The sequence below is a fragment of the Thunnus maccoyii genome, chromosome 6 (genome assembly GCF_910596095.1).
Source record: "Thunnus maccoyii chromosome 6, fThuMac1.1, whole genome shotgun sequence".
In the NCBI taxonomy this organism is placed as follows: domain Eukaryota; kingdom Metazoa; phylum Chordata; class Actinopteri; order Scombriformes; family Scombridae; genus Thunnus; species Thunnus maccoyii.
The window spans coordinates 21,659,180-21,908,013 of NC_056538.1; the positions used below are offsets into that span (position 1 = coordinate 21,659,180).

The 248,834-nt window shown below is 39.1% G+C and overlaps 27 protein-coding genes and 2 pseudogenes across 31 annotated transcripts; 24 read left to right on the plus strand and 5 right to left on the minus strand.

Moving 5' to 3' along the window:
* The first annotated feature begins 5,841 nt into the window (after positions 1-5,841).
* On the plus strand, positions 5,842-11,270 carry LOC121898695 (extracellular calcium-sensing receptor-like). The gene is made up of 11 exons (XM_042414040.1): positions 5,842-5,978; positions 6,120-6,411; positions 6,831-7,073; positions 7,194-7,289; positions 7,404-7,704; positions 7,869-8,041; positions 8,127-8,357; positions 8,471-8,594; positions 9,628-9,821; positions 9,937-10,215; positions 10,748-11,270. The coding sequence occupies exons 1-11, from the start codon at positions 5,845-5,847 to the stop codon at positions 11,174-11,176; spliced, it is 2,496 nt and encodes an 831-aa protein (XP_042269974.1). The 5' UTR covers positions 5,842-5,844; the 3' UTR covers positions 11,177-11,270.
* Positions 11,271-14,555: 3,285 nt separating this feature from the next.
* Positions 14,556-18,096, minus strand: LOC121898396 (extracellular calcium-sensing receptor-like). Its single transcript, XM_042413423.1, has 9 exons — positions 17,803-18,096; positions 17,407-17,493; positions 17,157-17,264; positions 16,863-17,029; positions 16,216-16,693; positions 15,881-16,111; positions 15,650-15,773; positions 15,081-15,553; positions 14,556-14,996 (listed from the first exon to the last, which is right to left on the minus strand). The coding sequence occupies exons 1-9, from the start codon at positions 18,079-18,081 to the stop codon at positions 14,556-14,558; spliced, it is 2,388 nt and encodes a 795-aa protein (XP_042269357.1). The 5' UTR covers positions 18,082-18,096.
* Positions 18,097-30,115: 12,019 nt separating this feature from the next.
* Positions 30,116-33,144, plus strand: LOC121898392 (extracellular calcium-sensing receptor-like). The gene is made up of 6 exons (XM_042413418.1): positions 30,116-30,336; positions 30,432-30,720; positions 30,796-31,551; positions 31,632-31,859; positions 31,962-32,085; positions 32,240-33,144. The coding sequence occupies exons 1-6, from the start codon at positions 30,116-30,118 to the stop codon at positions 33,142-33,144; spliced, it is 2,523 nt and encodes an 840-aa protein (XP_042269352.1).
* A 2,312-nt stretch (positions 33,145-35,456) lies between these two features.
* Positions 35,457-39,324, plus strand: LOC121898393 (extracellular calcium-sensing receptor-like). Its single transcript, XM_042413419.1, has 6 exons — positions 35,457-35,677; positions 35,777-36,065; positions 36,375-37,181; positions 37,280-37,507; positions 38,108-38,231; positions 38,411-39,324. The coding sequence occupies exons 1-6, from the start codon at positions 35,457-35,459 to the stop codon at positions 39,322-39,324; spliced, it is 2,583 nt and encodes an 860-aa protein (XP_042269353.1).
* A 1,238-nt stretch (positions 39,325-40,562) lies between these two features.
* On the plus strand, positions 40,563-43,483 carry LOC121898394 (extracellular calcium-sensing receptor-like). The gene is made up of 5 exons (XM_042413420.1): positions 40,563-40,829; positions 40,991-41,803; positions 41,893-42,123; positions 42,314-42,437; positions 42,570-43,483. Exons 1-5 carry the CDS (start codon positions 40,578-40,580, stop codon positions 43,481-43,483), a joined length of 2,334 nt encoding a protein of 777 aa, XP_042269354.1. The 5' UTR covers positions 40,563-40,577.
* Positions 43,484-47,577: 4,094 nt separating this feature from the next.
* Positions 47,578-51,556, plus strand: LOC121898395 (extracellular calcium-sensing receptor-like). The gene is made up of 6 exons (XM_042413422.1): positions 47,578-47,771; positions 47,966-48,263; positions 48,399-49,193; positions 49,289-49,516; positions 49,613-49,736; positions 50,643-51,556. Exons 1-6 carry the CDS (start codon positions 47,683-47,685, stop codon positions 51,554-51,556), a joined length of 2,448 nt encoding a protein of 815 aa, XP_042269356.1. The 5' UTR covers positions 47,578-47,682.
* A 1,346-nt stretch (positions 51,557-52,902) lies between these two features.
* Positions 52,903-56,902, plus strand: LOC121899283 (extracellular calcium-sensing receptor-like). The gene is made up of 6 exons (XM_042414999.1): positions 52,903-53,006; positions 53,201-53,498; positions 53,636-54,430; positions 54,517-54,744; positions 54,841-54,964; positions 55,989-56,902. The coding sequence occupies exons 1-6, from the start codon at positions 52,918-52,920 to the stop codon at positions 56,900-56,902; spliced, it is 2,448 nt and encodes an 815-aa protein (XP_042270933.1). The 5' UTR covers positions 52,903-52,917.
* Positions 56,903-57,412: 510 nt separating this feature from the next.
* On the plus strand, positions 57,413-60,616 carry LOC121899282 (extracellular calcium-sensing receptor-like). The gene is made up of 6 exons (XM_042414998.1): positions 57,413-57,612; positions 57,740-58,028; positions 58,166-58,978; positions 59,058-59,285; positions 59,417-59,540; positions 59,697-60,616. The coding sequence occupies exons 1-6, from the start codon at positions 57,413-57,415 to the stop codon at positions 60,614-60,616; spliced, it is 2,574 nt and encodes an 857-aa protein (XP_042270932.1).
* A 13,507-nt stretch (positions 60,617-74,123) lies between these two features.
* LOC121898965 (extracellular calcium-sensing receptor-like) lies at positions 74,124-77,390 on the plus strand. Its single transcript, XM_042414509.1, has 6 exons — positions 74,124-74,326; positions 74,431-74,701; positions 74,844-75,650; positions 75,838-76,068; positions 76,205-76,328; positions 76,477-77,390. Exons 1-6 carry the CDS (start codon positions 74,124-74,126, stop codon positions 77,388-77,390), a joined length of 2,550 nt encoding a protein of 849 aa, XP_042270443.1.
* A 3,199-nt stretch (positions 77,391-80,589) lies between these two features.
* On the plus strand, positions 80,590-83,848 carry LOC121898966 (extracellular calcium-sensing receptor-like). Its single transcript, XM_042414510.1, has 6 exons — positions 80,590-80,792; positions 80,921-81,191; positions 81,321-82,124; positions 82,295-82,525; positions 82,662-82,785; positions 82,935-83,848. The coding sequence occupies exons 1-6, from the start codon at positions 80,590-80,592 to the stop codon at positions 83,846-83,848; spliced, it is 2,547 nt and encodes an 848-aa protein (XP_042270444.1).
* A 2,896-nt stretch (positions 83,849-86,744) lies between these two features.
* Positions 86,745-91,234, plus strand: LOC121898696 (extracellular calcium-sensing receptor-like). Its single transcript, XM_042414041.1, has 6 exons — positions 86,745-86,848; positions 86,975-87,260; positions 87,372-88,193; positions 88,334-88,555; positions 88,701-88,824; positions 90,327-91,234. The coding sequence occupies exons 1-6, from the start codon at positions 86,760-86,762 to the stop codon at positions 91,232-91,234; spliced, it is 2,451 nt and encodes an 816-aa protein (XP_042269975.1). The 5' UTR covers positions 86,745-86,759.
* Positions 91,235-97,647: 6,413 nt separating this feature from the next.
* LOC121898693 lies at positions 97,648-100,791 on the plus strand (annotated as a pseudogene).
* Positions 100,792-103,276: 2,485 nt separating this feature from the next.
* LOC121898536 (extracellular calcium-sensing receptor-like) lies at positions 103,277-106,471 on the plus strand. The gene is made up of 6 exons (XM_042413697.1): positions 103,277-103,365; positions 103,493-103,775; positions 103,889-104,461; positions 104,862-104,984; positions 105,228-105,351; positions 105,579-106,471. Exons 1-6 carry the CDS (start codon positions 103,277-103,279, stop codon positions 106,469-106,471), a joined length of 2,085 nt encoding a protein of 694 aa, XP_042269631.1.
* A 1,358-nt stretch (positions 106,472-107,829) lies between these two features.
* On the minus strand, positions 107,830-114,246 carry LOC121898538 (extracellular calcium-sensing receptor-like). Its single transcript, XM_042413699.1, has 8 exons — positions 114,177-114,246; positions 111,976-112,297; positions 111,330-111,617; positions 110,194-110,745; positions 109,870-110,091; positions 108,934-109,057; positions 108,346-108,818; positions 107,830-108,253 (listed from the first exon to the last, which is right to left on the minus strand). Exons 2-8 carry the CDS (start codon positions 112,270-112,272, stop codon positions 107,831-107,833), a joined length of 2,379 nt encoding a protein of 792 aa, XP_042269633.1. The 5' UTR covers positions 112,273-112,297; positions 114,177-114,246; the 3' UTR covers position 107,830.
* A 1,705-nt stretch (positions 114,247-115,951) lies between these two features.
* Positions 115,952-121,155, plus strand: LOC121898537 (extracellular calcium-sensing receptor-like). Its single transcript, XM_042413698.1, has 8 exons — positions 115,952-116,193; positions 117,004-117,292; positions 117,392-117,478; positions 117,720-117,911; positions 118,178-118,711; positions 118,789-119,013; positions 119,811-119,934; positions 120,071-121,155. The coding sequence occupies exons 1-8, from the start codon at positions 116,144-116,146 to the stop codon at positions 120,970-120,972; spliced, it is 2,403 nt and encodes an 800-aa protein (XP_042269632.1). The 5' UTR covers positions 115,952-116,143; the 3' UTR covers positions 120,973-121,155.
* Positions 121,156-123,099: 1,944 nt separating this feature from the next.
* LOC121898968 lies at positions 123,100-136,378 on the minus strand (annotated as a pseudogene).
* Positions 136,379-139,411: 3,033 nt separating this feature from the next.
* On the plus strand, positions 139,412-144,678 carry LOC121899327 (extracellular calcium-sensing receptor-like). The gene is made up of 9 exons (XM_042415060.1): positions 139,412-139,510; positions 139,800-140,091; positions 140,233-140,319; positions 140,527-140,796; positions 141,104-141,307; positions 141,401-141,676; positions 142,235-142,459; positions 142,562-142,685; positions 143,654-144,678. Exons 2-9 carry the CDS (start codon positions 139,828-139,830, stop codon positions 144,565-144,567), a joined length of 2,364 nt encoding a protein of 787 aa, XP_042270994.1. The 5' UTR covers positions 139,412-139,510; positions 139,800-139,827; the 3' UTR covers positions 144,568-144,678.
* A 3,533-nt stretch (positions 144,679-148,211) lies between these two features.
* On the plus strand, positions 148,212-152,467 carry LOC121899328 (extracellular calcium-sensing receptor-like). The gene is made up of 9 exons (XM_042415061.1): positions 148,212-148,336; positions 148,436-148,730; positions 148,977-149,063; positions 149,334-149,603; positions 149,878-150,084; positions 150,190-150,465; positions 150,667-150,894; positions 150,993-151,116; positions 151,554-152,467. Exons 1-9 carry the CDS (start codon positions 148,227-148,229, stop codon positions 152,465-152,467), a joined length of 2,511 nt encoding a protein of 836 aa, XP_042270995.1. The 5' UTR covers positions 148,212-148,226.
* A 5,281-nt stretch (positions 152,468-157,748) lies between these two features.
* On the plus strand, positions 157,749-162,369 carry LOC121899326 (extracellular calcium-sensing receptor-like). Its single transcript, XM_042415059.1, has 10 exons — positions 157,749-157,867; positions 157,965-158,259; positions 158,491-158,577; positions 158,817-159,086; positions 159,474-159,680; positions 159,777-160,052; positions 160,446-160,673; positions 160,771-160,894; positions 161,353-161,546; positions 161,742-162,369. The coding sequence occupies exons 1-10, from the start codon at positions 157,758-157,760 to the stop codon at positions 162,264-162,266; spliced, it is 2,316 nt and encodes a 771-aa protein (XP_042270993.1). The 5' UTR covers positions 157,749-157,757; the 3' UTR covers positions 162,267-162,369.
* Positions 162,370-166,381: 4,012 nt separating this feature from the next.
* LOC121899330 (extracellular calcium-sensing receptor-like) lies at positions 166,382-170,723 on the plus strand. Its single transcript, XM_042415062.1, has 9 exons — positions 166,382-166,506; positions 166,589-166,883; positions 167,035-167,121; positions 167,383-167,652; positions 168,123-168,323; positions 168,408-168,683; positions 169,117-169,344; positions 169,432-169,555; positions 169,813-170,723. The coding sequence occupies exons 1-9, from the start codon at positions 166,397-166,399 to the stop codon at positions 170,721-170,723; spliced, it is 2,502 nt and encodes an 833-aa protein (XP_042270996.1). The 5' UTR covers positions 166,382-166,396.
* LOC121899331 (extracellular calcium-sensing receptor-like) lies at positions 169,964-178,048 on the plus strand. The gene is made up of 9 exons (XM_042415063.1): positions 169,964-170,006; positions 172,734-172,881; positions 173,570-173,858; positions 173,958-174,044; positions 174,453-174,644; positions 174,942-175,475; positions 175,553-175,777; positions 176,701-176,824; positions 176,962-178,048. Exons 2-9 carry the CDS (start codon positions 172,832-172,834, stop codon positions 177,861-177,863), a joined length of 2,403 nt encoding a protein of 800 aa, XP_042270997.1. The 5' UTR covers positions 169,964-170,006; positions 172,734-172,831; the 3' UTR covers positions 177,864-178,048.
* Positions 178,049-182,024: 3,976 nt separating this feature from the next.
* LOC121898629 (extracellular calcium-sensing receptor-like) lies at positions 182,025-187,379 on the plus strand. Its single transcript, XM_042413885.1, has 8 exons — positions 182,025-182,182; positions 183,096-183,384; positions 183,484-183,570; positions 183,984-184,175; positions 184,460-184,993; positions 185,071-185,295; positions 186,217-186,340; positions 186,478-187,379. Exons 1-8 carry the CDS (start codon positions 182,133-182,135, stop codon positions 187,377-187,379), a joined length of 2,403 nt encoding a protein of 800 aa, XP_042269819.1. The 5' UTR covers positions 182,025-182,132.
* A 2,675-nt stretch (positions 187,380-190,054) lies between these two features.
* On the plus strand, positions 190,055-194,573 carry LOC121898627 (extracellular calcium-sensing receptor-like). Its single transcript, XM_042413883.1, has 9 exons — positions 190,055-190,179; positions 190,454-190,748; positions 190,913-190,999; positions 191,249-191,518; positions 192,140-192,346; positions 192,433-192,708; positions 193,143-193,370; positions 193,471-193,594; positions 193,663-194,573. Exons 1-9 carry the CDS (start codon positions 190,070-190,072, stop codon positions 194,571-194,573), a joined length of 2,508 nt encoding a protein of 835 aa, XP_042269817.1. The 5' UTR covers positions 190,055-190,069.
* A 5,971-nt stretch (positions 194,574-200,544) lies between these two features.
* LOC121898626 (extracellular calcium-sensing receptor-like) lies at positions 200,545-204,900 on the plus strand. Its single transcript, XM_042413882.1, has 9 exons — positions 200,545-200,722; positions 201,014-201,308; positions 201,469-201,555; positions 201,814-202,083; positions 202,533-202,739; positions 202,824-203,090; positions 203,458-203,685; positions 203,794-203,917; positions 203,990-204,900. The coding sequence occupies exons 1-9, from the start codon at positions 200,613-200,615 to the stop codon at positions 204,898-204,900; spliced, it is 2,499 nt and encodes an 832-aa protein (XP_042269816.1). The 5' UTR covers positions 200,545-200,612.
* Positions 204,901-206,221: 1,321 nt separating this feature from the next.
* LOC121898628 (extracellular calcium-sensing receptor-like) lies at positions 206,222-210,855 on the plus strand. Its single transcript, XM_042413884.1, has 9 exons — positions 206,222-206,346; positions 206,621-206,915; positions 207,076-207,162; positions 207,530-207,799; positions 208,491-208,697; positions 208,778-209,044; positions 209,429-209,656; positions 209,753-209,876; positions 209,945-210,855. The coding sequence occupies exons 1-9, from the start codon at positions 206,237-206,239 to the stop codon at positions 210,853-210,855; spliced, it is 2,499 nt and encodes an 832-aa protein (XP_042269818.1). The 5' UTR covers positions 206,222-206,236.
* A 3,712-nt stretch (positions 210,856-214,567) lies between these two features.
* LOC121898748 (extracellular calcium-sensing receptor-like) lies at positions 214,568-218,496 on the plus strand. Its single transcript, XM_042414138.1, has 8 exons — positions 214,568-214,776; positions 215,036-215,330; positions 215,491-215,577; positions 215,821-216,090; positions 216,198-216,404; positions 216,494-216,769; positions 217,308-217,431; positions 217,510-218,496. The coding sequence occupies exons 1-8, from the start codon at positions 214,568-214,570 to the stop codon at positions 218,418-218,420; spliced, it is 2,379 nt and encodes a 792-aa protein (XP_042270072.1). The 3' UTR covers positions 218,421-218,496.
* Positions 218,497-221,380: 2,884 nt separating this feature from the next.
* LOC121899569 (extracellular calcium-sensing receptor-like) lies at positions 221,381-225,086 on the plus strand. 2 transcript variants are annotated; one of them, XM_042415485.1, is made up of 9 exons: positions 221,381-221,641; positions 221,791-221,877; positions 222,128-222,397; positions 222,505-222,708; positions 222,798-223,073; positions 223,293-223,520; positions 223,630-223,753; positions 223,820-224,013; positions 224,209-225,086. In XM_042415485.1, exons 1-9 carry the CDS (start codon positions 221,381-221,383, stop codon positions 224,722-224,724), a joined length of 2,160 nt encoding a protein of 719 aa, XP_042271419.1. In that variant the 3' UTR covers positions 224,725-225,086. The 2 variants fall into 2 exon arrangements, with proteins under 2 accessions (XP_042271419.1, XP_042271418.1); XM_042415484.1 differs by having other exon boundaries at positions 223,314-223,520; positions 223,820-225,086.
* An 831-nt stretch (positions 225,087-225,917) lies between these two features.
* LOC121898969 (extracellular calcium-sensing receptor-like) lies at positions 225,918-230,287 on the minus strand. Its single transcript, XM_042414512.1, has 11 exons — positions 230,022-230,287; positions 229,656-229,867; positions 229,384-229,475; positions 228,966-229,145; positions 228,648-228,836; positions 227,995-228,537; positions 227,603-227,812; positions 227,364-227,487; positions 226,871-227,064; positions 226,443-226,724; positions 225,918-226,340 (listed from the first exon to the last, which is right to left on the minus strand). The coding sequence occupies exons 1-11, from the start codon at positions 230,285-230,287 to the stop codon at positions 225,918-225,920; spliced, it is 2,715 nt and encodes a 904-aa protein (XP_042270446.1).
* Positions 230,288-239,022: 8,735 nt separating this feature from the next.
* LOC121899092 (extracellular calcium-sensing receptor-like) lies at positions 239,023-247,496 on the minus strand. Of its 4 annotated transcripts, XM_042414676.1 has the most exons (12): positions 243,443-247,496; positions 242,791-243,029; positions 242,582-242,673; positions 242,259-242,438; positions 241,958-242,146; positions 241,590-241,829; positions 241,272-241,502; positions 240,940-241,149; positions 240,703-240,826; positions 240,403-240,596; positions 239,994-240,275; positions 239,023-239,879 (listed from the first exon to the last, which is right to left on the minus strand). In XM_042414676.1, the coding sequence occupies exons 1-12, from the start codon at positions 243,706-243,708 to the stop codon at positions 239,457-239,459; spliced, it is 2,670 nt and encodes an 889-aa protein (XP_042270610.1). In that variant the 5' UTR covers positions 243,709-247,496; the 3' UTR covers positions 239,023-239,456. The 4 variants fall into 4 exon arrangements, with proteins under 4 accessions (XP_042270610.1, XP_042270607.1, XP_042270606.1 ...); XM_042414673.1 differs by having other exon boundaries at positions 241,272-241,829; positions 242,024-242,146; XM_042414672.1 differs by having other exon boundaries at positions 241,272-241,829.
* Positions 247,497-248,834: the final 1,338 nt, after the last annotated feature.

The following is a 248,834-nucleotide window of genomic DNA, read 5'->3' on the forward strand; positions in this document are numbered from 1 at the left end:
TCTGTAAAGTACAATAAAGTGATTCATGCACTTTTTTTTCTCCTCATGTTTTGACCAGGCTACTGCAGTGCACTTACCCTTTCATTTTGTAATTTAATCATGCAGCAGTTCAGACTCCACAACAAATAAAAAACAATTGGAATCCCAATCTTGACTGAGGACATTATACAGTCACAGACTGTCCCCATTAAAGTAACCATTGATCCTCTTTTTGCAGCAGACAGGTGAAAGATCATTTTCATTACTTTTACATCTCAGAGCAGTCAGTGACACTGAAGACCATGCAATTCTAATTTACTGCTTCAAGTTCAGGGCTGGCATGAAGGTCACAGCGCATAATTGGCTCAGCTGATATAAGACATTTTCTGTCACAATAGGAAATGCCACTTCCTCTTTGACATGCAGTACTCTGCGGGGCTTGTAGTTACAGGCTTCATTTTGCTTTCCACTTCGATGCTCTTGTTAGTCCAAATAATCCATACACACAGTAGTGGTTCCTTGCATCGTTACACACTGTTGATACACAGATACAGTTGGCTAAAATGGCAAGTAAGTCTTAAAGAGGCATAGACTGGCAGATGGTTTGGGAAAATTCAGATTTTTAAAGAGAGCTCTGCAGTCTTTCTTCTCCAGTTTTTAATCATCTGACGAACTTTGTATTTTGGTCTCCTGACATCTGGACTGCTTGTAATGCTTACATCAGCATAACAGCTCTGTAGTTCTACAACAAAATCACATTACTCCGATTGTGGCTTTAAGTATCTGACTTTATTTCAGGGTCTTGTTGATTTCTCTTACAGCACAGCTCAATCTGGCTCAAAGCTATTCTTATAGCCAACTTTTGAATTTCCTTGAGTCAGTGAGGAGCATCACATTCACATGCAGGGCCCTTTTTACTGTCCTAAAAACAAGGTTAAGACCAAGGAAGAGTTGGCTTTGTTCTCAACACCCCTAGGGTTTGAAACAATCTGACTTAGGCCAGGTTGTTCCAAGACTATGTTTAAAAACACCACTACTTGTACTGCTACTATTACCATTGCTATTACCATTACCACTATTTAAATAATTGACTAAGATTTTAAAAAAGAACACTTACGTTTTACATTTTCATTTGTAACATGCAGTAATTGTGTAAATTACATTTATTATTTTTAATATGATTAATGTTGCTGATGTCTAGTGTGGCTTAAATCTTTTGTGACACCCATTAGCCTGATGTTAGGATGGCACATCAGTTGCCTGCGGATTCCAACCACAAATTTTCCATATTTTTCCCAATTTCATTCCACTGTGCAAGCAGTACAGCAATAAACACATAGTGTAAATAGTAGACACAGAGACTTAATGCACCACACCTGGAAGACATCTTATTACAGTGCACCATATGGTGTATACCTGCTTAATGATCTATTTGAGGACAGAAATGCCAAATTGTGGCTGGCTGTGAGGATTGGAAGGGGTGTGTGTTTTGACAAGTGGTGGTGAGAAATAGTGTTTTGCTGTTATTGAAGTAAACAGATTTAGCATGTTAACAGCATAATTATTTTTCCAGTTACAAACATCCTAGCACTGCTGAACTGCTAAAAAAGTAGCGTGTGTGTTTAATACAAGCTTGTATGCACTGTTTATCTTTATGAACATGTGTGTGCAAGTCTGTGTGCATGGTGTCTCCGATAATGCATTGCTGTGGTAAAGAAAGTTTCCATCTAAGCCTCATTAGCCTGTCAGAGTGATGTTTGCATCTGGTCCGCATGTTCAACATGTCACTAAGTGTACAGGCTTATTTGGCCTGTGCAGGCTTATAAGTCTTACACCTCCTGCTTTCTGGAAAGTGGATGTGGCACAACCTGCAGTAACAACAATCTAATTCCCTGTTATTAAATGCAGACTTCAAAATGCTCTTTAAAGCTGACAGCACTATTATTATTACAGATTTGGAGGATCAGCTATAATGGCAAGTTATGAGCTGACATGTCGGGTAAACAGGAGTTGTTTGATTGCTTCTGGCTGAAATCCAAATAATGAAATATTTGAGGCTGTGTTTAATTTGGCTTAAATATTGAGTTCAGTAATACCAAAAGTTAAACAGTTCATCAAGTCCTCATGTTTGATAAAAACAAATTATAAGCGAAAAATCCCCCCCTAGGTCATCTATAAGCACATAACAAATAGAAGTGTTTAAGAAATTGCAGCTCCCCATCAAAATTTCTTTCCATTGTTTGTCTCCACATCCTATGAGAGTGTGGGAATACTTAGAATAATAACAGACAGATTTTTGGTAGCCATGGCAACGACATTGCCAGTCCTAACACCCAATATTTTTGATGCCCAGTAGTGTGATATGAATACACAAAGGACACACACACACATAGGTGTACCCATTCCTTATTAACTACCTCTCTGTTACAAACAAATGTCTATTTTTTCCTCTTTACTTTTGAAGAGCTCTACTGAGTAAAGTGCAGCAGGCTGGATAAGCCAAAAGTGATACATACAGTAACACTTCTGACATTGTTTGTGGAGAAAGTGGGTGTTGATTAGGACATCTACTCGGCAGTATAGTTCATGGATTTCAATCCGTGATGCTCAAAATAGGAATAACTCACAGCTTAAAGAGGTATTATATTATATATTAAATTGAAGGGGAGGAAACTGAAGAAATATGTTTATTTGATTCATTTTTGACAGAACAGACAATTATTCATATAAAAGGAAAAATTTCTTCCCAAATAAACATCATTACTACTGGACCACAGCAGGGGACAATCCAACGCTCACTATTATATCAGCATTTTCACATGTCTGCCAAAAAACCTGACAGTATGCATCTGATAGAAAATTAATATCAAAACAAAGAGAGGCTCTTTTCTTCCCTGTGTCCCCTGGAAAGTGAACTTCATTTCTGCGATGAATTCAATTTCTTTCTTGAACACCTCTCTTCTGTCAAAGAAAGAAAATTAAAATCCATTAGTAGAACAAAAATGCTGGTTGATAGTTGGTCTGACTGGTGAATAATAAAAAGACTGACATTGCCAAAACAAAAACATTTGGATCACCTACTATACACCTGCTATATTGTGCATACATTTATACAGTACATATATAAAATATACTTTTTTTGATGGAATCATGTACCCAAGCAAAAATGAAGACAAAGTAGATGACTGCTGTGCAGCCAACTATCCATCCAACCAACAGCAGAACAGAGAAGAGTTTGTGGGATGAAGCAGTTGGACCCACAACTAAAGACAAAAATAGAAACAGACAAATTATTGGGGTGGTGATTTATTGAATTCAACCCTGGATCATTTTTTGGCTCACTCTTCTTGGCTGGTATCTGAGTTTCTTACCTCTCTTGGACATGGCACCTCTCTCCACTCTGATCATCTTGTTGTGATGGGTGCAGTGCCAGGCTCCATGCTGTGAAGAGTTGACGCTGGCATCCGGCAGGGTGGAGTGGAACAAATCTGGTGGACTAGGAATTAAATCCATCTTTAGCTCTTCATCAGTCGCATCTACAGTAACTTTAGCTTGTCCTCCTCACACAAACATTCACAAAAAGCAGTATTCCTGACAGAGACTTAAATTTGTCCCTCATGTTTGGAGGTGAGACCATTCCCATTACATTATTTTCTCTGTGGACCTGGTCCCATGTGCTAGGCCCTTAGCGTTGCTTTATGTCTGCCTCTGGAGGATCTGCTGCAGCTGGGGCAAGCAACTCTGTCTCTGGAGGGTACTGGGTCTTCTCCAGTTAAGTCAATACTATGGGTCAATATCACATATAAAATGAATTTTAGTGAGTGGCATCTGATTGAAATTAAGCTTCGTGAGGACATGGCTAATAAGTGTCTTATGTGAATATTAACCTGTTTTGTATCGAGCAAGGCCTTTTGTAGTAGCTAGGTACACAAGGAAACTATGAACAAGCTTTAAAGGTATGTCTCCACATTTTGGGAAATACACATTTACTTGCCGAGATTTAGATGAGAAGATCAGTACAATCCTTGGCGGGGTTCGGACTGACATTAGCACTGTGTGAAAAACATGGGGGCAGTGTGTTAACGCAGCAGGGGTGCCAATGCAGAGGGCTCTGGCAAAACAATGCAGAGTCATCCAGCAAAAAAGTTGAACTTTTACTGCAACACAACGTGACATCATGACGTCTGTGTTGGCCAATCACATGCGTATAAGCATACATTCCTGGTGGATGTCTTTATAACGTGAACAATGTGTTTTCTACTGTTTACCTTGAGATCCAAAAGATTAAATAGTTGCTGCCGTGACAACTTTCCAGAGAAATAAAATCCTGTTTTGGCATCTGATAGGCCTTTAAACGCATTAATCTGTAGCTCCAACCGGATTGTATTTCATTGTCTCATCTGTACCTGTACAACACGCCCCCACTAACACAGCCCCTGCATTGTCTTAATGCAGGGATGTTTCTGCGGGGGGTGGTAATGTTTGACTTATGGGAGCAGAGTCTCTGTTGGTTGGGTATAAAACTGCAATTTGTCATTTTTACACCTCAGTTTCTATGCAAATTAAACAAACAAGATATCATATTTTAATTAGTAAACTTCAGAGATGCTGGTAGGCTAATTGTGTTACGTTCGCACAGAGCCAAGCTATTGTCCAGTCTTTATGCTAAAATAAGATAATCAGCTGCTGGCTCCAGCTTCATATTAAACGTATATTAGAGTGGTATTGATAATCTTTGAACACTACGAAGAGTGCAGACAGGAGAAGGAAGAGGAGAGGAGACCCCTTACTGGAGAACCTTTAAGTTTATGAGGAAGAGAAAGATCAGGTGGTCTGGAAAGTGGACTGCACAGCAAGAATGAGAGAAAGACAAGAAAGAAAGAGCAGAAAAGAGAGGACACTCGTGTTGTAATTGGATGAACACTTGCCTCTGACAGGGCCTGCTCCTGAAAATGACAGCTCTCTCCTTCTCTCTCTAAACCCTCTCATCTTTAATAGGCCTCTCTAATCTATTCCTCCTGCTAATTGTACATCTACACAAGCACCCTCACATGCCCATATATAGCCCACCATCAGTATAGTCAGATTTGAGAGACATGGGGTCAAAGTGATTGCATGATTACATAGAATTACCTTCCTATCACTGAAGAGTGTGTTTATTGAGCCCCATCAACCGTCGGCAATGTACCCAGGTGTTTTCTAAGGTCTTACATAATAAGTGCAATGATAAAAGAAAAAAACTTGTGCTTTTACCATTAGCTCATACTAAGATAAGCAAAATTACAGTTGCATCATGTGTTTTGAAGCTACTTTCCCTGGCGATCAGAACACACCTGGGTTTTGTCCCATTAATGCATTAACTCCAATTTATCTACACTGTACTCTCTTCCTTCAATAACAAGGTAATTTTCTCCCCCTGCTTATCCAGAATTTCCCTTCCATGTGGCAGTGATTTCTTTATATCAGATACTTCTTCTTCCTGTTCCTTCCTTCGATGTGGCAAGAAATGACCCACCACCACCGGTGCTCAAAGTAAGTATCCATCCCTGTGACTGAGTTGAGTTTGTATTTTGAGCAAAAATGAGTATAATACTTCATTTGCAAAACATGTTGAATGGAATGTCACAAATTATCTCCACAGGATTTAATGTTTTTCTGTCTGTCTTCTGCCTCACTCATCATCTTTATCTTGCTGCATTTACATATTACATCTCATATGTTAACTAATCAATGCTGTTTATACTTTATAATTTGGATTTCCCTTGCTGAGTTTGTATCTTCCACATGATGCATATCTGTGCTCCGCTCCTCTGCTGGCTCACTGGGATGATCCATGGGGTTTATGGAGGGGAGCCGTGCCAGTTGATGGTAAAGTCTGTTCCAGGTAGTGTTTATCAGGCAGGAGATGTAGTCATTGGAGGATTGTTCCCTGTTCATGTAAAGGCACCACAGCCTGAGTTGGAGTTTCGGATGGAGAAGGTTAATGATTCCTGTGAAATGTAAGATTATGAGGAATAACTTTTTTGAAGTTTACTTGATTTAAGATGAAGATTTAATACAATCTGTCATCATACTGTATGTCTTGATTTCTCATGTCTATCTCTAATGCTGCAGTTTTCCTTTTCTCTCATCTGCTGCAGTTTTAACCAGCGAGCTTATCGCTGGCTTCAGGCCATGATCTTTGCAGTGGAGGAAATTAACAATAACCCGGACCTCCTGCCTAACTTCACCCTTGGCTATCTAGCAGCTGACACTTGCTTGGCAGAGAGCACCACTCTGTTAGCAGCCATGGCTATGATAACTGGACAGGAAGTTCATTTGACAAATTCAGAATGTGGATCTGTACCAACGGTGCCAGTTATTGTTGGTGACCCAAGCACTTCAGCCTCCATTGTTGTAGCAAACACCCTCGGGGTGTTTGATGTACCCATGGTGAGGATAATTGCTGTGTTGCAAACATAATGATGGCTCATGTGCTTTTAGTCAGTTTAGTTGCAAAGTGTTTCTAATACTGGATCATTGTACCATATTTTTCACTGCTCTTCTTGCTTTGTCATAACTGGGCTGCAGTGTGACATTGCTGCTTCACAGAAACTGACCGGTTCAAAACTTTTAAATGGCTGATGTTTGATTTCTGTATTCACAAGTTCTCTAATGCACAGTAGCTGCTCACTGCTTCTAAATGGTTAGGATGGGTTAAATGCAGAGGATAAAGTTTCTTTCTGAGACTACTATAGTGTAACTTACTTTATGTGTTTAATTCTGTACTTAACCCTAACGGTTGCTAATTTTCTTTTAACCCTCTTTCTGTCTTCTTGTCTATCTCTCATTATTCCTCTTATTTTTGACAGGTAAGCTACTTGGCCTCCTGTGTGTGTTTGAGTGATAACAAGAGGTTTCCGCTGTTTTTCCGCACAATGCCCAGTGATGCTGCAGAGGCGAAGGCCATGGCTAAGCTGCTGCGTCTGATGGGGTGGACTTGGGTGGGGCTGGTGTCTGCGGATGATGATTTTGGTCGATTTGGGATGCAGATGTTGATGGATGCACTTAGGGGAACTGAAGTGTGTGTCGCCTACCATGAAGTCATTCCAAAGGTACTGTAATGCTTAATTTTGAGAATTATTCCCTCTCTTCTTTCTCATCCCATCCAACACACCATTTTCTCTCTTTCTTGCTATTTCTTGATTATTAAAATGTCTCTTTTTCATTCCAAGAACTATCCAAAGATGAAAATGCAAAAGATTGTTAAACACATCCAGAAATCCACCGCCAGAGCTGTGGTGACATTTCTTATAGATCAGGATGCAAAGGTAATTTCATTCCTAAAGCCTTAACTTTAATTTTTTCACATTATGTACATATATAATGGAGACTATATTCACCCATCCAGGTGCATGATACCCTCCTATTCTTCTGTTTGTCAGGCTTTATTTGAGGAATTGGTCCATCAGAATGTAACAGATAAGCAGTGGATTGCTAATGATGCTTGGGTTACCTACGGTGCTGTCTCTGTCCCTCGTTACATCCCTTCATTGGCTGGGACAATAGGATTTGCTCTGCGGAAGGCTGATATCCCAGGCCTGGGAGCCTTTCTGGCTCACAATAATACCAGGCAGAGTTCACCCAACTCTGATCCTTTCATTAAAGAACTCTGGGAAGAATTGTTTGGATGCTCTCCAAGTGCTGACCTGGGAGGGACAATGTGTTCAGGCTCAGAGGTTATAGGTGAACTAATCTTTGGAAAAACGACACAAAATCTTTTCTACCATTTGAAATATCTTTCATTTCAGTTTTCTTTTTTTGTTTCACTGGCTGACAGCAATATTTGTCTCTTTTGATTGAATATTTATGTATTTATTTGCTCATCTGTTCTCCATGATGACTTCTAGGAATTGGTGAGAGTTTGTACACAGATGTGTCCCAGCTAAGAATTACATATAATGTCTACAAGGCTGTGTATGCTATTGCTCATGCCATAAACGATATGCTGGTCTGTGAACCTGGAAAAGGTCCCTTCCTGGAAGGCCAGTGTCCAGATATCCAGAGGATTCAGCCTTTACAAGTAAATTAAATTCAACTATTTTTAGATGCCACAAATGTTATCATTTTCAGAAGTGACATGAAAAAAAACCTTTTCTCTATCTCAGATAGCCCACTACCTGAGAGGGGTGAACTTCACCACACCTTTAAACGAATGGATGAACTTTGACAAGAATGGCGACCCGCCTGCCTCTTACGATATCATCAACTGGCATATGACAGCAGAGGGGACAATAGAGTTTGTCACTGTTGGCCATTTTGTGTCCTCTCAAGGGTCAAATGGCCAGTTTCACATTGACATGGACAGAGTGGCATGGGGAGCAGGCAGCAGACATGAGGTGTGTGTGTTTTTGCTGCTTTTTTATATCAGTTTCTATCCCTTTGTGAAAGTGTCTGCTTCTCAATTCTCAGTAATGATGGAATATTAGAATAATAACATTATATTGTACAGGTGCCTGTGTCTGTGTGTAGCAGTCCTTGTCCTCCTGGTACAAGAATAGCTGTGAAGAAAGGGAAGCCTGTTTGCTGCTTTGACTGCCTGCCTTGTGCCGAGGGAGAAATTAGCAACCAAACAGGTACTCTGGAGAGTTAATTTTACTTGTTTGAGCAAATGTGTATTAGTCACTGGAAAACAGCTCTTCTTCTACTGCTTGTTAGCAATTAACTATCCATTTTGGAACCAGGCTTATTTAATAACTCTATGAAATCAGTCTTTTTTTTTTTTTTACTTTTCTTGACATTCAGTAAGAAGCAGAAAATTATTATTATACTTTAAATCACCTTAAATGATTAAGGTGGAGTGTGTATCCAACAAGTAATGTTATGGGTAAAACTAGAACAGACATGTTGCTGATCAGTCTGTGTTAACAGTTAGTACAGTTTACATTTAGAAAAGAGACATAAAAACATCAAACATATGCAACCCAGTGGTAAACAGAAAAAAAGGAGATTAAAAGATTATAAAAAAATAATTGGTCAATAATTAAATGTTTTTAAAACTTAGTTTAAGGCTTATGTAAAAAGCCCCAAGCTAAATTGTAGATTGTAAGAAATTTAAGGAACTTGTGAGAGAAGTGTGTATAGAATTTTAGTGTTTGGGTTAGCTTTTTATTTACCACCTTAAGAACAGTTTTTATCACTAATGCATAGCATTATTTTTTCCCAGTACACATACAGCTCTATTTCTGTTTTTTTCTATTTCTTTGGATCTGCTGTTTTGGTGGAAATGCTAAAAAAAAAAAAAAAAAAAAAAAAAATCTAAAAATTCCTATATATTTCCTTTTAAATTACTTTTGTCTATGTCTGACACAAGATTTCACAGATACAGTTTTTCACTTCAAATGTATAGATACCTGCTCTGTTTCTTTTTAGTGTAAATGCCTAAATGACCTTTTAAAAGGTCAGACCGTGCTTGTGGCAGGTTTTGTCCAGTTCTTTCTATATTTTATGAGCACTGAGTCATACAGTTGAAACCTCTGAGAAAAAGCTGTAAAAGAAAGCTGTGACTTTAGGGTTTTAACTCTACTGCATACTATTTAATATTGGTAAAATGATATAATAAGACTTTTAGATTTATCTGTGAAATCTCTCTGAAAATTTCTGTCTTAGGATCACTGGAGTGTATTCAGTGTCCTGAACGGTTCTGGTCCAACTCAAACCGGACAGTTTGCATTCCCCAGCAGGTGGATTTCCTCTCTTACAATGACATGATGGGGATTGTTCTCTCCATTGTCTCCATTGTTGGAGCAACACTGACAGCTGCCACATTTGCAACCTTCCTTTACTACCGACACACACCTTTGGTAAGTAGCACCATCCCAGATGATGCCAAATCACATTTCAGAGAGTATTACATTGAAGTTTCATCATACATTGTGAAAAAATATGTAATGTAATTAACTCCTCTTCTGTTTAAAGGTGAGAGCCAACAACTCAGAGGTGATCTTTATGCTACTGCTGTCACTCAAGTTGTGCTTCCTATGTGCCCTGGCTTTCATTGGACAGCCAGCCACTTGGTCCTGTATGTTAAGACACACGCTATTTGGAATCAGCTTTGTACTGTGTATCTCCTGCCTGCTGAGCCGCACTGTGGTGGTCCTGGTGGCCTTCCGTTCCACACTGCCAGGGGACAACCTGATACGTTATGTCGGCCCTGCTCAGCAGAGGTTAGGCATCTCCATCTGCACCCTGGTACAGGTGATTCTGTGTTTAACACATCATTCTAATGTTATTCTGTGGCTCAGGAGGTAGAGCAGGACATTCACTAATCAGAAGATTGGCAGTTCGATCACCAGCTCCTCCTGTCTGTCTGTCGAAATGTCCTTGGGCAAGATACTGAACCCCAAATTGCTCTTGAAGGCTGTGCCACTGGTGTGTGAATGGGCATTAGAACTCCTGATGAGCAGGTTGGCAACTTGGAAGGCAGCCTCTGCTATCAGTGCATGAATGTGTGTGTAAATGGGTGAATGTTGGCATGTAGTGTAAAGCACTTTGACGGGTCGGTAGACTAGAAAAGGCGCTATATAAATGCAGCCCATTTTCCATTCTGTAGGGATTTATGCATGCTGTGTTATCCTGACTTTCCCCCTTTCATATAAAGACAGGGTCAGTTATAAAATAGAGATTCAGTGTCTTACTCAAGGTCCTGCAGGTTCGGAACTGATTAAGTTTAATCTGTTCATGATTTGGATTTCCTTTGCCATTTTCTGACCCAATCTTATTTTCCCAGGTGCTGATCTGTGTGCTGTGGCTGACCCTTGCTCCTCCTAAGCCCGCAGAAAGAGAGATCATGGACAACTGGGGACCCAAGATCATTCTTGAATGCGCTAATGGCTCTATTGTAGGCTTCTCACTTGTTCTGGGCTACATTGGCCTGCTGGCCTCTGTCTGCCTCTTCCTGGCCTTCCTAGCAAGGAAGCTCCCCGACAACTTTAATGAAGCCAAACTGATCACCTTCAGCATGCTGATCTTCTGTAATGTCTGGGTGGCATTTGTACCTGCCTACATTAGTTCTCCTGGGAAGTACACTGTCGCAGTGGAGATTTTTGCCATCCTGGCCTCAAGTTATGGCCTTCTGTTCTGCATCTTCGCTCCAAAGTGCTTCATTATTCTCCTAAGGCCTGAGAAAAACACAAAAAAACACATGATGGCCAGATAGTAGCAAAGACCTTATGGGATGAAAGACTTCAAATGAAAATGAAAAATGAGTTTTGTTCATTGTTTTGGGCGATTTGTATTGACTTGAGAACTGTGTGGTATGTACCATGAAGCATGTAACGAAGAATGAATTAATAAATGAATACGCAAACAAACACACAGTCACACACCAACTAAATAATAAACTAGATAAATATTGTTGAAATTAATATCAGTATAGTCTCTATATTTAAATATTGTCACACTTGTTCTGAGCTTTACATACATAATCTAAGCAATGAGACATTGCTGTTGAATGAACTGTAGCAAAATATTTGCATAAGTATGTCTGCATAAATTGAAATAAACATTTAATCATATTATCAGCTCATGAGTTATTGTGTCGTCACCCTGACAGCACGTCCTAAACATTCACTCACCAAACAGTGAAATTGTGCGTGTTTGTGTTGCACATTGTGCGAATTGTTCGCTCTCACACATATTATTTATTCAGTGTGAGAAACTCTCTTTTGATTGCATTCTGTCATCACATTTCTTATCTGTCCTCCCATTAACACCCAAATATGAATCTGGCACCTAATTAGATTAGCAGAGTGACTCATGCCATATCAAAAAAAAGCCATCATCACTACCGCTTCTTCAATTTCGGGGGATTTTTTTGAGAACTTCTAATCATTCTCTGCCCTATATAATGTAGGCAACCACGTGGACCCCAGTGATTGGTGCTATTATGGCTGAGACCATTACTTTCATGCTGCAGTTTCTATGGTGCCCATCTTCACCGTGACGCTGACTCTCACTACATAATAGGTGAAATAAAGTTGGAGAAAAAGCTACCTGAAAAGAGCTGTTTTTCAAGGGGGAAAATGATAGAAAGCCAGGCTTACAGTGAAAGAGAGAATTAAGGTCAGGTCATGATATAAATCTGAGCAAGATGTGTCATTCATTCAACTCTGTACCTTCATATAATGATTACGTAAAGTCACAGATATACTGTGTACACCTACCTTCCTCTTTGAAAACCCATTATGTCATGCTACATCAGGTCCTCTAATACTGTCACCGGTATCCCAAAAGGAAGAGGAAACATTTTACTTAATGTTGGTGAATATCCAGTTGTGAGTACTTTTCCTTTTTTCTAATCAGTTCTTCCTGCATTTTCCATGTTGTCATAATTTTGAGACCTTCCCCCTTACATACTGTAATTCTCAAATATTTGTGACAGATGCATCAGCAGTCCAGAGGGTATATCTGGTGTCTATTTTCCTCTGCATTTTCCTTATGTTGCCTTGAAAACTCACAAAAATAGTGCTTGTCAGTCTGAAACTAACAAATATTGGTAGCTGGTAATGAATTAATTAGTTGCTTTTTGTACTTGTAATTTATTTCCTTGATTGGTGCTAGTTGCAAACACTTCAAAATAAGGTGGGAGGAAAAAATAGTTTAGTTGTCAAGTAGAAGTCACAAGTGCATTGTCAACAGCACTGACTGAAAGGCACTTAACCGTATAACAGACTATTAAGTTGAAGCAACACCTTTGTCACTGTCAAAACATTACAGACTTCACTAAATTGATATTTGTTGCAGGGCTGCTGTAAGGCATTTCTGTTATTTTATTGACCCCTATGTTTCTAGCCCAATCCCTGCTAACATTTCCATCCATCACCAAGATATTACACCACAACTTCATATTCATATCACAGTATTGTAATACTTTCCTAACCTCTCTCTTTGTGTCCCCTGTCTTTTGTCATTAAAGGACAACATCTGGTCAGCATTTGTGGCCTCATAAAATTATAAAAAAACTCACTGATGACAAGATTAGATAATGCAGAAAGTAGATGTCATGTCCTTATTACATCTTTCAGTTCCCCTCCTCAGTTTACCTCTGCACTATCAGCAATGTCATCACGTATCAACATATCCATTGTCTGTATGTCTAAGAGAGGTTTTCTCTGAATAGTGGGCTCATTCTCTACACTCACTCACTCAATACATTTTTCACAGTCATGACAAATGTCCTTCTTTTTGCATGTGTGCTTGAGATTTTGATGGCCCATTCATTTTATTGAAGAAATTACAGAGCAATGTTTTCTCATTCAAACCAAAATTAATTATTTAATCCTCGAATGGAGATCATCTATTCTGGTTTTCTTAATTAAATCAAGCAAATAGTTCTATGATGAGAAGGATTACTCTTTGAAATGAAACAGACACAGACTGTGCACTATGAAGAGAAATCAATCCCACTGTTTTATAGTCATTGAAATTTGTAATGCAAGACAGAGGACAGAGAAGAGATAAAAATGCAAAGTGGAAGAAGAGAGAAAGTTGGAAATAAATTGAGTAATACAGTGCCAATAAAATACTGCTGTCCATCTGCTCCACCCACCACCTTTTCCTCCTGTCTGTCTCTGATGAACCTTTGAGACCCAACGTCTCTTTGTCTTCCAATTTATTCCTCTGCCTTGGGAGGAACAACAGATCAATCAGTGCTGCTTAATCAATGTTAGCTCGAGAGCAGCTGTGGAAAGCTGGGAAAATGTCTGACATTTTAGTTTGTTATTGTACGGAACAGCCAGGCGTGATGTTTATATGTAAAGGCCTCTGGAGTATGAGGATTTAATTAACCAATGACAGCTGGGATTTCCACAGAGCATACCTCAGAGACCCCGGGCCTCATCATTCTATCTCAGGTCAAATCAGCATGGACGCTGCTGCCAAATCCCTTTCAAATCTAGCACTGAGCTGTCCTTCACATTTCCAATGACGAGTGTCAAAGGAGTGTCATGTTGCTTGAAAAAAAGAAAAAAAACTATTTGGTTTGGTTGTTCATGTTCTTTGTAAATTTTTGGCTGTATAACCATTTTTTGGCTTGAATTGGGGGTTGAAGGGGATCACACCCTAGATGATGATGTGCTGTTTTTGGCACTGTTTCTGTTTCTGTTTCTGTTTCTTTGTATGTTTAGTTGTACACCATTAACCAAATGAATTACATAAGTTGAAGTAGATCTATAACTACAACAAAGATAAGATGTTACAGTAGTGTAAGAGTGGAAAAAGGTATCCAGTGTATGATATGATGTTATGTACAATAGTATGGTTGTGTTTATTTTAATGGGACATGATGAATGACAGGCAACATTAACAGCACACTGCTACCACCTGGTGGTAAAATGTACAGTAAGTCTTTATAATCATGGTCAGAAGGCTTAAAACCCTTCTACTTTCTCCTACTGTTTACAATATGTTAACACAATTACAAATTTTATATGAAGTGAGTTCAACATATATATGTATATATATATATTCATTTGATAAAAGGAAAAATAAACATTTGGAAGAAGTGCATATAATGTGCATGGATTAAAGATGATTTCCTAAAATTTGTCAGTCGCAACTTTGGACATCAAATGTTTCTTTGTGTTTTTTTCAGGTCTTAGTAGGATTATGTAGCACTTTGGGGCAAATATGCAGCCCAGCAGTCCATAACTGGAGGCCAGTATAGCAAACACCTCAGTGGCTGTGGAGTACTTTCCTGGAGAGCTGATGTAGGCGGGGATAAAAGCTACCCACACTGCACAGAAAATGAGCATGCTGAAGGCAATGAGCCTGGCCTCATTGAAATTATCTGGGAGTTTCCTTGCCAGGAAGGCCAAGAGAAGACAGAGGCAGGCCAGCAGGCCAATGTAGCCCAAAACCAAAGCAAATGCTATGTGGGAACCTTCATCACACAAGAGAATGACAATGGCGCTCTCACGTGGCATCAGCTGGCGTGGAGTGGGAGGAGCAACAACCAGCCACACTATGCAGATGATTACCTGTATAAGGGGAGATATATTTTATTATAAAAGTTGAATGTTCATCTAATTACTCAAAGTACACAAAGAGTCAGTAGTCCTCACCTGGACCAGTGTGCAAAAAGTAATGATTGCTTTTTGCTGTGCAAGCCCAAACCATCTCATGACTTTACTGCCTGGAAGTGTAGCCTTGAAGGCCATTAACACCACTATAGTTTTCCCCAAAATACAAGAGATACAGAGCACAAAAGTGATCCCAAATGCTGTGTGGCGCAGCATGCAGGACCACTCAGAGGGCCGGCCTATGAAGGTCAGAGAACAAAGGAAACACAAAGTCAAGGAGAAGAGCAGCAGGAAGCTCAGGTCAGAGTTGTTGGCTCTTACGATAGGGGTGGTTCTGTGATAGGAGAATATGAAGACCACAACACAGGTGCAGAAAGAGCCGATGAGGGATATAGCCATCAGGGTGATACCCATGGTGTCGCTAAATGAGAGGAACTCAACCTGTTTTGGGACACAGGCTGTCCTCTCAGCATTGGACCAGAACTCCGGTAAGCAGCGCGCACAGTCTATGGCATCTACAGAAAAAAACAGGGAGGCTTTAGCTGCTACACTGAAACTGTAGGTCAGATTTAAAAATATATTGTAGTAGAAAAAAAGTAGCCTTCCATCACCAGTCTGATTGCTAATCTCCCCAGCTGTACAGACCACACAATCATGGCAGCAGATAGGGAAGTTAGGTCTGATTGCCTTCCGGGTGCCTGGAGGACAAATGCTGCTGCATACTGACAAGGGGATCTAAGCAACAAAGAAATCACACACTACACTGGTCAAAACACAGTCACATGATGAAAATATTAATGCACTAAATGCTATTCACATTATTATTTTTTTGAGATCCCTACATTTGTCTTGTTGCCGTTCCAAACAATATTCTGTTCCTGGATTTGGAGCTTTTGCTTTCCACCTGTGGTCGTCTCATCAAACTTGCCAATAGTGACAAACTCAATTTCGCCATTCGGTCTCAGCTGCCAGTTAACCAGGTCATACATTGCTGCAGGGTCGCCATTCTCGTCAAACTGGATTTCATCACCAAATGAGTTCAAATATTTCACCCGTTTTATATAATGAAGCAGCTAAGGAAAGAGAGCATAGGTAAACTAAGATTACCAAAATTCCTAAAATCACGACAACGTCAGTCAATCTAGACTGAATTATTGGAGGAAATGTGGAACAATACCTGCCATGGCTGTATGTTGTCTGCATCTGGACAGGCCTGCAGAGGAAATGGCCCTTTCCCTTTCTCACAGCTTCGCATAGCCTTGAGTGCATTGACAATGGCATACACAGCCTTATAAACATTGTAGGAAATCCTTAGCTGTGACACATCTGAATAGATATTTGCCACGCTCCCCATCTCTTCTGCTCCAGAGCATGGAGGTTTGCCCCCAACATTGTGTCTCTGATGTTGATCCTGCACACCCAGACTGCATTGAAACACCTCCTCCCAGAAAGATATCAGGAAGGGATCGTCAAGGGCATCTGGGCTTGAGGGGTGCAGGCGAAGCAGAAAGTGTTGCAGTCCAGGGATGTGTGCTCGCCGAATGGCAAATCCCATAGAACCCTGGAGGATGCGGTGGTACTTTTTGGGGGTCGAGAGGACGGAGGCTGTGCTCCAAGCCTCACTGGCCAGCCACTGTATCCCAGTGAGCCCATCCCTAAAATTAAGAGACATGCAGGTGGGATTTTTGCAGTGACAGTGACATCAGAATTTCGAGCTCAGTAAACCAGTAAAAATCTAAAAACCCAAAGCTGATACTGAGTTTTGATCTAATTGTAAATATTACAGTGGTGTGATAGATTACAGTACAAACAAAAGTGTCATGCCTGAGTGCTTCATCAAACAATGCGGCTGCGTCTTGTTCCACAGCAAACACCAGAATCACCCGAGCCCCTGAGGAGCGGATCTTGGAAACAATAGATGAAATTGCAGTCTGTGCTCGGTTCTTAGGGATGATTTCACGGAGTGCAACACAAGCACCCAAATTTCTAACCTGAGAAAGCAATACGGAATATACATGACAATTCATTTTATGTTCACAGCATGTTCAATAAATGAAAAACTGAAGAAAAAGAAAAAATGCAAGTTATGACCAAATTATATGTAAGTGTGTCACCAACCTCATCAGCAAAGATGTTTGCCCCACCACGGCCATACGCATCATCCCCTGCAATCACACCCACCCAAGTCCATCCAAAATGCTTGACAAGTTGTACAAGTGCATCTACCTAGAAATAGACAAGGAAAAGAGAGACAAACGGAGAGAGACAGTTATATTGTTTCAGAAATGGAAATTTAGACATGTTTTTTTTGTGTTTAGAGATGGCATTTCATTTTAGGCAATCTGATTGAGTCTCCAGTGCCTCTAACCTGGAAGAAGTCACTGGGCATGGTCCTCAAGAATGCAGGGAAGTCCTTTTTGTCACTGAGACAGGCACAGCTAGAGAAATAACTAACCTAGAAGGATGAAAACACATTACTCTATTTTTTTAAATATTGCTTTTCTTTTGCATTCTTGGCAGCATAGAGAGACACAGGAAACAAAGGGAGAGAGAGGTTATGACAGGCAATAACTTGAACTGGGGCTTTAACCATTAGTCTACCGGGACTGCCCATGTTAATCTGATTTTTAAATCACGTTTAGTAATCAGACACTGAGCTTCATGAAGCAACAGTCACAAATAATACAAACAAAACACATTTAAAACACAATAAAAAATTGATGTACTGAAATATGCAGTTGTTTAGTGGCTGTGAAGGTTTCACCTGTGGCACATGGAAAACTCCCAAGAAACGAGCCACTACCAGAGACTGAGTAGAGCCTCCATCCCCTATTACTGCTGGCACAGTGCCACGGCAGCTGCCTTTGCCCTGCATCTCCCCTTCAGCTACTGAACTGTTCTCACTTCCCATTAACTCCATAGCAGCTTTCAGAGCCTGATGGGGAGTACTGCATGAATCATAGATCTTATAGCCCAGGGTGATGTTGGGAAGTAGTTTACCATCTCTGTTAACCTCCTCAATGGCAAAAATCATGGTCTGCATCCAGCGGAATGTCCGAAAGTTAAATCTGGAAGATGAGAGAAGATGTCTTGAGGCAAAGCTTGAAGCGATTTTAATTCTCAACAAAATCTCATGTTTAAAAAACTTCACATGTCATAGTTTACAAAACACAGAGGGAGAAAACTGGAAGCAATATTTGTGCCATCTTTGGCCATTAGATTGTAAATTGCAGTTGCTTAAGCACAGTTTGCATACACAGCTACTTGAGATTGAGCTAAAAAGATTACCTGGTGCATTGTGTAGGTGTAGGTGTAGAGGTGAAGGATAAACCGGGCTCCACCACTGTATCATGAAGGGAGAACAATCCCCCCAAGATGATGTCCCCCTTTTTTTCCAGCACAGGCAGGGACACAGAACCTGGGATTACTTCACATTGTTGGGTCTGGTCTTGGTAGGATTTGTTGGGGAAAATCCCCAAACATAACAGACTCAAAAGCAAAAGCTCTGTCCTTTGCCATGAAAGACTGAGCTCTACTGATTTCATCCAAAACTGATTCATCCTCTCTGTAAGCCAAGTCACCATAGACACTTGATAACAAATGTATATCTATAGCAATTCAAGTAACAGATGTTTGGATAATCCATACAAACAGTAAATAATGAGCCAAACAAGCACCCTGTAAGCTGACAAAGCACCAAACATTTTGCCAGAGGTCAGTAGAAAGCAAGAGCTAATCCAAAAAAATAATAATACATACATGACCCCATTCAGACAAACACATCTAAAGTCAGTTAAGGTAATTTACCTGCGCTCAAACTGAGAAGTAAAAAAGCATCTCATCATCAGCTAAGGCCCTGTTTTTAAGTCCATCAAACACTGTCCAGAGTGTTGCATCTTCATTGCGTTAACACTGCATAGACAAGTCATCTTGTCTTGAGTGTCAAGCAAGAGATGCTGCCCTGAAGCCTATATATGCTACCTGCCTCATTTCACAACTGTAAAATTGAACTCATTTCCCCTGAGCCTCTGATCAATGGAAAAAAGAGCCCCCACTTTCACACTGAGTAACAACAATAACAAGGTACTGGAATGAGCACTTGACCATAATGGAGAAAGATGTGAGCCTTGTCATGTCACAATGTCATGCCTCACTAGGCCTAACTCATCCTTCAGTGATGTGAAGAGGCAGGTAGTAGACGCACACACACACACACACAAACAAACTTGAAACACACAGTGAACTAATGAGTGAGAGGTGAAAGGAAAGATTATGGAAAGATTAAAACCTTTTAATATTGTTCATGTGATAAAATGAGAGAGGTGCATAATGTGCAATATTGTATTGCTTTAAATTTGCATTAAATGAAAGCATATTACATTACAGTGTTGCTTGACATACGGTGTAACTGTTAAGAAGGTATTTGTTCTCCAAATCATGGTAGCTTCACTAAAATCCAGAAATATGTCTTAATTCCTCTCCTTAATGATATATATATATATATATATATATATATATATATATATATGTGTGTGTGTGTGTGTGTGTATTTTTTTTTTTTTTTTTTAACAAATTATCTATTGTTTTTCAATTTTTTTTCTTCTTGAGTAAAAAAATCCTTTTGTGGGGTTAAGCAGGTTTAATATGGTGAAATTAATGAGTCATTAGGGTGTTGTGCATCTCATTATCAGGACAAAGCCTGCAGGCTGCAAAACAGAGCACCACCAGAGTGTGAAGCAAAGATAATTTCACATGCTGTATGTTGTGCTGCCTCAGGTCATATAGGTTTCCTTATTCACTTAATATGTCCCTGTGTGATGCTCAAAAGAAGAAAGACAGAAGTGCCTTAAGACAGAATGCTGCTCAGTATTATGATACAGTAGTGTCCTTTTCTTGTAAGTAAGCCTTTAACAAGATCTCAGACTCAAAAGATCCTATGCTCTCAGGGGAAAGGGGTCAGCCTTCTGAAAACAAGTTGATTAGAAGTGAACAATAATAAGATTACAAATGTATCACAGTTGTCCTCACGGGTATATGTTATTCCAGATAATTGAAGCCCCTGAGTGTTGGATGTTCCACTGTATTTTAATAGGCCCTGGAATTTGCAGATGAATAGTGTCAAAGGATAACAGTGGCAAAAGACATGAAGACAGACAGAAAAAAGAGAAACAGGCAGACAGATAGAGCGGTGAGAATAATAGATTCTAACAGAGAGACACAAACAGTTGTGAGCAGATCAACAAGAGAGATATGGTGAGTATGTTGACTTAAAGCATATGTTAATTAGCTATACAGACATGCAGACAGTGAGACAGGTGAATGGATGAACAGACAATGAATCAAACAAATACAGACTAACAGACAGACTTTAATAACTTTTGCTATATATATATATATATATATTTATATTCAAAGTATTTGTGTGGTGTCGTTCCCTTCTTTTCTTTTATTATTTTGGTATATTTCGTCATGAAATAAAGGGACAGGTTGACACATGCACTGTACTGCACTGAAAAGCCCACTGAGATAGTCTGTGTGCATACTAACTTCCACACCAGGTGCTCAAGCTGTAAAGACTGATAATTACACCTTGAGGTGGACGGGCAGTCCAAGCCTTTACTTGAAGAGTTTACCAACTTTTATGTAAACAGTGTCACGGCTCTTGTCAATCAGATGTAATTGTCTTTTTAATATATATATATATATATATATATATATATATATATATATATATATAAAAAATAAAAATAAAAAATAAAAAATAAAATAAATAAAAACAGTTAACAGGATTTTTCAGCCAGAACCTAATATCAAAACTACATCTTCTTCACTCATTAACATGCACAACTCTGGGTTGAAAGAAGATCTGGCTTGAATCAGGAATTAGCAGAAAAATCACCGTTATGAATCTTTGGAAAAACAAAACATTTCAGAATGTTCCTAATACAGAAATTTTAACTGTATTTTCAGTCTGAAACATGTTCACATATGCATCCGGGGGGAGGCTGCGGACATGGAATCTGAGTAAGCCGTGTTTGTAGCCAGAAGATTGTCCATTAGTGAACACCTGGGGCCAAGGGGGTCATTAAGCTGGAAAAGGAGTCCATTTGGGCTTGATTGGCCAAGGGGACTCTTGAAACAGCAGTAGGGCCATGCACAGACATTTTGGGGGGGCAGGTGCTCAAGCGAAAAAAGGGCACTGATAACTGAATACATGAATTCACATTACACGTCTATTGGGTCGACTCATTGACCAGCACATGTGAACACACACACACACACACAAACGCATGCACACAAGCACACAAACATGCACACACACACACACACACACACACACACACACACACACAGACAGACACCTCTTGTTCACCACTAAATTTTCAGACTCTCAGAGTGGAAACCCCTCAGAGAATAAAAATTACAGTAAAGCTATCAGCTTAAGCACAGGACCAGGAAACTGCAGACAGAAATGGGATGAAAAGAGGAAGAAGAGGAAGAGGGAGTCAAATCACCTAAAAGATGGCTGGCAGAGGGTGATGCAGGGGGGGTTGGGGTGAAGTGTGTGAGTGAAGGGGGAGGACTTTGTAATAGAATCTGAAGCTAATTGCTCTGGTGATATCTTAAAGTCTGTGTCCCCCAAAAGCCCTTAGCGCCTGAATACTGCTGCTAATAGAAGAGCTGCTGACACAGGAGGAGGGGAGGGGAGGGGAGGGGAGGGAAGGAGAGGAGAGGAGAGGATAGGAGAGGAGGGCAGAGATATCCAAATATGATTGCATATAGACTATAAACCACATAATGCATATTTATTTGTTTCAGCTGCCTGACAAAGGCATGTGCCTGAGCAGCAGAAAGGTATATGGAAGCCACAGAACTGCAGCATCTGTGATCATGGGAGCAAAAACTCTGGTTGGGAGGAGTTCAAGGAGGCCATGGAGAGGGAGGCCTCTTCAGTATCACATGGGGGTCAGTGACAGTTCATGATTTTCATGAACAGGATCTCTAGGCACAGCTGAATTGTGAGGAGTACCCCATATGATGGCCTCAGAATTACATATTAGATTTTTGCAGATGGTGCGTTTGTGTTGGCTTCATCAGAACGTGACTGTGAATAGTGACTATGATAGGGAAAGGATCCAACTTGGCAGAGAACATAGGGCAGACACACCTTGGGATTATAGTTTTAGTGCCCTGAGTAGTTTACGATGGTTTAAACAAAAGTTACACTATTGCTGTACAGTCATATGTGCTCTATTGCATTTGGGCAGACCTCGAGTCAAAAATTAATGGGCTGTTAGATATGGTATAAGGCAACAAGGCCTGGTCTATCCTGCTCAATCAGTTCAGTGTTGTCTTTTGCACAACTTTCATTAGACAGGGCCCTGATGCGTAAGGTAAGAGCAATTTCCTCATGCTGTGTTGGCACTGGTGAGAAACCTGTGGTCAGTCATCCTTTCATCCTGAAACTTTTCCTGTAAGAAGTGAGGGGCCAGAGGCAGACTGTGCACTGATCAGCTCCTGAATAGAAGTTTCTTAGGAGATCTCTCATGGGAACTCATGAGCTCTCATGGGTAAGTGAACTGCTCATCCTTCAAAGGGACCAAAATAGAACTACTTAGAAAAAGTTTTTTCTACTAAAAAACATTTGTTCTTTTTTTTTTGAAAGACAGACATGTGCCAACTCCCTGCCCAACCTTTACATTGGCTATGTGAAGACATAAGAGTATGATTGGTTTTATGGGTCTGTTGTACTATAATAGATATATCTCTGGTGGCATCTCAGTCTTCATCTCAGTCTTTCCTTTTTGTTTATTTGCCCTAGTTTGATGTTTTGGGTACTTATTAAGGTCGGTGCTTGGTTCTGCCACAGTAGAATTTTAGGGTAGTTTTTAACTTCAATGCCACTCCCTGTTTTAACCTGTTTTAATCAGCCAATTGATACGTTGTAGTGGCTTAACCCAGATTCAACTTGGGGCCACACATTTTGTGAGAAATATGTATCTGGTGCCCCTTCAACTTCCCATATCTTCCCCTTTGGTTGACAGGATTAGCTGCCTGGTGTTATGTATCTCTCTGCTGGCCTGCATGTGGGTCTATGGTGTTGGCAGAACAGAGTAGAAGCTGTGATAGTGTCACTGTCTTTCCATCTTTGGTTATGCTGAAATAATGAGCCAATTGAAAAGAGAGGGGCACAGAAACATATACTGGAGAGAGAGAGGTGGTGTCTCTTACAGGGCACCGCAGTATGACCAGTCTTCCCCATCTGCTTCCTTATTAACATGATTGGTGGAAAGTGGCAGGTGATAACTATTCCGGGGGTGGCATCTTTTCTAAATGGTCAGTGTGAGACAGACCATATTTGATTGTTCTCCATTATGACGCCCTCAGAATAATCTTTTAATACCACCATATTTTTTTCCTACAAAATTACCTTAGAAGTGGCGGCCTGGGATCTTTGTCGTGTGTCATACCCCCATGTATGACTATTCTGTCACTATCAAATAAAGGAAAAATACCAAAAATAATTTTATAAATTGCCTGAAAATACTTCAGGGCATTCTTCATCAGACCACTGAGGGAGTGCTCAATTCATGGAAAGTGAAAATTGCATTAAGAATGTGGAAGGTTCAGGACAGGATTTCAGAGGGGATATTTAACTGAAAAATTACCGGCTGAAGCTTTGATTTCTTTTATTCTCCGCCGTTGACTAGATGGCACATCCTGACCCTTGTATCCTTTCACAATGGTGATTTTTTTTTTGTTGATGAATGACACACAAATTAAGTTCAAATGCTGAAAAATGGCATGCATATCCTAATGTTTTGATGCTGCACCATTAACACATTCATAATTAACATACTTGACTGGAGGGCAAATTGGTTTCTTTTTTTCTTTTTAATGATGGTGTTGTGACCATTTCACATGCAGTTGAAAAACTGCCACAGACATGTTCTATCTCTCTATTGTTTGAGGCTAGAACTTTTACATATTGCTGAAAAACTGTAATATCATATTTTCACTGTCAAATCTTTTGGCCTACAGTCTTTAATCTTAATACAGTGTATTGTTGTTTTATTATTATTATATTATTTATTTAGTTCAAAATAAAGCAATCAAGTAGAATTTGGAGAAATTGAGGAGAAACAAGAAGAAATCTGTCCATGCCAATTTACCTTTTAGACAAACAGTAGTTCATAAAACCCAGTGACAAAAGTGAACTTCCATGACTAAAATCATCACTCAAAGGGACCTATTTGTTCAAAAATATCTATTATGAAATATATCTGGAATTCTGCTGGAATACAGTATAACTGTTCGTCACAAAGGCCTAATTTGATCATATATTCTAATACATTAGCTACAGATAAAAAGGACAAATAAACTTAATTAAACGCCTAGGGAGGTGCTGTGTGTGTGTGTGTGCTGGGGTGTGACTTGTTTGTGAACTTGTACATCAGGAAAATAACACATGAGCAACAAGTGTTGTTTTAATTTTAATCAGTCATGAATAACAACATGCATTGGAGCATAACACACACTTGGGAAGCACTTAAACTTGTTATTGTGTATATTCTGAAAGCGGGGTGGCGTCATGGCATCATCCTAAACCTGCCAATTTACCTTTTACCCAGAAGGCTGAGGGGGGTAACAAGGGGCCAGCTGGGCAAGCAAAGACAAGTAAGTGTTTCCGACAAGACTGATGACATCTGGGCCCAAGGCTGTGAAATGGGAGCTCACCAGGTGTTGTGTTGGAAATTAATCAATTTTGAGGTTTAATGGAAGGTGATGTTGCCTCTTTCAAAACAAGCTAATTAGCCAGCTGAATCATTATCCAGTACTAACATGCAAAATAAGCTTTATATTGTAGAGAATAAAATATAATCTTAAGGTTAATTGTGACAAATCTGATATGTCAAAGCCTGTTAAACACACACACTTTAATAAAATGTACAGCAGACTTAGTGCAATAAATGGTTCTGTTCTGTACAAGAAGGGGTTTCTCATTTAGATCCTTTTTTTCTTTACGTATTTGATTCTTAATGCAATCACAAGGTTCTTATTGCAAACACAGTGTTTCTGAGAGACATTAAAAAATAACAAATGATTCTTCATATGGAGATTTCATTATTTAGCCAAAAAACCCCCCACACTTTTCTATTTTAATTATTATTAAGAATATTTCAAGTGTAAGTTAAATAAAGGTATCAGATAAAAGTAAATATTATGTAGAATTTGTGATTGTCATAATTGTCAGGATGAATAACAAAAACTAGCATGTTTGTATTGAAAAGTGAATTACAAAAATGACGGTTCATTGGCTTAGCAAAGGTTTAATATAGCATTTTTGGATGAGTCCCCCCGATTCTTTACTACAGCTTTAACACTGTATATCTTGGCCTGCTCACCAGCCATTCTTCACATTCTTTCAGGCTTCTTTTCTTCTGACCTATGAATTCTTGACTTTGTTCAAATTGTAACTCTATCCTCTGCTTGATGACAGTGCGATCTACATCTGGACATTTGGCTGACCATGTTAGGGCCTGGATGTTCCTCCATCCACACTTTAACTGGCTGGGTGGCATACAGCATTGTCGTGCTATAACACCTGGTTATCAGAGTTGGGAAATGGTTGGTATGAACAGATTGTATTTTCCTCTATAATTCACCTTGATGTGTTGTTATAGTCTTGCATCCTTGAGAGAGATGGTTCAGCCTGGTTAGACCTTTGCAAAAGCACCTACAAATCATGAGAAATCCTCTGCCAGATGTCACATTTAGCAAGAGGCACTCAGGCTTGTAGGCCTCTCTATGTGTAATCATCAGACAGCAAGGTATTGGGCAGAGGGAAAACACTTGTCACTAAAGATGACCTTACTGAAGTCCTTATATTTTTGCTGGTCTTTGGCAAAGTACTTGTGTGCTTTTTAAGGAGGAGTCTGTCGTGGTACTCTTCACATCAGATGATGTTTCTCTTAATTTCTGAAGGTCATACAATGTCATACTTTGATTCTCTAAGCAATGCCAGATTTCTTAAAATATTTAATGTAGTTGTAAAACTGTGCACAGAGCTGAACCTGAATCATGGCACCTGAAATCTTAGGTTTGCATCAAGGTCAAAGTTTTACAATATATTTGTACCTTAAATAAAGATTAATCAGATTAATCTCTGATTCTATAAAAGGCTCAGGTCACAGGGGATATAAAAAAGTGTTGCTCAAAGACAGATTTTTTTTCCTCTGAATGAAAAAAAAAACTCAGCACTATGATCTTTTTCTCTCTTATGGTTTTAACTGAGAACATCACATTATTCCCAATATACATTGTCGTCACTGGTAGCCAGTAAAACTCCAAAGTGATTTTATTTTATTTCAATAATTACACTTACTTAAAGTTTAGTTCCAATTCCAATCTATATAATGAAATATGAACACTTTTACTTTTTAGTGTGCACCCTCAGCTCTGCTTGTTCCAGTTCATATAATATCATCTATCTTGTCCCATTTCAGTATATTTTTACCTTTTTTGTTGTCCTTATCTTCTCTCTCTGATGTAATGCCTGTTTATTTTATGCCTTAATGTATTCTTTTGAGTGTTGTGCTTAAATTGTGTCTACAATTTTAAAGGACAATATATTACATTATATACCTGTACCATCAGTTGCAATCATCACCATTGTTATCACAGTCATCATCATCATTATTATTACAGCTTTTCAGATGTTGCACAATTTCACCAGGAGATGGCAACATAGTCCATTGTATAGCTGTTCTTCATAATTTTCACAGCAAAGACTGGTAAATTTGTGTATGAGGATTGTTGTAATCTATCACACAATCACAATATGGGGATTTATCTTTCTTTTAAGGACAAAGCCCACACATGGTAAACCATTGGACTTTAGGGTTAAAATGGTCCCTGGCTGAGGTTAAGGTTATGGTTAAAGTTGGGAATAATGGGCAAAGGAATGTTTTACATTAAAAAAAAAGGTCCACACATCTATAATAATACAAACATGTGTGTGTGTACAACATGACCTATCCCATATTTTGTCTGGGTGGTAACTAAATGTTATAGACTTAGGGTCATTAGCTCTAATCAATGCAAATATTAAAATTAGTCACACAGTACCAACTCAAAATACACCCGTTTTTCATCCAGTTATTGTATTTCAGATTAAGTTACAACTGTTGCATTTGTTATGTTTCAGACAATAATGTGCTTTCAACTTTGTGACGGTCTGGGGAAGGCCATTTCCTGTTTTCACATGATAATTCTCCTGCACACAAAGCGATGTCCATAAAGTTTGGTCCGAGTTTGGTGTGAAAGAACTTGACTGGCCTGCACAGAGCCCTGACCTCAATCCCATCCATCACCTTTGCCTTATTGCCCAAGTTCAGTGCTCAACCTCACTAATGCCTATGTGGCTGAGTGAGAGCAAATCCCTGCAGCCAGGTTTCAAAATCTTATGGAGGGCTTTCCTGGAAGATGAATGTCCATGTTTTGGAGTGAGATGTTCAACAGTCATACAGAGGTGTAATGTCTGGGTAAATTTAGGCCATGTTGAGTAAATGGATAGATCATCACAAATATGCTAATGGCCTGTGACGTGGAAAACAAGATACAACATGGGGAGAACATGCAAACACCACACCGAAAAACCACAGGTTTTGGCTCTTTCTTCTTTTTTGATCTTTGATTGATCTTTTTGTTGTAAGGTGACTGTGATAACCACTGAATCATTGTGCTGACCTCTGTGATAAACTCTTACCTTTCAATTATAAGTAATAATTGATTATTAATAATTGCCAGTCAACCCTGTTTGCACAGTTTTTGTGCTTCAAAATACAATTAAATCTCCTTTCTTTGAGAATTTGTGTGGAAACATATAAACCCAGAAAATATCTTATTACAATAGTCACCTATTTTGATAACTTATTATCAAAATTAATACTTGCTATTACTTGCAAAACCTTATGAAATGTTTCACAACATTCATTTTTCATTGTTATTTATTATATAGTCTATTTACAAAAAGGTCTAACTTACTGGATGTCTTCTATCTACCACTGAGGACATCACATTTGATTCTCCATCCCACATTTTAGAAACAAAAGCATAGAAACTCATTTTCTATGTCTTTCTTTCTTTATTGAAGTTTGCTGAGTTCAAAAGACAAATGGTCGAATAGAGGTTACACAGTCTTGACAAAGGCTAATCAGATTATCCAGTAGAGACATTAAAGAGATCATGATGCAACAGCCCCGAAGGGAAATTTCCAAAGTAAGCGGGGAGGAGAGCTGTGGAGGCAGGCAAGAGACACTGTGAACTCCAGAGGGAGTTTCTCAGCTTGTTAGAGTGCTTGTGAGTTGAAAGAGCCTAAGGTGTAAATCATGGTCAGGCCTGAGGCGCCAGCACTTCATCACAAGTGTTCCTACAAAAGCAACTCCCGGATGGCAGACCCTCTAGAGAGCTTTAAAGTGTTTCATAAAGTGACAGGCATCTCTACAAACACACAAACAACAATTCCTTTTTAATTACGGAGGGCCTAAGAGGCATATCAGCTGACTATTATACATCCCTTTGCCTGGAAAATAACAATAACACCAAATTAAATATCACATGGCTCAGTGCTTTGCTAAATCAGGTGTAATGAATTGTTTATTTTGATCAGTTGTCAAAAGTGTAACTTTAATTCCCTTATCCATATGCAAACTTCTTTAAAATAATGTGACATAAAAATAGTAAAATAATAGTGAATAATAAATCTTATTTTACAAACACAGCTTTTATAATTTAAATAATAAGATTTTAATGGTTAGAACAATTAATCTTTGGAAGACAATAAAAAAAAAGGAAAGAACAGAATGTAAGGCAGAAATTAAAGAAATAGCAGTCCTCATAGTTTTAAAATGGCTGATTTTTTTTTTTTTACACTATTTTGTATATTAGTCAACACAATAAATATCACACACATCTACTTACCACATTAAAGTGTATTGAATAAAGTAATAGATGCTACAACCTTGTAAACCTGTTTCTTATTACATATTGAAGAAATTGCAAATCTTTTTTAGGTTTATCCTTTCTTTCCGGTGAGGAAGTCTATGTTAGTCCTCACCTTTAGTGTGTGTTCAGTCAACACAAGTTAGTTTCATAACTGAGATTTGTTAGTTTTCAAATACAGTAGGTCCTACGATTTCTAACCATAGTAGGCAAGCTTTTTAAGAAATATTTGTATAGTGTTGGAGGGGGGCATTAAAGAAATCCATAAGAATATGTGCATCAAAAACATAAGAGTACAATTACAAACTATAAAAATATATGAATACATTTTTTTATTTATTATTTTATATTTTGTTTTGCTTTTATCACTTTGTCTTTAATATTTTCAAAAAGCATGAGTACCTGAATATTTTTATGAAGAACATGTGCAAAATTAACATAGCATTGGAGCTATGACTTACAGCAGAAATCATTATTATTATTTTTGTAACACTTCTGTCAAAAATGTCCATAATTTCAAAGCTGTAAAATACTGATATGCGAGTGATAGAAGGAGAAGCTAAATGTGAAATTTGAACTGAGTTTCTGGCTGAAAGTATTAGAAAGTTTTAATCACCACATGCTGCAGCCTAAAAAGGATGCAGGGCCTTACTGGCTGGGTTTGACTAAACAGTCAATACCTGACCTGAAATTGCTTTTGATGTCTAACACTGTACTGTGGAAAAAAACACAGGAAGTGAGTTTAATTTTCTGTAAATAAAAATAACGTGAATTTGTGAGATACAGAGTGACTCTATTTTAGCAGTTTTTATAAGCAAAAGCATCAAAGACCCCTCCTTGCTCTCATACTGTTTATTCTATGTTGTACAAAAGTAAGTACACCCGCCATTATGCAATAATTTACAACATACAATAATTAAATGGCATGACCCAATCAAGATCGTCCTATCTCACTTATCTCTGATTGGCTAGTAAGAGGCCATTGAGCCCTGCTGTCAGCTTAGATTATAAAAATATTTAAGATCGCTTTGACCCCGACTTGGGTGGTTCTGCCCCATCCGGATCTGCATAGAATGTCTCATGTGGTAATGGGGCTGGTTGTTGTGGGGCTCCTGTTGGCATTTGGAGCAGCAGAGGAGGAAGCTCCTGTCTGTCGGATACTGGGCAGTCCAGAGTTCCCTCTGCTGTCTAAAGAGGGAGATGTCACAATTGGGGGAGCCTTTTCCATCCACAGCAAAATCACACAACCATCTCTTTCCTTTACAGATAAGCCAACACATCTCACATGTTCCAGGTAATTTGTTCACTGTATACCAAACACTCTGGTGATTTCTCATCATTTGCTCTGTCATAGTGAATACAAGTTTGTATTTTGCTCTTCTTTCTCAGTGTCAACCTCAGGGAGTTTCGATTTGCCCAGACTATGATCTTTGCTATTGAAGAGATCAACAGAAGTGATTTTCTTCTTCCAAATGTTTCTATCGGATATCGTATTTATGACAATTGTGGTTCAACATTATCCTCAGTGCGTGCGGTGATGGCATTGATGAATGGTGATGAATGGACTGTGGGAAAGAGTTGCTCTGGTCAATCAGCTGTTCATGCCATTATCGGGGAGTCTGAATCCTCTTCAACTATTGTGCTGTCACGCACTACTGGACCATTCAACATACCAGTGGTAAGAAGGCTATGAGTTTGTATAAATGTGTTTATTATATACAAACTCTCCTTATTCTGTCTCTCTCTTTCTCAGATCAGTCATTCAGCAACATGTGAGTGTTTGAGTAGCAGGAAGGAGTATCCGTCTTTCTTTCGAACCATTGCCAGTGACCTTTACCAAAGTCAGGCACTTGCTCAGCTGGTCAAGCACTTTGGCTGGACCTGGGTGGGAGCAGTCAACAGCGATAGTGACTATGGCAACAACGGCATGGCCATTTTTCTTGCTGCAGCCCAGGAGGAAGGAGTGTGTGTGGAGTACACAGAGAAATTCCACAGAGCAGAGCCAGAAAAACTGATGAAAGTTGTAGAAGTGATCCGTAAGAGCTCAGCTCAGGTTATTGTTGGTTTTCTGGCCCATGTTGAAATGAACAACCTTCTAGAGCAGCTGAGTCTGCACAACATCACAGGTCGGCAGTTCATTGGTGTGGAGGCCTGGATCACTGCTGACAGCCTTGTGACTCCCACTAGCTTTAGTGTGCTGGGAGGTTCTCTGGGCTTTGCTGTGCAAAAGGCAAATATCATCGGCCTGGATGATTTTTTGATCAAAGATTTCTGGGAGACAGAGTTTAAGTGCAAGGAGACAAATAGGGGCAACATGGCATACACAGCAGCTTGCAAAGAAAACCAGGATCTAATTGAGTTTAAAGATTATGATGATGATGTACAAGAGCTGAGATACTCCAGTAACATCTACAAAGCCATCTATGCTGTGGCCCATTCTCTGCACAGCATCCTAAAATGCTCAAACAGAAAGAGGTGTGATAAGACTGTTAAAGTTACACCCTTGCAGGTAAAATGAACTTTAAACTGTTTATTTCTTAGTGATGTAAAAAAAATACAGTATACTGACATAATTTCACTGACTTTTAGGTAGTGGAGTCTCTAAAGCAGGTAAATTTTACCATTAAGAATGGGGACCAGGTGTGGTTTGACAGCACAGGAGCAGCTGTGGCCCGCTATGAGGTGGTTAATTGGCAGCGTGGATCAGATGGCTCAGTTCAGTTTAAACCTGTCGGCTATTATGATGCCTCCCAACCTCCTGGACAGAAGTTTGTCCTCAAGACTGAAGACATAATGTGGCCTGGAGGAAACACAGAGGCAAATATTGTGATTTACATTAAAACATGGATTTACTTTGACAACATTTAAACTTAAATGATTGTTTAGATAAATTAATGTCTTTCTCTCTTTGATTCAAAGTTGCCCGTGTCAGTGTGCAGTGAGAGCTGTCTTCCAGGGACTCATAAAGTTCTACAGAAAGGAAAGCCTGTCTGCTGCTACGACTGTAAACCATGTGCAGAGGGAGAAATCAGCAACACCACAGGTATCACAGACCTGAAATACAGCACAGTGCATACAATGTTTGCTTACCACACTTTGTGTATAATGTTAAAGTTTGCTAATATACAGTCTCTTATTTATGTGTTCAGGGTGTAACTGATTAAATCACAATAAAAGTAACAATATTTCTATTACAGATTCTAATGACTGCACAAAGTGTCCGGAAGAGTTTTGGTCCAATCAAAACAGAGATGCGTGTATACTGAAAAATGTTGAATTTCTCTCTTTCACTGAGATTATGGGCAAAGTACTTGTGTTTTTCACTTTGTTTGGGGTACTTCTTACTTTAATTGTGGCCATCCTATTCTTTATCTATGGGGACACTCCCTTAGTGAAGGCCAACAACTCTGAGCTGAGCTTCCTGCTGCTCTTCTCCTTGACTCTGTGTTTCCTGTGTTCTCTGACCTTCATAGGCAGGCCCTCTGAGTGGTCCTGCATGCTGCGCCACACAGCATTTGGGATCACTTTTGTCCTATGTATTTCTTGTATTCTTGGTAAAACAATTGTGGTGTTGATGGTCTTTAAAGCTACACTTCCAAGTAGTAATGTAATGAAATGGTTTGGGCCTATACAGCAAAGACTCAGTGTTCTGGCATTCACTCTCATACAGGTTTTAATTTGTATACTTTGGCTAACAATCAACCCTCCTTTTCCTTTCAAAAACACAAAACACTATAAGGAGAAGATTATTCTTGAGTGCGCCCTGGGATCCCCTGTGGGGTTCTGGGCTGTGTTAGGATACATAGGACTCTTAGCTATCTTATGTTTTGTGCTTGCCTTTTTGGCTCGAAAGTTGCCGGATAATTTCAATGAAGCCAAATTTATCACCCTCAGCATGTTGATATTCTGTGCAGTCTGGATCACCTTTATCCCAGCATACGTCAGCTCTCCTGGAAAGTTTACTGTGGCAGTGGAGATATTTGCTATGCTATCATCCAGTTATGGGATACTTTTCTGTATATTTGCACCAAAATGCTTTATTATTGTACTCAAACCTGAACTAAACACAAAAAAACATCTGATGAGGAAAACAAACAAATAAATTTAATTTAAAGACAATAACAGTGTATCTTTCACTTTTTTCTTTCACTGTTTGTGGCTAGGGCTGGATTTTTGCATGATCCAAGCATACTGTTTTATTGCAACATAGATTTTAGCTTTATTTTTTCTAGAAAAAAACAATATATGTGTATTTTAAAAGTCAATTCAACATTGTGAAAATTGTCTTTTACATTAAGTTTTGTTGTGATAATTAAACTTTATTGAGTATCTTTGCAGGAACCACATTGTTTAAAACAACAAATAAAATAAAAAAAAAACAATAACAAGATTTTAAAAAATGAATCCTTGATTTTGTATTTTTGGTCTCTTAAGTTTAATTTGCACTGTTCAGTAGTTCAGTAGTTATAGGCAAAAGTACAGTGCCTTGTTGTCACACAAGCATAAAATGCACACATGTGGGTCAAAGGGCTCTGTCATTATAATACAATATTTGAAAAGAGCCTGAACTTGACATTAACCTTTCCCACACACTGTTCTGGTGTCAGTGCCCCCAAGCATTGCTACAGGGAATGATACAGGGAAGTTTAACTGCAAGCCAGACTCCCCTTTTCAAGAATACCCTGTTCACACTCACACAGTTGAAATAGTCCACTAAACAGCTCCACTGGAGCAGATTAGGGGTTTTAAGGGCCTTTAAGTTTTTACTTATAATTTACTTGGCAGTCCATGCTATGTTTTAGTCAACATCAGGTGAAACCTCAGATTTACAAGGCTCAGCCATGCCTAGAGATCGGCCTATAGTTAGCATGCTTATGTTAGCATGCTTGCATGTTAACATGCAAGTAGGGAACCACTGGGTCCTAACTTTCTGGTGTTTAGCATAATATTTAACATGTTAGCATGCTGAAATTGAAGTTGCTCTTCAGTGCCAACAGCTAGAAATTTGATATGCGGTATATTGTAACTCTAATTAATTAAAATACTTTAAACATTACATCCTCTATGGATACTGTACATACAGTATGTAGTGTATATGTAACTCTATTGCTTAACTAGAACATCAGTATTGGACAGATTTTTGCTTTATACAATATCTGTACATGGCAACTTTGTTATGGTTAGGGTCACAGAAAAACTATGGTAATAGCAAATAAATGACAGTTAAGGTATGGTTAGGGTGAGGCAAATAAAACAATTGGTTGAGGTATGGGAAGGGTTGTGCTGTGGATGTGCTTATAAAAATACACATGGCTGGGCAGTCATGGGGAATTGAGGGGTTTAGTTGATACTGATCCACTACAAACTGTCTTTTAATACACTGCACCAAAACAATTCATGCAACTTATTCTGAAGCCACACTCTTCATATCCACTTCTGTCAAAGGCTTTGATCATATGAAGATCAAGTGCAGTGTCAGGGCAGTACACTCTCATGTATTCTTGTAGCGAAAATAGGACATGAAATGTTTTCATCTGCATAAGTCATGCTTGTATGTCTGTTTCCATCATCAAAATAATTTCTATTCTGTTTGGTATTTGGGTTTGAAACTTTCTAACTGTACTGACCCAATCAAACATTGCTCAGAAGTTCTAATTAAATTTTAAGTTCAACAGTTATTATTGTAAAATTATTTTAACTTCAACTCATACACCTGATGAAGGTGGAAGAGACCAAAACATTGTGAACAAATAAATATTCCAGCAATAAGCCAGACAGTGTGCAGGAGTTTTTCCTAATTTTTGTTCAAGGTGTGCTTTCCTCTGACACACTTGTCGCATATTCAAGCATGCAGTCTTTTTTCAAATTTTTGTAAAATAATTTTAAGAGTTATACAAGTATACAATTGATACACTACCTCCACTTTGGGGTCACATATTTGTCTGAATAACAATTATTTCAAATATCTTTCTGCAAATCCTTGCAATTATTGAGTTTGACTTCCAGCTTTTTTTCTCTATTTTCCCTTTTTCGCTGTTGTACATTTGGTATAACATATTTGCCACATTAAGAAAAAAAAAGAGAAAAATCTCTCACTGCTATACAGACAGCAACAAAAATATGTTTAAATGCTATGTATGTGTATATATTTCCCTTAGTTGCATCTTCCTACTATTTCATTCACAACTTACAGTAATAATGACATAATGGTCTGAAAAATAGAAAATACCATCTCACATGAAAAACAGCCAGCTGGTCTGATGTCATCACGCTGTGATTTGATAGGAGGACCTCAATCATCATCATCTGCAGTTGCATAAAGTTCTGTCCGTTAAAGGAGACACACGTTTTGGTCAGTGATAAGAGAACTCATCACATTACAACTACAAGTTTGTGTGTGCCTGTTTGTACCAGATGTGTGATTGTGTTTATGTAATGTTACTGTTTGTGTTTTTTATAGGAGCCGTAGGAGCCGAGGAAGACACTGCGGCCTGTAAGATGCTAGGGAGCCCAGAGTTTCCTCTGTTATCTAAGGAGGGAGATATCACTATTGGAGGAGCTTTCTCCATCCATAGCCAAATCTCAGATCCTCCGCTCTCCTTCACAGATACTCCAGAACCTCTCATATGCTCCAGGTACTGTTTGTTGTCTCCTCTTACCTGTGTTAGTATTCTGAACTGAAGAAAAGTCACATAAAGTCTGAAAACTGTTTGTGAAAATCTTACTTTTTTCAGGATAAATTTCAGAGAATTTCTTTTTGCCCAAACAATGATTTTTACCATCGAGGAGATCAACAATAGCAGCTCTTTGCTGCCTAATGTCTCACTTGGCTATAAGGTGTTTGACAGCTGTAGTTCAACAATGGCTTCAACGCGTGCAGTAATGAGTCTAATGAATAGAGAGGAAAGGACTTTGAGGAAAACATGCTCCAGCCAGACACCTGTTCATGCCATTATTGCAGCCTCGGAGTCCTCATTAACCACTGTGATGCTACAAATTTCAGGGGTTTTCCAAATACCAATGGTAAATATTTGTGTTCCTATTTGACTGTTTTCCCCATGTTCCTTTTTCTAAAAGGCTTGATCATACTTTATTTGGACACTCAGAGCTAATAATCAACTTAGACTAAATTCTGGTAATATTATGGTTGATTTTAGGGCTATCTCATCTCATTAAGATTGCCAGGGTTCATATAGATGCAGCAGACTGAGCCAAAAGTCAGATGTTGCATCAACATTTATTTGTCATTTACTGTAATACTTGACTGTCAGTCTTGGACCACTGCAGTGTTATTAATATGTTTTTTTTTTCCCACCTATTATTTTCTATTAGATCAGCCACTTTGCCACTTGTGCATGTCTAAGTAACAGAAATGAATACCCCTCCTTCTTCAGAACCATCCCCAGTGACTACTACCAGAGCAGAGCCTTAGCAAAACTGGTAAAGCACTTTGGCTGGACCTGGATTGGGGCAATCAGAAGTGACAATGACTATGGTAACAATGGCATGGCAACATTTATCACAGCTGCACGGCAGCAGGGGGTCTGTATTGAGTATTCAGAAGTCATTTCAAGGACTGACCGAAGTGAGCACATTGCCAAGGTTGTCAGAGTGATCCGTAGTGGCAGTGCTCGGGTTTTAGTTGCCTTCATTTCCCAGGGTGAGATGGACCTTCTACTTGAGGAAGCTCTGAACCAGAACTTGACTGGGCTGCAGTGGGTGGGCAGTGAGTCCTGGATAACAGCAGGATATCTGGCCATCAAGAGGTACTCTGGCATCCTGGCAGGGTCTCTTGGCTTCACTATCAGAAAGGGAAAGATCCCAGGCCTGCTAGATTTTCTTTTGCAGGTTAACCCAAGTCAGAATCCTCAAAATAACCTCCTCAAAGAGTTCTGGGAAGCCACCTTTGGCTGCAGTTTTCAATCCAGTATGCATGGTCAGCCACAGTGCTCTGGCTCTGAGAAACTAGAGAATATTAATAATCCTTTCACTGATGTGTCAGAGCTAAGGATATCTCACAATGTGTATAAGGCTGTGTATGCTGTGGCTCATGCTATGCATAACATGTTAAAATGCACACAAAGTGGTGAAAATGTGAACCAGTCCTGTATATGGAGAGACGATTTAAAGCCAAAAGAGGTCAGAGGTCACCTTCATGAGTAATGTCATTAATATGAATTCATAAACAACCCATGTACTAGTATAGTAAGTCATTCACCACTATTCTCTATTGGCAGGTTGTGAAATATCTACAAGGTGTGAATTTCACCCTTCAGTCAGGAGAAAGCATACACTTTGATGAGAATGGAGACCCTGTAGCGACTTATGAGCTGGTGAACTGGCAGAAAAACCAAGCAGGAAATACTGTGTTTGTGGCTGTAGGGAGCTACGATGCTTCACTACCAAAAGAAAAGCAGTTTACCATGAGCAAAATAAACATAACATGGGCTAATGACTCCTTGAAGGTATCAGTCCTGTTAAATTAATTATGTCTAGAATATTTATATATTGGAAGTTGATTAGTGTTTTTCTTTTGATCTAAGTAGATTCAGACATAGATATGTTAATAAACTTCAGCTGGCTGACAAATAACTCTCTCTTGAAAATTAATAAACAAAGTCTCTTAGTTTTACTTTCACATTGCTTGCTGTACATAAAATCAAGAATTTTAGAGTGATAACTATTCCACAAACCATATCCAGTGTTACAAATTGGTCGATCAATATTGTTTAGGAGGTTATATGGAACTTGACAAGATTTTAAAGTAAATCTTAAAAAATAAAAGTGATTTAATCATCACACCATGTCACACCTTCTATAAATTTGTGAAATACAAATATTCACACTGCTTTTTCACTATAACATGCCAGCTATGTTTCACTTACAATACAGATTTATGTGTAAGATAATGGTAAGAAGCTTGAATTAACTTCCAACAAACAGCTTGAATTTGAAGTATATTCATATATTACAATGATGGAAATTTCACCCAGTCAATTTAATTAAGCGTTTAGATTGAAGGAGGAACAGTCTGTGAGTATTAATGAGCTGTGGTGTTGTTACAGAGGCCTCAGTCTGTGTGCAGTGAAAGCTGTCTGCCAGGTTTCCGCCAGGCAGTTATTAAAGGCAAACCCATCTGCTGTTTCTCCTGCATCGCCTGTGCTGCCGGAGAGATCACCAACTCCACCAGTGAGAAGAAGCTTTTTTTCAAATACAGTCATTCATTATACATTGCTACAGAATCAGTGTTTTCCAGTATTACACATATAAGTCACTAAATACAGCTGGTGCTTATTTTAATATGACCTCTGTCATAACTTGCAGCTCACGGCATGACCAAATTTCAGTGTTTTGTGTTTTCCATTCAGATTCTGCAGAGTGTTCACGATGCTCACTGGAGTACTGGTCAAATAAAGATCACAGCCAGTGTGTTCCAAAGGTGATCGAGTTCTTATCTTATGGCGAAACCATGGGGGCCCTCCTTGCTGTTTTCTCATTGTTCGGAGCGAGTTTAACATTGGTGGTGTCATGTGTCTTCTTTCGGTTTCGTCACACACCTCTTGTCAAAGCCAGTAACTCTGAGCTGAGCTTCCTGCTGCTCTTCTCCCTGACTCTGTGTTTCCTGTGTTCTCTGACTTTCATAGGCCGGCCCACTAAGTGGTCCTGCATGCTGCGCCACACTGCGTTCGGCATCGCATTTGCCTTGTGCATGTCTTGTATCTTGGCTAAAACCATAGCAGTGGTGATGGCCTTTAAGGCTAAAAGGCCAGCAAACACAGTCCCTCAGTGTTCTGCTCCGCTTCAGAGAACAAGTGTTCTTAGCTGTACTTTACTTCAGGTGTTCGTTTGTGTGCTGTGGTTAGCTCTTGCCCCTCCATTCCCTTACAAAAATACTGCTCATGCTACAGAAAAGATTATTCTTGAGTGTGATTTAGGTTCACCTATAGGGTTCTGGGCTGTGCTGGGGTATATAGGACTCTTGGCTGCGCTATGCTTCATCCTTGCTTTTCTGGCTCGAAAGCTGCCTGATAATTTCAATGAAGCCAAATTTATTACCTTCAGCATGTTGATATTCTGTGCAGTCTGGGTCACATTTATCCCAGCATATGTCAGCTCTCCTGGGAAGTTCACTGTAGCTGTGGAGATATTTGCTATTCTGGCTTCTAGCTTTGGGTTACTTTTCTGTATATTTGCTCCAAAATGTTATATTTTACTATTGAAACCAGAGAGAAATACTAAAAAACATATGATGGGGAGAAACAAGAGCACTATGAATGAGTAAGCTTTATATAAGAATAGTAACACTAAAATGCCTGCAATGTTATTTTTCATTAAACAGTAAGTAGGTTCCAATAAATGCATTTAAGAGATTTTTTTCTGGCCCTTTAGACATGTAGATGATATGTAGCATTGTGTTTTTTAATCAGATATTTGTTATCCTCATATCCTTATGAGCAATAATTCCCTGAGCATTAAATCATTAAAAAGCCATCCATGAACTGAATGAAAATATTCTCAGCTGTACCAAATTACATGGCATACATGCCTCAAAGAGTACTACTTAAACTAATACATTGTATTACATTGATAATACACTGCATTGCAGGAAAACTCAAATGCATTGATTAAAAATCAGCATCTGTCTCTTTGAGATATGGTGTAAGTTAGACTATTTTCCGCAGAATGCTTTCTTAGTGACACATTTGATGTGAAAAATAAAGGTCAGCTTGTTGTTTAAAGTGAGAATTTTTTAAGCTTCATTTGAGCAATGGGATTGTTTTTATGGTGAGGAGAAAATAGAAACATTTTGGTCTTCATTAAGCTTGAAATTAAAAGTAAAATTGTAATCAAAAACTTAAATAAAATATAAAGCTCTGGTATCCCCAAAGACATGCTCAGGTTTCTGAAATTATTATTGTAAGGAATAGGTTATGCTAAAAAAAGATGACATAGAAATGGAGCAGGCCCACTTATAGGTCCATCCATCTGTCAATCACACCACAAGCTCTGTCATTGGTGGAGAAAAACTCAATATTCAGACATGTTTCACCCAAGCTCCTGTGGCTTTGTGACAGTTGAAAGAAAAAACCCTATAAAATGCCCAGAGTTGAGGGGTTTCGTCTTTGGGTAGTAGGTATTGAGGTGAGCAACTATGCTTCTGATAGCAGATCTGCTCCTTCTTTCCCTCCTGGCTGTCAGAGGAGTGAAGCCTGTGTGTCAAACATATGGGACAAAAGAACTGTCTCAGTTTTCTAAGCCGGGAGACATCAACATTGGAGGCATTTTCTCCTTCCATCAGAACCCGGTCAGTGTCAACCCAGCTCTCCAAATCAACCCAGGAACAATCCAGTGTGAAGGGTGAGTGAAGGATGGGGGAAAAAACTGTAATTATACATTATATAACATACATGTGTTGTTACTTTATGCATGTTTTGGACATAAATGTGTCAAATTTTCAACCTTTCGCAAATTCTCCACTTTGTTATCTCTACTCTCTTCAGGCTGGACCCAGGAGAACTTCAGTATGCTTATACTATGATGTTTGCCATAGAGGAGATCAACAACAGCTCGGAGCTGCTGCCAGGGGTGATGCTGGGCTACAGGATCTTTGACTCCTGCCCTAGTATCCCTCTGTCCATCAGAGCATCGTTAAACCTGATGAATGGGTATGAGAGTGGGAAAGACAGCTGTGACAAAATCTCCACTGTGCACGCTGTCATAGGGGAAACTACATCCACCTCCACAATAGGTATTGCACGCACCATGGGACCCTTTCATATACCTGTGGTGAGTGAGCATGCTATGAGCACACATGAACTGTCAAGTTAATTTGCTTTGTTGAACGAGAACTAATGTGATGTGAAAAATCTGTATTACCTTGATGACTTGCTTTATATTGGGGCACTGAAGACGTCTGTCCTCAAATGTATTTTCCTCTTTTGTTTCAGATCAGTCATTCAGCCACTTGTGCATGTCTTAGCAACAGAAGAGACTATCCTTCTTTCTTCAGAACTATACCTAGTGACATTTACCAAAGCAAAGCACTGGCAAAGCTGGTAAAACACTTTGGCTGGACATGGGTAGGGGCTATCAGAACCAATAGTGACTATGGGAATGGTGGTATGGCCACTTTCCTGGATGCAGCTCAAAAGGAAGGCGTTTGTGTTGAGTACTCGGTCGCTATTTACAGAACTGATCCAAGGAAGTGGTTCTTAGAAGTGGTGGACATTATAAAGAAATCCACTTCTAAGGTAATTGTGGCATTTGCTGATGGCACAGATCTTGATATTCTGATCAAAGAGCTTTATGCTCAGAACGTGACAGGCCTGCAGTGGGTGGGCAGTGAAGGGTGGATCACTTATCGTTATATTGCCTCTCCTGTAAACTATGCTGTGGTCCAGGGGGCAGTGGGCTTTGCAGCGCTCAATGCTCACATCCCTGGCCTGCAGGAGTTCCTGGCTAACAGCAGGCCCTCCACCACGCCAGGGAACCAGGGACTAGTGGAGTTGTGGGAGATGGTGTTCAGCTGCACCCTGACTCCCCACGCTCAGGATTCAGTCGCAGCCTGCACTGGGAAGGAGTCTCTATGGGACACAAACTCACGCTTCACAGATGTCTCAGATTCCAGTCTGCTGAATAATGTTTACAAGGCCACATATGCTTTAGCTCATGCTCTGCACATGCTATTTACCTGCCAAGATGGACAGGGACCTTTTGAGAACTATTCTTGTGCAGATAGAGAAAATGTGAAACCATGGCAGGTAACCATAAGTACATGAAGATGTTCAAAAATCAAAACTCTATGTTTATCATGATCAAGTTGAATAAGAACATCACTGTTTCCCTGCAGGTTCTGCATTACCTAAACCAGGTCAATTTCACCACTAAGATTGGTGAAAATGTGTTCTTTGATGAAATGGGTGACCCTGTGGCACGTTATGCGCTGGTTAACTGGCAGATGGATGAGACAGGTTATATACTCTTTGAAACCATTGGTTACTATGATGCGTCCCGGCCTGAGGGTCAGCAGTTTGAGATGAAGGCAGGTGTGGAAGCCATCTGGGCAGGCGAGAATCCAAAAGTAAGTCAATGTAGATATTCTCAGCAGGCAATTTTAATAAGCTGTTAGTGATTGAACATTTTTAATTCTTATCTTGATTTTTAAGTAAAGATTTCAAAAAGTAATGAATACATTTCCTAATGCATCATTATTAGTATTATTATACATGTGTCTGGAAATTATTATGAATGAATTTATCACTGTGATGCAGGTGCCGAGGTCTGTTTGCAGTGAGAGCTGTTTGCCGGGGACCCGTCGGGCTTTTGTTAAGGGCAAGCCTATCTGCTGTTTTGATTGCATCACCTGTGCTGATGGGGAGTTCAGCAACAGTACAAGTGAGACAGCAGGGTTCCTAGCCTTTACTCTAGCACTCATCATGTTTCTGTTGGGCAAAATCACGGCCAGCACTTTACTGGTGTATCTGAAGATGTGTGTGCTGTACAGCCTAAACATATTTATGCTTTCAGATGCAGTGAAATGTGACAAATGCCCTCCTGAATACAAGTCCAACGAAGAGAGGAATAACTGTGACTTGAAAGCTATTGAGTTTCTCACCTTCAGAGAACTGATGGGTATACTGTTGGTCACCTTTTCTGTTTTTGGGGCCTGCCTGGCGGTGACTATAGCCCTGATATTTTTCCATTACCGGCAAACTCCCATAGTCAGAGCCAACAACTCTGAGCTGAGCTTCCTGCTGCTCTTCTCCTTGACTCTGTGTTTCCTATGTTCTCTGACCTTTATAGGCCGGCCCTCTGTATGGTCCTGCATGCTGCGCCACACAGCATTCGGCATCACCTTTGTGCTCTGTATCTCATGTGTTCTTGGAAAAACTATAGTAGTGTTGATGGCCTTTAAAGCCACACTTCCAGCTAGTAATATGATAAAATGGTTTGGGCCTGCACAGCAGAGACTCAGTGTTCTGGCGTTTACTCTTATACAGGTTTTAATTTGCATACTTTGGTTGACAATCAACCCTCCCTTTCCTTTTAAAAACATGAAACACTATAAGGAGAAGATTATTCTCGAATGTGCCCTGGGATCACCAGTAGGTTTCTGGGCTGTGTTAGGATACATAGGACTCTTAGCCATCTTATGTTTTATTCTTGCTTTTTTGGCCCGAAAGTTACCTGATAATTTCAATGAAGCTAAATTCATCACCTTCAGCATGCTGATATTCTGTGCAGTCTGGATCACATTTATCCCAGCTTATGTCAGCTCTCCTGGGAAGTTCACCGTAGCTGTGGAGATATTTGCTATTCTGGCTTCAAGTTATGGAATGTTATTTTGTATTTTTTTGCCGAAGTGCTATATAATTTTATTGAAACCTGAGAACAACACAAAGAAACATTTGATGGGTAAAGCAACTCAGAGAGCCCTTTGAGCAATTAGTTAAATCACAGTAATATATTTTGTATTTAATGTAATTATACATATTCTATGACTTTAATTAGTTTATACTTCAATACTTAAAGTATGATCATGCTGTAACTACACCAATTTATTTGACAGAAAAAGAATGATCTCCAACTTGAATGGAAAATACATAAATCTCCCTATGCTGTCTGCATATCAACAACTCAGATGACTTGAAAATGTATTTCATAAACTAAATAAAAACATGAGCACAAACAAAAACTGCAGCTGTGCTTTCTATACAAATTGTTATTTAATCTTTAAAAGAATATATCTTTGCATTTATACAATATGTATTAATAAAACTGAAATAAAATTCAAATATTACATAAGATGTGCACTCTTTTTTGTGTTGTTTTGAAAATGTCTATTAACTCCTTAGTACCTTCACAGTACATTACAAAACTGTACATATATACTCTACTAAATCATATAAAGACACAAAATTGTTATGTAGTACACGAGTGTTATCATTTCACAATGCATCAGTCAAATCAAGTGATTTCATGATTTAAGGTATCAAGAAAGCACAAATCCCTAATTGGACCTCACATAAACTAGCCCCTAATAAATATTTTTGGTGTATCTGGCCTAGCCCTCTCTTGGCTTAAATCCTACTTATCTGAAAGAACACAGTGTGTCTGCTATAATAATAATACTACATGTAAATGATGTGATGTTAAATATGAAGTACATCAGGGCTCGGTTTTTGGCCCTCTGCTTTTCTCTCTTTTTATTTTGCCTCATGGCCAGATTATAGGTTGTCATTCAATAAATTTCCATTGCTCTGCGGATGGTATTCAGCTGCATGTGCCTATAAGGGCTGATGATCATACACAAATTACAGGGCCTGCTTAGCTGCTGTGAAAAATTGGGTGTCACTAAATTTCCTGTTTCTAAATTCAGATAAAACTGAAATGCTGGTTGTTGGCCCTGCTAGACACAGAAACCAGTTTGATCAAGTAACAGCAACACTCGACAACTGTGTGGTTTCACAAACAAAAAGAATCTTGGTGTTATGTTTGATCCCAGCCTCTCCTTTGATAAGTACATTAAAGAAATCACCAAGACTGTCTTTTTCTACTTACGTAACATAGCTATAATTCGGTCTTCCCTGTCCATGGCTGACACAGAGATCGTAAATCATGCATTTGTTTCATCCACAATTGGTTACTGTAATGTTCTGTTTTCAGGTCTGCCACATGCTAGTACTAAAAGTCTTCAGATGGTTCAAAAGGTGTTAAGGTTAAGATGTTTCTGCTGACTTATAAAATCTTAAATGGGCCCCATCATACCTGTCTGATCTACTTAAACCTTATATTCTATCTCAGGCTCTCTGCTCTCAACATGCAGGGCTCCTGTGTTCACCTAAAGTTAAAAATAAGTCAGCGGATGGCAGGGCCTTTTCCTATCAGACCCTATTCTTATGGAATAACCTCCTTGCTGACATCAGACGTCCAAGTCTGTTGAGTCCTTAACTGAATCTAAACTTAAAACTCATCATTTTGCCTTAATCTACAATTAGCTGCCTTTAATTGAATGCATGACTTTGCACTGTACGGTGGATTGGTTTCTGTCTCGATTAATTTACTAAACGCTGTCCTACCAATGAGATTATTGATTATTGCAACTGTTCTGATAACCATTACATCTCTCTAACCTTCTGTTTGTTTGTTTCACAAGCACATGAGGGTCCGAACTGTGTGCCCCTCTCTCTTCTCTCCCTTTGTCTCCCTATTTTGTCCTCCTGTCCCGCAGGAGTTCAGCCTCACACATGTCTTTCTCTCTGAATAATGTCTTTATCCTTCTCTCTCTCCTGTGTGAATAATGTCTTTTCTTGTATCTTCTCCCATGTATGTGAATGATGTGATGTGAGTCTTCCCTGTGTGCATGTGTAGTCTGTCCTCCTGCCAGGTCTGCATGTTGATGGAGGTCACGTTGCTCCAGTCCTGCTCTGTTCTGGTGGCACCTGGAAGCTGCTTGGTGTCCTTTTCATCACATTCGTCATTTATATTGTAAATCCATTCAAAATTTATTTAATTTTGTTATCCTGTTCAATGCTATATTCTGTAATTTGTGTTCTATTCTGTACACCTCTTTTTTTTTTTCCTCAAAAAAATCAAGGGTCTGAGGATAAAGGAGGTTGTATTGCTGTACAGATTATAAAGCCCCCTGAGGCAAATTTCTGATTTGTGATATTGGGTTATATAAATAAAATTGACTTGACTTGACCACCTTTGCTGAAAACCACAGTACAACACACTGCACAGCGTCTGTAGGTCATGGTAGTTGGGCCTCTCTATACTATTCAGTTATAATATGAACTACACTGAGGCTTGAAAACCTCTCGAAAAAGACTATAATTTAAAACCTCTTCTGTATGCTGTAAACATTCACAACCGGAGACTGGTGTCAGATAGTTCAGTTTCAGTGTCACCTCACTAATGAGCACCTCAAATCAGCCAGTAGTGTGGGAAATACAGTATTGTTTTGGGGGAATTTTATCAATGCTTTTACGATTTTATAACTACATCTGATGATTTAAAAGCTACTCACTACTATTTAAAAGCTATACTTATTTGATACACAGAGCCCAAGAGACCCATCTGAATACTGATTTGTCTGTAGCACCAACAGTGGAGCCACACAAGGCCCACTAGAAAGTGGTGTGAGAATAAAAAGAAAAAAAAGGCACTTCTACTGTGTGCAGGATTAGGGTTATAAAATAATTATGAAATTGTCCTGTAGGGAATAGACAAATAAGGAGGGAGAGGTCTTAATCTCTTTTTTTTACCAGAAGGTATGCAAAGCATATTCATCTTTTCCCTTTATTTAAGGCAAAAAAGATGAGCACTGGCTAACCTGTGTATAACCTGATGTCCATAAAATAAAACACAAAGAAGTGCTACAAGTGAAGTGAAGTGAAGAGGTGCTCATTGTGAATACCAACTGGATGGCTGGATCTGCATTGAGGGTTTTAAAAGTTCCAACTGCCTCATGGCCTATTTCAATATTCGAGACTTCTCTTTCCTTATACAGTAACATGTTTGTAGAGAATTAAAATTAACATCCATAACTGGATTTTCCTTCCCTCCCCTCAGCTCTGTGGAGCTTTTTCCTTTTACCTCATTATTGCTGCAGCTTTACTGTTTTGATTCTTTGATTCAGTCTCACTTGTTCTCAGCAGCAGTGGGCAGCTGTTTTCATTTTTTTTTTTAAAGTATATATATATACATATACATATACATACATATATACATACACATACACATACATACATACATATACACACACACACACACACACACACACACACACACGCATATATATATATATATATATATATATATATATATGCATATATAATATCTAACCTAGCTAACAAATGTTAGACAGACAATTTTAGCAACAAGTAGGTGAACATAGTGGAGCAGTTAGCAGCTTAAAAAACAGACATTTCCCTCTGGAGTTAGTTGAGACCAAAACAGATGTAAAAGGAGAGTGAATTTTAGACTTAAATTCATCAGGTGGATACAAACAAAACGCCAAATGAATGCTAAAGTTGGTCTGTCTCTGCTTGATGCTTAAATAAGCTACTTTTTGGTAACAACAACATCTTTATGTATACAGCTCATTGTGCTGCCCCCAAGTAGCCAATTCAGGTTCAACAAACCTGTTTACATCATGTTTATCCTGCATAATTTTTCGAGAAAATGAATTCAGTGTAAATTCAAGTACAAATTGCATTGCAAAAATGTTATTGTTAAAAAAGGAAATGTTTTGTACAGAACAATTGAATATTTTTTTCTGATAAAGTAATGATATTCAAAATAGGCTACAGCCTACTAACCTTTTATCATTTGTGTACCTCCCTCCATGTGCCCCACCTCGTAAGTCCATGGAGATGAAACATCACAGGTCTATTATTTTTTTTTTTATGCCTCTCTAAAATGTATAAATACCAGTGCAAGATTTTGATTTACATTAAGTTACATTTGATGCCATCCAGTGGTTTACGGAATGACACACAGCAGACAGAGGTGGCCAGAGCAGTGTTGGGCACTTTTACAGCTGTTGTTGGTGGTGTCTTTCTCTCAGGCTGAGGAGCTGGTTTGCAGGCACAGAGGAGATCCTGAGAAGCCCCAGCTGTCTAAGGATGGAGACATTATGTTGGGGGGAATCTTTTCTTTCCACAGCAGTTGGAAAGACAGACAGGATAAATACATACACAAACCACTTCCACTGCAGTGCACCAGGTAAATAACACCATATAAATGTGTTTGGCATGAGTAGATTTAAAATATCTAAGAGGACACAAAAACAAAATTGTTATCAACTGATATTCTTTGCTGTATTAACACTGTCAAATGCCTTCATCTACTAAGCTGTTGTTTCAATTTCGTGCACACACTTGTTATAATGACAACTATTTATAACCATCTCTGTAAAGTTTGAATTTCAGAGGATTCCAGTTTGCCCAGGCTATGCTCTTTGCCATAGAAGAGATTAACAACAACACAGATCTTTTGCCTGGCATCTCACTGGGCTATAAGATCTATGATACCTGTGGCTCAATTGCTAGAGGGGTGAGGGTTGCACTGGCCTTGGCTAATGGTAACAGAGATACATCTGTACTCTCAGAGGCACCTTGTACCAGACCTGCCCAAGTGCAGGCCATTATGGGAGAGACCTCTTCATCTCCTTGCATGGCTATAGCCACTGTCATCGGACCGTTTTATATCCCACTGGTAGGTAGGACTGGAAAAAATGAAAATATTATTTGTGCTGCACATAGAAAAAGAACTGCACTGCAGTGTGTAAATGTTTTATATTTTAAATCTGTATCTTGGAACTTGAAAGAATGATTTCTTTCTTTCCTCTAGATCAGTCACTTTGCCACCTGTGCTTGTCTCAGTGATAAAATCAAGTACCCATCTTTCCTAAGAACAATACCCAGTGATTACTACCAGAGCAGAGCCCTGGCCCAGCTGGTCAAGCACTTTGGTTGGACTTGGGTAGGAGCAATTAGAACAAATGATGATTATGGCAATAATGGCATGGCCACTTTCACAGAAACTGCCCAGCAGCTGGGCATCTGTCTGGAGTACTCTGTATCCTTTTTTAGAACAGATCCACCAGACAAAATACAAAAGATAATTAACATTATCAAGGCTTCCACTTCCAAGGTGATTGTCGCTTTTCTCTCTCACATGGATATGGATGTACTGATACATGAATTGTCTTACCATAACTTGACTGGGTACCAGTGGGTTGGCAGCGAGAGCTGGATCTTTGATTCTCAAACAGCAGCTATGGATAGGCATCACATTCTGGATGGTGCCATAGGCTTGTCCATCCCTAAAGCACAAGTCAGCGGCATGAAAGAGTTCATGTTGGATGTGAAGCCATTTAATACATCTAGTAATGAAATGTTTACAGAGTTCTGGGAGACATTATTTAACTGTAAGTTCAAGCAGACAAAGTCATCAACAAATAATCAGAGAGAATGTACTGGAAATGAAGATCTGACTGGAGTGCACAACAGTTTCACTGATATGTCACTTATGCCTATTTTTAACAATGTCTATAAAGGAGTGTATGCTGTGGCTCATGCACTTCATAGTGTTCTTGGCTGTAACAAAACATGTGATGACAAGGTGCAACTAGATCCATTAAAGGTGAATACAGCATCAAAGACTGAAATTATAGTTTTTACATTAAGTCACATCATCAAGAAATTAACTATGAACTACATGAATGCATATCTCCTTAGATTTTACAGCACATAAGAAAGATTCAATTCAAAACTAAGGGAGGAGATGAGGTTTACTTCAATGAGAATGGAGACCCAGCGGCAAAGTATGAAATTATAAACTGGCAGCCAACAGAAAATGGCCTTGTAAACTTTGTGACAGTTGGTCTTCATGATGCATCTTTACCTGCAGACAAACAGTTAAATCTGGAAAATAAGTCTTTAATTTGGGCAAAGAACTCATACCAGGTGAGCAGCCATGTGATTTCTTTAACACTGTATAATGTTAGATTTAGCATTAATAGTTGTGGCTTTTAAACACAGCATTGCTTTTTGTTCATGCAGGTGCCTTTGTCAGTTTGCAGTGAGAAGTGTCCCCCAGGAACACGCAAAGTTCTCCAGAAAGGAAAGCCTGTCTGCTGCTATGACTGTATAAGGTGTGCAGAGGGAGAATTCAGCAACAGTACAGGTACTCTAGTAATATAAATAAAGCAGACTTTTTTTAGAAATTGATGTTGGCCATGAATCAGATTATTTTTTGATTTTCATGTTCATGTGCCAATTTCAAGAAATGGCATTCTTTTGTATTCTGTTTTAAAAAAATGGGGGGTTATGTAATTATTATGTTGTCTTTTTTATTAAAATTATGTCAAACCAACATAAATGCATGAAACATATCAAATATATAATAAATATTAATATAGCAGTCTTACTATATGATCTTCATAAATTAGGCACAGTCTAAGAAATAGAAATCAAAGTTAAAGCCCCTGTGTGTAGAATTTATGTGATTCTTGTGATTCATGTGTGTCATGTTGTAGACAAATGTGATAATCCAAATTGTATATTTTTTATTTTCGGCCATTGTCATTGTTTGTGTGCATTGTCAGCTGTGGTGTGCGTTAGAAGATACTGTCAAATCCTACACAAAGGAGAATTAAGAGTATGTGTTTAACTAACAATGTAAAGAATTATCTACTTCTAACTGGTTGATAATAATCAAATCAATTTTAATTCATTCATTATAAAGCACTTTCTTAAATTACCATTGTAATGGTGCTACTCAAAAAATCAATATGATGACTATGAAAGGGTCACTTCACCCAAATTTGTTTTAGTTTGACCTGCCAGGCTTTTAATATAATTGGAGCTAAAGCTCTAATAAATGTAGGTGAAAGGAAATCTGCTTGTGGTGCTCAAATCACTGATGATATGAAAAAAACACGAGATATAGTATATATCAAGAAAGTAGAATACAAAGAGCAAACAAACAAATATATAATACTTTTGATAATTTAACTAAGTAAATATTTTTGAGGACTGTAGGATTCTTTATTACTGCAAGTGTAACACCTGCTTCAATATTCATTTTCAGATTCTATCACCTGTGTGCGTTGTCACCCTGAATTCTGGTCAAATGAGATAAGAGATGCCTGTGTGAGGAAAGACGCAGAGTTTCTGTCATATGAAGAGATTATGGGAGCGCTGCTCACTGCGGCGTCCTTATTTGGAACATGCATGACTGCTGCTGTGGCGTTCATTTTCTTCAGATACAGGAAAACTCCCATAGTCAGAGCCAACAACTCTGAGCTGAGCTTCCTGCTGCTCTTCTCCTTGACTCTGTGTTTCCTGTGTTCTCTGACCTTCATAGGTCAGCCGTCTGAGTGGTCCTGCATGCTGCGCCACACAGCGTTCGGCATCACCTTTGTGCTCTGCATCTCTTGTGTTCTTGGGAAAACGATAGTAGTGTTAATGGCCTTCAGGGCTACACTCCCTGGCAGTAATATGATGAAATGGTTTGGGCCTGTACAGCAGAGACTCAGTGTTCTGGCTTTTACTCTCATACAGGTTGTCATATGTATCCTCTGGTTAACAATTTCTCCTCCTTTTCCTTTTAAGAATTTTAAAGAATTTAAAGATAAAATCATCTTAGAGTGTGCTCTGGGTTCAGCTGTGGGCTTTTGGTCTGTGATCGGCTATATAGGACTTCTGGCCATGTTATGTTTCATTCTTGCTTTTCTGGCACGGAAACTACCTGATAATTTTAACGAAGCCAAATTTATCACTTTCAGCATGCTGATATTTTGTGCGGTCTGGATCACCTTCATCCCAGCTTATGTCAGCTCTCCTGGGAAGTTCAGTGTTGCTGTGGAGATATTTGCTATTCTGGCCTCCAGTTTTGGATTGCTCATTTGTATATTTATTCCAAAATGTTACATAATTTTATTGAAACCAGAGAAGAATACAAAGAAGAATATGATGGGTAAAGGTGTACCAAAATCATTCTGAAGACTGAATATAATATAATGACATACACATAATTCCAGTGTTGCTATATATTTTTTTTACATAATTTGTTATTCAGACAAGTAGACCTCTGTTTTTATTGTACTGCAGTCATACAACACTACAGAAGTAAAGTAAAGTAGAGTAGTCTGCTGTATATAATTACATAACTTGTGACATATCATATGGAAATATATAAAATGTAATTAAATAAAAAATAATTGCACATGATAAAGAAATAGAAATGGAAAGCCTTTTCTCATCTTTTCTTTTCTGAGTTTTCATTTAGTGCACTTTGCAGAATTGTTAATAAAGAGTAAAACCTATCATATCAATCAATTATGTTGGGTAAAATTACATTTTCCAGTTGCAAGAGACTACCATTGCTTCAATGTTGAAGAGCTGATGCTGCTTAAGAAAGTTGGTGAAATCAAGGTGGGAGGACTGACTGAAGGACCCGCAGCTGCCTATGGTTTCACTAATGGAAAAAAGGATTTATTGAATGTTCTTAACTAAATAAACTAAATAAGAAATATACGTATCAATATATCATAACATGCCTACAAGTAAGCTTTGCATTTAATGTAAAAAACAGTAGTTACTTGTTAGTTTTGATACTTTACATTGGGGGTAAGTAATGGCTTGAAGTAATGAGGAATATCTTCATAACTTCTCAGTATTATCTGCCACTTTACTAGAGGGGGGCACAAAAAGGGAAGTTCTTGTCAACGATTAATCAATTATCAGGTCGTTCCTGATTCATTCTTCACTGGTTTCTCAATTAACTAATCATTAACTAATGATTAGCTACTCTATGAAGTTTTGATTAGGAGTTACTCAAGAACTGCCCATTAACTAATGGTTTACTAGCAGTTAGTTCCTCATTTGTTCCTTGGTAACTACCCAAAATTTGGTGAACCTTATTGTAAAGTGTTACCATAAAAGGCATTGCACAAATGTTACTGTTAAAAAAGGAAATGTTTTGTACAATACAACTGAATATCCTAGTCTGATAACATATAAAGTAAAGATATTCAAAATAGGCCACAGCCCAAAACCCTTTTTCCATTTGTGTACCTCCCGCCCCACCCTGTAGGTCCATGGAGACGACACATCACAGGTCTATTATTATTTTTTATGCCTCTCTAAAATGTATAAATACCAGTGCAAGATTTTGACTTACATTAAGGTACATGTGATGTCACTCAGTGGTTTACAGAATGACTTCTACACAGAGGTGGCCAGAGCAGGGTTGGGCACTCTTACAGCTGTTGTTGGTGGTGTCTTTCTCTCAAGCTGAGGAGCCAGTTTGCAGGCACAGAGGAGATCCTGAGGAGCCCCAGCTGTCTAAGGATGGAGACATTATGTTGGGGGGAATCTTTTCTTTCCACAGCAGTTGGAAAGACAGACAGAATACCTACATGCACAAACCACTGCCACTGCAGTGCACCAGGTATATAATGCCATAGAAATGTGTTTGGCATGAGTAGATTTAAAATATCTAAGAGGACACAAAAACAAAATTGTTATCAACTGATATTCTTTGCTGTATTAACACTGTCAAATGCTTTCATCTACTAAGCTGTTGTTTCAATTTCGTGCACACACTTGTTATAATGACAACTATTTATAACCATCTCTGTAAAGTTTGAATTTCAGAGGATTCCAGTTTGCCCAGGCTATGCTCTTTGCCATAGAAGAGATTAACAACAACACAGACCTTTTGCCTGGCATCTCACTGGGCTATAAGATCTATGATGCCTGTGGCTCAATTGCTAGAGGGGTGAGGGTTGCACTGGCCTTGGCTAATGGTAACGGAGATACATCTGTACTCTCAGAGGCACCTTGTACCAGACCTGCCCAAGTGCAGGCCATTATGGGAGAGACCTCTTCATCTCCTTGCATGGCTATAGCCACTGTCATCGGACCCTTTTATATCCCACTGGTGGGTAGGACTGGAAAAAATGAAAATCATATTTTTTCCTACACAGAGAAAATGTTGTTTGTGGTGTATGTGTAAACATTTTATATTTTAAATCTGTATCTTGGAACTTGAAAGAATGATTTCTTTCTTTCCTCTAGATCAGTCACTTTGCCACCTGTGCTTGTCTCAGTGATAAAGTCAAGTACCCATCTTTCCTAAGAACAATACCCAGTGATTACTACCAGAGCAGAGCCCTGGCCCAGCTGGTCAAGCACTTTGGTTGGACTTGGGTAGGAGCAATTAGAACAAATGATGATTATGGCAATAATGGCATGGCCACTTTCACAGAAACTGCCCAGCAGCTGGGCATCTGTCTGGAGTACTCTGTATCCTTCTTTAGAACAGATCCACCAGACAAAATACAAAGAATAATTAACATTATCAAGGCTTCCACTTCCAAGGTGATTGTTGCTTTTCTCTCTCACATGGATATGGATGTACTGATACATGAATTGTCCTACCATAACTTGACTGGGTACCAGTGGGTTGGTACAGAGGGCTGGATCTTTGATTCCCAAACTGCAGCTATGGATAGGCATCACATTCTGGATGGTGCCATAGGCTTGTCCATCCCTAAAGCACAAGTCAGCGGCATGAAAGAGTTCATGTTGGATGTGAAGCCACTCAATACATCTAGTAATGAAATGTTTACAGAGTTCTGGGAGACGTTATTTAGCTGTGAGTTCAAGCAGACAAAGTCATCAACAGATAATCAGAGAGAATGTACTGGAAATGAAGATCTGACTGGAGTGCACAACAGTTTCACTGATATGTCACTTATGCCTATTTTTAACAATGTCTATAAAGGAGTGTATGCTGTGGCTCATGCACTTCATAGTGTTCTTGGCTGTAACAAAACATGTGATGACAAGGTGCAGCTAGATCCATTAAAGGTGAATACAGCATCAAAGACTGAAATTATAGTTTTTACATTAAGTCACATCATCAAGAAATTAACTATGAATGCATATCTCCTTAGATTTTACAGCACATAAGAAAGATTCAATTCAAAACTAAGGAAGGATATGAGGTTTACTTCAATGAGAATGGAGACCCAGCGGCAAAGTATGAAATTATAAACTGGCAGCCAACAGAAAATGGCCTTGTGGACTTTGTGACAGTTGGTCTTCATGATGCATCTTTACCTGCAGACAAACAGCTAAATCTGGAAAATAAATCTTTAATTTGGGCAAAGAACTCATACCAGGTGAGCAGCCATGTGATTTCTTTAACACTGTATAATGTTAGGTTTAGCATTAATAATTGTGGCTTTTAAACACAGCATTGCTTTTTGTTCATGCAGGTGCCTTTGTCAGTTTGCAGTGAGAAATGTCCCCTAGGAACACGCAAAGTTCTCCAGAAAGGAAAGCCTGTCTGCTGCTATGACTGTATAAGGTGTGCAGAGGGAGAATTCAGCAACAGTACAGGTACTCTAGTAATATAAATAAAGCAGACTTTTTTAGCAATTGATGTTGGCCATGAATCAGATTATTTTTTGATTTTCATGTTCATGTGCCAATTTTAAGAAATGGCATTCTTTTGTATTCTGTTCTTTGTATTCTGAGTTCATAGGGGGTTATGTAATCATTATGTTGTCTGTTTTATTAAAATTATGTCAAACCAACATAAATGCATGAAACATATCAAATATATAATAAATATTAATATAGCAGTCTTACTATATGATCTACATAAATTAGGCACAGTCTTAGAAATAAAAATCAGAGTTTATGTGATTCTTGTGTATTTAAAAACATTTTGATGGCATGTGTTTTTGTTTGTAAAAAAAATGTGATAATTCAAGTTATTCAAGTACTTTATTCGTTTCTGTATTTTCCACCATTGATTGTTTGTGTGCATTGTCAGCTGTGGTGTGTTTTAGAAGATATTTTCAAATCCTACACAAAGTAGAATTAAGAATATGTGCTTAACTAACAATCAAAAGAATTATCTACCTCTAATTGGTTGACTATAATCAAATCAATTTTAATTGATAAATTATAAATCGCTTTCTTAGATTAACATTGCAATGGCGCTATTCAAAAAATCAATATAATGATTATGGAAGGGTCACTTCACCCAAGTTAGTTTCAGTTTGACCTGCCAGGCTTTTAATATAATTGGAGCTAAAATTGGAATCAAAGGTGAACAGAATTCTGTTTGTGGTGCTTAAAGCATTGATTATATGAAAAAAACACACTATACAGTAAATGTCAAGAAGGCAAAGTACAAGAAAACAAAACACCCACAAAAATGATAATTCTGATAATTTAACCAAGTTAATATTCTTTAATGACTGGAGGATTCTTGATTATGCCATGTAGCTGTCATAAATGCATCTATTTTCTGTTAATCATGTAGCATCTGTCTTGTATGAGCAGAGTAGAGGCAACATAGAAACATAGATAAAAAGACTGCGAGTGTAACACCTGCTTCAATATTCATTTTCAGATTCTATCACCTGTGTGCGATGTCACCCTGAATTCTGGTCAAATGAGATAAGAGATGCCTGTGTGAGGAAAGACGCAGAGTTTCTGTCATATGAAGAGATTATGGGAGCGCTGCTCACTGCAGCGTCCTTATTTGGAACATGCATGACTGCTGCTGTGGCGTTCATTTTCTTCAGATACAGGAAAACTCCCATTGTCAGAGCCAACAACTCTGAGCTGAGCTTCCTGCTGCTCTTCTCCTTGACTCTGTGTTTCCTGTGTTCTCTGACCTTCATAGGTCAGCCGTCTGAGTGGTCCTGCATGCTGCGCCACACAGCGTTCGGCATCACCTTTGTGCTCTGCATCTCTTGTGTTCTTGGGAAAACAATGGTAGTGTTAATGGCCTTCAGAGCTACGCTCCCTGGCAGTAATATGATGAAATGGTTTGGGCCTGTACAGCAGAGACTCAGTGTTCTGGCTTTCACTCTCATACAGGTTGTCATATGTATCCTCTGGTTAACAATTTCTCCTCCTTTTCCTTTCAAGAATTTTAAAGAATTTAAAGATAAAATCATCTTAGAGTGTGCTCTGGGTTCAGCTGTAGGCTTTTGGTCTGTGATCGGCTATATAGGACTTCTGGCCATGTTATGTTTCTTTTTTGCTTTTCTGGCACGGAAACTACCTGATAATTTTAACGAGGCCAAATATATCACTTTCAGCATGCTGATATTTTGTGCGGTCTGGATCACCTTCATCCCAGCTTATGTCAGCTCTCCTGGGAAGTTCAGTGTTGCTGTGGAGATATTTGCTATACTGGCCTCCAGTTTTGGATTGCTCATTTGTATATTTATCCCAAAATGTTATATAATTTTATTGAAACCAGAGAAGAACACAAAAAAGAATATGATGGGTAAAGGTGCACCAAAATCATTCTAAAGACTGAATATAATATGGTCGCATACACATATTTCTATCTTTCTATTTCTTTATTTTTACATAATAATTTGTTATTCAGACAATTATGTAGAGCTCTATCTTCGTTGTACCTCAGTAGTACAATACTACAGAAGTAGAGTACAGTAGTGTATCATTTTCGTATCATTTTTGCTGTATATCATTTGTGACATAGTACATGGAAATAACAGCATTATACAATGTAATTACATTTTTTAAAAAAGGCACATGATGAAGAAATAGAAATGGAAAGCCTTTTCTCAACTTTTCCTTTCTGATTTCTCATTTAGTGCTCTTTGTAGAATTGTTATTAAAGAATAAAATCTACATTTTGACAGACAAAAACATCTTTGGCCTAACTTGTTTGGTTTCCTCTGGTCTCCTGAGGCTTTAGCTCAACCATGACAACTTCATCCTTGTTGTCGATGGTGTATAAAGCCCTGCCATGAGTTGCAGAGATAGTTGGCCTGGCCTGCAGAGCAGAGGTAGAGTATGTCATTGTTCTGGCTGCTCCTCTTTGTTCTGCTAATGGGGAAGGGAGAGTCTGTGTGCAAGCTGCAAGGCTCAGCACACCCACCTGAACTGGCCCAGCATGGCGACCTTGTTCTCGGTGGCATTTTTTCATTCCGCACAGGGCAGGATTATGTAGTTAACACATTTCAGACAATCCCAGAACTACGAAAGTGTAAGAAGTATGTATTACTTATAATTTAGACTTACATATACTTAATCTATTTTTAATAATTATGCATAAATTGTTTGGATTTGACACATAACCTGAATGAAGGTATATGATTTTTGTATCTTTCACCATCCCAGCTTCAATTTTAGAGAATTCAAATTTGCTCAAGCAATGATATTTGCTATAAATGAGATCAACGAGAATCCTGACATGCTATCTAATGTCAAACTTGGCTACAAGATCTATGATGCCTGTGGAACAATGGACATACTGAGAGCTGCACTAGCACTGGTGAGTGGACTAAAGAGAGAAATCAGTGATGACAACTGCACTGAAAGTGAGACAGTGCAAGCTATCTTGGGACATTCAGGATCAAGACCAACTATTGCATTTGCACCAGTTGTTGGAAGTTTTCACATACCTGTGGTAAGTCAATGCAAAAAAAGTGTAAAATGTTGCTGGATGTCACAGTTTTTGCTATATTTTGCAAAAATATAACTACCACATGATGCTAACTAGAGACTGTGCAATATGTATATATATGCTTGTCTCTTTTATTACAGATCAGCCATTTTGCCACTTGTGCCTGTCTGAGCAACAGAAAAGAGTATCCGACTTTTTTCAGAACTATTCCCAGTGACTTCTACCAGAGCAGAGCCCTGGCAAAGCTAGTCAAGCACCTTGGTTGGACCTGGATAGGAGCTATAGCTGTGGATAACGAATATGGTTTCAATGGCATAACTGCATTTATCCAAGCCGCACAAGAATATGGAGTATGCGTTGAGTATTCTGAGGCATTTTCATCATCAGATCCACCTGATAGTCTACAGAGAATTATAGAGATCATTAAGCATGCCACCTCTAAAGTGATTATGGCTTTTATGTCTCATCGAGAAATCAAGTTGCTGGTAAGAGAGTTGTACAGACAGAACATTACAGGACTGCACATGGTTGGCAGTGACGCCTGGATCACAGATCACTCTCTGACTGACAGTGAGGGACACAGCATCCTGGTGGGATCGCTAGGCTTTACTGTCAGCAGAGCTCAGATCCCTGGGTTAGAGGAGCACCTGAGGCAGCTCCACCCTTCACAGTTCCCTGACAGTCAGTTTGTCAAAGATTTCTGGGAAAACACGTTTGATTGCTCCTTGAATCAAATTGCAAACACACAAAGAAAGCCATGCAGTGGCTTTGAGAGCTTGCAAAATGTTGAATCACAATTCACTGATGTGTCTGAGCTGAGATTCACTAATAATGTCTACAAGTCAGTATACTCAGTGGGCCATGCGCTTGACAACCTGTTCAAATGTGAAGAGGGAAAAGGGCCCTTTTCCAATTGGAGCTGTGCTGATATCAAAAACATTCAGCCATGGCAGGTGAGGAACCACCGGTTGAGTGGGGCAGTTGTGTGATAACTGCACATGTCATTCAATTGATGTTTAATCTTTTCCCTAGGTCCTGCAATATCTCAGCACTGTGAATTTCACCACCCAGGAAGGGGAAAGAGTTTATTTTGACAGCAATGGAGACTCACCAGCAAGATATGAACTAGTAAATTTACAAATGACAAACAAAGGAACCATGGAAGGAGTGACAATTGGCATCTATGATGCTTCTCTGCCAGAGAGCCATCAGTTTATCATGAATAACATCCCAGTTGTCTGGGGTAATGGGATGACTGAGGTAAAGCAAAGACTGAGGTTTAATCTTCTCAACTGTGATTTCACTGATTTACTGAAATCTTAATACGGATGTTCAGACCTGCATTTGTGTATTTAACTGTACATATGGTATGAATTGCATGTGTGTGGCAGGTGCCTACATCAGTCTGCAGTGACAGCTGTCGCCCAGGAACTCGAAAGGTCCTCCAGAAAGGAAGGCCAATATGCTGTTATGAATGCATACTGTGTCCAGCAGGTGAGATCAGTAATTTTACAGGTAAGTAAACATATGCTATTTGAAATGCAATTAAACATCTTACATATAATGACAAATGAGAAAAAAGAACTAAAAACATGAAATGTTGTTTTCTAATTACATACATTCATACATTGATTTTAACTCCACACTTCTCTGTTATTTATCATTTTGCAGATTCAATACACTGTATGAAATGCCTGCCAGAGTACTGGTCCAACAAGCACAGAGATGCCTGCATCCCCAAAGAAATAGAGTTTTTGACGTATGAAGAAATCCTGGGAACTCTGTTAGCCATATTCTCCTTGCTGGGAGTTTTTCTGACTATGATCACTACATTAGTCTTTTACTGCCACAGAGAAACCCCGCTAGTACGAGCCAACAACTCTGAGCTGAGCTTCCTGCTGCTCTTCTCCTTGACTCTGTGTTTCCTGTGTTCTATGACCTTCATAGGTCGGCCCTCTGAGTGGTCCTGCATGCTGCGCCACACAGCATTCGGCATCACCTTTGTGTTGTGTATCTCTTGTGTTCTTGGGAAAACAGTAGTGGTGTTAATGGCCTTTAAAGCTACACTTCCAGGTACTCATGTGATGAAATGGTTTGGGCCTACACAGCAGAGACTCAGTGTTCTGGTGTTCACTCTCATACAAGTTTTGATTTGCATACTTTGGCTAACAATCAACCCTCCTTTTCCTTTCAAGAATTTGTTGCTCTACAATGACAGAATCATCTTAGAATGTCACCTTGGCTCAGCGGTGGGTTTCTGGGCTGTCCTGGGATATATAGGACTACTTGCTATTTTATGTTTTGTGATTGCTTTTTTGGCACGAAAGTTGCCGGATAATTTCAATGAAGCTAAATTCATCACCTTCAGCATGTTGATATTCTGTGCAGTCTGGATCACCTTTATCCCAGCATATGTCAGCTCTCCTGGGAAGTTCAGTGTTGCTGTGGAGATATTTGCCATTCTAGCCTCCAGTTATGGACTTCTGATCTGCATTTTTCTGCCAAAATGTTTCATAATTTTGTTTAGGCCTGAACAGAATACTAAGAAACACATAATGGGAAAGACATCCAATAATGATATACGTTATTAACTGTTGTCCAAACACCTGTAATGTATATTTTATATTTTGCAGCAGGGTTTTTCTTATAACCAAAATGTAATCTGTGCTTCAACCTTTTGTAGCATAGTATTCCTTCATGCATATGAATTTGTTTCAGTGAATAAATCTTTATTTGTATTCAAATGATTGTTGTTTTTTTGCGGTGGGGTCAGAAAGCATTGTTCATATATACAGCTCCTGTCACTTCAAAAAATGTTTCCTTATCACTGAAACTGACATTTTGAAATCATCAGCACCAACAGCAACAATATATATTTAGATTATTAGCCTTTACTAATAGTAGTACTGTAGTACCACCATGTTTTCAAGGTGGCAAATTCTATACAGGCATGATTGGAGTCACAAATAAATGTTGTCATTCAAAGATATTGTAAACTGTTTTAGTTACTGTTTTATTACCATCTATGATATATTTTTAATGTGAGAGACATCATTTTTAATAATGTTCATATCTCTCCTACGGTCAAAGTTCAGTCATACATATAGATTAAAATACATCCACCTTTTAATGAGTTTTTAATAGATATGATAAAAGAGATACAAAGAGATACATACAAGAGAGAGACAAATATAACGCACTTGTGAAAAGGGCTCAAATAGTACAAGGTATGTAGTTTAAATCATTGGTTATTCTCCCATTAATCAATCAATTAATGAATATGTTCACAATTTTTCAAGTCTGTCAGAACACAATAGTCAGGTGCCCATATGAACACTGAAGCAGGTTTTGCTTGCTGTAATGCCCTGTAGGTGATGGGGCACAAAATCCACAGTCTTCATTTTAAGCAAAATTGTATTTAAAAGTTTATCTTAAGATAAAAGATGTTTCAGCCATCTGAGTTAGTCAAATCAAGTGGATATCTTCCACAGTTACAGTCTTTTTAGTGTAACAAATTCCCTTTTTGTGTCTTACTGGAAGGATAATAACAAACAGAGGAAATTAGCCACTAAAAGACATAAAGTTTGGAAGATATTGACTTGATTTGACTCGTTTGGCCGACTTAAGTATCATTTTAGCTTCAAATAAACATTTAAATACATTTTTGCATGAATGGAGGGCTGTGGATTTTTTTCCCCCATCACTCACATAGTAAGTGTATTATGCTAGGGGATCTCATAACGGCCAGTATGAACAGGAGGAATGATTACAGGGAGCAAAATTTATTTCACTGTTCATTTGGGCACCTGATTATTGTTTTAGGACAGACATGAAATCTTATGAACCTATCCTTTATTATAATACTCACATGCTCATATGTACATTGAATTTTAATGGTTCCTGTAATCACTCCACCTGTCCATATAGCTGTGAAGAGATCCCTTACTGGGATTACACTGTAAGTGATGGAGACAAAATCCACAGTCCCCAATCAGTGCAAAAATGCATTTGAAAGTTCAAAAGCTATTATGAGGCTTCAGTTGAGTTACTCACATCAAGTAGGTATCTTTGAAAGTATATGGTCAACATCCGTAAGTGGAGTGAACTGCAGTTGTACATTTTTATCAGTATTTCATTTGTTAAATTGAACTGACATACGCTGGGATAAAGGTGATCCAGACTGCACAGAATATCAACATGCTGAAGGTGACGAATTTAGCTTCATTGAAATTATATGGCAACTTCTGTGCCAAACAAGCAATCAGAAAATATGAAAAAACCAGTAGCCCCGTATAAATTGAACTGTCAAAAATACAACAATTCTTGATAAAGTGGATATAAAGGGGAGATAAATTAATACAAAGGCTAGGTATTTCCAGAAGAGAGTTGACAGCAGAAGAAAAAGAAAGACTGCAATCATTTTATATTTTTACAAAATTATAGTTAAGGCCTGATGAGGCACTAGCTAGGACCTTTTAGAGCATGTCATCAGAAGACTGCTTGTTTTTTTTGTTTGTTTGTTTTTTTCACTTTGAAGCTAAGGTGTATAGGATATGGTGGGTGGGAGGGTACAGGCTGCTTTTGTTTGTTGAGTTGTTTTGGTAATGTAAAGACCCTGGACAGAGATGTTGATACATCTTGACTTGAGAGTACCTAGAGTTTTTGATTTACATGGAGTTTATATTCTTTGCATGACAGTTTCTTTTGTGTTGCGCACCCTGTGCCATTACCAAGCTACATGGGGGAAAAAAATGATCACAACAAAAGAAAGACTGCAGTCCTGAAAGGTGTTGTTCCACCTTTACAGGCCAAGATGGGGTGAAGATAAGATATCCTATATCATCTCCAAGGAGAAATTTGTGTTGCTTACAGCTGTATGTAGAAAAATACAAGGTACACACAAAATATAGGTACAAAATCTCCAGATGAGGCCAGGTAGAGAAAGATGAAAATGTTTCTGCAGAGAGCGAAGCAGCAGGTTCACAGGGTGCAGAACATGTTGGGAGTATATAATGGCCAGAAAGGTATGGGACTGTGGTTTTGAATAAGATACAAGTAAATAATCACCTTTAGTTCTGAACAAATGTTTATGAAGAATTGTGAAAGAACCTTTCAACTGAAAAAATATATGATAGCTTTACTACAACATGGCTTTGATAAAGTTTCAATAAAGTAGCCCCGGTAAGTTCAAATATACAATGATGCAATACAACAGAAATAAAGGTTAGACGTACACATACACAATAATAACACAGTGGGAAAAACAGTGGAAGATAAATAAGTCCCCATCTGTTGTGAGCAGGACTTTATTACCCAGTGGCTCAACTCCAGTGGGAAAGCTGCTGCACGGCCCCAAAACGCAGACACAAGAGATTAAACATTGCAACAGATTGCTTCATCCTTCATGCACAACAACATGGACAACAGGTGGCATGTTGCCTCAAGCAGAAAAGATACAGTCCATATTAATTAAGACCTTTGTCACAACATGTAAATGTTATATTTTAAATCAATTAAGAGCTTGTTTTGATCCCGCTCTTCCTTCCTTGTTTTGTTTTTTTAGTTCTGACCTCAGGTGTGCTGTGCCATGTCATTGTTTGCCTTATCTGTACTCTAAATTAAAAGTTGTATCTTAAATCTTTTGGAACAATATAATAAAAAGCTTAAAAACATATTAAGAATGTAATAATGTATAACATGAACATAGTTTCTGATCATGTTTTTTGGATAGGTTACTTCCTCTTTAGTTAGAGAGACCTGAGAGACTGTGAGGGCCCTAAACTTACTATCCAAAGTTGCTTTAATATGTATCAGCATCCAGTTGCTGTCTGTTAGGGCTTAGCTCCATATACTACATGCTGCAATATCATGATTTATTAATCTAATCTCTTCATATCACCTACAAATACACTACATAATGTGTCCTGGTCCAAGAGGCAGCAATATCCAACCACTGAGAGTTTATTCTGACTGTGCAGGTAAATGTTAGGGCTGCATGACATCACATAAGAAACCTTTAGTTTAGTTTAGTTAAGTTTAGTTTAATTTAGTAGTTTATTTAACAGGGGCCATGCTATGCTAAATACAACCGTTGGGCCAGATTTAGCTATATAACTAATTTACATCTGCAGACTCCAAGTAGGAAGATATAAAAAACAAACAAAACAATTAAAAACAATACAATTAGCAAAATTTACAAACAGTACATCACATATAAAACAACATCATACAAAATTACATACTTTCCATGTTGGAAAATAGTTGGTTCCATACAAAGGTTTAGATCAGTGATCACATGATTGGTTTGTCTTGATCCATGTTTTAAGAGTTGTCTTTGAAACACTACTTTCATGTTTTTTGTTTTACGATTTCAACCCGGTTTCTTCCTTCACTACAAACAACAAGAAAACTTTGAATAATCAACATCGCTGAGTGCTATACTTGAAAGTTGCTTTTTTGTGGAATAAATGGCTGACAGAAGTAGTACAATCCCACAGCTCATTTGTGCTGATGTTATATAAATGAAATAAATCATCAGTTAATGTTGATGGGATTTCTGCTCCTCATTACATTTTTTCAGTTGATCAACTATAAACTAATGAATATGAGGTGTCTTATTTTATTGTTTTTCATGCAGTGAAAATGTGATCACCTAACCAATATATTACTGAATTGTGAGACTCTACAACATATGAGGACGACAATTTTTAGTGTTTTCACACAATCTCAAATTAATAATAATAATAATATACTGATTACTCGTGCAACATCTCTGCAAAAGCTGCAAATTCCATGAAGTTTATAATGTTATTATTAGAAAATGCTTAGAAATGTTTGTCTGTATCTAGGTTGTCATCAAAATGTAAACAATATTAGACAATCATAGGATATAGTACATGTGCATGTCTTTTTTTTTTCATTTAAATCATTTTAGTATTACATGATAACATAGTGAAAATGTTCAAAAATGTCCACTCATAATGTTCAGAAATCATTTGAAAATTTTTGGAATTTGAACATGGATCCAGAATACAACAGAAAGGAATCAGTTGTTCTTTGGCTCATAGTTTAACTTTCTGCCAAAATTGAGACATTCTGCTTAGTAGCAAACGGACAAATAAATAAATAGGACAGAAAATATAACCTTATCAAAAGGACAAATACAGATTTAAGCTAAACAGATTTAAATTAAATAGCTACCAACTTTTGTAAAATTGTTGTGATATGTTATTTGCACACTGCACATAATCTTTAATTGAACAGACATGGGATTCTCATAAAACAGATAACAAAATGACTAAATTAATTTAAGAACACATCTGCATGACAATTATGAATGCAAGGGAAGTAAATAGATGAGATTACACATCTCCATTCTATACAGTCTTGTGTGTCAGCAGTGAAATGAATTCACATATAAAGATGATTTAAGTTAAAAACAGTGTCTTTGCTGTGACAATAATTCTTGTAAATTTCACCTAATTTTAACTTACAGTATCTTTGCAGTATCTAATTATCCTTGAGATCATCCTTGATGTGCCACCACATTTGTTGCATGTTTGATTTCTATTGGCTCATGAAGATAATGGCATGGTGACGAAACTATATGGTAGGGATTCACTGGATATTTTGACCTAATTGACCTAAAAGACCTGAAGAAATTGCCTTGATGTGATCATGGTGTCAGACTCAATTCCCCAAATGAGGAATAATAAAAATGAAAAATATATTTATGTCAAGACTGTGTCTATGGCAAAAATTCCGATTTCTGTGAACACCACACCCCTTTTTGTCTTACTCTCTGAGGGACCTTTCTCATGGCTTCAGACCCTGAAGCAGCAGGTCCATGGCAGGGGCCCCAGGTAGAAGAATTACTCAAAACTTTTTTCTTAAGTAAAACTATTAATACCGCACAGTAAAAATATCGCAAAAGTAAAAGTCATGCCTTCAAATTTTTACTTAAAGGTGAAGAGTGAAAGACAGGCATCAGCCACTTTGTAACCTGTGCATGTCTAAGCAACAGAGAGGAGTTTCTATCCTTCTTCAGAACTATTCCCAGTGACCTTCACCAGAGCAGAGGCCTGGCAAAACTGATCAAGCACTTCGGCTGGACTTGGGTGGGGGCAATAAGTAAAAAAAAAACGATGGTATCAACGGGATGACTACAAGAAGAGGGGGTGTGCACAGAGTTTTACCAGGCATTTGATCAAGCAGGTCCTCTTTAAGTAGTTGACACTGTTAATTGTTCCACCTCTAAAGTCACTGTGGCCTTCATGTCACACTGAGAAATTACTGTGCTGGAAACTGAGTTGTACAGACAGAACATTACAGGACTGCATTGGGTTGGCAGTGACGCCTGGGTCACAGATCACTCTCTGACTGACAGTGAGGGACACAGCATTCTGGTGGACTCCCTGGGTTTCAATGTGAGCAGAATTTTTGCATGTCCTTTAAGTGGGGCTGGGCAATATGGCAAAAAATTTATTTATTTTTTTGAAAGTCTCTTTTTTTCCCCCTGCACAAATATTTCCAGACAAAAACATTATTTAGCCTTGTATGTTTTTGAGGACTACATGTTTTTATCAGGATCAGAAAAATAACACACATTTTTTTTAGGCTTAACCACATTAGAAATGTCTAATAACTGCTGTGCAGGAGTAAGAAAAGAATGTCACCAACTTGGTGCATGTAAATTAAAAAAATATCTAGAGTATGTATCTAAAGTATGTATATACTATGCATAAATAGAGCAGAACTTGCAGATCAACTTTAAGATAAATATCACACTAAGTTTCAGATAGAAAAAGCATAACTCCAACTTCAGTAAGGTTCAAGTCTGCATAATAATTAATTATATTATTGATGATGATAATACCAAACTCAGTACAAATACACAATATAGTAATGATAAAACAATAAATAACTAGGTTTAAAAGAATAACAGTAAAAACACATTATAAGACATAATCAAATCATTAAGTTTATCATTTATACCAATGGTTTTCCAACTGTGACATATCAAAATGTCCTCATAAAAAAGGCCTATAGTGTTTTGTGGAGGGCTGTGCTTCATAGGTTGTGGGCATAACATGCAACAACTGATGGTGGTGCAAGCATGATTTCAAGCTGAGGTGTAGTTACTCCTGAATAATCGCTGAAACTGAAAATCTGGTCACCAATAAACCCTTTTCACAGCAGACATTTTGACTTGTCAAAGCAGGAAAGTAAAGCTGGAGTTAATATCTTTAATAATGGTTGCATTCCATTTAGGTAAGCCGGTTCTGTTACGTGGGGGTGGAGTAGGGGAACCCTAGTGCAGACACACAGAGGCAAGGAGACAGGGTCATGGTAAGACAAGCTGGGGCTTGGGCTGGTAGATGGGAAACTGGGGCTGAGGCTGAGGCTAGAAGCTGGAAACCAGGAGTTGAGGCAGACTGGGGCAAGGGGAGCAGGTCTGTAGCAGAATCTGTGAAAGTTGGGTAGAGCAGGGGTCCAGGGCATGGAAGCAAGGCTGACAAGACGTAGGACAGAAGACAGGGACTGGAGACAGAGCAGATGGGACTGCAGGGAACAGGAGACAGGGTCCGATTAGGGAAAACAGGCAACAAATGGCTTTTCCTGCTTGGACAAGTCAAAACGTCTGATGTGAAATGGGTCCATTACTCTGCTTCAGCCCTGACCTCTCTAAACAGCTAGTCAGTACCTGGATATGTGGTAGCAACAGTCTGAACAAAGTAGAATCTGTACACAGTTCAGTCCGCTCCCTCTTCCCATAACTAAAGATAATTTTTTGTCAATAAACACAAACCAAGAGCACAGAACAGTGTCTTTTTTCAGTCCTATAAGAACAATAACCAATTAGCTTGACCCACAACAGTCCCATTAACTGTGACATATGCTTTGTATTTGATGCATTTAAATATACAGTATACTGCACTGCTTACATAACATTTAAATACGTAATTGCTTTAAAATATATCCAGTGTTAGGGCACACTTAATACTTGCTGGTTTTTGGAAACAGCTGTAAAAATGTAAAGGCACTCATAGAAATACTCTTATTAAACACTCAACAATCAATTGTTATTGGGAGCCCAGGTGTATTCCTGTCACATTTATTCGTCATGCCTGACATCCTTGAGCTCTTATGCAAAAAAAACAAAACAACAAATAAGTGCATTTACCTTAGAGAATGGCCAACGAAGTTGCCTCCTACACCTGGGTAGCAGACAAGAAGCTATAAAACACAACCTTGCAAGAATCCTGACTGTGCCAAAGGCGAGGCTCTGAGATGACAACAGTCACGTTTGTCTTCTTAACACTGTGGCTCAGCCTGGACCAGTGTACTGAGCTCAGTCAGTATGGGCATGATGAAGAGACAATGGGCTTCAGCTCCAATACGTCACATAAAAGAGCCCTTGTTTATGACAAAACAAAACTGACACTGACAGTTGAGAGGTGAGTAAATTGTTGGTGAATTACAGTGTTGTCTGTTTTCTCAATTTTTTCCACTGGTTTCTTTCTCAGTAACTTGCTTTTATTTATTTATTTATTTTGTCAAGGACTTGGATACCCCAGTGTGGTTTCCCACAGATTCATCAGCAATTAGCTTGCAATTTAATGATTTCCTCAGTGGGGAACCAGTCTGAATTATGGGGACCTAAACACCATATTTAGAGACACCTCAAAAGACAATTAGACAATCTCTAGAGGAGCTTATGGGTCATTTACAATTTGAAGTAATTTCACTGTTATTATATGCAAAGTAATAACCTCACAGTTTTAATTATGTAATTATGCTTTTTTAGATTGCAGCTATTTAAGCTTATATTTACTACAAATGCTGAGTTGAGAGATTGATGCAATGTATAATGGTAATTAAATGCTATGATAGTGTCATAATTATATATGTGATAATTTGCCACATCATGTAACCAGGAACTGATATTTGTTTTGTTTTTTTCATGTTCTAGATCTCCTCAAATGGAGAGGATTTTCACACAGGACAAGATAAAAAAAGACTGTGCTCTCTTTCCTGGTGTGACTTTGAACTGTGTGCTCCTTAATGGCTATGTGACCCTGTTCCAAAGAGTCAAAGAGGCTGTAAATTTAGGGAAACAAAGCAGACATGTCTGCAAATGTAAAATTCAGCAGTTGTTGATATGTTTTCTGTCTGAGGCCAAGTGTCCCCTATCTATAGTAAAGGTGAGCAGCAGAAGGTTTGAACAGGAGTCTTCTTCACCATATTACATGCAAAATTAAATTTGAATTTACTTTACAATACCGCACTCAAAAATTGTTGCCATACTGACATACGTGTTTATGCTCAATTTATTATGATATTCAATAACTGTCTGTATTTTTCTTCCACGCAGATAAATACTGATGATCACAGCACACATGTGAATTGCAGAGATATCTGTCCTTCATTTGTTCTCTTGAGATCCATGGCTCACTGCTCCCACACCATTGCCCTTGTTCTAGCAGACCACTGGAAAACCATGGATTGTACTTACATCTGTAAAGCATGCAACGTGGAAGTCAAAATTGAGCAGGTGTTCTTTGGACCACGTGGCCTCACATTTTCAGAAACCCTTATTTTCATCCCACCTGAGAATCAAGTGAGTCTTATGTCCCCAGAAAAATCAAAGGGGGGTCACATCTGGATCTACTGTATGCATATTTGCATGGACACCTGTTTAGTGTCTTATTCTGCCTCAGTATCTGAAGGTTCATGTTTTTCACATTATCAGCAGTGCTAAAACAAATATGAACATATATTTAAACCATAGCAGGTATTTATTTGCCTGTATAATGTTAAAATAAGTTAAATTACTTACTATAATATCCTTTTACCTACAGAAATGGATGCTGTGAGGACAGATATTTAACTTTCTGCTGATATAAGAGGAATGTGAAAAAAACATACTCCATCCTTTCTGTGAATTAATGCATAATTTGCAAAGAAACACTTTGAGATTTTCACATAGATTTTGACAATATGGGTAAAATGTTATACATATTTTTTTTTTAGTATATCGATATATATTGTGATACAGTACAGTTTATATATATTTACATTTTAAACTCAGTTATGAAACCATTAATAAATGCAATAACTAGAATGTCTGTCCAGTGAATTCATGCCCCTTGATGCATATTGATGCAAATCTTTAAATCCAATATGACCATATTGCAGTAACCACAGAACAAATGGTATAGTAAAGTCTGATGGCTGACAAATGTATATAATCTCACAGTATATATTGTCATATTTCTCACTGGTCTTTATACAGTGTGTGTAATTTGTGTGCATTACCTCATTTTTATGTCTTGTTCACTGCAGATTCCATCAAATTATGCAACACATCGTGCAAAAGGAGCATTTCTAACACAAGCAGGTGATATTAAAAAAACATTACAGGAAGAGCATTTCTTAAGTTCATTAAATAGTTATGTAATAACCTATAACTTTTTCTTTTTTTATTGACTGTGTATACAGACAGGGAGGAGAGGTGGCCTACAGACACCAGCCGATGGGTTGGAAGATTTTTTGTGGCAGCTGTGTTACTGGTTGGAATCTACATAACCAGGATGAAAATATCACCAAACAGAGTCAGTCCTCCTCATGGCAGTAACTCCACGATGATGATGCTTTTTACCATGACATTGTATTGTTTTTCACCATCAGTTACCATCTATCAGCCATCAGAATGGTCGCAGATAGCTGTCTGGATTTCTTTTGTCGTCTGCCCCTCTTGTGCTGTAGGGAAAACCGTACATGTGTTAATTGCCTGCAGGGCAGCTCATACTGTCATTAAACTGTTTTGTCCCACACAGCAGCAGTTTAGGGCTCTGCCTGTTACTGTGTTGTTTCTCTGGTTGACTTTCAGCCCTCCTTTTCCAAATAAGAATCTGAAACTCTGGTTTGAAGACATGCTTCTGGGAGGTAGTGTGGGATCAACACTACAATCCTGGACTGCGTTTGGAAATATAGAGCTACTGGCAACTTTGTACTGCGTGTTTGTCTCACTCCCCAGTTTGCTACAATCCATCTTGACTAAATTAAATTTCTTGAGCGTTCTCTTACATGTGCAATTGATAACGTGTCTACAGAATTCAAGGGTACCAATAAAGTATGTACTGGTTATTAAGATCAACAGGTTAATTTAAACTGTTTCTTTTCGAGCATTCTTCTTTATCATTAAAGCTGTTACACCGTATGCATATTTGAACATGAATTGAAGAGTCATAAAAATCTGAGTAAAAGTTTAATCCATAAATGTTATTTTCCCCCATCTCTTTCTTTTTCCTTTTAATATCAATTATTCTCACCATCTAAGCATGCAGCTTTTACAACCCTGTTTCTTTTACAGGAGCAATTTTTCTTGATTAAAATGATTTTAGTCTTAATCACATGTAATGTAATAAATGAATAATAAATCAATGAATAAATAAATAAATAAAAGAGAAAAAAGAAAGCATAAATCCAAATGTAGGTGGTCATATATAAATGAAGTGTACCAGTCCCTTTAACATCCTCAACAGCTGAGGTGATGATGGTCTTTGTAAATATTTTATTTTTTAACGTTATTTCATTTTTCATTTTTACATAAAAAGCAGACATTACAGTGATTGAAGTTCATCACAATTGAATGAATGTACAATAAAACTTCAGTGTATAAGTATATTAAAGATTTTTTAAATGGATATGTCCTCTGCATTTTCATTTATAGTAATCTCTTATTATCACATTGAAGAGTAAAGAATACAGTAGGCATACTGTGAATGATGAAAAAATGTATTTTAATTATTTATGTACATAAATATAAATATATCAGGTCAAAATGGAGAAATAAATCACTACTGAGTTAACGCTATTGTGCTGAGAACACACTCTTTGCAGTTAGTGCCCTTTGCCTTTGTTAGACCTGCCATATATGTTTAAAACAAATGTTAAAAAGTTTGAGTTTTTTATAACAGAAATTTCCATACATTTATATGTATAAATTAGGACTGGACAAACCTGAGGTTTCGGTATTGCAAGCGAAAAGTGAAACTATTATTTATTGGTATAACTTACATATTTTTAAAAGAAGCAATTATAAACTATACATATATTATACAGTTAACTTAATTCAATGTTGTTATGGAGTCTTGAATGTGCCTGGAATCATTATCAATAAAGTTTGTACTTTTTCAGTGGTTAGTTACAATTACAAGCACAATTTACACAGCATTTAATTTAGTTTTCTATAAAGTGCAAAATAATTGTTTGTTACCATGTCCTCAAACAATTAATACATATTTAGGTAATTAAATTGAATCACAAAATATACATACATATGTATATATACATATACATTCTGTGATACATTTAAAGGTTTTGTTTAGTGTTATTGTGCTTTGTACTATAATTAGGCCCAAAGAAGAGAAGAGTACACTAAATGGGAAAAAGATCCTACACACCTATGGTACACCCATGCAGGTGCTTTTGCTTATCCTGGCTCTTCTTCTCAGGTCTGTGTGTGGGGATGTGCCAATTGATATATCCCTGACTCTTGTTAGCTTTGTTGCACCTGTTAGGGCAGGACAAATTACACTTCAAGTACACCCTGCAGGTCTTTTTAAAACCTATAATTGCATAGAATGTTTTGTAACTCCCAAGGTTTTGAATGAGGTTTCAAGACAGTAAATACAATAGTAAATTTTAAATCTACAGTAAACATCTAATCATATTATAATGCATGAGTGAAACAAAGACAAGAAATACCTCTTTCACACATATTTGACACAGATCTAGTCAACACATGTCTGACCCACATTAGAACCATTCAGATGAAACAGCTGTCACCCAGCTTCTCACTGTTAGCAGAGGCCCCAGCCGGCTGTCACTTCACTGATATAAACTACTGAATTACACTGAATTACTAATAATTATTAAAATTTCATTTTAACCTCTCTGTCTTTTCATAAAGGCAACACCTTCCTATTCTTCTCTCTTACTTTCTGACTGGCATTTATGTGCCGGTATCTATCTTTTAATTAATTTCCACTCCTTTTGGCAATACCATTTCACTAAATCCGGACAGTCTCAGACCCGCCTCCCAGACCCACCCTGGTCTGGAAGAGGGTCCTGAAGGAAGGTTCAGCTACAGATACAAAATGATAGAAAATATGGCCACTAAGTCTGCTATTAAAACTGCTGAAGATAACATACAGACAGGAACATTTCACTATATCATAGTCCACAGCTACATTATTTTAAAATCTTCTATCTATAGACATCCTGAGCTACCAGCCTTCTCTGAGTGACTGAGAAACAATCACTGTACAGTACTGCATGTTCAATACCTCATTACCTTTAAAGTACTTTTATTGATTCTCAGACAAAAAGTACATCAGGCCTTCTTCCTTCAATCTGCATGATCAGTTTCTTTAACCCTCATCCTACCTAACATACAAGGACTACAGACTGGAGTCCCCCCAGACCCCAAAAATAAATTACTGTAAGAAACAACCATCATAGCAAAATGCTAACTTATTTCTTCTCAAAACATTATTAGTTATGTATAAAAAGAACAGATTATTATTATTATTATTATTATTATTATTATTATTATTATTATTATTATTATTATTATTATTATTATTATTATTATTATTTCAGGAAAGTTGTGCAAAACAAAAATAGATATGTTATTCTTTAATACAAACAACACCCAAATACAATCTTTCCACAAAACCTTCAGAATGACTGACAGAGTGCCCCAATACATTGGTATTTTTCAAAAGCACTACTTATAAAAGAAACAAAAAACAATGACATGAAGTCATTAGGAACAAATTGATTGACAAAGTCATGAAAAATTGGAATGAAAGAATAAAGCATCTGTGAGATATGACAAAAGTATACCTCTGGAGACTACAGGTACTCCAGTCAGTGGGATTAAGGTTAAAAGATCGTGATTCATATTCATATCATTTGGGAATTGGCAGTGTGCTCTCATTGGCTGGTGATGTTTCTGTTCTCACATAAAAGCTATAAAGATCAGGTCCCAGGTCACAATTGCTTCAGTGAATGGGGGGGTGGCTCGTGATGGGTTGGATCACTATCATCTTACTTACTCTGCTGGCAACAACAAAGTCAGAAAATCAAACATGCAGAGTGATTGGGCAGACAGGGTTCATGGAATTTTCTAAAGAAGGTGATCTTATTATAGGAGGAGTTTTCTCTATGACTAGTACACGTACAGTGGTAGATAATGACTACCAGGCAATTCCATATGCATACTGCAAAAAGTAAGTAAATATGCTTAAAATATGTACAAATGTTGTGTTTTACATGTTACTATGTATTGCAAAATGATCAGCTGTTGTGTCAACAATTAACACTGTGTTTGCAGGTGGAATGACAGGGAATTGAAGTTTGCTCGAACTTTAATTTTCACGGTGGAGGAGATCAATAGAGATACTAAGCTCCTCCCAGGAGTGAGTCTGGGCTACAGGCTCTACAATGGCTGTGGGAGTGAAAACCTGATACGAGCAGCTGTTGAGGCTGTAAATGGAGAGGATTCAAAGGGCTGCAAGAGTCAGATCCAGGCTCTTTTAGGCCATTCATCCTCTGGAGTAAGTGAAGACATAAACCACATACTAAGCCCGCTATCCATTCCACAGGTGAGGATGGGAAATAAATGGAAAATAATGGGAAATAATTGCAAACTCTCCAAATTTCATTGTCCAAACTGTTTATTCATATTTGCATTTCGACCAAAAATATGCCTTATTTGGATTTAACATGTTTGTTTTTTCTTTGAAGGTAAGCTACCTTTCAACCTGTGCTTGTTTGAGTGACAAGAAACTTTACCCCACCTTCTTCAGAACTGTGCCAAGTGACCGCTTCCAAGTCATAGGCCTGGTGCAGCTTATGAAATATTTTGACTGGCGCTGGGTGGGGGTTATTTATTCAATGGGAAGCATGTACTCAGAGAGAGGTACAGCCGAATTTGTAGAGGAAGCAATTAAAGAGGGAATATGTGTTGAATACAGATTGCCTTACACAAAGACATCTGAAAAGAAGATTAATACTATTGTAGAGACAGTAAGGCAATCCTCTTCAAAAGTAGTCCTGTTGTTCATGTCCTTGTCTTACACCAAATCAATCTTGTCAAAAATGGAGAATTATAACATAACTGGAAAGCAGTGGATTGGCACTGAGTCTTGGATCACACAACAAGACCTGGCTTCTGTCAAGAGAAAGAGCATTTTACAGGGAGCGATGGGCTTTGCCCTCCCCCTGGCATCCATTCCAGGTCTCGGTGAATTCTTACTCGACTTGAAACCATCTGATGAACCACAGAGTGCAATAATTAAATCTTTCTGGGAGAAGTTTTTTGATTGCAGCTTCTCTCCATCAAACACCTCTACTATGTGTACTGGCACAGAAGATCTGAAGACAGTTTCTAGTGACTACACAGACGTGACAAATTTCAGGGCTGAGAATAATGTGTACAAAGCTGTGTACTTGGTGGCATATGCCCTTCAAGCGCTACTGCAATGTAAAGATGGCTCAAATCCCACCACAGGAAAGCCCTGTGTGAGCAAGAATGAAGTTCAGCCTAAGCTAGTGAGTTCTGGTGTATTAAATCAGGCATAGGCATTTCTATTCTTTGTGGTCAATGCAAAACATATATCTACGTTTTATATTAAGATTTATAAAACTTATAAGATTTATAAAATTTATTATTAAATTTCACAATTTTATGTCTTGCATCTTTTTTGTTTGCTAAAATGTGCAAATTCTGTCTTTATAGGTGTTGGAACATATTCAGTATGTGAATTTCACAACACAAAATGGAGCCAAAGTGTCCTTTGATGAAAATGGAGACTCAGTTGCCCAGTATGACTTAGTTAACTGGCAGATGAAAGAAGATGGCTCTGTTGAGATTGTAAATGTTGGTCGATATGATACCTCTTTTCCAGATGGGAAAAAATTCAAACTTAAAGATGACACCAAAATAGTGTGGGGGGGGAACAGTGATGAGGTAAACTGAATTTTGGGTTCTTTTACAACTAAATGACAATTGTTACTTACACAGGAGCTTAGTAAATATTGCATTGTCAGTGACATACAATACATTTATTGTATTAGTTTTAATATGCTGTGTTTTGCCTAATCAGGTGCCAAGGTCTGTCTGCAGAGAACCGTGCCCACCAGGGACTCGCAAGGCCATAAACAAGCGTAAGCCTGTGTGCTGCTTCGACTGCTTTAAATGCCCAGAGGGAACAATAAGTAATCAGACAAGTGAGTAAGATTTCAAAATTGAATTCATTAATCTGATGTTTTGTAAGCAAAATTGAAAAAAGAGTAAGAGAATGATAAAAAGATATATGTTTATTTCCTTATTTCTGTATTGTGATTGTACGTCTGTATGATTTCACATCTCTTACAGATTCTCCAGACTGTTTGATCTGTCCGCCTGAATTTTGGCCAAATGAAAAGAGAGATCAGTGTCTTCCAAAACCTACTGAATACCTTTCCTACAAAGAGATCATGGGGGCAATTTTGACTGGATTTAGCTGTGTTGGTGTATTTTTATCTCTTTTAACATCAATAATATTTTTGACTCATAAAGAAACTCCAATTGTAAAAGCCAACAACTCTGAGCTGAGCTTCTTGCTGCTCTTCTCATTAAAACTGTGTTTCCTGTGTTCTCTGACCTTCATAGGTCGGCCCACTGAGTGGTCCTGCATGCTGCGCCACACAGCATTCGGGATCATCTTTGTCCTTTGTATTTCCTGTGTTCTTGGTAAAACTGTAGTAGTGTTAATGGCCTTCAGAGCAACGCTTCCTGGCAGTAATGTCATGAAATGGTTTGGGCCTCTTCAGCAGAGGCTCAGTGTTCTGATTTTCACTCTCATTCAGGTTCTGATTTGTATACTTTGGTTAAGTACCAACCCTCCATTCCCAAAGATGAATATGAAGTACTACAAAGAAAAGATCATCTTAGAGTGTGCGCTGGGGTCAGCTGTTGGATTCTGGGCTGTGTTGGGTTATATAGGAATTCTTGCTCTCTTGTGTTTTATACTTGCTTTTCTTGCTAGGAAGCTGCCAGACAGCTTTAATGAAGCCAAATTGATCACCTTCAGCATGCTGATATTCTGTGCTGTCTGGATCACATTTATCCCAGCGTATGTCAGTTCTCCTGGGAAGTTCACTGTAGCTGTAGAGATATTTGCAATTCTGTCCTCCAGTTTTGGTTTACTGATATGTATATTTGTTCCAAAATGCTATATTATTATCTTCAAGCCAGAACGAAACTCAAAAAAACATCTGATGGGGAAAATACCACCAAGAACTCTGTAATATGTAGTTCAAAGATGTCAAATCAAATTATTTATTGTGTAGTCTGACGGATGCTGTAGAAGTCATTGTTTTGTGTAATGTGCTAAATAAAACAAATCCACCAACAGCCTTTGCTCCATTTATTTGTGCTATTGAGAGATAATGAGACTTATTTTGCAGAAAAATAAAATAATATATAAAGACATTCAACAGATACCTTAAATTGTTTTGGGATCTTCAGTGTATGACAAGCTAAGAAATACTATACTGAGTGGGAAAAGTGACCAAGAAACATTTCCCCCTCTAACGCCATCAAGGTGTCCATTAGCAGTTATTATTTAAAGAATGTGAAAATAAAAAGGTGAAAATATAAGAACAAAGGAGTGTACAAAGACACATCTCTACAAGGAACTGCACTTTAAATCTAAGTAAAATGAACACTGTTTCTGTGGATTGTCCAGATATTTAATATCAGTATCAAAAAAATATATATAAATAGCATAAATAATATATATAATTTGTGAACAGCCACCAGGGGGCGATCAAGATGCTTTGGCTTCACTTTTGGGGAGCTGTCATGATGTCCATCTTCATATAGTCAATGGTCAAAACCTACTATATGGCTGGACCGTGTATGGCCAATGAGTGGAATTGTGGCCAGTTTGTTACAGGGATAGCCACTGGTAGTGTATATAATATGAATTTCTGGATATTAAATGTTCATCTACAATTTTCTGTAGTGGTCCCAGTAATATTGGCTGGTAAAGTGTGCTGAAGTAGCATATCACATGACATGGTCAGAGTGATTGTTATTTGGGGTGCTTTAACTATATGCACTCCCTCATGCCTCTGTGCACCTTTTTCTGCCTCTTTCCCTGTCGATGATTACGGAGGCTGTGGTGGAAATTGTAAATGACAGCTTTGACAATATTTTGGGTGCAAATTCAGGAGGCTCATCTCCACCTGATTACTACAGTTACAGTCAAATCAAGTGCACCTGCAGAGCAGCCACCCCACACTAAACTGATATAACAGCCTACATGAGTTGCGTGTTTTACCTGCAAGACTTGTGTTTTAATGCTGTTGTTCATTGTTTGTGATGTGGAAATGTCAGAGAAATAAAAAGCTTGCGTCCTGGCATTAGTTCAGTTATAAAATCCAAATGCACCACGGAGCATCTTTCTTGCTGGCTGCTGGTGCTGTGTGGCTGACAGTGCTGTCAGCCGAAGAGACAATCACACTGAACGGTAGAGGAGAGGACGGTAGAGACACTGGTACGCATGTGTTTAAACAGGTGTTTAGCCGACTTCACTGCATTTAACACCAGAGGTGAGACCGTCAGTGCTTGAAGCAGGAAACACAGCCACTCTGTGTTGTGCTGCTATCCTTTGATTCCATCATCTTGCGCCGATTCATTTTGAAAGAGCAAGGGCCTATGGGGAAACTCCAACACTCGGCCAGCTGACCAATGGTGTAACATCATCACTTACTCAGTCAGTCACTCACGGACAACCCCAGTTATAGGGCTGGTCCATGGCTGGTCCAGCCAAAAAAGGGATAAAGGGCTTCTCCGAAACCAAGCAAAAAGCTGGCTATGCCTGGTTTCAGGGGTTCCTAAAGCAGAAACCTAACCTGAGTATCAGAAAGCCTGAGGGTCTTTCCACTCTCAAAGCAGCCGGCTTCAACCGCCCAGCAGTTATGAAGTGCTTCAGTGATTATGAAGATATCATTAAGTCCCTGGGCTTAGAAAATGCACCAGACCATATTTTGAACTGCGATGAGACAGGCCTGCAGGACCACTTCCTCTCCTCCAGGGTGTTTGCTGAGTTCGGGGAACCATATTTTGAGTGGGGGAGGCAATTTGTGTTGCAAAGCCTGTCAAGAGATGACCCATGCCTACATGTTCTTCTGCTTGATGGACAGAGCTCCCACATTTAGAATATTTCCATCTTGAGGCCCAGTCCTTCCAGTACCCTGTGGAGGCAGCCGTGCACCCCCCTCACTTCTGTCCTGAGGCCCACCCCTTGCAGGACCCTGTGCAAGCAGCTGTGAACTCTCCTCACCTCCATCCTGAGGTGAACCCTATGCATGCCCCTCTTCAGCAGCATCATTGTCAGTGCCCACTGGCAATGCCTCAGGATGTTGTACCACCTCTAGCACGTTAGGTTGAGGTGAAGACTGCAGTGTGCATGTTTGCAAGTACACCTGTTTAGTGTCTTATACTGCCTCACTCTCTGAAGAATCATGTTTTTCATGTTATCAGCAGTGCTAAAACAAAAAAAGAACAAATATTTAAACCATAGCAGGTATTTATTTGCCCGTGTATCATTTAAAAAATAAGTAATCATTTTACCTCCAGAAATGGATGCATTAATGCATAATTTGCAAAGAAGCACTTAGAGGTTTTTACGTAGATTTGGACAATATGGATAAAATGTTATATATAATTCTTTTACTGTGATATCAATATATATTGTGACATAGTACAATTTATGTACATTTTACATTTTAAATTCAATTGTGAAAACATTAATAGATGAAATAACTAGAATGTCAGTCCAGTGAATTCATGCCCATTGATGCAAATCTTTAAATCCAATATGACCATATTGCAGTTACCACAGCACAAATGGTATAGAAAAGTTTGATGGCTGACAAATTTATATAATCTCACAGTATATATTGTCATATTTCCCACCCATATTTGCTCATACAATATGTATACAAGAAATGGGAAAAAGATCCAGCACACGTATGGTACACTTGTTACCCAGTTTTATACTAGTTCCATACACTTCACTGATATAAACCACTGAATTATACTGAATTGCTAATAATTACTAAAATTTCAGTTCCACCTCTCTGTCTTTCCATAAATGCAACTCCTTATTCCTCTCTCTTACTCTCTGAGTGACGTTTATACGTCAGTATCTATCTTTTAATTAATTTCCATTCCTTGTAGCAACGCCATTTCACCAAATCCAGGCAGTCACCTCCCTCCAACCCTGGTCTGGAAGAGGGTCCTGAAGGAAGTTGCATGTTCAATACCTACGCTACCCTAAAAGCACTTTTATTGAAAAACAAAAAATATTCCTATTCATATCATTCGGGAATTGGCGGTGTGCACTCATTGGCTGGTGATGTTTCTGTTCTCACATAAAAGCTATAAAGATCAGGTCCCAGGTCAAAATTGCTTCAGTGAACGAGAGGGTGGCTCGTGATGGGTTGGATCACTATCATCTTACTCACTCTGCTGGCAACAACAAAGTCAGAGAAACAAACATGCAGAGTGATTGGGCAGACAGGGTTCATGGAATTTTCTAAAGAAGGTGATCTTATTATAGGAGGAGTTTTCTCTATGACTAGTACACGTACACTGATAGATAATGACTTCCAGGCAATTCCATATGCATACTGCAAAAAGTAAGTGAATATGCTTAAAATATGTACAATCACATGTTGTGTTTTACATGTTTTTATGTGTTGCAAGATGATCCGCTGTAATAACTTGTTTAGTGGTGCTGTGTCAAAACTTAACACTGTGTTTGCAGGTGGAATGACAGGGAATTGAAGTTTGCCCGGACACTGATTTTCACGGTGGAGGAGATCAACAGAGATACTAAGCTCCTTCCAGGAGTGAGTCTGGGCTACAGGCTCTACAATGGCTGTGGGAGTGAAAACCTGATACGAGCAGCTGTTGAGGCTGTAAATGGAGAGGATTCAAAGGGCTGCAAGGGTCAGATCCAGGCTCTTTTAGGCCATTCATCCTCTGGAATAAGTGAAGACATAAACAACATACTAAGCCCGCTATCCATTCCACAGGTGAGGATGGGAAATAAATGGAAAATAATGGGAAATAATTGCACACTCTCCAAATTTCATTGTCCAAAGTGTTTATTTATATTTGCATTTTGACAAAATAGGATTTAACATGTCTTTTTTTCTTTGAAGGTAAGCTACCTTTCAACCTGTGCTTGTCTGAGTGACAAGAAACTTTACCCCACCTTCTTCAGAACTGTGCCAAGTGACCGTTTCCAAGTCATAGGCCTGGTGCAGCTTATGAAATATTTTGACTGGCGCTGGGTGGGGATTATTTATTCAGTGGCCATGTATTCAGAGGAGGGTACAGCTGAATTTGTAGAGGAAGCAATTAAAGAGGGAATATGTGTTGAATACAGATTGCCTTACACAAAGACATCTGAAAAGAAGATTAATACTATTGTAGAGGCAGTAAGGCAATCCTCTTCAAAAGTAGTCCTGTTGTTCATGTCCTTGTCTTACACCAAATCAATCTTGTCAAAAATGGAGAATTATAACATAACTGGAAAGCAGTGGATAGGCACTGAGTCTTGGATCACACAACAAGACCTGGCTTCTGTCAAGAGAAAGAGCATTTTACAGGGAGCGATGGGCTTTGCCCTCCCCCTGGCATCCATTCCAGGTCTCAGTGAATTCTTACTCGACTTGAAACCATCTGATGAACCACAGAGTGCAATAATTAAATCTTTCTGGGAGAAGTTTTTTGATTGCAGCTTCTCTCCATCAAACACCTCTACTCTGTGTACTGGCACAGAAGATCTGAAGACAGTTTCTAGTGACTACACAGATGTGACAAATTTCAGGGCTGAGAATAATGTGTACAAAGCTGTGTACTTAGTGGCATATGCCCTTCAAGCGCTACTGCAATGTAAAGATGGCTCAAATCCCACCACAGGAAAGCCCTGTGTGAGCAAGAATGAAGTTCAGCCTAAGCTAGTGAGTTCTGGTGTATTAAATCAGGCATAGGCATTTCTATTCTTTGTGGTCAATGCAAAACATATATCTACGTTTTATATTAAGTATTCATTTAGGGTACAATTGTAATACAAAATTTTATGTCTTGCATCTTTTTTGTTTGCTAAAATGTGCTGATTCTGTCTTTATAGGTGTTGGAACACATTCGGTATGTGAATTTCACAACACAAAATGGAGCCAAAGTGTCCTTTGATGAAAATGGAGACTCAGTTGCCCAGTATGACTTAGTTAACTGGCAGATGAAAGAAGATGGCTCTGTTGAGATTGTAAATGTTGGTCGATATGATACTTCTTTTCCAGATGGGAAAAAATTCAAACTTAAAGATGACACCAAAATAGTGTGGGGGGGGAACAGTGATGAGGTAAATTGAATTTTGGGTTCTTTTACAACTAAATGACAATTGTTACTTACACAGGAGCTTAGTAAATATTGCATTGTCAGTGACATACAATACATTTATTGTATTAGTTTTAACATGCTGTGTTTTGCCTGATCAGGTGCCAAGGTCTGTCTGCAGAGAGCCGTGCCCACCAGGGACTCGCAAGGCCATAAACAAGCGTAAGCCTGTGTGCTGCTTCGACTGCTTTAAATGCCCAGAGGGAACAATAAGTAATCAGACAAGTGAGTAAGATTTCAAAATTGAATTCATTAATCTGACATTTTGTAAGCATAATTGAAAAAAAGAGTAAGAGAATGATAAAAAGATTTATGTTTATTTCCTTATTTCTGTATTGTGATTGTACGTCTGTATGATTTCACATCTCTTACAGATTCTCCAGACTGTTTGATCTGTCCGCCTGAATTTTGGCCAAATGAAAAGAGAGATCAGTGTCTTCCAAAACCTACTGAATACCTTTCCTACAAAGAGATCATGGGGGCAATTTTGACTGGATTTAGCTGTGTTGGTGTATTTTTATCTCTTTTAACATCAATAATATTTTTGACTCATAAAGAAACTCCAATTGTAAAAGCCAACAACTCTGAGCTGAGCTTCTTGCTGCTCTTCTCATTAAAACTGTGTTTCCTGTGTTCTCTGACCTTCATAGGTCGGCCCACTGAGTGGTCCTGCATGCTGCGCCACACAGCATTCGGGATCACGTTTGTCCTTTGTATTTCCTGTGTTCTTGGTAAAACTATAGTAGTGTTAATAGCCTTCAGAGCTACGCTTCCTGGCAGTAATGTCATGAAATGGTTTGGGCCTCTTCAGCAGAGGCTCAGTGTTCTGATTTTCACTCTCATTCAGGTTCTGATTTGTATACTTTGGTTAAGTACCAACCCTCCATTCCCAAAGATGAATATGAAGTACTACAAAGAAAAGATCATCTTAGAGTGTGCGCTGGGGTCAGCTGTTGGATTCTGGGCTGTGTTGGGTTATATAGGAATTCTTGCTCTCTTGTGTTTTATACTTGCTTTTCTTGCTAGGAAGCTGCCAGACAGCTTTAATGAAGCCAAACTGATCACCTTCAGCATGCTGATATTCTGTGCTGTCTGGATCACATTTATCCCAGCGTATGTCAGTTCTCCTGGGAAGCTCACTGTAGCTGTAGAGATATTTGCAATTCTGTCCTCCAGTTTTGGTTTACTGATATGTATATTTGTTCCAAAGTGCTATATTATTATCTTCAGGCCAGAACGAAACTCAAAAAAACATCTGATGGGGAGAATACCACCAAGAACTCTTTAATATGTAATTCAAGGGTGTCAAATAAAATCATTTATTGTGTTCATTGTGATGTGCTAAATAAAGCAAATCCACCAACACAAGCCTTTTTTCATTAATTTGTGTTTTTGCAAGATAATGAGATTTGTTTTGCACAAAAAAAAAAAATATATATATATAAAGACATTCAACAGATACCTTCAATTGTTTCGGTCTCTTCAGTGTATGATAAAGTGTCAAGTGTGTGAGTGTATGAGAAATACTATATTGAGTGGGGAAAGTGACATAAGTGTCCATTAGTAGTAATTATTTGAAGAATGTGAAAATAAAAAAGTGAAAATATAAGAACCAAGGACACAAAGTTTCTACAAGGAACTGCACTGTACAACTATACACTGTACAAAATTGTTTCTGTGGATAGTCCAGACATTTAATATCAGTATCAAAAATAATTTATAAATAATATATAACTTTGTAAACAGCAAGAAAACACAGAGAGGTTTTCTGTTTTATGTTATATAATCTTATACCCTTATTGTCACACATTTGAAGAGCTTAATAACTGTTGTAACTAGGCCATGGCCACTCCAAACAGGCACATTTTGAACAGGCACTGCACTGGTCTCTCTGTTAAAGGAAGGAATCTTTGTCTGTATGTATGTCCTTCATGTATCCCTTGAAACGTTCATCTGATCAACTTCACGAGTAAGAGTATTGCTGAGAGCCCAAGGATGTGCATTGTCGAATTTGGTGCAATTTGGACATGTGACATGTTTAGTATTAATAAACTTTGAATCAAAAAGTGAACAATGAGCCACTCAGTTCTGTGTACACTGTCACATTACAGCGGGGTGGGGCTTCAGGGCTCTGACTCTATGCAAGTGCAGCACGGAGCATCTCTCCTGGCAGCTGCTGACAGCACTGACAGCACGCAGCTGAAGAGTCAGTCACACTGGACGGTAGAGAAGGAGACGTAGAGATGCTGGTACACTTCAATTTAAACAGGAGTTTATACAACTTTGCTGCATTTAACACCAGAGCTGAGAGTGCCAGAGTCACTGGCATTGCCCTCCTTTTCCTTCCTCTCCGTTCCATCCCTCTCTGTTTCCATCACAGTTATGTATATATATATATATATATGCATATGCGGTTCTCGAGCAATAATTAATCAGCACGTTTTGAATGGGCACTGCACTAGTAAGATAAATATGGAGCTTTTTGAACGATGAATCATAGAAGCTACTCTAGTGGAGTCCCAAAATAAAAATATAGAGCTGGAAAGGAGCATAATAGGTCCCCTTAAAGGATAGGTTTGGGCTTTTTCAAGTCTGTCTTAATACAATACTGATGTGCCATGTATGTGGAAATGGATCTTGGACACTGTAACAGTTCCCTGAAGCTATTCTCCTGGAATGCAACTATGTTATAAGAAGTAGAGGCCAAAATCCACAGCCCTCATTGTCTGCAAATATGCATTAGCTGATGCTTAAATGATGCACCAGTAGTCTCAGTTAGCTAAATCAAATAGGTTTATTCCAAAGTAACATCCTATTTAGAAAGAAATTCCCCTGTTTTGTTTCTCCGGAACATTCCTTGCCAAGCTGCGGCAGAGGGATACATTCTAGTGGTCACATATAGATTTGTTGCTGAAGCCAGCCTTTTACTGACGTTACAGAGTGATCCACATACTACGTATTCATTTACACTTACTGCCTCGTCAACTGCTGTCAGTTCAACTGGTGACATTTTCTTGCAGCCTCGCTTCTACTGAGCTTTGCAAATGGTGTCTATTTTGACAGCTAGTAGCTTACAATCTCTCAAAGGATATATCTCTGGAATGCATATTACCCATTTTCACAACACACCATAGAAACAAAGACGAGAGCCATATTCCATGTCAGGCGCAGAGGCAGGAGCAAGTAGAGATGCAGTGGGTTGTTACCAAAATATGTGGTAAAAACACAGTCTGCAAAAACACTCCAAATATCAAATATGCAAAGACAAAAAGTCATTCCAAAGTTTTCTATGCACACATCCTGAGTAATAAAAGCCTGATAATGTCAACAGACTTATGTGCAACTACCAGTATGTACCCTCCACCACACATCACCAAGGAAAAAGAGGGAGTTTCATACTGAACAGACTGTAACTTTGTCAATTTAGCTGACTGAAGCTGCTGAAACATCATATTAGCATCAGCTGAACTTGGAATGCATATTTGCAGAGAGTAAGGGGTGTGGATTTTGGCCACTATTTCTAACAGTGTAGTCACGGTCCGATAGAATAGCTTCAGGGTCAGTATGGAGAGTAGAAATTGTTACAGCAACCAAGACCCATTCCCACGTACATATTGGCACATCAGCATTGAAAAATTGAAGGAAAAAAAAACGGAACCTGTGCTTTAATTATTACTCATGCAGTATTTACCTCTTGAGCTGCTGTGCTCCACAAAGCTTTCTTGGGCCTACTTTACTTAACATCCTCTTTTTTTCACCTTTTGCATCTTGGTTAAATTTCCTCTCCTTTGCTACAAATTTTATTTACTTTAGAGATCAATGCACCTTCCTAAACAATTTTGGCCCAGTAGCTTTTTTGGCATTTGTCAAGTGTCAGTGGGTTGGCAAAATTTTACATTTTGTAGACAAAAATTCAGTTTTGATTTTATAATGTGTGTGTACATGCATGCTAGTGTACTGTATGTGTGTGCCCTGTGGGAAATAAATCAACCTTTTATGAAAGGAGCACATCCACTTGCATCCGACACAGTTCTTATAAGAGCTGTGTCCTTGTCTCTCTTAAAAAATGCAGAGCAAACATGTATGAGTTGGAGAGACCCATGCTTATATATTTGTCTGTTCTCTACTTGAACACAGCTTCTGGCTGTGAACTGCTTGGCAGATTTGATATGCCAAGTTTGTTCAAGCAGGGAGACATAATGATTGGTGGTATTTTCCCAGTTTTCAACAAAGACATAAGCAGCACTTCTACATTTGAGAGGGACCCACCTGGAGTGAAGTGCGCAGGGTAAGTTTAAACAGATCTGACTTTTTCATGCTTCACACAGCCTACTCTAATATTATCTTATAAACCTTACCTCATATGTACAGGTATATCTCTGTTATTTTACAATGTATTTTAAAACCTTTTTAGATTTGACCTTCGAGCATTTCGATGGACCCAAGTGATGATATTTGCAATTGAAGAAATCAACAAAGATCCTGCTCTCCTGCCAAACATATCGCTTGGCTATAGGATTCTTAACTCTTGTTCATCTCCCACAAATACTTTACGTGCTGCACTAACTCTGTCTAGTAGACCAGAAGAGACAGAGTCAAGTTCCCCTTGTCCTCCAGTAATATCTGCCCTCATAGCTGAGGCCGGATCATCTCAATCTTTAGCTTTGGCTGGAACCCTTGGACCATTTCAAATGCCAGTTGTAAGAGATTAAATAAGATGTTTTATTTCATTATTGTTCTGTGATAATTGATGATTTTCAAATGCTTGTTGTGACATTTCATAAGACTTCTATTGGTGTTTTTTCTTTCAGGTAAGTTACTTCTCAACATGTGCCTGTCTGAGTAACAGAGCTAAATATCCTACTTTTTTTCGAACAATCCCCAGCGACTATTTCCAGGCAAAAGCTCTGGCTGCACTGGTCAAACGTTTTGAGTGGCAGTGGATTGGAGCCATACAGTCAGACAATGACTACGGGCGGAATGGGATCCTGGCTTTTACCGAAGAGGTTAAAAAGCTTGGGGTTTGTGTTGCATTTGTTGGGACAATTGGACGGACATACACTATGGATAAAATTCTGAATGTTGTGGAACTGATTAAGCAGTCAACTGTCAAAGTCATTCTTGCTTTTGTTCCTGAGAGTGACTTTTATCTTTTGATGAAAGAGGTTGTGAAACAGAACATTACAGGAATTCAGTGGATTGGCAGTGAGGCCTGGATAACAGCTCCTCAAGCCTCCACTCCAGAAATATACCAAGCTTTTGGAGGAGCCCTTGGATTTGTGGTGAAGGAGATGGCTATTCCAAACCTAAAACCATTCCTTACTGGCATAAGCCCTTATACTGATCCACATGCAGCATTTGTGAGGGATTTCTGGGAGATTATAGTGGGCTGTAGACCTGCTTTGTCAGGGGAGCACACAGGTACTGAGGCAAATGAAATATGCACAGGCAATGAGACATTAATGAATTCCCAAGATGTGTTCTTCAATGTCACACAGCTCAGAGTTTCTTATAATGTGTATAAAGCAGTTTATGCAATTGCACATGCTCTTCACCAACTTGTATTTTGCCAACCAGTTGGAGAAAAAACAGTGAGGCCATGTTTGAACATATCAGAAATTCAGCCCAAAAAGGTGAGAAATAGTGCAAGTAATCGTTAGCAACACATAAGTACAAATAAACATTTTATTTACCTGTATAGAAATAATCTTGTTAACAATGAGCAAAAACATAAAAATGTCTAACAATTAATCTGTTGTTTTGCTGTTCTCAGGTCACTGATCACCTACAAAGAGTGAATTTTAGGGATCAGTTTGGGGATAAGGTGTTCTTTGATGAAAACGGCGACCCTCCTGCTTCTTATGATGTTATTAACTGGCAGCTGAGAGATGGGCAGGTGCAACATGTGACTTTGGGTCATTTTTCCTCTGCTGCTAACGGTGATTATGAGCTCAGCATCCAGGAGGAAGAGATAGTGTGGAGAACTGGAAAAATGGTAATCAAGGAGACTTCTTCCATGCACCAAGCTTGTCGTTTATCAACTATGTGTCTCTTTGAAACATTAGATCAGTATGACATTTTTTGAGCTGCACTATAATTACACTGTATAAGCTTTTTTTGTTCTTTGTTTTGTTTTTCAGGTTCCGACATCAGTGTGCTCTAATGTTTGTCCAATGGGAACCAGGAAAGCTGAAATTAAGGGAAGACCCACCTGCTGTTTTGACTGCATCCCGTGTGCTGACGGAACTATAGCCAATTCAACAGGTAGAGACATGTATTCACAGCATGTGTGCCTTAGTAAACCAAACATGCACAATACAGTGTCATCACATGTATTTAAAGCCTCTGGAAATTTGGCTTGAAATAGTAAAAAATACATATATGACATCAAAGTCATATATTTATGACTCATTAAGCATCCACAAAAATCTGAGTGAAAATTAACATTCATAACTATAAGAAAACTTTGTTCAAACAAGACTGGGTCAAAACCTAGTATATGGCTGGATCGTGTATGGTCAGTGTGTGAAATTGTGGCCTATTTGTTACAGGGATAGTCAGTGGTAGTATCTATAATGTGAATTCCTGAATATCATCTGCAATTTTCTGTAGTTGTCCAGTAATATTTGCTGGTAACCCGCACTGAAGTATTATATCACATGACATGGTTAAGCTATATTTGAGTCAAAAAAAAAAAAAGATTATAAATGCAGTTGCAAGAACAATACATTTCACTCATATCTTGGGATGTTTGATTTAAAAGAGAACGTATTTTAATTTTCATTTTTCTAATTACTTATGTGTTAACTCCCCCTGCTCGTTTTTCACTCCGCGTTGAATGTTTTGTCAGAGTAATATTTATTTGGGGTGCTTTAACTGTGGGCTTTCCCTCATGCCTCTATGCGCCTTTTTTCTGCCTTTTGGGTGCAAATTCAGGAGGTGCATTTACCGCAGTTACAGTCAAATTAAGCACACCTGCAGAGCAGCCACCCTACACTAAACTGATATAACAGCTACAAGTCACGTTTTACCTGCAACACTCGTGTTTTAATGCTGCTCATCATTTGTGATGTGAAAATGTCAGAGACATAAAAAGCTTGCGTCCTGGTATTTGTTCAGTTATAAAATCCAATTGCATTGCGGAGCGTCTCTCCTGCCGGCTGCTGACAGCGCTGCCAGAGAGTTGATGTGTGATTATCAAGAATGTCACAAAAAGTAGAGAGCTAAGAGTGCTTGAGCAAAACTAGTGTACATATAAATGTACAGCGGGTAATTTGCCACAGTAATGAAGAATATAGTAAAATTAACTGGGTTGAGATGCAGAAACAATACTAATAACACAGAAACTCCGGCAACCAGAAATGAGGCAATACGCTTACCACAGCACGTCACGTCATTTATGATTGGTTCGCGGAATTAATTGCGTAATTATCATAATAAATGTCCGAGCATAACCATGCCCAATTCAAACCCAATATAAGGAAAGTTAACAAAAACTTAAATGACAATGTAACAAATTTGGATTGAAGCTAATTTCTAATACTTTTTAGATGCTTACTATCATGTAAATGAGACAATAAATTCCATAGTTAGAAGGCTATTGTGGATTTGGGTTTCCAGTGGCTTTAATGATTGCATATCCATATTTAAAATATTAGTGTCAGTTTAACTAGATTTATTGTTAAATGTATTGCTTATAAAAGTATTATTTCCTGCAAATGTGAGATCCAGATGCAGAACTCATACTTTCAGTTCATGTTCAACAGGTGCAGCAGACTGCACACCCTGTCCACAGGAATACTGGTCTAATGACAGGAAAGACAAGTGCATTCCTAAAACTATTGAGTTCCTGACATATTATGAACCGATGGGAAGAGCTCTCACAGTTGTGTCCCTGCTAGGAGTCACTCTGTCGCTGGCCACAATGACCATCTTTATCCACTCCAGAGACACCCCTGTGATAAAGGCCAGCAACTCTGAGCTGAGCTGTTTTTTGCTGTTTTCTCTTTCTTTGTGTTTTCTCTGTCCCCTCACTTTCATCGGCAGACCCACGGTCTGGACTTGCATGCTGCGCCACACAGCTTTTGGAGTGACATTTGCACTCTGTATTTCCTGTGTCTTGGGAAAGACTATTGTTGTGGTTACAGCTTTCAAAGCCACGTTTCCTGGCAGCAAAGTTGCAGGAAAGTTTGGTCCTGCACAGCAACGGATCATAGTTTGCTCATGCACTTTAATTCAGATAGTAATATGTGTGTTGTGGCTAAAGTTAAATCCACCTTTCCCAGACATGGTTTTCAGATACAGCAATAAGAAGATTGTTTTAGAGTGCAACACTGGCTCTGAGGCTGCTTTCTATGCAGTGCTGGGGTACATAGGGCTTCTTGCAATAATATGTTTGGTCCTGGCATTTCTAGCAAGAAAGTTGCCTGATAACTTTAATGAAGCCAAATTTATCACCTTTAGCATGCTGATATTCTGTGCTGTCTGGATCACCTTTATCCCAGCATATGTCAGCTCTCCTGGAAAGTTCACTGTCGCTGTGGAGATATTTGCAATTTTGTCCTCAGCATATGGTTTATTAATTTGCATTTTTGCACCTAAATGTTACATAATATTGATAAAGCCAGAGAGAAATACCAAGAAGCATATTATGGGAAAAAATCAGAACAAATGACTATGATTTCTTAGTTTTAACGGATGATGTTACCGTTACTGCTAACTTTTATGTAATATATTACAGTATGTGAATAGTAAGCAAGATGATGTAACATTTCTGACATTTAATTTATAAATCTTCTCTATATAAAATGTAATATTAATGAGGCAACAGATTTACTCTAGGTAAAAAACCATGGGTTACTTCATATTTATTATTTTTTACTGCATAATTTACTCATAAATGATGAATGATAATTGTGGATTGCATATTGTTTACTGACTCATTGTAATAGTAATATTTTAACAAATCATTAAATGGTCATTTTTTCATACCAGCACTGTGTTAAACAAAGTTGTGTTTTTTTATGACGTGCAGTATAATGTTTTTCCCAACATGTTGCAGTGCTGATATCTGGGGACACACTGTGATTAATTAAATGTATATATACATTTAATTGTCAGAGGTCTGGCTCAGTGATTAAGAGAAATCATTATATTATTGGGCTTCAATTCATTTAACTTCATTTCATCTATTTTTGGTCCTTTCACAATTAAATGACAATCTTTATTTACATTGGAACTTTGTAAATCTTGCATTGCCAGTGACATACAATACATTTGTCTCATCATATAGGTATATAAGTGGACAAACACAATTTTTACAAGGTACTGCATTTGAAATATAAATAAAATGAACATGGTTTCTTTGGATAATCTAGATATTTAATATCAGTATCAGAAATAATATATAAATAATATAATTCATATATAACTGTGTAAACGGCAAGAAAAAACGGAAGGTTAAAGCCAGATGTTGACTATTATATAATCATATTGAACTCACAGTCACATACTGTATTGGAAGACCTTAATTAACAGTTGTAACTAGGCCACAGCCACTCACAGAAGATATTTATCACCACACATTTGTGGGCATGTACACATCAAGTTTGCATAAAATATTTTACTATTTTTATATTATTTAAATACAGTATTAAATATAACAAGTGTGATTTATATTTTGAAGCACAGTGTCACATGGTGTCAGTTTTAATCATTTACTCATTACTCATTTAATCATTTAATCATGTAGGACCAAGTGTTGCCCAGCAGGTGTCAGCGTGTTAAATATACTACTGCTTGAAAAAATTATGAACCAGATACAGTGATCCTGTGTTGAAAAGTAAGCTAAATGTTACTGCTGACCATTCAGGTATGCTAGTCAGATGTATATTTTGCCCACTGACATCTGGTTTAGAGTTCATGTATTAATTAAAGGTGCATATGTTAGTTATCAGTCTAACAGTGATTAATAAAGGTCAAGTACTGTATCAGTCATTTTAGCATAGCTCCATCTAAATTCATTATATTTTATGCATGGCTTCAAATATTTGTTAGTCATGCATGCAGAGTCATACAGAGACTTAATTTATGTTTTCATTAATGATAAGTCATTATCCTTATTATAAAGTGTTACGCTGGCATTAGCACTCTACCCAGATGGTTTTCATACTGGGATAACCAAATTTCCCTCCGGGGGATACTATGATGCAAAGACCACCTGTCACATCATCTGTTTCTGAAAAGACCTCACACTCTAATCAACCAACTAGCCTAAAATTCACAACTCACACAGTGCCCACTTTCAGACCCCTTATTGAAGCTATTCAGTGAAGTTTAAGGAGCAGGACCACACCTCAACTACGCCACTTCTGGCATTGCTATAAATACCACCTAACCTGATAATAATCTAGCCTAGAAGTAACAAATGCGTGGACTAGTTTTTCTGCATCTTTTTAGGACAGGATGTGCCTGATTTTTGCAATATTAGTCCTTGAAATTTGATTTGTGTGGGAGTTAAAGGACATAGCCTGATCAAAGATAACTCCAAGACTCCTTACGGTGGTGCTTGAGGCCAGGGTAATGCCATCCAGAGTTATATCATTAGATAATGTGTTTCTAAAGTGTTTAGGGCCAAGTACAATAACCGCAGTTTTATCTGAGTTTAGTTGTAGAAAATTGCAGGTCATCCAGGTCTTTATGTCCTTAAGGCATGCTTGGAGTTTGTTTAACTGATTGGTTTCATCAGGCTTCATTGATAAATATAATTGGGTTATCATCTGCATAACAATGAAAATTCATAGAGTGTTTCCTGATAATATTACCTAAAGGGAGCATATACAAGGTGAATAGTATTGGTCCAAGCACAGAACCTTGTGGAACTCTGTGTCTAACTTTTCCCTTCATGGAGGATTCATGGTCAACATGTACAAACTGATATCGGTCTGATAAATAAGACTTAAACCAACTTAATGCAGTTCCTTTAATGCCAATTAAATATTCCAGTCTCTGTAATAAGATGTGATGATCAATTGTGTCGAACGTCACACTAAGATCTAACAAGACAAGTATGGAGAGAAATCCTTTGTCCGATGCAGTTAGGAGCTCATTTGTGACTTTCACCAGTGCTGTCTCTGTGCTATGATGCGCTCTAAATCCTGACTGAAAATCCTCAAATAAACTATTGTTATGTAGAAAGTCACATAACTGATTAGAGACTGCTTTCTCAAGGATCTTAGAGAGAAAGGGAAGATTAGATATATGTCTATAGTTGGCTAAAATGCCTGAATCAAGAGAAGGCTTCCTAAGAAGAGGTTTAATTACAGCTACTTTAAAAGACTGTGGTACATAGCGTGTTACTAAAGACAGATTGATCATATCTAGTAAAGAGGCACTAACTAAGGGTAAGGCTTCCTTAAGCAACCTAGTTGGGATAGGGTCTAAGAGACAGGTTGATGGTTTAGCTGAACAAATCATTGAGGTTCAGGAAAGTTGACTGGAGAAAAACAGTCCAAACATATCTCAGGTTTTACAGCTTTTTCTAAGGTTCCTGTGTTTGGGATAAATCAGTGCCTGTTGAGGGCAGGAGGTGATGAATTTTGTCTTTTGGTTGCCAAATACTATTATAACTACACTAACATCATATCAGTAACATCTATCGTTATGTGCACTGGGTTGCAAGTTACTAATACTAAGTCAAATGTCACTTTGATAACGTCTGTGGTTACTAATACAACTAATCTAATGTCACTTCAGTATCATCTGCTGTTCTGATCTGCTGCACCGGTTTGCAAGCTACTAATACAACTTATCTAATGTCACTTCAGTAACGTCTGCCATTACGTGCACCAGGTTGCAAGTTCCTAATACAACTAATTTAACGTTACTTCAGTATTGTCTGCTGTTACATGCACCGGTTTGCAAGCTACTAATACAACTAATCTAACGTTACTTCAGTAATGTCTGCTGTTACGTGCACCAGGTTTGCAGGCTACTAATACAACTAATCTAAAGTCACTTCAGTAACGTCTGCCGTTACATATACCAGGTTGCAAGTTCCTAATACAACTAATCTAAGGTCACATCAGTATTGTCTGCTGTTATGTGCACCAGGTTGCCAAATACTATTATAACTACTCTTACATCATTTCAGTAACATCTATTGTTACGTGCACCAGGTTGCAAGTTACTAATACTAACTCAAGCATCACTTCGGTAACGTCTGCCGTTGCATGCACCAGATTGCAAGTTACTAATACAACTACTCTAATGTCACTTCAGTATTGTCTGCCATTACACGTACCATGTTGCAAGTTAATAATAGCACTAATCTAACATCATTTCGTAACTTCCATCATTATACGCACCTGGTTGCCGATTACTAATAAAACAGATCTAAAGTCATTTCAGTAACATCTGCCGTTACAAGCAACAGGTTGCGAGTTTATCAACACCAACACCAGCAGCTGTCAGCGCCCCCTGCCATCCAGCTGCAGCAATCTCAACAGCCAGCCTTATCAGGGGAACCTGGCACCGGGATGCCAGCGCCCCCCTGCCCCCACTTCCAGTTACCGCAAAAGCCAACGCAAGTCAGGGCATCTGGCGTCGGGATGTTAGCACCCTCTGCCGCCCACTTCCAGCAACCTCAAAAGCCGGCTTTAGTCAGGACATCTGGCGCCGGGATGCCAGTGCCCCCCACCATCCAGCTGTGACAATCTCAACAGCCAGCCTTATCAGGGAAACCTGGCACCGGGATGCCAGCACCCCCCTGCCGCCCACTTCCAGTTACCGCAGTAGCCAACTCGAGTCAGGGCATCTGTCACCAGGATGCCAGCGCCCCCTACCGCCTTCTTCCAGCAACTTCAGCAGCTGGCTTTAGTTAGGGCATCTGGCACCGAGTTGCCAGCCCCCCCTGCTGCCCACTCCCAGCAACCACAGCAGAAATGCCCAGACAACACTAACTCTATATAAGTGCTGTTCTTTCTGCCAGTTTTTGGAGGTTTCCATGGTAGACGATGATTCTCCTCCAAGTGGCCAACCGAGATCACACAGTTGCAAAAAATTCTTTAAAACATCTCCAGTTGTTCATTAGATCTACCCAGCGTCACTGCTTCACAACAAATACAGCATAACCTACCCATCGTTCGATCTCGTCACCGTGACAGTTTCATTACCTACGCCCCTTCCGCGATTGCCATCAAAACGCATACCATCCATGTTTATGCGAGTGGCATCAACTCTTCTCTAATCTCCTAACTGACAGCCAGGCCTGGTCTCCAACCATTCTCATTTAATTTCACTTGTCATAGAACTTTATCACCAAGAGTGAGCTAAAAATCCGCGCTGCCTTCCTCTTACTGCCGACTTGCTGTCAGTCAGCATTCACATCATCTGCTCCAGATATTGCAATCCTCACATTGCTCGTAATTTAGAACTCATGTTCTCACTTGCATTCTTTGGTTTGCTCATATGCTCCGAATTCACTGCCTCAACTCTTCACTCTGACCCAAGCTGCCACGCCTGCTTTTCAGGCTTATCTTAATTCTCAGATGACACCGTCTCCCTCTCTCTCAACCCAACCGGTCAAGGCAGATGGACGCCGACCTAGAGCCCGGTTCTGTTCGAAGTTTCTTTCTGTTAAAGAGTTTTTCCTCGCCGCCGTCGCCAAGTGCTTGCTCATGGGGAAATGTTGGGTCTCCACAAATTAAGAGTATGGTCTTGACCTGCTCTATATGAAACACGCCATGAGATAACTTAGTTGTGATTTGGCACCATTAAAAAAAAAATTAACCTGACTACTCAAAACAAACTGAAATAGATCAATCCGGTCAGCCATCCCTAATTTTACTTCAAAGTTCAATCTCTGATAATCCTTCCGAGACCAACGCAAAATACTTGCGATTCCAATTTATTTTGCCAGACACTCCTTCAGGATCAGAGCCGCCACTTCAGCCTTCATACAGTCCATACATAGTAATTGGAGGTTTTTGGGGGTCCGCTGTTGCCCGGGTGCTGCGGCAGATTCCCCACAAGGACTATGCATATCAAATGTTTTCCTTAATAAATCATCCAAACACATCTTGTTGATGTTGTGGTCCTTGCTAGTGAATCACCTATGAAACAGATTTCAAATATTGTTGTCATTGTGCCATTATGTCATTATTGTCATTAATGGGTACAAAATTATTTAAAATCAATTTCATATACAAAAACGAAACATGTACAGACATATACATATCACATACCCACAAGAGTCTGCACCAGTCTGCACCATGGTCACCATATTTCAACAGTGGGCCTATGCAGCATTTAGTAGGATTTTACCAATGTTCTCTATCTTTCCAAATAATTTACACATATAATTTGTTTATGGTGAAAATAACTGACAACCACTTACACAATAACATCATTTTCAGTATCCCAAGTCATTTATTATTACTGCAGTATTTACCTGCTTGCAGTGCTGTACTCCACAAGCTTTCTTGACCTTGCTTTATTTAACATCCTCCAAAAATGTGGCTGTTCTATCACCTTTTGCATCTTGGTTCAAATTTCTCTCCTGAGCAGCAAAGTTGATTTATTTTATAGATCAAAGTACTTTTCCAAACAATTGAAACTCAGTAGCTTTTTAAGCTTTTGTCAAGTATGTGATGTGTCACATATGTGAGTTGGCCAAATTGTACAGTTTTTAGGGGCCTCAGAAAATAAAAATGTTTTGAATCTATATTGTATAACACACACAGTACTTTATGGGTGTGCACTGAATGTAGCAATAACCTTACCAATGTAAGATTGTTGTGCCCTGCGGGAAATAAATCACCCTTTTATGAAGGGAGCACGTTCTCCTGCATCCGACACAGTTGTTATAAGTGCTGCATCCTTGTCTCTCTTAAAAAATGCAGGGCAAACATGTATGAGCTGGAAAGATCCATGCTCTTATATTTGTCTGTTCTCTACTTGAACGCAGCTTCTGGCTGTGAACTGCTCAGCAGGTTTGATATGCCAAGTTTGTTCAAGCAGGGAGACATAATGATTGGGGGGATTTTCCCAGTTTTGAACAAAGATATAAGCAGCACTTCTACATTTGATAGGGACCCACCTGGAATGAAGTGCACAGGGTAAGTTTAAACAGATCTGAGTTTTTTATGCTTCATTCAGTCTCCTCTAATATTATCTTAAAATTGTAATCTCATATGTACATGTAGCATCGCTTTTATTTTACAACCTATTGCAAAACCTTTTTAGATTTGACCTGCGAGCCTTTCGATGGACCCAAGTGATGATATTTGCAATTGAAGAAATCAACAAAGATCCTGCTCTCCTGCCAAACATATCGCTTGGCTATAGGATTCTTAACTCTTGTGCATCTCCCACAAATACTTTACGTGCTGCACTAACTCTGTCTAGTAGACCAGAAGAGACAGACTCAACTTCTCCTTGTCCTCCAGTAATATCTGCCCTCATAGCTGAAGCCGGATCATCTCAATCTTTAGCTTTGGCTGGAATGCTTGGACCATTTCAAATGCCAATAGTAAGAAATAATTTAGATGTTTTATTTCAATATTGTTCTGTAATAATTGATGATTTTCAAGTGCTTGTTATGACATTTTGTAAGACCTCTATTGGTGTTTTTTATTTTTATTTTTTTACAGGTAAGTTACTTTGCAACATGTGCCTGTCTGAGTAACAGAGCTAAATATCCTACTTTTTTTCGAACAATCCCCAGCGACTATTTCCAGGCAAAAGCTCTGGCTGCACTGGTCAAACATTTTGGCTGGCAGTGGATTGGAGCCATACATTCAGACAATGACTATGGGCGGAATGGGATCCTGGCTTTTACCGAAGAGGTTAAAAAGCTTGGGGTTTGTGTTGCATTTGTTGGGACAATTCTACGGACATACTCTGTGGATAAAATACTGGATGTTGTGGAACTGATTAAGCAGTCAACTGTCAAAGTCATTCTTGCTTTTGTTCCTGAGGGTGACTTTTATCCTTTGATGAAAGAGGTTGTGAAACAGAACATTACAGGAATTCAGTGGATTGGCAGCGAGGCCTGGATAACAGCTTCTCGACCCTCCACTTCAGAAATCTACCAAGCTTTTGGAGGAGCCCTTGGATTTGTGGTGAAGAAAATGGCTATTCCAAACCTAAAACCATTCCTTACAGGCATAAGCCCTTATACTGATCCACGTGCAGCATTTGTGAGGGATTTCTGGGAGAATATAGTGGGCTGTAGACCTGCTTTACCTGGGGAACACATAGGTTCTGAGGCAACAAATGAAATATGCACAGGCAATGAGACATTAATGAATTCCCAGGATGTGTTCTTCAATGTCACACAGCTCAGAGTTTCTTATAATGTGTATAAAGCAGTTTATGCAATTGCACATGCTCTTCACCAACTTGTATTTTGCCAACCAGTTGGAGAAAAAAGAGTGAGCCCATGTTTGAACATATCAGAAATTCAGCCCAAAAAGGTGAGAAATAGTGCAAGTAATCGTTAGCAACACATAAGTACAAATAAACATTTTATTTACCTGTATAGAAATAATCTTGTTAATGTGAACAAAAACATAAAAATGTCTAACAGATAATCTGTTTTGCTTTTCACTTTGCTGTTCTCAGGTCACTGATCACCTACAAAGAGTGAATTTTAGGAATCAGTTTGGGGATAATGTGTTCTTTGATGAGAACGGCGACCCTCCTGCTTCTTATGATGTTATTAACTGGCAGCTGAGAGATGGGCAGGTGCAACATGTGACTTTGGGTCATTTTTCCTCTGCTGCTAACGGTGATTATGAGCTCAGCATCCAGGAGGAAGAGATAGTGTGGAGAACTGGAAAAATGGTAATCAAGGAGAATTTTTTCATGCACCAAGCTTGTTGTTTATCAACTATGTGTCTTGTTGAAACATTAGATCAGTATGACATTTTTTGGGCTGCACTATAATTAGTATTGTTTGTTTTTCTTTATTTCTCAGGTTCCGACATCAGTGTGCTCTAATGTTTGTCCAATAGGAACCAGGAAAGCTCAAATTAAGGGACAACCCATCTGCTGTTTTGACTGCATCCCGTGTGCTGACGGAACTATAGCCAATTCAACAGGTAGAGACATGTATCCACAGCATGTGTGCTATACTAAACCAAACATGCGCAATCCAGTGTCATTGCATGTATTTAATGTTTACCATCTCCATATTAAAAATATCAGTGTCAGTTTAACTAGATTCATTATTAAATATAATGCTTTTCAATTGCATTTGGTAGCTTTTCCTGCAAATGTGAGATCCAGATGCAGAACTCATACATTCAGTTCATGTTCAACAGGCGCAGCAGATTGCACACCCTGTCCACAGGAATACTGGTCCAATGACAGGAAAGACAAGTGCATTCCTAAAACTATTGAGTTCCTGACATATTATGAACCGATGGGAATAGCTCTCACAGTTGTGTCCCTGCTAGGAGCCACTCTGTCACTGGCCACAATGACCATCTTTATCCACTCCAGAGACACCCCTGTGATAAAGGCCAGCAACTCTGAGCTGAGCTGTTTTTTGTTGTTTTCTCTTTTTTTGTGTTTTCTCTGTCCCCTCACTTTCATCGGCAGACCCACGGTCTGGACTTGCATGCTGCGCCACATAGCTTTTGGAGTGACATTTGCACTCTGTATTTCCTGTGTCTTGGGAAAGACTATTGTTGTCGTTACAGCTTTCAAAGCCACGGTTCCTGGCAGCAAAGTTGCAGGAAAGTTTGGTCCTGCACAGCAACGGATCATAGTTTGCTCATGCACTTTAATTCAGATAGTAATATGTGTGTTGTGGCTAAAGTTAAACCCACCTTTCCCAGACATGGTTTTCAGATACAGTAATAAGAAGATCGTTTTAGAGTGCAACACTGGCTCTGAGGCTGCTTTCTATGCAGTGCTGGGGTACATAGGGCTTCTTGCAATAATATGTTTGATCCTGGCATTTCTTGCAAGAAAGTTGCCTGATAACTTCAATGAAGCCAAATTTATCACCTTTAGCATGCTGATATTCTGTGCTGTCTGGATCACCTTTATCCCAGCATATGTCAGCTCTCCTGGAAAGTTCATGTAGCTGTGGAGATATTTGCAATTTTGTCCTCAGCATATGGTTTATTAATTTGCATTTTTGCACCTAAATGTTATATAATATTGATAAAGCCAGAGAGAAATACCAAGAAGCATATTATGGGAAAAAATCAGAACAAATGACTATGATTTCTTAGTTTTAACGGATGATGTTACCGTTACTGCTAACTTTTATGTAATATATTACAGTATGTGAATAGTAAGCAAGATGATGTAACATTTCTGACATTTAATTTATAAATCTTCTCTATATAAGATATGATATTAATGAGGCAACAGATTTACTCTAGGTAAAAAACCATGGGTTACTTCATATTTATTATTTTTACTGCATAATTTACTCATAAATGATGAATGATAATTGTGGATTGCATATTGTTTACTGACTCATTGTAATAATAATTTTTAAATAAATCATTAAATTATTTGTTAGTTTTTCATACCAGCATTGTGTTAAACAAAGTTGTATTTTTTTATGATGTGCAGTATAATGTTTTTCCCAACATGTTGCAGCGCTGATATCTGGGGACACACTGTGATTAATTAAATGTATATATACATTTAATTGTCAGAGGTCTGGCTCAGTAATTAAGAGAAATCATTATATTATTGGGCTTCAATTCATTTAACTTCATTTAATCTATTTTTGGTCCTTTCACAACTAAATGACAATCTTTATTTACATTGGAACTTTGTAAATCTTGTATTGCCAGTGACATACAATACATTTGTCTCATCATATAGTTATATAAGTGGACAAACACAATTTTTACAAGGTACTGCATTTGAAATATAAATAAAATGAACATGGTTTCTTTGGATAGTCTAGATATTTAATATAGGTATCAGAAATAATATATAAATAATATAATTCATATATAACTGTGTAAACGGCAAGAAAACACGGAAGGGTAAAGCCAGACGTTGTCTATTATATAATCATAATATACTCACAGTCACATACTGTATTTGAAGACCTTAATTAACAGTTGTAACTAGGCCACAGCCACTCACAGAAGATATTTATCACCACACATTTGTGGACATGTACACATCAATTTTGTATAAAATATTTTACTAGTTTTATATTATTTAAATACAGTATTAAAGATAACAAGTGTGATTTATGTTTTGAAGCACAGTTTCACATGGTGTCAGTTTTAATCATTTACATAAATGTAGAACCAAGTGTTGCCCAGCAGATGTCACCATGTTAAATATACCATTGCTTGAAAAAACCATTCAGGTATGCCGATCAGATGTATTTTTTTCCCACTGACAACTGGTTTAGAGTTCATGTATTATTAAAGGTGCATATGTTAGTTATCAGTCTAACATTGATTAATAAAGATCAAGTACTGTATCAGTCATTTTAGCATAGCTCCATCTAAATTCATTATATTTTATGCATGGCTTCAAATGTTTGTTAGTCATGCATGCAGAGTCATACAGAGCATTAGTTTATGTTTTCATCAATGATAAGTCATTATCCTTATTTTAAAGTGTTACGCTGGCATAAGCACCCTACCCAGATGGTTTTCATACTGGGATAACCAAACCTCCCTCTGGGGGATACTGTGATATAAAGACCACCTGTCACATCATCTGTTTCTGAAAAGACCTCACACTCTAATCAACCAACTAGCCTAAAATTCACAACTCACACAGTGCCCACTCTCAGACCCCTTATCACCTATAAAACAGATTTCAAATATTGTTGTCATTGTGCCATTATGTCATTATTGTCATCAGTGAGTACAGAATTATTTAAAATCAATTCCACATACAAAAAAGAGACATGTACAGACATATACATATCACATAACCACAAGAGTCTGCACCAGTCTGCACCACGATCACCATATTTCAACAGTAGACCTATGCAGCATTTAGTAGGATTTTACCAATGTTCTCTATCTTTCCAAATAATTTACACATATAATTTGTTTATGGTGAAAATAACTGAAAACCACTCACACAATAACATCATTTTCAGTATCCCAAGTCATTTATTATTACTGCAGTATTTACCTGCTTGCAGTGCTGTACTCCACAAAATTCTTGACCTTGCTTTATTTAACATTTTCCAAAATTGTGGCTGTTCTATCACCTTTTGCATCTTGGTTCAAATTTCTCTCCTGAGCAGTAAAGTTGATTTATTTTATAGATAAATGTACCTTTCCAAACAATTTAAGCTCAGTATCTTTTTAAGCTTTTGTCAAGTATGTGATGTGTCACATATGTGAGTTGGCCAAATTGTACAGTTTTTAGGGGCCTCAGAAAATAAAAATGTTTTGAATCTATATTGTATAACACACACAGTACTTTATGGGTGTGCACTGAATGTAGCAATAACCTTACCAATGTAAGATTGTTGTGCCCTGTGGGAAATAAATCACCCTTTTATGAAGGGAGCACGTTCTCCTGCATCCGACACAGTTGTTATAAGTGCTGCATCCTTGTCTCTCTTAAAAAATGCAGAGCAAACATGTATGAGCTGGAAAGATCCATGCTTTTATATTTGTCTGTTCTCTACTTGAACGCAGCTTCTGGCTGTGAACTGCTCAGCAGGTTTGATATGCCAAGTTCGTTCAAGCAGGGAGACATAATGATCGGGGGGATTTTCCCAGTTTTGAACAAAGAGATAAGCAGCACTTCTACATTTGATAGGGACCCACCTGGAGTGAAGTGCGCAGGGTAAGTTTAAACAGATCTGAGTTTTTCACGCTTCATACAGCCTCCTCTAATATTATCTTAAAATTGTAACCTCATATGTACATGTAGCATCGCTTTTATTTTACAACCTATTGCAAAACCTTTTTAGATTTGACCTTCGAGTGTTTCGATGGACCCAAGTGATGATATTTGCAATTGAAGAAATCAACAAAGATCCTGCTCTCCTGCCAAACATATCGCTTGGCTATAGGATTCTTAACTCTTGTGCATCTCCCACAAATACTTTACGTGCTGCACTAACTCTGTCTAGTAGACCAGAAGAGACAGAGTCAAGTTCCCCTTGTCCTCCAGCAATATCTGCCCTCATAGCTGAGTCTGGATCATCTCAGTCTTTAGCTGTGGCTGGAACCCTTGGACCATTTCAAATGCCAGTTGTAAGAGATTATTTAGATGTTTTATTTCATTATTGTTCTGTGATAATTGATGATTTTCAAGTGCTTGTTGTGACATTTCATAAGACTTCTATTGGTGTTTTTTCTTTCAGGTAAGTTACTTCTCAACATGTGCCTGTCTGAGTAACAGAGCTAAATATCCTACTTTTTTTCGAACAATCCCCAGCGACTATTTCCAGGCAAAAGCTCTGGCTGCACTGGTCAAACGTTTTGGCTGGCAGTGGGTTGGAGCCATACAGTCAGACAATGACTATGGGAGGAATGGGATCCTGGCTTTTACTGAAGAGGTTAAAAAGCTTGGGGTTTGTGTTGCATTTGTTGGGACAATTCTACGGACATACTCTATGGATAAAATACTGGATGTTGTGGAACTGATTAAGCAGTCAACTGTCAAAGTCATTCTTGCTTTTGTTCCTGAGGGTGACTTTTATCCTTTGATGAAAGAGGTTGTGAAACAGAACATTACAGGAATTCAGTGGATTGGCAGCGAGGCCTGGATAACAGCTTCTCGACCCTCCACTTCAGAAATCTACCAAGCTTTTGGAGGAGCCCTTGGATTCGTGGTGAAGAAAATGGCTATTCCAAACCTAAAACCATTCCTTACAGGCATAAGCCCTTATACTGATCCAGGTGCAGCATTTGTGAGGGATTTCTGGGAGATTATAGTGGGCTGTAGACCTGCTTTGTCAGGGGAGCACACAGGTTCTGAGGCAACAAATGAAATATGCACAGGCAATGAGACATTAATGAATTCCCAGGATGTGTTCTTCAATGTCACACAGCTCAGAGTTTCTTATAATGTGTATAAAGCAGTTTATGCAATTGCACATGCTCTTCACCAGCTTGTATTTTGCCAACCAGTTGGAGAAAAAAGAGTGAGGCCATGTTTGAACATATCAGAAATTCAGCCCAAAAAGGTGAGAAATAGTGCAAGTAATCGTTAGCAACACATAAGTACAAATAAACATTTTATTTACCTGTATAGAAATAATCTTGTTAATGTGAACAAAAACATAAAAATGTCTAACAGATAATCTGTTTTGCTTTTCACTTTGCTGTTCTCAGGTCACTGATCACCTACAAAGAGTGAATTTTAGGAATCAGTTTGGGGATAATGTGTTCTTTGATGAAAACGGCGACCCTCCTGCTTCTTATGATGTTATTAACTGGCAGCTGAGAGATGGGCAGGTGCAACATGTGACTTTGGGTCATTTTTCCTCTGCTGCTAACGGTGATTATGAGCTCAGCATCCAGGAGGAAGAGATAGTGTGGAGAACTGGAAAAATGGTAATCAAGGAGACTTTTTTCATGCACCAAGCTTGTTGTTTATCAACTATGTGTCTTGTTGAAACATTAGATCAGTATGACATTTTTTGGGCTGCACTATACTTATATTGTATAAGCTTTTTTAATTTTTTTTTTATTTCTCAGGTTCCGACATCAGTGTGCTCTAATGTTTGTCCAATAGGAACCAGGAAGGCTCAAATTAAGGGAAAACCCACCTGCTGTTTTGACTGCATCCCGTGTGCTGACGGAACTATAGCCAATTCAACAGGTACATGTATCCACAGCATGTGTGCTATACTAAACCAAACATGCACAATCCAGTGTCATTGCATGTATTTAATGTTTACCATCTCCATATTAAAAATATCAGTGTCAGTTTAACTAGATTCATTATTAAATATAATGCTTTTCAATTGCATTTGGTGGTATAATTTCCTGCAAATGTGAGATCCAGATGCAGAACTCATACATTCAGTTCATGTTCAACAGGCGCAGCAGATTGCACACCCTGTCCACAGGAATACTGGTCCAATGACAGAAAAGACAAGTGCATTCCTAAAACTATTGAGTTCCTGACATATTATGAACCGATGGGAATAGCTCTCACAGTTGTGTCCCTGCTAGGAGCCACTCTGTCGCTGGCCACGATGACCATCTTTATCCACTCCAGAGACACCCCTGTGATAAAGGCCAGCAACTCTGAGCTGAGCTGTTTTTTGCTGTTTTCTCTTTCTTTGTGTTTTCTCTGTCCCCTCACTTTCATCGGCAGACCTACAGTCTGGACTTGCATGCTGCGCCACACAGCTTTTGGAGTGACATTTGCACTTTGTGTTTCCTGTGTCTTGGGAAAGACTATTGTTGTCGTTACAGCTTTCAAAGCCACGTTTCCTGGCAGCAAAGTTGCAGGAAAGTTTGGTCCTGCACAGCAACGGATCATAGTTTGCTCATGCACTTTAATTCAGATAGTAATATGTGTGTTGTGGCTAAAGTTAAACCCACCTTTCCCAGACATGGTTTTCAGATACAGCAATAAGAAGATTGTTTTAGAATGCAACACTGGCTCTGAGGCTGCTTTCTATGCAGTGCTGGGGTACATAGGGCTTCTTGCAATAATATGTTTGGTCCTGGCATTTCTAGCAAGAAAGTTGCCTGATAACTTTAATGAAGCCAAATTTATCACCTTTAGCATGCTGATATTCTGTGCTGTCTGGATCACTTTTATCCCAGCATATGTCAGCTCCCCTGGAAAGTTCACTGTAGCTGTTGAGATATTTGCAATTTTGTCTTCAGCATATGGTTTATTAATTTGCATTTTTGCACCTAAATGTCACATAATATTGATAAAGCCAGAGAGAAATACCAAGAAGCATATTATGGGAAAACTATGATTTCTTAATTGATGACACTGTCCTGCATACTTTTATGTAACGTACTGTTGTAGAGTATGTGAGTGAAGCGAGATGATGTAATGTTTGATATAATACAGAGTCTGCATCCATAAGTATGACAAATGTTCCATATTTAAAAAAACAAACATCTTTTTTTTTCTTTTTTAATATATAGTCTCTATCATCCTTAAAATGATGATAGTAAAAAAATGTTTATAAACTTTGAGACTCAAATTACATTCACATTAGTGCCAATAAAAAAATAATAATAAAAATTAAAAACTCTGTCATTGTCTGTGGGTTTTTATTATCATCATTTAGAGTAACAAATACAATTTTTAAATTAAATATTACAGACATACGGACAACACAGTGCTCTATGCTGATAGTTTAGAGAGATGTTCTGCAAAAGTAAAAGCTATATATAGCTTATAATATAAACTCAAATAACTCAATTTAATCATTGTGTTTGTATGTGTTTATAGAATTTTACAATTAGAACGTTTTAACTAAGTTTCAACATACAGTAAATATTTGCATCATTATAGAACGGTTTGTATGGTGGCCCTGAGAGCTTAACGCACTGCAAATTAAAAAAACACATCCACATAGACAAAATACAAACAAATTAAGAAACATCTTCATCACTTTGACAACATGCTGCAAATTCAGACACAATACAATACAGACAATACAACACATTACAATAATGCGCTGCAAATACAGACAACACATTACAGAAATGCTCTGCAAAAGACACAACAGATAAATATACACATTAAATAAACACAACAGAAGTGTTTCCAAAGTGATGAACACATCTGGACATGCTTGTTGTTGCCATGGTTCATGACTCATGGTGTTATTGAAGTGAGCTATCTAAATGAGCTAAAATATTAGTGTTTTTGGTTTATTTTAATATTGTGATTGCATGTCCACACACATTCGTCACTTTTAAGTGTCTTCTGGAAACACTTCAGTTATTTTTATTTATTGTGTATATTTATCTGTTGTGTCTTTATTTGCAGCGCATTTCTGTAATGTGTTGTGTTGTTTGTATTGTGTTGTGTTGTCTGAATTTGCAGCGTGTTTTCTAAATGTTGCACGTGTTGACAAATTGGTGAAGATATTTTCTTTATTTGCTGTTGATGCAGTGCACTGAGGTCTCAGGGCCACCATAAGTTTGTGAAGTGAAAACATGTTTTACCCTGTACTTCAGCAAACGTATTTCAAAAAGGATAGCCTTATTGCATTTCCAGCATAAATCTTTAATAGTTCATATAACATAAAGTCATTTCTTACAAATTACTTTATTATACATGTAAATTCTATTTTAACACATGTAATGTGCTGTCATTTTCATTTGTGCATCATTTTCTTCTTGGAGTTTTCTTCTGGTTTCAGAATTATGATATAGCACTTTGGAGCAAAAATGCAAAAAAGGAGACCAAAGCTCGAAGTTAAAATAGCAAAGATGTGGACAGCCACCGTGTACTTCCCAGCTGTGCTCACATAAACTGGAATAAAAGTAATCCACACTGCAAAGAATATCAGCATGCTGAAGGTGATGAACTTTGCCTCGTTAAAATTATCAGGCAACTTCCGAGCCAGAAAAGCCATTAAGAAGCACATACAGGCCAGGATGCCGATGTATCCAAGAACGCACCAGAAGCCAACCTCTGAGCCAGTAACGCACTCGATGATGATGGTAGCACTGTGGTAATCCGTATTATTGTGGGCATGAGGTGGACTGGTGATCAGCCAGATAAGACAGATTATTACCTGATCAATGGGGAAAACAGCAAGATGTTTATTTTAATCAGCACAGTTGAAAAGATATTTATAAATTGCTGATTTTCGGATAGTATTTTTACCTGGACAGCTGTTCCTAAAAACACACTGGCTCTCTGCTGTTTTGGTCCAAACCATTTCATGACATTACTTCCTGGCAGTGTGGACCTAAAGGCCATTAGGACCACCCCTGTCTTGGCCAGGAGGCATGAAATGCAGAGGGCAAAACTGATCCCAAATGCTGGGTACCTGATGCGGCAAAGCCAGTCTGAGGGCTCTCCGATGAACAACAGGCCAACAAGGAAACATACGGCAAGAAACACCAAGAAAAGGAAGCTCAATTCCATGTTGTTTGCCCGAACCAATGGTGTGTCTTTATACATGAAGAATAGGGCAAGGATGGAGAGGGAAATGCAAGCTCCAAGGACAGATACCACACACAGCACAATACCCATTATTTCATGGTAAGAAAGGAACTCAATTGTCTTTGGGATACAGAGATCTCTGGCTTTATTGGACCATCTGTCCTCTGAGCAGCGTGAGCATTCTAAAGAATCTGGAGAGAGAAAAGGACATTTTAATGTAGAGACTCTACCTTTAGATTAATACATGTCAAACTGTATTCATATAATTTAGGGGAATGTGTTAAAAAATGAAAGAACTCAACACACCATTTTCATAACTAACTTCTCCCTCAGCACAGGGGACACAGTCAAAACAGCAGATGGGTTCCCCCTTCCTCCTGGCGATGCGGGAACCTGGAGGACAAGTGTCACTGCAAACAGACCGGGAAGCCTGAGAGGCAGAGTTCAGCCACTCAGAAAGACACTGATTTCAATCAATGTGACTATACACTTCTGTCCCTGCAGCCTGTAGTTCAGATACAGACTCAAAGTGATGATAATTATGTGAACTAAAGAGGGAGAAACTAAGTGTGACCTATTGATGATCTGTTACAACTACAACTGAAGACAATTAAGTGGTCATAATTTTATAAAAGAATTAACAAGATAATTACGAGGCAGTAATTGTGTAACAATCCAGTTACACAATAAGTGAATTATTTTCATTACCAGATGATTACCAGAGCACTCAGTTTATCATCATCCAATCCCCAAAAACATAATATCATAATATGTAGCAGTATTTCTTTCTTGTAATTGTGATTACTGTATTTCTGACATATTCTTCGTAGCAAGTCTAATGAAATTAATAGCTGTGTTTGCCCTACAAATGTGATATAAATAGCATTAATACATGTATAAATTACCATAATGAAAATTATTTGCAAAATACAATTTTCACTTTGTAATCACCTCTGCAATTACCCATTCACAAATGTGGGTATTAAAATGGTTATTGCAACTAAATGCAAATTGTTATCAGAATATTAGGTTATTAATGTGGTTCATGTTTACAGCATTCATATGAAATTTCAGCTTGAGTAGGTTATACTTCTCTTTGAACTCTTTCAGGGGGTACCTACATGTTTAACAATACATTATATTGCACAGTAATAAGAGCAGATTGGCTGATGTGTTGATCAACAGTACATACAACAGTCTAAGGGGTGAACATGGCCTCAAGCCTGTTTGCAGAGAACACACCTTCTTCCCAACAGGCCACTGAATCACTGAGTCATTTATCACCAGGCTGTATCCATCAGGCAATGAGGCATCATAGAAGCCTACTTTAACCAAATGTAGTGAGCCATCAGGCATCCTCTGCCAGTTAAGGAGATCATAGTAAGCGATGGGGTCACCATTTTGATCAAAGCTGACTTTTTCTCCAAGTGCAGAAAAATTTGTATGCTTCATGTAGTGGATGAGCTGAGAGAAGATGAAAACAGGTTAACTAAACACAAACTATGGTGCATTTTACTTCTTTCTCAGCCTTTTAAAAAATCTACTGATCCTGAGAATATCTCTTACCTGCCAAGATTGAAAATTCTTAGGGTCTGCACAGGTGCCGTTAAGGAAAGGCCCCTGTCCAATTATGCAGTCACTCATATCTTGCAATGCATGGGCTACAAGATACACAGCCTTGTAAACATTATATGACACTCTTAGCTGTGTTACATCAGAATAAGGAGAGTAAACATCCTTTAAATCCTCCGTCCCTTTACATGGACATCTGTCTAGGTACTTGTCGACCCCGTGAGAGTGGCTGTTCACGGACCCATTTAGCCGACAGTTAAACATCTCTTCCCAAAATTCTGCCAGGTAAGCTGAGTCATGTATGTACGATGGTCTGAGACTGATGAGGTGTTGCTTCAACCCTGGAATTGCTTCTGCCCTCCGGATAGCAAATCCTAATGTTCCCGTCAGGAGATCTCCAAATTTTTCCCAGAGTGATTTGGCAGTGGACCAGGCCTCACTGGCAATCCACTGCAGGTCGGTTATGTTTCGACGTCTGATTTCTCTCAGAATAGTCTGAAGCTCTGATTCACTAGAAAAGTTAATGATGACCTTGGAGGATGCCACCTAAACAGTGAAAATGTAATTATTGTTAATACTGATGACAACAACTGACATGATGAGACAATCCAGTACATGCAAGCCCTTCTGTGAAGTTGAGAAATTACTTGATGATACTTTTTAAGGACATAGTTTATAGTGCTGTTTTAAAAACACTGTAAACTATACAGTAAAGTCTGCATTTCCAAAAAACAGAAAGGAAAAAATGTGGCACTCTATGTCTAAAACAGAAAAATAATTAGCTCATGTGTGAATTTTATTTACAATCAATAGGCTGACAAATGTTACTGACTTTTTTTGGGGGGGAAAGACAGTGATGATGTTTTTTAGGTGGGTGCTTTACCCACATGAAATTCCGTGCAGGAGGATAACACCTGTTTCCTCTCATGATTATACATTATACAGTGCTGCAATGCAATAACATTGCATAGTAAGGCCTGATAAATGACGACAGAGTTGAATCAACATATTTCTGAAACTATCATAATATTTAACATTATAGGTTTCTGAAAGGTAGTATTTACTGCAGGAGTGTATATTATTTTTTCTACCCCTTGTATGCAAGAGAAATTTGCATTGACCCACAATACCTGAATATTATCAAGAAGCTCATCTACATCTTGCTGACTTAGTGCTACAGGGTAGAGGTGTGTGTAGGCAGCACACACACCATAGTGCACTGACTCCTGGAGGAAGAGCTGGATGGCAAAGCGAGCGTATTCAGATTTAGCTCCAATGACTCCCACCCAGGTCCAGCCGAAATAGCTAACCAAGCGCGCCAGGGCTCTGATCTGGAAGGCATCACTAGGCATGGTCCGCATGAATGTAGGGAACTCTCTTTGGTTACTCAGACAGCTGCAGGATGCAAAGTAGCTCACCTGGTATTATAGCAAACAATAGTTAACCCTCTGCACACTTTGGCTCACTCAAAAGGCTGTATCAAATTTCTCCAAACAATACCACCGTCTTTAAAAGCATTCAGTGGTGCAGAATTTCTGCTTCACTTGAATTTAAATGGCAGTTTGCAGTCTAGCAATTTAACTATCCAGCTGCTTACACTGTAAGCATAATAAATGATACATTTACAAATACAGCACTATATACTTGAAAGTCTACTCAACAGTAGCAAAATATATGGAAAAATGGCAAATGATTATACATGACAGGAGACTGATTTTACATGGCAAAACACATACTCTATAAATATTACCAAAATCAAAGTTTAGGCAGTCTCACCAGGGGGATGTGGAAAGAACCTAGATTTCTTAGCAGAGCCATAGACACCCCAGAGCCAGCATCTCCTATAATTACTGGGGACACAGCCTGGCTAACGGCACCACAGCCTAAATTAGAGTCAGTGTCTATCTCCAGACCTTTGCCCCTCTCTGGTTGACCGTTCACCAGTAGTAAAGATGCTTTCAGAGACGCAGGTATGTTGTCACCGCTGTCACGGATGTGGAAACCCAGCTTAAGGTGTGGCAGGAGGTCATTGCGCTGGTTGATCTCTTTGATTGCAAAAGTCATGGTCTGCATCCAGCGCAAGGCACGGGAGCTGAAACTGTAGTGAAAAGCAGTTAATCACACAGCAGCACAGATATAAACATTAACGTACTATAAATACAAATATAGTAAAATAAAATGTATGTGCTACACATGGATACTATTATAAGATGCATTCAAATATTTACTCACTACTTATATGTACTTAGTGTTGGTTTTTTTTTGTATGTTGGAAGAGAAGAAAGAGGACTGTAGTGCAGAGGGAATAAGCCCCCTATAACTACATCTCCATCTTCGTACAGATTATTTGTCTCCTCTTCCCCCATGAAAACGCAGTTATCCAGAGCAGCTGAGCCACTTTTGCCCCCAAAGAGAGAAAGCAACATAAGAAGTTTGGCAGCCACCAATGCCATGACTGGCCCAGGGCTTGAAGGAGAACTCCAGCTCAGTTTTGTTAAATAATTCAAAAGTTAAATATGAGCTGGCCTTTTCTGGTCACATACAAAGGAATATGATATTTCAGGACACAGCTGATTTATATACTGTTGTGAACACACATAACTCTGAGGGGACCGCCCAGATACAGGAGTTATGACATGATTAAAGACAACACCTCATGTTCTTGGTGCAGCATGAACATACAGTAAATTAAAAAAAATCATACAACAATCAGCACTTCAGGTTGTTTTCTTAGTGACATATGATTAAGTTTTCTGTTGTGTTTGATTAGTTGTGATGTTGTAACAAAATAAGCTAATTAAACCATCAAGATCTGTTCTAAGACTATGGCATTTAACTTTTTCGAGTATTTTGTCAAACAAAATCACTCAACTCTAATCTTACACCCTGTCTGCAATGGCTGCATAGAGAAAGTCCACAAAGGATGCGTTCAGCCTAAGCAGGTAGTTCCAGGTCTGAAAAGTGAAGCCAATGCAGAGGTGCCTTAAACCTGCATTCTCTCTAATGGCCATCAGGTGGCGAGTCCACTGGCTCCAGAAGGAAGTCAGATTGCATAGAAGTCTATGGGAAAATGATCCTACTTGATTTATTACCTCAGTAAAGGCTTTCCTAATGAATTTATGGTTTTAATTGCTAGTTTTCAGTCTTCTTCAATATAGCATGATGTTCATTTTGTAAATTATTTTATAAATAATGGTCCCTTTTAAATTTAAATTTGACGATGAACAGGGTATGGTTTACGGCGTGGCTACGATGTTGGGGTTATGATGATGATTAGGTAACATAGCTGTAGCTATTTCAGTGTGTTTTCAGTTCATGAAAGTTAACTGTAACATTTTGGTTGCCTTAAAAAAGTCTTGTTCAGCATTTGGTTGTACTAAAAGTCCCTCTAAGAAGTGGAATGTTCAGTTTTTACTGTTTTTAAGTACATTTTGTTTTAATGGTTTTAAGCCTGTTTTTCGCTAGTGAAATTAAGCATTAGCATTTTCACAGTTAACCATAGACTGTAAATGCACCGTGCTAACCAAGCTAGCAGCTAGCGTCAGCGTCAGCTCCACCCTCTTGTCCATATTTGGTCACTTCTCATCACTTCTGGCTCCAAATATCCAAGATGGCGACAGTCAAAATGCCAAACTCAAGGCTTCAAATGCAAATCCACAAACCAATGGGTGATGTCACGGTGGCTACGTCCATTATTTTTATACTGTCTATGGTTCAGCCACAGTACTGCTGTGTGGTCATTCATGTTTTGGCAATGTTTGTACGTCAAAATAACTGTAGTTACACAAGTACAAGGGAAGAAAATAGATATTAAGCCTTAAAAGATGCTTCAAATTGCATTGCACAATAGCATGAGCTGTTACACAGTAGACAGTTTTGACTTACTTGTCAAAGAACTATAGTTCTTTGAGAATTTACAATGTAGTATAAAGCCAAGAGGTTGTGCACAACAAGCTAGCAAAGCTCTGTTAACAGACCTGGTTCCTGTGCATGCGCAGTGGTGTCTTCCATACAAGGTACTGTTCTCCGGAAGCTGAAAATGTGATGCTGTTAATAGTCTTTTGAGCCATTTCTAAACAACAGTACTGTTTGTACTACTACTGTTAATAGTAGTCTTTGGGGTGAAGGAACGTGTCACCCAGTGCATTGGTCTAGCTCATTGTCGTGTTTTTAAATGATTTTTTAGACAACAGCGAAGTTCTACGGCACCCAAAGAATATATCAGGTTTTAGATATTTATTGTTGGTTTAGCTCTGCTCATGAGATTTGTTGACAATAAGAAAAACATCACCAACCTTGTGCTTTAATGACATTACACAGGTGTTTTTGGAGTTTCCATTTTTTTGTTAGGCAGTATCTGCATTAGTGAACCTCAGGCAGCCAGGCAAATTAACTTTTCAGGCTTTCTTTCTTTCACTCTGTCTTTAATACCAGCGCTCAGGTCATCAATGTACAGACAAGGCTTGCAAAGAGAAGACAAAGAAGGGTAGTAAAAGTCCAATTTATATAGGTTCCACTTAACATCTGTTTCTACTCAAGTTTCTTGGTACATGAATCAATTTTGGCATAGAGTCAAAACACATGGTTTCTAGAAGTTACTCCACACATTTCCAGAATGTCCTGGCTTTGAGTCAACAGAAGCTGACATTCCTGAGAAGTGTCGTTTTCTATTCCAAGAAACTCAGAAACCCTTTTTGTGCCACATTTAAAAAGAATGCATCAATACATTTTGAACATACATGGTTATAAATTACACTATTTCAATGAGTGAGAGGTCTTTGCTGTTGTATTTTATCTCATTTGTATATATGGAGAACAAGAGGGGAGATAAAACACACCCCTGTGGAACACCGCTGTTCAGGACAGTCAGTGGAGGTGTTATTAATACAGACTCATTGGGGCCTCTCTCTCAGGAACTCTCTGATCCACAGTACAAGGTTGTTGCTGATGTTCAGGTCACACAGGTATCTAAGGAGAAGATGAGGCTGGACCGTATTAGAAGCAGAAGAGGAATACATAAAAAGTACATAGACATATGTGTTGGCTTTGTCTAGATGACCATGTACTTTGCCAGGAGAGTGAGTGGCATCCTCCACACCTTGGCTGTCTTGGTTAGCAAACTGTTTGTGATATGAGTTCCTTGCTCACTAGACACTCCATGTGGAGTGAGGTGTGAGGGGAATGATTGCCATTTTCAGAGCCATCACATCTCTTACCAGTTTGCTATGAAGCTTTTTTCATTGCTTGATGATATGGTGGACTGTTCCAATGTGGTTCAGAGACTTAAACAATGTTTTATATATTTCTCCTCATATCTGCTTAGCTATAACTTGATCTTTTACTTACTTTGGAAAGTTCTGACTTTCATCTGACTGTACATGTGGAAATACTAATCATGTTTTCAAATATAACACAAATGTATTATGATATATTACATAATAATAATAATAATAATAATAATAATAATAATAATAATAATAATAATAATAATAATATATTACATACATTTAATTAAAAAAAATTCGTAGGATATTCTATATCCACTATCATGGTCCTATTACATCATTTGTCTTTGTCATTCAGACTCCAGTAATCCACTTTCATAAATTAGGCGGGACTGCTGATGACCAATCCAGTGGCACTCTGTCATTAATAAGATGCTAGAATATAGCAAGGGTTACAGGGGATATAGTATATAGCTTGTCTCATTTCCTGCACTCTCTCTATTTGGGGGGTGTTTGACAGTATGATTCCACTTGCCTTATTTTCCTTGATTAACTATGTCTGGGTCCTCACTTTAATTTATGCCCCAATTTCCATCTTCACCTCTCTATCCCCATCTGCAGCCAAAGTGTGCACTCTTCAAAACAGCTTTGAGCCAGGCTTCGTGGCAGAGGGTGACTATGTTATCGGGGGGATCTTCCCCCTTCACTATAACCAGGAGATGCCAGACCTCAACTGCACCTACAGACCACCACCAGTGAAGTGCAATGGGTGAGTTTAATAGGTTTGGATTAGAAATCAGATTGGGGGTATTTAACTTAATATATTCAGTTGGATGTTGTGTGATTTTGTCTCAAAGAAACATGTTGTGACATTCTTATTCTATCAAATAGATTATGCAGGTTATATTTATGTGTACCACGCAAAATAAGTTATTTCTATATACAATGATGGCTTGACCTGACCTGCACTTTGAGTTTGAGTAAGATATTTAGGTTTTAGCAAAGAAAGTTCCAAAGAGAAAAGGTTTGTCTGTAATTCCCAAATCATTTCTAAATAATTTACAAAAAGTTTCCTGAAAAAAAGTGCTCCAAGAAACCAACCAGAGAAAAGAAAAATGAAGAAAGAAAATTATTATTCATTTTTCATTTAAAAACATAATTTCTGAGACAGTTGTCAATCATTGGAAACGTTATTCATCTATGCTGAATTTGTATGTATGTTTGTATTCATTGTATTCATTGTTCATATACAAACATACAAACATAATTTCTGAGAGTCAAGACAGCTATCAATCACTGGAGACTTTATTCATCTATGTTGAATTTGTATGTTTGTTTTTATAAAAATTTGTATTCATTTTGCATGTTCAGCTGGCCTACTGTTGGAAATTATTGGATAATGAGGAGCCTGAAAAATAAAGTGTTACCAGACACATATCTTGCTAAAATATCTTGCCAAAAAAAAATCTTATGCACTTAGATGCAGAGAGATGACTAACTTTTACCTTTAAATTTTACCTTTTCTACACCTTTGCTGTGTTCAATGTGTGTGTGCATATGTGTGTCTGCTGAGGTACAGTTTTGATCCGAGGGCTTTCCGCTGGGCTCAGACTATGAGGCTGGCAGTGGAGGAGATAAACCAGAATATGGAGCTGTTGCCCAATTACACCCTTGGCTACAAAATCTTTGATTCATGTGCATATCCACTGACCGGCCAGAGGGCTGCTCTGGCTGTGTTGAACGGTTTGAGTGAGGACCACTCTCCCATGTGCAGAGGTGCCTCTCCACTCCTCGCTGTGATCGGGGAATCTGGTTCTGCTCAGTCTATCGTGGTATCAAGAATCCTGCAGCCGTTCAGAATCCCAATGGTTAGTTAGGATAATTATGTTCTGTTATAATAGCCCAAAAACATGTGTTCTCAAAATATTACACTTTAATCTGTTCTTTATTAACCCTTTTTTACCCAGATCAGCTACTTCTCGTCATGTGCATGTTTGACTGACAGAATAAAATATCCAACTTTCTTCAGAGTAATCCCTAATGATGACTATCAGGTGAGGGTTTAGCTTTAGATTTAAATGGGTTTCTACAGTATGTGGTCCGGTGTTGTCCTATGAAAACCTTGTACTTCCTAAACTCAACTTGAGTGGATGATATATTAGATTACATTACAGCATTAGACAAAGTACATATTAAAAAAAGCTTTATTGATTTCTCCGTCAGTTTACTTTGTTTTGTTTTTCTAAATATCTGAGTTATGACACAATAAAATTGGCACTTTTTTCCTGATCCTAGGTGAAGGCCATTGCCCAGCTGCTGGTACGCTTCAACTGGACTTGGGTGGGGCTGGTGCGAGGGGACCATGAATATGGGCGCTTCGCTGTGCAAGGTTTACTAAGAGAGCTACAGGGAACCAAAGTGTGTGTTGCGTACCGAGAAATGATCCCTCTGCTCTACAATCGCCAGAGGGCTCTGGAGATCATGCAGGTAGACACAAACAAACACTGAATTTGAGTTATAGAAAAAGAGAGTTTTTATTTCACCTCAAGACCTCTTATAGTATGTGCTGATGACGAATTGATCCCAATAAAGCCCATGTGTGAATAATGTTTGTGTTATTATAGCATGTTTTAAGTTATTTTGATGGTAAAAGTTTTGGTGTGTAAAATGAGACAATCCTGGGTTAGGGTTAACTAGACTTAGTTTTAACAGCTTTATTTTTGCTTCTTCCTTATGAAACATTTTCCTCCTAGGTAATGCGTAGCTCTACAGCAAAAGTGGTGGTGGTATTTTCGGCCGAGGGGGAGATGACACCTTTCTTGAGGGACTACATGATGCAGAACATTACTGGAATCCAGTGGGTGGCTAGCGAGGCCTGGGTCACAGCATCTGTCTTTACAGGGAGCGAGTATTACCCCTACCTGGGGGGCACCATTGGGTTTGGCATCAGAAAAGGTCATATCTCCAGACTCAGTGACTACCTGCTGACAGTAAATCCTCAGATGTATCCCAATAACCCACTGGTGCAGGAGCTGTGGGAGGCTCTGTATGGTTGCAATCCTTCTCTGTCCTCTGGTTCCCAGCTGCCTCCCTGCTCAGGGCAGGAGTCCCTGTTGGATCAGCATTCAGCTTACATGAATACATCCAGTCCTAGAGTTGCCTATAATGTCTATAAGGCTGTATATGCAATTGCTCATTCCCTGCACAACCTACTACTCTGTCAACCAGACCAAGGGCCTTTCCTCAACAACTCATGTGCACAAAGCAACAACATACAACCCTGGCAGGTATTGTCTAGTATTCTTATTGATTATTGCACTGTAAATCTTGCTTGAGTATTTCATATTATTTATTGTCTTTCAAGCTCCAACACTACCTCCAGGAAGTGACATTCAGCATTGCTGGGGAGGAGGTGAACTTTGACCTGAAGGGCGACTCCATACCCTATTATGATATCATCAACTGGCAGAGGGGCACAGGCGGTAACATTGAGTTTGTCAACGTGGGGTTGTTTGATGGAACCAAGCCTGCCGGAGAGGAGCTGGTGATCCAGGAGGACAGGATAGTGTGGGCAGGTCATCAGAGTGAGGCAAGCTGCTCACACTGTGTTTTTACCTTCATCAGATGCCACCTGTTGAAGTTCTGTAGGTTGAGGTGGAGGTAAGTCAGGTTGACAGGACAAGCTGGATCAGGTATGAGTTTGATCAAATTTATATTAGAGATGCAAATGCTCATCATATGACCTTGAAGTCCTTGTGGCTGGATTATTGTAAAATACAAACTACGGTGTTAGTAATGTTTCAAATGTATGCTGATTATATTCAAATGAAACACTGCATTCCAAACCACAGACACAAAAACGTTCTCTCATGTTATGGCTATTTTTTTAAACAGCAATGGGTGAATATTCTGGAGCCACAGTTGTTCCCATTTTACCAAACTTGTTGTTAAATTGAATGTAAGATTGTAAATATCTCATAAAAAAAATAACTTAATCCAGCCCTGATTGTGAAAATCTCAGCTAAGCTTCTCTACCATTTTCTTGCTGGCTGCATTTTCTGACAAAAGAGTTCAGGAACATGTATGGGCCACAACTAATAATTACTTTTACTATTGATTAATCAAGAACTTTTTTTGTTTGGTCTATAAAATGTCAGAAAATAGAAAAATGCCTATCACAACTTCCTAGAAAAAACAGAGAAAAACAGCAAATCCTCACATTTTAGAAGCTGGAACCTGGAAATATTGATGTTTTTCATGATAAATGGCTTGAACAATAATGTGTTTTTTTCTGTTGATGGACTAATCAAGTAAATGACTAATCATTTCGGCACACTAATCTGACACTGCAGAGCTGAAAGACACTATTGTCTGTGTGCTTCTTAGATGCCGGTGTCTGTATGCAGTGCCAGCTGTCTTCCAGGGTCCCGGAAGGCTGTCCGTCGTGGGGAGCCTGTCTGCTGCTTTGACTGTGTACCATGTGACAGTGGCAAAATTAGCAATCAGACAAGTGAGCTTTCAACCAAGCAATAAAGATGACAATTATATCTAATATATTTTATTGCAATCAGGTGATATTTGAATATGGAATTGTTTTAAATAAACTATTCCTTTGTATTTCTTTTAAATATTTTCTTACTCTTTAGATTCCATAGAGTGCACATTTTGTCCTGAGGACTTCTGGTCAAACAACGACAGAACAGCCTGCATCCCAAAGAAAGTGGAGTTCTTGGCCTATGATTCCTTGGGTATAGCCCTAACAGTGATCTCTGTTGTGGGTGCCTGTCTTACTATAGCGGTCCTTGCAGTCTTCTTCCATCACAGAAACACAGCCATAGTCCGTGTGAATAACTCTGAACTCAGCTTCTTCATCCTGTTTGCGCTGACTCTGTGTTTCCTGTGTTCTCTTGTGTTCATTGGAGAGCCAACAGCTTGGTCCTGCATGCTGCGCCACACAGCCTTCAGCATCACATTTTCACTTTGCATCTCCTGCATACTGGGGAAGACTCTGGTGGTGTTGGCTGCTTTCACTGCCACCAGGCCAGGAAACAACATTATGAAGTGGCTGGGGCCCAAACAGCAGAGGGCCATTATCTTTAGCTGCACTCTGATTCAGGTGATTATTTGTGCTGCCTGGCTCATTGATGCTCCCCCTTACCCATCCCGAAATACACAATATGAACGTTCAAAAATCATACTGGAGTGTAGTGTGGGCTCTAGCCTTGCATTCTGGTGCGTTCTGGGATATATTGGTCTGCAGGCCTGTCTGTGTTTCATTCTGGCCTTTCTAGCCCGAAAGTTGCCGGGGAACTTCAATGAGGCCAAGTTTATCACTTTCAGCATGTTGATCTTTTGTGCTGTGTGGCTGGCATTCATCCCTGCTTATATCAGCTCTCCTGGAAATTATGCCGATGCAGTGGAGTCATTTGCCATTCTGGCCTCCAGCTTTGGCTTGTTGTTCTGTCTGTTCGCCCCAAAGTGTTATATTATTTTACTGAAGCCTGAAAAGAATACAAAACAGCATCTGATGGGAAAAGAAAAGAAGTGATATGCCTGAAGTTAACCTTTTAAAAAAGCATTTCTATTCAATGTTTAATGTTTAAAGATAAATGTTTTAATGTTAAATTAAACGTGATTTAGTTCACATTTGTATAGACTGGACTGTGACTGTTGTATATTGCAGCATTACAAATGTAGTGCAGTGGTAAAAGAAATAAATAAGTACATATGCAAGGACCATATCACTCTAATGTACTAATACATATTTTAAAGAAATAAAGATGTGAAGTGTTCAATATTCTTTGAAGATTCTGAGGTTCAGTTTGTTGGGAAAAGACTTTCTGCTGATCTTCTACCCTGCTACAACTATGAGCGCCAATCCAAAGTTAATGAATTTAGAGTTTTACACACTAGACAGGAAAATCAGTAGTAATTTAATAATAATTATTAGCTTACAGTTTATAATCAGTATTAATTATTGATTACATACTGTGAGCTATTGTAATGTAACATGTTCAGGCTTTTGTCCTGAGGGAACATAAAACAGATTGTGTATAGTGAAATGTTAGGGGAGGGTCAGGCAAAGGGAATAGATATGACAAAAAATATGGAATTGTGAACTATAATGAGCATGCCTGAAGTTTAATCAGCTGTTAATGCTGATTCTTCAGTAGGCATTAGTACACATGGGCAGCAAATAAATGATATACATACCAGATTCAAGTGAAACATTTTTATTTAAAATACAATCAGTCAATCAAATTGTAAATATAGCATAATCTGTACATTGTAGATAATTCAAAATGCTTCACATAAAAACATAGACATCAAGAGAATAAATAAAACAATTAAAACAATACAGAATTCCAGAATTATAATAAAAACAAGCTTAACACTTGATTATCATATTATTAAATAAAAACATTTAAAAACAATTTAAAAAATGGATGCAAAAGTTTTTAGCTAGTTTTTAAAAGACACTACTGAAGTTGCCTGTTTCATGTGTTCTGGTGGGCTGTTCCAAAGTTTAGGTACATAGATGGAAAGAACTGCATCTCCAATATTTTTTCTGAGAAAGCAGCTTAGTATTGAAGGACCTAAGGGCTTGTGCAGGAATATATGGGTTTAAAAGTCTGGTTAAATGGACCAGACATAAGCCATTTAAGGCTTTGCAAACCAGTAAAAGGACCTGAAAATCAATTCTTAAAGTTACAGTGAGCCAATGTAATGAAGGTAGAATGGGTGTGATGTGGTCTCTCCTTGTTTTGCTAGGTTAAAAGCCTTAAAGGGGCATTGCACTAATTGATTCCCATGGAGCAATGAGTGGTAAAGGTAGTGACTGGCTTCCACACCACTCATGGATACTCCATTTAGATGTGTCAATATAATGAGAACATTGCCCTTGATAAAAAAAAGTACTAGTAGTAATTATATTTTTCACCCAATTTCATTTCTTATTTCTTGGGTTGGAGGACAAGGTATTCAGCATGCCAAGGCTGAAGTAACTCACACATGCATTGGTAATGTTAATCTCAGGCACATCAGGCTTCCAGTTTTTAACAACTACTTGCATCTTTGTGTTGCAGTCTGAGGCCTCCAGTTGTCACACTGTGTCAAATCACTGACACTCAAGAGGTGATTCACAGTTCCAGAAAAAGGGGAGTGGTGGTCAAATGGTTACTGTGCATGCCACATAACTGCAATCTCCCTGGCTTGACCCCAGCCTCGTTGCATGTCATACCCATCTCTCTCTCTCTCCTTATTTCCTGTCTGCCTCTTCACTGCTCACTATCCCATAAAGGACATAACAATAACCTTAAAAAAAAAAGATGCAGTGTTTTGAATGAGGTCACAAAGGGGAGGCTTAGAGCTTGAGATGTCTCAGGTTCTCGAATCTTTGGGCAAAGCCTTCTAGAAGACAATATTACAGATACTATAGCTTGTAACACTATAGTATAGTAACCTGTAGTCATTAGAAGTCCACTAAAAGAAATTCAGATTTAAAAGGTTAATGGAAGTGATAGAGCTAAGAGAAATTGTACAGTAATAGGAAATAGTATCCACAGATCCCAGTCTGTTATTTACTTATTTATTTTGGCATCAAAGTGTGCAAATATCAACTTGTTCATGTGGCTTTTAATTTTGTTCCATATTCAAATATACAAACTTTCTGTTTTTATTTCAACTATGAAAATTAATTTCAAATATCAGATGTGTGTTTCTGTTCACTTCACGTACTATGTTAAATTTATCTGGGATATTTCCCAGTCATGCCTTTCTTAATGTTTCTCTCAGGCTGCAGTAAAATTATGTAACATTTGGGAACAAAAATACACAGTAAAAGTCCAAAACTAGAGGCTAAAATTGCAAATATTTCCACAGCCACAGTGAACTTCCCAGGAGAGCTGACGTAGGCTGGGATGAAAGATATCCATACAGCCCAGAAGATCAGCATACTGAAGGTGATGAGCTTCGCCTCATTGAAGGTATCAGGCAGCTTGCGTCCCAGGAAAGCCAGGAGGAGGCACAGGAAGGCCAGTAGGCCAATGTAGCCTAGGACCAGATAAAATCCAGGGGGCCATGGTTCCTTACACTCCACAACAATCTACAGTATATTATGTCAAATAATATCAATCATTGCATAAGAGTGTGCAATAACTTACTACATATGATCAGGTTCGACTTTTTTTCTGATTTCAAGAATAAACATTAAAGCACCTATGCGTAGGCGACTCCTAGAGGCAGAATCAAAAAAGACACTGCGACCATCAAAGCATGTTACTTACTTTTCCAGTTGAGGCTTGGTATGTTGGGTTCCTGAATGGGAATGGAGGCGCGCCCAACAGCCAACCAGTACAGAGACAAACCTGGGGGTTAATAAAGGAACATGCACTGATTGTTGACAAAAGGTGTACAAATTCTTTTTATAAATTTCATCAGGTGACTCTTGGTGATCACAAATTGAGGTTAAAATAAATCCAGAGGCTTCCCACCTGAGGGGCTGTAGTGCAGAGGATCAGAGTTCTCTGTTGGGATGGACCAAACAGCTTTAGAGCCCTGGAACCAGGTGTGTTAGCCCGAAAGGCTGAGAGAACCACAATGGTCTTAACGAGGAGGCAGGACAGACAGAGGACAAAGCTGATACCGAAGGCTGCCTGCCGGAGTCTACATGTCCACACAGATGGCTGACCAATGAACACCAAGGAACACAAGAAGCAGAGCTTGAGTGACAGGAGAAGCAAGAAACTTATTTCTGAGTTGTTGGCCTTGACGATGGGCGTGGAGCGGAAATGGTGAAAGACAGTGGTGATGATTGTTGTCAGGATGACACCCAGCACTGTGAGTGCCACCAGTATGATGCCCATGGTGTCATAGAAAGACAGGAATTCTTCTACCCCGGCGATGCATTTAACATTGTCTTTGTCTGACCAGTAGTATTCAGGACATTTTGTGCACTCAGTGGAACCTTTGAGGACACACAAAGTAGACAAACACTGTATAAAGACACATACAAACTCTCACTGAACATAAAGCAGTTGACAATTGTGCTACATTTTAATGGTTTTCATGTCTCTGTGTGGTTTACATGATTTGAAATATATATGAATACACAAAATGTGTATGGACTACCGGTCTGATTGCTGATCTCTCCATCAGCACAGCGCAAACAGTCAAAGCAGCAGTGGGGCTGTCCTGGACGTCTGGCCTGCCTGCTGCCAGGGGGGCATGGTGCACTACACTGGGACACAGGCACCTGGACAAAGGACCGGATAAAAGCGAAGGATGAAAAATAATATGAATTTAAAGAATGTAGCCCAGATTGTATTTTTGTATCATAAATCATTTTTGGAGGACATGCAGCACAACCTACCTGTGATTGTCCTTTTGTCCATACAATGGAGCTTTTCTCCATCTGCAGCTGTTGTCCTAAAGGAGCTGAACCATCATAGCTTCCCACTTTGATGAATCTAAACACAAAATAAATTCTTTATATTGATCACAAATTGCAAAAACATGCAGGTCATACAATGTAACAATATTGCTTCATAAACTATTCCCTTTCTGTCATTAGTGCATAGGTAGTTGTTGCTATAATTTTGTTCTTAAAAAGACAGTTGTTGCGCTTAGGTGTTAGGTGAAAATTTCACCTAATTTCATCATTGCTGTCCTTCTGCCAGTTAATGATGTCATAGAGAGGGACCGGCTCTCCGTTGGAATCAAAGTATACCTTCTCCTCAAACTGGGTGGTGAAATTCACTGTCTTCAGATAGTGCAGCAACTGCATGGAGGAAGAGAAAGAAAGTAAAAAAACAGAAAAGAGAGTTTAACTAAGGATAAGCCAGAAAATAAAAACTCTAGGAATAAATCCAATATTCACATGCATATTCATGTATATATTTCATAGAAGCTTAACTTACCTGCCTGGAAGAAAATGATTTCTTTTTGTTACACATTCCTTTCAGGTCACAGCTCAACAAATGGTGCAGAGCATGGGCAATGGCATACACAGCTTTATACACATTATAGGATATTCTGACTTGAGAAATGTCAGTGTAACTGCTATCAGTGAGCCTTAGATTCTCTGAACCAGTGCATACAGGCTTTTCAGCAGTACTTTTATAGTTTTCATCAAATGACTGATTGATGGTGCTTGTTTTCCCCACAATAGGAATAACCAGGGACACAGACTGAGAGTCAGGTTTGTCCAGGGCACCAGTAGCATCTTCTTTTAATCTGTCTCCCAAAAACTGTAGTCTGCAGCCAAAAAGCTCTTCCCAGAACATGTTGACAAATTCCATGCCAGGTTCAGGAGAGGGGCGGACATTCAACAAGAACTCTTTCAAGCCAGGAATATGGACTGCAGGGAAGGAGAATCCCAGCGTGCCCTCCAGAAGAGGGTGGAAGCGGGGTGAGGTCAGCAGGCTCGCAGTCACCCAGGCTTCACTGGCTACCCACTGTATCCCTGTCACATTCCTCTGAGCCAGCTGGAAAATTAAGCATAAATAGAGAAAGTTGACAAGCAAACAGATTACCACGAGCAGTAAAAAAATATATATCATGTTATCTATATTTTACGCCCCACCATGTACATTAGCTAAGATGAAGCATGCTCACCTCTGAGAGCAACTCCAACAGCTGTCCCTCTGTGGCAAAGACCACCACTACCTGTGCTGTTGACCTCTGCAGCCTGTCTGTCATTTCTTGTATCTCAGCCACTGTGGGTGATTTGGAGATGGTCAGATGAAATGCCAGACACCCACCTTGTTGTTTAAACTGATTAGAGAATGCCTGAATGCCATAGTGACTGTAGTCATCCTGAAAGATATACAGAGGTTTGTAAATCATGTAAGTGTGTTTAACTAATATCGGAGTATAAAGAAGTCCTCATCTCACCATGGTTCCTATTGTGCCCACCCAGCGCCAGCCCAAGAAGGTGACCAGCTGTACAAGACCTCTAACTTGAAAGAGATCACTCGGCACGGTTCTCAAGAATGAAGGGTACACATGCTTGTCAGTAAGACAGGCACAAGTGGCAAAATAACTCACCTATAGGGAGATAAAGTTGTTCAAGAGATAAAATTGAACACTGTTAACATCATTGTTACATTATTTGTAGAATAAAGAGCAGAAAATGAAGTACTGTGTGTGATCCTGCCTTTAATTCCTGTCTTACCAGTGGGATATTGAAAGGACCAAGAGTGTGAGCCACAGCTCTCGTAGGGGAAGACGATGCAAGGCCGATCACAGCAGGGATGGGTGAACCAGCCAGACATGATGGCAAAGTTTCAGATTTTGTACCCAGTCTCTCCTCTGTTATATTTTCCTTTATATAATTTCCATTATTTCCAGCACTTCTGTGACTGACTAAAGAGAAAAGAGCTCGCAGGCTGGTGTGAACATGGTCACAGCTGTCCATGATCTGGTAGCCCAGTTTAACACCAGGTAACAAACTTGAATTACGATTAATTTCCTGCACTGCAAACACCATGGTCATCATCCAGCGGAATGCTCTGCGATCAAAGCTGGAGAAAATTAAATAATGCATTCTGTGTGATTCATCGTCATGAGATAGAAAACACTGTATCACAGCACCATATAAATTAGAACATGTAAACAGTGTAGGGGCAACATAGACATCTAATTACAGCAAGAGGAAATTATTTCAGTTACTCATTTTTGTATAAAAATGTGAGATTCTTTGGATGCAGGACTAAGATAGATGAATCAAAATGCAAATATATATCAGATATCAGCAGTATCCTCACACTCACCCACTGCAAGCTGTGAGCAGAGGTTTGCTGTTGTAGCTGTGCTGTGGCTCAGGGGCCACATAGTGCAGAGGAAACAACCCTCCAATCACAACATCCCCCTCTGACTGCAGGGCCAGAGCTTCACTGTCTCCCAGTCTCACACACTGAGGTAAACCAGAACCAAAACCACTTACTCCCTCTATCCCCACACCAGTCAGTCTCTCTGCCATAGTCTCTTCTTCCACCACACCTCCCTCCAAATTCAGTTCTTTCCTTTCCTCTGTGGAATGAGAGACATCAGAGAAAACAGGGGAGAAAAGAAGGTTCAACAAGGCCCAAAGAAACAGCCAGAGAAAAGGGGTTAAATGCAGTGGCCATACTGGACCCATAAAGACTGTGTGCTGGAGATGATGATACTCAACAATAATCTCTTAAAGGCTGATGAAGTAGACTATATAAAAACCATGATGCTCACTTCATTTCATTGGTCATATGAGTCATCGCCAGATCAACCAATCACAATGAAAAGCAACAGCACAGGAGAGAGGTCAAGATGAGGCTCATGTAAGTCACTTGTGTTAAAACTTGAACGCTGTCATAAATTGTATTATAATATTATTATTATCAGGAAATAATATTTAAAATTAAAATAAGATCACTCATATTGATCACTGAATATAATTAATATTATAATGCACTTGTACATGTACATTCTCTTTACTTTCCCCCATTTTTTTAAACAACAATTTTATCCAAAACGTATTATAAACACATGAAATTAGTGAGCAGTGTTTGATTTGCTAGCTTTTGATCTACTTTGTGCGATTAGACTTGGAAATACTACTAGCTAAAATACAAAGGTAAAACTAAAACAACTCTATGTTATCATGGAGGAAATAAATTACACGAGGATGAAGACAACTCCTGAGAATTTGTACAATTAAAATCAAGTGGAACAATTTAATGTTCAATGTTAACAGCTGCTGCTTTTTAAGCCTGTGCAAATGAAATATGCTGACTGAGCTAATATTCAAATAATTAGTCTTGGCATTTTGAAAATGTTATTGAATAAAACCCATCGTAGCTAAAATTCTTTGGAAAAATGTTTTCCTCTCATCCCTAAATTAGAGACATCAAAATATGGTTTGGTATATTGCTGCCACCTACTGGACGTCATATAGTACATGTGATTAAATTCACATGGCTGATTCACAGCAGTGCATTATTGATGTTTTTATTGGTTTGAAAAGTGTACTGATTAGCATACCAAAATGTGTTCTCCAGGTAAGGAGAGGTAGGTCTATCTATTAACAAAACATTTAATCATTCAGTCACTGACCTCTGTATTTTTTTTCCAGCTGAAGTTTTAAAAAGATGCAATGTGTTTCGCCTATTTGAAATCTGAACAGAAACATGTAGGAAGTGGTCAGTTAAGCTAATTTATCAATTAATCCACTGACAGTTACTTAAAAACAAAATGATAATGTGTCCTTGATATATTATATAATATAATAACATAAAATCTGACATTGTGGTATCAGGCCCTGCCTCTACATCCCATTTCAAAGAGATTGCACACTGGCAAAAAACAGAGGCTCCCAGGATGCAAAAGAATCAATTTATTTCAAGTGTAAAAAGTGACACAGTGAAATAATGTGAGAAAAAGTGAACGTTTCGGTCAAAGAATCATCGTTGACACAATTTACATGAGCTAATCAGCTACCTTGGTGTGATCACACAACCTGCATGGAAACCAGAATTTATACATGGACGATACATTGTATCCACACCTACATATTCATACATGCGCCCCATACACCAGTCTAAACCTTATGTGCACTTTTTTGTACACAAAAGCAAAAACAGCGATATTCCATCACTAAATAAACAGAAATAAGCCTCTACAAAAAACAAGTTAAAGACACTGAGTCCTTCACTGAGGCCTTGTGGATACAGTGTTCTGTTCCCAGTCTCTAAATCACCTGACACAATATGTGGTGTGAAAGATTAAACAAACAATGATGTAGATCGATGAATGGGATGACGTAGTCCTGTATATAAAATTAAATGACTGTGCAAAAGGTTTAGAAAACAGGGGTGAATGGAGGACGGCAGTTATGAGGGCATTTGTTGACTCACACCTGCTTTTGTATGTTTTGATTTTCTCTCTCTTACAGATTGTGTGTTCCTCTAATTCCTCATCTTGTAAGTTATGGAGACAATTTCATCTTAATGGGATGCACAAAGCTGGCGATGTGGTTCTGGGTGGGTTGTTTGAAGTCCACTATTCCAGAGTCTTCCCCAAGCTGACATTCATCTCAGAACCAAACCAGCCAAACTACCAAGGGTGACCTCTACAGACATAAAGCAAACAGAAGAAAACTGCTCATTATTCTGCTTCTACCCAGAGTTTTTCTCATATGTAAAATACATCTGTATAAAATGGTGGCATATTAATACAAGATTTATTGTTAAATAATGTATTAGTAACATGGGCTGATATATTTTTATGTATTTCTACCAAGTTCTCAGGTCACATGTTATTTTTGTAGTGGTTAATGGTGACATTTTGTGTGTTATGTGTGATATTCTAGGGTTCAGACATGCTCAGACCCTGGCATTTGCTATTGATGAGATCAATAGAAACTCCAATCTGCTACCTAATGTGACTCTAGGATACAGTCTTTATGACAACTGTTCCACACTTGGAAATGCATTTTGTGCTGCTTTGTATCTGGCCAGTGGTCGAGAGGAGCAGATTCTTTTAGATGAGACCTGTGTGGGAGCCCTGCCGGTCCTGGGGATTGTGGGTGATTCCTACTCAACTTTTACAATTTCCATGTCAGGTGTGATAGGTTTATTCAAGCTGCCCATTGTAAGTTTCCCACCTTCTATTTTTTCCCACTTGCCTTCAGAGAATAATTTTGATGTGTTCTATTTTAGTGAATATTATATATATTATATTTTTATGTTCAACATCTTCTGATTTTCAAACCTGCAAGAACTAAAAAAGCCTCCTGTGCATGCCCAGTTTCTCTCACAGGTGAGTTACTTTGCCACATGTCCTTGTCTGAGTAATCGGCAATGAGGATTGTGGCTGTAATGAAAAAATCCAAAGCTCGAGTGGTCATTGTGGTTGCACGAGAGTCACTGGCTTCACCTCATTGAGGAGGTAAGAGATGAAAAAGATATTCATTTAGGAAACTATAACAAAAAATCAATTAAGTAAGGTCATATATTTTGTTCTTGGAGTGATGGCATTACATCAATCCACTGTTTCCAAACATTAAAAAGCATGAATTCATTCATGTAATAACATGGCAGTGCTCTGTGGAAGAGGACTCTAGATATAAAGGGCTCATTCTAAGGTAAAGACACAAAAAACACAATAATTAATATTTTCAAGTGATTATACACTAATTAAAACATACATGAATATTCCATTTTCCATTTCTGCCAATAGATCCCCCTAAATCTTATACACTGGTCCTTTAAATTAATACTGTATCATACATAAAATATTAAAATGTTTACACCTTTTTCCAACTAAACAGATCATTGATATGGTCCAAAATTGTGATTTCATTTTTATTTGTATTTTTTTTTTAATACATGATGCATAAATAAACAGAAGAGCTGACTTTATTTGGGGGTCACAAAGATAATTGATGCGTAAGGCAAGGTTTATTTCTACAGCATGATTCAACAACAAGGCAATTCAAAATGCTTTACATAGAGCATAAAAGGCATCAAAACAGAATATAAAAGCAACAGAAGGCAATGTAAAAAGACATTTAAATACAATTAAAAAGTGTTAAATTTGGAAATAAAAAGAAGTGTTGAAGAAGGACCAGGTCACCACTTTATTATATTACATATAAATAGTAATGCTTAGATAATCACGATTATAACATTTGGAATTCAACAGAATACATGTGGTACTGTGACTGGTCAGTTTTTCAGCCCGTTCCTTTAACTGCAGACTTAACTATTAATAAGACATGAACATCGTCAATAACTCATCAATAACCCTGCAATGCACAGGTGGTGAAGCAGAATGTTACAAGCCACCGGTGGATTGCAAGTGAAGCCTGGACAGCAACTGCTGTGCTCCAGACCCCCGAACTCATGCCGTACCTGGGCGGCACACTGGGCATCGCCATTCATCGAGGAGAAATACCAGGCCTTTCAGAATACATCCTGACCTGCACTAGAACAACACTTATGAAAATAACACAGTGATGGCCTTTTTCTTTACTTCACTGCCTGATCAGCACTGACTTGTCACATTATCATCATGATTCTAATCTTAATTTTCTTGCCGCAAGTGAGGCAGTTTTGGGAGTACACATTTCAGTGTAGATTTGCGCCACCTCCAGCACTATGCACTATGCACTGGACAGGATAGTCTAGAGAATGTGGAGACTGACATTTGGATGTGTCTAACCGCAGGCCCGAGTACATTATTTACAAGGCTGCGTATGCTCTGGCATATGCCCTTGATGACATGCTGCACTGTGTGCCAGGGAGAGGGCCTTTCAGCAGGCACAGCTCTCCTCCCAGTTGGATGTGCCCTCCACTTAGAGGTGTGCAGGAGGCATCTTAATCCAATGCTCAAGAGACCACTAGAGAGGTGAGAGGTGAACAAAGACACTGTTTGATAAGGGTTTTAGAATTGTCATGCAAAGATATTCCAGCAAAGCCAAATATGGATCTGGAAATTTGCTCAATATCTCCTCTTTAAACGACTGGAGGCTAGCAAAGACATGATTTTCAGGAGGTTTTAAGTTGCTCTTTAAAGATTTTTATAGTTGGACATATTAAAGGAGAAGTCACAGGTTTTATCTTGTTAATACTCCAGTCTACATCTCATCACACTTAAAGTGTAATAAAAATCATTTTATACTATTTCCAGATTATCAGATAAAAGCAAATAGTTGAAACTTAAATACTCAGCTGCTGCAATTGATCATACATGACAGGAGTTTTCAAACATTGTGAGTTTTGCAATATAACTAGCTTATCTGTTTTATTGCACTGTATGTAATATGCTATGATTGAGCTCCCTCATTCTGCATCAAACTCTTTTTAACCCTTTTTAATAGTTTTTATTCATACTATTATTATATTGATATTATTCAGACAGAAAATACTGAAAGACAGAAATTGGTACCATGCATTTTTTGTTTATTAACTTTATTTATTTGCTTATTCTATAGTTTCAGCACATGATGAATATTCATATGCATTGTCAGAAATGTTTCCATATAACAGATTAAATGGGAATTTACAAAATAATATTTCAATTAAGAAAATATTAATGCACAAAAACTGGTAAAAGTGAATATTTAAATCACTTTGTGGACTGTGTTGCATGTACACACCATACGGCTATGTACTGTACATTGCTATCTTAATTACTTGCAAACCTCAGATGTCCTAAGATTGATTTTTGTTCATTAAATGTTTCTTGGTGTTCTTCTCTGGCTTAAACAATATGATAAAACACTTTGGAGCAAATATACACAGTATCAGTCCAAAACTGGAGGCCAGAATGGCAAATATCTCCACAGCCACAGTGAACTTTCCAGGAGAGCTGACATAAGCTGGAATAAAGGTGACCCAGACTGCACAGAATATCAGCATACTGAAGGTGATCAGCTTGGCTTCATTAAAATTATCAGGTAGTTTCCGTGCTAAGACAGCTAACACAAAGCAAAAGACAGCCAGTAGGCCTATGTACCCAAGTACAGCCCAGAACCCAACAGCTGATCCTAATGCACACTCCAGGATGATTCTCTCCTTGTATATGGTTAAGTTTTTCATTGGAAAGGGGGGACTAAGAACCAACCAAATAGTACATATTAAAACTTGAATAAATGTGAATGATACTACAGTCATTCTTTGCTGTGGGGGACCAAACCATTTCATGACATTACTACCTGGGAGTGTAGCTCTGAAGGCCATTAAAACCACTATAGTTTTTCCCAGAATGCAAGAGATACAGAGGACGAAGGTGATCCCAAACGCTGTGTGGCGCAGCATGCAGGACCACTCAGAGGGTGCCCCAATAAAAGTTAATGAACACAAGAAACATAGAGTCAGGGAAAAGAGCAACAGGAAGCTCAGCTCAGAATTGTTGGCCCTGACAATTGGGGATGTCCTATGACGGAAGAAGACAGCCGCTATTATGATGGCCAGACAGGCACCACCAACTGAGAATGTAGCCAGGATGATTCCTAAGACCTCGTCAAAGGAAAGAAACTCTACAGGCTTGGGGAAACACGTGTCTCTTTCTGCATTAGGCCAGAACTCCTTAGGGCAACGGAAACAACCAGGGGAATCTGAAAAAAAATTAGGAAGGGCTATTAGCAGTCATATATTCTATGTTATAGATACTGTATGAATGAGAAAATATTTTATTTTACCTGTAGCATTGCTAATCTCTCCCTCAGGACAAGGTATACAATCATAGCAGCAGATGGGTTTTCCTTTCTGCAGCACTTTACGAGTTCCTGGAGGACAGCTGTCACTGCACACTGACACAGGTACCTGTCAGATAGATGCAAAGTCATACAGACACGCACTTTTGCCCACAGCTGTTATAATTCAGAGTCTAATACAATAAATAATTGCTGTTAGGCTTCTTACTTGTGTGCTACCCCCCACCCATGTGAGGTTCCTGTTGATACGAAACTCCTGGCCCACCGGCAGCGATGCATCGTAATGCCCTACTGTCACCATCTCAATGCTGCCACTCTTACTTTTCTGCCAGTTAACCAGCTCGTATGTAGCAACAGGGTCGCCATTGGCATCAAATGACACATGATAACCGTTTTGAGAAAAATTGACTTTCTTCAGCTGAGTAAGAACCTGTGTTAAAGAGGGGATTAGACGTAACAGTGAGTTGGAGAGAAATAAATCACATAAAATACATTTTATATTTCATTTGATAAAATATAGATAAGAGCAAGGGCTTTCTCTTATTCATTTTGATTAACCTGTGTGGATTCTATCCTGGTGAATTTGTCACAATGACTTGTAGAATTTGTTTCCTGACACACTGCATTGTGAATGGCATGTGCTATTGCATAAACAGCCTTATACACCATGTTAGTGATTCGGAGCTGAGATGTGTCAGTGTATGCAATCCGGAGCGTCTGTATGTCTTCAGTTCCATCACACACACTCACATCTGTGGCAACACCTAAAACACACAGAAAGACAGGTGTTTTTAAGCCTTGACAATGATATTACAATTATTATTATTGCTTACATAATTATATGATACATAATTCATGTTTAGTATTGTTTTTTACACTCTAGACTGTCCTCACAAGAACCAATTTAGTTTTAATTCTATTCTACTTGAGAATCATTCGGTTTTGCCAACATCCCTTGTTCTATTTTCTTTTGTGTTATTATATTTTTTCCTGTATTTGTCTAATGCTTTAACTCTTTCTTCATTATCCATGTTTCAGTTTGTGTACAGCACTATGATTGTATAATTTAGTGGCCTTTATCTATGTCATCTCAGGTTATGACTTAGTGATCAAACAATAGTTTGTTAGTTTTATAATTCATAGTTTAAAAGATACCCACATTAAACTAACACATTTCAGCATGTGGAAATCCACAAGTTCTTTATTTTACTTGACTTTGGTGTATTATTGTGAGACTGTATTTGTTGTGTGCTTGAGTACAGTGCTGAATGTGTAGTATGAATAGTGTTTCTGGACCAAAAAAATTATCATATTAATGATAATCTTGTATGATTAAATTATTCAGAGTTTCATTTTACACCTACATGAGTTCATTATTGACAGATTTTTCTCTCATTTAATTAAAATCTGTGAAATGATCTTTAAGCAGCAATGAAGTTTTAACTTGGGAAAACACATACCAACAATCAACACAAGACAACACAACCTCTAAGGAATCTAAATATGAGTAACAAACATGTTAACAGTCCACACAACTTTCTCACTTTTTCCCAGACGACATTTGAAAGCATCCTCCCAAAACTCAGTAAGTATTGGAGAGGCAGCCACTTCAGTGGGGGAGAGATCCAGCAAGAAGTGTCTCAGACCAGGGATGACAGATTGCTGAATGCCAAATCCAATTGCCCCGGCACAGAAGCTGAACCTCAGCATGTCTGGGGCTGTTATCCAGGACTCACCACCTATCCACTGGCGAGGTGGAGAGGGCTGGCGAGCCAGTTCCTCCAGCAGGATCATCATGTCTCCAGAGGCTACAAACGCCACAACAACCATAGCTGTTGATCTAGAGTGACAGTTAACAAACATGAGAAATACTTTAATGACTGACTCTATATTATAACAATATGAGTAATCAATCTCAGAGCAGTAAGGGAAAAAAGATTAATTGCCAGTTTGCCACTAAGATAATTAAATAGTTTTCCTGTTGTCTTTGGCCAAACATTTTTGTGGTTTTGTCAGCATAAAGTCAGTGAACACAACCAGAATCAGAGATGTAGGGACCTGCGGATAACATCAGCCACTCGTTGGATCCTGCTGTGTGGGTGGGTCCTATAAAACGATTCAGAGTATTCTACACAGATGCCCTCTTTGAGCGCTGCGTGCAGGAAAGCCGCCATGCCATTATTCCCATAGTCCGAATCCGACCGGACAGCACCTATCCAAGTCCAGCCAAAGTGTTTCACCAGTTTAGCCAGAGCGTCAGCCTGGAACTGGTCACTGGGGATTGTTCTAAAGAAACTCGGGTACTGTTGCTTATCGGACAAGCATGCACAGGTGGCAAAGTGGCTCACCTAAAGAAAAGAAGCAAAGTGTGATTCTTTAAAGTTAACTTTAAAATTCATTTAAAGTTCAGTTCTAGGCTGTTTAACACAAGTTTAACCAGAAATTCTAAAAGCTTACTTGAGGAATGTTAAAGGACCCAATGATGCGCGACATGCCGATGGATGGCGTGGACCCAGACTCACCAACGATAGCCATCACCATACCTGATTGCGAGCACTTGTCGCCGGTGTGAAACACCGGGTCCAGCCCATTTACAAGCTGAAATGCCAGGTGCACCGCCACGGGCACTGAGGCGCACGTGTCGTGGATCTGGTAACCGAGTCTGATGCCTGGCAGCAGCTTCGTGCTGTTGTTGATCTCCTCAATTGCGAAAACCATTGCGCGTGAGAAGCGCAGTTCACGGGAGTCAATGCTGCACACAGACACTCACTGTTGAAATTTTCATATGATAAGGACAATTCACGATTTCAACAGAAAACATAACTACAATGCATCTTAAACTCCTAAACTCACTAACAAGAAATTTAATTTATGCAATTAAATATTCTTACAGCAGTTGTTAAATGCACCCATGTTATCAATTATTATCAAGAAAAATAAAAATGCATTTTTAAATAATCACACACTACACAAAATAACGTTTGCAACATTATTGTAAGCACATCATAAAAACATTTCTATCCCCACTCATTCTTTCATCCTCCACTTCTCTCTCATACTAACCTCCCTGTGCACCTTAGTGGCTCAGGCATGCTGGTGTAGTTATGCTTCACTGTGTGCATGTAGTAGTGTATGGAGAATACACCCCCAATAACGTAGTCACCATCCATTGAGAATGCAGGTAGACGAGCAGTACCTTGGAGCTTACATTTCACAGATGGGGCCTCAGTGACCCCAGCACCAGTCCTATGCTCTGTATGCCCTGCCCTGTGGTTCAGACCGTCCCCAGAACCGTTCAAGGCAAGAGCTGAGGGCAGCTCAAACAAACCTAGAGCCAAGCTCAGGCCAGTAATGAGAGCTGAGATCTCCATCCCTCAGCTGTCTGCATGTATACATAGGTGTGTTTTCACTAGTTTATATAGCTTTTCAGACAAAAGCCCTCCTTCTACTGTACGTCAGCTTACTAAACATCAGAGGATGGCCTTACCCAGTGGCCAATTCTTGTCCAAGTCTTTTAGTTCAATGGGCTGCATGTACAATATAATTTCCACTAAGTGTCCCCATCTCTTTTCTCGTCTTGTAAAGTTATTATTGTTAACGTCAGATATCTCCCCAATTTTAAGGAGCTTTTTTTGTTTGAGTTCCCTTTTAAAATTCAGCTGCTCTATAATCTGCAAATAATCTGAATTTAACATTTGTGATTTGTGCTTGATATACACTTCCATGTTCAGGCAAATTGTCAGGCCTTGTCTGACAGTTATACAGTTTAGACTTATGTGATAGAAAAATGGCTAAAATGGCCAATATACCTGTTGTATATTTTCTGGAGTGTTTGAAACTTTGGTGATCAGAATTTTCTTTCAGAAGTCTTTTATTGGATGTTAATTAAATGTATTTTTTGTAGTTTATGGTATTGCATCACTGTATATGTGCTTAAGTGAACTAACCTGCCACTTTCAAGCTCAAGTGTTCATCTTATTCCCAAATGCAAGATGCCACCCATACTGTAAAAGTACAAAGAACAGTTAAAGGAACATAGGAAGACAGACACTCATTTCAAGACTCACTCTACTACCACCTAGTGGAAGTGACAGTCGAGTTCAGAGAATACATGACAGTGAATATACTCAGAGATGATTTGTGGCTCGTGGCTAGTTTAAATAGATGTGATTAATATAATGTGAAATGTTTGTATATCACTCATCATTCCAGTAAGTGAAGATATCACATAAATATAGTAAAAAAATAAAAGTTACCTGTATGTTTTATGAAAAAGAAAAATAGGAAAAGAAGGTTACACATTGTAAATGCAACTCTAGTTGTTTGAGCACAGAGGAGCCCAGTATAAGCTAACCACTCTCTGCAGAACATATATTTTCTTATGCATTTTCAGAGCAGGAGAGGAAACAAACAGCTGTCACCTGGTTGGGTTAGTCTGGCAAAATGATGTCTGTGAAACAACACATAACTATGTGGGGGTCAGACTAGGAGCATTTACTGCTTGTGGTGTCAATGCTTGGAATAACCCCTTAATGCAGGTGCCCCAATTCAGTAGGAGTCACTAGTGCAGCAACAAGGTTATGATCCATCACTGGCTTCCCAACTGTTTGCTGGATTTACCCTTATGTGACCCCGCTCCCTTTGTACAGAGGCTCCTGCACTTTGTTGGAAAGTGTGCCTGTCTCTCTCCTGCAATGCTAATACTAACTCTTTCATGCTGATGAATGGTGAGAGCACAGTGCATCAGCAAGAAACAGCCCAGATACCAGATAACAGGCCTAGTAGGCATGGGCCCAAGAGATCAGGGGATCTATGATATCATCAGTAGTACTTTAAGTTATTAACATTTCTCTCTGTCAACTCTCATTCTGAAAAAAACTGAACTGAATAACTTTTCCATTCATTTGGAAGATATCACAACAAAGAGGCCACTTGGAGCCAGAACAACACGTTTCACTGGACCAGCTATTTTTCTTTCTTTCTTCTCATCCAAAATGAGTGTGCAGCTGCTTTTAGATGCCTTTCGATTTACACTGATGTGCAACAGCTATGGTAGACACCTCGGTTTTCCTCTATTACATGTTTTACAGGTCTACTCTGTCTTTAAGGTTATTTATAAATAGACATACCACATCATAATCAATCATTTCTAATCAAAAACACATAATGCGTATTATACATATTCAAAGAACCGGCTGCATACTGTATTACACAAGGAAAGACTGTATATCACTTCCTACCTCAATAGACTGAACTGCAATACCTTTAACATAAGTCACATAACATTATTACATGATAGATACCTAAATACCAAGTTTGATTTTCACACAAAAGAATTTGACATTATAGAAGTTTACAAAATAATTATAATATAGTATGTTTATAACTGAAACATTTGGTGATTTTGCACATATGAGCCATTCATTGCTGTATATAATTATGTAAATTACACTTTGCTCCTGTATACAACTGAGATGATAATATGTGTATTATGTCCTGCCCACACTACTGGCCGTGCCCCAATTGGTGGTGTGACAGATTAAACAATGACGAAAAGGACGTAAAGAAGATGACATTGCCCTGCATATAAATTTGAGTAACTGTGCATCAAGATTAGAAACAGGGGTGTAGGGAGGAGGGCAGTTATGGGTGCATTTCTTGACGTATACTTTGTCTTTTATGTCTACCTGATCTTGATTTTGTTCTCGTCTTCTTTTTTCTTCTCTGTGTCTTTCTCTGTTTCCTCAATTTGTAAATTACGAAGGCAGTTTCATCTCAATGGATTGCACAAGCCTGGGGATGTTACTCTGGGTGGGCTGATTGAGGTCCACTACACTTCAGTCTTCCCTGAATGGACATTCACTTCAGAGCCACGTCAGCCCAGCTGCACAGGGTAAGTCTCACACACATACAGAAAACAGTATAAGACTTTGTAGATTATTCTGGTCTGTTCAGAGTTTTAAGGTATTTGGAAAATGACATGAAAGTTCTGTGCTGAGATACAATATGTGTCCTGTATTTATTATGGGTCTTAATAACAGATATTGAGATATTTCTACAAATTTTAAATATATCTGTAAACATTAAGATATATTAATGAATATTTTGTACAATGCTGTAATATGGATAAGAAGGTTTTTTATTTGTACTCTCAAATTATTTTTAGACATTTTGTGTTTCAGCTTTGACACTCAAGGGTTCAGGCATGCTATGACGATGGTCTTTGCTGTTGAAGAGATCAACAGAAACTCCAAACTACTACCTAATGTGACTTTGGGATATAGTCTTTATGATAACTGTGGCGCACTTGTTATTGGATTTCGTGCTGCTTTGGCGCTGGCCAGTGGTCAAGAGGAGCAGTTTCTTCAGGAGAACTGTTCTGGGACCCCCCCAGTCCTGGGGATTGTGGGTGATTCCTACTCAACATTTTCTATAGCCACCTCCAATGTGCTAGGTTTATTCAGACTGCCTATGGTAAACTTCACTTTCTTCTGGGCTTTTTATATGCTGTTTACAAGTTAATTTCATATATAAAATTTGATCAATTATATCAAATGGCTCTGATGACTTGCATGTGATACACAACCTGTGTGCATACTGTATGTCCCTTTACAGGTGAGTCATTTTGCCACATGTTCCTGCCTGAGTGATCGGAAACGGTTTCCATCCTTCTTTAGAACAATCCCAAGTGATGCTTTCCAAGTGAGACTATTAACAACATAATTGTTGCAAATAGATGTTTTACAAGAAATTAATTTGAAATAAGTCTCCCCAGTTCAACAAATCTTTTGTTTGGGGGATGAGGATATGTGCTTTGTGCAGCATGAATGAAATATATAGTTTGTAATGATAATGCTGAATCTTACATCAGTGACCGAATCACTGAAACAATATTCTCTATCCAAATAGGTGCGTGCTATGATTCAGATTCTAAAACACTTTGGCTGGACTTGGGTAGGCCTTCTTGTCAGTGATGATGACTATGGATTGCATGTTGCCCGATCCTTCCAATCTGACCTGGCCCAGTTTGGTGGAGGTTGTCTGGCTTATTCAGAGGTTTTGCCTTGGGGCAATGACCCAGCTGAACGTAGGAGGATTGTGGAAGTGATGAAGAAATCAACAGCTCGTGTGGTCATGGTGTTTGCACATGAAATCCACATTTATCAACTAATGGAGGAGGTTTGGTTAAAAATACACAGTTTTTTAAAAAAAGTATTTAGAAAAAAGAAGAAAGAAAGAAAAAAGTTTTCTGTATTTTCTATCTATCCAAATTATAACCTATCAATTATCAACAGTTCAGTTAAGACATAGCCAGTGCATCAATTAATGTTTTTTTTTTTTTTTCTCCCTGCTGCTATTAAGAAAAGAAAACTAAAGTGAGAAATTGCATATGTTATCATAGCATAATTATAATAAAGAGTGCATAACTCAAAGCACTTAACTGTGATTGTGTCCTGGAAGTCTTTAAAAAAAATACAATACACAGGTGGTGAGGCAGAATGTGTCAGGCCTGCAGTGGATGGCTAGTGAAGCCTGGACCTCAGTTGATGTACTCCAGACCCCTGCTTTCATGCCGTACCTGGGTGGAACACTAGGCATTGCCATCCGACGAGGAGAAATAGCAGGGCTCAAGGACTTCCTCTACAAAATACACCCTGATCAACATCATAACAACTATGGAAACAGTATAGTGAGAGTTAATCTTACAATCTGATCTGAAATTGCAGCAACAATATATTATCACTATTTCTGTTAACACTGATTTTTTTATATTTCATTTCAGGTAAATCAGTTTTGGGAATTCATATTTCAGTGTAAATTTGCACCACCTCCAGCAAGTTGGGTGGAGGCTGGAGGAGCACTGTGCACTGGACAGGAAGATCTTCATAATGTGGAGAGTGAGCTGTTTGATGTTTCAAACCTAAGGCCAGAGTACAATGTGTACAAGGCTGTGTATGCTCTGGCGTACGCCCTTGATGACATGCTGCAGTGTATGCCAGGCAGAGGGCCTTTCATTGGGCACAGCTGTGCCACTTTACAAAGACTGGAGCCATGGCAGGTGTGATATCAATTTACACTCCACCTGTTTATGTTTCAAAATACAGCTTCAGGTACTTACTGAATTTACAGTGCAGTCAAAAGTTTGGACACCCCTTCCCATTCACTTGAATGAGAAAATGCGTCCAAACTTTTGAATGGTACTGTAGTTTATCAGTAGGAATATTATTAAAAAGAAAAAAAAAAAAAAAAGATGCTATTCTACTATCACATCAATAAACAGGCTACTGGCCTGAGGTGTCTAATCTAATGAGTATGAAAAAAATATTTATTCTAAAGAGAATCCAATTATGTTTTATGTTAGTAATAACCAATGGCAATTAAGCAATAAGACAAAACAGCCTGAAATTCATAGTGGCTCAAGAATTGTATTATATTTTGAAAGTTTAAGTTCTTATATCTTAATTTAAACATGACAAATCAAGCAACTAGAATAAAGAATATTTTATAATGACAGAACAAATAATAAATGATAACTATACCTGACCACGATTAGAGTATTTGGATGGAGTCTGTTACATTTTTTATCTGTTGTTTAATTCATTTCACCCTTTTGAAGCTGGTGTATTATTTGGACAAAGTAAACTTCACCACACCATTTGGGGATCAAGTGACATTTGATGAGAATGGTGATGCCTTACCAATCTATGACGTCATGAACTGGCTGTGGCACCCTGATGGAACAACAAAGATTCAGAATGTGGGTGAGGTTAAGGAGTCAGCCAAAGGTCGAGAACTCACACTTCATGAAGACAGAATTTTCTGGAACTTTGAATCCAAACAGGTTACTTCTGCTTATTGATTTTATACATGTTTGCCTGGCTATAACGGCAGAATAACAGCATCTAATGGTTTAGAGCTGTGACAACTCTTATTATCCCTTTAGCCACCCCGGTCAGTGTGCAGTGAGAACTGCCCCCCAGGTACTCGCATGGCCAGAAAGAAGGGGCAACCTGTCTGCTGTTTTGACTGCATACCTTGTTCTGAGGGAAAGATTAGCAATGAAACAGGTTGGTATCCTTTATAAAATAATGCTATTTATGAATTTGACATTCAGAACTATACCTTTGGCTTGGCCAAGTGCCTTAATGAACATAATTGGTAGTGTTTGCAGGTGAAAGGCATTTTGTTCCTGTCACTGCAATAGTGACTCCTATTGGTTGGTTAGGGTATGAAAGTGCAGGGGTTGGAATCTGGGGGTGTGATAGCGTTAATCTCTATAAACAGATGCATGTGAATGCAGAATCTGTAGGCAACAGGACAAGATTTTGGTACTGGAAGTGTTCTGGTTTCCGTTTGTAGTCCAAATAGTATTGAACAATCACGTTTGACAGGGCTTTGGTTGCATGCGGGTCAACAGTCTGTGTGGAGAGCAAAAGAGGTGGATCGCAATGGTAGAAAGGCAATCTCAGAACCCATTGGCTATTTTAGTTTTTATTAATTTTTTCAAATTTATATGCATTCATATGCATATATCTATTTATAGAGATTAGCCAAAATATCATCTGAACCGTCTCAAGTTGCTAATCGGACTGTAAACAATGATTGGCGCACCAAAGAGGAAGTCTTGGCCCAGATATCTGTTATCCGGATGTCCACTTGCTACACCAGAATCCTGAAAGATTAGCCGTTGCCCCCAGAGGCTAAATCATCATCAGACAGATAGCCAATGGGTTCCGAGATTGGGATAGTGTTAACTTCTATGTGTGTTGTGCCCTCCTTCTAAAGGGCCCTGGTTGGTTGAAAAGAAGCGTGAAGTGTTAGAGGTGACACATGACTGGTAAAAACTGGTAATGACAAAAGCTTTAATGCGTAGGAAACTGGCCATGCAGGAAAATACCAATCCCTTGTAACAAATGTGTTTCTTGTTTGAAGACAATGCAAATGGTCTTTTTGAAAGGTGTTCCTTTCAAAACACCCTATGTTTCTATGGAGCATAATAAAAATATTTATCTTAACATTTTCCTCTTTTTGTCAGACTCCATGGAGTGCACGAGTTGTCCAGAAGATTTCTGGTCCAACCCCCAGCGTGACCAATGTGTTCCTAAGAAAACAGAGTTCCTCTCCTACCATGAGCCCCTGGGTATCTGCTTGACAACCGCCTCATTGCTTGGCACATCTATCTGTGCTGTTGTCCTGGGGATTTTCATCTATTATCGCAGCACACCCATGGTACGCGCCAACAATTCAGAACTGAGTTTCCTGCTCTTAATTTCACTTAAACTATGTTTCCTGTGTTCACTGCTGTTTATTGGCCGTCCCAGACTATGGACATGCCAGTTGAGACATGCAGCCTTTGGGATCAGCTTTGTTCTTTGTGTCTCATGCATCCTGGTTAAAACCATGGTGGTTCTGGCTGTGTTCAAGGCCTCCAAACCAGGGGGTGGAGCCAGTCTGAAGTGGTTTGGTGCTCTGCAGCAGAGAGGGACAGTTCTGGTTCTTACCTCTATACAGGGAGCGATTTGCACTGCTTGGCTTGTCTCCTCCTCACCAGTTCCTCATAAAAACACTCAATACCACAATGACAAGATAGTTTATGAGTGTGTAGTAGGGTCCACAATTGGTTTTGCAGTGTTACTCGGCTATATTGGCTTATTGGCCATCCTTAGTTTCTTGCTAGCATTTCTGGCAAGGAATCTTCCAGACAACTTCAATGAAGCTAAGTTTATCACTTTCAGCATGCTGATCTTCTGTGCAGTGTGGGTGGCATTTGTCCCTGCCTACGTCAACTCACCAGGTAAATATGCAGATGCGGTGGAGGTATTTGCCATCTTGGCCTCCAGTTTTGGTCTCTTGGTGGCACTGTTTGGACCCAAATGTTACATAATCCTGCTGAGACCAGAGAGAAACACAAAGAAAGCAATCATGGGTAGAGCCACTCCCAAGACATAAAACAGCACTTTTGATCCTGTCTGTATTTTATATTCATTCGAGTAGTGATATGTCCATATTGACCCATGTCACAAGTAAAAACTAAAAACTTGCTTTACATGAAAGAAAACAGAAGGAAACAAGAGGAAATAAAGTTGTTACATCATTAATACCTTTTTGCCTGATCATTGCTCTTACTTTCTTCAAGATTTGAGAGACCAAAAAGTGCTTGAACTATCTGATTTAATGAGGTTGTCATATTGCCATCTGTTGACATTTAAAAATGATATTCTTACATTCCTCATGGCATAGGCGTTGCATCAGTGTCAAACTCACTTCTGCTTTGATTCATTTTTACTCTTCAGATCTTCTATCCCTTCTTTTCTGTACCATACTCCTGTTTCTGTCTCTCTAGAAGGTCAGGGGGATCCAAATGTTTTTCTAAATGGCTTTTCATTTATTTTTTCTTTGTATGTACAGCTTCTGATTGAAGCAATTGCAGTAATGTCAATGCAGCAAATGCTATTTCATAGTCAAATTGTCTATGATGCATCCATAGCATCTTAATGGCCAACAGTAAGTAAACCGGACTAGCCGACATGTTATTAGCATAAAAATTTGCAAAAAGTTGGATCATAAAAAAGTCCAGTATTTGCTGCAGCCATGCTTAAGCTAGTCAAAGTAGCTTGATAATCAATAAATCATTGCTTATTGGTTCTCTTTTTATGGTCACCCAGTGAAATGGAGAAACTAGCATATTTTTATTATTCAGTTTAGGTAATGTCTTAATTGGCAGAGAGAAACAATGTTGATGTTACCGGCCTCAAGCCTAGGGGTACCTGGGCCAGTAGCTATTATGCTATTATTATCCTTAAAACCATCTGTTTTAAGGATATTATTCAAATTCAGTATCATAGTCATTAACCAAAACATATTTCTGTATCAAAAATAAACATATATGCCCTTAACTGATACTATCTTCTGAGGTGGTTTGAGAAATAAAACTACAGACCCAAGCATACAAAGATAGCCTTCCTGACTGAAATCTCACAAAAACTCCAGTACATGAGAGAGACTAATTCATAAAGTAGCTATTTACATCTAGAAGTGATCTTATTATATTCCTCATTTTTTTTCTTTTTCTTTTCTTTTTTTTTATTTTAATAAAGGTGTTGTCAGTTTTTATTTTACTTCTAATAGAGGCTATTTTTCCATCCTTTACATTGGCATAATGGTACATTTCCCTTCAGTCATGTCTTTTTTTTCTCAAGATTTGCAGTACTGTAAAACGTTTGTGTACCAGGGTAACCCCGGTTCTCTGAGAACTAAGTGAAAAACTTCACTAATGGAAGTGGCATGACCCACCTTGAAAGTTCCTTTACCACTATGTCTGTTAGGGGATAGATCAATCACAGAAATTGCATGGGCAACACGGCTTTCTCAAGTGTAGTTCTGCAACGTGCTTTGCACTTGCAAGGGCACTTGCAAGGGCAGTGTACTAGGATACCGCACCCAGTTTTTAGAGAACAGGTGTTACCCTGCTAACCAAATATTCTCATATGAACCTCACTTAGCATCCCTCTATGGGAGATACGGCCCACTCCCAAATTGCATGCTGCAAAGCCCATAATGCCACAACCCATGGGGTGCCAACAGACAGCTGCCTCTGTGAGAAGAAGCTCAAGATACAAAGAGCTTGTTACTCTTGTTACTCTTTCTAAACCCCTAAGACCAGTCCAAATACATTCGTAAGCCACTCACAGGAAAGCGACTTGAACTGTGTATCACTTTCCGTGGGTAAAGTGGGAGGGTGAAATCCAGCTGTTCCAGTAGAGGGCAGTTGAAAGAAGACTCAGTACCCTGAGGTACAAAATATGTAACATGATCTTCCCAGAGTCTGGGAAAATTTGCAGGCAGAATGCGTGTAAAGATGACACATAAGGTTTACTTATTCCCTAATATCAAAGGGTCACAGAATGGTTCTGATAATCACTTTTGAGTCGGTGGAGTCCAAGGGCTTCCCTGTACACAGTTAAAGCAGTACACTTTTAGGCCCCAGTAAGACAGAGCACTTTTTAGCAGCCTGGGGCCACTTTTTGTAACTGTTTTCAATGTGAGTGGATGTTTTCTGCTGTATTCACCTCATGTTGAAAAAACTGCAACTCAGAGTGGAAAAGCACCCAACGTCATTTGTGTTTTTTCCCATTGTCCAATTGGATGAACTGAGAAGCGGGCCTTCTTTGGTGGTGATGAAAACAAGTGGAAGTAACAGTCATAGACGACAAACTAGTGGTGGCTGTTAATGAATACCTGGAGCTATATGACTTACCATAGTTACCAACCATAGTTACCATTAGGGATGTGCAGAGGGCCAAGTATTTGTATTTGTATCTGTATTTGTTGATGCAGCAAAATTATTTGTATTTGTATTTGAATAAGAGTGGAAATCCTGTTTTTATTAAAGTGTTACAATAAGTGTTCATGAATAAACTACCTTATGAAGGAGGTCCCCACACCGGGTCTTGAACTGGAGTCACCCAGATCATAGATGACTGTGCTGACTACTGAGCTAAAACTTTACTCATCGCCTCATTGCAGACAGACATAACCCATACACCCATAACACAGACAGCACACTGTGTAACATGTAGGGAAGAACTTCAAAGGCGATTATTGCTTTGCACTTTTCATCAGTTGCCTATTTTTTACAACTAACTTTGTGGAAAGGAGAAGGGGAACAACAAGTTATGAACAGTCCCTTGGGAGCACTTTGTGTGTGTCAGTAGCTCAGCTTTATCTCTGGGGATCACACAAATTAGGAAATGTGTGTCATGCAGCAGGTGGATGTGACTCCCCTTGTTGAGACCTGCTGATAGACTAACAGCGATGCAGAGGAGAGAGACTGAGATAGCGATGTAACTGACCTGCGCGCTGGTATTTGACGTGGGTTTTTTTTTTCTTTGTGAAAACATATCATTTTTAAAATATTTGTATGAAACAAATATTCTAAAAAAAAAACACTATTTGTGGTTTGCTGAGTAACATATTGGTATTTCGGCCCACCCCTAGTTACCATAATCTGAACAGAAAACGGCAGGCTTGGAGTGACATTACTTCAAAGAAAAATAATTGTTAAGCTACGGACATGATTTGGTGGTTGCCTCACAACAATTAAAAAAAGATGTATGTTATCTTATACTGCTGTATTGCTTTTTTCTTGTTTATATTTCATCTCCACTGTACTTTCAGAGGTTTTTCTGCAATGTGTGGCTGAGGTAAAACACTATCAATCTTTTCATAACGTCATTCTTTATGTTTGAGCATACTGCATGTGAAACCACACTTAAATGATGTAATCATGACATTCTGTGTCTGTACAACTAATTTCATTTGTATGCCCTGCCCCCAAACTATTGTCCATGCCCTGATGAGTGGTGTGATGTTATGACAAAAATCACAAAAGGAGATCACATGACTCTTCATATAAAATTAAGTAACCTTGCATGAAGATAAGAAACAGGGGTGAAAGGAGGAGGGCAGTTATGGGGGCATTTCTTGATGCATTTTTGCTGTTGTATGTCTACCTGATCTTGATTTTATTGTCTTACCCCTGTTTCTTTACAGAGTCTTCCTCTCTTTTCTCATCTTGTAAATTAAGGAGACAGTTTTATCTTAATGGGATGCACAAGCCTGGTGATGTGATTCTGGGTGGGCTGTTTGAAGTCCACTACACCTCTGTCTTCCCTGAGCTGACATTTACCTCAGAGCCACATCAGCTCACCTGTCAAGGGTAAGTCTCACACATATGCAGCAGACAGCATAAATCTGTGCAGATTGATATATCGTATATATTACTTTTTAGTGGTGATTGTGACATTTTATATGTTAGGTTTGACATTCCAGGGTTCAGGCATGCCATGACTATGGCCTTTGCTATTGATGAGATCAACAGAAACTCCAACCTGCTACCTAATGTGACTCTAGGATACAGTCTTTATGACAACTGTGCCACACTTGTAATTGGATTCAGCGCTGCTTTGTCACTGGCCAGTGGTCGAGAGGAGCAGTTTCTGCTTCAGGAGACCTGTTTTGGGACCCCTCCAGTACTGGGGATTGTGGGTGATTCTTTCTCAACATTTTCTATCGCCACCTCTGATGTGATAGGTTTATTCAAATTGCCCATTGTAAGTTTCCTTTCTTCAGTTTGTCCTTTTGATGTGATGTAATTTAAAAATGATAGGATACGAAAAGCATCCACACATGGCACTTTTTTATAGATTTATTGAAGCCAGCCTCTCCAACAAGTCTTTATTTGGTAAACAGTGATTGTTTTATGTTAGATTCTAAAATGATGAACTGTTAAAATAGGCAAAATCATTTGAATGTAATACATAACCTCTTTGCATTATGAATTTTTCTTTAAACTGTAGGTGAGTTATTTTGCCACATGTTCCTGCCTGAGTGATCGGCAACGGTTCCCCTCCTTCTTTAGAACAATCCCAAGTGATGCATTCCAGGTGAAACTGTAAAATAACAAATGCAAAATATGTTTGGCAGGAAGCATAGTGACCTTCAAAATATGCCACCCTCCAATAAAATTAATCTTTTGTCTTGTGCAGAAGTGTTGTATTTGATTTGTGCACCATTGATAAAACTATATGAATTTAGATGAAAGAGTATAATGACATCGATTAACGGTATTTTTATTACAGGATGTGAATATGTCATTTCTCACCAAAAGAATATTCCAGACTATACACTAATCCCTCTTCTCTGTATTCAAATAGGTGCGAGCTATGATTCAGATTCTAAAGCACTTCAGCTGGACCTGGGCAGGTCTGCTGGTCAGTGATGATGACTATGGACTCCATGTTGCACGATCCTTACAATCTGACCTTGCTGAGTCTGGTGGAGGTTGTCTGGCCTATTTGGAAGTTTTGCCCTGGGGTGACAACTCAGTTGAATTTAGGAGGATTGTGGAAGTGATGAAGAAATCCACAGCTCGTGTGGTCATCGTGTTTGCACATCGGATCCATATGATTCAACTAATGGAAGAGGTGGGGATTCAAATCTCTCTATCTCCTGACTTCATCATAGGTTAAACAATGTTGACTGGTTAAAAAGTACCATAGATGACCATAGATACCATGACCATAGATTTGAGTGCAGACTCCACTTTAAATCTATCACTTATCTCTTAATAATTTAATTATGTTGGCATGAGGTTTATAGTTTTGGTTTTATGTTTTGTAGGGATTCAGTCTTACAAAGTGTACTGTAATTGTTCCACAGAACTCTGAAAATATATATTTAATATAATACAATACACAGGTGGTAAAGCAGAATGTGACAGGCCTGCAGTGGCTCGCCAGTGAAGCCTGGACAACAACTGCTGTGCTGCAGACACCCCACCTCATGCCGTACCTGAGTGGCACACTAGGAATTGCCATTCGCAGAGGAAAAATACCAGGCCTCAGGGATTTCCTACTGAGAATACGTCCTGACCTACACCACAACAACAGCAATGGAAATAACATGGTGAGAGTTTAATCTTGAAATCAGATCTGTATTTCAATAATAAAATGTCCTTATTTACTACTAACATTATTACTAACACGTTCTTCTACATTACATACATTTCAGGTGAGGCAGTTTTGGGAACACACATTTCAGTGTAGATTCGCACCACCTCCAGCAGATAAGGTGGAAGCTGGGGGAGCATTATGCAATGGAGATGAAGACATAGAGAATGTGGAGACTGAGTTATTGGATGTCTCTGACCTCAGACCTGAGTACAATATTTACAAGGCAGTGTATGCCCTAGCATATGCCCTTGATGACATGCTGCAGTGTGTGCCAGGCAGAGGGCCTTTCAGTGGACGCAGCTGTGCCACTCTACAAAGACTGGAGCCATGGCAGGTGTGATAACAATATCATAAATATCAATATAAATATCAATGTTTTAATACACCTCATTTAAACAGTAGCATGACAAATTCCAGCAAACCTGTCAAACAGAACCTCTGAAAGCATATGTCCAATCAAAGAACAGTACTTGTTTCTGGTGGAGTCCTTCCTGTCACACTATTTATGTGTTGTATTTATCTGATCCTGCCATAGCTTATGTATTACTTGGAAAAGGTCAACTTTACCACATCATTTGGTGATCAAGTGTCATTTGATGAGAATGGTGATGCCTTACCAATCTATGATATCATGAATTGGCTGTGGCTCCCTGATGGACGAACAAAAGTTCAGAGTGTGGGTGTGGTTAAGAAGTCAGCCTTCAAAGGTGAAGAGCTCAAACTGGATGAGGACAGAATCTACTGGAACTTTGACTCCAAACAGGTTACTTCTGTTTATTGTTGTTTCTGCCATAGTAATGCATACAATAACAGCATCAAATGGTGTAGAATAATAGCAACAGAACCCCTTATCCCCTTTAGCCACCCAGGTCAATTTGCAGTGAGAGCTGCCCTCCGGGTACCCGCATGGCCAGAAAGAAGGGGCAGCCTGTGTGCTGTTTTGACTGCATCCCTTGTTCTGAAGGAAAGTTCAGCAATGAAACAGGTTGGTATCCTTTGTAAACCTATGTGATATATTATGAATTTACATCGCTGAGTCATCCCCTTAGGAACGTTTAGGTGAAAAAGCAAATGTCCACTGCTTCAGAATCCCAAGTACAATTCCTGTCATCAATGTGCCATGAAACATAACTGTCAGTGTTCACGGTTGGGATAGACAATGTCAAGCACAAGCAACAACTATTGTTGTCAGGGTGGCTGTGTGGAGGGAATATGCATGAACTTAACATAATATGTTATATAATATGAACATAATATGTTTATTATGCCCATCTGTCTATACTCTCCCCAGGCTGGGAGTAGAAGTTAGTAGTGACAAGGGCCACAAAAATTGGAAAACTGGCCATGCAAAATTGTGAGAAAAGTATAAAAATGGTACATAAAAAAATGCAGTAATAAAGACAATCTACCCCTTTTTCATAGATTCCATGGAGTGCAAAAGTTGTCCGGAGGATTTCTGGTCCAGCCCCCAGCGTGACCACTGTGTTCCTAAGAAAACAGAGTTCCTCTCCTACCATGAGCCCCTGGGTATCTGTTTGACAACAGCCTCATTGCTGGGCACATTTATCTGTGCTTTTGTCCTGGCGATCTTCATCTATCATCGCAGCACACCTGTGGTACGCGCCAACAATTCAGAACTGAGTTTCCTGCTCCTAATCTCACTTAAACTATGTTTTCTGTGTTCACTGCTGTTCATCGGCCGTCCCAGACTATGGACATGCCAACTGAGACATGCAGCATTTGGGATCAGCTTTGTTCTTTGTGTCTCATGTATCTTGGTTAAAACAATGGTTGTTGTGGCTGTTTTCAAGGCCTCCAGACCAAGAGGTGGAGCCAGTCTGAAATGGTTTGGTGCTGTGCAGCAGAGAGGGACAGTTCTGGCCCTTATATCTATCCAAGCAGCAATCTGCACTGCTTGGCTTGTATCTTCCTCACCCACTCCTCATAAAAATAATCAATATCACAATGACAAGATAGTGTATGAGTGTGTAGTCGGGTCTACAATTTGGTTTGCAGTGTTACTTGGTTATATTGGCATACTGGCAATCCTTAGCTTTCTGCTAGCATTTCTGGCAAGGAATCTTCCAGACAACTTCAATGAAGCTAAGTTCATCACTTTCAGCATGTTGATCTTCTGTGCCGTGTGGGTAGCCTTTGTCCCTGCTTATGTCAACTCACCAGGCAAATATGCAGATGCAGTGGAGGTATTTGCCATCTTGGCCTCCAGTTTTGGTCTCTTGGTGGCACTGTTTGGACCCAAATGTTACATAATCCTGTTGAGACCAGAGAGAAACACAAAGAAAGCACTCATGGGTCGAGGTACCACCAAGACATAAGAAGTAACTCTCACAAATATCAATTCAATTCCAACTGTGATCTGCTCATGAAAAGAAGAAAAGTAACCACCATTTTTAATTTAAAACCTTATTTAGGTAGAAGAATAATGTCAGAAGAAATTAGAAGATATAAAAAAAAAAAAAATTAAAAACTGAGTTCTCCATAGTCTTTGCGGTTTTGTTTTTTTCCCTGATTACATTCCCTTGAATTTGAAATATGAAAAGAAATTGTCTGTTAGTCATGCAATACACTTAAGCTTATAATCCTCAGTGATGGAAAACAACAATCTAATTTGTGTCTGTTGTAGCAATAAAAAAATTATTTTCTATTCATCAAAGCAGCTTTAAATCTGTCTTTGACACTTGATCGCAGCATAACAAGTTGAAAACACATCACTGCTGACATATTATCAATTTATACAGTTGTTATCGTGAATGTATCAGCAAAACATTGCCTTCACATCTATTTGTATTTCTGTCCATGTGACTAATGTAAGTCCAATATTCACTCTTTTTTAGGTGTATTTTATTTTAAGTTTTATTGGGAGTATTCAAACTACGTAAGGACACTGATGTTGAACCAATTTACTTAGCGTTTTGGATTTTTTAAGATTTTTTAAAATTAGATTTAGATTTTATAATTTAATTAAATACATCAAAGTCCAGAATATTTAGGCTACCATTAGATCAATTATTATATGCTATGTTTTTTCTTTCCATATGAAAATAAACACAATATGGTCTAGCTGAGACAGAGTGAAAAATTATTATTATTATCCAGGAGTTAGATTCCTTTTTTTTTGTTATCTATGACTGTGGCCATAGCTTGTGGCCATTGGTGCATAATTGAATGTAAACCCATAAATTGAGATTTACCTTCCAGCTCAGTTCCTTCTTCACCACAATGGTCTGGTACAGCACCTATATTACCGCTGATGCTACACTGATTTGTCTGTTGACCTCATGCTCCATTTTACGCTCACTCATTAAGAGGGCCCTGAGATACTTGAGTCCCCTGCTGAAAACAGGCTAGCGCTGTTTCCCCTTCCTGAATTGTCTGACAGTTTGCTTGAACTTCTTTGAGGCCAACTGAAAGTCCCTCTCCATGGCCTCCCCAAACTCCTCACGCCACACCCGCAACTCAGATTGACTGAATATGGCCCACTCAGATTCCATGTTCCCAACCCCTCATTAGAAATTCCTCCAGAGGTGGGAGTTGGAGACCCCACTGAAAGGGGCCTTCACTGTTTCCAAGTCATTCTCACTACATGTTTGGGACTACCAGTTCTGTCCAGCAGACTCCGCTGACACCTGGTCCAACTCACCACAAGGTGGTGATCAGTTGACAATTCTGCTCCTCTCTTCACCAAAGCGTCCAAGACATATGGCTGTAGATCTGACGATATCTGGTATCAGGTACACTCATGAACCCACCTTATGCTCAAACATGGTTCATAATGGCAAATCCATGACTAGCACTAGATGTTCACTGGCGAGCTCCCCTTCCAGACTTTGCTCCAGGAGGGTGTCCTGCTCTCCCTCTTCCAGGTGAGGTTCCTGCATTCCAGAGATGCCGCTTCATTGAGGTCTATGAATCACTCTTAGTCTGGTCCCTCACCGGGGAACCAACTTGCCTTAGGAGATTCTAGCAAGGGCTAATTTCCCCAACAACACAGCTCCCAGGGTCACAGTGACACATTAACTCCTCCACAACAATAATGTGGCAATTCTCAGAGGGGCAATTTCGGTAATCACTGAAAGAATTCGATAGAGGAATGAGGATACAAGCAACTGAAATGAGTTCCCTTTGTAGGGTGTCTGGTCACACCCTTAGAGATAGAGTGAGGAGCTGAAGTTCAAGTTCAAGTTCTTTATATTTACATCTCATTAGACAAGTATAAGAGAATAAAAATCTTTAGTTTCAGCTCCCCGACAATGCATTAAGGAAAAAAAAAATTAAAATATAAAAGCAAAAGCAATAGTAATAGATAAGAGCATTAACAACAAGAATATAAAACATATGAGTGTATGTATGTAAAGTGTGGTGTGCATGTGCCCTACCTATAATATATGAATAAATATCTATAAGTGTATAGTATATGTGTATGTACAAATATACATGCTTATGTATGTGTGTGTGACATCAGGCCGGCTGCAGGCTATTAGTGTCCATTGTTCATCCACTGATGTCCTGGGCTGACCACACCACCCTCTGTAGTGCTTTGCGGTGGAATGCAGTGCAGTTACCATACCAGATGGTGATACATCCAGTGAAGATACTTTTGGTGATGTCTCTGTAGAAAGCCTGTAGAATCTTGGACCCCATGCTGATCTTATTCACCCGCCTGAGGTCAAAGAGGCATTGCTGTGCCTTTTTTCACCACATGGCTGGCATGCTTGTCCCAGGTGAGGTCCTCAGTGATGTGAAACTGGAAGCCACTGACTCTCTCCACAGCAGATCAATTGATGTTGATGGGGTCCAGCTGCCCTCTCTCCTTCCTGTCGTCCATGATCAGCTCCTTGGTCTTGTCGACGTTGAAAGAGAGATTGTTCTTCTGGCAGCACTGCCTCTCCTCTGTAGGCTGTCTCCTTGTCATCAGTGGTCAGGCCAATCAGTTTTGTGTCCTCAGCAAACTTAATCACAAGGTTGGAGCTGTTTGTAGCCACACAGACGTGTGTGTACAGGGAGTAGAGGTGATGACTCGGGACACATCCCTGAGGGGCTCCTGTGTTGAGGGTCAGAGGGACGGAGATGTTGGAGCCCATCTCACTAACTGACGTCAGCCCATCAGGAATTCGTACATTGGGAGGGAGCTCGGACTAGAGGCACTGGTCCTTTGTATTGAAAGAGGCCAGCTGAGGTGGTTTGGAACACTGCTGCCCCACTTGCCCATTAGGTTGTGGGCCAGTTTGTATAACTTTGCTGGGTCCTTAACAGGACCTTTGTGGTAAAAATGGTTTAACCCAATATGTTTACCATCCTGCCTTCACACTGAGACAGCAGGTATGAGTGGTTTAGAAAGGACAGAATTTTTTCCACAGTATAAATCTGCCTATTATCCCTTGCCATCCTGTGAAGCAGGCTAGTTAATGCCCAGCCACATTGCTGTTTGGTTGCACACCTTGTGTAGGATGACCTCATGGGATACAGGGGAAGGCTGATCCTCCATTCTGATGGAGCTGCCAGGCTGTGATGCCTGATGAGCAGGATGGAGTGTAGCATCTTTCTTGTCATTCTTTTCCTTGCAGAGACAAGTTACATTATCATCCTTTTCATCCTTTCCTTCATCACATTCCCTCTCAGAGTTGAGAAGACTGCTACACAGCCAAGGATATTCTGCATCGGGGTCCTCAACCATGTTAAGGGGTTGCCATTTGAGGCTCCCTACACTCTCAAGCACCACTCCAGACATCCTGCCAGCATGGGGCTACACTGCTGACAAGACTGAGTCTGCGAGCGATACCAGATAACCCTGGGTCTCTGAGAACTGAGTAAGAAATTTCACCACAGTGCATTTCACCACAGTGCACTTCATGATACTCATCTGAACGAAAGCAAGAATGCAATGTTTAAGGCCACAAGCTAATATAAAGGGAGTGCAGTTCAGGAAATTTGTCTGTCCACCAATAGGTGGAGGTAGTGGAGCTTCCGTGATTGGTCATACAAGAAAATGCTTTCTATAGTGAGATACAGAGGGGGGTTCAACAGAAAACTAGGCTCTCCTATAGCCTTATTTACAGGCATATAGCGTTTAAGTTGCTTCTCAAGATATGCTAGTATCAAAAGCACCTAATGTAGCTTCACCTGATATCAAGTTTACTCGGGGTGATAAAAGCTGGGCGTCATGATTTAAGGGTCATTTTTGGTTAGTATCTCTCTATACATATCTAAGATTATTGATGATGTATCAATGCAGCGTCGACAGAGCTTGATACACAACCACTCCTCAAGATTTATTGTATTATCAATTATACTGTCATAAGTATGTTCTTAAAACATCTTGCTGGAATTACCCAACATATTGCGATGTTCATTTACCTGTTAATTTACCTTTGTACATTACACTACAGTACTGTACTATTATTGGCAGTTATATGTAATTCATGTATTCATGTATATGTAATTCATATCACTGCATCTATAACTTTACTTTAGCCCTTTATTAGATTCTATTTACCACTCTGCATTAAGGCTTATTATGGTGAGTAAAAATGACTACTTCCCTGCACACACAGTAAAGCCCTGATCAGACAGAGTGTTTATTAGCAAGTTGGGGCAGCTTTTGTAACTGTTGATGTGAGTGAAGTTTTTTGCTTGCTGCTTTTGCGTTGCTGCACACCTTGCGTTTTTCCACTATACGCCTTGCATTTTTGCAGGAGCTCTCTGAACGCATTTCATTTGCATCGCTTCATTTTCATTGCATCATTTGCATTTTGTCCCATTGTCCAATTGATAGACTTGAGAGGCAGGCCTTCTTTGGTGGTGAAGACAACAAGTGGAGATAACAGTCATGGAGGACAAACTAGGGGTGGCTGTTGCTGGATACCCAGAGCTATATGACTTTACCAACCCTAGTTACCATGATCTGAACAGAAAACAGCAGTCCTGGAGTGAGTTTACTCACTAAAGGTTAAGCTAAGGACAGGTGATTTGGTGATTGCGTAGCAACAATAAAAAAGACACAGCAAGCTGTTCTTTTTTTAAATTGTAGGCTTCAATGAAAATGGCAGTGCGGTGCGCGTAACCTTATGCAACCTAGAAAAAGCGCTCTGTCTGATCAGAATCTAATCATAGTTTTAACATTATCTTATGCTACTGTATTGCTTTTTTCTTGTGTATCTCTACTTTCATAAGTTTTTTTTCTCCGATGTGTGGCTGAGGTAAAACACTATTTATCAGTCTTTTCATAACGTCATTCTTTATTTTTGAGCATACTGTATGTCAAACCATGCTTAAGTGATGTAATCATGACATTCTGTGTCTGTACAACTAATTTCATTTGTATGCCCTGCCCCCAAACTACCGTCCACGCCCTGATGGGTGGTGTGATGTTATGACAAAAATCACAAAAGGAGATCACATGACTCTTCATATAAAATTAAGTAACCTTGCATGAAGATAACAAAGAGGGGTGAAAGGAGGAGGGCAGTTATGGGGGCATTTCCTAATGTATTTTTGCTGTTGTATGTCTACCTGATCTTGATTTTATTGTCTTACTCCTGTTTCTTTACAGAGTCTTCCTCTCTTTTCTCATCTTGTAAATTAAGGAGACAGTTTTATCTTAATGGGATGCACAAGCCTGGTGATGTGATTCTGGGTGGGCTGTTTGAAGTCCACTACACCTCTGTCTTCCCTGAGCTGACATTTACCTCAGAGCCACATCAGCTCACCTGTCAAGGGTAAGTCTCACACATATGCAGCAGACAGCATAAATCTGTGCAGATTGATGTATTGTGTATATTATTTTTTAGTAGTGATTGTGACATTTTATGTTAGGTTTGACCCTCCCGGGTTCAGGCATGCTATGACCATGGCCTTTGCTATTGATGAGATCAACAGAAACTCCAACCTGCTACCTAATGTGACTCTAGGATACAGTCTTTATGACAACTGTGCCACACTTGTAATTGGATTCAGCGCTGCTTTGTCACTGGCCAGTGGTCGAGAGGAGCAGTTTCTGCTTCAGGAGACCTGTTTTGGGACCCCTCCAGTACTGGGGATTGTGGGTGATTCTTTTTCAACATTTTCTATCGCCACCTCTGATGTGATAGGTTTATTCAAATTGCCCATTGTAAGTTTCCTGTCTTCAATCTGTACTTTTGATGTGCTGTAATTTAGAATGATAGTATAGGAAAAGCATCCACACATGATGCTTTTTTACAGATTTATTGAATCTGCTTCTCCAACAAGCCTTTATTTGGTAAGCAGTGATTGTTTTATGTTTGATACTAAAATGATAGGGTAAAATCATTTGAATGTAACACATAACCTGTTTGCATTATTATTATTCTTTATACTGTAGGTGAGTTATTTTGCCACATGTTCCTGCCTGAGTGATCGGCAACGGTTCCCCTCCTTCTTTAGAACAATCCCAAGTGATGCATTCCAGGTGAAACTGTAAAATAACAAATGCAAAATCTGTTTCACAAGAAGTATAGTGGGCTTCAAAATATGCCACCCTCCAACAAAACTAATTTTTTGTCTTATGCAGAAAAGTACTGTATTTGATTTGTGCACCATTGATAAAACTATATGCATTTAGATGAAACAGCATAATGACATCAATCAACTCTCACCAAAAGAATATTCCAGACTATACATTAATCCCTCCTCTCTGTATTCAAATAGGTGCGAGCTATGATTCAGATTCTAAAGCGCTTCAGCTGGACCTGGGCAGGTCTGCTGGTCAGTGATGATGACTATGGACTCCATGTTGCCCGATCCTTTCAATCTGACCTTGCTGAGTCTGGTGGGAGTTGTCTGGCCTACTTGGAGATTTTGCCCTGGGGTGACAACCCAGCTGAACTCAGGAGGATTGTGGAAGTGATGAAGAAATCCACAGCTCGTGTGGTCATCGTGTTTGCACATCAGATCCATATGATTCAACTAATGGAAGAGGTGGGGATTCAGATCTCTCTATCTCCTGACTTCATCATAAGTTAAACAATGATGACTTGTTCAAATGTAATAACACCGAACTTCCCTTTGTATGAAAAGCAGTGCTTATTGATTATTAATTGATTATTGGAATTGCATCTTAAGAGCTGGTGTAACACACTTGGTATCAAGACCTGTATCCTGAAATAAGCTGTTCTATATGTTATCTAGCAATATTAACTGTAACTCAGCTGTTTCTGACCATAGATTTGAGTGCACACCCCACTTTAAATCTATGACTTATCTCTTAATAATTTAATTACGTTGGCATGAGCTTTATAGTTTTGGTTCCATATTTTAAATAAATAATATGTAATTGATATGTATTTAATATAATTCAATACACAGGTGGTAAAGCAGAATGTAACAGGCCTGCAGTGGCTCGCCAGTGAAGCCTGGACAGCAGCTGCTGTGCTGCAGACACCCCACCTCATGCCATACCTGGGTGGCACATTGGGAATTGCCATTCGAAGAGGAGAAATACCAGGCCTCAGGGATTTCCTACTAACAATACGTCCTGAGCTACACCACAACAACAGCAATGGAAATAACATGGTGAGAGTTTAACCTTGCAATCAGATCTGTATTCCAATAATAAAATGTTCTGTTAATAAAATGTTAACATTTTATTGTACATTACATACATTTCAGGTGAGGCAGTTTTGGGAACATACATTTCTGTGTAGATTTGCACCACCTCCAGCAGATTGGGTAGAAGCTGGGGGAGCACTATGCACTGGAGATGAAGACATAGAGAATGTGGAGACTGAGTTTTTGGATGTATCCAACCTCAGACCTGAGTACAATATTTACAAGGCAGTGTATGCTCTAGCATATGCCCTTGATGACATGCTGCAGTGTGTGCCAGGCAGAGGGCCTTTCAGCGGGCGCAGCTGTGCCACTCTACAAAAACTGGAGCCATGGCAGGTGTGATATCAATTTACATTCAACCTGTTTATGTTTTAAAAAGAGCTGCTACACCTTGGGTTACTGTACTTACTGTAATAGATTTCCATTAGAAAATATGTTTGGGCAAAGACATTTTTAATGATTACATCAGTAGCTTGGTTTTGAACTCCTGGTTTTCTCAGAGTAGAAGACAAACCTTTAATCATAGAAGCCACAAGAGAAAAGAATAACAAGAGCCCATATATCAATGTTTTAGTACACCGCATTTAAACGTTAGTATGACTAATTCCAGCAAACCTGTCAAACAGAACCTCTGAAAGCATATGTACAATCAAGAACAGTACTTTTTTCTGATGGAGTCCCCCCTTTCACACTATTTATGTGTTGTTTATTTATCTGATCCTGCCATAGCTTATGTATTACTTGGAAAAGGTCAACTTTACCACATCATTTGGTGATCAAGTGTCATTTGATGAGAATGGTGATGCCTTACCAATCTATGATATCATGAATTGGCTGTGGCTCCCTGATGGACGAACAAAAATTCAGAGTGTGGGTGTGGTTAAGAAGTCAGCCTTCAAAGGTGAAGAGCTCAAACTGGATGAGGACAGAATCTACTGGAACTTTGACTCCAAACAGGTTACTTCTGTTTATTGTTGTTTCTGCCATAGTAATGCATACAATAACAGCATCAAATGGTGTAGAATAATAGCAGCAGAACTCTTATCCCCTTTAGCCACCCAGGTCAGTTTGCAGTGAGAGCTGCCCCCCGGGTACCCGCAATGCCAGAAAGAAGGGGCAGCCTGTGTGCTGTTTTGACTGCATCCCTTGTTCTGAGGGAAAGATCAGCAATGAAACAGGTTGGTATCCTTTATAAACCTATGTGATGTATCATGGATTATGAATTGCATCACTTAATCTTCCCCTTAGGCACCCAGGTGGTGTAGGTGAAAAAGCAAATGTCCACTGCCTCAGAATCCCAAGTACAATTCCTGTCATCAATGTGCCATGAAACATAACTGTCAGTGTTCACGGTTGGGATGGACAATGTCATTGTTGCTGCACAAGCAACAACTATTGTTGTCAGGGTGGCTGTGTGGAGGGAATATGCATGAACTTAACATAATATGTTATATAATATGAACATAATATGTTTATTATGCCCATCTGTCTATACTCTCCCCAGGCTGGGAGTAGAAGTTAGTAGTGACAAGGGCCACAAAAATTGGAAAATTGGCCATGCAAAATTGTGAGAAAAGTATAAAAAAAAGTACATAAAAAAATGCAGTAATAAAGACAATCTACCCCTTTTTCATAGATTCCATGGAGTGCAAAAGTTGTCCGGAGGATTTCTGGTCCAGCCCCCAGCGTGACCATTGTGTTCCTAAGAAAACAGAGTTCCTCTCCTACCATGAGCCCCTGGGTATCTGTTTGACAACAGCCTCATTGCTGGGCACATTTATCTGTGCTTTTGTCCTGGCGATCTTCATCTATCATCGCAGCACACCTATGGTACGCGCCAACAATTCAGAACTGAGTTTCCTGCTTCTAATCTCACTTAAACTATGTTTTCTGTGTTCACTACTGTTCATCGGCCGTCCCAGACTATGGACATGCCAACTGAGACATGCAGCATTTGGGATCAGCTTTGTTCTTTGTGTCTCATGCATCCTGGTTAAAACAATGGTTGTTGTGGCTGTTTTCAAGGTCTCTAGACCAGGAGGTGGAGCCAGTCTGAAATGGTTTGGTGCTGTGCAGCAGAGAGGGACAGTTCTGGTTCTTACATCTGTCCAAGCAGCAATCTGCACTGCTTGGCTTGTAACTTCCTCACCAACTCCTCATAAAAACAATCAATATCACAATGACAAGATAGTGTATGAGTGTGTAGTCGGGTCTACAATTTGGTTTGCAGTGTTACTTGGTTATATTGGCATACTGGCAATCCTTAGCTTCCTGCTAGCATTTCTGGCAAGGAATCTTCCAGACAACTTCAATGAAGCTAAGTTCATCACTTTCAGCATGCTGATCTTCTGTGCAGTGTGGGTGGCCTTTGTCCCTGCTTATGTCAACTCACCAGGCAAATATGCAGATGCAGTGGAGGTATTTGCCATCCTGGCCTCCAGTTTTGGTCTCTTAGTGGCATTGTTCGGACCCAAATGTTACATAATCCTGTTGAGACCAGAGAGAAACACAAAGAAAGCACTCATGGGTCGAGGTACCACCAAGACATAAGAAGTAACTCTCACAAATATCAATTCAATTCCAACTGTGATCTGCTCATGAAAAAGACAAGACAAAAAGTAACTTCCTTTTTTACTTTAAGACCTTACTTAGGAAGAATAATGCCAGAAGAAATTAGAAGATGTAAATAAACATTAATCAAAAACTGAGTTTCCATTGTTGTTGCATTTCTTTTTGCCTGATTACATTCCCTCGGATTTTAAATATGAAAAAAAGAAATAATAAATAAAATAAATTATTTGTGAATGAATAAGTCATACAATTCACTTAAACTTTTACACCCTCAGTAATGGAAAATAATAATCTATTTTTTGACTGTTGTAGTATTTAAGGAATTATTTTTTATTCATTTAAGCTGAAAATCTTTTTTTGACACTTGATCGCAGCAGAACAAGTTGAAAACACATCACTGCTGACATATTAATTTATACAGTTGTTATGATGAATGTGTCAGCAAACAATTGCCTTCACATCTATTTGTATTTCTGTCCACATGACTAATGTAAGTCCAACATTCACTATTCTGCTTCTTTTAGGCCTATTTTATTTTAAGTTTAATTGGGAGTATTCAAACTACATAAGAACACTGTAAAAAGAAGCTACCTATCTATTTTTTAAGATAAGATAGTTGACCCGATTTACTTAGCTATTTGGATTTTTAAAGATCTTTTTAGATTATATTTCAATTTAGATTTTATAATTTGATTAAATATATCAAAGTCCAGAATATTTAGGCTACCATTAGATCAATTATTATATGCTATTTTTTTTTCTTTCTACATGAAAATGAACACAATATGGTCTAGCTAAGACAGAGTGAAAAATAAAAGCTGCACTTTATAATTCCTCAGCATTACCTAATAACCTTCAACATTGATACATGTCTCATTATCCAGGAGTTAGATTCTTTATTATTGCTATCTATGACTATGACCATAGCTTGTGGCCATAGGGAAGAGTGTGAACCTAAACACGAAAATTGAGATTTGCCTTCCAGCTCAGTTCCTTCACCACAATGGTCTGGTGCAACACCTGTATTACCACCGATGCTACATTGATTTGTCTGTCAACCTCATGCTCCATCTTACCCTCACTCGTGGGGAGGGCCCTGAGATACTTGCATCTCATTTATAACCACTGCAATTACCTCAGAGACCTCTGCCAGGTATATGGGAAAGGTTTCCTGAGTCAAGTTTAGGAGTTCCTCAAAGTGCCCCATCACTGCCCAACGTCTCCAGTCAGGGTCAGCAGTTCTCCTCCCCTGCTGAAAACAGCCTTGGCTAAGCCCTGCTTCCCCTTCCTGAATTGTCTGACAGTTTGCCAGAACTTCATCGAAGCCAACCGAAAGTCACTCTCCATGGCCTCGCCCAAACTCCTCCTCCCACACTCGCAACTCAGAGCAGCCCCCTCTACAATACAGATCCTGAATATGGCCCGTTCAGATTCCATGTTCCCAACCCCTCATTAGCTGGGAATTCAAGACCCTATGGAAAGGGGCCTCCACTATTTCCTCACTACACGTTTGGGACTATCAGCTCTGTCCAGCAGATCCGCCACCACCTGGTCCAACTCATCACCAGGTGGTGATCAGTTGACAGTTCTGCTCCTCTCTTCACTGAAGTGTCCACGATATATGGCCATAGATCTAATGACATCTGGTACCATGTACACTTATCAACCCACCTTATGCTCAAACATGGTTCATAATGGCAAATCCATGAGTAGCACAGTCCAATAACAAAACACCACTCGGCTTCAGATCAGTCACGCCATTCCTCACAATCACCCTCCCCCAGGTTGATCAGTCATTACCATATGGGTACTGACATTCCCTAGCAGAACTATGTAGTCACCAGGTGGTGAGGTCTATAAATCACTCTTAGTCTGGTCCCTCACCAGGGACCAGTTTGCCTTAGCAGACCCTAGCAAGGGCTAATACCCACAACAACACAACTCCCAGGGTCACAGTGACACGCAAACCCCTCCACAACAATAAGATGGCAATTTTCGGAGGGGCAATTTGGGTAATGACTGAATGACCGTCACACCTTTAGAGACAGAGTGAGGAACTGAAGTTCAAGTTCAAGTTCTTCATATTTACATCTCATTACACAAGTATAAGACGGTGAAAATATTTAGTTTCAGCTCCTCAACAGTTCATTAAAGAAAAAATAAATATTTAAAATATTAAAAGCAAAAGCAGTACTAATAGATAAGAGTATAAACAACAAGAGTATAAAACATATGAGTGTATGTCCCCTGTAGTGTCGTCGTTGCCTCATCATCGTTGGTGATCAGGCCAATAACTGTCGTGTCATCAAAAAATGTAATCACTAGGTTACAGCTGTGTGTAGCCACTCAGTCATGAGTGTACAGGGAGTAGAGGAGATGACTCAGGACACATCTCCGGGGGGCTCCTGTGTTGAGGGTCTGAGGGACGGAGATGTTGGAGCCCATTCTCACCAACTGACGTCAGCCCGTCAGGAACTCACACATTGGCAGGGAGCTTGGGGTAGAAGCGCTGCTCCTTCGTATTGAAAGAGGCCAGCTGAGGTGGTTTGGGCAACTAATAAGTGGGCCTTTGATGGATGGATGAATCTATGAATGTGGTGAAATTAAGATAATTAACTGTCTTACTGTCTTTTGTGATTGGAATATCTAAATAGGTGATTGTGTCTTTGAAGAGATTTAGCTAAAAGCCAGATAATGCTAAAAAAATTGAGTAGACAGAAAGAGCCAGAGTGGCTTCTGCTTCAAGTCAAGAAAAAAAATTCAAGAAAGAATTGATCACAATATTCTAAATTTGAACCCCAATTTAAAAAGAAAAAAAGGGTAATTGTTTACTGTGTTGAATGCTTTTAAAAAGTTCAACAACAATATCGTTTTGAAATACATTTTTGTATGAAGATATATGGATGTTATTGGAATCACAAAATTTCATGAGTGTCATTTATAATTTAACTTGTTTCTCAAGTGCCTAGCAAAAACTGTATAAAGCTATGATTTTATGAGTTATGTAATTGTATGATAATAAGTTGAAACTAAAACAAAAAGTTCAGTTGCCCTTGACTTAGCTCTTCTGGATGGAGAAGAGCTAAGTATTCATAGCTAAGATATTTCTTTATTCAAGGTTAAAACTATCTATTTAATTGATAATTATTTATATTATTATATTAGTTTATATTGCTTTCTCTCACCTCCTCAAGCCATTTCCTTTCTGATCTGGGAAGGAAATTTTGCTTTTGCTGGTAAATAACATATAGCTCTCTCTGTAGGTTTACCAAACTCTTGATTGCTGAATCATTACTGCAAATTGAGATGTGATAACAATATACTCTGCACATGACCTTTTTTTCTCCTGGCCAGTTCCCCTAAACTAACTTAACTTGACAAAAATGTAATGATTTATAGCACCAAAGTCATTATGAGTTTTCAGTTTTCACAAAATAAGAATTTAATCTCTTATATTAAAAAAAAAGTATTGTATTAAAAATAGTTTGTTTGTTTTTCTGTTTCCAGCAGCCTATGTTTCCATGTCTAGATGCACACCGTCTATGTTGAGTGCTAAGCTTGTAATTTTACTGTTACTATTGTTGTCTTTGTGATTCTTTTCCATTTCCACTGAAATTTGCAAGTGTTTTACCCTTTGTCTACATGTGAGGCATTAAGAAAAGTTAAAATATTATCATTCCATGAACATGATATTCCTGACCTAATTATTGTATTGTATTGTATTGTATTGTATTGTATTTTCAAAGTGAAGGCCTTGAACATAAATGTTATGTATATGGTTTAGGTTATTTTTGCGAAAATACTGCTGATTGACCGACAATTATTTTGAAAGGTGTATTATGCCCTTCCCCCTCTGCTACCTATGCTCTAATGGGTGGTGTTAAATATTCAACAATGACGTAAAAGGATGATATAACCCTGCATATAAAATTAAGTACCCATGCATATAGATTAGATACAGGAGTGAAGAGAGGATGGCAGTTATGGGGGAATATTTGCTCTTGTGTATCTGTATGATCTTGATTTTGTCCTCTTCTTATTTTTTCTTGTCTGAATCTTCCTCTCTTTCCTCATCTTGTAAAATAAGGAGGCAGTTTAACCTTAATGGGATGCACAAGGTTGGGGATGTGATTCTGGGTGGGCTGTTTGAAGTCCACTATAGCTCTGTCTTCCCTGAGCTGACGTTCACCTCAGAGCCACATCAGCCCAGCTGCCAAGGGTAAGTCTCAAAATCACACATTTAGATTATTAGAAATACTGTATTACAGTTTAGTGGTTAATAGTGACATTTTGTGTGTTAGTTTTGACCCTCCAGGGTTCAGGCATGCTATGACCATGGCCTTTGCTATTGATGAGATAAACAGAAACTCCAGTCTGCTACCTAATGTGACTCTGGGATACAGTCTTTACGACAACTGTGCTACACTTGGTATTGGGTTCAGCGCTGCTTTGTCGCTGGCCAGTGGTCAAGAGGAGCAGTTCGCACTTCAGGAGACCTGTTTAGGGACTCCTCCAGTCCTGGGGATTGTGGGTGATCCCTTCTCAACATTTTCCATTGCCACCTCCAATGTGCTAGGTTTATTCAAACTGCCCATTGTAAGTTTCCTGTCTTGAATTTCTTGTTTGCTTTTACATATGCTGTATTTGACTATAAATTGTAAAAACAAGTTAAGTATTTGAAAAGTCTCTACTGATTTGCATGAGACACATAACCTATTTGCAGTATGTATTTTTCTTTATATTGTAGGTGAGTTATTTTGCCACATGTTCCTGCCTGAGTGATCGGCAACGTTTTCCATCCTTCTTTAGAACAATCCCAAGTGATGCTTTCCAGGTGAAACTCTGTTATAGAAATAAGACCTGCAAAATACTGTATGTCTTAATTAAGGTGTAACAAGCTTGAAAATATGTTTTCTAATCAAACACATCATTTGTGTATCATCATTTGTTTAGTGCGTCAATTTAACTATACAGTTTTATGAGAAAAAGCTTAATTGGATTAATGAACTATGATTCAATCGTGAGACTCGTATTGGAAAATTTACCCTAAAAGAATATTCCAGCCTGTACATTAATCCCTCCTCTCTCCAAATAGGTGCGTGCTATGATTCAGATTCTAAAGCACTTCAGCTGGACCTGGGCAGGTCTGCTGGTCAGTGATGATGACTATGGACTCCATGTTGCCCGATCCTTCCAATCTGACCTGGCTCAGTCTGGTGGAGGTTGTCTGGCCTATTTGGAGGTTTTGCCCTGGGGCAATGACCCAAAGCAATACACAAGGATTGTGGATATAATGAAAAAATCCACAGCTCGAGTGGTCATTGTTTTTGCACATCAGATGCACATGGTTCAAATCATGGAAGAGGTTAGAGGATTAACATAAATTGCTATCTATGAATCTATAACAGGAAATTTATTTATTTGCCTCTTATTAATTGATCAAAATTGCATAAAAATAGTAATGTGAATTATTTGGAATTGGGATTTGAAAAAATTGGTGTGGCAAAACTACAAACTCTTACCCATAATAATCTGATGCAACAGTTATGCTCCTCCAGTCTTTGTACCTGTATTCTACATTCACTAATACTATATGATATCTAAGTTTTGCTTCTATTCCTGTGACTGATCTGTTTTTAAGATAGATTGAAATTTGGAAACTGTAATTTAAATGAATGGCCTTTCTCTTAGTAATTTAATTACATCTGTTCTTCTCACTATCACTAAATGAATCAGCTATACTAGAGAGGTATTGTGTAGTTTTGTTGTTATTTAGTTCATCTTAGAAAGTAGACTGTAATTTTTTCACAGAAATCTATATAATGCATTGCACAGGTGGTGAAGCAGAATGTGACAGGCCTGCAATGGATTGCCAGTGAAGCCTGGACATTAGTTGATGGACTCCAGACTCCTGCCTTCATGCCGTACCTGGTCGGCACACTAGGAATAGCTATCCGTCATGGACACATATCTGGGCTTAGGGATTTCCTATTAAAAATTCATCCTAACCGACACCACAACAGTGAAAACAGCATGGTGAGACTTTAAACTTACAATCTGATGAGAAATTGCAAGAATAATATATTGTCTTTTTTTAAAGGCATTTTTAATGCATTTCAGGTGAGGCAGTTTTGGGAACATACATTTCAGTGTAGATTTGCACCACCTCCAGCAGATTGGGTGGAAGCTGGGGGAGCACTATGCACTGGAGATGAGGACCTAGAGAATGTGGAGATTGAGTTTTGGGATGTAACCAACCTCAGACCTGAGTACAATATTTACAAGGCTGTGTATGCCCTAGCATATGCCCTTGATGACATGCTGCAGTGTGTGCCAGGCAGAGGGCCTTTCAGCGAGCACAGCTGTGCCACTTTACAAAGACTGGAGCCATGGCAGGTGTGATATCAATTTACACTCCACCTGTTTATGTTTTAAAAACAGCTGCTACACCTAAAGGTACTTACTGAATACATTTTTGTGTAGAATATATGAAAAAAGACGATATGCACTACTGATATCAGTTCGCCAGCAATTATTTTGTTTTTTGTTTTTTGTTTTTTTATGAGGGGGAAGGGGGCAATTAAAGAAAATATTAATTCCCAGAAAGAGAAAGGAGAAATAAATTGTCTTTTTTGTATGTTTTGAAGGTGATAATTATCCTTTGGTAATAGACTGATGAAACAAAACAATCGGATTTAGAAACTTTACATTTTTATGCTGTTTTCAGTAGGATGACTAAATCCAGCAAACCTTGCACACAGATCCTCTACCCAATCAAGAACATTGTACATTGTAAGAATGTTGTTAAATTTATCTCTCTCTTTTGTAGCTTATGTATTATTTGGAAAAAGTCAACTTCACTACACCATTTGGTGATCAAGTGTCATTTGATGAGAATGGTGATGCCTTGCCAATCTATGATATTATGAACTGGCTGTGGCTCCCTGATGGACGAACAAAAGTTCAGAGTGTGGGTGTGGTTAAGAAGTCAGCCTTCGAAGGTGAAGAGCTCAAACTGGATGAAGATAGAATCTACTGGAACTTTGACCCCAAACAGGTTACTTCTGTTTATTGTTGTTTCTGCCTTAGCACAGCATCAAATGGTGTAGAATAACAGTGATTTAACTCTTTATTTTCCTTATAGCCACCCAGGTCAGTTTGCAGCGAGAGCTGCCCCCCAGGTACCCGCATGGCCAGAAGGAGGGGGCAGCCTGTGTGCTGTTTTGATTGTATCCCTTGTTCTGAAGGAAAGATCAGCAATGAAACTGGTTGGTATTCATTTCAACATTTTGTGATTTGATGTGGAATATTAATTTGTATTTAGGAATATAACCCCTGGTGGGTGCCCAGTTGGTGTTGAGGAAAAAGCATGGGCCGCAGAAACTCTGGTTCTATCCCTGGCAGCAGTGCCCAGTTTCTGTGACACTGTTCCCAGGTGGGAGGGACCATGTCTTTATTGATGCATTAGTGCCTCCAACTAGTTGAAATTCTGAATAAAATAAGATTCTTCCCATTTTTTCATTAGACTCCATGGAGTGCACCAGTTGTCCAGAGGATTTCTGGTCCAACCCCCAGCAAGACCATTGTGTTCCTAAGAAAACTGAGTTCCTCTCCTACCATGAGCCCCTGGGTATCTGCCTGACAACCGCCTCATTGCTGGGCACATTTATCTGTGCTTTTGTTCTGGGGATCTTCATCTATCATCGCAGCACACCCATGGTACGCGCCAATAATTCTGAACTGAGTTTCCTGCTCTTAGTGTCACTGAAGTTATGTTTCCTGTGTTCACTCCTGTTCATCGGCCGTCCCAGACCATGGACATGCCAACTGAGACATGCAGCTTTTGGGATCAGCTTTGTGCTTTGTGTCTCATGTATCCTGGTGAAAACCATGGTAGTTCTGGCTGTGTTCAAGACCTCCAAACCAGGAGGTGGAACCACTCTGAAGTGGTTTGGTGCTGTGCAGCAGAGAGGGACAGTTCTGGCTCTCACTTGCATTCAGGCGGCAATCTGCACTGCTTGGATTGTCTCTGCCTCACCAGCTCCTCATAAAAACATTCAATACCACAATGACAAGATAGTTTATGAATGTGTAGTTGGGTCCACAGTTGGTTTTGTGGTGTTACTTGGTTATATTGGCTTACTGGCAATCCTTAGTTTCCTGCTAGCATTTCTGGCAAGGAATCTTCCAGACAACTTCAATGAGGCCAAACTCATCACTTTCAGCATGCTGATATTCTGTGCTGTGTGGGTGGCCTTTGTCCCCGCTTATATCAACTCCCCAGGCAGATACGCAGATGCAGTGGAGGTATTTGCAATCCTGGCCTCCAGTTTTGGCCTCTTAGTGGCACTGTTTGGACCCAAATGTTACATAATCTTACTAAGACCTGAAAGAAACACAAAGAAAGCAATCATGGGTCGAAGCACAACCAAGTGATAAAAAAAATAAAATTTTCAACTAGTCAGAACTAATATATGTTTTGCATTTATTCAGTGCCATCTCCCATATAACAAACAAATAACTATCTTTCTAACTTAAAAAAATGTCTGAACTGTAAATAATGAAGCCACGGAAATTAGAAGCAATAAAGAAATGTTTGCTTTTTTTTTTTTTTTTTTTTTTTGCTGGAACACATTCCCTGGGAAATAAAAGAGTTATAATTTTTCTTGGCTTCCACCTCATGGAAATCGCACCACTTTTTATGTAACTATTGTAATTTGGTTGCCGAACAATGACTATTTCAATTTTGTGGAAGTTGAAACTTTGCACAGTCCTTAATAGAATGTATCATATTTTTAACTCTGAGAAAAAAAGCGAAATATCATCTGCATATGATGTATTTTTGTGGCTTTTTGTTCCCAAATTTATCCACTGAGTATCATTGTGAGTTCTAGCTTATGCACAGTACCAGTCAAATGTTTGGACACACTCACTCATTCAAGGGTTTTTCTTTAGTTTTACTATTTTCTACATTTTAGAACAATACTGAAGACATCAAAACTATGAAATAACACATATATTATTATATACCAGTCATGGTTGGCATTCAACCCAACACATATGGCCATGTATATGACCAATTGAGGGCATTAAAACAAAACATAAGCCCTATACATGCGTATATGTCAAAAAATGTGAATCTACAATGATTACAATAAGTGATTTACATAATAAATCCCAAAATACTGGAAATACTCAATGTATACTAATTAAACAATAATGTTCAAAAAAGTGAAAGAAACAAATATATACATATATATATATTTATATATGTCAGTAGTAGGGGTGTGTCTGAATACAAATACATTATTTGGCAAAACACAAATAGTGATTTTTTACAAATATCTGTTTCATTCAAACATTTTAAAAATTATTTGTTTTTGGGAAGAAAAAAAAACTTGTCAAACATCAGCACGCAGGTCGGTTACATCGCTATCTCAATCTCTCTCCTCTGCTCCACCGTTATGCCTATCAGCAGGTCTCAACGAAGGGAGGCCCATCCACCTGCTACATGATGCACATTTCCTTATTTGGACATCACTCCAGGAGTTGGGTTTTTTTGCCAGAGATAAAGCTGAGCTACTGACACACGCAAAGTGCTCCCAAGGGACTCTCCATAACCTGTTGTTCCCCTTCTCCTTTCCATAAAGTTAGGTTGGAAAAAATAGGTAATAAATGAAAAGTGCAAAGCAATAATCGCCTTTGAAGTTCTTACCCACATGGTTACACAGTGTGCTGTCTCTGTGTTATGGGTGTATAAATAGGTAGAAGTCTGTCTGCAATGAGGCGATGAGTAAAGTTTTAGCTCAGTAGTCAGCGCAGTTGTCTATGATCTGGGAGACCCGGTGTGGGGACCTCCTTCCTAAGGTGGTTTATTCATGAATACTTTGTAAAATATTTGTATGAAACAAATATTCGTTAAAAAAACAAAACAAAACAAAACATCCCTATCAAATAAAATCAACTCACAAAATTAATTTGTGAGAAAAAAACATTTTGGTTTTGTTTTTTTTTCTTAATATGAACTATAGAAATACTGTCTGAATGGTGTTTCCATTCAAGCATTCCACTGCACATAAACTGATTGTTATAACCCTCATGAAGGCTGTAACATCTGCATTAGATTGCATTAGTTTTAGTTATGTATTCCTAATAAATAAATATCATTTTTTTTATGTATGGTAAAAAAAAGGTCCTGTTACATCATTTATCTTTGTCATTTGGTCTCCAAACAACCCACTTTAGTAAATTAGGTGTGGCTGCTGGGTTAGCAAAGGTTACAGGGGATACAGTATATAACTTGTCTCATTCCCTGCTCTCTTTCTACCTGGGGGATGTTAAACAATATGACTCCACTTGCCATATTTCCCTTGATTTCCTCTGTATGGGTCCTCACTTCAACTTATGCCCCAATTTCCATCTTCACCTCTCTATCCCCATCTGCAGCCAAAGTGTGCACTCTTCAAAACAGCTTTGAGCCAGGCTTTGTGGCAGAGGGTGACTATGTTATCGGGGGAATCTTCCCCCTTCACTATATCCAGGAGATGCCAGACCTCAACTGCACCTACAGACCACCGCCAGTGAAGTGCAACGGGTGAGTTTAATGGTTTGGATTTAACTTGCTATATTCAGTTTGATGCTGTGTGATTTTGTCTCAAAAAACATGTTGTGACATTTTATTCCATCAGTTATGCAGGTTATAATTACATTCACCAGATTTTAGAATGCAGTAATAATTTAACCTGACACAAAATAAGATAGTCTTTTATACACTGATGCACTTTTGTGCAGGTCAGGTCAAGTTTGAGTAAGATATTTAGGTTTTAGCAAATAAAGTTCCAGAGAGAAAAGGTGTGTCTGTAATTCCCAAATCATTTCTAAATAAATTCCAAAATGTTTCCTGAAAAGTACTGCATGTGCTCTAAGAAACCAACCAGAGAAAAGAAAAAATTAAGAAAGAAAATTATTATTCATTTTTCAGTTAAAAACATATTTTCTGAGACAGTTGTCAATCATTGGAAATGTTATTCATCTATGCTGAATTTGTATGTATGTTTGTGTACAAATTTTACATTTTGCATGTTTGGCTGACCTGGTGGTGGAAATTGTTGGATAATTAGGAACCTGAAAAATAAAGTGTTACCAAAGACACATATCTTGTTTACAAAAAAGGATGAGAAAGTAAAATATCTTAGATGCATAAAGATGACTAACTTTTACCTTTAAATTTGACCTTTTCTCCATCTTTGCTGTGTTCAATGTGTGTGTCTGCTGAGATACAGCTTTGATCCTAGGGCTTTCCGCTGGGCTCAGACTATGAGGCTGGCAGTGGAGGAGATAAACCAGAGTATGGAGCTGTTGCCCAATTACACCCTTGGCTACAAAATCTTTGATTCATGTGCACATCCGCTGACCGGCCAGAGGGCTGCTCTGGCTGTGTTGAACGGTTTGAGCGAGGACTACTCTCCCATGTGCAGAGGTGCCTCTCCACTCCTTGCTGTGATCGGGGATTCTGGTTCTGCCCAGTCCATCGTGATATCAAGAATGCTGCAGCCGTTCAGAATCCCAATGGTTAGTTAGGATGATTATGTTCTGTTATAATACCCCAAAAACATGTGTTCTCAAAATATTACCCTTTAATCTGTTCTTTATTTTCCCTTTGTAACCCAGATCAGCTACTTCTCAACATGTTCATGTTTCGCTGACAGAATAAAATATCCCAACTTCTTCAGAGTAATCCCTAATGATGACTATCAGGTGAGGGTTTGGCTTTTAGATTATAAGGGTTTTGATGATTTTCAGTGCTGCATCAATATGAAGACATTTTTGAAAACATCATATGTTTCTATGATGATGTCCAGTATTGTCCTGTGAAAACCTTGTGGCTCTTAAACTCAAGTTAAAACAATTCTTTACTAACACGAATGCTGTGTTTTTATCTGGATGGCAAATGATTGTAAAATTATTTCAACCAACAGAGATGCAGATTACCACCAAAAATAGTTTTACAAAGCTTTCACCTGGCAGTGATGATATATTATATTATTTTGCAGTGCTAGACAAAACCAAGAGCCAGTACATATTTAAAAAAAAAAAAAAAAAACTTTAATGTTTTGTTTGATGTTAGTTTACTTTGTTTTATTTTGTTTTGTTTCCTGATCCTAGGTGAAGGCCATTGCCCAGCTGCTGGTACGCTTCAACTGGACTTGGGTGGGGCTGATGCGAGGGGACACTGACTACGGGCGCTTTGCTATGCGAGGTTTACTGAGAGAACTACAGAGAACCAAAGTGTGTGTAGCATACCAAGAAATGATCCCTCTGCGCTACAATCGCCAGAGGGTTCAGGAGATCTTGCAGGTAGACACAAATACACACTAAATTTGAGTGTTACAGACAAAAGAGAGTTTTTATTTTACCTCAAGACATCTTATAGTAGACGCTGATGACAAATCAATCCCATTAAAGCCCCTGTGTAAATGGTGCTTGTGTGATTATAACACATTTTAAATGATTTTGATGGTATAAGCTTTTGTCTGTAAAATGTGACAATCTTGGGTTAGGTTTGACTAGACTTAGTTTTAACTTTCTTTCTTTTGCTTCTTTTTCTTTTCTCTCCTCCTTGTGAAACTCTTTCCTCCTTCATCATCTGTAAAGGTAATGCGTAGCTCTACGGCAAAAGTGGTGGTGCTATTTTCAAATGAGGGGGAGATGACACCTTTCTTGAGGGACTACATGATGCAGAACATTACTGGAATCCAGTGGGTGGCTAGCGAGGCCTGGGTCACAGCATCTGTCTTTACAGGGAGCGAGTATTACCCCTACCTGGGGGGCACTATTGGGTTTGGCATCAGAAAAGGTCATATCTCCAAACTCGGTGACTACCTGCTGACAGTAAACCCTCAGATGTATCCCAATAATCCACTGGTGCAGGAGCTGTGGGAGGCTCTGTACGGTTGCAGTCCTTCTCTGTCCTCTAGTTCCCGGTTGCCTCCCTGCTCAGGGCAGGAGTCCCTGTTGGATCAGCATTCAGCTTACATGAATACATCCAGTCTAAGAGTTGCCTATAATGTCTATAAGGCTGTATATGCAATTGCTCATTCCCTGCACAACCTACTACTCTGTCAACCAGACCAAGGGCCTTTCCTCAACAACTCATGTGCACAAAGCAACAACATACAACCCTGGCAGGTATTGTCTAGTATTCTTATTGATTATTGCACTGTAAATCTTGCTTGAGTATTTCATATTATTTATTGTCTTTCAAGCTCCAACACTACCTCCAGGAAGTGACGTTCAGCATTGCTGGGGAGGAGGTGAACTTTGACCTGAAGGGTGATTCCACACCCTATTATGATATCATCAACTGGCAGAGAGGCACAGGTGGTAACATTGAGTTTGTCAACTTGGGGTTGTTTGATAGAACCAAGCCTGCCGGAGAGGAGCTGGTGATCCAGGAGGACAGGATAGTGTGGGCAGGTCATCAGAATGAGGCAAGCTGCTCACACTGTGTTTTTACCTTCATCACATACCAACATTGCTGAAGCTCTGTAGTTTGAGGTGGAGGCAAGTCAAGTGCAAGGGACAAGCTGGCCATGAGTTTGTTTGCATGTATAATAGAGATGCAAACACCCATCATATGACCCGTCTTGTGTTTTAATGCGTCCTGATGTATTCCTATGGCTAAATTCTTATAAAATATAAGCTAAGATGTTAGTAATGTTTCATTTGTATGCTGACTGTATTCAAATGAAACACTGCATTCCAAACACACAGGCACAAAAGCATGCTTTCATGTTATGGCCATTTTTTGAAACAGTAATGGGTGAATATTCTGCAGCCACAATTGTTCCCATTATTATTATGTTACATGCATTTTATATAAATTTCATAGAGCTATTTGTTGTTTAATTGAATGACAGATTGTTACATAGCTTATAAAAAAAATAATTTTAACCAGCCCTGAGTGTGAAAATCTCTGCTAAGCTTCTCCGCCATTCTCTTGCTGGGTGCATTTTCTGACTAAAGCATTCAGGAACATGTATAGGCCACAACGAATTATTATTTTTACTGTGTATTAACCAGCTGTGGATTGTTTGGTCTATAAAATGTCAGAAAATAGAAAAATGCACATCACAACTTCCTAGAATCTAAAGTTTGTTATATCCAAAATGCAGACATTGAATTTACAGAGAGGTAAAACAGAGAAAACCAGCAAATCATCACATTTTAGAAGCTGGAACCTGGAAATATTGATGTTTTTCATGATAAATGGCTTGAAAAATATGTTTTCTTTTTTTCTGTCAATAGACTAATAAATTATTGTAAATAACTAATAATTAAAATAACTAATCATTTTGGCACACTAATTTGACACTGCAGAGCTGAAAGACACTATTGTCTGTGTGCTCCTTAGGTGCCGGTGTCTGTATGCAGTGCCAGCTGTCTTCCAGGGTCCCGGAAGGCTGTCCGTCGTGGGGAGCCTGTCTGCTGCTTTGACTGTGTACCATGTGACAGTGGCAAAATTAGCAATCAGACAAGTGAGCTTTCAACCAAGCAATAAAGATAACAATTAATATCTAATATATTTTATTGCAATCAGGTGATATTTGAATATGGAATTGTTTTAAATAAACTATTCCTTTGTATTTCTTTTAAACATTTTCTTACTCTTTAGATTCCATAGAGTGCACATTTTGTCCTGAAGACTTCTGGTCAAACAAAGACAGAACAGCCTGCATCCCAAAGAAAGTGGAGTTCTTGGCCTATGATTCCTTGGGTATAGCCCTAACAGTGATCTCTGTTGTGGGTGCCTGCCTTACTATAGCGGTCCTTGCAGTCTTCTTCCATCACAGAAACACAGCCATAGTCCGTGTGAATAACTCTGAACTCAGCTTCTTCATCCTGTTTGCGCTGACTCTGTGTTTCCTGTGTTCTCTTGTGTTCATTGGAGAGCCAACAGCTTGGTCCTGCATGCTGCGCCACACAGCCTTCAGCATCACATTTTCACTTTGCATCTCCTGCATACTGGGGAAGACTCTGGTGGTGTTGGCTGCTTTCACTGCCACCAGGCCAGGAAACAACATTATGAAGTGGCTGGGGCCCAAACAACAGAGGGCCATTATCTTTAGCTGCACTCTGATTCAGGTGATTATTTGTGCTGCCTGGCTCATTGATGCTCCCCCTTACCCATCCCGAAATACACAATATGAACGTTCAAAAATCATACTGGAGTGTAGTGTGGGCTCTAGCCTTGCATTCTGGTGCGTTCTGGGATATATTGGTCTGCAGGCCTGTCTGTGCTTCATTCTGGCCTTTCTAGCCCGAAAGTTGCCGGGGAACTTCAATGAGGCCAAGTTTATCACTTTCAGCATGTTGATCTTCTGTGCTGTGTGGCTGGCATTCATCCCTGCGTATATCAGCTCTCCTGGAAATTATGCAGATGCAGTGGAGTCATTTGCCATTCTGGCCTCCAGCTTTGGGTTGTTGTTCTGTCTGTTCGCCCCAAAGTGTTATATTATTTTACTGAAGCCTGAAAAGAATACAAAACAGCATCTAATGGGAAAAGAAAAGAAGTGATATGCCTGAAGTTAACCTTGTAAAAGTGATTTTCTATTCAATGTGTAATGTTTAAAGATAAATGTTTCAATGTTAAATTAAGTGTGATTAGGTCACATTTGTATAGACTGGACAGTGACTGTTGTATACAACTGATATTGCAGCATTACAAATGTAGTGCAGTGGTACAGGGAGTAAATAAGTATATATGCAAGGACCATATCACTCTAGTGTACTAATACATATTTTAAAGAAATAAAGATATGAAGTGTTCAGTATTCTTTGAAGATTCTGAGGCTGAGTTTGTTGGGAAAAGACTTTCTGCTGATCTTCTGCCCTGCTACAACTATGAGCTCCAATCCAAAGTTAATGAGTTTAGAGTTTTACACACTAGACAGGAAAATCAGCAGTAATTTAATAATAATTATTAGCTTACAGTTTATAATCAGTATTAATTACTGATTACATACTGTGAGCTATTGTAATGTAACATGTTCAGGCTTTTGTCCTGAGGGAACCTAAAACAAATTGTGTATAGTGAAATGCAAGGGGAGGGACAGGCATGGGGAATGTGTATGAAAAAAATGTGGAAAAAAAACAGTTTTCCAGCCCGTTCCTTTAACTGCAGACTTAACTATTAATAAGACATGAACATCATCAATAACTCATCAATAACCCTGCAATGCACAGGTGGTGAAGCAGAATGTTACAAGCCACCAGTGGATTGCAAGTGAAGCCTGGACAGCAACTACTGCGCTCCAGTCCCACGACCTCATGCCATGCCTGGGCGGCACACTGAGCATCGCCATTCATCGAGGAGAAATACCAGGCCTTTCAGAATACATCCTGACCTGCACTAGAACAACACCTGTGAAAATAACATAGTGATGGCCTTTTTCTTTATCTCACTGCCTGATCAGAACTGACTTGTCACATTATCATCATTATTCTAATCTTGGTTTTCTTGCCGCAAGTGAGGCAGTTTTGGGAGTACATATTTCAATGTAGATTTGCGCCACCTCCAGCACTATGCACTGGACAGGATAGTCTAGAGAATGTGGAGACTGACATTTGGATGTGTCTAACCTCAGGCCCGAGTACATTATTTACAAGCCCGTGTATGCTCTGGCGTATGCCCTTGATGACATGCTGCACTGTGTGCCAGGGAGAGGGCCTTTCAGCAGGCACAGCTGTGGCAGTTTGCAAAAATTGGAGCCATGGCAGATGTGATAACAACTTACAATTCACCTGTTTATGCTGCCTGGTGGTCTCCTCCCAGTTGGATGTGCCCTCCACTTAGAGGTGTGCAGGAGGCATCCTAATCCAATGCTCAAACCACTTCGTCTGGCTCCTTTCAATGCGAAGGAGCAGCCACCACTAGAGAGGTGATGTTCCACGATCCTAGAGCCAGTCATCATAGCTTGGGGTCAGCATGCCAAGGCCAATCAGGCCTAGCCACTAGACGCTCTTCAGTGAGCTCCCCTCAGGAACAAAGACACTGTTTGATAAGGGTTTTGAACTTGCTCAATCAGACCTGACAACACAGGCCCCAGCGTCATGGGTGTAGGCAAACCCCTCCACCACACTGAGTAAAAGCAATATAGAAAAAAAAATTAAGTGTTGATGGATGAGGTTTAGGTTTCCCAAGAAGTGGCTGGACTAAAGGTAAAAGTATACCTGGCCATAAAACTGTTTAGAATTGATTAAAAAAAACAACACTCACCATATAAATCTCAGTGTTCACCTGTTTCTCATGTGGCTGCAGGTACAGATCCTGAAGCTGTGTTAAAGCTCACTTTTTGCCCCAAAGGACTCATTTCAGTGACGCCCTGGACTAATATGTCTGTATACTGAGAACTGTAAAATTCTGTATTTATATTTTCCTTTCTTTTAGACTGTTTGGTGTTTACATGTGCACATTGTAAAATATCAACAGTAAATATTGTTAAAAACGAGATTACAGAATTATGTTGCTGTTGCATCTTTCTAGTGCCTCTAGAAACTGAAGAGACACTCCTTAGTTTTGTTGTACAGGACTGCCGAAAAGCATTCCCAAATCCCCATCCCAGGTCAGAGACAGGAGCTAAAACTGCCTGTTTAAGACAGAGGCTGAACTGAGGGGCATGAAGAGCATATATAAGTTAAATGAGTTTTTTTAGACTGTAAGTCATGTAAAGATATTCCAGCAAAGCCAAATATGGATCTGGAAATTTGCTCAATATGTCCCCTTTAAATGACTGGAGGCTAACAAAGACATGAGGTTTTAAGTTATTCTTTAAAGATTTTTATAGTTGGACATATTAAAGAAGAAGTCACAGGTTTTATCTTGTTAATACTCCAGTCTACATCTCATCACACTTAAAGTGTAATAAAAATCATTTTATACTACTTCCAGATTATCAGATAAAAGCAAATAATTGAAACCTAAAAACTCAGCTGCTGCAATTGATCATACATGACAGGAGTTTGCAAACATTGTGATAGTTTTGCAATATAACTAGCTTATCTGTTTTATTGCACTGTATGTAATATGCTATGATTGAGCTCCCTCATTCTGCATCAAACTCTTTTTAACCCTTTTTACTAGTTTTTATTCATACTATTATTATATTGATATTATTCAGACAGAAAATATAGAAAGACAGAAATTGGTACTATGCATTTTTGTTATGAACTTTAATTTTATTTCTATGCTTATATTATAATTTCAGCACATGATGAATATTCATTTGCATTGTCAGAAATGTTTCCATATAACAGATTACATGGGAATTTTCAAAATAATATTTAAATTGAGAAAATATTAATGCACAAAAACTAGCAAAGTGAATATTTAAATCACTTTGTGGACTCAGGCTTTCGTGCTATGCAGCACCTGCATTAGTGAACCTCAGGAGGCCAGGCCTACATTAACTGTCTCACCTAGTGTACAACATGGGTTATCTTTATGAGAGTCTAGTGCTCCCAAGAGACTCTCCATAACCTGTTGTTCCCCTTCTCCTTTCCACAAAGTTAGGTTGTAAAAAACAGGCAATAAATGAAAAGTGCAAAAGCAATAATCGCCTATGAAGTTCTTCCCTACACGGTAACACGGTGTGCTGTCTCTGTGTTATGGGTGTATAAATAGGTAGAAGTATGTCTGCAATGAGGCAATGAGTTAAGTTTTAGCTCGGTAGTCAGCGCAGTCGTCTATGATCTGGGAGACTCCGGTTTGAGACCCGGTGTGGTGACCTCCTTTGTAAGGTAGTTTATTCATGAACACTTATTGTAACATTTTAATTTTATAAAATTAAAAGCATCATAAAAACAAAAACAGGATTTTTAAGCCTCTTTCCACTTTTACTCGAATACAAATACAAATACAAATAATTTTGCTGCCTCAACAAATACAAATACAAATACAGATACAAATACTGGGCCCTCTGAACATACCTAGTCAGTAGCTCAGCTTTATCCCTGGGGAACAACTTCAGAAGTGTTGTCCAAACTAGGAAATGTGCGTCATGTAGCAGGTGGATGTGACTCCCCTCATTGAGACCTCCTGATAGACTAACAGCGGAGCAGAGGACAGAGACTGAGATAGAGATGTAACTGACCTGTGCACTGGTATTTGACATGTTTTTTTTCTTCCCGAAAACAAATAATTTGTAAAATATTTGTATGAAACAAATATTCATAAAAAACAGTATTTGTTCTTTCTTTTTTTGTTGTTAATATGAACTATAGAAATACTGTCTGAATAGTGTTTCCATTCAAGCATTCCACTGAGCATAAACTGATTGTTATAACTCTCATGAAGGCTGTAACATCTGCATTAGATTGCATTAGTTTTAGTTATGTATTCCTAATAAACTGGCAACTGAGATTGCATATCACAAGTTGAAGTGCTCATGGTTTTTACAAATATAATCATATTTTTTATGTATGGTAAAAAAAAAGGTCCTGTTACGTCATTTATCTTTGTCATTCAGTCTCCAACAACCCACTTTAGTAAATTAGGCGTGGCTGCTGGGTTAGCGAGGGTTACAGGGGATACACTATATAACTTGTCTCATTCCCTGCTCTCTCTCTACCTGGGGGATGTTTAGCAATATGATTCCACTTGCCTTATTTCCCTTGATTTACTCTGTCTGGGTCCTCACTTTAACTTATGCCCCAATTTCCATCTTCACCTCTCTATCCCCATCTGCAGCCAAAGTGTGCACTCTTCAAAACAGCTTTGAGCCAGGCTTTGTGGCAGAGGGTGACTATGTTATCGGGGGAATCTTCCCCCTTCACTATATCCAGGAGATGCCAGACCTCAACTGCACCTACAGACCACTGCCAGTGAAATGCTATGGGTGAGTTTAATAGGTTTGAATTTAACTTACTATATTCAGCTGGATGCTGTGTGATTTTGTCTCAAAAAACATGTTGTGACATTTTTATTCTATCAAATGGATTATGAGTCCTTATACAAACAAACTCTAAAAACTCTGGACAAAAAGCTAATGCATTTCCGTCACTGTAGGGTACTGGAGAAATACAATTTACCAGCCTTGAGAATTTTAGATTATTCTCAAATTTGTGCCTAGTTTATAAAATTTTAAATGGTTTGGCTCCTCCTCCACTATGTGACTTTGTGTACACTCACTTAGTAAGCTCTATTAGATCCTCCAGAATATCCTCTATACAAGATTGTACCATACCATTTCGTCGCACTGCATTTGAACAGTCAGCTTTCTCTGTGAACACCACAACTCAGTGGAATGCCCTACCTGATGATATGAAGAACTGCAGTTCAATCAATACATTCAAGGCCAAATTAAAAAATCTACTAAAGACCAGCTCTGTGGCCACTGAGTCTAAACTTCATCTATGGTCTTCTTATTAGCGCAGGTAGTCTTGCTTTTAATTCGACAAGTTTACATTATTCATTTCTAATTGACATTGTGGTTGTCTGTAATTCCCAAATCATTTCTAAATAATTTCCAAAATGTTTCCTGAAAATTACTGCATGTGCTCCAAAAAACCAATCAGAGAAAAGACATTAAATTATTATTCATTTTTCATTTAAAAACATATTTTCTGAGACAGTTGTCAATCATTGGAAATGTTATTCATTTATGCTGAATTTGTATGTATGTTTGTATACAAATTTTACATTTTGCATGTTTAGCTGGCGTGGTGATGGAAATTGTTGGATAATTAGGAACCTGAAAAATAAAAATCAATGTGTGTGTGGTGTGTGCATATGTGTCTGCTGAGGTGCAGCTTTGATCCTAGGGCTTTCCGCTGGGCTCAGACTATGAGGCTGGCAGTGGAGGAGATAAACCAGAATATGGAGCTGTTGCCCAATTACACCCTTGGCTACAAAATCCTTGATTCATGTGCACATCCGCTGACCGGCCAGAGGGCTGCTCTGGCTGTGTTGAACGGTTTGAGCGAGGACCACTCTCCCATGTGCAGAGGTGCCTCTCCACTCCTTGCTGTGATCGGGGATTCTGGTTCTGCCCAGTCCATCGTGATATCAAGAATGCTGCAGCCGTTCAGAATCCCAATGGTTAGTTAGGGTGATTATGTTCTGTTATAATACCCCAAAAACATGTGTTCTCAAAATATTACCCTTTAATCTGTTCTTTATTATCCCTTTGTAACCCAGATCAGCTACTTCTCAACATGTTCATGTTTCGCTGACAGAATAAAATATCCCAACTTCTTCAGAGTAATCCCTAATGATGACTATCAGGTGAGGGTTTGGCTTTTAGATTATAAGGGTTTTGATGATTTTCAGTGCTGCATCAATATGAAGACATTTTTGAAAACATCATATGTTTCTATGATGATGTCCAGTATTGTCCTGTGAAAACCTTGTGGCTCTTAAACTCAAGTTAAAACAATTCTTTACTAACACGAATGCTGTGTTTTTATCTGGATGGCAAATGATTGTAAAATTATTTCAACCAACAGAGATGCAGATTACCACCAAAAATAGTTTTACAAAGCTTTCACCTGGCAGTGATGATATATTATATTATTTTGCAGTGCTAGACAAAACCAAGAGCCAGTACATATTTAAAAAAAAAAAAAAAATTAAAAAAATTAATGGTTTGTTTGATATCAGTTTACTTTGTTTTATTTTGTTTTGTTTCCTGATCCTAGGTGAAGGCCATTGCCCAGCTGCTGGTCCGCTTCAACTGGACTTGGGTGGGGCTGGTGCGAGGGGACACTGATTATGGGCGCTTTGCTATGCGAGGTTTACTGAGAGAACTACAGAGAACCAAAGTGTGTGTAGCATACCAAGAAATGATCCCTCTGCGCTACGATCGCCAGAGGGTTCAGGAGATCTTGCAGGTAGACACAAATACACACTAAATTTGAGTGTTACAGACAAAAGAGAGTTTTTATTTTACCTCAAGACATCTTATAGTAGACGCTGATGACAAATCAATCCCATTAAAGCCCCTGTGTGAATAGTGTTTACGTGATTATAGCATGTTTTAAGTGATTTTGATGGTATGAGCTGTCTGTAAAATGAGACAATCTTGGGTTAGGTTTGACTAGACTTAGTTTTAACCTGCTTTCTTTTGCTTCTTTTTCTTTTCTCTCTTCCTTGTGAAAATTAATTATCTGTAAAGGTAATGCGTAGCTCCTTGGCAAAAGTGGTGGTGCTCTTTTCAACCGAGGGGGAGATGACACCTTTCTTGAGGGACTACATGACGCAGAACATTACTGGAATCCAGTGGGTGGCTAGCGAGGCCTGGGTCACAGCATCTGTCTTTACAGGGAGCGAGTATTACCCCTACCTGGAGGGCACTATTGGGTTTGGCATTAGAAAAGGTCATATCTCCAAACTCGGTGACTACCTGCTGACAGTAAACCCTCAGATGTATCCCAATAATCCACTGGTGCAGGAGCTGTGGGAGGCTCTGTACGGTTGCAGTCCTTCTCTGTCCTCTAGTTCCCGGTTGCCTCCCTGCTCAGGGCAGGAGTCCCTGTTGGATCAGCATTCAGCTTACATGAATACATCCAGTCTTAGAGTTGCCTATAATGTCTATAAGGCTGTATATGCAATTGCTCATTCCCTGCACAACCTACTACTCTGTCAACCAGACCAAGGGCCTTTCCTCAACAACTCATGTGCACAAAGCAACAACATACAACCCTGGCAGGTATTGTCTAGTATTCTTATTGATTATTGCACTGTAAATCTTGCTTGAGTATTTCATATTATTTATTGTCTTTCAAGCTCCAACACTACCTCCAGGAAGTGACGTTCAGCATTGCTGGGGAGGAGGTGAACTTTGACCTGAAGGGTGATTCCACACCCTATTATGATATCATCAACTGGCAGAGAGGCACAGGTGGTAACATTGAGTTTGTCAACGTGGGGTTGTTTGATAGAACAAAGCCTGCCGGAGAGGAGCTGGTGATCCAGGAGGACAGGATAGTGTGGGCAGGTCATCAGAATGAGGCAAGCTGCTCATACTGTGTTTTTACCTTCATCACATACCAACATTGCTGAAGCTCTGTAGTTTGAGGTGGAGGCAAGTCAAGTGCAAGGGACAAGCTGGCCATGAGTTTGTTTGCATGTATAATAGAGATGCAAACACCCATCATATGACCCGTCTTGTGTTTTAATGCGTCCTGATGTATTCCTATGGCTAAATTCTTATAAAATATAAGCTAAGATGTTAGTAATGTTTCATTTGTATGCTGACTGTATTCAAATGAAACATTGCATTCCAAACACACAGGCACAAAAGCATGCTTTCATGTTATGGCCATTTTTTGAAACAGCAATGGGTGAATATTCTGCAGCCACAATTGTTCCCATTATTGTTATGTTACATGCATTTTATATAAATGTCATAGAGCTATTTGTTGTTTAATTGAATGACAGATTGTTACATAGCTTATAAAAAAAATAATTTTAACCAGCCCTGAGTGTGAAAATCTCTGTTAAGCTTCTCCGCCATTCTCTTGCTGGGTGCATTTTCTGACTAAAGCATTCAGGAACATGTATAGGCCACAACTAATTATTATTTTTACTGTGTATTAACCAGCTGTGGATTGTTTGGTCTATAAAATGTCAGAAAATGGAAAAATGCACATCACAACCTCCTAGAATCTAAAGTTTGTTATATCCAAAATTCAGACATTGAATTTACAGAGGTAAAACAGAGAAAACCAGCAAATCATCACATTTTAGAAGCTGGAACCTGGAAATATTGATGTTTTTCATGATAAATGGCTTGAAAAATATGTTTTCTTTTTTTCTGTAAATAGACTAATAAATTATTGTAAATAACTAATAATTAAAATAACTAATCATTTTGGCACACTAATTTGACACTGCAGAGCTGAAAGACACTATTGTCTGTGTGCTCCTTAGGTGCCGGTGTCTGTATGCAGTGCCAGCTGTCTTCCAGGGTCCCGGAAGGCTGTCCGTCGTGGGGAGCCTGTCTGCTGCTTTGACTGTGTACCATGTGACAGTGGCAAAATTAGCAATCAGACAAGTGAGCTTTCAACCAAGCAATAAAGATAACAATTAATATCTAATATATTTTATTGAAATCAGGTGATATTTGAATATGGAATTGTTTTAAATAAACTATTCCTTTGTATTTCTTTTAAACATTTTCTTACTCTTTAGATTCCATAGAGTGCACATTTTGTCCTGAGGACTTCTGGTCAAACAAAGACAGAACAGCCTGCATCCCAAAGAAAGTGGAGTTCTTGGCCTATGATTCCTTGGGTATAGCCCTAACAGTGATCTCTGTTGTGGGTGCCTGTCTTACTATAGCGGTCCTTGCAGTCTTCTTCCATCACAGAAACACAGCCATAGTCCGTGTGAATAACTCTGAACTCAGCTTCTTCATCCTGTTTGCGCTGACTCTGTGTTTCCTGTGTTCTCTTGTGTTCATTGGAGAGCCAACAGCTTGGTCCTGCATGCTGCGCCACACAGCCTTCAGCATCACATTTTCACTTTGCATCTCCTGCATACTGGGGAAGACTCTGGTGGTGTTGGCTGCTTTCACTGCCACCAGGCCAGGAAACAACATTATGAAGTGGCTGGGGCCCAAACAGCAGAGGGCCATTATCTTTAGCTGCACTCTGATTCAGGTGATTATTTGTGCTGCCTGGCTCATTGATGCTCCCCCTTACCCATCCCGAAATACACAATATGAACGTTCAAAAATCATACTTGAGTGTAGTGTGGGCTCTAGCCTTGCATTCTGGTGCGTTCTGGGATATATTGGTCTGCAGGCCTGTCTGTGCTTCATTCTGACCTTTCTAGCCCGAAAGTTGCCGGAGAAGTTCAATGAGGCCAAGTTTATCACCTTCAGCATGTTGATCTTCTGTGCTGTGTGGCTTGCATTCATCCCTGCTTATATCAGCTCTCCTGGAAATTATGCAGATGCAGTGGAGTCATTTGCCATTCTGGCCTCCAGCTTTGGCTTGTTGTCCTGTCTGTTCGCTCCAAAGTGTTATATTATTTTACTGAAGCCTGAAAAGAATACAAAACAGCATCTAATGGGAAAAGAAAAGAAGTGATATCCCTGAAGCTAACCTTGTAAAAATGCATTTCTATTCAATATTCAATGATGTTTAAAAATAAATGTTGATTTAGTTCACATTTGTATAGACTGGACAGTGACAGTTGTATACAACTGATATTGCAGCATTACAAATGGAAATAAAAAGGGAAATATATAGGTATATATACAATGACCTTATTACTCTAATGTACTCATAGATATTTTAAAAAAATAAACATATGAAGTGCTGAAAATTCTTTGAAGATTCTGAGACCCAGTTTGTTGGGAAAAGACTTTCTGTTGATCTTCTATCCTGCTACAACCATGAGCTCCATTTTTTATCAATTCAAAGTTAATTTTACACACTAGACAAGAAAATTTGTATTAATTTAATAATTAGTGATTACATAATGTGAGCTATTGTAATGCAACATGTTCAGGCTCTACTGAGGTTGCCTGTTTCATGTGTGCTGGTAGGCTGTTCCAGAGTTTAGGAGTATAGATGGAAATAGCTGCATCTCCAGTATTTTTTTGAAAAAGCAGCTGGGTAACCCAGATAGCAAAATTGCTGTCGCCCATATCTGGCCCACACCCGACACATTCATGTGGCCCACATACCGCATAGAATAGTGGCATTTGGGTGGCCCGCTCCTGTTTGCCAGATCCAGGCCACAAGCCAACCATAGCATTACTGCATGTCAACCAAAATGAACCAAATAAACAATATCTGGCCCAAATCTGGACCAGTTCCTTTTTATTCTGGCCCTGATCCGGCCTACATTCCATATCCTCATTTGGCCCAAGCACTGCATGGAATGATGGCACTGGGGCGTTCAATTCAAGAAAGAAACAACAAGAAAGCCATAGCAATACCGCATGTCAACCAAGAACGCACCAAATAAACAAGAACTGGCCCACATTCCTAATGTTCATATGGCCCACATCTTGCATGGAATGGTGGCATTTTGGCAATGCACTCCTGTTTGCCAGCAACAGGCCTAGCAACATTGTTTTTGCAGTCACCACAGTCAACATGGTTTGCAAATTCCGGGACCTGTGGATAAAGCATTTGTGTGTCACGGGAAAGACAGCTGCCTTAATCTGTGCAGCCCCCAACAAGGTGCTATCAGTTAATCAGTTCAATTGGGCACATGTAGGGTTCAACCCTAATTGCACCAAACAAGGCAGTGGAAACCAGTTCTTAGGCTAGAGGTGGGGACTGTGGTTGGACTGTTAGGACAATGATACTTGGACTAACACAGAACAGTGAATTCCATTTTTATAAGAGGAGGAGGCCAGGGCATACTTTGCTGTAGAAAAATAATCTTCTGGGAGCATTTCCAGAGAATTTTACCTTCCCAATTGTTAACATTATCAGTGTGTATGCACCTACACTGAGCTTCACCTCTAAAATTTTATGATTAATTCAGTACCACAGTAAATCATATCTCATATCATATCATATCACATCCAGATTAGCCAGTTTTGAGTGTGCCGTATCTAGGCCAAAACTGGCCCAGATATGTTTTGATTGGGGGAATATCTTTTTGAAGAATGGTGTTCCTCAGCCTTGGCATTGATTCTGCAAGTTTCTGGAACTCTTCTGGAGGGATGAACACCATCAGGATAGAAACGTTTCATCATAGGATAAAGGTTAATACTTTGTATTGATTTGCAGTGATCCTTCCCACTAAGGGGACAAGTGGACCCAAGCCATACCAGCAAAATGCCCCCCACAGCATAACAGAGTCACCAGATCCCTTCACTGTAGGGGTCAAGCATTCAGACCTGTACCAGTTTTTCCTTTAATTTGTCACCCAACTGTAGCTCTCTTACTAGTATTGTTATTTATGTACAGCGAGCTCTGGCCAGACTAATTTCTGTGCAGTGTTTATTTCTCATTTATTGATTTAAGTTTTCTATATTCTAGTTATTACCATTTGTGAAATTTATGATAGTGTTATTAGATGTTAAGTTAGATATTATTTTATAAATAGTATAATTTTCCCTCTGTAGTGAGCATGATGCAGTTTTACTATGAAGTACTGTATATTATATTCTAACTTCCATTTCTGTATCTTTCCGAGACAACACACCACACCCATTACTATAAATTACAAGTTATTTATTTTTTTATTTATTTATGTATTTATTGGGACCATGTACAGTGTTAAACATAAATGTTACCATGTGATGTATTGTACAAGAATTTTCATCTGCAGCCCCTTCGGCAGGTCACAATTAAAACATATAACGGCACAATAACAATTACTGGACTCTATATCTTGACAGAAATACCTGGCTCCTGTGTCCTGACCAACACCCCACAGGGACAGTCATACCCTCCTAACCAGCCACCTACTTAAACCTATTCTATAGCTACAGTATATTAACACAATTAAATTGATATGTGTAATATGTCCTGCCCCCAAGGCCCATGCGCTGATGCGTGGTGTGAAAGATTAAACAATGACGAAATACATCCAAAAGGGATGACGCAGCGCTGCATATAAAATTAAGCAACCTTGTATGAAGAATAGAAACAGGGGTGAGGGGAGGAAGGCAGTTATGGGGGCTTTTTTTGACACACATTTGTTCTTGTGTGTCTACTTGATCTTGATTTTTTTCTCTTCCTCTTCTTTATTATCTGTGTTTTCCTCTCCTTCCTTATCTTGTAAATTATGGAGACAGTTTCATCTTAATGGGATGCACAAGCCTGGTGATGTGATTCTGGGTGGGCTGTTTGAAGTCCACTACACCTCTGTCTTCCCTGATTGGACATTTAGCTCAGAGCCACGTCAGCCCAGCTGCCAAGGGTAAGTCTAACATACATACAGCAGACAACACAGATATGTGCAAATTATTCTGTTCTGCTCAGAGTATTCACGGCAAGGAAAAAAATGTCACTGTACTGAAATTCTTATGAAATGTAAATAATATATGTTTTCATGACAGTCATTGTGATAGTTTTAAAAGATTAAATTACAACTGTAAAAATATGTCATTATAGCTGTATAATCTGTAATCAACATCAGTCCTCACAATGACATATTAATTTTTAGACATTAATACTGACATTTTGTGTTATAGATTTGACACTCTAGGGTTCAGACATGCTCAGACCATGGCCTTTGCTATTGATGAGATCAACAGAAACTCCAACCTGCTACCTAATGTGACTCTGGGATACAGTCTTTATGACAACTGTGGTGCACTTGTTATTGGATTCAGTGGTGCATTATCACTTGCCAGTGGCCGAGAGGAGCAGTTTCAGCTTCAGGAGAACTGTTTAGGGACCCCTCCAGTCCTGGGGATTGTGGGTGATTCCTTCTCAACATTTACTATCGCCGCCTCCAATGTCTTAGGTTTATACAAAATGCCCATGGTAAGTTTCCTGTCTATTATCTCTTTTGTTGTTGTATTTTTAATGTTCTGTATTTGAATTAATTTCTTTTTTGAATGAGCATTGTTAAAATACACAAATATTTTGTCTGGGTCTGACTTGCATGAGAAGAGTTACTTGTGTGCATTCTGTATGTTTCTTTATAGGTGAGTTATTTTGCCACATGTTCCTGCCTGAGTGATCGGCAACGATTTCCATCCTTCTTTAGAACGATCCCAAGTGATGCTTTTCAGGTGAAACCCTGTTAGCAAAATTGAGAACTACAAAATATGTTTCACAGGCAGTGCAGCAAGCTCATAAAAACAGGTCCCTAATAACAGAAATCTTTTGTTTTCTCTGAAGGAAATTAATTAACTGTGATTGCATTGTGAAATTCATATAATAATATAATGTATTACAAATACAAGTTGCAGTTGTATTTGTTATTTTAAAAGAATATACTTGTCTGTGCACTAATCCCTCCTCTCAATATATCCACTTAGGTGCGTGCTATGATTCAGATTCTAAAACGCTTCCGCTGGACTTGGGTGGGTCTGCTGGTCACCAGTGATGATTATGGACTCCATGTTGCCCAGTCCTTCCAGTCTGACCTGGCTCAATCTGGTGGAGGTTGTTTGGCCTACCTAGAGGTTTTGCCCTGGGACAGTGACCCAAATGAACTTAGGAAGATTGTACATTCGATAAAGACATCAACAGCCCGTGTTGTCATGGTGTTTGCACATGAAGGCCACATGATTCCGTTGATGGAAGAGGTTGGCATTAATATATAATCCATGTTTTTTAGGAAACATAACATGATGAATCATTATGCTCGTTTGTTTGTCTAAACCAAAAGTGACTGACCAAATTCCTGATTATCATCATTTTCTATGAATTAAAACAATCTACAACTCAAGTTTCAGATCCAGTTGATTGTCATTGGGTCAAATTCTTTGACAATGTTTGATAATGTTAACTGTATACTGTATATGTCAAAATTTTGACCTGTAGAAGATTCAGCTAGATAAAATAATTACTTTAAATATTTGAATATATTTGTGGATTTCCATCAGTGTGTAGGTATCAAAGGGCTGTTTTCCAACAATGGCAGGCATAATAAAATTGTTCTAATAATAAGATTAAATCGATCAGGTTACAAAATGAGCTTCAGCCTTGCATTTTACTCATGTTATTATAACTTCTCTCTTTTAACATAAAATGCAGCATGCAGACCCTACATTAAACTGAGATCCTATCTCTTAAAAATGAACTAATATCTGTGATTATATGACTAAAGCCGGACAATAGAATTGTGGTAGACAAATTATTTGTTTCAAGGTACACTGTATTTTTCTGAATATATAATATTATATTTGATATAATGCATTGCACAGGTGGTGAGGCAGAATGTGACAGGCCTGCAGTGGATTGCCAGTGAAGCCTGGACAGCAGCTGCTGTGCTGCAAACACCCCGACTCATGCCGTACCTAGGTGGCACACTGGGCATTGCCATCCGTCGAGGAGAATTACCAGGCTTCAGGGATTTCCTATTAAGAATACGTCCTGGCCAACATGACAGCAATAATTATGAAAATAGCATAGTGAGAGATTAAGCTTACAATTTTATCTGAAATTGCAGGAATAAAATATTTTAATTTCTGTTAATACTGTCTTGGATACATTTCAGGTAAACCAGTTTTGGGAAGACACATTTCAGTGCAGATTTGCACCACCTCCAGCAGGATGGATGGAATCTGGGGGAGCACCATGCACTGGAGATGAGGACCTAGAGAATGTGGATACTGAGTTTTTGGATCTTTCTAATCTCAGGCCTGAGTATAATGTGTACAAGGCTGTGTATGCTCTGGCGTACGCCCTCGATGACATGCTGCAGTGTGTGCCAGGCAGAGGGCCTTTCAGTGGGCACAGCTGTGCCACTTTGCAAAGACTGGAGCCATGGCAGGTGTGATATCAACTTACGCTTCACCTGTTAATGCTTTAAAACAGCTGCTACACCATGAGGTACTTACTGGTTGTAGTCTTGTGAGAACAGAATATTATGGAAAACAAGACACTATTAATAATGATATTTATACTCTGGCTATTAATTTCATGATTTTCTTACAAAATTCTTTTAAATTTCAAATTTTATTTAATCAATTACTTAAGCCCAGCAGTAGACAGATAAAATTAATTCTGATTATGTTTTGTGACAGTGATAATGATATTAAACCATTTAAAAAACATCCCGAGAAATCCTGAATTTCAGGGTGTCTTAGTAGTTAAAATGTAGAAAGTTCAAAATCATCAAAACAGTAGGATAGTAGGATTTTGTTGGAGTCTGTCACACTCGTTATCTATGTAACTATTTTTTTTCTCTCTCTCATCCATTTGCAGCTTGTACATTATTTACAAAAGGTCAACTTCACCACAACATTTGGTGATCAAGTGTCATTTGATGAGAATGGTGATGCTTTACCAGTATATGATATCATGAACTGGCTGTGGCTCCCTGATGGAAGAACAAAAGTTCAGAATGTGGGTGAGGTTAAGAAGTCAGCATTGAAAGGTGAAGAACTCACACTGGATGAAAACAAAATCTTCTGGAACTTTCAACTCAAAGAGGTCAATTCTTTGTTTTCAGATTTGGACTGTAGATCAGTTTTCAATTTTAGCAGTGTATAATAGTATAGAATGACAGATGTATATATTTTTCATCTTACAGCCACCCCGGTCAGTGTGCAGTGAGAGTTGTCCTCCAGGTACCCGCGTTGCAAGAAAGAAGGGCCAACCTGAGTGCTGTTTTGACTGCATTCCTTGTTCTGAGGGAAAGATCAGCAATAATACAGGTGGGTGTTCATTTTTCAATATTTTATTTTTATAATATGTATCTCAACACTTCCCCTATTTTTGTTAGACTCTATGGAGTGCACGAGTTGTCCAGAGGACTTCTGGTCCAACCCCCAGCGTGACCACTGTGTTCCTAAGAAAATTGAGTTCCTCTCCTACCATGAGCCTCTGGGTATCTGCTTGACAACCACATCATTGCTGGGCACATTTATCTGTGTTGTTGTCCTGGGAATCTTTACCCGCCATCACAGCACACCAATGGTACGCGCCAACAATTCAGAACTGAGTTTCTTGCTCTTAATCTCTCTTAAACTATGTTTTCTCTGCTCACTGCTGTTCATTGGCCGTCCCAGACTATGGACATGTCAGCTGAGACATGCAGCATTTGGGATTAGCTTTGTGCTTTGTGTCTCATGTATCCTGGTGAAAACCATGGTGGTTCTGGCTGTGTTCAAGGCCTCCAAACCAGGAAGTGGAGCCACTCTGAAGTGGTTTGGTGCTGTGCAGCAGAGAGGGACAGTTCTGGCTCTTACATCCATCCAGGCAGCAATCTGCACTGCGTGGCTTGTCTCCTCCTCACCAGCTCCTCATAAAAACACTCAATACCACAATGACAAAATTGTTTATGAGTGTGTAGTTGGGTCCACTGTTGGGTTTGCGGTGTTGCTGGGTTATATTGGCTTATTGGCTATCCTCAGCTTCCTGCTAGCATTTCTGGCAAGGAATCTTCCAGACAACTTCAATGAGGCCAAACTCATCACTTTCAGCATGTTGATTTTCTGTGCTGTGTGGGTGGCCTTTGTCCCAGCTTATGTTAACTCCCCAGGCAAATATGCAGACGCAGTGGAGGTATTTGCCATCCTGGCCTCCAGTTTTGGCCTCTTAGTGGCACTGTTTGGACCCAAATGTTACATAATCCTACTGAGACCAGAGAGAAACACAAAGAAAGCAATCATGGGTCGAGGCATCACCAAGTGATAAAAGTAGCACTTCCAGCACAAAATGTATCAATTAATTTGATCCAGTCTATTTTTGCATTCAACAGTGGTCTTTACCAAAAGAAACTGGACACAATAAAGAAAGGTTAAAAAGTAAGTCTTGCTGTTTTTTCTGATCATTTATTCTTACATTCTCTTGGATTTGAAAGAAGAAAAACATTTTGAACTGTGTGAACAATTGCATTCTCACTAGCGATGTTGAACATTAGTGCTGCCAGTCTTCATCTATAATCCAATTCAAATTTCATTCCTTATCATTTTTAATATTCAAATTATATTTGAATTTTTAATGCTCAAATTTAGCCCATTATAAATATTTACTATGAACCTATACACTGTATACACAGGCTTATGCATTGCCAATGCCACTATCAGCATGTGATTGTTAATTTGTTCTGTCCACTAGAGGGCAACATTACCAATAAACAGGTGATGGCTTTCTTGCTAAGTAATAATTAAGCTTAGGCACAAAATGAATAACATTAACTAAAATATAAATATTAAATAATCTTTTATTGTACAGGACCATAGTAATTAAACTATGCACCTAACTGAAATATAAATAAATCCACGTCAGTATGTGCTTACATCAATACATGACGTGTTTTTTGGGTTGGATGATAGCAAACGATAGCACGAGTTGGAGCTCTGGGTCCAAACCCCATACTGCTTTTTTAAATTTTTCCGTTTGTTGATGGAAATCCATAAACTTCCCACACATTGCTTCTTAAATGGCCAGGAGTGTTGATCTCCGTGGGTGCATCACTTTCTGCCACTTCTGATATTGTAAATGTCAGAGGTTAACATTAGCACATTGAATGTGAGATTGTGATTCAGTCAGAGTCAGAAAACTCACTGTTCATCAGATGTGACGAAAGCAATTTATTTTCTCGTGGGTAGGCCAAGATGAGAAGGGTGAGATCTGCTAACGTCAGCCAACACATTTATAAAAATAAAAAAAACACATTCAAATAGTAATTTCAGCATTCGATTAGCATTTTTTTCCTATTAGATTTATTTTTGACTCCAGAAATTTGTTCCAACAGCTAAAGTGAATATAGAAATGTTATACTTGCATTACTGTACACTTGATATAGGCTTGGCTTCAGCATACAACTTTCTTACCTTCAATGACCAAAGTGATTATCCCTAACCCAATTACTATTGTACTAACAAATTGAGGAAGCTGTAACCAACAACAGTGGGAACAGCAGCAACATCAGCTTATACATTTCCAGTGGTAGCACAATGGGAAATACATCTACGCTGAAAAAAAAAACACTACACTTGGTCCTAGGGGAATGACATTGTGGATGAGCCCAACATGCTTATGTTAATAAGTCACTGAAATTAAGTTTAAAACCAGACTGATGAACTGATGAAGTGTCTTAATTGTGGTTCCATATACTGTTTGACTAATTTGCATCAGAGGCTACCAAATTCATATTATCCTTCTCACAATTTTAGTTTGCTTATCGCCTGGTTTTTGAATTACGTATTATCTTCAGGTGCCGGCTTCACAAAGCTTTAATTTGGGCATCACTTACTGTAGTTCAAGTTGCAAAATGTTGTTCTTACCTACAAATGCCACCTAAAGAATATACCTATGGGTTTCAGACAAATGCATGGTTTTAGTATTCTGCTACATTTCAGGTGAGGCACATAGAGTATCGTCATAGTCATAGACTGTATATAAAGATGGACATAGCAAGGTGTGATGTCACTGATTGGTTAGCATTGGAGCCAGTTTGAAGCCCAGAGGTGCTGCTTATGGTCTGCACCATCTTTTCTGTTTGGAGCCAGGACCTTCCAAATAAAGTGGAGGGTGTTGCCTTTCATGCTCCGGAAACACGCCCTCTGACCAAAGTGAATGTGAGCTTATAGTGATGGACAAAGCAGTTCCTTTCAGTGCCCTGAATCACTAGAATCAGTTCATTAAAAGGATTCGTTCAAAAGATTTGTTCACCAAATAATTCAGTGTTTGACCCGAGCTTCAACTACGTAGTCCGACCCACTGTACTAACACAGCTGAACGATGTATATTCCTCATGATCCCCAGCTTCCAGAAGTGCTGTTGCTTTGTCAAACATGCAAAAACTCTGTTTATAAATCTTGATATTTTTATTGAAATGAAAACAAGAAATAGGTGCCGAACAGATGAAAGACTACTAAAAGAAAGTCTGACCACACTGCTATAATGCTCCCAAGGTGTTTACGTTCACCAACAGATCAATGTTTCAATCCAAGCAGGATTGCCAGGATAGAAATAAGAGGGAGGTGGCATGTATTGACTCAGTCTCACTCAGTGAGTCTTTTCCTCTCAGCTGCAGCAGCACTGGTGAGCAGTTTCACGTAAAAAATCAGTGTTTGTCTGACATTGTTCAGCAGGTACAGGACATCCAGGAGGAGTTGCTACCCGAGCTGCTGCTAGTGTTTGCTACATGTTATCTGCTACATGATGCACATTTCCTAATTTGGACATCACTCCCGGAGTTGGGAGTGTTCCCCAGAGATAAAGCTGAGCTACTGACTCACACGCCAAGTGCTCCCAAGGGACTCTCCATAACCTGTTGATTGTGCTCATATGGCTTTGTAAGTGTAAACATGTGAGGAATTAGGCCATAGATTATCTTGCGCTAACTCCCAGCTACATTGGCCTTTAGTTTGGAGAAAAGAATGGCCTCCATGTGAGTGTTTCCCTGGGAACGAATCACGTTCACTCCAAGTGGCAACCTCTGGGGCTGAAAAATTAAGCCAATGTGGAAGTGCCAAAAACTTGCATTTTATCTAATGGCCATCAGGGGCGACTCCACTGGCTGCAAAAAGAAGTCCAATTGTATGGAAGTCTATGAGAAAATAACCCTACTTCTCACTTGATTTATTACCTCAGTAAACAGTTTCCTAATGAGTTTATGGTCTCAATCGCTAGCGAAAATTAGCATTAGCATTAGCATTATCACTGTTAACCATAGATTGTAAATGCGCCATGCTAACCAAGCTAGCAGCTAGCGCTATGGTAAGCTTCACCCTCTCGTCCAAATATGGTAACTTCTGGCTCCAAAAATCGAACATGGCGACGGCCAAATCCAAGATGGCGATGGTCAAATCGCTACACTTGAGGCTTCAAAATGTCAGTTTGCAAACCAATGGGTGATGTCACAGTGACAATGTCCATATTTTTTACAGTCTATGGTTCACTCACAGCAGTACCTGCACGTTTGCTTGCAACTGACTAAGAGCTCAACTGAACTGAGAAATGAACAAATCATTTCATGAAGTGATTCAGGTCACCTCTTTCACCCAAAAAATTTGTTCTTTCAAACAAATCATCTGCGACTGACACAGCACTACTAGCTCACTGGCAACACCTAGTGGTGGACACTTGGGCAAACATCAGCTGCTTCATGCTAAATTTTGCTAACAGGGTAGGCATCATAATCAAGTAACATTAAACCTACCAAAATATTACGACAGTAGTCCGACTCAGTGCAAGTCCCAGAGCTGGGGAGTGCAGCAAGTGAGCCAACCCAGTAAACATTGTTAGAACGGCGACATCATGTCCCTGGCCAAAAATGGTTCTGGTTGGATGCCAAAAACAGCAACATGCACGTGAAATGCGAATCTTTTTAGCAAGATTTTTTAGCAGATGTGTGCACATATTTGGAATATAGATATGCATGTCTAAATGTCAATTTCTCCTTTCTAATGAATATTTTGTCTGATCCAATTTTGATTTAAAAACTGTTATGAGCAGATGGTCACAGGGTGTCGTCCTTTCAACATTCAATAAAGGTCGACCTGGACCTGACTTCAAAAAGTTATACTTCTCAAAGGTTTTACTGTGCAAAACATCTATGAGTGTTTTGTTTGTGTATTTTTCATTCAAAAACTTTTTTCTTTATTCTTTAATAGGTTGAGAGCCAATTGTCTGTCCTCAACAATCAAGCACCCTGATTTTATTCAAGGGTTGTATAGCTGATTGGCCAACGCAGCCTTCAGCCACAGTGACGTTGGGTTGCAGTTCTCCAAAAGTTGACTCTGGATCAACTTTTTTGCTGTAGGCCGGTGCGGCAGCGCTACGGCCAAAATCCCTGCAGCCTAAACACACTACCCCCATTCAAATAAAGGGGAGGACTCACATTTTTGCCACACTGCCTGATTTGGTCTGAATATGGCCTAAATCAGACTGCTCATTTTAAAGTATTTACATTCTCCCATGAGAATGTAATTACTTATATTCTCATGGGAGCCCTTTGGTGAAGCCAAAGATTCAACCCCTACTATGCTTCAATGGGGGCTTAACTCAGTGGCAACTGCTTCGATTCCAACAGCCTTTGCAAGAGCCGCTTCTGCCTCTTTCTCTTGCTATGGTGCACCCAGCTCTGCTTCAAGACGGGCTTTAACTATTTTTATTCCAATCTCTTTTTTAGCAAAAGCTGCCTTGGCTTCTGCATGTGCTCTAGCCAGTGCCACACTAACATGCTGATGAGTTCGGAGATCAATGACTGTTTGAGGCATGCAATTTTACATCCAGGCTCTGCATCATTTTGCACCTTTGACTTCCATCCATAGTTTTGGCTGGCAGAAATCAATGCCAGATACAAAGTCAGTGCACTGAGTGTGAAAAACCTTCCAATCGTAATCATGGCTCTAGATCCAACTTCATTCTCTGAAGAGTGGGTGGCATTTCACTATACTGTTCTTTTTAATGTTGGAATTGAATTAAACTCTTTCTTCGCTACTCCTCCGACGAGTTTTGTTGTTGTTGTTGTTGTGAATTGCAAGACTTTAATGAAGAGAAGGTGAAACTGCAATAAAAATACAAATAAGACTAATAAAAATTATTGATAATCCCTCTCCTACATGGAGGCAAGTCATTACACATACCACCTCAGTTGCAAATATAGTCCTGTAATACAACGACAATAAAAAAAATGTATCTCAATATATACAGAAATTGTTTGTGAACAAAATCTACTCACTGCCAATGCCACAGGAAGGGACATGAAGCAGGGTGACCATAGATTGCCCCACTCAAAACATGTGCTACTCAGAAATAAAGGCAAAAGACTTGCTACATGAATTACTTCACTTCCTGATTACGCACAACAAATAATATGTCAAAGTTACACCACAGAGTGCATTCATGTTTGTACACAACTGAACATATCTGATATCTGTCAAGTTATCATATGCTTAATAACAGTCAGATGCAATAACCCTCAATCAAACAGATGCAGAGTAACAGTGAAAAATGGATGAGAATACAATATACTGAGATATCAAATGTGTAAGTATGCTGCTACCCTCTAGTGGACATTTCAGTAAACTCTGACTGCACAATAGTGGAGTCAATACTCAAAGGCCTGACTTAAGAAATTTTTAAACTTGCTTTGGTGTGCTTGTGTCCCCACAAAGATATGTGGTTATCCTCACTACACAGTAGCTCCTCTGATACATACATGTATCTGCTCAGGTGTTTGCAAGGTGGCAGTTAAATATGCGTTTTATTGTGATGCAGTCAGATTAATCAGATTCATTTTATATATGTATGGAAAGTCTACTTAATGGGACATTTAACAAACTAGCCATACACTGAGTTGATTGTCATGCAACTTTCATACATTACTGTTCTCCACAACCTAATATAGGGTGGGACAGTTGCTAACATGGCTTTGGTGAAATGTTATTAAATGAGCGCACATTAATTCTGCCTCAATACAAAATCGCTTTGAAATGAAATGTATCTTAGGCCCTGCCCCTACTTCTTTTCCTGCCCTAATGGGTGGTACGTGCAAGATTAAACTATACTGCAAGTTGATAAAAAGGGGTGACATAGCGCTAAAACTAAATGACTGGGCTTAGAAAAGGAGTTAACAAGAGGAAAGTCATGTGGGCATTTTTAGATTTACCCTTGCTCATGTACTTCATGTTATTGTCTTCATATGTTTCCTATGCTGTGTCTTCCCCTCTCTATTCCTCCTCCTGCCAGTTACAGGGACAGTTTCATCTCAATGGGATGCACAAGGCTGGAGATGTGGTGGTGGGTGGGCTGTTTCAAGTCCACTTCTTTTCTGTCTTTCCTGACCTGTCTTTTACCTCAGAGCCACAAGAGACTACCTGCCACGGGTGAGACTATTGGAGAAGCAGCAAAAAGCATAACCTTAGGGAAATCAATCCCATATTTGAATGTATTCTTGATCAACATATATTATATAGCGTAGTTACATTGTGCTTTTATACTCTTTCAAACATATTAATTTTTTTCAGTCTTTTTTCAGTTTAAGTATGATAATTATTGCTATTTAACTGACTTAATTGTTTACAAAACATGCTACTTATGCAACATGTACCTCTTTGTATAGATATTATATCATATTGTATTTTTTTAAATATACATTGTGTTATTTTTTATGTTAGTTTTGATGTTCTAGGATTCAGGCAGACCCAGACCATGGCCTTTGCTGTTAATGAGATCAACAGAAACTCCAACCTGCTGCCTAATGTGACTCTGGGATACAGTCTATATGATAACTGTGTCAAACTAGGAATTGGATTCCGTGCAGCATTGTCTTTAGTTAGCGGTCAAGGGGAAGAATTTATTTTAGACAAGAGCTGTGTAGGAGCCCCTCCAGTCCTGGGGGTTGTGGGTGATTCTTCCTCTACACGTACTATTGCTATCTCCACTGTCTTAGGTTTGTACAGAGTGCCAATGGTAAGTTTTATGCCTTACATCTAATAATTTGTTTGGATGATTTTTATTGAATTTCAAAATTTATGTCAATTGTAAACATGGAATAATCAACCTTAAAAAGTTGAAAGAGCCAGTGAAGGCTTTGAATGTGTTTAGGATGTGCAGTCTTTGTCCTTCACAGGTGAGTTATTTTGCCACATGTTCCTGCCTGAGTGACCGGCAAAAGTTTCCATCCTTCTTTAGGACGATCCCAAGTGATGCTTTCCAGGTGAACATTTGTCAGCAAAATGAAAATAGATAAAATATATCATGTGCAGTTAGCATACCTGTATTGCAGTGACACAACTATTCCTCTTGTATATGACCAGTCACATTCTTTGTGTCATGAATGGAGGTGTATAGTCTCAGATAACAAAGCTGAAAGGCAATAGTTGAACCTGGTCCATTGTGGAATCTGTTTAGCAGGTTTTGCACTAAAATGATATTCCAGCCTGTACACTAATCCCTCCACTCTCTATTCAAATAGGTGCGTGCTATGATTCAGATTCTTAAACGGTTTGGCTGGACTTGGGCAGGTCTGTTAGTCAGTGATGATGACTATGGACTCCATGCTGCCCGATCCTTCCAATCTGACCTGGCTCAGTCTGGTGGAGGTTGTCTAGCCTATTTGGAGGTTTTGCCCTGGGGCAATGACCCAGCTGAGCTGAACAGGATCGTGGATATAATGAAAAAATCCACAGCTCGTGTGGTCATCGTATTTGCACATGAGAGTCACATGATTGGCCTCATGGAAGAGGTTTGAGATTTAATTAATTTCGATGAAATCTTTTCTTTTTCCTCTTGGCTAATTTGACCAACCAAGATCCTGTGAATTATCACCTAAATAGATATTCAAAAAGTAAAATAATATAAATAATAAAAGCAGCGATATTTGGTCAATTTGAAAGTTTTAAGTTAAAATAAAATGTTTGCCTATCTGCAACAAATAAATAATTAATTGATTAGGTCACACCTGTTGTTATTTGTTTAAGGTGCTGTTTATAGGGTTTTTGAGTGAGATCACTAAATTAGACAAATTATACTGAACTACATCACTTTGCTCACTATAAAAGTGAATACACAACATTCTGTGGATTAATAAGAAAAGAAACAAACTATGTAAACTGCTTATAATTAAGAAGACTAGACAATACTTTAGAAGCATTGCAGTGTAACCTTATATATTTGGTATGAATCCTTGCACAGGTGGTGAAGCAGAATGTGACAGGCCGTCAGTGGATTGCAAGTGAAGCCTGGACAGCAGCTGCTGTGCTTCAGACCCCTGACCTCATGCCGTACCTGGGTGGCACTCTGGGCATCGCCATCCGTCGCGGAGAAATACCAGGCCTCAGGGATTTCTTACTAAGAGTGCGTCCTGACCTACACCACAACAACAGCTATGAAAATAACTTGGTGAGAGTTGAACCTTCTAATGTGGTATTTTCAAGAACAATATATTATCACTGTGTATAACACATAGTTTTGAATATATTTCAGGTAAATCAGTTTTGGGAACACACATTTCAGTGCAGATTTGCACCACCTCCAGCAGGTTGGGTGGGAGCACTATGCACAGGAGATGAGAACCTAGAGAATGTGGAGACTGAGTTTTTGGATGTGTCTAACCTCAGGCCTGAGTACAATGTGTACAAGGCTGTGTATGCTCTGGCGTACGCCCTTGATGACATGCTGCAGTGTGTGCCAGAGAGAGGGCCTTTCAGCGGGCGCAGCTGTGCTTCTTTGCAAAGACTGGAGCCATGGCAGGTGTGATATCAATTTACACTTCACCTGTTTATGCTTTAAAAGAGCTGCTACACCTTAAAGTAGTGAATGCAGTTGTCTGAGCATAGAATATTAGGGAAAACAAGACATGCAATAATGACATTTGTACATGGCTATTGATTTCATGATGTTCTTACAAAAAATTTTCAAAGTAAATTATTTAAACTCAGCAATAGATGAATAAAATGAATTCTTATTTTGTTTTGTGAGATGGTATTGAACCAATTAGAAAGGACAGCATCCTGAATTTCAGAGTGTCTCAATATATAAATAGTTGCTACGAGTCTGTCACACTCCTTATCTCCGCATTTGTTTTTTAATTTTTTTTCTCTCTCTCATCCATTTGAAGCTTGTACATTATTTACAAAAAGTCAACTTCACCACAACATTTGGTGATCAAGTGTCATTTGATGAGAATGGTGATGCTTTACCAATATATGATATCATGAACTGGCTGTGGCTCCCTGATGGAAGAACAAAAGTTCAGAATGTGGGTGCGGTTAAGAAGTCAGCGTTCAAAGGTGAAGAACTCACACTGGATGAAAACAAAATCTTCTGGAACTTTCAATCCAAAGAGGTCAATTCTGCATTTTCAGACTATTTTCTCTTTTGACAGTAGATCAGTTTTCAGTTTTAGCAGTATAAAGTAGTGTAGAATGACAGATATTTATTTTTGTTCTTAAAGCCACCCCGGTCAGTGTGCAGTGAGAGTTGTCCTCCAGGTACTCGCATGGCCAGAAAGAAGGGTCAGCCTGAGTGCTGTTTTGATTGCATCCCTTGCTCTGAGGGAAAAATCAGCAATAATACAGGTGGGTGTTCATTTTTCAGTTCAGCATTTTGTTTCACAAATATATATCTAACCACTTCCCCTATTTTCCTAGACTCTACGGAGTGCACCAGTTGTCCAGAGGACTTCTGGTCCAACCCTGAGAATGAACTCTGTGTTCCTAAGAAAATTGAGTTCCTCTCCTACCATGAGCCTCTGGGTATCTGCTTGACAACCACATCATTGCTGGGCACATTTATCTGTGCTGTTGTCCTGGGAATCTTCATATATCATCGCAGCACACCCATGGTACGCGCCAACAATTCAGAACTGAGTTTCTTGCTCTTGGTGTCACTGAAGTTATGTTTCCTGTGTTCACTGCTGTTCATCGGCCGTCCCAGACTATGGACATGCCAGTTGAGACATGCAGCATTTGGGATCAGCTTTGTGCTTTGTGTCTCATGTATCCTGGTGAAAACCATGGTAGTTCTGGCTGTTTTCAAGGCCTCCAAACCAGGAGGTGGAGCCAATCTGAAGTGGTTTGGTGCTGTGCAGCAGAGAGGGACAGTTCTGGTTCTTACATCCATCCAGGCAGCAATCTGCACTACGTGGCTTGTCACATCTTCACCAACTCCTCATAAAAACACTCAATACTACAATGACAAAATTGTTTATGAGTGTGTAGTTGGGTCAACTGTTGGTTTTGCAGTGTTACTGGGTTATATTGGCTTACTGGCTATCCTTAGTTTTCTGCTAGCATTTCTGGCAAGGAATCTTCCAGACAACTTTAATGAGGCCAAACTCATCACTTTCAGCATGCTGATTTTCTGTGCTGTGTGGGTGGCCTTTGTCCCTGCTTATATCAACTCACCAGGCAAATATGCAGACGCAGTGGAGGTATTTGCCATCCTGGCCTCCAGTTTTGGCCTCTTGTTGGCACTGTTTGGACCCAAATGTTACATAATCCTACTGAGACCAGAGAGAAACACAAAGAAAGCAATCATGGGTCGAGGCACGACAAAGTGATAAAAATAACAGTTACAATAAAATTAAAAAACATTTGTCTGAACCAATACGTATTTTGAATTATTTCAGTAGTGAGCTGCCAACTCCTATATATAATAAATAATTAATTGTCTTTTAACCTTCAGAGCCTTCTTTTACCTTCTATTTAAATACAGACATCTGAAAAAGAGTAAAGACAGCAGTTACTAGAAGCAATAAAGAGATGTTTTTATGAAAAAAATCATATTGTATTACCTCTTTCTTTTCTTGATCACATTCACTGGGATTTAAAATACTTTGAATGACATTTTCCGCAGTTTCCACTTCATTAAATCCCCTGGAAATCAAACCACTTTTTGTATGACTATTGTAGTAGTTAAAATGGGTTACCTAGAGTGGACTATTCCATTTTTGTGGAAGCTTTGAGCTTTTTTAGCTTTGAGAAAAACAGCAAAATATCACCTGCATATAATAAATTATGATGACTTTTTGTTCCAAAATTTATACACAGCATATTAGTATGAGTTCTAGCTCATGTAAGTGACTCATTTGCATACAACAAGCACTCTCTCCATCTGGAAAATCTTTGAAGGTATTCCATTTACAACAACCCTCATCCTTAGTGTAGAGTAAATAGAATCCTCTAAAACACAAACTTGGTAAGCACTGCAAATAAGTGTTTTTACTTAATACTCAAATGGCTTTTCAGCATGAAGACAAATTACATTTTTTGATGGAGCATGTCTGGCTTGGTGTCATATAATTAATGGTCTCCTAACTAGACAGTCTTTGCTTAATGAAGCCCATTTGGACTAGCTTAACAAGTTGAGGCAAATATATTAAATATACTGTATATTGTCATAAACCAGCTCCAAGCATCACTGTAACTGTATAGTATATGTAGGATGATCCCTTACTTTACTTGCACATAAAGGGTAAGTAATGGAAAGATAATCATGAAGTTATGAGGGACATCCCACAGGGACAGTCAGACCTTCCTAACCAGCCACCTACTTAAACCTATTCTATTGCTACAGTATATTAACACAATTAATTTGACATGTGTAATATGTCCTGCCCCCAAGGCCCATGTGCTGATGCGTGGTGTGAAAGATTAAACGATGACAAAAAGCATCCAAAAGGGATGACGCAGCGCTGCATATAACATTAAGCAGCCTTGTATGAAGAATAGAACAGGGGTGAAGGGAGGAAGGCAGTTATGGGGGCTTTTCTTGACACACATTTGTTCTTGTGTGTCTACTTGATCTTGATTTTTTTCTCTTCCTCTTCTTTATTATCTGTGTTTTCCTCTCCTTCCTTATCTTGTAAATTACGGAGACAGTTTCATCTTAATGGGATGCACAAGCCTGGTGATGTGATTCTGGGTGGGCTGTTTGAAGTCCACTACACCTCTGTCTTCCCTGAGTGGACATTTAGCTCAGAGCCACGTCAGCCCAGCTGCCAAGGGTAAGTCTCACATACATACAGCAGACAACACAGATATGTGCAAATTATTCTGTTCTGCTCAGAGTATTCACGGCAAGGAAAAAAATGTCACTGTGCTGAAATTCATATGAAATGTAAATAATATATGTTTTCATGATAGTCATTATGATAGTTTTAGAAGATTAAAATACAACTGTAAAAATATATCATTATAGCTGTATAATGTGTAATCAACACCAGTTCTCACAATGACATATTAATTTTTAGACATTAATACTGACATTTTGTGTTATAGATTTGACACTCTAGGGTTCAGACATGCTCAGACCATGGCCTTTGCTATTGATGAGATCAACAGAAACTCCAACCTGCTACCTAATGTGACTCTGGGATACAGTCTTTATGACAACTGTGGTGCACTTGTTATTGGATTCAGTGGTGCGTTATCACTTGCCAGTGGCCGAGAGGAGCAGTTTCAGCTTCAGGAGAACTGTTTAGGGACCCCTCCAGTCCTGGGGATTGTGGGTGATTCCTCCTCAACATTTACTATCGCCGCCTCCAATGTGCTCAGTTTATACAAAATGCCCCTTGTAAGTTTCCTGTCTTTGTTATTGTATTTTAATTTACTGTATTTGAATTAGTTTTTTTTTTAGGCCAATGATACACATTGTTAAAATATATAAATATTTTGTCTGGGTCTGACTTGCATGAGATGAGTAACTTGTGTGCATTCTGTATGTTTCTTTATAGGTGAGTCATTTTGCCACATGTTCCTGCCTGAGTGATCGGCAAAAGTTTCCATCCTTCTTTAGAACGATCCCAAGTGATGCTTTTCAGGTGAAACCCTGTTAGCAAAATTGAGAAATATAATATTTGGTAACACTTTCTATGGCATCCATGTCTATAATGCATTATAAACACACTTATAATGCATTATAATCTGCTTATCGCACTGTATAATTATAGTTATAAGCACTCATATCACAAATATTTTTCACAGGCAGTACAGCAAGCTCGTCAAAAAAGAGGTCCCTAATAACAGAAATCTTTTCTTTTCTCTTAATGAAATGAATTAACCGTGATTGCATTGTGAAATTTATATTACAAAAATTTACGTAAGTTACAATAACTGAAGTTGTATTTGTTATTTTAAAAGAATATACTAGTCTGTGCACTAATCCCTCCTCTTAATATATCCACTTAGGTGCGTGCTATGATTCAGATTCTAAAACGCTTCCACTGGACTTGGATGGGTCTGCTGGTCACCAGTGATGACTATGGACTCCATGCTGCCCAGTCATTCCAGTCTGACCTAGCTCAGTATGGTGGAGGTTGTTTGGCCTATCTAGAGGTTTTGCCCTGGGACAATGACCTAAGTGAACTTAGGAGGATTGTACATTTAATAAAGACATCAACAGCTCGAGTTGTCATCGTGTTTGCACATGAGAGCCACATGATTCAACTAATGGAAGAGGTTGGAATTAATATATAATCCATTATTTTGAGAAACATAACACGATGAATCATTATGCTCGTTTGTTCATTTGTTTGTCTAAATCAAAAATCGTTGATGAAATCAAATCAAATAAATTCTGACATTTATCATAATTTTCTATGAACTAAAATAATCTACAACATCGAGTTTAAGATCCAGTTGGATTGTCATTAAGTCAAATTCTTTGACAATGTTTGATAATATTACTCAATACAGTATATGTCATTATATTATATTATGACCTATATTTTGACCTGATTCAGATAGATGAAATAATTACTTTAAATGTTTGAATACATTTGTGAATTTCAATCAGTGGGCATACATCAAAGGGCTTTTTTCCAACAATGACAGGCATAATAAAATTGTTCTCATTATTAGATTAAATTGATCAGGTTACAAAATTAGAACATCTGTTGTAAATTCAGTCTTGCATCTACTCACTTTATTGTTACTACTGTTTTTTTTGTTGTCGTTTTTTTTACATAAAATGCAGCATGCAGACCCTACTTTAACCTGAGATCCTTTCTCTTGAAAATGAACTCATATCTGTGATTATATGACTAAAAAAGCCAGACAATGGAATTGTGGTAGACAAATTGTTTGTTTCAAGATGCACTGTTTCTTTTCCACAAGTCTGAAAATATGTTTTATATGATGCATTGTGCAGGTGGTGAGGCAGAATGTGACAGGCCTGCAGTGGATTGCCAGTGAAGCCTGGACAGCAGCTGCTTTGCTGCAGACCCCCCGACTCATGCCGTACCTGAGTGGCACACTGGGTATTGCCATCCGTCGAGGAGAAATACCAGGCCTCAGGGATTTCCTATTAAAAATACATCCTGACCTACATGACATCAACGATTATGAAAATAGCATGGTGAGAGTTTAAGGTTACAATTTTATCTGAAATTGCAGGAATAAAATATTTAAATTTCTTTTCTTATAAAAACATTCCAGGTAAATCTGTTTTGGGAACACACATTTCAGTGCAGATTTGCACCACCTCCAGCAGGTTGGGTGGGAGCACTATGCACTGGAGATGAGAATCTAGAGAATGTGGAGACTGAGATTTTGGATGTGTCTAACCTCAGGCCTGAGTACAATGTGTACAAGGCTGTGTATGCTCTGGCGTATGCCCTTGATGACATGCTGCAGTGTGTGCCAGGCAGAGGGCCTTTCAGCGGGCGCAGCTGTGCCACTTTACAAAGACTGGAGCCATGGCAGGTGTGATATCAACTTACACTTTACCTTTTTATGCTTTAAAACAGCTGATACACCTTAAGGTAGTGAATGTAGTTTTCTGAGCATAGAATATTAGGGAAAACAATACATTATGTAATAATGATATTTGTACATTTGATATTAATTTCATGATTTTCTTACAAAAATCTTTTAAAGTAAATTATTTTCTTTAGATAATCATTTAAACCCAGCAGTAGACGGATAAAACTAATTCTGCTTTTGTTTTGTGACAGTGATAATGGTATTAAACCAAAAGGACAGCATGCTGAATTTCAGGGTGTCTCAATATAGTTAATAATTATGACGAGTTTGTCACACTCCTTATCGCTGTATCTGGGCTTTTTTCTCTCTCTCAATTATTTGCAGCTTGTACATTATTTACAAAAGGTCAACTTCACCACACCATTTGGTGATCAAGTGTCATTTGATGAGAATGGTGATGCTTTACCAGTATATGATATCATGAACTGGCTGTGGCTCCCTGATGGAAGAACAAAAGTTCAGAATGTGGGTGAGGTTAAGAAGTCAGCGTTCAAAGGTGAAGAACTCACACTGGATGAAAACAAAATCTTCTGGAACTTTCAATTCAAAGAGGTCAATTCTGCGTTTTCATATTAGGACTGTAAATCAGTTTTCAATTTTAGCAGTGTATAATCGTATAGAATGACATATATATTTATCATCTTACAGCCACCCCAGTCAGTGTGCAGTGAGAGTTGTCCTCCAGGTACTCGCATTGCAAGAAAGAAGGGCCAACCTGAGTGCTGTTTTGACTGCATCCCTTGTTCAGATGGAAAGATCAGCAATAATACGGGTGGGTGTTCATTTTTTGATATTTTATTTTTATAATATGTATCTCAACACTTCCCCTATTTTTGTTAGACTCTATGGAGTGTACGAGTTGTCCAGAGGATTTCTGGTCCAGCCCCCAGCGTGACCACTGTGTTCCAAAAAAAATTGAGTTCCTCTCCTACCATGAGCCTCTGGGTATCTGCTTGACAACCACATCATTGCTGGGCACATTTATCTGTGCTGTTGTCCTGGGAATCTTTACCCATCATCGCAGCACACCCATTGTACGTGCCAACAATTCAGAACTGAGTTTCCTGCTCTTAATCTCTCTTAAACTATGTTTCCTGTGCTCTCTTCTGTTCATTGGTAGTCCTAGACTATGGACATGTCAGTTGAGACATGCAGCATTTGGGATCAGCTTTGTGTTGTGTGTCTCATGTATCTTGGTGAAAACCATGGTGGTTCTGGCTGTGTTCAAGGCCTCCAAACCAGGAGGTGGAGCCAGTCTGAAGTGGTTTGGTGCTATGCAGCAGAGAGGGACAGTTCTGGTTCTTACATCCATCCAGGCAGCAATCTGCACTGCTTGGCTTGTCTCCTCCTCACCAGCTCCTTATAAAAACATTCAATACCAAAATGACAAGATAATTTATGAGTGTGTAGTTGGGTCCACTGTTGGGTTTGCAGTGTTGCTTGGTTATATTGGCTTATTGGCTATCCTCAGCTTCCTGCTAGCATTTCTGGCAAGGAATCTTCCAGACAACTTCAATGAAGCTAAGTTCATCACTTTCAGCATGTTGATATTCTGTGCTGTGTGGGTGGCCTTTGTCCCTGCTTATGTCAACTCCCCAGGCAAATATGCAGATGCAGTGGAGGTATTTGCCATCCTGGCCTCCAGTTTTGGTCTCTTAGTGGCACTGTTTGGACCCAAATGTTACATAATCCTGCTGCGCCCAGAGAGAAACACAAAGAAAGCACTCATGGGTAGAGGCACAACCAGGTGATAAAAGTAACAGTTAAAAAAATCATTAGTCTGAACCAATATGTATTTTGAATTAATTTAGTAGTGATCTGCCAACTCCCATATATAACAAACAATTAACTGTCTTTTTAACTTCAGATATGTCTGAACTGTTAATAATAACCAGAGGTTACTAGAAGCAATAAAATGTTTGTATAAAGAGATTCATATGATATTACCTCTTTTTTTTTCTTTCTCACAGTCACTGGGATTTAAAAGATCTGAATGACATTTTCCTCAGTTTTCCACCTCATTAAACCACTTTTTATATGACTATTGTCCTGTAGTTATTCAAATGGGTTACCCAAAAAGGACTGATTAAACTTTGTGCAGTCCTCAATAGATAATATCACATCTTTAGCTTTGAGAAAAACAGCAAAATATCATCTGCATATAATGTTCTTTTTTGACTTTTTTTCCACAAATTTATACACTGAATATTATTGTGAGCTCCAGTTTATGTAAACATCTCATTTGCATACAGAAGCACTCTTTCTTAATAAAGCCCATTTTGACTAGCTTAACAAGTTGAGGCAAATATATTAAATATAGTGTATGTTGTCACAAACCAGCTCCAAGCATGTGACAATTAGGGGATTCAAGTCAAGGTAAAGTGACAAACAAATTTTATTGACAAGGGTAACGCTGTAACTGTACAGTATATGTAGGATTATCCCTTACTTTACTTGCACCTAAAGGGTAAGTAATAGTAAATTAATCATGAAGTTATGAGTGTCTCAGTATGATGTATCACTTTACTTGAGTTTTTCAGTTTCAATTATCTGTCACCATTTTGGCATAGAAAGAAGGGCCCTTGCTGGGCCTACATTACCCAGTATGCCTTGTGGTCTGATAAAGATATCCGAGGGCGATGGCAGATGGAGATGGAGATTTTGAGCCAGACTTTGCTCTAGGACTGTTAATTGTGTCATTTTATTAAGATTTCATATTTTTTCAGGAGAGAAAGTTACCATTTAGATTCCTAACATGTGGTCAGTTTATCCAAATAACGTCTGTTTGTAAATCTGCTACAACGTTTCGGAGCTGCTAGCTGGGTGACACAAGCAATATCTCGTAGCAGTTTGACTCCTGGGTCATCCCAGGGAGAACATGATCCAATGAACTGATGTGTGCAGCTCTTTGGTGAATTACCACTGCACCGCTCTGATATCTCTGTAGCATTTTGATATATGATATAATTCCTTTTAAAAGAGAAATGTTGGTCTTACAGATGAATTCTAACAATTGTAACTGCCATATTAGTTTGTCTGAATGTAAATTGAAGCTTCGTGTTTTTACTGGACAGAACAACAGCGCTGCCTCTTGGGCTCTATATGTACAGATGTCACCACCTTTCAATAAATAAAAAAAAATATTAAAATGAACATATATTAAATTTCATTTTATTTTATTAAACTACAGTTTGGGTTTTTATTATAGCTAAAAACTGAATAACATAATTTACTGCATCTCTCAGTCAATGAGGTTATTTTTTGTGAGAAATAAAGTGTTTGGTGGAGCTTTGAGTTGAGCTTGTTTTGTCACAGTATAGTCAGGTATGCGTGTTGAGTACTTGGCAAGTTTGACTCCGTAGTACCTACTTCCAAGGATGGCAGGACATTTAGTAAATGAAATAAAATTTAATATAAATTCATTGATAATTCTGTAATTAAAAGTAAATAACAGAAAAGTTTTGTAACATAACAAAAAGCGGACCTTCTTCGTCTCCATAATGGTCGATGAGGCTCATAGGTAATGTAGGTTTGGCTATCAAAAACTGACAAAAAAAACTTGATTTCTCAATATCAAAGGTGAAATAATTAAAATGGATGGCCTTATCATATTGTTGAGTAATCAAGGACACTTTCATGTTTTTATGTTGAGAAATGTTGAGGATATCATTATCCGCCCACTGGACTGATGTGGTCTGTCTGAAATCCAAAGAAGAAGAAGAAATACGTAATCCATGGGGCACTCTAAAATCTACATTTTTTATTGAAAGAACATCATCAAACAGTTACATAAAACAACACAAATATCATAACAGCTCAGATAACTACACAACACAAAGACAATGATTCAAACAACATGTAAGCTACATGTTTTCAGAGATAGCAGTTTCCATAGCAACCACCATAGCAATGATAGAAAACGTTTGCATTCCAACAATTTTCTGGCAGGACCTGAAACAATCTTCGTAAAAACTGACAAACTAAACTTTAAAATACATTCACTGAATGAAGATCATAAAATTAAAATCCACATTTCTCACTAGAAATGTAATCAAAATGCATTTTAATGCCGAAGCTGTCTTTAAATATTGCATTTTCCACTGAGAATCAAAGGAATGTCAGCTATTTTGTTTCTTTTCACAGACAGAAACTTGACAGACACGTGACGTGTGCGCAGGCCTATAGAAAAGAAGAGACCTAAAAAAACGTAGGCATCTCACAATTTTAAAGCCATTATTGTGAAACTAATATGTTTTTTGCTGTGGACAAATGTAGCTATTACACATTTTGATGTGAGACTTGGTTGGGTTGAGACAAAGCCATGGTTGTGGTATTTTGCTACATTTCAGCGCAATAGAGTAAGCTCCCTTGACCACCCGGGCCATGTAACATCAAAGGAAAAGTTTATTGGGGATTGAACATTGCCATGACTCCTCTCGTTGTTCACTTCTGACACCATGTAAATAATTGTGATGGAAGCTTTTTGTGGCTTTTGCTGGTTTTAATGAATTTTCCTCAGAGGAAGGTCACATAGCCTCCTACGTCTTCACTGTATTACCATACTGTATATGAAAGGCTCAGCCTGTAATTATAGAGAGTTACCATGTTGTGCTTCATTTAGCTATGTATAAGGGTGTATGTATGTATACTATCATGTATATACCATTGATCATTGGAAAGACAAAGATCTAAGAGAGTGCGTTCATGTTTGTATACAACTGAACATATCTGATATCTGCTAAGTTAATATATGCTTAATACCAGTCAGATGCAATGACCCTCAAACAAACAGATGCAGATGAGCAGTGAAAAATGGATGATAATGCAATATTTTCTCATCAAATGTCTCTGTATGCTGCTACCCTCTGGTGGACATTTTAGTAAACTCTGACTGCACAATAGTGGAGTCAACAGACTAAGATCTGCTTGTGTCCCCACACAGATATGTGGTTATCATCACTACACAGTGGCTTTTCTGATACATACATGTACCTGATCAGATTTTTCCAAACTGTTAGATAAATATGTGTTTTATTGGGAGGTGATGCAGTCACATTAATCAGACTGAATTTAAGTACAACTTAATATAGATATGGAAAAATCTACTTAATATGACATTTAACAAACTGTATAGCCATATACATAGTTAATTGTTATGCAGCTTTCAGAATTACTGTTATCTACAACTTAATATGGGGTGGGACAGTTGCTGACATGACTGGTGAAATGTTATTAAATGTGCACACATTAATTCTGCCTCAATACAAAATCAATCTGAAATGAAATGCATCTTAGGCCCTGCCCTTACTTCTTCTCCTGCCCTAATGGGTGGTGCATGCAAGATTAAACTATACTGCAAGTCAATAAAAAGGGGTAACATGGAAATAAAACTACATGACTGGGCTCAGTAAAGGAGTTAACAGGAGGAAAGTCATGTGGGCATTTTTAGACTTGTACTTGCTCATGTACTTCATGTTATTGTCTTCATACGTTTCCTCTGCTGTGTCTTCCACTCTTTATTCCTCCTCTTGCCGGTTACAGGGACGGTTTCATCTCAATGGGATGCACAAGGCTGGAGATGTGGTTCTTGGTGGGCTGTTTAAAGTCCACTTCTTTTCTGTCTTTTCTGACATGTCTTTTACCTCAGAGCCACAAGAGACTATCTGCCAAGGGTGAGTCTGTCAGTAAGGCAGCAAAAAGCAGAAACTGGGTGAAATCAATCCCATTTTTGAATGTATTCTTGAAAAACAGATATTCTAAAATAATTACATTTTATCCCTTTTAAACATATTAGTTATTTGCAGTCTTTTTCAATTTAAGTATAATAATTATTGCTATTTAGCTGATTTAATTATTTGCAAAATATGCTCCTTGTGCAATATGTACCCCTTTTTACAGTTACTGTATCAAATTGTGGTATTTTTGTGTTAGTTTTGATGTTCTAGGATTCAGACATGCTCAGACCATGGCCTTTGCTGTTAATGAGATCAACAGAAACTCCAACCTGCTGCCTAACGTGACTCTGGGATACAGTCTGTATGATAACTGCGTCAAACTAGGAATTGGATTCCGTGCAGCATTGTCATTAGTCAGCGGTCAAGGGGAGGAATTTATATTAGAAGAGAGCTGTGTAGGAGCCCCTCCAGTCCTGGGGATTGTGGGTGATTCTTATTCTCAACCTACTATTGCTATCTCCACTGTCTTAGGTTTGTACAGAGTGCCTATGGTAAGTTTTATGCCTTACCATTTAATGATTATATTGGATAATTTTGATTGGACTTAAACTTTTATTTAATTTTAAACACAGAATAATCAACCTTAAAAAGGTGAAAGAGCCGGTAAAAGCTTTGAATTTGTGTGGATGTATATTCTGTTTTTTTTTACAGGTGAGTTATTTTGCCACATGTTCCTGCCTGAGTGACCGGCAAAAGTTTCCATCCTTCTTCAGGACGATCCCCAGTGATGCTTTTCAGGTGAACATCTGTCAGCAAAATGAAAATAGATAAAATATATCATGTGCAGTTAGCATACCTGCATTGCAAAGGCACAATTATTCCTCTTGTATATGACCAGTCACATTCTTTGCATCACTAATAAGATAACAAAGCTGAAAGGCAATAGTTGAAACTGGTCCATTGTGGAATCTGTTTAGCAGGTTTTGCACTAAAATGATATTCCAGCCTGTACACTAATCCCTCCACTCTCTATTCAAATAGGTGCGTGCTATGATTCAGATTCTAAAGCGGTTCGGCTGGACTTGGGCAGGTCTGCTGGTCAGTGATGATGACTATGGACTCCATGCTGCCCGATCCTTCCAATCTGATCTGGCTCAGTCTGGTGGAGGTTGTCTAGCCTATTTGGAGGTTTTGCCCTGGGGCAATGACCCCACTGAGTTAAGCAGGATTGTGGATATAATGAAAAAATCCACAGCTCGTGTGGTCATCGTATTTGCACATGAGAGTCACATGATTTACCTCATGGAAGAGGTTGGTGGTTTAAGCCAAAGCTTGACTCCATGACTCATGTGTAATTCAGAATTCTAGACACATACTTTAAGTGTGAACTTATATATTTGGTATAAATCATTGCACAGGTGGTGAAGCAGAATGTGACAGGCCGCCAGTGGATTGCAAGTGAAGCCTGGACAGCAGGTGCTGTGCTTCAGACTCCTGATCTCATGCCGTACCTGGGTGGCACACTGGGCATCGCCATCCGTCGAGGAGAAATACCAGGCCTCAAGGATTTCCTATTAAGAACACGTCCTGACCTACATCACAACAACAGTTATGGAAATAACATGGTGAGAGTTTAACCTTGCAATCTGATGTGGCATTTGCAAAAACACTATATTATCACTCTGTATAACACATAGTTTTGAATATATTCCAGATAAATCAGTTCTGGGAACACACATTTCAGTGCCGATTTGCACCACCTCCAGCAGGTTGGGTGGAATCCGGGAGGGCAATATGCACTGGAGATGAGGACCTAGAGAATGTGGAGACTGAGCTTTTGGATGTGTCTAACCTCAGGCCTGAGTACAATATTTACAAGGCGGTGTATGCACTGGCATATGCCCTCGATGACATGCTGCAGTGTGTGCCAGAGAGAGGGCCTTTCAGCGGGCGCAGCTGTGCTTCTTTGCAAAGACTGGAGCCATGGCAGGTGTGATATCAATTTACACTTGAGCTTTTTATATTATTAAATCCTGTGCTTTAGTATTTCTTGCAGTTTTCCCCACTGCTGGGTGATAGCAATAGATAGGATTATCAATGATCTTGTCACTACCAAATCTTGTCACTAAATATACAGTATTACAAGTGTTGTGAATCCCTTTTTTCACCTGTCCTCTTTGCTTTTCCTCTGTCCCATATTCTGATTTACATAGCTTGTGTATTATTTACAAAAAGTCAACTTCACCACACCATTTGGTGATCAAGTGTCATTTGATGAGAATGGTGATGCTTTACCAATATATGATATCATGAACTGGCTGTGGCTCCCTGATGGACAAGTAAAAGTTCAAAATGTGGGTGCAGTTAAGAAGTCAGCACTCAAAGGCGAAGAATTCACAATTGATGTGGACAAAATCTTCTGGAACTTTCAGTCCAAAGAGGTCACCCCTGCTCTTTGGACCATGAATAATTCACTATAGTAGGGTTAAATAATGCAATATGACAGATATTTATTTTTCTTCCTACAGCCACCCCGGTCAGTGTGCAGTGAGAGCTGTCCTCCAGGTACCCGTAAGGCAAGAAGGAAGGGCCAACCCGAGTGCTGTTTTGACTGCATCCCTTGTTCAGACGGAAAGATCAGCAATATGACTGGTTGGTGTTAATTTTTAAATATTGTAGTTTGGAGATAAAATATATACATGTATCTCAACACCTTTCCTATTTTCATAGACTCTACAGAGTGCACCGCTTGTCCAGAGGATTTCTGGTCCAGCCCCCAGCGTGACCACTGTGCTCCGAAGAAAACGGAGTTTCTCTCCTACCATGAGCCCCTGGGCATCTGCTTGACCACCACATCATTGCTGGGCACATTTATCTGTGCTGTTGTCCTGGGGATCTTCATCCATCATCGCAGCACACCCATGGTACGCGCCAACAATTCAGAACTGAGTTTCCTGCTCTTAATCTCTCTTAAACTATGTTTTCTCTGCTCATTGCTGTTCATCGGCCGTCCCAGACTATGGACATGCCAACTGAGACATGCAGCATTTGGGATCAGCTTTGTGCTTTGTGTCTCATGTATCCTGGTGAAAACCATGGTGGTTCTGGCTGTGTTCAAGGCCTCCAAGCCAGGAGGTGGAGCCAGTCTGAAGTGGTTTGGTGCTATGCAGCAGAGAGGGACAGTTCTGGGTCTCGCGTCTATCCAGGCAGCAATCTGCACTACGTGGCTTGTCTCCTCCTCACCAGCTCCTCATAAAAACACTCAATACCACAATGACAAGATAGTTTATGAGTGTGTAGTAGGGTCCACAATTGGTTTTGCAGTGTTGCTTGGTTATATTGGCTTACTGGCAATCCTCAGCTTTCTGTTAGCTTTTCTGGCAAGGAATCTTCCAGACAACTTTAATGAGGCCAAACTCATCACTTTCAGCATGTTGATTTTCTGTGCTGTGTGGGTGGCCTTTGTCCCTGCTTATGTCAACTCCCCAGGCAAATATGCAGACGCAGTGGAGGTATTTGCCATCCTGGCCTCCAGTTTTGGCCTCTTGGTGGCACTTTTTGGACCCAAATGTTACATAATCCTCCTGAGACCTGAGAGAAACACAAAGAAAGCTATCATGGGTCGAGGCACAACCAAGTGATAAAAGTAGCACTTTAGCAGAGTAGCACAAAATGTATCAACCAATTTGATCTGGTCTATATTCTGAATTTAGAAGTAGTTTTCACCAGAGGAAACCAGACACAATAAAGAATGATCAAAAAAAATGATTCTTGCAGTTTTTTCCTCATCATTTATTCTTACATTTCCTTGGATTTGAAAGATAAAAAACATTTTGAACTGTTTGAACAATTTGAGTGCAGTTTCACTAGCAATGGTGAACACAGGAATGTTGTATACTTATATTACTGTACACTTTACATAGATAGATAGATTTGGCTCCAGCATCCAACTTTCCAACCTTAAATGATAAAAAATGATCATCCCCAACCCAGTTACTGTTGTACTCAAAGATCACTTCTATTACTTCTTTTGGCCTGAGGAAGCTATTTTCCAGTGGAACAGTTAGGAGAGCATCAGTTTACCTATTCCCAGTGGTAGCACAATGGGAAATACATCTGCACTGAAAAAAAAATCACTACACTTGTTCCGAGGGGGATTACATTGTGGATGAGCACAACAAGCTTGTGTTAATGCCAGTAGTTCATTGTGGGAACTCACTCTAACATTAACTAAACATAGTTAAGTGTTGGACCTCATTGTATCAAAACATGAAGAGAAAAGTATTCATTGAACAATATACAGACAAATTATGGAATGAAACCTAATTCATTATTTCAACAACAACCACACCTAACACCTGAAATAAAATATACCAAAGGACAGTTTTTTAGACTTGTACACAGCACACAAACTAAGCTTTAACATATAAACACTAGTGACAATGCCTACCAGGATGCCTTCAATGCCTCAAAGGTTTTCTCAATTTTACAAATAAACCCCAGAACTCTTATGTTTACTGTATGGTAGAAATCGTATTTCCTCTCAGAAAAGTGACCAAAAAAATTAATAATAATAACAAAACCCTCCTCAAATTCAAAAGAATAATATGCTAAAGTTAGTCTACAAACTTTAGCCAAAGTGGCCTCAGCAAAATTGGGCGGTCGATTGTGTCACACAGGCAATCTGAACACAAATCAGTTCTGTAAACCATGACTCTGCTATGATAAGACATTATACAGAATATTTTTTATACAGGAGAGCAAGTTTCTCTATTTTTGTATTCATTTTTATAATTATTTTCTAACATCTTCATTGAAATTAACTTCAAAATTCAGACTGATTAAGTTTCTGCCTATCAAATTCATATTATCCATCTCAACAATGTCAGCATTTTCTGATTGTTTTTGAGTTTGATTTACGGCATTTTATCTTCTGGTTCCTGCTTCACAAAGCTTTAATTTAGGCATTAGTTTAGGGGATGTTACCTCAAGTTGCAAGTTGTTTTTCTTATCTTGAAATGCCACCTAAATAAGATATCTATGGGTTTTAGACAAAACCATGGTTTTAGTATTTTGCTATATTTTAGGTGAGGCACAATAGAGTAAGATCAGAGTATATATATGAATGTACTCAGCATAAATGTGGTGAGGTAAACCAATAAGGCCCCTTCAGAGGGCTCAGCCTGTAATCATAGACAGTTACCATATTGTGCTTCATTACTTGAGCCATGTGTGAGGGTGTATATATGAATATTATCATGTATATTTGACAAACAAAACTAGAAAGCCTATACCATTGTTCATTGGAAAGACAAAGATCTAAGAGGGTGCATTCATTTTTGTACACAACTGAACATATCTGATATCTCTCAAGTTACTTTATGCTTAATACCAGACAGATGCAATAACCCTCAATCAAAAAGATGCAGAGAAGCAGTGAAAAATGGATGGGAATCAATATACTGAGACATCAAATGTCTAAGTATGCTGCTACCCTCTAGTGGACATAGTAAACTCTGACTGCGCAATAGCAGAGTCAATACACTAAGGGCTGATTTAAGCAGTTAAGTGTCCCCACAAAGATATGTGGTTATCCTCACTACACAGTTGCTCTTCTGATACATACATTTAACTGTTCAGGTATTTGCAAAGTGGCAGGTAAATGTGTGTTTTATTGGGAAGTGATGCAGTCAGATTAATCAGATTAATTTAATATACATATGAAAAAGTCTACTTAATGTGATATTTAACAAACTTTATAGTCACACACTGAGTTGATTGACATGCAATTTTCAGACATTACTGTTATCTACAATTTAATATGGGGTGGGATGGTTGCTGACATGACTTTGGTGAAATGTTATTAAATGAGCACACATTAATTCTGACTTAATACAAAATCGCTTTGAAATGAAATGCATCTTAGGCCCTGCCCCTACTTCTTTTCCTGCCCTAATGGGTGGTACGTGCAAGATTAAACTATACTGCAAGTCAATAAAAAGGGTTGACATAGCGATAAAACTAAATGATTAGGTTTAGAAAAGGAGTTAACAGGAGGAAAGTCATGTGGGCATTTTTAGATTTACCCTTGCTCATGTACTTCATGTTATTGTCTTCATACGTTTCCTCTGCTGTGTCTTCCCCTCTTTATTCCTCCTCCTGCCAGTTACAGGGACAGTTTCATCTCAATGGGATGCACAAGGCTGGAGATGTGGTAGTGGGTGGGCTGTTTGAAATCCACTTCTTTTCTGTCTTTCCTGATCTGTCTTTTACCTCAGAACCACAAGAGCCTACCTGTCATGGGTGAGTCTGTTAGAAAGAAGCAAAAAGAAGGAACTGGGGTAAATCAGTCCCATTTTTTGAATATATTCTGATAATAAGATAGTGTTCTAAAATAATTACATTGTGTTTTTATCCCATTTTAAACATATTACATTTTTGCAGTCTTAATGTTTTTTTTTAATTATATATAATAATTATTGCTATTCAACTGGCTTAATTGTTTGAAAAATTATGTGTAAAACAAGTTTGTTTTTTTAATACATAAATTGCAACATTTTTTGTTAGTTTTGATGTTCTAGGATTCAGGCAGGCCCAGACCATGGCCTTTGCTGTTAATGAGATCAACAGAAATTCCAACCTGCTGCCTAATGTGACTCTGGGATACAGTCTGTATGATAACTGCGTCAAACTAGGAATTGGATTCCGTGCAGCATTGTCATTAGTCAGTGGTCAAGAGGAGGAATTTATGCTAGACGAGAGCTGTGTAGGAGCCCCTCCAGTCCTGGGGATTGTGGGTGATTCTTCCTCCACACGTTCTATTGCCATCTCCACCATCTTGGGTTTGTACAGAGTGCCAATGGTAAGTTTTCCGCCTTCCAGTTTGGATGATTTTTATTGAATTTCAAAATTTATTTCAATTGTAAACATGGAATAATCAACCTTAAAAAGTTGAAAGAGCCAGTGAAGGCTTTGAATGTGTTTAGGATGTGCAGTCTTTGTCCTTCACAGGTGAGTTATTTTGCCACATGTTCCTGCCTGAGTGACCGGCAAAAGTTTCCATCCTTCTTTAGGACGATCCCAAGTGATGCTTTCCAGGTGAACATCTGTCAGCAAAATGAAAATAGATAAAATATATCACTTGCAGTTAGCATACCTGTATTGCAGTGACACAACTATTCCTCTTGTATATGACCAGTCACATTCTTTGTGTCATGAATGGAGGTGTATAGTCTCAGATAACAAAGCTGAAAGGCAATAGTTGAACCTGGTCCATCTGTTTAGAAGGTTTTGCACTAAAATGATATTCCAGCCTGTACACTAATCCCTCCACTCTCTATTCAAATAGGTGCGTGCTATGATTCAGATTCTAAAACGGTTCGGCTGGACTTGGGCAGGTCTGCTGGTCAGTGATGATGACTATGGACTCCATGCTGCCCAATCCTTCCAATCTGACCTGGCTCAGTCTGGTGGAGGTTGTCTAGCCTATTTGGAGGTTTTGCCCTGGGGCAATGACCCCACTGAGTTAGGCAGGATTGTGGATATAATGAAAAAATCCACAGCTTGTGTGGTCATCGTATTTGCACATGAGAGTCACATGATTTACCTCATGGAAGAGGTTGGTGGTTTAAGCCTAAGCTTGACTCTATGACTCATGTGTAATTCAGAATTCTAGACACATACTTTAAGTGTGAACTTATATATTTGGTATGAATCATTGCACAGGTGGTGAAGCAGAATGTGACAGGCCGCCAGTGGATTGCAAGTGAAGCCTGGACAGCAGCTGCTGTGCTTCAGACTCCTGATCTCATGCCGTACCTGGGTGGCACACTGGGCATTGCCATCCGTCGAGGAAAAATACCAGGCCTCATGGATTTCCTATTAAGAATACGTCCTGACCTACATCACAACAACAGTTATGGAAACATGGTGAAAGTTTAACCTTGCAATCTGATCTTGAATTTCCAAGAATAGTATATTGTCACTGTGTATAACACATTGTTTTGAATATATTTTAGATAAATCAGTTTTGGGAACACACATTTCAGTGCCGATTTGCACCACCTCCAGCAGGTTGGGTGGAATCCGGGAGGGCAATATGCACTGGAGATGAGGACCTAGAGAATGTGGATACTGAGTTTTTGGATCTTTCTAATCTCAGGCCTGAGTATAATGTGTACAAGGCTGTGTATGCTCTGGCGTACGCCCTCGATGACATGCTGCAGTGTGTGCCAGGGAGAGGGCCTTTCAGCAGGCACAGCTGTGCCACTTTGCAAAGATTAGAGCCATGGCAGGTGTGATATCAATTTACACTTGACATTTTTACGTGATTAAATCCTGTGCTCTAGTATTTCTTGCAGTTTTCCCCACTGCTGGATGACAGCATTGGATAGGGTTACCAGTGAAGAAACAATATCTTGTGACTGAAAATACAGTATTATCAGTGTTGTGAATTCACTTTTTTTCACCTATACTCTTTGCTTTTCCTCTGTCCCATATTCTGATTTACATAGCTTGTGTATTATTTACAAAAGGTCAACTTCACCACACCATTTGGTGATCAAGTGTCATTTGATGAGAATGGTGATGCTTTACCAATATATGATATCATGAACTGGCTGTGGCTCCCTGATGGAAGAACAAAAGTTCAGAATGTGGGTGCGGTTAAGAAGTCAGCATTGAAAGGTGAAGAGCTCACAATTGATGAGGACAAAATCTTCTGGAACTTTCAATCCAAAGAGGTCAATTCTCCATTTTCACCGAACTTTCTCTTTTTGACAGTTGATCCATTTTCAATTTTAGCAGTGTATAATAGTATAGAATGAAAGATATTTATTTTTCATCTTACAGCCACCCCGGTCAGTTTGCAGTGAGAGCTGTCCTCCAGGTACCCGCAAGGCAAGAAAGAAGGGCCAACCCGAGTGCTGTTTTGACTGCATCCCTTGTTCTGAGGGAAAGATCAGCAATAGTACGGGTGGGTGTTTTTTTATAAATATTTTATTTCACAAATATACATCTAAACACTTCCCTATTTTCATAGACTCTACAGAGTGCACCAGTTGTCCAGAGGATTTCTGGTCCAACCCCCAGCGTGACTATTGTGTGGCTAAGAAAATTGAGTTTCTCTCCTACCATGAGCCACTCGGAATCTGCTTGAAGACCACATCATTGCTGGGCACATCTATCTGTGCTGTTGTCCTGGGGATCTTCATATATCATCGCAGCACACCCATGGTACGCGCCAACAATTCAGAACTGAGTTTCCTGCTCTTGGTGTCACTTAAACTATGTTTCCTGTGTTCGCTGCTGTTCATCGGCCGTCCCAGACTATGGACATGCCAACTGAGACATGCAGCATTTGGGATCAGCTTTGTGTTGTGTGTCTCATGTATCTTGGTAAAAACCATGGTGGTTCTGGCTGTTTTCAAGGCCTCCAAACCAGGAGGTGGAGCTACTCTGAAGTGGTTTGGCGCTGTGCAGCAGAGAGGGACAGTTCTGGCTCTTACATCTATCCAGGCAGCAATCTGCACTACATGGCTTGTCTCTTCTTCACCAGCTCCTCATAAGAACACTCAATACCATAATGACAAGATAGTTTATGAGTGTGTAGTTGGGTCCACTGTTGGGTTTGCAGTGTTACTGGGTTATATTGGCTTACTGGCTATCCTCAGCTTCCTGCTAGCATTTCTGGCAAGGAATCTTCCAGACAACTTTAATGAGGCCAAACTCATCACTTTCAGCATGCTGATCTTCTGTGCTGTGTGGGTGGCGTTTGTCCCTGCTTATGTCAACTCCCCAGGCAAATATGCAGATGCAGTGGAGGTATTTGCCATCCTGGCCTCCAGTTTTGGCCTCTTGGTGGCACTGTTTGGCCCCAAATGTTTCATAATTCTGCTGAGACCAGAGAGAAACACAAAGAAAGCAATCATGGGTCGAATGCACTGAGTCATAAAAACTGCACTTTATTTCATAAGACAGAATGAGTCCTTGGTTTCTATATAATAGTACAATACATAAATACGAGCAGTAAAATTGTTAATCATAAAAGCAATGTTAAGTATCTGAAAAGCAGAGCTGATGCCAAAAATGTATTTGAATATGAAATATCTAACCCCACATAGTTATGGTTAAGAATGATTAAATACTATGATTTACTCTATTTTTATTTTGTTTTTGTTTTTTCAGAATGCAGTTTAAGTGCAAAGAACCTTTTGTCTTTTTTCTTTGTGATTTTCCATGGTGTAAGACAGACTTCCATGTGAACAAAAATGCTATACACATTCCCTGAATAAAATATGGAAACTGTTTGTGTTATGTGCATTTTTTTACACACAAATTAAAGAAAAAAAACCTCCTCTCAGCTCCTAAGTCACAAAACATCAACAGCAACAAAATCTGTGAAGTATTGTCTTTACAGTAAAATAAGCAATTTTCTATTACTTTTCTTGAGTACAAAGGAATTGAAGCCAACATTGATCAAATTAAATATACCTAATACAAGTATCTGAGCTGAAAGCTGCGAGCAAAAGTATTTTAAAATCCAGAGAATGGGGAGATCTTTTTTTCCAAAAGTCTGGCCAGAAAGTGAGTTAAAAAGCTAGACATAGTAGGATCTATTGTTATTAATTATCATCATCAAACTTACATATATAACATCAGTGTGGGCATTACGTGTGATAATAAAGTAAACATATATGTGGTGGGAAACTGATAAGGATACTTTTCATTAACAAGAACTTTGAATAAACATCCATGGCAAAATTTGTGATCTGAATTAACAACAAAACCTAGTGCAAAAAACCTTTAACAGACAACTGGAACCTGCTTTTACTCTGTAATTACTGAATTACTGACTGGTCTTTTTCACAGACTGCAACACAAAAAACAAATATGGGCAGTTTTTTTATGCTGCAAGGTTTAATATCAACACTAATTATAGCTAGGGTCTTCAGGTGATGTCCAGAGGATACAGATACATCAATAACAATAAACAATTATTATTAATTTAATTATACAATAATGAATTAATAGAATAAATGCATGCAAACTGAAAAGACAACTAAAAGGACCTAAACAATTGCAGTATAGTGAACATTGCTCAAATTTGATATGTAGTGTCAATATTATATTTATTTGTGCTACCTGGCCATCAACTGTTTCTTAGTGTTTTTCTCAGGCCTCAAAAGAATGATGAAACATTTTGGAGCAAAAATACAGAACAGTAAACTATAACTAGAGGCAAGAATTGCAAAAATCTCCACAGCAACAGTGTATTTCCCAGGAGAGCTAACATAAGCAGGGACAAAGGCCACCCAGACAGCACAGAAGATCAGCATGCTGAAGGTGATCAGTTTGGCCTCATTGAAGTTGTCGGGGAGTTTCCTTGCAAGAAAGGCCAAGATGAGACAGGTGCAGGCCAGCAGACCAATGTAACCCAGAACCAGAGAGAAGCCCACCACAGAGGTCATGGCACACTCCAGAGTGACCTTTGACCCTTTGAAACCCAGATCACGTCGAGGCACAGGGGGACTGAGAGACAGCCATATGACACAGATGATAACCTGGATAAAAATAAGTACTGTTAAAATATAATTGAATTCATGTATAATTTGGCATACCAAGAATTATGCAAATATTTTATCTAAAGTAAAGCACATCTGTACCTGTATACAAGTAAGTAGGCAGACACTTCCTCTCTGTTGGCCTGGACCAAACCACTTAATCAAGGCTTCAGCACCAGGCCGAGCTGAGCGGAACGCTGCCAGAACCACTATGGTCTTGACTTGGAGGCAGGAAACACAAAGTACAAAACTGATCCCAAATGCTGCCTGCTGGAACCGACAAGACCAGACTGATGGACGACCAATGAACACCAGTGAGCACAGGAAGCAGAGTTTCAGTGACAGAAGAAGCAGGAAGCTCAGTTCTGAATTGTTGGCTCGCACCTAAAAGTGATAAGTCATATACACAAAGACAAGCCAAACATTCAGATTAACCTGATATTTTGTTCACTAATGTAATAATTTTACCTTGTAACAAGCTTGTAGAAAATGGACCTAACAATACACAACTATAACTACTGTGTTCTCACCACAGGTGTTTGTCGGTAACAAAGAAACACCACAAATACAGCTGTTGTCACAATGGCACCAGACACAGCTGCTGTTGTCAAAGTAATGCCCAAGGTTTCATTAAAGGAAAGAAAGTCCAGCTGGCGAGGGATGCAAGCAGTTTGTTTATCATTGGACCAGAACTCAGGTGGACAACGCTCACAGTGAAGGGAACCTGGGAAAGGAAAACAGTGGAGAGGGGAAAGGGAAGGGAAGGGAAGGGAAGGGAAGGGAAGGGAAGGGAAGGGAAGGGAAGGGAAGGAAAGGAAAGGAAAGGAAAGGAAAGGAAAGGAAAGGAAAGGAAAGGAAAGGAAAAAGGTGAAAAGTGCAGAAAAGTTTAAAGCAGACAGGGTCATGAGTCAGGCTCACCTCATTTGGGAAGCAAGGAGTCAGGAGTTTCTCATGTTTCACATAATGGTGAAAATTAAAATTGCAAACATAAGTTTCTGTTATCTTATGGATTAATTTCCTTACCAGTTTTGTGACTAATCTCCCCTTCAGCACATGGGATACAGTCAAAGCAGCAGACAGGTTCGCCTTTCCTGTTGGCCTTTCGGGTCCCTGGGGGACAGCTGTTACTGCACACTGAAATAGGCACCTAAATAATAAATATTTCCAAGGACAAAATAAATGTCTTCCGACGAACAGCAAAAATGCAGTGAATAGAAATTTTGTTATAGATCTGAATCAATAATATTTATCTTTTTAACTACCTGATAAGATCCTGTGCTCCACTGAATAGCTGATTCATTAAGGTGCAGATCAAATCCGTCCACGTGACCAATCAAAACTAGTTTTTGTGAGCCCTCAGGAGTTTTCTGCCAGTTGATAAGGTCATACTTTGCTAGAGTGTCGGCCCCTTGGAAAAAGAACATTTCCCCCTGTGGAGTGGTGAAGTTCACGTTGTTCAAGTGCTGCAACAGCTGTGAAATAATAAAAAATATGGAAACTGCTCACATTGTAACTGACAAAGCCTGTGTAAAATAATGAGAAAAAATTAGAAATTTGAAGTTGGAATTTTAGAAGCGTAGGTGGTAACACTTTACAATTAGGTTGTTAAAGGCTACATTTCTTTTCTCAGGGAAAGGTTTATAATCCTATTCACCTCTATGGGTTTGATGTCTTTTGGAGATGAGCAAGTGGAGTTGTTTCTGGGAGGGCTGTCTGTGTCAGTGCAGGAGAGAAGGTTGTGAAGAGCGTGGGCTGCAGCATAAACAGCAAGGTAGACATTATATGTCACTCTTAGCTGGGAGATGTCAGTAAAAAGATTCTGCACTCTCTCCAGGGACTCTATCCCACTGCACAGTGGTAGAAAAGCTTTCTGAAGAGGTGTGTTGGGAAAAGATGAAGTAGAAGTATTTGAAGGACGGCTAGATCTTTGTCGAGGTGTTACAGATTGGAGTGGTGAAGAGTGATAAGTGACCTCAGGACTACATCCAAACACCTGCTCCCAGAATTCTCTGAAGAACTCATCGTCAGGACGGTGAGATGGGTTCAAACTTCTGAGATAATTTCCAAATCCTGGCATAGGTGAACTTCGAATGGCCACACCAAGAACACCACTTGCCACTTTAGAGGTGGCAAGATTTTGGAGAAGATCACCACTAGTGCTCCAAGACTCACTGGCCAGAAACTGTCTTTCAGTCACCTTGTCACAGCAAAAGGACACACAAGCTAATTATAATAACAATCATAAAATAAAATAAATATAATAAAGATTTTTAAAATAAGAATAGCACATTTATTTCAGTTTCTCACATTTATCTTGGCCAGTTGTAGAAACAGTTCCCTCACATCTGTATACCAGGCAAAGATCAGAATCACCCTTGCAGTTGAGGCCTGAATTGTGAGTGCTGCTCGTCTGGCATCACTCACAATGTTTTCCCTTCGCAGAGTCTCTACAAATGCCAGACACACCCCTGCCCCCTGAATCTCCTTCTGAAATACCTAACATATACAAGTAAAAAGCACATACAGATCACATGAATGAAATGTATTTATATTTTGTACTCATTAGTATATATTTTATGGATACTGTGAAATTTTCTCAACAATAAACATTATAAATGGAATCACCTTTATTGCTGCATGGCCATAATCATTGTTTGCTATCACTGCTCCAATCCAGGTCCAGTTGAAGCGAATTGCAAGCTGGGCAATGGCCCGGGCTTGGTAAATGTCACTGGGGATCGTCCTGAAGAAGTTTGGAAACTGGAGCCTGTCACTCAAGCAGGGGCAGCTCGCCAGGTAACTGACCTGAAATACACAAAAAAAGTCACATTATTAATAATTTTGAGTACTTTAAAGGAAGTAAATATGTTTAAATTGATTTCCATCCACAATATTTGTCTTTGTCCCCAAATGTTTTGGTATTGTTTTCTTGCAATGTACAGTTAAGCAGGGATTGTAAATAGTGAGATGAAAAACGGCACCAACCCCTTCAAACTAAGGATAAAATTTACAGTACAGTGTTTATGCTGTATTCAAAACTCACCAAAGGTACAGAGAGTGGCCCCAGGATTCGTGAGAGTATCTGGGCTGTTGTGGATGAAGCACCACCGATGATCAAGGGAACAGGGTGTCCACCTGATTAGGGCATGAAAAGATGTGTCATTAAATAAAGAGTGTGTTGCATGAAAAACACTGTTTGCATCTGTTTTAAACACAGCAGTGCATTCATTTTGCAGTCATCATCAGTTTTTCGTAAACACATAACAAAGCTACAGGTATAATTACCTCTCCTTTCTCCACTTTCTTCTCCATAGCCAGCAGAATAATCTAGAGGAGCTGTCAAATTGCAGCTGGTGCTGTCTCCGCCAACCAGCGACAGTGCTGACTGGAGAGCCCATTGGGGAAGTCCACAGCTGTTATGTATATGGTAGCCCAGCTTCGCACCTGGTAGCAGGGTTGTACTATGATTGATTTCCTCCACCGCAAACACCATAGCATATATATACTGTAAAGGAACATGTTCTAAACTGAGAACAGGAGAGAACAAATGAGAGATGTGTCATTTAAACTGTTGAATTGACTGTAAAGACAGTAAAGATTTCTAGATTTTGAATAGTTTTGGCATATCAAAAAGAAAAGATGCAATATGAAAAAAGCTCATTATTAATAGCAGAGTTTTACCCAGCGCAAGGTTTGTTGTGTGGTAGCTGAGTGAAGTCATGGTCAATAGCTGGAGTTTGGTAACGGAAATTAAAGAGCCCACCAATAACTACATCTCCATCCTGGAACAGACCCTTGTCACTCGGTGTACCCCACTGAGAACAAGTCAGTGTCTGAACCACCTGTAGTCCCACTCTAAGCCCCAGCTGTCTGCCCACAAGATCCGCAAGGAGCAGGGATGTGGCTTTAGAGGGCCACAGAGTGAAGAACCAGGAGAACCAAGACATCGATGCAGCTGTTCTGGACACTTAAAACATATACAGTGCAGTATACTCAGTTAGGTAGCTTGTTTCCCATTGTTAATAAATTCAATATCTATAAACTGTTCATGCATAGACAGAGTAAAATCTGATCAAATCTCTACAAATACAATAAGAAAAAATTAATATTTTCCCCGTAAGACATCCACCTGTAGAGCAAAACAAGTTGCAGGTCAAAGTAAAATTTTCATACAGAAGATATAACTTACATTGGCAACTGCTCTCTACACTGTGACCTGCCCCCCACCCACTCTCCTGTTAACTGTTGAACTGTTGGATATTTATAATAGATGTGAAGCCTTTATTGCAAGCAAGTAAACACAATGGCACATGCACGCAACTCCAAATCACTCCTCTCAAGAGTGACAGTAAAACAACAATAGCATAATTGCCACTGATTGGTGTTTGTGTACGCAGGTGGTAGAAGTGGAGGGTGTGTGAAGGTGCAAGCTAATGTACTTTTAGTTCTTACTTTTCAGGCCTGCCTGTATTAGCTGGGGTGTTTACTGTGATACAGACATGATAAGACAAGTATGAAGCACAAAAAGAGATTCTAAGCAAAACAAGCAAAAGCTGAAATGGGGCCAAGACCAGGTTTTTTAATAAAGATCATGCAGGTACTCCTTTTTGAAGAGGTGCATGGAAGGTTGGCATAAAACTGCCACAATTAGGCCATTAAAACTGAAACCAACTTGAATGTAACTATGGATATTAGTAACTATTGTCATTAAATTACATTCATCAAAAAAACTGTCAATGCGTCGCTGGAGCTGCTGCTAAGATCTCTGTCAAGACAACACGACATTAGCCAAGGGGAAAGGCATTTGCATCCTAAATTACAAATCATCAATTTAATCAGACCATAGCCTTGTTAACAGTTCATGGAGGGATACACCAAGGGTGTTTGCTCTCTCTAGTTGGATTCACATTAGCATTAGAATAATTGGCACAAGCTTGTACAATAAATCCACATATCACCCCCATTACCATTAACATCACAAATCATACAATTTATGCTGATGATGTGTTACATTTGTTTATCTAATATCAACACAATAGACCTTGGTCAACATCTGCTCTTATAACTCAACAAAACAGCTACTCAATCTGTGCCCATTCCCTCATACCATGTTCAGATTGATGTTGCATTTATTACTTTGGGATAAAAAAATGTTTCCTCTTTCCATCTTGGTAAGATCAGTTATTTTAATACTATTAAATTGATTAAGCAAGATGTTGCAGTCTGGTCATACTTCCCTTCAAGCAAGACTCTCACTTAATTCCTTGGGTAAATTTTCTTTTATTATTGTTTCCCATCCCTCTTTCTTTGCAGAACTTTGAAAAGCCAGATTGATTATACAGAAACTTTATTTAGAGGGTAAAAGGCCAAAGATCTGTATGTGTTCTACAACAATTGAGACATCATGATGGTATACTGCTTTAAAACTCTCCTATTTATAATTGAGGGCCTTGTAAATGAGACCACTGCAAATGTGCGGTTTCAAGGCCTCAAAACCAGGTTTTTTTCATCAGGCTCCATAACTATGAATTCAGATATATGAATCTCAATGTTGTAATAATTATTTAAGTATAACCCACACATTTTATAATAACTCCAATGTGAAATCATAAAGTTCCATGTAATTTCCCCCAGTCTGACCACCCACTTATTACATTCCCTACAATATATGATTGTTTCTGTGTTGTATTCTAGCATGATCACCTCAAAAGTCAGTTTTTCAAATTACTGTGAAGCCTAATCTGATATAACTCCCTCTCAGAACTTTTATTCCCTCAAAATTCAAAACCGAGGTTCGTGACACAATCTGTAATCTCAGCAAAACAGTAGCATAACTTCAAAAACCAAATATACAACCTCACTTGCTTTTATCTAACTTTATCCATTCTTTTTTCTGATGGTACAGATGGTTTGCAACATTGGTAATATTTGTGAATATTGAAGTAAAACAGGTGCATGTTATGTATTTTAATTAGTTGGAAAAATATATAAAATGCTGTTTATAACACAAAGTATTCAGTTGTCTATGTGAATATATTTGACATTATCAAAAAAACAAATGTATTGTATGTACCGTATATATAATATTAAAGGATATGTCACATTTCAAGAAAATCAGACAGAAAATTACTGTTTCTTAAGACACAGTACTGTAATGCAAATGTAAATGGATGAAACTGGAAGGCCATGGCTCACAGAGGCCATGGCTCACTCCAGGGTAACCTTTAACCCTGGGACAGCCAAGTCCAGCCGAGGCACCGGGGGACTCAGGGATAGCCAAATAATACAGATGAAAATCTAGATTAAAAAAAGCATTGCACAATGTCAGGTTAATGTAAAATGCTATAATAATAATTTTATCATGAAAAAAGTGCATTTCCAACCCTGACCTGTAGACAGGTAAAGAGGCAGACACTTCCTCTTTGTTGGCCTGGACCAAACCACTTAATCAAGGCTTCATCACCAGGCCGAGCTAAGCAGAACGCTGCCAGAACCACTATGGTCTTGACTTGGAGGCAGGAAACACAAAGTACAAAACTGATCCCAAATGCTGCCTGCTGGAACCGACAAGACCAGACTGATGGATGACCAATGAAAACCAGTGAACACAGGAAGCAGAGTTTCAGTGACAGAAGAAGCAGGAAGCTCAGTTCTGAGTTGTTGGCTCGAACCTTAAAATCAGAGAAAGGTTGTTTAACAAAAAGACAAACACATGAACAGTCAATGATTTATTCATAAACTGATTATTTCAAGTATTTTTTGCCAGCCACACTAGCGGGGTGGCTTAAAGAATGACAGTGTCATTCTGGCTGTTGGCCCAGATTGAAATATTTCAGCCATCAGATGGGTTGCCATGACTTTGTTGATTCTCTGACCTGTCCACTAGCATGGGAAACCTTTCACATTTTCTTTGAAATGTCTCAACATCTACTCGATGGACTGGCACTAAAAAATTGGTACACACCAAGTCTCGTCCTGAAAAACCTTACAGTTGAACAGAACAAAAAGATTAGACAAAAGCATTTAATTTAATATTTATGTAGATTTTTGTATCAATGCCATAACATTTCTTCTACTACTGATATGACACCTTTATTGCCATATGGCCATAATCATTGTTTGCTACCACTGCTCCAATCCAGGTCCAACTGAAACGTATGGCACGGGCTTGGTAAATGTCACTGGGGATGGTCCTGAAGAAGTTTGGAAATTGTCACCTGTCACTCAGACAGGGGCAGCTGGACTGGTAGCTCATCTAAAAGACAAAAAATAAAGATTATTGCAATCTCATTTTGACCCAGGGTTTATTTTATATAAGAATACAATGTTGGCTGCAGTTTATGGTCAAGTCCATTAGAGTCCTTTTCAGAACATGCTTCTTGCTGATTGAAAGTGAAAAAAAGAGGAGAAAACAAATGGGCCACTATTTATGCACCAATGTTCATCACAGAGTGTTTTACAATTTGAAAACTAGATTTTAACATAAGTGAAAATTTCTATTTTTCTATTACTTTCATTTGGCTTTTCATATTATAGGAGTTTTTACTTGCCCTTGATCAGTTTAAAGTTTCTTTTCATAAATTCAAAATCTACACCAATAAATTATTGGAGTTTAATATAACTCACTAAAGGTACAGAGAGTGGCCCCAGGGCTCTGGAGAGTATCTGAGCTGTTATGGATGAGGCACCACCAATGATCAAAGGAACAGACATCACCTGATGACATTATAAGATATAATGAAATAAAGACATTAGTTACATGGAAATGGGTCTTGGTTATGTTTCAAACACAACACCGCGTTTATGCTGTAATCATTTCCTTCACTTGTTATTAATAGGGAAAGATGCCCATCAGGTGCATGTGAAGCAGGGTTTATTACCTCTCCTCTCTCTGATTTCCTCTCCGTAGCCAGCAGAATAGTCTGGAGGGGTTGCTGAATTACAGCTGGTACTGTCTCCACCAACTAGTGACAGTGCTGCCTGCGTAGCCCAAGGGTGTAGGGCACAGCTATTACGAATATGGTAGCCGAGGCTAAGACCAGGTAGAAGGGTTGGACTTTGATTGATTTCCTCCACCGCAAACACCATAGCATATATATACTGTAATGGAAGATGTTCTAAACTGAGACCAAAGAAGAGAAGGAATCGGAGAAACAACAGTCAAAATAGTGTATTGATTGTGAAGCCACTAATCTGTAATACACTGTATATACTATAGGTAATCATTTTTTGTCATTATTGGATAAGCATTTATAACAACATATTTTAACAAGAAAATGAACCAGTAGTTAGCTGCATAGGGAATAGAGAAGATACAGATAATTATTCTTCATGTGTTTGTCAAATATACATATGCATATGTATTATACAGTATTTGCAATAAACAATGCAGGTCAGAGTTTTACCCAGTGCAATATTTCCAGTGTGGCAGCTGAGTGAAATTGTGATCTATTGCTGGAGTTTGGTAATGAAGATTAAAGAGCCCACCAATGACTACATTTCCATCCTGGAACAGACCCTGGTTACTCAGTGTACCCAACCGAGAACAGGTCGGTGTCTGAACCACCTGTAGTCCCACCCTGAGCCCTAGCTGTCTGCCCGCAAGCCCCACAAGGAGCAGGGGCAAGGCTGAAGAAGGCCAAAGAGTGAAGAGCCAGGAGAACCAAGACATGGATGCAGAGGTCCTGTACACTTAAAATATGTACAGTATACTCAGTTAGATAACTGGTTTCTCATTGGCAAAATATACATAAATTAGAGATACAATGAATTCAATAACTCTCAACTGTTCCTGCAATGAAAAGTCAAATTAGATCAAATGCCCCTTAATGCAATAGGAGAAAGTTAATATTCCAGCCATATGATAGTCACCTGTAAAGCCAGCAATTTTTAATATCAAATTGTATATTACAACAGACACAACTTGCTTTGACAGCTGACAACGTATCTACACTATGATACACACCCCTCCTGCTCTGCACAACATAGATGTTGTTCTGGGTATTTATAACAGCTGTAAAGCCCATGGAGGAAAAACAACAACAAAACAATAATAAAATGATTGGGTGAGATGAGTGTGAAATACAGGAACCTAAGGTCAGTGACCACAAAGATCCCAATAGAATAAGATTTTCATCTTTGACTTTTAGTTGATAAATTAATCCACTGTGATTCACAAAAAAAACAGAGCTACACCTCTCACACCACGGCCCCTAGCTACACATTTGTTTCAGTAAAACTTAACTATGAAGACTTTTTGGAAAATGTTTTTAAAGCAAAATTAAGTTTACATTTAATTGAATTCATATAATAAAGGAAACTCAAGAGGAGACTGTGTTAGAGTGAAGATAAAAAAGACCCAATTTACCATCATAGGGAAGTAAATTAAAATCAAAACAGTTATTTTTTCACATATCTCAATGGTATCTAGCCAGTGCGATAGTTATAGTCTCTCAGATCTCTCAGCCTCTCAGATATGGGCCTTCTGACCACTAAAATAGAGGTGAATTAAATTTCCGGTGTAGGACTCAGACAAGACCTGAAGCTTTGTTCATAAATCAATATGGATGCAGACAGCTTCCAGAGTTACATGTAGACAGTCGATGTGCTTCAATACATTCCACAATCAGCAGTCTGTGTATGCAGATGTGTTCTACATATGCACACTAGAAAATAAGATGGCATTGTCCACCTGTCTCAAATAATGGCATATTTGAAACACTGCCTGATATGAATACGCTGCCCTAACTGACAGAGCCTGGGCTCCCTGCAGAGTGCTAACCACAGACTAGTCATAACTTGGCCCTCACAGAGGCCCAGACTTAAACCTTGAGCCCCTGAGGAAAACATGCAGTTCCATGGGCCTATACAACAGGTCCGGCCATACTCCAGCCAGCTCCCTTTGGTGTCATCGAAAGAATGGTCCAATTGCTGAGAATCTGGCCCAATCTGTGGCCAACTGGGGCCACCAAGATGAGGTTCACGTCTTCCACCTTGACCCTCTGTGGGGTGGGTGCCAGTTGGTGTCCGAATGGACCATAAAATCATCTGAAGTCATCTGCAGCGTCCCAGCCTGTGGAGCTGTTCATGGCTTTGCTGAAGCACCTCCACCATCACCAGAGCTTGGGTATCATGTTCACATCTGACCCAAACATGGCAGATAGCAACACAGGCAGCCTTAGCAAACATGCTTGGTCTTCCCCCTACACCTGTGACTGGAGCAGCCAGATATGACGCCTCACCACATAGAAGAAGGCAGTGGCTTGGCCAGTTGCTACCATATGCTGTTTCATCAGCTTAGCTAGAAGCTAAGAAAGCTGCGTCTCAGCAACTAGGTCTGAGCCTTTCCCAACCTTTTTCACTAACTATCATTCATACAAGGCTAGAATAGCCCTGTGTTGATCATCTGTCCTTGGACTTCCACAGTCATGTATTCCTGCGGGCTGGCAACCATCAGCCTCTGCAAGACAGACTTAGAGGGGGACACCGAGGCTCCCAAGATCTGATCCTTAGAAGGTAGTAGTCAACAACCTCCTCTGCTCTACAGACCATGCACACATGCTAGCCAGCTGACTAGCTATGGGCTTCAGATGGTTTAACAAAGCGTTTTAAGAACCAGCTCTCACCCTAGTGATAAGATGGTGACAGATGGTTGCCCCTGCTCCACTACTTTCATCAACACTTCCATCTTTCTAATGGGATCAGTTGGTTCTCTGTTCTGTTTAAACTTAAAAATAGACAACTATCTACACACAATATGTGACGACATAATATCTCACAATTGGAGGAGATTCTTGGCCTCAACATCCCCCTCTCCCCACAGCTCTGTGTTCTAGGAGACCTGACAACAATAAAGACTACTACAGCTATAGAAAAGAAGTTCCTAAACTCTGCTATACTAGCAAAGAAGATCATTCCACTAAACTGGAAAAACAGACTCCATTTCAATTAATTCTTGGCTCAGGTTACTAAATGACCATTTGTATATGAACATATAACTGTGACAATGGAGGATTGGAATAAACAAGTCTGGACACCATTTCTGACATACTCTATATCTTTTCTGTTTCACATATACAATACATTTATACAAAACTGCATAAACTGGATCCTCATTTTCAATATACAACATGCAGGACAAATACTGATATCTTAGTATCTCTTTCAGATATTGATATTTATCTCATTTTAGCTCTCTTTCTCTCTGTATTATTCTATGTTCATCTAAGTTACCACACCAAGGCACCATCTTTGCCATCTCAAAGGACTAAGTTACATCACACTTAATTCTGGATGGTTAAGGAAAGGAGGTACTGATGAGCCACAGGTGTACAATTTCTTTACCTCATCATTTCACAAGCAATTATATCCCATTATACAGTGTGAGGTGTCACAGAGGGGAAGTGGGAGGCTGTGTGCAAGTTTGTATGTTGTTTTCAAGGTTTTGCAGATCATAGCTACCATAATGCCATAATAGAAAAAATAAGAGAATAGATATACAGTCAATAAATAATTATACCGTAGCTGCTGTATGGTACAGACTGAGTGTTGTGGTCACTCAAACAATGGGCTAAGGAATGTATCATTCCTGGTAAATTCAATTGATGTGATGTCAATGTTGTTCAATAAAAATCTTAAAAGTGTTCTTGTCTTTTTTGTGGTCAGGAAACATATGTACTTTATGCAGAGAGTATGGTTTGAAGCATGAGGATTTTATGGTAACTAATTAAAATGAAATGAGGCAGAATCTTGTGGATTTTGTTAAATGTTTTTATACCAAAACTTTCACAAAAAATGGACAGAAACCTGTTCATGAAAAAGCAGCCAGGTCTTTAGCCTCTGTGCTTCTGTTTGGACAGTATGCTAATTGCAGGGGGTCAAGGGTGGGGGGAGCACGGGGCAGATGAGGGATTTAATAGGCTTCTCTTTCTGGCTTGCTATGGGGGTGAGGGCTGTGTGGCACCAGCCATTGAGAACACCGCTCTCTGCTGTTTTTTGGATGGGGATGATGGTGGTGGATTTGAAGTCGATGGGGCTAGTCCAGTGGGAGAGGAACAGGTTAAATATGTTTGTGAATACCCCTGCCAACAGGTGGCTGCAGACCTTCAGGACGTGTCCAGTGATGCTGTCAGGGCTGGTTGCCTTGCGTGCCTTTCTCCACATTTTATTTTAAGTGACTACATGATGGACAATTAATTGATTAATTACAGTTGCCTGTTTGCAAATTTTTTAATGTAAACACACAGGCTCATTTCACCACATTTAGACAGAAATTGATATCTTAATTTCAGACTACAGAATAGGTTAATCTTGCACAGCCAGTACTAGGTTACTATACATTAATGATAGGGAAGTACTGTAAATTACTATTAAAGCAAATACATAAATTGGTGGTTGGGTAAAGATGTTGCAAAGCTGCACAAGCTAAGTGCAGACTTCAGATGTATGTTAAGCCCAACAAGGAGACATGTAACACATCTGACCCATTGTGAAAGTACAGAATTTTTAATATTTACTTTGAATTCATACATGTATATAATAAAAATAGCATTGTATGGTACACACTCTACATAATCTGTAGTGAATAAATTAATGGAATTTAATTGTTAGTTAAATAATAATAATAATAATCTGCCTTCAGACAAACTCAAGGAGACTTTTCTTGAGATGAGGTACAATATTTTTAATGTTTAAACTGGATGCAGAACAGTCACATTGCAAAATAGAATAATTGAGCACATTAATACTAAATAAATTGATCACATTTTTAGTGAGCAGCACTTTATTTAAACGTGTATTTTACTTCAATGGTTGATTAGTAATGTTATATTTGCATTTAACAACGTCTACAACAGCAGAAACATTCTTAGTTAATACTAATGAAAGCCATAACTACAATATGTGTGCCTGAGACATTTTTAACTTCATACAGCTAAGGACATCAATAATTAGTGTTATTTAGATGAAAGGAATTGATGTAACAAATACACATGTACCGGTTTGGGGCAACTTTGTACTATTGTCCACCAAATGACTATACAGGATGGGTAGTGGGGAGGGGCATTGTCTCCACCGGACAAATATCACAGTCATATGCTCACATTCAAGCCAGAAACACTATCTGGCCATCAGGTGTTTCTTAGTGTTTTTCTCAGGCTTCAAAAGTATGATGAAACATTTTGGAGCAAAAATGCAGAACAATAAACCATAGCTTGAGGCCAGAATTGCAAAAATTTCCACAGCAACAACATATTTCCCAGGGGAGCTAACATAAGCAGGGACAAAGGTCACCCAGACAGCACAGAAGATCAGCATGCTGAAGGTGATCAGTTTGGCCTCATTGAAGTTGTCGGGGAGTTTCCTTGCAAGAAAGGCCAAGATGAGGCAGGTGCAGGCCAGCAGGCCAATGTAACCCAGAACCAGAGAGAAGCCCACCACAGAGGTCATGGCACACTCCAGAGTGACCTTTGACCCTTGGAAACCCAGATCACGTTGAGGCACAGGGGGACTGAGAGACAGCCATATGACACAGATGATAACCTATATGAAAAGGAAACACATTCTAATGTTATTATTTAATATCAAGTGTAGAAGTGTAGTTACTTATATGTATCAAAAAATGTAATAATGTAATCGATTAAACAATATTCACACCTGTATACAGGTGAAGAGGCAGACACTTCCTCTCTGTTGGCCTGGACCAAACCACTTCATCAAGCTTTCAGCACCGGGCCGAGCTGAGCGGAAAACAGCCAGAACCACTATGGTCTTGACCAGGAGGCAGGAAACACAAAGTACAAAACTGACCCCAAATGCTGCCTGCTGGAACCGACAAGACCAGACTGATGGACGACCAATGAACACCAGTGAGCACAGGAAGCAGAGTTTCAGCGACAGAAGAAGCAGGAAGCTCAGTTCTGAATTGTTGGCTCGTACCTTGAGGTGAATCAGATTAACAGGCAAAGATGTGGCCATTTAAACAATACACTATATACTTTTTTTTTCATTTTTCTAGACAAAATAATGAAAGAAAGAAATGTGAAAAATCACTCTGGGTTACTACCATAGGTGTTTGACGGTAGGAAATAAAAACCACAGAGACAGCTGTTGTCACAATGGCACCACACACAGCTGCTGTGGTCAGAGTAATGCCCAAGGTTTCATTAAAGGAAAGAAAGTCCAGTTGGCGAGGCATGCAGGCAGTTTGGTTAGCATTGGACCAAAACTCTGATGGACAACGCTCACACTGAAGGGAACCTAGGAGAGGAAAACAGAAAAAAGAGAGAAGGGAAACAAAACAAAAAGGTGAAAATTCAAGTGGCAAACATGAGTTTTTCTTATTTTACAAAAGTCATTTCCTCACCAGTTTTGTTATTAATCTCCCCTTCAGCACATGGGATACAGTCAAAGCAGCAGACAGGTTCCCCTTTCCTGTTGGCCTTTCGGGTACCTGGGGGGCAGCTCTCACTGCACACTGAAATAGGCACCTAAACAAAAAGCCAAATCATATTGTCAAGGACAGAATCATTTTAATTGACAAAGACAATCAATTCAACTGCAAATTGTTATTAGCCTTAAGACAATTTATTGGTCTGATTACCTGATTGGATCCTGTGCTCCACTGAATAGCTGACTCATTAAGATGCAGATCAAACCCGTCCATGCGACCAATCAAAACTAGCTTTAGTGGCCCTTCAGGAGTGTTCTGCCAGTTGACAAGATCATACTTTGCTGGAATGTCGGCCCCTTGGAAATAAAACATTTCCCCCTGTGGAGTGGTGACGTTCACTTTGCTCAAGTGCTGTAACAGCTGTGAAATCATCAAAATATTGCAGAGACTGTTGACATTTTTAAAAAAAATCAGAATGTCAAAATTTCATTTACAGTTTTCACAAACATCTGGAACTATCAGTAAGAGATAATCGTGTTTACCTCTATGGGTTTAATGTGTTTTGGAGAGGAGCAGGTGGAGCTGTTGTTTCTGAGAGGGCTGTCTCTGTTGGGACAGGAGAGAAGGCTGTGAAGTGCGTGGGCTGCAGCATAAACAGCAAGGTAGACATTGTATGCCACTCGTAGCTGGGAGGTGTCGGTAAAGAGATGCTGCATCCCCTCCAGGGACTCTGTCCCATTGCAGGTCGGTAGTGAGGCTTTCTGAAGAGACCTCTTTTCAGGAGATGAAGAGGAAACATTTGATGGATAGTCAAATCGTGTTTTCAGTGGTAAAGAGGAATATGAGGAGAAAGGTTTTACATGTGACTGTGTAGCTCTAGGGCTGCATGCAAACTCTTTTTCCCAGAAATATCTTAAGAATTCATCATCAGGACGATGATTTGGGTGCAAACGTTTGAGATACTGCTCAAATCCAGGTACAGTTGAACTTCGAATGGCCACACCAAGAACTCCATTTGCCACCTTAGAGATGGTAAGATCTTGGAGAAGATCACTGCTGGTGCTCCAAGCCTCACTGGCCAGAAACTGTCTGTCAGTCACCTATAGTAGGAGGACACTGAAATAAATTATGACAGGAAAAACAGCTGGCATTTTGTTGTTACAAAATACATGGCTTTGTTTAATGATAAACCCCTTTGTCTATATAAATCGCCATGTCAGTTGCTCACATTTCTCTCAGCCAGTTCCAGAAATAAGTTCTTTACATCTGTATACCAGCAAAAGATCAGAATCACCCTCGCAGTTGAAGCTTGAATTGTGTTTGCTGCACGTCTGGCATCACGCACAATAGTTTCTCTGCGGACAGTCTCTATGAATTCCAAACATACCCCTTTCCCTCGAATCTCTTCCTGAAATGTCTGAAATATGGAGCATAAAAACAAATACATATATATTGTTTGCACCATACATGAAGGAGATACATGAGAGACTTTTTCAGGCAATTTAAATTATAACAACAAAAACATACACCTGTATTGCCAATTGACCATAATCATTGTTTACTAGTACTGCTCCAATCCAAGTCCACTTGAAGCGTATGGCCAGTTGTGCAATGGCCCGGGCTTGGTAAATATCACTGGGGATTGTTCTGAAGAAGTTAGGAAACTTGGGCCTGTCACTAAGACATGGGCAGCTCGCCAAGTAGCTGATCTGAGGGAAAGACACAAAATTATTATTTTGACACTGTTTTTACTGTAATAATATATTTTATATGAAAATCTGATCAACCTCTTGATGTAGACTGTATAAAAAAGGTTCATCAAAGATTTATTTCTTGAGGCACTGAAACCTACAACTGGTACAGAGAGAGGCCCCAGGATACTAGACAGCATTATGGCTGTTGTAGATGAGGCAGCGCCAATAAGCAAGGGAACAGGCTGACCACCTGGTGACAGCGTTGGATATAAAATTACATGATGACAATTATTTATACTATAATCATATCAGTTGTTGTTTGGACAAAGCAGATGTTAACTGTATACTAAATTACATCAAGTCATACCTGTTGTCTCTCCAGGTTGTTCATAAGCTGCAGATTGAAGCACAGGGGCTGTTAAGATGCAGCTGCTTGTGTCTCCTCCAACCAGTGACAGTGCAGCTTGCAAAGACCAGGGGTATCGGCTACAGCTATCAAGTATACGATAGCCCAGCTTCACTCCTGGTAGCAGGGTACTGTTACGATTGATTTCCTCCACCGCAAACGTCATAGCGTACATATATTTTAGTGACACAAGATCTAAACTGAGACCACAGGAGAGGAAAGAAATTAACTGCAGTATCAATCAGTGAGAGATAAAAATAATCATCATAGACAGGATTATAAAATCGACAAATTACCAAAAATTTCATGCATGCAAATATAAATCTTTTGAAATAGTTTACCATAATTAAAATACTGTATGACTATCTCAGATATACAGGATATCACATTTTTTAATTATAATGTGCCTCTTATAAAACACTACCAGTACTACTAACATTATATAACGTCAACATTACATTAAGTTTTTTTCAGTTTTTTAACAAAAATATTTAAGCATGGCAAAAGAGAAAAAATAAAAAATACAATCTGCTAGCATAATATGAACAACAACATAACCACCAAACATATTGTAAAAGAATACAAACAATACAAAGTTGTGATCAGGTATTACCCAGTGCAAGGTTTAGAATGTGGCAGCTTGGTGAAGACCTGCTGTATAGCTGAGGGTATGTAATACAGATTAAAGAGTCCACCGATAATCACATCTCCATCCTGCGAGAGGCCTTTTTTGCTCGGTGTACCCCACCGAGGACACACTATCGCCTGAACCACCTCTAGCCCCATCTGTCTGCCCACTACACTGAGAAGCAGCAGGGAGGAGGGCCACTGAGTGAGGAGCCAGTAGAACCAAGACATGTATGCAGCTGTTCTGGACATTTAACACATATATGTAACTGTTATGTCAATGTTAGAATATGCATCAACCAGAAGTGCAAAAATTTCAGTTTGTGTAAAATATAATTAACATCCAACCTGCCTCATCAAACCTGCTAATGGCATGCGATAAGTTCAGAGAAAATGGTGCATTACCTCATAGACAACATTCAACAGTTCCTGTTACCAAAGACAAAAGTCCCATTAAAGTGCCCAAATGTAACATCAAAGTCTCAAGTCAGCTTCCTGCAGAGAAAAATTGCATTATAAACAGAATCATAACTCACTTGGTTAAAAAGCACATATCACAAGGTCAATTGTTAAGTCTGGTTGGTATCTTGACTATAACATACACCCCACCCTGCACAAGTGAAGTGTTGATGTGGGTATTTATAATAGTTGTAAAGCCTTTTGCTAGGAAGTAAAAGTGATGACACAAGTGCACTACCTGAAATTTTTCCTCTCTAGAGTGATGGTGGAAAAACAATCAAATGCCAGCAAGTGATTACTGTGTATGAAGTTATCAGTGATGTGTGTGTATGTGTTTACAGTATGTTTACTATAAATACAATAGTGTTTCAAGTAATTCAAATGGCCCAAGGTCACTTAAGATAAGACAAACAAGTGGAGAGTTTTGGGAAGCTGTTTAACTCTAATCTTAATGTGTCCCTTCTCTTAGATTTCTGAGGATTTGTGTATTGTGATTGATTCATAAAACTTAACAAAGTGTGACAGTCTAGCCTGGATCTAGTGTGGCGAATTGTATACCCAGAGCAACAGGTGTGCCATTTGTCAGCTCTATTATAATCATTTCATGAGCAATTACCTCCCATTGCCCCTCCCTGAACCCCATCTATTAAAATTAGCTGTTTGATTATTCTACACATTAAAATGATACAAAGAAAGGCATTCCCTCTCTGCTAAATCCCCAATTCTTCTTTTTTGCGTCATAGTCAATGTCACAGTTTGGACCGTACGTTGATATCTACAGCTGAATAAAGGGTGGAACGGTTGTTGACATGGCTTTGGTGAAATGTCATTAAATGAGCACAAATGAATTCTGCCTCAATACAAAATCAATCTGAAATTAAATGCATCTTAGTTCCTGCCAATACTTCTTCTCCTGCCCTGATGGGTGGTACGTGCAAGATTAAACTATACTGCAAGACAATAAAAAGAGGTGACATAGCGATAAAACTAAATGACTGGGCTCAGAAAAGGAGTAAATAGGAGAAAAGTCATGTTGGCATTTCTAGATTTGCTCTTGCTCATGTATTTCATGTTATTGTCTTCATACATTTCCTCCGCTGTCTCCTCCCCTCTTTATTCCACCTCTTGCCAGTTATAGGGACAGGGGGTCCAGTCTCTTTTCTTCACACCAGCGTTGGGATCCCAACCATTCTGCCTTGTAGCAAGCAATAGAGGATCCTGCTCTCGTCACCTTAATGGTCTGCACCACCTGTGCATACAGTCCAGCCTGCATCAGCCTGTCCCTCTCAGCAGCCAAGCCTGGAGAGGTTGGCCAAACGTGGGCAGTGCGCCTATCGAGCCCACCTCCTGGGACAGAGCCTCCCACACTTGCGGGATGGACCAGGGCTCGGTTGCCAACATCTGGATCATCTCTGCGTACCACGATGCCAAACGACGGTCCGGGCTATCAGGATGGCTGACAGCTGCTCTTGCCTCACTCTCTCCAGCAGTGGGGGAATGAGATGAAGAGGAGGAAAGGCGTAAAGTAGCCTCCTTGGCCATGGCGTGTGTGCAAATGTGATAGCTCAGATCGTCGTGCGACATCAGGGAGAACAGGGCAGGCAGTGGGTGTTATTTTGACTGGCAAACAGGTTCACTTCCGCTCTCCCAAATCGGTTCCAAATCTGCTGCACCACTTCAGGATGCAGCACACACTTGTCTGATAGACACAGGAGGTGTTCTGAGGCCCACACCAACAGGTTCTCCGTTATCTTCAACAGGGCTGCGTAGCGGACTCTGCCTTGCCTGTTGATGTAGGCAACAGTGGTGCAGTTGTCTGTTCTCACCCACACGTTTCTCCCCTGAACCAGAGTGAGGAAGTATTGGAGGACCAGGAGCCTGAAGTTTGAGGAGGTTGATGTGTCGGCTTTGCCCTGAAAGCCACACACCACCTATCTCTCTCCCCAGACAGTGGCCCCCCCACCACATCAGGGATGCATCTGTGAACACCATTATGTAGGAGGTCACTCGACCCAGCAGTGTTTCTGCCGACAGATGCTGTGGGGACCCCCCAATAACGCAGGTCCTCCTGCACTGATGGGGGAATGTTCAACAAGCAGTGCTTGTGCCTCTTGGGATCAAGCACAGGTTGGCAAACCACTGTTGAAGGTGGCACATGTGCAGGAGCCCCAGTGGAATGACTGGATGGCCCACCGCCATGATCCACCTCGATGTGAAAATAAGCATCTTTCAGGTCAATGGTGGTGAACCAGTTGCCCAGTTGAACCAGTTCCAGCAATCTCCTGATGGTCAGCATGCAGAACATCTTTTTTGTGATACATTGGTTCAGCTTGAGGAGATCCAAAATGGGTCTGAAACCTCTGTCTTGTTGGGAACCAAGAAGTACACATAGTAAAGCCCCCTCTGTCTGTTGTGAGTGGAGACGATCAAGACAGCCTGTTTCAATAGCAGGTCCTGGATTTCTTCATAGAGAAAATCTATCTCCTCTTGGGAGGATAGATTTATCTCCTTGCTGCCAGAACATGGCAGAACTGGAGAGAATAACCCATTCTCAGTGTTTTGTCCGTCCACTCTGATAACACGTAGTTGTGACGCCATTCCCCATAAAACTATGTCAGAGGATGGAAGCTGGGGGGCAGCAACCAGGAAGTTGTGATATTCTGATTCAGCCCTCTCTGCTGCCAAACCTTCCATAAATGGAAGTTTGACCCATGGGGGGCTGGCACCAAAAGGGCCGAGCTGATGGAGCGGTCTGTGAACACATCCTCTCCTCAGTCTGTGAGCGGGCCCAGGGCATTACTCTCTAAGAGGGAAGTAACACTGCTGGCTGCACTAATGAAACCCCAAATGGTGAGCTGTACACGCCAGTCCTGAGCAGGGCGGCATGAACAGCAGGATACAGTGTTGACACTAAGCAGACACGAAGCATCCTCGCTTTGATCAGTGTGTGAGCATGAGTCATTATTCCTGTGTGAGGATATAACACTGCTCACCACATCACCGTTTCCTGGGGAGATGCCCTGCACTGACTGGTCCGAGGTGGGTTGCGGTGGGTTGCTGCTGCAGTGTCTCTGTGGGAAGCATCAGCTATGCATGAAGCATAGGGCGCTGATGGTCTTCTGCCCTACCTGCAAGCTCTCCTCCCTGCTGTGGTGTTGCAGCACTTCATCTCCTCTCTGGTTCAAAGAAGGCGCGAGTGGCAGATGATGGCTCAGCTGCGCCTTCTCTTCTTCCAGCTTCTTGAAGTGCTGAGTCACAGAGGAGATAAATCCAAAGAGACCGTCCAGAGCTTTGGGAGCTCCCAGGAGGCCCTCTCTGTCCTTCCTCTGTAGAGTGAGGAGTCCCAGCCACATGTGAGCCTACTATGGCAAGTGCAATCACCCAGAACGAGGTTGAATCTGACCGATGGTGTGACCCAGAAATTCAACCTTTTCAGCCATGGAGGGGGTGTGCAGCGGTGTATTTGCCGCCACAACACCCAACACACTCAGATTGTTCACTGCTGAGGCTAGTTGCGCGACCGGCCAGAATATTTTCTCAAAGTATTCCAGCGTGTCTCTGTCCAGTATCAGGACAGGCTGTCTCCATGTATCTCCATGTTGCCCTGCACTCTCAGGGCAACATGTTACCCAGCCAGTGCAGGGCAACATGGAGACAGCCAGTATCAGGACAGGCTGTCTCCATGTTGCCCTGCACTCTCAGGAAGGAAACCAGTCCCACCACTGGTGACTTTGTTTTCAGCAGCTCCTTCCAGGATGCTTCAACACACTGAAAGATGTCCGGGAGGGGAGGCAAAACAAAGGCTGGTTGAGCCAGATGAGCTGGGCCATAAAGGGGGGCCCATAAAGGGGGCAAAGGGAGCCCAACACACTCAACTAGAATGATGTAATAATAATTTTATCATGAAAAATGTGCATTTTCAAGTCTGACCTTTATACAGGTAAAGAGGCAAACACTTCTTCTTTGTTGGCCTGGACCAAACCACTTAATCAAGGCTTCATCACCAGGCCGAGCTGAGCGGAATGCTGCCAGAACCACTATGGTCTTGACCTGGAGGCAGGAAACACAAAGTACAAAACTGACCCCAAATGCTGCCTGCTGGATCCGACAACACCAGACTGATGGACGACCAGTGAACACCAGTGAGCACAGGAAGCAGAATTTCAGTGACAAAAGAGGCAGGAAGCTCAGTTCTGAATTGTTGGCTCAAAACCTTAAAATCAAAGAAAGGTTGTTAAAAAAAAAGACAAACACATGAACAGTCAATGATGTATTCATTCAGATAAATTGATTATTTTAAGCATTTTTTTCCAGCCATGCTAGCAGGGTGGCTCAAAGAATGGTAATGTCATTTTGTCATTTTGTCTGTTGGCCCAGATTGAAATATTTCAGCAATAAGATGGGTTGTCATGACTATGCTGATTCTCTGATCTGTCCACTAGCATGTAAAACATTTCAATTATCCTTCAAAATATCTCAGCAAATATGTGATGGACTGGCACAAAATTTGGTACACACGTTCATGGTTCACAGCTGATGTATTCAAATAACTTCAGCGATCTTCTGGCTTTTCCTCTAGCACCACCACAAGGTTAACATTTGTGGTTTTGAGTAACATACTGTATCTCGACTCCATTTATTTGGTGGATTGTCATGAAGTTTTAAGCACTATCATCAGGTCCAAATTTGAATTCATCTAATATTTTGGTTTATGACCACTTACCTGCAAAACTGATGGTATTCCTGTTAGCCTCAGCTATACTTTGTGTTTCCTGCTGATTAGCAAATGTTAGCATGCTAACATACTAAACTAAGATGGTGAAATTGGTAAATATTATACCGGCTGAACATCAGCATGTTAGCATGTATCATAGTGTGCATGTCCACATGTTGACATCAGCATTTAGCTAAAAGCACCA

What these genes read in the sequence shown, in the direction of transcription:
- LOC121898695 (XM_042414040.1), top strand. Translation starts at nt 5,845, where the DNA reads ATGGTAAAGTCTGTTCCAGGTAGTGTTTATCAGGCAGGAGATGTAGTC. An exon ending in AGAAATTAGCAACCAAACAG is followed by an intron (nt 8,595 to 9,627) that starts GTACTCTGGAGA and finishes TTTCTGTCTTAG; the next exon opens with GATCACTGGAGTGTATTCAG. An exon ending in CCATCTGCACCCTGGTACAG is followed by an intron (nt 10,216 to 10,747) that starts GTGATTCTGTGT and finishes TTATTTTCCCAG; the next exon opens with GTGCTGATCTGTGTGCTGTG.
- LOC121898396 (XM_042413423.1), bottom strand. Translation starts at nt 18,081, where the DNA reads ATGCAGACCATGATTTTTGCCATTGAGGAGGTTAACAGAGATGGTAAA. An exon ending in TTGTTTGATGAAGCACTCAG is followed by an intron (nt 16,694 to 16,862) that starts GCATGACACTTT and finishes TCTTAATTTTAG; the next exon opens with GGATGGGCTCACTGGGATAC. An exon ending in ACAACATACAGCCATGGCAG is followed by an intron (nt 16,112 to 16,215) that starts GTATTGTTCCAC and finishes CTCTTTCCTTAG; the next exon opens with CTGCTTCATTATATAAAACG.
- LOC121898392 (XM_042413418.1), top strand. Translation starts at nt 30,116, where the DNA reads ATGTCTCATGTGGTAATGGGGCTGGTTGTTGTGGGGCTCCTGTTGGCA. An exon ending in ACACATCTCACATGTTCCAG is followed by an intron (nt 30,337 to 30,431) that starts GTAATTTGTTCA and finishes CTTCTTTCTCAG; the next exon opens with TGTCAACCTCAGGGAGTTTC. An exon ending in GGCCTGGAGGAAACACAGAG is followed by an intron (nt 31,860 to 31,961) that starts GCAAATATTGTG and finishes TTTGATTCAAAG; the next exon opens with TTGCCCGTGTCAGTGTGCAG.
- LOC121898393 (XM_042413419.1), top strand. Translation starts at nt 35,457, where the DNA reads ATGTGTGATTGTGTTTATGTAATGTTACTGTTTGTGTTTTTTATAGGA. An exon ending in GAACCTCTCATATGCTCCAG is followed by an intron (nt 35,678 to 35,776) that starts GTACTGTTTGTT and finishes TACTTTTTTCAG; the next exon opens with GATAAATTTCAGAGAATTTC. An exon ending in ACGATTTAAAGCCAAAAGAG is followed by an intron (nt 37,182 to 37,279) that starts GTCAGAGGTCAC and finishes CTCTATTGGCAG; the next exon opens with GTTGTGAAATATCTACAAGG.
- LOC121898394 (XM_042413420.1), top strand. Translation starts at nt 40,578, where the DNA reads ATGATGTTTGCCATAGAGGAGATCAACAACAGCTCGGAGCTGCTGCCA. An exon ending in AAAATGTGAAACCATGGCAG is followed by an intron (nt 41,804 to 41,892) that starts GTAACCATAAGT and finishes GTTTCCCTGCAG; the next exon opens with GTTCTGCATTACCTAAACCA. An exon ending in GGGCAGGCGAGAATCCAAAA is followed by an intron (nt 42,124 to 42,313) that starts GTAAGTCAATGT and finishes ACTGTGATGCAG; the next exon opens with GTGCCGAGGTCTGTTTGCAG.
- LOC121898395 (XM_042413422.1), top strand. Translation starts at nt 47,683, where the DNA reads ATGTTGGGGGGAATCTTTTCTTTCCACAGCAGTTGGAAAGACAGACAG. An exon ending in CTTCCACTGCAGTGCACCAG is followed by an intron (nt 47,772 to 47,965) that starts GTAAATAACACC and finishes ATCTCTGTAAAG; the next exon opens with TTTGAATTTCAGAGGATTCC. An exon ending in GGGCAAAGAACTCATACCAG is followed by an intron (nt 49,517 to 49,612) that starts GTGAGCAGCCAT and finishes TTGTTCATGCAG; the next exon opens with GTGCCTTTGTCAGTTTGCAG.
- LOC121899283 (XM_042414999.1), top strand. Translation starts at nt 52,918, where the DNA reads ATGTTGGGGGGAATCTTTTCTTTCCACAGCAGTTGGAAAGACAGACAG. An exon ending in GACCCTTTTATATCCCACTG is followed by an intron (nt 53,499 to 53,635) that starts GTGGGTAGGACT and finishes TCTTTCCTCTAG; the next exon opens with ATCAGTCACTTTGCCACCTG. An exon ending in GGGCAAAGAACTCATACCAG is followed by an intron (nt 54,745 to 54,840) that starts GTGAGCAGCCAT and finishes TTGTTCATGCAG; the next exon opens with GTGCCTTTGTCAGTTTGCAG.
- LOC121899282 (XM_042414998.1), top strand. Translation starts at nt 57,413, where the DNA reads ATGTCATTGTTCTGGCTGCTCCTCTTTGTTCTGCTAATGGGGAAGGGA. An exon ending in GAACTACGAAAGTGTAAGAA is followed by an intron (nt 57,613 to 57,739) that starts GTATGTATTACT and finishes TCACCATCCCAG; the next exon opens with CTTCAATTTTAGAGAATTCA. An exon ending in GGGGTAATGGGATGACTGAG is followed by an intron (nt 59,286 to 59,416) that starts GTAAAGCAAAGA and finishes TGTGTGTGGCAG; the next exon opens with GTGCCTACATCAGTCTGCAG.
- LOC121898965 (XM_042414509.1), top strand. Translation starts at nt 74,124, where the DNA reads ATGGGTTGGATCACTATCATCTTACTTACTCTGCTGGCAACAACAAAG. An exon ending in GCCCGCTATCCATTCCACAG is followed by an intron (nt 74,702 to 74,843) that starts GTGAGGATGGGA and finishes TTTTCTTTGAAG; the next exon opens with GTAAGCTACCTTTCAACCTG. An exon ending in GGGGGGGGAACAGTGATGAG is followed by an intron (nt 76,069 to 76,204) that starts GTAAACTGAATT and finishes TTGCCTAATCAG; the next exon opens with GTGCCAAGGTCTGTCTGCAG.
- LOC121898966 (XM_042414510.1), top strand. Translation starts at nt 80,590, where the DNA reads ATGGGTTGGATCACTATCATCTTACTCACTCTGCTGGCAACAACAAAG. An exon ending in GGGGGGGGAACAGTGATGAG is followed by an intron (nt 82,526 to 82,661) that starts GTAAATTGAATT and finishes TTGCCTGATCAG; the next exon opens with GTGCCAAGGTCTGTCTGCAG. An exon ending in AACAATAAGTAATCAGACAA is followed by an intron (nt 82,786 to 82,934) that starts GTGAGTAAGATT and finishes CATCTCTTACAG; the next exon opens with ATTCTCCAGACTGTTTGATC.
- LOC121898696 (XM_042414041.1), top strand. Translation starts at nt 86,760, where the DNA reads ATGATTGGTGGTATTTTCCCAGTTTTCAACAAAGACATAAGCAGCACT. An exon ending in GACCATTTCAAATGCCAGTT is followed by an intron (nt 87,261 to 87,371) that starts GTAAGAGATTAA and finishes TTTTTCTTTCAG; the next exon opens with GTAAGTTACTTCTCAACATG. An exon ending in AACTATAGCCAATTCAACAG is followed by an intron (nt 88,825 to 90,326) that starts GTAGAGACATGT and finishes CATGTTCAACAG; the next exon opens with GTGCAGCAGACTGCACACCC.
- LOC121898536 (XM_042413697.1), top strand. Translation starts at nt 103,277, where the DNA reads ATGATCGGGGGGATTTTCCCAGTTTTGAACAAAGAGATAAGCAGCACT. An exon ending in TTGGACCATTTCAAATGCCA is followed by an intron (nt 103,776 to 103,888) that starts GTTGTAAGAGAT and finishes TTTTTCTTTCAG; the next exon opens with GTAAGTTACTTCTCAACATG. An exon ending in GGGATTTCTGGGAGATTATA is followed by an intron (nt 104,462 to 104,861) that starts GTGGGCTGTAGA and finishes TGCTGTTCTCAG; the next exon opens with GTCACTGATCACCTACAAAG.
- LOC121898538 (XM_042413699.1), bottom strand. Translation starts at nt 112,272, where the DNA reads ATGCAGACCATGACTTTTGCAATCAAAGAGATCAACCAGCGCAATGAC. An exon ending in AGTGGCCTGTTGGGAAGAAG is followed by an intron (nt 109,058 to 109,869) that starts GTGTGTTCTCTG and finishes TCTGCCTCTCAG; the next exon opens with GCTTCCCGGTCTGTTTGCAG. An exon ending in TTTTAGGAACAGCTGTCCAG is followed by an intron (nt 108,254 to 108,345) that starts GTAAAAATACTA and finishes CCCATTGATCAG; the next exon opens with GTAATAATCTGTCTTATCTG.
- LOC121898537 (XM_042413698.1), top strand. Translation starts at nt 116,144, where the DNA reads ATGCCAGACCTCAACTGCACCTACAGACCACCACCAGTGAAGTGCAAT. An exon ending in ACAACATACAACCCTGGCAG is followed by an intron (nt 118,712 to 118,788) that starts GTATTGTCTAGT and finishes TTGTCTTTCAAG; the next exon opens with CTCCAACACTACCTCCAGGA. An exon ending in CAAAATTAGCAATCAGACAA is followed by an intron (nt 119,935 to 120,070) that starts GTGAGCTTTCAA and finishes CTTACTCTTTAG; the next exon opens with ATTCCATAGAGTGCACATTT.
- LOC121899327 (XM_042415060.1), top strand. Translation starts at nt 139,828, where the DNA reads ATGACGATGGTCTTTGCTGTTGAAGAGATCAACAGAAACTCCAAACTA. An exon ending in GTTTATTCAGACTGCCTATG is followed by an intron (nt 140,092 to 140,232) that starts GTAAACTTCACT and finishes GTCCCTTTACAG; the next exon opens with GTGAGTCATTTTGCCACATG. An exon ending in GGAACTTTGAATCCAAACAG is followed by an intron (nt 142,460 to 142,561) that starts GTTACTTCTGCT and finishes TTATCCCTTTAG; the next exon opens with CCACCCCGGTCAGTGTGCAG.
- LOC121899328 (XM_042415061.1), top strand. Translation starts at nt 148,227, where the DNA reads ATGCACAAGCCTGGTGATGTGATTCTGGGTGGGCTGTTTGAAGTCCAC. An exon ending in TCCCAAGTGATGCATTCCAG is followed by an intron (nt 149,064 to 149,333) that starts GTGAAACTGTAA and finishes GTATTCAAATAG; the next exon opens with GTGCGAGCTATGATTCAGAT. An exon ending in GGAACTTTGACTCCAAACAG is followed by an intron (nt 150,895 to 150,992) that starts GTTACTTCTGTT and finishes TATCCCCTTTAG; the next exon opens with CCACCCAGGTCAATTTGCAG.
- LOC121899326 (XM_042415059.1), top strand. Translation starts at nt 157,758, where the DNA reads ATGCACAAGCCTGGTGATGTGATTCTGGGTGGGCTGTTTGAAGTCCAC. An exon ending in CATCAGCTCACCTGTCAAGG is followed by an intron (nt 157,868 to 157,964) that starts GTAAGTCTCACA and finishes ATTTTATGTTAG; the next exon opens with GTTTGACCCTCCCGGGTTCA. An exon ending in AAAAACTGGAGCCATGGCAG is followed by an intron (nt 160,053 to 160,445) that starts GTGTGATATCAA and finishes ATCCTGCCATAG; the next exon opens with CTTATGTATTACTTGGAAAA.
- LOC121899330 (XM_042415062.1), top strand. Translation starts at nt 166,397, where the DNA reads ATGCACAAGGTTGGGGATGTGATTCTGGGTGGGCTGTTTGAAGTCCAC. An exon ending in AAAGACTGGAGCCATGGCAG is followed by an intron (nt 168,684 to 169,116) that starts GTGTGATATCAA and finishes TCTCTTTTGTAG; the next exon opens with CTTATGTATTATTTGGAAAA. An exon ending in GGAACTTTGACCCCAAACAG is followed by an intron (nt 169,345 to 169,431) that starts GTTACTTCTGTT and finishes TTTTCCTTATAG; the next exon opens with CCACCCAGGTCAGTTTGCAG.
- LOC121899331 (XM_042415063.1), top strand. Translation starts at nt 172,832, where the DNA reads ATGCCAGACCTCAACTGCACCTACAGACCACCGCCAGTGAAGTGCAAC. An exon ending in TCCCTAATGATGACTATCAG is followed by an intron (nt 174,045 to 174,452) that starts GTGAGGGTTTGG and finishes TCCTGATCCTAG; the next exon opens with GTGAAGGCCATTGCCCAGCT. An exon ending in ACAACATACAACCCTGGCAG is followed by an intron (nt 175,476 to 175,552) that starts GTATTGTCTAGT and finishes TTGTCTTTCAAG; the next exon opens with CTCCAACACTACCTCCAGGA.
- LOC121898629 (XM_042413885.1), top strand. Translation starts at nt 182,133, where the DNA reads ATGCCAGACCTCAACTGCACCTACAGACCACTGCCAGTGAAATGCTAT. An exon ending in CTGCCAGTGAAATGCTATGG is followed by an intron (nt 182,183 to 183,095) that starts GTGAGTTTAATA and finishes GCTGAGGTGCAG; the next exon opens with CTTTGATCCTAGGGCTTTCC. An exon ending in TCCCTAATGATGACTATCAG is followed by an intron (nt 183,571 to 183,983) that starts GTGAGGGTTTGG and finishes TCCTGATCCTAG; the next exon opens with GTGAAGGCCATTGCCCAGCT.
- LOC121898627 (XM_042413883.1), top strand. Translation starts at nt 190,070, where the DNA reads ATGCACAAGCCTGGTGATGTGATTCTGGGTGGGCTGTTTGAAGTCCAC. An exon ending in GTTTATACAAAATGCCCATG is followed by an intron (nt 190,749 to 190,912) that starts GTAAGTTTCCTG and finishes GTTTCTTTATAG; the next exon opens with GTGAGTTATTTTGCCACATG. An exon ending in GGAACTTTCAACTCAAAGAG is followed by an intron (nt 193,371 to 193,470) that starts GTCAATTCTTTG and finishes TTCATCTTACAG; the next exon opens with CCACCCCGGTCAGTGTGCAG.
- LOC121898626 (XM_042413882.1), top strand. Translation starts at nt 200,613, where the DNA reads ATGCACAAGGCTGGAGATGTGGTGGTGGGTGGGCTGTTTCAAGTCCAC. An exon ending in GTTTGTACAGAGTGCCAATG is followed by an intron (nt 201,309 to 201,468) that starts GTAAGTTTTATG and finishes TGTCCTTCACAG; the next exon opens with GTGAGTTATTTTGCCACATG. An exon ending in AAAAATCAGCAATAATACAG is followed by an intron (nt 203,918 to 203,989) that starts GTGGGTGTTCAT and finishes CTATTTTCCTAG; the next exon opens with ACTCTACGGAGTGCACCAGT.
- LOC121898628 (XM_042413884.1), top strand. Translation starts at nt 206,237, where the DNA reads ATGCACAAGCCTGGTGATGTGATTCTGGGTGGGCTGTTTGAAGTCCAC. An exon ending in ACGATTATGAAAATAGCATG is followed by an intron (nt 208,698 to 208,777) that starts GTGAGAGTTTAA and finishes AAAACATTCCAG; the next exon opens with GTAAATCTGTTTTGGGAACA. An exon ending in AAAGACTGGAGCCATGGCAG is followed by an intron (nt 209,045 to 209,428) that starts GTGTGATATCAA and finishes AATTATTTGCAG; the next exon opens with CTTGTACATTATTTACAAAA.
- LOC121898748 (XM_042414138.1), top strand. Translation starts at nt 214,568, where the DNA reads ATGTACTTCATGTTATTGTCTTCATACGTTTCCTCTGCTGTGTCTTCC. An exon ending in CAAGAGACTATCTGCCAAGG is followed by an intron (nt 214,777 to 215,035) that starts GTGAGTCTGTCA and finishes TTTTTGTGTTAG; the next exon opens with TTTTGATGTTCTAGGATTCA. An exon ending in ACAGTTATGGAAATAACATG is followed by an intron (nt 216,405 to 216,493) that starts GTGAGAGTTTAA and finishes AATATATTCCAG; the next exon opens with ATAAATCAGTTCTGGGAACA.
- LOC121899569 (XM_042415484.1), top strand. Translation starts at nt 221,381, where the DNA reads ATGGCCTTTGCTGTTAATGAGATCAACAGAAATTCCAACCTGCTGCCT. An exon ending in AAAGATTAGAGCCATGGCAG is followed by an intron (nt 223,074 to 223,313) that starts GTGTGATATCAA and finishes TATTTACAAAAG; the next exon opens with GTCAACTTCACCACACCATT. An exon ending in GGAACTTTCAATCCAAAGAG is followed by an intron (nt 223,521 to 223,629) that starts GTCAATTCTCCA and finishes TTCATCTTACAG; the next exon opens with CCACCCCGGTCAGTTTGCAG.
- LOC121898969 (XM_042414512.1), bottom strand. Translation starts at nt 230,287, where the DNA reads ATGTCTTGGTTCTCCTGGTTCTTCACTCTGTGGCCCTCTAAAGCCACA. An exon ending in CACAACAAACCTTGCGCTGG is followed by an intron (nt 229,868 to 230,021) that starts GTAAAACTCTGC and finishes TCCTGTTCTCAG; the next exon opens with TTTAGAACATGTTCCTTTAC. An exon ending in GGCCACTCTCTGTACCTTTG is followed by an intron (nt 229,146 to 229,383) that starts GTGAGTTTTGAA and finishes TGTGTATTTCAG; the next exon opens with GTCAGTTACCTGGCGAGCTG.
- LOC121899092 (XM_042414672.1), bottom strand. Translation starts at nt 243,708, where the DNA reads ATGTCCAGAACAGCTGCATACATGTCTTGGTTCTACTGGCTCCTCACT. An exon ending in CATTCTAAACCTTGCACTGG is followed by an intron (nt 243,030 to 243,442) that starts GTAATACCTGAT and finishes CTGTGGTCTCAG; the next exon opens with TTTAGATCTTGTGTCACTAA. An exon ending in AACACATTAAACCCATAGAG is followed by an intron (nt 241,150 to 241,271) that starts GTAAACACGATT and finishes ATGATTTCACAG; the next exon opens with CTGTTACAGCACTTGAGCAA.